Source organism: Eulemur rufifrons, chromosome 25 (genome assembly GCF_041146395.1).
Source record: "Eulemur rufifrons isolate Redbay chromosome 25, OSU_ERuf_1, whole genome shotgun sequence".
NCBI classification, from domain to species: domain Eukaryota; kingdom Metazoa; phylum Chordata; class Mammalia; order Primates; family Lemuridae; genus Eulemur; species Eulemur rufifrons.
Window position 1 is genome coordinate 16,893,522 of NC_091007.1, and position 209,193 is coordinate 17,102,714.

At 39.9% G+C, this 209,193-nt stretch overlaps 1 protein-coding gene and 3 pseudogenes across 7 annotated transcripts; 3 read left to right on the forward strand and 1 right to left on the reverse strand.

Annotated features, from left to right (window-relative positions):
* Window positions 1-200: 200 nt before the first annotated feature.
* ARHGAP21 (Rho GTPase activating protein 21) lies at window positions 201-125,815 on the reverse strand. Of its 7 annotated transcripts, XM_069458892.1 has the most exons (27): window positions 125,122-125,185; window positions 123,689-124,118; window positions 82,864-83,043; window positions 78,760-78,784; window positions 77,790-77,835; window positions 52,388-52,480; window positions 50,389-50,467; window positions 47,504-47,558; window positions 40,261-40,290; window positions 37,054-38,953; window positions 26,281-26,439; window positions 26,039-26,141; window positions 23,686-23,722; window positions 21,487-21,612; window positions 19,836-20,120; window positions 17,522-17,586; window positions 16,603-16,739; window positions 15,878-16,020; window positions 15,049-15,204; window positions 14,873-14,951; window positions 14,211-14,284; window positions 14,042-14,131; window positions 11,652-11,777; window positions 11,422-11,463; window positions 10,998-11,103; window positions 9,073-9,104; window positions 201-2,652 (listed from the first exon to the last, which is right to left on the reverse strand). In XM_069458892.1, the coding sequence occupies exons 6-27, from the start codon at window positions 52,452-52,454 to the stop codon at window positions 994-996; spliced, it is 5,550 nt and encodes a 1,849-aa protein (XP_069314993.1). In that variant the 5' UTR covers window positions 52,455-52,480; window positions 77,790-77,835; window positions 78,760-78,784; window positions 82,864-83,043; window positions 123,689-124,118; window positions 125,122-125,185; the 3' UTR covers window positions 201-993. The 7 variants fall into 7 exon arrangements, with proteins under 7 accessions (XP_069314993.1, XP_069314986.1, XP_069314987.1 ...); XM_069458885.1 differs by lacking the exons at window positions 77,790-77,835; window positions 125,122-125,185 and adding an exon at window positions 125,514-125,815; XM_069458886.1 differs by lacking the exon at window positions 77,790-77,835.
* Window positions 66,050-66,148, forward strand: LOC138375435 (U6 spliceosomal RNA; annotated as a pseudogene).
* On the forward strand, window positions 68,140-69,537 carry LOC138375248 (septin-7 pseudogene; annotated as a pseudogene).
* Window positions 90,099-90,157, forward strand: LOC138375439 (U6 spliceosomal RNA; annotated as a pseudogene).
* Window positions 125,816-209,193: the final 83,378 nt, after the last annotated feature.

A 209,193-nucleotide genomic window follows, 5' to 3' on the forward strand; every position in this document is an offset into this window, starting at 1 on the left:
GTAACATACATTACTTTAGCTAGAAAAGTATTGCCTGCATACAAGAGTGAGCTTAGACTAATGTAAACATTAGCAAGAACATGGAGAGATAAAATGTATAAATATAGTAGGTCATTTTTTTTTAAAACACAGGATTAATAAAATAGTTACAAACAGGTGACATCTAAAAATATATTAGAGTAAGTTTCAAGCCACACAAGTTCACCAAAACAATTTTTTTATTTCCAGTGTTTAATTGGGTATGCACACAGGCATGACACAGGTTTGGATTCATTAAGCCCTCATGCAGAATTATATTCTTCTCGATAAAGAAGCCAGTTCCATCCAGGATCCACTATCTACACACCTATGTTACAACATTTATATCAAATCTGGTATCTGAAGAAAAGATACACATTTAATATGTTCATTTAAGTTACGTATTTTACAGAAAGATTAAAAATTCAAGTCACACAAAACTCAAAAACTGTATTAAAAGTTTGAATATAAAACTCAGATCCACCTGGAATGACTAAAAGAATGGAAGGTTCTGTATCCACCTGTGTTAAAACTGGCATGTGTAATGAAATTTGTTACCAATAATATGCAATCATTTATTCAATGTAAGTTATCTAATTTTAACAATATGGCACCCTAAAAACCAAATGTATTTTTATGATGAGGCACTTTTGTTAGTGATGAAACCAAAAGAACAAATTGGCTGCACGCTAATGCCAGCGATTTTCTTCAGTAATTTGGGGTATATACTATGTAGTAAGTTGCAACAAATACCTTGCTCATTTGTATACAACTATCTGATATATCTTTAAATATACATATGTGTTCTTCTGGCTGTCGTGATGCACTGTAAAGCTATTCCACAGTGCAAAGTGATGAAACCAGCCCAAATGAAGGCTGCATAATAACAATTCTGGTACAAGAAAATATTTACAGAGTTCTTGGAACGTGTGGTAACAGTAGCTTTTGATTTGCTACAGTGGACATGCCCCCAGTTTAAAGACAGGGATGAAACTGTGCTTTGCTGCCCGGGGTTTCGGCCAGTTTATGAGGTTGGGCATTAACTGCAGAACTGGCGTTTCGGCTCGTGTTCTGGAAGCTTTCTCCATTTATTTGGTCAGACGACTGTGGCGCTGGAGAGAGAAGGGGCCTGTGGGTCGAAGCCAAGGTGCTGGAAGAACTGCCTGTGTCGGCCTGGAAAGACAAAGGTGTGTCGGTCGTGGGTGGTTCTGGAACTCGGGGATTCTCCGGCTGGGGGTCCCCGCTGTCCCCCCTCAGGTCGCACGCGCTGGTGCGGAGGCGCTCCCGGGCGAGCCAGTCCGCGATGGACAGGTCCTGGGCCGGGCATTTGGGTTTCAACCGATTCACCGCGGAAAGCTCGGGTTCTCTCTCCCCGCTCTGTTCGTGCACTTTCCAAAAATTCAGGACGCTGATCTCGGTGGCATCGCGGTGCCCTCCTAGCGTGTGTCTGCGTTTGATGTTTTTCCTTTTCCCCGTCTCGGCGCCGGCTTTCTGGCCTCCGACTGCAAACATGTCGTCGGCGGGCGCTCTGGGTCTCAGTTTCAACCGGTCGGCTATCTTCGTCTTCCAGGTGGGCTCCTGCCTGTCGGCGTCGCTCCGGGCCGGGGCCAGCAGGCTCCCGGTGGACTTGCCTTTCTTCATGACGTCGAACACCTTGGCGACCGACGGCGGCTCCCGCTCGGGCCTGGCGTCCCCCAGGCCGCCGTCCGACCGGAAGCGGGCGGACTTCCTGCGGGACAGTGTGTCGCACTCGATGAGCTTGTGCGAGCTGAAGGGCTGCCGGCGGCCGTCCAGGCTGGGCGTCAGGCTGCCCTCGGCGCCGCTCGCCTCGCTGCCGTCCGAGCTCCTGCGGCCCGGCCTGGGGGCGTCCTGCGCTCGGGCCCGCGCCGGCCCGTCCGGCGGCAGCGCGGCGGCGAACACGGGGAAGTCGCTCTCGCTGTCGCTCTCCGCCGGCCGCCCCTCGCTCACCAGCTCGCTCCGCTCGTCGTCCGCCTCCTCGCCCTTGCTCTCGGCCACCGAGCGCGCGTCGGGGCTCAGCCGGCTGCAGTCCGGGCCCGGCAGGCACGCGGGGTACTCGGAGGTGGCGGCGCCGGCCGCGAGCGCCCCGCGTTTCGTGTCCGGGCTGGTCGGCTTCCTCGCGGAGGCCCTGGCCGGGGAGGCCGCGCCCAGCAGCGGGCCCGGCTCGGGCCCCGTCTCGTCCGAGTGGGAGGGCTTCGGTGACAACAGCGATCTGGGGCTCTCCTTCAGGACGGCGAAGCGACTGCTGAGCGTGGGCGACTTGCTGTGTTTCGGGTTGTGCGGGGGCGAGGGCTCTGCGGGGGGCGCGCGCTCCTTCCGGACGGGGGTCCTGTCGTCTCTCGCGGCGCCGGGGTCTTTCCTGCCGCTGGTGTCTTTGGCGGCGACCATCCTCTGTTTTCTGCCCAGCGCCTCGCTTTCTTTCTTGGACTCTTCTTTAGCGTCGTTGTGACACTGCTCCACGTTTTCCTTCCTAAAGAAGACATTGTCCAATTCGTCTTCCGAGCTGCTAGGTTGGGCCTTTTCTTTGGGCTTTTTCCTCTTGCGACTGGTGGCTGCGAAGATGGAGGACACCAGCAGCTCCCTGCTGTACTGATCCTTCCCGGATCCCCACGACCCCTGCGAAGCGACAGAGAAACCAGACTTTGAACACACGGACGTCACTGATTTCATTTTCTGAAAAGCTTTTCCCCCAAATATTTCTTACTGAATTCTGTCTGTCTAAAACTCTGGGTGCACCAACAGAGAAATACTTAGCTTTTCTTACACGTCCTTTTAACTCGGACCAAAGATAAATTTTTACTTAAACGGTCCCATTTCTTGCCCGGTGGTATGTACTTGCGAAGTCACAGCTCCTACACACCTGCCTTCCAGGGAAATAATTTGTGCTTAGTGCCATTTATCTAGCCTGGTTCTTACTAATTTCCCCGAAACTCCTGACTTTCCCTGCTACCACAATGCTCCAGTGTTCTTCCATTTCCTTCATCTAGAACGAAGGCCCGTGAGTTAAATTATCTTTTGACATACTTGAAATACAATAATCTGACAGGTTATTAAAATTTCATGAATGACTTCAATTTTCTAATTACAGACAGCATATGATAATGTGTTAGATAAGCTCATTAAGGTAAGCGAACTCTGGTCTTCAAGGAGTTGCTTTAGGTAGATCAGGCTGGGAATGTCTTCATGCATCTCAAGGTAACAACAGAATTAGAAAATTCAAATACCATAAGAAAAATCAGAGGATCTTAAATCCTTACCATAGAAACACTGTTATTTGTAAAGTTGTTTGCTATGCATAATAGGTTCTTGATTATATCTATTAATTTGCTCATGATGTCTATATGCTAGGTAAACGGCAGGGGAGGAATGAGAAATACATGCTGATTTTACCACATCCTGTTTAAGATAGGCAGGAGGGAGGAGGTATGTTGAGTAATAGAAGCAGAATGTATACTTCTCTAGTGCCATAAAAATCCTAGACAAGCTAAAACTGCTATACTGAAGTCTTAAAAAATGAAGTAAAAACTTAGGCTGTTGTATTAAAAAGGATCCACCAAAATGAACACAACTTTGTTTTCTAAGTTATAAAGAATTTCATGATTATCTAGTACATTTCTTAGGCTTATGCATTTTCCCACATTTGCTAAAAACTTTAGGGGATGATGGTTATGTTTGGGCTCTGAATCAGGGCACCTGACATCCTTCCCAGAGCTCCCAGTGTATGACACTGAGCAAGTGAATTCACTTTGAAACATCTCAATTTTGTCATTTATATAAGTGAGAAGCAATTAATTATATTGCCTTTAAGATTTCTTTAAGGATCTCTTTAAAATTCTATGAATCTGAGTGCGATCATAGGTGTTGGGGCAAGTCACGCTACTTTTCTTATTTGTAATTTAATTTTCTAATTTTTTTAAACATTTAAGCATACTACAGGGGTACAAACGTTTAGGTTACATATACTGCCTTTGCCCCACCTTGAGGCCCCAGCGCTTCAAGCATGCCCATCCCCCAGACGGTGCTCCACACCTATTGGGTGCGTATATACCCATTCACTCCTCCCCCTTCCCCTCTGCCCGACACCCAATGAATGTTATTACTATATATGCATTTAAGTGTTGATCAGTTAATACCAATTTGATGGTGAGTACACGTGGTGCTTATTTTTCCATTCTTGTGATACTTCATTTAGTAGGATGGGCTCCAGCTCTATCCAGGATAATATAAGAGGGGCTAGATCACTGTTGGTTTTTGTGGCTGAATAGAACTCCACGGTGTACATATTACTGCATTTTATTAATCCACTCATGCATTGATGAGCACTTAGGTTGTTTCCACATCTTTGCAGTTGTAAATTGTGTGCTATAAACATTTGTGCAGATGTCTTTTTTTATAGACTGTCTTTTGTTCCTTTGGGTAGGGCTCAGTAATGGGATTACTGGATCAAATGGTAGTTCCATTTGTAGCTCTTTAAGGTATCTCCATGTTACTTTCCATAGAGGTTGTACTAGTTTGCAGTCCCACCAGCAGTGTATGAGCGTTCCTATCTCTCCACATCCACGCCAACATTTATTGTTTTGGGACTTTGTGATAAAGACCATTCTCACTGGGGATGAGTGATATCTCATTGTGGTTTTGATTTGCATTTCCCTGATGATTAGAGATGTTGAGCATTTTTTCATGTTTGTTGGCCACGAGTCTACTTCTGAAAAGTTTCTGTTCCTGTCCTTTGCCTACTTTTTAATAGGGTTGTTTGATTTTTTTTTTTCTTGCTGATTTTCCTGAGTTCTATATAGAGTCTAGTTTTCAGCACTTTATCAGATGTGTAACATGCAAGTATTTTCTCCCATTCTGTAGGTTGTCTGTTTGCTCTCGTGATAGTTTCCTTAGCTGTGCAGAAGCTTTTTAATTTGATCTGGTCCCATTTATTTATTTTTGCTGTTGCTGTGATTACCTTTGGGGTCTTCCTCATAAATTCTTTGCCTAGGCTGATGTCTATAAGAGGTTTTTCCAACATTTTCTTCTAGAATAGTTTCATGTCTTAGGTTTAAGTCTGTTATCCACCATGAGTTGATTTTTATAAGAGGTACCGGTCCTGTTTCAGTCTTCTACATGTGGCTATCCAATTTTCCCAGCACCATTTATTGAATAAGGATTCTTTGCCCCAGTGTATGTTTTTGTCTGCTTTGTCAAAGATTAGATGGCTATATGAGGATAGTTTTATATTTGGGTTCTCATTGGTCTGTATCTCTGTTCTTGTGCCAGTATCATGCTGTTTTAGTTACTATAGCCTTGTGATATAGCTTAAAGTCTGGTAAATTGATGCCTCCCAATTTGTTCTTTTTGCTTAAGATTGCTTTTGCTATATGGGGTCTTCTCTGGTTCCATATGAAGTGTAGAATTAGTTGTTCTAGATCTGTCAAAAATGATGTTGGTATTTTAATAGGGATTGCACTGAATCTGTAGATCACTTTGGGTAGTATAGACATTTTAACAATGTTGATTCTGCCAATCCACGAGCATGGTATGGTTTTCCACCTGTTTACATCCTCTGCTATTTCCTTCCTCAGTGTTTCATAGTTCTCCCTGTAGAGATCTTTTACCTCCTTTCTTAAATATATTCCTAAATATTTAATTTTCTTTGTTGCTATTGTGAAAGATACTGAGTCTTTGATTTGGTTCTGAGTTTGACTGTTGGAGTATAGGAATGGTACTGATTTCTGTACATTGATTATCAATCCCAGTAGTCTCATGGCAGAATCTTTGGGGTTGTCTAGATATATGATCATATCGTCAGCAAAGACAGATAGTTTGACCTCTTCTGCCCCCATTTGGATGCCTTTGATTTCCTTCTCTTGTCTGATTGCTCTGGCTAAGACTTCCAGCACTGAGTTGAGTAGAAGCAGTGATAAAGGGCAACTTGTCTGGTTCCAGTTCTAAGTGGGAATGCTTTCAGTTTTTCCCCATTCAGTATGATGTTGGCTGTAGGTTTGTCATATATGGTATCATTTTTGGGTTAAGTCCTGTCTATGCCTATTTCTTAAGTGTCCTTATAAAAGGGTGTTGAATTTTGTCAGATGCTTTTTCTGCATCCATTGAGAGGATCATGTGGTCTTTGTTTGCTTCTATTTATGTGGTGAATTGCATTTATAGATTTGTGTTTGTTGAACCATCCCTGCATCTCTGGGATGAAGCCCACTTGGTCCTGGTGGATTATTTTTTTGATAAGCACATGAATTCAGTTTGCTAGGATTTTGTTGAGAACTTTTGCGTCTATATTCATAGGAGATATTGGTCTGTAGTTTTTTTTGTTGTTGTTGCATCTTTTCCTGGCTTGGGTATAGGGGTGATGTTGGCTTCATAGAAGCATGTTGGGGAGGATGCCTTCCTTCTCAATGTTGTGGACTAATTTCTGCAGGATAGGCACCAGTTCTTCTTTGTAGGTCTGACAAAATTCGGGTGTGAAACCACCTATCTGGTCCAGGACTTTTCTTTTTAGGAAGGTTTCTTATTGCTGCTTCAATTTTGGTACTTTATATTGGTCTGTTCAGGAATTCTGTTTCTTCCTGATTGAGCCTAGGCAGACTCTGTGTTTCTAAGAATTTGTCAATTTCCTCCATATTTGCAAAGTTATGTGCATAGAGGTTCTTACAGTATTCATAGATATTTTGTATTTCTGTGGCATGAAGATGTAATTTCTCCTTTTTCATTCCTGATGGAGCTTATTAGAGTCCTTTCTTTGCTGCTTCTCATTAATCTAGCAAGAGGCTTGTCAATTTTATTTTTTCAACGAACCAACTTTTTGTTTTATTAATCTTCCATATAGCTTTTTTGTTGTTAATTTCATTTAGTTCTGCCCTGATCTTTGTTATTTCTTTTCTTCTGCTAGGTTTGGGGTCGGTTTGCTCATCCTTTTCCAGTTCTTTGAGATGATTCATTAGATTATTGATTTGTGATCTTTTTATCTTTTGGATGTAGGCATTTATGGATATACATTTTCTCTTAGGACTGCTTTAGCTGTGTCCCACAAATTTTGATAACTTATGTCTCCTTTATCGTATAGTTCAAAGAATCTTTTGGTTTCCATTTTGATTTCCTCCTTAACGCAATAATCGTTCAGCATAAGGTTAATTTCCATGACTTTGTGTAGAGATGAGAGTTTCTGCTGGAGTTGATTTCCAATTTTATTCCACTGTGGTTTGAGATGATGCATGGTATAATTTCTATTTTTTGAAAGTTTTTGAGACATGCTTTATGGCCTAGGATATGGTCCATCTTAGAGAACGTCCCATGAGCTGATGAGAAAAAAGTACATTCAATGGTTTTTGGGTAGAATGTTCTGTAAATGTCAGGTAGGCCCACTTGTTCTAGAGTTCTGTTTCAGTCCATTGTGTCCTTGTTAATTTTCTCTTTGGAGGATCTGTCCTGTCACAGGGGTGTTGAAGTCCCTGGCTATTAGGTTGGTGCTGTTCTATCATTTTGTTTAGATCAAGTAGGATTTGCTTTATGAGTCTGGGTGTACCTGAGTTAGGTGCCTAAATATATGTCATCTTGTTGAATTGTACCGTTCACTATTATATAGTGACCATCTTTCTCTTTCATTACTTTTGTTGATTTGAAGACTAAGTCATCTGAAATCAGAACCACCAGGCCAGCTTTTCTTTTGGCTTCTGTTTGCCTGAAATATTGTTTTTCATCCCTTCACCTTGAGTCTGAGTGCATCATTGTGGGTTGGATGTGTTTTCCGAAGACAGCAGATACTTGGCTTGTGTATATGTATCCATTCGGCCAGCCTATGTCTCCTTAGTGCACAGTTCAAGCCATTTCCATTTATTGAGAGAATTGATAAGTGGGGCAGATTTCTGTTCATCCTGTTGAGTTGAACTTTGTTTTCTCTCTTGAGCCATTGTGGTATCTGGCCTTGGCCCTTTAGCTTTTGGATGGTTTTACATGCTCAGTGTTATTGTGCTGATCCATGTGTAACACTGTTTTGAATACTTCCTGGAGGGCAGATCTTGATGAATTCCCTCAGTCTTTGCTTGTCTGAGAAGGTCTTCATTTCTCCTTCGTATTTACTTAGTTTTGCAGGGTACGGGATTCTAGGCTGGGCATTATTCTGTTTGAGAAGAGTGAGAACTTTTCTACAATTGAGAAACTGTCCTAAATAGTTATACCATCTGGATATCCATTATATTACAGGCATGGGACACCGCTGTAGTAATAGGTTAAGAGACATGCATCTAGTGTGAGGGAAGGTAGGGACTTCAAACAGGTCTATCTGAGTTAAAAATCTCATCTTCTGAGGCCCCGTGTGGTGGCTCATGCCTATAATTCTAGCACTTTGGGAGGCAGAGGTGGGAGGAATGCTCAGGAGTTTGAGACTAGCCTGGGCAACAGAGCAAGATGCTGCCATCTCTACAAAAAGTAGAAATATTAGTGGGGCATGGTGCCACGCACCTGTAGCCTCAGCTACTTCGGAGGCTGAGGTGGCAGGATCACTTGAGCCCAGGTTTTGAGGTTGCTGTGAGCTATGATTGTGCCACTGCACTCCAGTGTGGGTGACAGAGAGAGACTCTGTCTCTAAAAAAAAAATCTTCTGGCAAAAGAGGTTGGGAACCTGTTCTAGATTAAAGAAGTCTAAAGAGACTTGACAACTAAAGGCAAGGAATAACAAAAGTCTATAATACTTTTGAAATGTATCCCAACATGATATGATGTTTGGGATTGGCTTGAAGATAGGACGGGCCGTGTGCTGGTAACTGGTGAAGATGGAGAATGGGTGCAGGGAGGCTCGTTATACTGTATTCGCTCCACTTCTGTATGTGTTAGAAAATGCCCACAGTTAGTGTAATACACTAAACATTCCGATTCCCAATCCAGTATGCTACCGTATTCTATTTTAGGAATTTACTTTTCAATGTATTAGACTTTGTTGCTCTGGGTCATCAGACAGGAATGCATTGGTATATTAATCATAGCAATGAGCCCAAAACAATTCCCCCCTAAAATATTTCAAAATCATATGAAACAATTTACCTTAGACTTTGTTGAGTCACTAGTAGCTGAATCTGTAAGAAGTTAAATAAAACACGGTCAGTATCAGCCCATCTTTACTGCTCTCGACAAACAATGCAAAACTTATGGAAGAGACAGGCACAGAACAAAATGTGAAAGCAAAACTCAAAACAATAGAACACAGTGGATAGTCAGAGCTCACAAAGATGCAAGCTGCACCACAGAAAGCCACCGCCATGAAAGGATGCTGTGAATTGTAGGCAGAACCAGCTCAATGATAGGAATGGCAAAGGAGCCCTGTGCTAGACAGAAACAGAAATACTAGTGTTTGTTAAATTTGCTAAATAGTCAATCTAGCAGTAAAGAAGCTTGAAGACCTTTTAAGAATTTTCTTAGGTACCACATCCTGTATCTAAAACTGATACACAATGTAGAACTTTTAAGATCGTTGGCTGCCCTCGCTACAAATTGAGACACTCATACGGGCGTATTGATGTTGATTTTTGTCAGACTTAAATTTTATAAGCATATACTGTATGCATATGGATGCAAAAGAGGATAACCCTGCTTCCAGGTCACTTTGGTTGCATATTAAATAATGCTGATCTTTGTGCTTCAGACCCCAGTTGCAAAGCAGCGTGCGGTCAGGGGTCCTTTTGACTAGTTTGGTTAAATTGCTACCAGTTTTGTAATTCTCTATTAACAAATGCTATTATGGAAATGGAAAAATGGAGACCATAATTTTACTGTCTGGCAAAAACTCAGATTATACAATTATAAAGAGGGTAGGAAGGGGCTAGCATGATTCAGGATAATGTCAATTTTGAAATTTTATCTTGTAACTCCCGGGAAATTGATTTTCAGGATTAATGAGCTGAGCCCCATGCCACGCCCCTTTTAACACATGGCTAAATGCTTTATGACTTTAAGAACTGGTAGACCATACCATGCTATTTCTCCTCAGGGTCTGCTTCAGAAATAACAAGAAACAGCAGAAAAACTTTTAAGAAAGTAGTATTGATCTGTTTACAATAATCTTAAGAGAAACTCGACACCACAGATCAACTGTGTTTGCAGTTACAAGAATCGGGGGTTTCTGCAGACAAGGCAGCTACAGTGTGGACAACAATCCTCTTTCTTCCTACAGGTCCAGCTGTCCATCAGGGACATCACCGAATCCACTAGTGACATTACCGTGTGATAGATTCCTCCCACTTCGCCTGTTCAACATCAGTATAGATTTGCCTGTGTCAGTAAGTGCTGAAAACCCTTTAGAGGACTAAAACAAGAACTAGAGACAAAGGGAGAACATTGTGTCAAACAACATGCTAGATTAGTGCAACAGTTTGGAAGGAGCAAATTGTCATCAAAAGAGCCTGTCATGACTAATACTTAACCAAGCATAAGGGTGGCAATAGGAAACAGAAGAAAATAAATGTCAAATAGGTTGACTTTTGCTGTGACATCTATAGTGCTAAGGTAATACACTCTATTTATGAAAATGGTGCCCATTAGCAGTTCAACATATTTTAGAAGTTCGAGCTCAGGAATCAGGCTACTTAGACGCTCTAAGACCAGACTTTCTGCCCTCACAGCAACCACATATTCAGTAGCATGTATCTGTTTTACCTTGTGATGACTATTACATGGAAACTGTGAATTAAAAGAAAAGAACAAAACAGTGGTTTGCATGCTCATTTCCCTCATATTTCCATTCTGACAAACATTACAAGTCCATGCACTGCCAATGGCATTACAGTCACTGGAAGATAATTAAGATCAATCAGAAAAGGAAGATTAAGTTTTGTCTTAGTAGAAAGGGAAAAAAAAGAAAGAGGTAAAGGAAAAAAATCATAGTGAGTTGTTACTTATGATTGATTTTCTCTTTCAGGTTATAGGAATGTAGCTTTTAGCCTAGAGGTCAATACTGCCCAGGCAAGAGTTACCTGATACATCTCCAGGCGACACTCCTGTCCTTCCAATGTTGGTGAGTAAATGATCTATGTTTGGCACTGGCTGGGAGTCTACAGTGTTTTCTTCCTGCACTGTTGTCTATGGTTAATAAACAAAGATCTCTTCATCATCTCTTCAAAGATACTTTCTTTAAAATTCAAACAACACTTAGTAAAAGGCACATTACTGAATGGAGGACCTGCACTTTTTTTTTTCTTACATCGTTTACACATCATTAATCGCGAAAGCAGCACCACGCTTGTATTTTCATTAGATCAGAAACTGAGCTAGAGACCTGCTTCCAGGGTGCAAAGCGGACAATAGCATACAAAGCGGGAAGTTGACACTGTTGTAGCATCAGGATCTCGCGTCCCCAGTGAAAATAACCGAGTACAAATGCGGACGGACAATACTTACAAGAGGTTCTTCAGCACCTTCTTCTGTGAAAAACCAGTCATGCTAAAATTTGAAATAAAAAAGGTGAAAAGAGAAATTAAACAAGCTCCTAAATAATACCTATATCTTGGAGGACAGTATAGAAAAAAGGCAATTTTCATAGGGGGGAAAAAAATAACCAAATTCTGTCCTACCAAATTTTAGCTGCTCATGAAAATGAATTTCCTTGCAGCGATGAAGCCTGAACTTACATGCTGGATTAGGGTCTCTACGATCTTGTACTGGTCAGGCATGTGAGTGACCATGTGGGTCATGTTGTCTTCTGATGTCCGCACAAGTGTTGGACCAAACACTATTGCTAGATTTCTTGGTTCCATCTGAAAGAAAGGAAGGATGTTATTGGATTATATCAGGTCTTTTTCTTAAGGAAATTTGTGAAAGGCTCTTTTGATGAAAAAGAATCCAAAGGATGGTTGACTGATATGGGTAAAAAAATATGTTCTAATGAGGATTTTCATAAGCAAATATTGGCATTCGTGGTTTCCAAGAAGTCTTTGATTGGAAACAACTGATTTGGTTCAAAACTAGTATTATGAATGAGAACTGGATTAACTGATGAAAATTTTAAAATCAAAGGAAAAATTTTGCAAAAGAATAGGGAAACTCCTTTGAGAACTAAAAAATGGGGAAAAGTGCTAAAAGATACATAAAAGTTTCCAGGTTTGTCCCAGAAGTATATCAAGGCCGCTAATATATAAAAATCCAATGTCTGGAAAGACTCTCTCGGCCATTTTACTTCCATTAAGTCTCCTGTAGCTTAGCCTCACGACAATCTGAATGCCTCAATATTATGTACTTTTATTAGGTCACCAAATATATGACTCTTTTGTTTTCCTTTGTTATATCTTACCAAATCTGACACAGTATTTTGAATTTAGGATTTGATTACAATGGTACCAGGGGGTCACAAACGTCACCACATTTAGGCGAAAAAAAATACCATTAGACTATTTTGTGAGGCGCTTGCAGGCACACACACCTTTTGGGTGTGGTACAAAAATGGCAAACCCACAACTCGTCTCCCCTTCTGCTGTGCATACGATAGGTTAGCAGGCATAACACAGGCCTGAGTATGCTATGTTCAGGGCAGAGAAATGATGGTTGAAGGCAGGATTTTCCTAGAGAGTTGGCTTACTAGGAAGAAACTATGGGGGAAGGGTTTACTTAGATTTGCACACATGGCACATTTGTAGTCTCCCTCTAGAATGAATGTGTCGTTATCTTACTGGTTACAACTGTAATGGTGGCTCCAAAAACAAAAGTCTACAATCTCAAAGGCCTTGTTTTTAGACTATGAAGAAAACATGTATTAATATTTATATATACATACCCTGACATTTTTTTATCTGAGGATATAGTTTTAGCTGGTTCCTACATAAAGCTAAGAAAATAGTCTACAATTTACTTATTAATTACTTAAAACAAATTATTTCTTGAGAGATGCTCCACAAAATGTGGTCCAAAAAAGTCTAAGAAGTGAAATACCACAGCCCCTTCTTCAAGATTCAGTGTTAAATCAGTTAAAGATTAATCCAGTGCTTTCTAACCTAACTAGACCATCAAACACTAGTTTCCCAGTCACCACTACTAACATCCAGCAAAACCAACGAATGATGTTATATACTTCAGGAAGTATTGAAATAATTAGAAAATATTTTAGCTAGAATTTTCTTGAACTTTTTGGCTCTTACTATATGAATTTCTAGAAACAGTAAATTGACATAGGCTTTCATTTCCTTTCTCTTTTTAAAAAAAATCATCTGTAGCCCTATCGTTATTCAAGAAATTATAACATTGCTGTAATCTTCTCGATTTGCAGGTAATAGGGGTTGATACTATTCTCATAATCCAACCTTACTACAATTGTGGGCAACTGTCTTCCCGAACAGCCACTACCCAGGTCTAAATGAAGGCATTTCCCTTGCCCTGATGAGGAAAGGGAGGGTCAGCAGTGTGCCTGAGCGTGTGGGATTCTCTCGTATGTTCGTGTCCAGAAATGAAAATGCCTGTTTCAGTACTTCAAGAAGTGATGTCCCTGAGTTAGAAAATCAAGGTTTTGCAACCTCTAATGATGGAATCGATTAATCAACACTATAATGTATCAACCAAATAAAATGTGTGGACCTTGTGTGGATACTGACTTAAATAACTATTAAAGAAACCCATTTTTTAAAATCAAGAAAAAAATGAATGTGAACTGAGTATTAGACAATATTAAAGAATAACAAATTTTGCTGTGGTATAAAAGGGGAGGAAAAAACCCAAACCCCAAAAAAATGTCTTTTGCTGTATACCATTTGGTCCCTTCTGACAGTCGCATCATGTGCATGTTATCTATTCAAAATGCTGATTTACAGTTAAGTAAAATTTCTGATTTTCTTTTTTCTTGCTGGATAACTTTAAAAGAAAATATTTTTTAAAATGGTGACACCGGGTATTTTGGGATGTTTAGAAAGGCTTATTTTAGAGCTTTTGTTGAACCTTTTTGGGTCTGTTTGGCCTATTTGGCATGAGGCAATAAAGCACATCCTTCAAACTAAAGCCACTGAAAGTACATTTCTTCAATATGCACTTTACATACCTTATTTTTTTCTGAATTTTCTGCCACTGTCTTCAGATGCGCCGAAAGAAACTTAAGTGTTTCGTAATGATGTTCGGGCAAATCATGAATCTGAAACATATTATTTTCACAATGGATTTTAGATACTGAATGTTAGTTGTACCTCCAAAAATATAAAAGTAATACCTACTAGTCTTTTTAATGTTTTCAGACGATCTAGAGGATCTTCTTTACGATTGGCTTCAATAAAATCGGCATATTTATCTGACAACAAGAATGATAAAACAAATATTGCTTAGGTGAACTGTAATCTAGTTTTCTTTAAAAACCACAATGAGAACAATGTGGGGAAGATTCCCAAGTAGCCTTTGATAGGTGAATCTCTAAAATTTATATTTTAGATAAGGCTTGGCGTATCCTTAAAAACTATATCAACAAATAGAAGAAAATCGCTGAAATCTGAGTTCCTTGCAGGTACCCTCCCAAGTTTACACAGCCTGTCTATTCTTCCCCACTCCCTAACAATATCTAGGACAGTGTCTTAAATAGCATTCAAGTATTTGGCTTGACTGAAAAAACATTTGGTACATTTCTAGTAAATGTACCATATTGTGTCTGAAGACTTTTGTCTGGCAACAATAACGTATTTTCAACTTGACTACAGACATGGACGAACAGGATAATATATATGTCACTGACATATGTCACTAAACAACATGTGAGAAACTTAACAAAACCTCTTGTTTCCTTTGTCCAAAATATTTTTCCTGGTTCATTTTAACATTCTGTGGTTTTCCAACAGTTGTTACTTGAACCATTTCATCTGGTATCTTTCATGGACGTTAAACTCACCATTTGTGAAGAGAGGCTCAGGGAGTTTTCTGAAGAAGGATTTTAGTAAACTGCTTATCACATTCAAATCTCGCCATTTCTAGGTGTGCAAAATAGAAATACAATATTTTTGTAGTCAATACCACCAAAGGAAAAAAACCTGGATCAGTTATCCAAATAGAAATAAACACACTTACATCATCTTCTGTATCAATATCAGCCATTCCCTTGTTGAGTTCTTCTTGCATACTTGAGATGGCTGCATTATTTCCAGGAACTCTATAAATACCTGTATATTCAAGACCTCTTTCTTCAACTAATTTGCAACATATGTCAACTATTAATGGAATATACTGCAAAACAAGAAATAAACATTTTATGTAATCTAGCACAAATGTTTGTATTTAGTGAGCAGTTGTACGTCACAGCTAAAAGGCCTTCTGCATCCAAAAGGAAATACACAGTTGCTGTTATACAATATAGAGCAAAGTATATTGACACTGCAGAACTGAGAACAGACAAAACCAGTGAGAAGAGAATGAGTAGGCCAAGACAGAAACTAGAGCAAGTAAGGAGAATGTGGAAAACAGTGCAGTTGAATAAAGAGAAAGTCAAGAAAAGAGAAGGAGAGAGTAACGTCAATGAACTCATGATATGAATCCTAACGGGAGTGTTATAAACAAACACATATTTTTACATTTATTACACTTTCTTAATCAAGGCCTTGTTCTCATCCTTGTTTTAAGATGCTAAAACCAGAAACACATGATTTGAAAATGAACTCTTATCGACCATGTTAGATGTATTCCCAGTGGTTATATAACTATTCCATTTCATAGTCAATATATTAGGAAAAAAATTATTCAACATATGGGTCAGAAATACTTGGGAAAAATGAAGACCTGCTATGAAAAGGAAAATACTCAATAGTTGACAGTCTCTGATATCTGAAAAGCTGTATGCTCAGGTCCCATTATAATTATAACTGAATTAATGACTTCAGGAAATCTGGCTGGTGTCTCCTACCCGATTATTATGAGCTGGCGGGCAATCATCCAGTCGAACGCCAAATGTTCCTGTAGCAGTAGGCTTTTTTTCAAATGTCTTTCTCATAATACTTGGAATGCCTTTTCGCCATGTGCCTTTGTCTTTTGGGGGACTAGTATCATCTTTGGATTGTGATCCAAATCAAAATAACATAATAAAGGAAATGGAAACAACGTTTTAATCATGACTGTAAAAACACTTTATCCATGTTTACAAAGATCACAGTTCTAACATATAAATACATCCTATATTTATCAAAAATATTATATTCTCTTCCTAGTATGGCACTCCTTGTAACCTTCCATAGAATTTAATAGATAAATAGGTATCACTTCTACTCGTTCATCCTTTTGCAATGTATATTACCATTTTCTTTGAAACAGCAAGAAAATAAAATTAGCGTGTTATGTGAGATTCTAGCAAAGGGAAAAATCATCGTTTTATTTCAAAATGATAGCATCTGGATTCTCTGACTCATTCAAATTTGTAATGTCTCTTATGTAACTGCTGGATTTTCCTTCACTTTGTGATGAAAACTGGTGTCTTGGGCCTCACCTTAAAGGGAAAGGCCCAATCAGCTTGGACCGGGCTTACCTGTGAGCTAGCTGACACTGATGGTACAGAAAAACATGAAAGGAGCTTTAATATGCCAGTCTTGCATCATTTTATTTGTTAAATTTATCCAAGAGAGCGAACATCAGTACCTTTACTGAGAAGTTTCCTTTCTGACTCTTCCTTTGGAGAGTGTGGGCTTTGAGTCTTTGGCTCTGATTTAGCACCAAGCAATGTCTGCCTGATGCTGAGACTCTGGCGAGGTGTTTTTGGCAACTGTTCTGCTTTGCTGCTGAAAGAAATGAACATTTCTTTTTTTTTTTTTTTTTTTTTTTTTTTTTTTTTTTTTTTTGAGACAGAGTCTCACTCTGTTGCCCAGGCTAGAGTGAGTGCCGTGGCGTCAGCCTAGCTCACAGCAACCTCAAACTCCTGAGCTCAAGCGATCCTCCTGTCTCAGCCTCCTGAGTAGCTGGGACTACAGGCATGCGCCACCATGCCCGGCTAATTTTTTCTATATATATTTTTTAGCTGCCCATATAATTTCTTTCTATTTTTAGTAGAGATGGGGTCTCGCTCTTGCTCAGGCTGGTCTCGAACTCCTGAGCTCAAACGATCCGCCCACCTCGGCCTCCCAGAGTGCTAGGATTACAGGCGTGAGCCACCGCGCCCGGCCAGAAATGAACATTTCTTAACAATTACAGTCGCCCCCCCCCCCCCACCCCACCCCCTGTCCACAGTTTGCTTGCTGTGGTTTCAGTTACCTGCAGTCAACCAAGGTCCACAAATATTAAATGGAAAACTCCAGAAATAATTCCTAGGTTTGAAATTGTGTACTGTTCTAAGTAGCATGATGAAATCTGGTGCTGTCCCACTGAGGATGTGAACATCCCTTTGTCCAGTGTACCCACATTGTATACACTACCTGGCTGTTACTACTGTACAGGAAAAACACAGTAGATACAGGGTGCAGTATTATCCGCAGTTTCAGTCATCTACTGGGGGTCTTTGATAAGGGGGGAGACTGTACCTATTTTATGTCCAAATTAACTGTAGGCATGGTGGGATTCTCACCTCATCAGACTGTTATATTCTTTTATTCTTCGACTAATTAGATCCCTGTTAGTAACTCCAGTGTCCTACAGAATAAACAGAAGGTAAAATTAGAAAATCAATGCTAAATATAAATAACCCTACTTTTTTGAGGCTTTCCATTGTATTACTTTGCTTATTCAATGCAAACACTATCACTTGTTCTCAGCTGAGCTGTTTCAAAGCCTCTATTCAATAGCACCATGTGACAAACGTTCCAAGTGCCTCCCTCATTGCCAAGAGTTTGGTGTTTATTTTTTGTATTCATGCAATACCTAGAAGAGTACATGCAAGTAACAGTATTCTTATTTTTTGAACTCATCTGTCATTTTTTAATAAATGACTAGGAAGCAGAAAGCTAGTTTTTTCTCACTAATAGTAGAAAGAATGATCAGGATTTAAAAATAATACAATTGGATGAAAGATGGAAAAATACAGCTAGAATTTGCTAATGATTAATTTGTAGGAGCAGTGAAATGGAGGGTCAATTAGTATTGTAAGTAGAAGTTGGATTATCAGGGAAAAAAAGCTCAAAACTTGATTTTTTTAAACCTCTGTGGGTTAGCTTTTATATAATAAGCTATATGATAAACCCAGAGTTGACCATAAAATGATTGATGACTTTTTTGTTGTTGATTCCCATTATACATTGGCATGTGTCCTTGATTTTTTTTTAATTTGCTTCATCTTGAGATTATAATGTATGACAATACAATTTACAAAGAATATTAGCTTTGGAGTAAAATAATTTTGATTTTAAATGGACTCTTCCAATTTACCAGCTCAGAGATTATAGGATTAAGATCTAGAATAAGATTGCCTAGATTTAAATCCTAGTCCTGACATGTATAACTATATAACCTTGGGGAAATTACTTAACCTCTTGTTTCCTTGTCTGTAAAACAGTCATGGTAGTAACAGGACCCATTCATATGGCTGCTGAGATTAATGCATGTAAAATGTTTAAAATAGTGTCTGTCACATGATATATCTGTGGTGAATTATTTTCTCATCTATAAAACTAAAAAAACAAAATACCTGTGTCTGAAGATTAGAGGAGGATGAAGGCTCACATTAATAAGTGTTTGCTATCTAGCAGACACTATGCTACGTTCTTCAGAAGCATGATCTCACACCCAGCCCTGTGTGTCACAGAGGGAATCATCTGAAGGAGTTTTAACAATGACATTCTACTACCCTACGGAATGCCTAGAACATAGCAGGTGCTTATTAAACAAACTCCTTTCAACTATTATTTAAAGCTGAAATCTACATCTAAGTTCTTATTCTCTGTTTATTTTGCAAAAATTCAGGTCTGATGCTATCTTTATAGCTGGGGTTACAGAAGGAAGGTTGCATTGATAAGAATCTCATGTTAATTTTTAACCACAAAAGAGGCAGGGTACAAACTACCAGAGGGAAAAAAGCACAGGCATTTTCCCTAGGGTATAAATTTTCATAATCTTAATTGGATATAATGGAAATGACTAAACTAGAGAACATAATTTGCATAGGTTTACAGTTCATGTGGGTGTTCCTGCATACTGTGAGCAAAGAAAAAGAACTCTGTGCCCCTTTTTTGGTCACAGCAGTTATGAAAAGTGACTGTTACAAAGTGTAAAAAAACCTGTCAATGACAAGGTAAAAAAAGAAGGTATTCTTGAGCAAATGCCAGACTTAATCGGTGCTGAATTTGTTATGTATGGTTAAAAAAGTACCTTTACTACTGAAATTCCTACTGTAAAAATATCTTGATGGTCGGAGGACTCTCAAGTCCCTAAACATTGTTACTCATAAAATAAAAAAAAACAAGCTTATAACATGATTTTTCATAATGCAAGTTTTCTTAGAAAACAAGCACTGTATTATAATATGCTGTTTAATATGCTTGCCTGTATAATTCCATTAACAAAAACCCTAACACCAGTGTCACTCTGCATTTACACAATTAGTTGTATTGACGCAAATTTCTGCTGTAACGTATGCCCCACAGCAGTCCTGTTTTTGAGATAAGGAAACAGATTCAGAATCATGTGGTCACAGAGGGAATGACCAAGATTGGGAATCTAGGTCTCTTGTCTGTCTGTGGTTCACTGCTTCTGAGAAGGTACGTAAAACATACGAATGACCTATTTTTCTAGTTCAGTAATGGTGATTTTCCAATACATGAAAATAATACGAAATAGGTACACCTGACTTTTTCCTTGGATCAACTTTTTTTTTTTTTTTAAGTGAAAATAACATTTTTTGTAAAAAGGGTGTGTCAGATTCCACCCACATTCTTAAGAACACACACCTCTTCGTTGAGGTTGCTGCTCTCCTGGATGGTCTTGATCCACGCCAGCATATCGTCTCTGTCTTCGGCCTGGAACAGGCACTCACAGTCGGACGTGGTGAGTCGAAACACGTTTTTCCTCTTGGTCTCGCTGTAGGAGATGTCTATCAAGCAGGCATTAACACTGATGGGCTGCTCCTCCTCGGACGGCGTTGTCTGCTCTCTCTTATCTTTGTATAAGTAAAGTGAATGGCCCCGAAGTACAACATACATCTGTTTCCATGGCCGAATACTTCCACCAACGCGCTAGAAAACATGAAACAGTTCAAGAATATTCAACACGTGGCTAAATCTTTGTGGCAGGATAAACACATTAAGCAAAATCCTTATTACACCTATATGTACAGACCTAGTTAGCAGGTGTCCAATTTACCTCAACCCAGATTTGCGAGTTATAGCAAGGATAAAAACTGTGGAGCATAAACCAAGTCAGGCAATGCATCGTATCAAAATCAAGGGTGGTGTTAGTTGGGAAGATAAAATGAACAAAGTAATTCAAATAAAATAAGTGTAGCAAAATATATTTTAAAAATCCATCAGAAAAAATCTTTTGAGTGAAAGACAGACTTAAGACAAATCTTAGAGCATGCAAATGATAAACACTGCATAAAGAGTTCCCAAAACAATATGTATAAATAATGAATTCAGGCCGGGCGTGGTGGCTCACGCCTGTAATCCTAGCACTCTGGGAGGCCGAGGTGGGTGGATCGTTTGAGCTCAGGAGTTCGAGACCAGCCTGAGCAAGAGCGAGACCCCATCTCTACTAAAAATAGAAAGAAATTATATGGACAGCTAAATATATATATAGAAAAAATTAGCCGGGCATGGTGGTGCATGCCTGTAGTCCCAGCTACTTGGGAGGCTGAGACAGGAGGATCGCTTGAGCTCAGGAGTTTGAGGTTGCTGTGAGCTAGGCCGACGCCACGGCACTCACTCTAGCCTGGGCAACAGAGTGAGACTCTGTCTCAAAAAAAAAAAAAAAAATGAATTCAGTTAACAAAGCTGGCCAACTTTATATGGTTAAGCAACAATATCCACATCCAAGGGGAGGTTTCTTAAAAATGTTAAACTCTTATGGTGACATTAATATGTTCTTATAAACAAGCTGTCCAAATATTGTAAGAAATTTTTATGACAAAGTTTTTATTACATTAGAATTTACTTGATGCGTATATTGACACTATTATACTTATTTAAATTAAACATTTGTAAAATGAGACAAAAAATTATAAAGGCAATATAAAAGAACTGGGAAAGTTAAATAAAAAATTTAATATTATTAATATGGAGAATTGCCACTGGCAACCTCTGGCTAATAAACAAATAAGAAAAGCAGGATTCCCTCTTAAATATTTTGATTTATTTTTATACATTGCCAAAATATAAAATATTCTATATGTGGTTGATACATAGGATGAAAAGTACAAAATTAAAGCAATGATTAAAAATTTATAAATATCTTTTTCTACATAAAGAAAAAATTATTTTTTTAAAAAACTTTAATCTTTATTCTTTAACCTGGATATCCTGCCATTTTTTGTATACAGAATTTATGCTTTATTTGTCAGGGCCTGCATTTCTGATATTCACAGCGGCTTAGAAAACACATTACCTTGCCCTTATCGGTGACAAGTGGCCGGAAATGGAGCCACCCTTCCTTAGCAGCATCACTGAAAACCTCTGAGGAGGAATCTTTTCTGGATCCAGAGTCTTCTGAGGACTTCTGGCTGTCTGTGATCTACAGAGAAGGCCAAGAAAACAGTCAAATGTTAGCTCTTTCCCTTATAAATACTTGCACATTGAAATTGCTTTGCAGAAAAAGTCTTACTCAATGTTTCAAGTGAAGGACTATTTTTGAAAAAAATCCCAATTTTATCAATTACATTAGAAAAACTTCCAGTCTCATTAAAGAAAATGTGACTGGACTATCATCATTGCAAAGGAATTTTTAACCATTAAAAAACAATAGAAATAGTACGATTTTCCTACTCTCATGAGTTTGCATTTTAGTGGAGAAAGACAAATAATTTTTTAAAAAAGAAACAAGAAAATGATAAGTTGGTGACATACACCACATGGAAAATAAAAACAGCAAGATGCAAGAATAAGTGAGAAGCAACTATAAATTGGCAGTGTTGAGGCAAAGCCTGTCTGAAGAAATAACATTTAGTTAAAATCCAGAAGAAAACTTTAAAAAAGGAACAGTCATGAAAGGTCAAAGGGAACAGAAGTTCAGGAAGAAGGTACAGCTAATGACCATATAGTCATCATTATCATTTTAAATGTTCAATGTGAGAGAAATAGCTACTTTTAGATTCGTCAGGGTCTCTTAGGCCATGGTAGGAGTGTGAAAGGAGGCCGCTAATCGATGGATCAGGGGAGTGACATTATCTGATCGTGCAGTTCAAAGATTGCTCAGAGTGCTGCGTGGAGAGTGCATTCTAAAGGGACAAACATGAAAAGAAGTGTCGCAGAAGGAATCCAGATGAGGAATGATGGTGGCATAAATGAAGACAGGGTGCGTTTTGGAGGTAGAGGGGACTGGATTTCATACGGGGGAGAGTACAAAAGCAGCAGCCAGGCTCATTCCTAGATATTTGGCTCGAGCAAGTGGGTGAATGGAAGTGGACTTAGTGAGATGAGGAAAACTAAGGGACAAAGAGGTCTAGGACAATCAGGGTCTACTGGCCATGTAGACTTTGAATTGCTGATTAAGCATCCAAATGAAGGTGTCACGTAGGCAGGAGCTTGCATGAGCTGCAGTTCAGGAAATAGCACTCTAACAATTCCAACATTTTAGATACTAGGCAAATGCAGAAGAGACTGAGAAGCAGCCTTCGAGGTAGAAGAAAAAGCAGAAAAGAGTGGCAAAGCAGAAGCCAGTGGAAGAAAGCATTCAGGAAGGGAGTGGAAAATGTGTTGGATACTACTGCGAGGTCAAGCTTAAGTTACTATAACGACCAAAGTAACCATTAGTCCCAGAGCCTGGACGTCACTGGCAACCCCAGCCTGGGCAGTGCTGTTCTGATGTGTGGGCTGACACGAGACATACTTTCTCCAAGAGATTCTGCTGTGAAAAGTAGAAGAGAACACAGGAGTAGTGTTCTACACAGGGCTGTGATTCCAGGAAGGTTTCTGTTCTGCGTAGGAAACAGCAGAACATGCCTGTATATGATGGTGAACACAGCAGTGGGAAGACGGTGACTGCGCAGAAGAGAAAGGGCCTCTGAGACAGCCAGAGGTGACAGAATCCAAAGTGCAGGTGTTGGTTTCTAATAGGATAACATTCCAAGTAAAATAATATTTAAGATAAGAAAAAAGAAGGCAGACAGTGTGGGTATAAATGCAGAGGACGGATTATTTCTGGAGACGGTAAATAAAGAAACTCCTGCCTAACAGTTGTTATGTTTTCAATGATGTGAGCGGGCAGGGGAGAGGACAGAGGTGGCTGCAGGGGGACAGGGGAAGGCATGACATAATAATTCTGAGAATGGGAAAACACACACACAACAAAATATAGAAGGACTGCTGGGCAGTTAGATTTTTGGCCTTGAACCGATAAGGTGAGAAAAATTAGCACAATGAGGTAAAGTGTTACATACTTGATGAATATGTTTAGAAATGCGAAAACATTTTACACATAAAATTATTTTCCAAATGCACTTGAAACTTACAGAATAAAAGGTTATAATATTTAAATATTAAATGTCTAATGGATAAAAGATTACTTCATGATGCAAAGCTACAGTAAACTAAGATAAATAGAAACATTTATCATTTGCTTGATGTTTTTGAAATATTGAATACCAACCTTGATTCCTTTCAGGCTAGATACATGTTTAAAGGACCTGTTGGAAAAGAAGTATATAAATATTTTCCATAAGTACAAAAAATGCCTTAGAGATGCAAGAATAATTTGACTACTACAACTAACTTTTCAATAATAAGCTGACATTTCATCATCACCATGTCAAATGCCCACTGTTCAATGTAAGTGAGAAAAACAGCTAATTTTATAAATACTTACACTTTCGATTCAATGATTAAAAATTTTCTTAATTGATATGGTAAATTAAAATTGTTTTTGCTTGAACGGTGGGATTTTCTTATCCTTTTTTTTTAGATCAAAGAAAAAGCTACTCAGGCTGAACAGTGAGGTTTATTAGTTAGCCATAGTTGTAATGGCATATTAAGGATTTCCACAACAGTGCAGTCGACTCTGAAATGTGGCAGTTATTGATATCTTTTAAAGAGGATGAAGTAAAGGTGAAAATAGCTCGAGAATCCAACCCTGTATCATTAGAAAAGTTCCTGTTATCCTAGAACAGTGTGCCCTGGCCACACCTCATCCAAGCCTCTCACAGTAACTGGTCCACGGAAAATCAGTTTTATCAGAATATAAATAATAGTCAAATGGAACCCTCAGAGGATCTTATATAAAGATAACATAATAAAAAAGGCAAATTGTTCTTTGACAGAAGTATTACTGTCATAAAAGATGTCAATATGCCCCAAACCAATCTATAAATTAAACATGTCAATAAAAATATCCATAAGAATTTAAGAACTAGGAAATCTGATTTTAAGGTTCAAATAGTAAAATATACTATTATAATTTTTTATATACTAATATAAAAAATATAAAAAATAGCCAGAATTCAGAAAGAACAAAGTAATGATGGGTACTAGCCCTACCAGATAAGAACATTATAAAACCACTATAATTAATAGAATCTGGTATACAAGAATAGATAAATCAATTGAATAGAATAGAGCCCTAAAATAAAACTAGATACATATAATTTAGTATATAATAAAGATGACATATCAGTGGGAAAAGGATTCAATAGGTGTTTCTGGGACAACTGAGAGATACTAGACAATATAAAGTTGGCCTTTTATCTCACTAATTAGAATACATCAATTCCAGAGGAATCAAAGTTGTAATGCATAAAAAAAGAAAAAACATACAAATCTGAGAAAGAAACATGGAAGAATTTTGTTATAATTCTGGGGTAGAGACAGACTTTTTCAGTATGACTCAAAATCCAGAGGCCATAAAAATATTTCCCAAATTAGACCACAGAAAAAATTTCAAACATTTTTGGATGGTTAAAAAAATAAAACCAAATGAAAAATATTGAATCAGGAAAACACTTGCAACACTTATCATAGAGAAGTGCTAGTTTCCTTGATATAAAGAACATGTAGACGTCATTAAGAAAAATGAGGAGGAAATGAGCAAAACATATTTAAAAAAGTTCACAGAAAAAGGAATATAAAATATCTCTTAAACATATGTGAAATGATTTTCAATTGACAAACAAGTTTCAAATTAAAACTATAATATGATGCCATTAGATTTATAAAAAAATCAAAAAGTTAAATAATACACTGTGTTGGTGAGAATATCAGCATACTTTGTTGTATTGTTGGTGGGAATGTGATTTGGTATAATCTTTTAGAGAACAATTGACAATAGATGTTAAAATAAAAAATACACATATCCCTTGATGTAACAATGCTATTTTCAATTATATTCACTCACACATGTGCTAAATGAACAAATGTACAAATACAGTTAATGAAATATTGCTTCTGTTTGCAAAAGATTCGATCAATCTAAATGTCCATCAATAGGAAATAGACCATTGACTAAATTATGCTATGGTGCAGCTATTCAATGGAAAATTAAACAATCCTGAAAAAGAATGAGGCAGGAATATATACACTGAAGGATCTCCAAGATCAGTGTGTATACTGCCATTTGTTTATAAAAATAATTAGACTATTATACACAGATATATATATAAAATATGTATTACTATATGTGATTTTACACATAGACTAGCTCTAGAGTTATACAAAACATTAAATAGTTATGTATGAGTAGTACTAGATGGCTGGAGCTGTTAGGGTGGGTGTATTTAATATACATTTTTTGTATCATGTTTGTATATTACTTATTTTAAAAAAATTATTTGAAAAAATTCAACTGAATATGTTACCAAGTAACAACTTTGCTTTGTTTTTTAATTGCATTTCTAATGTCATAAAGTTAAAAAATACAAGCTATCTATCATTAAATTCAGTATTTATGTGTCAAAGTCATGCTGAACACTCACCCACATACAAATATTTAAAATAATACACCTGAGACTTACAATTTTGCATCTTCCCTGTAATCATCCAGACCCTCATCATATGATTTTGACCTTTCTGTCTTTGAGCTGGGCTGGGCATCCAAACTGGGGGGTCCAACAGATTCTGTAATTAAAATCCAACATTTAGACATTTACAAGTGGTTCCCAGATTCTTCTAATGGTGAAAAGATCAGTTTGTCATGCTATTCTAAGTGCAAAACTGACACGGAGGTATGGTTTGCACAACCACTCTTTCGCCGTACCATGATCATGGGAGAGTTGACGTCGAATTAAGGGAGCTGAAGTTGTGAGGCTGGGAGGAACTGTCGCTATGGAGGGGACCTGAGAGGTAGAGGCAGAGATAACAGCAGAAGCGGGGATATGTGCAATGTCATGATCGATGCTGGGGCTAGTCGGTTCATCTGTAAGAAAAAAGGAAAATGAACACTGGAATGTTAAATGACCCAATTATTATTATATTAATAATAGAACTCAAAGTCAATAATCATTATTAAAAGGATCAGATAAAGATTTTACACTTAACCACCAAAGCACCAATAAATGACATACTCAGTCTGCTAAAAATCTACTTACAGTTATTACTCCAGTAATTCCAAGTAATTCTGAGAATATGGTATAAAAAATTAAATGAGTAGCTTCTTCTACCAACCAATTACTACCTTCACGAACTGATAGTCAAGGTACCAAAGTTCATAGGCATTCAGAACCTAAATCTATCAAATCAGAGCAATAACCATACCACCCTAAGAGAACTACTTCTCAAATTTTAATTGTTACAGATTATCATTTCAGGAACCTAAGCAAGATGATTTGGCTGAGGCTTAGCTTACAAAGTACCAGTTCCTAAAATCTTACCTCCCCAATCATTCCCACATAAGTGCATCTTCAATTTTTGTAGAAAAACTACAAACGTCTAATCCACAGCTGCCAGAATAAGTTATACATTTCCAGGGCCATTTGTTCAAACTTCTTACTCTTGTAAAAACATCAGGGGTTTAAATTGTAATATTTGAGGCCAAGAGAAAGCAATTTAACAGAATGCAAGAACTATAATCCTTAAAATTAAATGCCCCATAATGAAACCTTGTAAAGACTATACTATAATGATAAAATGGTTTTGATTCCTTGATTTAAAAGGTCAAGCTATTTTAATTTTGACCAAATCCTGAGAATGTGGTATCATTTTAATGATCGGTATTTTAACCAAGAGGACTAACAATGTTACGAAGTATGACATTAAAAAACATTTCCATTTTATGGCTAAAATCAGTAAATTCTTTCATAAGCTTATTTCCCATTTTTACAATTTTTTTTAAAAGCAGCTCTTTATATTTTAGCCAAAGAGAACATTGAAATCATTTTTCTATGAACTACTTTTACTGAGTATATGACAGTTTACTATCATATATTCAGTAAGAATGCAATAATCATTTTCTAAAAGCCAAAAGATAACTGAGCTTTGTAAATTAATTCAATAGGATGAAAATTTAATTTTACTAAAACTTATAAGTATTTAAAACTGTCATTAGGTTTTAAATTACCACAAATTTAACAAAGTGTATTCAAATAATACATATGATAAAGTTGGTCTTACAGAGTCTGCTGAGCCACAATTCTGTTAGAGTCGTAAATACTGATATGAATGGGAAAATACTGTATTCTTTAGAATTACCTGGCTTATGCAGTATTCATAGTTTGAAAAGATTTTGGTAGCAAAACTATTCACTAGAATGGTTCAGAAAAGACCTATTGCACAAATCCATATAGAGAAAAGATATAAAAAGGTATTTTAAAAAATTGAGACGATGCTCCCGTAAGACATTTCTCAAAGCAGAGCACCCATCCTGCTGGGCATATGTGGTTGTCACATGTGGCAAAGAGTGTCTGCAAGATGCTATGGGATAAATCTTCCAGGAGAATGATTTTATGCCTTGCAAAGTAATTGCAAACATTTTTATAGCTATTTATTTAACATGGAGTAAAATTCAAATTGTGCATGGGTTAAACATTAAATAAAATTTCACAGGCAATTTTTTTGTGTTTCTGGATTTCCCAATTTCTTTTGACTTACTACATTTTGGAGAAAATTCTTGAAACATACTGGATTAAAATAATCTGTTTCAGATATGTTTGCAAAAATGGGTGGAAGGGTAGGTACCCACCTGTTCTAGAGAACAGGACTGCGTGGAAGAGGCAAAGGAGAGGGAATAGCATAGTCTTACCGATTTCGGTATCATTTGCATTCTTTATAAGAAATACATTTTACCAGTATGTTAAAGAGCGAAAAGGAAAAGCTAAAATAAACATACTTTTAAAATACACGCAATTACATTACCTCATCTTTATGGACTATACGAATCCAACTAATTCCCTCTGAAAATATAAAACTTTTTGTTTTAAAAATACTGTTTCTGTTGTGATGAATCCAACTGTTAAAAACCCAAATTTTCACATACATTTTAATTATTACCAATGTGTAGATTATGTAGAAACAAGGATAATTCAGGCTCATCCCATTTTCCAATGTAAGAAAATAGACATTATGTAGTTGTCCAAAGGGAAAACAAAAATGTTTCCTTCTCATACAGGGATGTATTCAAAACCACTGTGCTGTCACATCAATTAATCACTAAATTTTTAAACAATCAAACTTAAACATTCTTTCAGATGAAAATAACCGATCGTCCCTATCCCAGGCATTTAACATACTACGTTAAGACATTAATAATGCATGTAAAACACATACTTATGAGCTATCATTGACTTGCTATTATCAAGTGGCATAATCATTCATGCAAAACTGAATTACATAATCAGAGAACTGACTTAAGAGATGAGGCATTAATTTACTTTTTTCACAAAAAGCCCCATAGCTCTTTAGAATAAAGAGAAGGTGGAGGGCATGGAAGCTGTTACGTATCGAAATTCAATGTGACCACTGTTTCTTAACCTTAGTATCCACAGGATAAGTTTCAAAAACATAGGCCTTAATATCCAAAAATTTTGGTTGACTTTTGGAAAACAGTGTTTACCAGATAAATAACTAATTCCCAAAGATAATATACGCTCCATTATTCAATTTGGATTTTTTCCAAATGGAGAATATTCCAAGTCTTTGTTTATTACTGATTATTCATATCTGAATAGGAAACTTTTACTATGGTTATTATTATCAATTAATATTCTAGAAGAACATCTTAAAGACTTTGCAATCAAGAAAAATGTAGACATGTACAAAAATCAAGCAGGCATATTGTGAAACTATGCATAACTGTTAAAGAGTTATTTTTCAAACATCAATGCATGAAAAAAGGGAAGCCCTCATATATAAAGAGCTCTTATGAATTAAGAACCACTAAAATCACAACAAAAAGAGTAAAGCATGTGACAAGATAACTCATGGAAGCAATACAGAAGCCTAATAAAAATGTAAAAAAAAAAAAACAACTTGTGAAAACCTATTACTGAAATAACCAAATAAAAACAAGATGAAATAGTGATACATAACTGGTTTTCATCTCATAAACCGACAAATATTTTCACTGTATGATATTCTTATCCTATTTGTTCCTCTTCATGTTCCACAAGATAACTACAGAGAGTATTTCATTTATGCCTGTCTCTATCTCAGAGGCTCCATGGAAGTCACTGGAAGGTCTCGCCTTCCTGTTGATAGGAATGTGATCAAGGCCTGACCAATCACAGGGCCCTACCCCTCTCAGGCCACAGTGTCTGGCCACGGGGTCAGAACCGGACCCCTTGCAGTATCTCCAGGATCCAACACATGGACACAGAAAATTAAGGTCTCTCTCTTCCCTTCCTTGGGGAACAAGAATTATAAAGTTCAGCAAACTGCTGAGTTGCCAGTGGCCACCTTTTCTGCCATGTGGAGAAAAAGCATCTGAATGAAGAAAGCAAAACTGAGAAAAAGATTCACAATCTTGCGTACCAGGATCCAATCATGCATAGAACCAGGTCTACCCCAGAACTTAACTGTGAGCTAACCTGACTTCTTGGCATGAGCTAATTCAATATTATTTTCTATTATTGTCAACCAAGAGAATTATGATGAGTATAAACATGGAGGACAGTGTGTTTTGAGCTCCCCTGACAAACATGCATCTCTCCACATAATGCCCAACCTCCAGTGCTGCAGGTTAGGGCACCGAGCAAAAAAGGCTCCTTCTAAACCGAACCGAGTTATGAGGAATGTTTTCCACAGCTGACTTTACTCCAGAAATAAGCACATAATCAATGCAGTTTATATTTTATAACTGTAGTTGAAAATAATCTTATATAACTCAGTGAAATTATCAGAATTTTTGGTATGGACTGTGGCAGAATAATCAGTTCCTTGATATAATTTTGCTTTTTATTTCACCTCTGCTGGGAAGAGGTAATCCTACCTCCTCCCTGAAGTACAGCATAATACTTTAAAGTATATTAACACTATAATATTATTTCAATGACATAATAAACTATATATTGTAAGAGGAGGGGTAAATTTGTATAAGTTGGAAGAAATGGTGACTAACATAAAATTATATATGTAGTTCTAAAATAGCAACAGCATGTATATATCTTCTTTACTAAAGATATGGAAATTGAATAAACCATTTCTGTTCCAACTCCTACAAAAAGGGACATACCTCAAGCAAAATATGTACTTAAAATCTTGATTTTTCCTCATCTTCAGGGCAAATAAATACTGCAAATGAATTCGTCTTAAAAAGAAATTCAAATATGACAAATATTACTTTTAATTTGCCTTCTGAGATACACAGTCAATTTAAATCAAAGGAGGTGAACAGCTATGTAAAGTTAAATGATCTTTTTAATTATCAAGCATAAACTCTTTCTTTACAAGTAACAGCTTATTAATCTTTGGCAATGCCACTTTTTTATTTATTTTTTTTTTAACCAAAGCCCCATGAAATAAAGTCATCTTAAAACATTGAATTCCCTAGGCAAATTTTAGTTAGTCCCATTAACATCAATTACTGAACATCAGGTGAAAGGGCTGATAAAAATGGGATGCTCAAGAAACTCCATTTACATTAAATTAAAAAGGCATTTTAAAGAATGTTTTAAAAATGATACTAACATATTAACATGGGCTTCCAATCTCTGATCATCAAGTGGCCGACCTCTAAAGACTCACTGAACATTTTTCACTAATTATAGAGTTCTTAAAGAAGTAAGTCCTTTTTTCTTTTATATAAACTGGTAAGGGGTGCCGTTACCTTGTTCAAATATCCCCATTTTTTTTTTACAACAGTAATTAAACTCATCATAATTGGAATTCAGTTTTCTAATCCCAGAAATTTTCTAGTTTCTAATTCTAGGCCAAGCTTCTTTAATAGTTTCACAAACATGCATTTAAAGTAACATTTGGCTTTTTGAAAGTCATTTTGAGATTGGTTATTTCAGAAACCAAAAATTCAATGTTGTACTAGACACATGATTTTAAAAGGCTAGGAAGGAGGAAGAAATTTGAATAAACACCTTTGAAATACCTTATTCATACTCAACCATGAGCACATGGCAGTGGGTGCTGAATGAAAGACAGTAGAGTTGTAAAGAGGAACTTGCAAAGTAGGTATTTGAAAGGCAGACGACAAAATCAGAGCAGAAGCAGGGATATGTGCAATGTCATGGTCAATGCCAGGGCAGCCGGCTCATCTGCAGGGAAGCATGCACCACGCAGAGGCAGAGCAAGTGCTCTGACTCCAAAAACGGCAAGTGGGGGTATCGCTTCCAGATTTGCCAGTTACCGGGTTACAATTACTTTGCTGAATTTCTGCAGTCACATAGATCGGGCAAGTTTTAAGATTTGGGGGCTTGGGCACAGGGTGAGAGGGTGTATGCATATGTGAAGAGTATGAGTGTGTTCACGTGCCCACGCACGTGTATGAAAAATAACCCAGTTTGCCGGCTGACAAACGCTACGACAATTTCAAGAAATTCAACATTTACCTAAAACTTTAATAAAACATCAGGCCACCAGTTTCATCATTATCTGTTTAATTTATGTAAAAATATAATTTTAGATTTTAATAAACCAGGCGTTTGTTAGGGTGCTTTTTGAAATTTGGATCTATTAAAACCGACAGGTCTAAAAGTGTAGTTACTATTGGATCTTTTTTCAAAATCAAAGACACTAGCTGAAAAACCTAGAAAGCCTACTTTAGCAAAAACAATTCCATAGCTTTTTATAAGGGCTAAGTTTTAAAAATAAAAGGTTATTTCCTTAAATAAAGAAGCCTGGTAATCGGGCAAGGTATGTTACAGATAAATTTGAAGTATTTTAGGATAAATGCCAATGCTACCATCAAAAGATAAAGATAAAAGAACATCTAAAATTATTCACTGGGGAAGAGTTTTGTTAACAAACTTGGAACAAATACATGTATTTAGTGAAAAGATGCCAATCCACACTTGCGAAATCTGAGCTAGTAATGGCGAATATGAAACTTAGAATTATTTTTCAAGATTTAAAAGAGTAAAAACCCAAGATTTAAATCTTAGCACATTTGGGGCGCACTGTCCAAAGAACATGCGACTTGGAGCCAGCAGACAACCAGCTCTGTCGGTGATCTGCTGACAGACCTTAAGTAAACTACTTAACTTGCCTTGTCCACACAGTGGGTTGTTAATTCTGCCATAAACACCCCACTGGGTTATAAAGAGGGTTGGTACATTATAAAGTACCTGGTAGTTTCTAAAGTGCTACAGAAGCTTTTGTTATTATTTTTAAAATTACCTTCCATCTTAAACAGTAGAAGCAAAAATCTCTAACTAAGCTTAAGTGCCAGTGGGGTCACATTTTTGGGAAAAGCTGATATAGGAAAAAGATTGTAAGATGATAGGTTGGGTGATAGTTCTCTTTATAAATAGACTATTTGCTTTGCAGAAGGACTCAGTCTGTGTTAGTATGAGAGAGGGGTTGGGGTGCTTATTGCATCAGCCTGTGATATCACTGCTGGCACTGGGCCTAGAGCTGTGCCAGAAGCTGGGTATACGGTGACAGTCACCCCTGCCTTCTGGGCAAATTTCAGGGAGCTAAGTTCCCCTGTACAGACACTGTAACGTAGCTATCGCATACCAAATTTAACACTCCCAGGCTGCCTTAAAATGGCATAAGGCTGTGACAATAGACTTCAACTGACCCTAGGCTAACCCTAACTAAGCACACACACACTGGCCAATGCTGGATGTGTTAGAAATATGGCAAAAGCACAGGAAAAATGCATATGAGATGAAACCCTGGATGTAGGTAACACAGCCATAGTTTATTGTATTAATAGTTTTATGAGGTATAAGTTAAAGAAGTGTAGGAAGTTAGGACTTTAAAACACATTTTAATACCTGCTACTCACTGTCAAATTACTTACGAACAGTTAATCATTTTTGCATTTTGTATTTACTTATAAAAGAAGTTGAAACTTATTTCTAAGACTTACTGTGTAGCTTTATAAAGTGTATGGGGGTGGAGGGGGGGTAAACAAAATACTGCTAATGAGTAATATTCTGAATTTAAAAATATTTTTTTTCATTTTTATAAATCTCTGTGGCACAAGAGAAATATCAGATGTTAAATGTGTAATAAAATATAGGGAAAATTTTCTTTCTCTAAGACATTATTAGCTATATTTAATGGATAACTAAATAAATTGGCTCCATTCTCTGATATTTTTGGAATAAAACCAATTTTTTTTTTTGCATTGGTCTATGATGTTTTCAAATGACACAAATAATTATTAAAATCACAGAGTATAGCCTGTGTGTAATGGCACACGCCTGTAATCCCAGCTGCTCAGGAGGCTGAGGCAGAAGGACCACTTGAGCTCAGGAGTTCGAGGCTGCGGCAAGCTATGATCATACCACTGCACTCCAGCCTGGGTGACAGAGTAAGACTTGGTCTTAAAAAAAAAAAAAAAAAAAAAATCACAGAATATAAAATTCTCGGTGTGACAATGCAAAAACAAACTTCAATTTCTTTTTTTCTTTTAATTTATATGTTTCATAAATAGCATAGAGTATAGATCAACATTCCCCAAAGTGTGTTCTATGGTATACTAAACCCATAAAATACTCTAAATAAAAGGATTTATAGCCAAATATTTCTGAATAAATTGTATTTTAGGCTGCCTAATATATGGTAGTATATTAATGATTATGAGAAGTCCTATAGTAAAAACAAACTTGTCTATTTAAACCCCAGAATTTCTCAATTTATTTGATCACTGAACTTTTTCTTAGTAACACTTAAGATCTAATGGAATTAGTGTTCTTGGAAAACACTTTGGGAAACATTACAAATAGTCTATTTCAATGCTATTATCTCTCCTACTGTCTCTAAATACTAGGTTGGCAAGAGAAACACCCATGGGTCAGATAAAATTTTAAAGCCCAATAATAAAAGGATTTCAATATTAAAATTTTGGAACTTATACCCTAATGAAATGCAGAAATGTCTTTTATTGATCAGGTATTTATAGTACAACAACATAGTATTTAGAGCAAACTAATAAATGTTTTTTGGACCTTAAGGTTATTAGTAAAGGATTTTTAGTTAATCACAGAAAAAAACGGCCAATACATTAAGTAACAGAAAGTATACTTTTGATGTTATGCTCTAAAAATTAGATAAATACTAAAATCAAATTATTTTCAATGCCTTTAAACAGCATTCAAAATTTTATAAGAGCCATGAAAATGCCATAAAAACTTAGGAGGCACGGTGTCATTCTACCTTAGGGCTCAGAAACTTTTAAGATGCTTACATCCATGGACAATATTCAAATACAGAAATGCAGTGAAGTAAATTCTGTGTTAGTATCTCAGTTCTTTATTCCGCCAGTGCTGTGTAACTGATACCACAGTAATCGTATGCCATATGCTAAGGTTCTAGGAGGCATATGTGAAATAAATGGACTATAAGGACATTTTTATGCTGGGTAACCTTTAAAAAACAATGCTTCATCAAACAAAAGATAACTATTCACCAGGAACAAAAAAGGAGACTTTACTAAGTGCTCAAAGTCAAATAAGATCAGAGCTAATCAGTGAACAGTTTATACTTAGTGAATAGTTTATTTTCATCAATCTCTATGTATATAGAATTATAGAGATCTTTACATTTTAGCCACAGTCCTCTCTTCAGTAACATAATTGACTGTTTTATTCCTATACTTCATAGTAACCAGTTAGAAATATTAACAGATATAACCATTACTTTTTTTTACTACTCCAATGTAATCTGATTATATCATTCTTATTATGTAGGAAGAAAATATGATGTCACTATTCTGATATGATCTCACAGGCCTATGAGATACAGCCACAGGTTGTAGGACTTTCCATGTTTTAAAAAATCATAAAACATTTGTTAGTCCTCAGGTACTTTCTATCTAGATGATGTGTAAGATTCTACCTACAACAAGATTCTACTATTTTCTGAGCTTGGCCTTAAGGGTACAGATACGAATATTAGTACAGTTTAGGTTGAGATTCCCCACAATGTTTACAATTTTAATGTATCATATTTATAAAAAAAAAAAAAAGTGCAACTTTTTCTTTAAAAACTGATTCGGGTAATGTCACCTGACAGTCCAATAGCTCAACAGCTTAAAAAAAACTTCCTCTAGAAAAGAAAAACTGAACTATTACTCAAAGAGAAGCACGTTATATGTAAAATGATACATTTCTCATTTATAAAATGCAGATAATACTAAGGATGTACGTCATAATCCTGCTATGTCGTAGAGCTGCGTAGTAATTATGATGAGAACTTTTTTTGGTTTTGCTATATATTTGACCATCATCTCAAAATTACCATTCAGCCATTATTTCAACAAATACTTGTTGAGTGCCTTCTTCATGCCAGACAGTGTTCTAGGCATTAGGGACAGAGGAGGGAACCAAAGATTTAAAACCTTGGCTCTCATGTTGTTTGTTTTAGTTCTATAGAGAAACATGTAATAAAAGAATGCAAATTATGTCAAGTGGAAACAAGTGATATGAAGATAAAAAAGCTTACAGGAAAAAGAAAGTCAGCACCTGTGCCTTTGTGTTGGGTACCTATTTTAGATGGGTTATTGGAGAAAGGCTGCTTAGGTAATATTTGAACAGAGACCCAAGTGTAGGGAGGGCGAGTGCCTTGTGACCATCTCTGGAATGTGTTCTAGGGCTGGGAACCAGCAGTGCCGGGGCCCTGCCACACTTGGCATGGTCTGGAACAGTGAAGGGGCTGGCGTGGCTGCAGAGGGGATGGACGTGGAAGATGGTAACAGGAGATGGGGTCAGAGGTGGATGGTGCTGTGGGACAGGCCACGGAAGACCCTACAGGCCACGGTAGGATTTCGGCTTCTATTCTGGGTGAGATTCTGGTTCCTTACAGGGGGTTCTGATCAGAGGAGTGGCACGGTCTGATTGACATTTCTACAGCATCACACTGGCTGCTGCCTGGAGAACACAGGGAGGGTGCGAGGGAGCAGACAGAAGACTCGGAAAGCAGGGTAGGTGTTACAGACTGTGGCACACACTTGTCATTTAGGTAACTTTTCCAAATCTATTCCAGGATTTATTCTAAGACAAAGTAATTTAATAATGAAGAGGTCTTCTCTCTCAGCCCAAGTTAAATTTACAAAGAAATAAGCTTTACAAAGTAAAAGGCACTGTTTAAATGAAAGGTTGATAACTAAAGATCAAAACTATTCCACTTGGTTTTTGATCCACGTGAGTCAACAACTAGGCACAATTTGGTTTGCTGATTCCCTTGGCCACTGACAGTGCGAATTTGTTTTATCAAAATAAAAATAAAAAATGGGTAGTAGGTACATCAAGTTTTAACAAAAAAAGGCAAATGGATATTAGAAATAAGTTTAAGGAGGGCAAAAGCTTGCAGCTCTGGCTGAAGCACAGCTTATGAGATTCAGAATGGATGTTTTAAAACACAGTGTAAGATTTCTCAAAGATTCAACCTACTAGCCAGTGACTCTAAATGGGCTCACCTATGAAGGGGATGGACGCCAAGGAGTCGCCGGGCGGGCTGGCGCTGGAGGCCTTCCTCTCCTCCATTCGTTTGATGTGGACCTCCCGGCGGGCGTCGTTGGGCAGCCAGCAGGTGGTGTCTGAGCCAGTCTCCTGGTCATTGACTGCCAAGATGTAAGACTGATGCCGTAAAGGCTGCGGGGTCTGGCGACCGGATGGAGGTTTTTCTCTTAGGATGACAGTGTCTTTATTATCTAAAGGATCTGACTGCTGAATTTCAGCCTGTTGTAAATTTAAGTCTCGATTTGCTTGACTGACAGGTAATTCTAAGTCTGAAGTGCCAGAGTGGTCACTCATCTGCGGGGCAGGCTTAGCGGGGGCTCCAGAGAAAGGAGGGGACTTTCCAGCTTCCGCGTGCTGATCGGGGGCACTTTCAGTTCTCAGCCACGTCTGCTGACTCAGTAGACTGTTCTGATGTAAGTGATTGACTGGTCTTTGGTCTTTGATGCAAACAAACGAGTTCTGGCTGAACGATGGTTTTGTGACATGTGTGGAAGGCGCTTTCAGGGAGCTGCTTCGGACTTTCACAAGAGGTGACCTCTCTTGTGACATCCCCGGAGGCAGTGACATCCCACAAGGAGTCTGAAAATTTCTGTTGGATGGCAGTGTTTTTAGATCTGGTGGGATTTTTGTAAACTGTGACACGGATCCCACTCCTCTACCTGCCACCATCCGCCTGTTGTCGGAATTAACAACACTCGGGGCCACCGTAAAATTTGAACCTTGGAAAGATTTATGAACTTCTTGTTGCCTCGGTCTTTCATAAATGCCTCGTCTGTCATCCTGTTCGGTAAATCCACTCCACTTATACGTCTGTTTTCGCTCGCCATTGGAATCGGGTATTTGACTCTCAGAATTGACATTTTCTAAAGTTTCACCCTGTCCCTCGATATAATCCCACGAACGAGTTCTGTGATTACTAAAACTAACAGGGGGAGATGTCAGTGCTCCTTGAGAAGCGCTTCTTGGGCAGTATGTCATCAGCACGGGATCCTCCAGTCTTTCCTGGGACACGCTGCGCTGCCGGATCTGAACAGACTGGGGCACTCGTTCATGAGAGGTGCTTCGACGTCGTACCTGCAGAGTCGTGCGGTTGGGCACCACCTGGTTGTAATCTGTTGTGTTCTGAGATGCTGCTCTCAAACTATCTAGTCTTTCTTGAATTGTCCGACAACCTATGTGCGATCGTCTGTTATCGATATACTCTTTGTACGTTTTATAGTTTTTCCAGTCTATGTGCTGATGGGAATTGGGTGAGTAGTGATTAACAGAAACAGAAGAGGAATCCACAGCTTGAGACCTATTGCTTGAGATTCCTTCTGAACGTCCGCTGTGATTTCCAGATTTAAGTAAAATTCTGGAAGGTTCCAACGATCTGGAGCCTGTAGTCTGATGAATTAGATGGGCAGTGGGAATCGATGAAGGTGGTGACGTGGTTCTTGACACTGTTTTTAAAGAGGTCTGCTCATTCATGCCATACCTCACCTCTTCAGTTCTATGTGAAGGACCTGCATGGGTGTTTCTATTGGATAACAAATCTACAACCTTCTCAGAAGGCACAATGACAGTCCTCACACTTTCATTGCAAACACACACTGCTGTGTTTGATTTTGCAACATCTGTCGGTGATGGAGGCACTTGTATTTCCATTCTATAGGCCCTGCCAGGTTGCACCAGTACTGGTGTACTGGTTTGGTGTTTGTTCAATGATGAGTCTGGAGGAGAGATTTCAACTGGCTGTGCCGTGGCTGACGGGGCAGGTGGCAGCCAGGGATAGCAGATTGGTGGAGGTTCAGGTATGTTGCGGGCATTGCCGCTGTAGGCTTCGTTGCCTTTCAAGTAGGCATCTTGAGAATACGCCTGTATAGAAATGAGAGAAAAGTGTCACTTAAAATTCATGAAAAGAACAATAATTTCCATTTTTTCAGTTCACTGTTTTATTTTCCTATGCCCTACCTTGCTCCTGAATGCCATTCTCTACAGCATGCATGCAAACACAACAGGAAGGTATTCTACCCATCTAGAGAAAAGCTAGTCTCTCAGAAATCAAATAAATTGTACAATCTGCAGCAAATATAAATGACAATTGCCTATTTTCTCAAAAGTTGTGAAACACGTCAAATTTCCCCCCCACCCAGTTAGGCAAAGTCATGTTGCTTCTAAAATTCTCCCCATTCAAGCTTTCTGATTTTTCAGCAGTCGACAGGTTAAATGGCTGCCTAATAAATCTAAGCAAAAGATTCTTGTCTTTTGCCAGAGAGAAGGTGAAAATATTAACCAAACACATTTTTATTTGAAATACTGCTACTATCATAAGTTAAATATAATTGAAGTGTATTGTCAATGAACTATTACAAAGTCCTTAAAAATAATCCATTTTGATAAATTAAGCCCTTCAACAGCCATGCTAAGTATTTTAATATTTAAAATAAGAATATGCATGTTTAAGAAATTAAGCACATACCTTAAGGGCATAAAAGTATGGAGAAAGGTAATTTATCTTTCTGTATATAATTTATGTTTTTATTTTAAGCTAATGCAAAAGTACATTGTATAAATTTGGTCTCTTTTACTTATTATGAAGAGACATTTCTCTTACCAACAAACAAGCATGCAGCTCAAATTCTTTTTATCAACTATTTGTAAAATCATCTAGCAATATTTTTAAAAATAAGAATAACTGAAATTAACTACAGAGATGCTACAAAACAGAGCTCATCAATGCAACACAGGACTATGTTCAGCATCTAAGACAGTTAGGTGCAGTAACACATCCTGCCTTAATCAAAACAAGCTTAACTCAAGACTATCATATCCTGTCTTTGCATTTGACAGCTTGCAAAGCTCCAGTGCAGCCATGAACATAACATAACAGCAAAGTAATAGGGAAAGGGAAAGAGTGAGACACTTCAAAAAAAAAATACGGATGCACATACATATTATGCTTTAACATCAGTTATGCACAGGATACAAAAGAAAACCAAACATAAAAATAAAAAAGAAAGATGGAAAATCATATCATCACAAACACATTCTGCAAATTAGTACAATTAACACTATGAAGGGATTTCTCTAAGCAAATTTACAGTTTTAATAGACTGGCTTATTATACATCTCTATAAAACATGACTTAAAAAGCAAAGAAATGGCTACTGTGCATTTCTTACCAGTGCTGTGACATCCTTTGTAAATTGTAGCTAGCAGAAAATAGGAAAACATAGAAGCTGCTTACTGATATAAAGACAAAATCATGTTGTCATGTTGATGCTGGAAACAGCAAGCTAAAAATACATCTATACTGATTTCTCTGGAAGGTACCAAGAGAGGTAAAGGGCAGTGAAGCATAAAGAATAACTTCAGTATCCTTCTGAGCATCTTTTTCTCAGGCTTTTATCTGGTTCTGGTTTGATATGTCTACCATCCTCAGAAGCAAAATACAGCTGCTGGCATGCATTCCTAACAGACATTTTCTTCAGTATGAACTGCTGTCTGATAACGTGCTGCAAAGCTTCCCTTCCACAAGAGCAACGATGATGTCTCTCATTTCCCCTGAGCTTCCTCCAGCTCTGCTTCCAGATGACGAAACGAATGCTCTATTATGCATTTAAAATAGTACAACCTCCTCCTTCCCCGGTAAATCAGAGCATAACCACAAGCTGTCAGCTGACTGCAGCTGCCTTCATACTATGATTTGAGGGGGAAAAGACTATTTTATTAAATAGGTTTCACTCGAAAAATTAAGATCTTTCAACATTATACCTTTTATGCTATTTTATTAATTTGCAAAAATAACTAGTGAATAGACATGAAAAATACTTTCAGAGTAATTCCTGTTAACTCATAATGAATACTACAGAATATAGACTAGAATGTAGTGCGGAATTAAAGCTAAGTATATAAAAGAAAATGTATACACAATACTTTCATGGCATGAATACAGTTCAATTGAAACATGCACTTTGGCCATGTGCATTGATAAAACAAGCCTATCTTTTTCAAACTGATTTTATCCACACCAATACTTTTCTATGACAGGAAAACTATGTCTGGATGACAGAACGCTATACCGTCTGATACAGTATATTTCCCACAGCGTGCTTGTGTAATTTATTATGTGCTGCCTACAAGGAGGATAGGGGCATGTGCGTCCCTAGGTCAATGATGTAGGGAAAGGTGAGCCGGCAAACTTCCAGACTTCTCAAAACCCTGCTACATTAGTGTACATAGTGAAAATCAAAGAGAAAGTTCAAACTGACAAACCATGAAACCTATTTTTTCCCCAGAGGTTTTAACATAATTGGAATATCCCGTGGGAAATGCTCTTCTGGAGTATTTTAAAGATACTTCCTTTATTCAAATTTGGGGAAGAATATTATCTTTTAGTAATAGAAGTATATGACTGGAACTATTAAATACTTGAAAAATATTTCACATATTTCAGACGTCTCTAAGATTCCTAAAGAGCAATTCTAAATGCTAAATAGTCTATAGTCACAAGTCCCCACTTCTGCGTTATGGGCAAGGGGCTCTGAAACCCACACACATGCACGCACGGACAGTGGAATGACTAAATAGAGCGTCTCACGCATACAGTACCATTGTCTACTGCAGGCAGATATAGTTGAGATGATAAAATATGAGTTCACTCAAGAGCATTACTCAATTTCCTCAGATATTCCCTTAGATTGTGAACACTAAAAAACCTTGTTTATTTATCTATCTTCATTTCTATCTATTTACTTACTTATTACGTCCCAAATCAGTTTAGGGAAGTAAATGAGGAATAGGCACCATACATTTTAAGGAATCCTCTTCTCTCATGATGCCCTTGTAAATGTTCCCCTACAACAACCACTGCCTGCTAAAGAACACTTCAGACACCTTCTACGAGGAAAATACTCACAGGTACTTGGGCAACACTGCGATGTGTCATCTGGGATAGACCACAATGTGCAGCTCTTTGAAGTGAACAGCAAACCCAGTGATGGGGCTTTATAAAAAGTTCTGGGAACAGAATCGAAAACTCTATCGCTTGCTCACAGCTGTGACTGTGTCAGACTTTTCCTTCAGTGCTTGGTCACAAGATACCAACTTTCACTGAGGCATCATGGTCTGACATATCAATGTACCAACCACCCACTGGGGATCTTTGACTTGTCAGTGGGCACCAATGAAATGGTACAAAGTATCATCTAAACAAAGTAATTTATATTCTTATATGTTGACGTCAGAAAACACCCTGTATTACTAAGTTTGCCTGAAATGGTATAGCCTTGAAATTTTTGAAACCAATTACTCAGCTATGAGTAATTTTCAATTTCTGTTTTAAGCCCAAATGGATACTTTATAACATATGCAGGTGTTCTGATGGAATTAGACAACAATTAATTTTTTCCCACTTGAATAGCACTTGTGAATTTGACAGATTATGGCAAAACATTCTTAGACAATTTTTTTTATTTAGGCCTTTCATATACCATTCCACTTTCTTTCTTGAGCTTCCTTTACCCTTGTATATAAGTATGACATCTTATAATAGTTTAACAGCTTATATTTGAAAATGGAAGCCGTCCCTAATGAAAATAGAACAGCAGCAGCCCTATCATGCCTATTAGATCCAAAATGTCCCACAAAAAAGGTGGGGTTGGGAAGAAAATAAAGATAGATGACTCACAGAATTCATCCTTTGAAATCAGAACTGAAAGGGCATATTAAATAAAATTTAATATTATCAGTCTGCATCTTGACTATATATACAGTGCCTAATAGTAACTAAATAGCCCTAAAATAATCTTTCAGTTCAGTTTTTATAGAGTCACATCAAAATCACTATTATACCTATGATACTGTCCATTAAATGATAAAACCAAACAAAAAACAGCAAAAACAAAACAAAACAAAAAAGACCTGTAGAATAAATAAGATTAAAATTCCTGCCTTTCAGTTCATCTTTAACAAGTAACTTGCTAATTTAATGCTATTACCTCTGATATAAGCAAGAATAACTACACGTCTGTCGATGCAGTAAAATACACGCCAACCATGCCACCGTGGGGTGTGGGAGCAGGGGATGGTATGGATGGGGAAGGACTTCCATTTTTTTAATACCTTTCTACATTATTTGAAATTTTTCTAACAAGCATGTACTATTCTTAAAATTATTTAAAAAAATATTTTTTAAAAAGAACAAAGTAATTGCTGCTAACAACTTATAAAATATCAAGAACCTTCCAGAATTCCTACTCTGCTTCCTTTACTATAGGCAGGACCACTTTGGCCCACACTTGACAAATGTTATTTCTAAATAGAATACTATACTGATGACAGCACGTACAAAATAATTCTTTAAAAAAGTAATTCTAATAAACCTAAAGAAAATCATTTGTTAAATTACATTTTCCAATTTATATCATATATCCATGAGTGGCAACTAGAACACTGGACTCAGAACCCAAGGATCAAGTCAGAATAACAATTAGACATACCCACAAATGTCTCCAGAGTTATCAGAACTGATTAACTTAAAAATTAATTTTTGAGTTCCCTGAGTCAAGTGCTTAAAATATCTTGGGTGATATGCCCAGAATAATGCCCAGATCTAGTTCTCCTATTGCTACTTCACTCAAGGAAGTATTTTCTTTGGTCAGTGCTGTGGTCTCAATGTTTGCATGTCCCTCAAATTCATATGTTGAAGCCTAATCACCGATGTGACAGTGCCAGGCGATGGGGCCCTTGGGAGGTGATTAGGTCATGAAGGTGGAGCCCTTATATCCATGGACTTAGTGTTCTTGGAAAAGAGGCCCTTCCACCAAGTGAACACACCATGAGAAGGCACCATCTAAGAGGGAACAGGCCCTTCCCAGACATCTAATCTACTTGGGCCTTGACCTTGCACTTTCCAGCCCCTAGAATGTGGGAGATAAATTTCTGTTGTTTATTAGCCTTTCAGTCTAAGGCATTTTGTTATAGAAACCTGAATAGACTAAGACAGTCAACATCATTGTCTAGGTGACTTGATGGGTAGTGGCTATTTCATTTGTGCCCAGGTGACATCTGAGAGGCAAATAAAATCTTTTTGGTTTTTTCTGAAAGTGAAACAAGAAATGCTTTTTATTTTATAATAACACCTTAGACATATGAACCTAAGATATCACAGTCTAAGTTAGTATTATAAAATAGTGTCAACATGACTAAGATGAATGTAATACTATTCATATTGTTAATCTAGAAAATATGTGTTGGTTTAAAAAATAGGGCTGCCAAGCACAGAATGATTACTAGCACTGGTTTAAAAACATAATGAATTATTGTTCATTTTAATTTGTGCTTTTCAACATTATATCATTGTCATCATAAATTATAAAATCTATTATTATATACCTGTCCTTATTGAGTGAAGTTTTAAACCAAATTAAATTTTCTGGGCCTCCTCGCAAGGTGAACTGAGCACTTCTAAAACAATTTGGTCCAACAAATTTTTGGAGGAAACAAAAACTCCATGCACTACCCAATCTTACTGTTGCCCAGGCAAACACATACATGCGATAGGCTTTTCCATGGGTAAATTATTTTTACAGTGGCTGTAAAAATGTTCATGTTACTTGTTTCTTTTTTTTTTTTTTACAGTAACTATTCAACTTCATAGGGACAAATACATCTTTAAAAGCATATATTTTGAGTAACAGATTTAAGATCAGCGTAAGTACTTGTGAAGGCCCTTTATAGAACATTTTAGCTCTAGAACCTGTGTAAGAGACAGAATGATTTCTACAGGTTCTTAATTTTTTTTAATTTCATTTTTAATTTTTTTTAAATTTTTTATTTTTAATTATTATGGGTACATAATAGCTGTGTATCTTTACAGGGTCATGTGATGTCTTGATACAGGCATATAATGTGAATTAATCCAATCAGGGTGCTTGGGATACCCATCACCTCAAGCATTTGACATTTCTTTGTGTTAGGAACATTCCAATTCCACTCTTCTAGTTACTTTAAAGTATACCCTAACTTATTGATTGTTGATTATAGTCCCTTTGTTGTGCTATCAAATATTGTTCATTCTAACTATATCTATTTTTTTGCACCCTTTAACCATCCCCACTTTATTCCCCCTTCCCTGCTATCTTTCCCAGCCTCTGGTGATTTATCATTCTACTCTCTGTCTCCGTGAGATCAACTGTTTTAATATTTAGCTCCCACATATAAGTGAGAACATATGAGATTTGTCTTTCTGTGCTTGGCTTATTTCATTTAACATAATGCTATTCATGTTGTTGCAAATGGCAGGATTTCAATCTTTTTTTGTGGCTGTGTAATATCTACACATGGTTTTTAACACACTGACTACCACACTACAAAAAAAAAAAAAAAAAAACCCAACGTCACGGCGCTTTTTTCTTCCTCATTTGTTATTTATTATTGGTTTCTGTGCATGAGTTTTATGCAACACAATCCATGTTTTTAGAATTAAATTGTCAATATTAACTGTAACAGCAAGAACATCAACAAGTAAGATTTTCATGAACCAACCGCAGGGTTTTGCTTCACGCGGCCCCGGGCTTAAAACTAACCTGAGTTATATATAACTCACATGGCAGTCAATGTGTTAAAAATCCCATATTCTCTTTGTGTTTCATAAACTAGCTTTAAAAAAGGACACTTGTAGATATTCCAGCGAAAAACAAATTTATGCAGAAAAGTCCTATCCTAATGTCCTTTATAGGACAATGCATATTATATATTATTTATATATATTCCTTTGATTTTCTAATGAATTATAGTACATTCAAATGTGAATTAAAGCTAGGTTTAAAAGGATTTTCTTTTATCATGAAGAGCATGTGATTTTAACTTTCTTATGATTAAAATAAACATGTTTTAAAAATGAACTATGTGTTTGTTACAGTAGTCTCGAAGACCTGTATGTTCATATTATTTACTGAACTAATTTTTCCATGTCCTTAGGACACTTTGTATTTTACCTTTATGTTAGATTTCCTTATCTTCAATAAAATATAACAAGACAGACTAATTAACCTAATTTTCCATTGATCATATCATTAGAAAGTTATTCCTCCCATTGCATTAAGTGGTTTGCTGCCCTTCATCAACCACACAGCAGGCTAGGATGGCAATTCAGCTACTCTAGTGACTTCCCTGGCCATTAGTGTCAATGGTTATGTCTGCTACTCTATCACTATGCTCAATCATCCAGAGGAGAAACTCTACACCTACCTCTCTATCTATGTGCCTTGGAAAATGACTGTAGAGAGCTGCACCTTTCTTGGTGAACGTCCTCAACCCCAACAGAACTGTGTACTTTAAAAAGTGTAATCTGTCATCAGGAATAAGCCATTCCTACATCAAATCAACAGGCCTTGAAAAACTAGGTTGATCTCTATGGATTTCAGTCAATTATACTTTACATGTCAGTAAATAAGATGAATCATTAGGATCCACTTTAGTGACATTTTTATAAAAAAATGTTTACAGAAGATTATTTGGACCTTTGTTGAGCTAAGTTCAAACTAACACTTTACAAATGAAAAACATTACTATATCATTTCCATTGCCACCAAAGATTCCACATGCTTCCTGCTTTTCTTGAATCCAGCTTTACGTAATAAGGAAAAAAACCAACTATTCACCAAAAGGAATTAAAAAAAAATACTTCAGTGGCCAGTACCATTTCCTAGATCTGTTAGCTGTCAGTGTGTTACTTAAAGTTTTTCTCATTCTATTTTATTTTACCGAACTGAAAAGTGAACTGAAGAAAACAATTATTTTCTTGAATAAAATTTACATTTTTATCATCTTTTTACTTTCAGCAATACATAAGCTTAATAAAGGAGTTAGGTACTCCATTAATTTATTTCTTTCTTAAAATCAGAAAAATACTTTAGACTAAATGCTAAAGTTTTCAACTATATTGTTTCATTTCTTAGACCCTAATATATTTTCTCCTTAACTTGTAGACTCCATTTATTATGAACATTACTTCTAATGGGATGAACTGATACTGCTAATACATCTGCTTGGTTAGTTAATTTACAAATAGTGGTACTTACTGAAAAATTAGGAAATGGCTTTCATATAATTTCTGTCCTAATATTTAAAATAAAGAGTCTAATCTACTTGCACTTTTTTGAGTTTTGACTTTTAGTCAAAGGACTAGTTAGAATACAACACTAAAGCAAACTGTTCAGGAATCTCATTCTATTAATAAATTGACAATGGTCTGTTTTGTTTTTTGTAAAATTTAGAGAATTCTAGATTCTGATAAAGGAATCAGAAGGGTTTTTTTATATTCTAGAATCTTTTTTTTTATTCAGTCTACCTCTATCTCAAAAATATTTTATTAACATTCATGACTATAAAACAATTCATATTTGAATAAATAAAACTTACCACTTGGAGAATGTCTTCATCTTTTGGCATAACACTAAGTTCTAATGTTGTATCACTGAAATTGAATATACATATACACTATTTTAGGGGAGGTGCAAATATATTAGGAAAACTTAAAGGAAAAATATTTAACTCAGAAGTATTTTTTAAATTGCTTAAGAGTTTACTTTTGGCTTTCTTAAATCTTTACTTTTCAAAACCAAATCATCAGAATGAAAAGAAGTCACTTTTATATACATACATAAGTTGATTATGTACATAAGAGGGTACCCTACCATGTGTTTGTGCTATTCATTATCAGTCAAGTCTTCTTTATAACATGTTTCTAACTTAGAAATATAAAGTATGTTGCTTATACTAAATAGTCCTAGAACAAAACTCATAACAATATCAGTATACAATTATTTATTGTTTTATTCAAGACACAACACAAATTATAGATTTTTGTCACAAGTTCTGTTTATCAAGTTAGAAATTAATTAGCATAAAAACAACCAAAAACCCCTCAAATTTAACATTTTAATGTTAAACATCCTAATTTTGACATATCTCCTCTTGGCCTCAGAGGTGATGGAAATGAGTTCGCCATCACAACTACTGAAATAACTCACTTTTAAAAACTATATAGCATCCCAACTATTTGCCTTCTTCTCTCTGATTTAATTTTAGAGACTTTAAAGGAACAGCTCAAAATCTTATTTTATTTTGGTACTGTAAATTTTCTGTTAAAAATGATAGAGAAATTTCCCTGGGTTTTAAAACGTTCAAAGGGGTAAATGAAACTGCATCCTGTAATCTGGAATTACATTTACTTTTATTTTTAAGACGGATTCTCACTCTCACCTGGGCTAGAGTGCTGTGGCATCAGCCTAGCTCACAGCAACCTCAAACTCCCGGGCTCAAGCTATTCTCTTGCCTCAGCCTCCCAAGTAGCTGGGATTACAGGTGCATGACACCATGCCAGGCTAATTTTTCTATTTTTGGTGGAGACAGCATCTCACCCTTGCTTAGGTTGGTCCCAAACTCCTGAGCTCAAGTGATCCTCTGGCCTCAGCCTTCCAGAGTGCTAGGATTACAGGCGTCAGCCACCTTGCCCAGCCTGGAATTACATTTAGATGTGGCAAAGACAGTCCTACTATCTCCAACTGCTTTAACAGCTAATCTAACAACACCAGATAGATTTTTCCCACCAGTACAATCAAGAGATTAAGAAACATTCAAACAACAATCAAAAAAACCCAAAATAAGTTACCGGGGTCTCTTTTTGATAGATTTGAACCATTATTATTAGGTTCATAGATGCTTAGAGAATGGAAAACCAATGAGAACCACAGGTTCAAATAAATTTAACTAGTAAAATATGTAGGTACTTGTATTTCAATATTTAGAGTTGGTAGAAAATACATACTGATGTTTAGATAAATTCTTCTGCAAGGATACATTTTTACATTAATACACTGCAGAATCTCAATGGCTTTGTGCTGCATTATCCATTTGCTACCAACTGTAGACAAAAGGAACACAATTTTTTAAAAGAAAATAAGATTATGAAAAAAACAGTATTTCTCTAATTTTCAAATTGCTTTAATTGGTTGAAAAATTAAAACTGTCATTCCAAAACGTTATTATTCCGAAAGGTGAACTGTACCTGTAATAGAAGAATTAATGTGTATTTTGAGGCAAACAAAGATTAAGTTGTGGTTACTTGGAAAGATACTATCTTTAAAGAAGAGATATTAACAAATACACTAAAAATCCTTAAATTATCACCTGAAAAAACATATTGTTATATTGATGGTGATCTAAATTGTTTTGAGGAAAAGAAAATTTGGGTAGATATCCTGCGGCCCCTGGGAGACTTTAAATTCACCATCAACAGCAGAGGCAAGGTTTAAGAGTTGTTTTCTCTAATAATCTCATTAAATATTAAAACATTAAAGAGAATACTCTAAGATCAATTAATCATGATCATGTCATTTAATTGTAAAAAAAAAAAAAAAGGAAATGTATTAGGGCATTAGTGTAAATAATTTAGATTACTGCATGAACTGCTTTAGACATGGTTAGAGAAGAGCTTGATAAAAATCTTCAGAAAATAAAGAACTTCAACTGAATTATAGCCAGGTGAGTATGGCTAGCAGAAACAATTAAATAATCAAAAAGTTCCTGTGTTTGAATTAGGAAAGAACCTCTTACAATAATAAACTGGAAGTTGGACCCAGCTTCATGGCCTAGTCTTGACAGGAATTCAATATGGTAACATCTTTTGCTTCTGATTTCTTTATTTGTAATGAAAAAAATTTCTAGTTGTGTGGGTGAAAGAGAGTAAGATCAGTTATCTTTGAGGTCTCATAGTCACTCTATAAATCTGTATCTACCTTTAGAGCTCAAAATTCTATCCTTCTATAGAATGTAGGCAGATAATTGGCTTAAACAGACTTTCTTACTGTCTTGGTTAGAACAAATGAATGAATTTAGGCCAACATTATTCAATAAGATACTTAAAAGTAACAGACCTTGGTAAGAGGTTTTAAAATAATGTATACAATTTATTTATATATTTATTATACATTTATTGTTTCAAATAAAAGGGGGAAACAGTGTGCCTGTGTATTATTTCAAATAAAAGGGGGAAACTGTGTAAATCTAAACTGTGTGCCTCTCAGACTCTAAGGATTTTAATCACAAAGCTGATAAATCTAAGCCATCCTCGGGTAGCTGGTTCTTGGCAACCTGCATTTGCATTATCCACTGGAAGAGAAAGTTCCACATTTCCACGTCACCCCAAGTCCTTACAGGAATACAAGATTATATTAAATCTGGTTGCACTATTGATTTATAAAACCCATCTTTGGCCAAAAGCAATCAGGTTTCAAGAATCTTACCTGTTCTGAATTAAAGCAATTACTTGGGAATAGGTCTTGCCAATAACACTTTCTCCATTGACTTTTATAATTCGGTCACCTTCAAAAAGGAGTAAAAAAAAAAAACACATGAAGAAAGTCCTAAAGAAAGTCCCTTTTGAAATATTTCTTGAGTAATGCTCTTATTTTTAATATAGGATATATTAAATTTATTATAATAATATAGAATCCTAAATTAGTATAATTTATGATTGTTTATTATAAAATAATATTAGTATTCGCACTCATTCTTTAAAGTACCTTTTACAAAAGTCGATCTAAATATTAATATATCCAGCTTCTTATGAAATATAAACATGCTCTAAACAGGCGTTCTGGTCATTGATAAATCTAGAAATTTCAAAAGGCATACTTACCAGGTGACCACAGCTACACTATTTACACCCCATCAGTTGTTTCCTGAGTTGAAGAACTACTAGTAATTCCTGCACTTGCCTGGCCATTTCTGATAGAAAACGTTATTCAACAGGCTTAAAATATGGATTGTTTTTATTTTCTCCATGTCCTCTGACTTTATACAGCTGATTTTCTTGGAGTTTCCTCCTAATCTATTTGGCTTACCGGTTAGTCTGTACTGTAAACGTTAAATGTGGGGTGCACAGGCTTTTAATTTTATACATATTAACTTGTTTTTTCATTTTAATGGGGAAAAGGATATTGGATTATTCAAAAAAACTAAGAGGAGTAGAAAGGAAAAGACAGAGACAAAGGACAGAGGAAAAAGAGTAAATAGGGAAAGATGTACTTTTTCTGTGCTTATCGCAGCATCTCCATTTCAGCTTTCCAATCTTGTGAGGCTTAGACTATGACACACTCTACAAAAAGGAGTCCCATAAACACACTAACATACATATTATACATATTAGTGATATTGAAATTAGGCTTACTTTAAGTGTGATGGAAAAGATAATTAAAGTAGGTAATACATTAACAGTGCATCCTAATAAATCTTAGCAATGATACTCACTATTTATGATACTTGTAGCTGGAAATACATTTTATTGAAAAGGCAGTAAAAGTTTTTTTTGTTTTTTTTTTTACTAATTTTCATTTTAAATTGTTTAATGTTTAAAAACAAGAGAAAAGAGTATTTTAGACTGTGCACTAATATAAATGAAATCTCTACTTTGTTTTCATTAAAATCACAGATTGCAAAATATTTTAGAAAAAACAGCTACAAGATCCAGCCAGTGAGACCATGTCCCCTGATGGCTTCAGACTCAAGCCACTCTTTGTGTGACAAAATTAATTAATTCACCTCTGGCAGATCAGGTACTTTCAGAATTTGGTAATCCAAGATTATTTCAATTATGCCAGATAAATACCTTTATCATTTTGCTCTTTGTAATTCTTTGTCAAAATTCAATGTATGCAAAATGTGTTCCTTAAAAGAGCATCCAAGAGTCTATCTCTGTGGTAACTAAAAGTGCCCACAGTTTATCAATTTACATTGTTATTTCTGTTCAAACCCATCCATATGTGTATCAAAAAACATATAATTAGGTCTCAAAAATAGGAAAAATAGGCCAGAAGCAGTGGCTTACACCTGTAATCCCAGCACTTTGGGGGGCCAGGGTGGGAGGATCGCTTGAGACCAGGAGTTCGAGACCAGCCTGAGCAACACAGTGAGGCCCCATTTGTACAAAAAAAAAGGACAAAAAATTAGCTGGGCATGGTGGTGCACGCCTGTAGTGGCAACCACTCGAGAGGCTGAGGTGGGAGGAAAGCCTGAGCCCAGGAGGTCGAGGCTGCAGTGAGCTATGATTGCATCACTGCACTTTAACCTGGGCAACAGAACAAGACCCTGTCTTTAAAAAAAAAAAAAAAAAAGGAATGACAGATGTGAAGAAAAAGAAGCATACAGAGGATAGAAAAGGGAAAAACATGGAACATAAAGACGGAAGAAGAAATGCAGTGAAAAGGAAATGAAAAGGTATTGTTTAAAGAAGAATATCAGCACCTGTGCATAATCCAGCTTCAAAAGCAGGTCCCCCTTCTTTAACTTGTTTAACAAATATGGTATCCATTGGTTCCAAGCGGTTTCTTTGTTTTCCTGTGATGGAGAAAAAGCCCAAAGCACAATTTTACTTAATAATATTTTATTAAAACACCAAAATATAAAATGATATTTGAGACAATTAAGCAAAGATTTTTAATGACATGTTAAACACATACCCTGAATTTGGATACTAAGATCATAATGTAGGGGTTCTCATTAATTCAAACATTTATTTTGCTTCTTCTATAACATAACTATAACCACAACATTGTAATGGTTTCCGTTTACTGGGTACATTCTGTGTGCCAATTACTACACTAAATACACACATCTCAGAGTTCATTCCCATAGCAAGTAAGTATTACTACCACCATTCACAAAAGAGGAAACTGAGGCTAAGAGAGATTAAGTAAGTTTCCCCAGGTCACATAGCTGACAAGTGCGAAAGCTGATGACACAGACGGCACTCCTTCTACTGCTTTTTAACATTGTACTGTGCTAAGCATTAAGACATAACAATGAATAAGACACATTCCTCTCCTTTCGGGGACTCTGGCAAGAGAAAGACACACAAACAAATGACAGTGTATTATAAAAAACAGAGACAAATACAAAATACAGTTATGGCAATGAGGAGAGCATGATCAACTCTGTAGGTGAGAAATTTCACAGTCTGTTGTCCACGGATCATCTGCATGAACATCTAAGGTGCTTGCTAGAAATGGATGTTTTGGAGTCCCACCAGAAATCTGCTTTGTCACCAAGTTTCCCAGGTGATCCTAATACACTTTAAAATTTCAGAACTGAAAGTTACAGTAAAACAGAAGGACAGATTCCCAGACGAGAGCACATTTCAGCTAAGTGATAAATACCATGGTAAGTACTGTACAAAAAGGCAGACGGCAGTTCTCCAAGTGTGGGCCCCTGACCAGCGGCATCAGTATCACCTGGGCATGTGTGAGAAATACAAATTTGGGGACCTCGCCTTCGATCTCTGGCATCAGAAACTGAGGTGACTGTGATGTATACTCAAGTTTGAGAACCACTGAAGTAGAAGACACAGTCCTGACCCTTACAGAAGAATATAACTGAGAAAATAAGGCATATACATTTATGGAGTAATATAATAAAACTCATTAAATAGCAGTACTGAGCAGAAAATGATTCAGTGTCAAATACAAAGAATTCATAATTATTGCTGTATAAAACTGAATTATCATGCTTTATGCACAAAGGTGGCCCAAAAGAAGTTTCCTAATAAAGGAGTATCTATCAGTAGCTCCCGTTACAGACTTAGCTATTTATTCTGAAAGCAGCCCTCTAAAGCAATGAATGGATAACTGCTCAAGAAGCAATAGGGTATAGTGAGAATTGCTTGTTTTAGAAGCCACTAGACATGGGTTCAAATCCTTGCTTCGCCACTTGAAATTTTCTGCATGTGTCAGGCTTTATTTTTCTTCCTAGAACTTACCGCTCACTACCTAAAATTACATTTCATTTGCTTACAAGTTTGTTGTATGCCTCTTCCACTAAGATGAAGAGCAAGAATTTCGTAATGATCACTGACATCCACAGCACCTAGAACCATGCTTGGCACAGAGCAGGCACTGAATAAATAATTATTCAGTGAATTAAGACATTTATTACTTAGTTTAATTTGCGCAAACCTTCAAGATGGGCATTATGATCCTAACATTGTCATTGACTGAGGAAGAAACAGAGACTAAATAACTTGCAAAACGGCAGAGTAGGAATTTGAACCCAGGTCTGAAGTCAAATGTGGCATTCCATGCTGCTTCAAAAATAAATGAAAGTAATTCATTTCTCAAGCTTTACTGAATACAAATAGTCCATTTATAATTAATTTAAAAGGGAAAATAATTTCTTTTCAATTTTAGTCACTTAAAATGCAAACACTGAATTCTAATCAAGTTGGTGATCAGGTTAGGTCCCTCTGTGGCCAACCCAACAATTTACGACAGTTGGCATTAAAGGAAAACCATCTCTCTTCTTGGCTAGCAATCTGAAGGTTTAATAAGTTTGTTGCACCAAGTCATTGCTTTCATGAAAACATTTATGTAATAAAAGAGAAGAGACATTTTTCTTATTAATGTCTTCTAGTCCACTGTGTCTCAAAGGTGATTATATACTTATATTTAAAAATGCAAAATGTAAAATGACTACTAATGAATTCTACAAAATAATAAAAAGTTGGTTGGGTAGCAATGCAGTGACTTCTGAAAATTCTGATAGAAAATTTCACTTACACAGAATAGAGGTGGTCCAAAATAATTTGGTGTTAAACAAAGGAAATACTAATTTTGCAATGACTGCCGCTGTAAAGTCAGATACTTTGCCATTGACAAATCTTTCAATACACTATGCCTGAAAACATACGAAGATGGAACAGATTAAAATAGAGGCCAATCCTACAGCAAGTACTATTATATCTGCTGAGAGTTGTATCTATGATTCTTGCTCACTTTCCTTTCTGAGCTTTCTCCAAAATTCTGACTTGCTGCCAATATTATCCAATTCCTTCTACACAAGAGAAAAATTTCTCATAAGTATCCCTTAAATATAAGCAGATTTCCATAAAAAATATACTTCTCTTTAATTTTCATACTCCTTGACTCTATGTCTTGAGTTAAACACTTGGCTCATTAATTTTAAGAGTATCTTCTTTTTAATATATTGTAGTCTATAATTCTGCTAAAACTGGAAATCCAAAGTATCAAATTTAAAATATGTGTCATTTAATCTCTTGGGTCTTTAGTTTTTGTAAGTAAATGTCTAGATATGCAAAACTAAAAGACTGATCCCGAATTGTGACAATTCACCAGGAAAAATGACTCCTTTCTTCCCTGTGTGACTATTTAACAGAGCCAGATGGCTTCCCTGGCAATTCTTAGTAAAAGCTTCTTTCAATTCCATGTCTGTATTTTAAATTTCTCGAGTTTTTGAGAACACATGGGATGTGTTTCAAAGAATTGTTAAATACATTATTCAAGTGTCATTTCCTTGACCTTATCAAAAGGAAAATGTGTCATTTTAGAACATGCATGTAATTAAGTCTTTCTGCATATGCAGAAAAGAAAGTAAAAAGACAGTGATCCTTACATGGATGAGAAAAGGTCCCATTTTATGTTAGTTAATATATAATTAGTACAGACTTAAACAAGAAGACATAAAAAGCATATATAAACATACTTGAAGTTGAACATTACAGTTGAAATCAAGGAATGCACATGTGTTTACATTGTAGTAAATATGATCAAGTGGGGAAAAAATAACTTGAGTTTTAAAAAGTTAATTATACATACGTAGCGGCTGCCATCCAACTACTGAATGTCCAGGTGGATGTGATTTTTATTCTCTGTATATAGTATAAGTCAATAGTTAACACTTTGGGCCTTATAACTGTATCACATAGTTTAAAATCCCAGGTCTACCATTCATTTTCCAAGTGGGGTCCATCAGATTTTGCAATTCTTGATAATATTTAAACTAAAAATTATTAGTTGTCTATCTGAAATCCAAATTTAATTGGGCACTCTATATTTTATTTGGCAACCCTATCTTCAAGTGATTTTGGGCAAATTACTTATATGTGCTGTTTACTCAAAAATGAAGATGATGGTAATTATTCCTACCCGGCAAGGTTGCTGTGAGGATTAAAAGAGATAATCCATTAAAGCGCTTATATAATACCTAGCACACGCAGGTATTTAATGAATATTACTTGCTATTACGCTAGTCTACTTATAAACTTTCAGAAGGTTTATATACAGATCAGCAATGACCTAGGGTACACAGAGCTTGTCACACTGCAAGTGAGCAATAAATCCTGGCTGAAAGAGTACACATAAAACTCAACTGCCGTATTATGAGGAAGTCAAGGAATAATACAGGCCAAGGAAAAAAACATGCAAGAAAAGAAGGTAGAAAGGTAAGGGGGACAATTCCAAAAAAACCTTCCAGTAACTCTGACGCAAACTACACACCTGTCTTCAAAGAGACTGGTATCTAAAACCAAAGTGCCACATCTTTAGGCCTGTGGGCTTTGGCAGTCAACAAGGATGATTTAAATCTCTCTTCTTCTTTGGAGAATGCTAAAGCCAAAATCACTTGCAATGTTTAAACTATTTGAAAATTGAAGATATTAAATACACAAAGCAAACAGACTAAGCAAACAGATTACTTATAAGAAGCAGCGAAATTTGAACTATGCCAATTACAAAAAGGACTCTGCAATGAAGATCCGCAGAGAAAGAGATCATTATAGGTCAGGGAATCCTACAGTTCTGGGGACAAGAGAATATATTCCTTAACAGACTGAAAAAAATATATACTTTATACACAGAAAAGCCATCCCACATTTTAACCAAAAGTAAAGCAACAGAAAATAATGGCTATCACTAAGATTAGGCTTTTGTTTTGTTTCTTAGAATTCTCAAACATGGTTTGAAGAATTTCTGTAATCGAATCAAATCTTCTCTGCTTTTATGAGTTATTTCCCCTCAAAAAAGTATTCATTGATTTCTTCGTTGTTTAAAAAAAAAAAAAAACAAAAAAAACTCATCTCTACACAACGAAAAGCCATTGAAACGACACTTTACTTCAATATAAAAGTCAGATTAGACTTGGAAGAAGCTTACTCTCCACAAAGGTGGGAAACTAAAGTATATCACACAATTGAATACAAAAGCATCAGGCATCAATTATTTAAGGAAAGTCAATTAAATGGATTATTAAAATTAATATCTATTTTTCAGATAATCATTGAAACCCCAATGTGGATTGAAATATACATGAAAGTTAAGTCTGATGAAAAGGGGTATTTATTTCCCTTTGATGGAGAATGAATACATTGCCACAGGAAAAACAGCACGTAGACAAATTTACTGGGTGATGGTTGGGAATTGCAGGTCCATCAAGGCAAAAAACAAACATAAGGAGTAATAAATATCAAATTCAGGCTAGGGTTACCTGTGGGGGGGAAGAGAACAAGAAAGAAGTGGAATAAAAGGGCTTTAGCTATATTTGCAGTCATTTATGTCTTAGAGAAAGAGGGGGTAGGGGAGAGAAAAGTGGGTGGTTGGGGAAGATGCTGAAATGTTAAGATGACAAAGATGGATGGCAAGTATTTGGAAGTTACATTTGTTCCCCCTAAATCATTTGCCTGAATTATTTCATAACTATTATTTTTTTATTGTTGAAAACAGGACTCTAATTTTTATTTGGGGATTTGGTTTACTGATGACATACAAAATTATCTTAGGAGCCTAACAGGGACACATAGTCAACATTAAAAATCCATGTGTATCATAAGATAAACATATCCTATGTGACAGCTAAGCAGAATCCAATGTAAGAAGACTGGTATGGCAGATTATTAGTCTTTTTTTTTTTTTTTTGGTAAAGGTAGAAGCACTAAAGAAAGAAAAATGTATCAACTTATTAAATCTAAGTGTTCCCAAATTTCCCACTCAAGAGTCCCTCACTTTGAGTGGTAGCTAGCATTTTAAAATTATATCTCCCACGTCTCCAATCTGCAGATCCAACAATTAGCATGAGATCCCAACTCCAAATTCCAATAATCTCTAGATACTGTAAACAGACTGTCCAGTCTCAATCACATCATATCTATTATAAGCAAAAACATACTATCTCTACTCAACCTGATCTTTTAAGCAATAACAAATGGAACAAAACAAAATGATGTTATATAAAAAAGCAGACCATGTTCTACCTTAATCATGTTAAGCTTTCTTTCAACCCACACCCAACTAAATTTATTTAACATTTTATTGTGACAAAATGCCCAGCATATACAAAAGCAGGGATGACAATAGAATAAAGCCCCATGGACCCAGCTTAAATAATTATGAAAAGTCTGTCAATCTTGGTTCATTTATATCCACCCACTTTCTTTCTAAAACACTTAAAAACAAATCCCAGATATGTCAACTCATTCGTAAATACTTTCAATACTTCAGTATACATCACTAACAGATAAGAACTTCACTTTTTCTTAGAGGAAGGACAACAAAATCTTTTAACAGTTCCTCATAGTAGGTAGCATTCTGCACAATGTGGGTTTCTAATATTAGCTACCAACAGACCCAATCTTCTACTTGTATCTTCCTCAATATCTACTTACAAAAAGCAATATGTCATGACACAGAAATGACAGCCCCCCAAAGCTATGAAACAAATCTATAAAGTTTTCACAAGTAAAAATCACAATAGAAGCTACATTAAGTTTCTGAGCAAGTTACCCACTCCCAGTGCAACCGCTCTGCCTATCTATTCAAACTCAGCGAGCGCACACATGCAAGAGAACACACGCTACGCGAAAATCTCCAGCAGACAGAACGGTGTCTGGCATAGAATGGATGTTCAATAAATATTTGCTGACAGATTCAAATTAAGGCCCTGGAAAATGCCAACAGTAAAACTGCCCAAAACCAATTCAGAGACTTGTTTTCGGAACAAAGCTACTGTACCACAACCAATCTGAACTACTTCCCTATAATGGTGTAAGAAAAATGCTGCCTCTCAACAGTAGTTTAAGTACACCACCACTAGGTGTCAGCTGTGAATCAAAATTTTCTGGCAGTATAAAGTAGACAAGCAAGACTGTGGAAGGGTGTATTATTCATTCGACAAATACTATAACGTGCCAAGCACCGAGTATCCTACAGTGAACAACAGAGTCCTGGGATCTGCCTTCTAGAGTATTTGAAGTTTGTGCAGCATCACATTTGTCCCCTTAAGTTTCAGGATTTTCACAAACTACACAAGGGCTGTCCAGAAAGTATCCAGCCATGGATACAATGGATATTTTTTTTTTTTCTTGCCCATCCTCCCCTCCTTTATCCTGTTTCAAGTGAGGATTTAGTCACCTGTCTTCTCTAGGACCTCATTCCCATTATTCTCTTTTCTCTTATGTAAAACTTTGGTCAATCCCTGGGCTTCTCTCCAAACCTCACAGATATACAAAGGCTTCCCAAATTTAAAACAGCAACAAAAGTTCTCTCCACCCTTTCCCATAGCTAATGTCTCTACCCCTTCATTTTCACACTTCTTGCAAGTATAATCTATACATGCTTATCTTCATTGACCTCAAATGCAGAGTTTCTCAGATATTAACAAATATCTCCTGGGTGCAAAATCACCACCTACCTTACCCCTCAATCCCTCCTCGTTGAAGTTCACTGCTCTGATTTATGTTCCAACCCACAGATACTTGCTGTCCTCATCCCTTCTGTCCACTATATTGAAACTGTTCTCAGTAAACTTTATCAATTTGCCATTTGTCAGGCCTGGTCCAACAGTATCTTTCTGGTCCCCATCCTAACGAATTCTCCATGACAAATAAGTTTTCCACTTCCCCCTTGCAATTATCACCTCTTCATTAGCAAATCACCAATTCCTCCTGGTTATCCTTGTACCTTTCCACTACTTACTCTCAAATTTCCTTTCTGATTCTTCTTTCTCCGACCACCTCTTAGATTTTATCTTACCTAGGTTCCTATCTTTATGCTAAATGTCTCCCTGCTGTCTGTGCATGGATTCATTTATGCCTAGGATTTAATTATAACATATGCAATGATGACTTTCAAATCTATTTTTTTTTTTTTTTTGAGACACAGTCTCACTCTGTTGCCCGGGCTAGAGTGAGTGCCGTGGTGTCAGCCTAGCTCACAGCAACCTCAAACTCCTGGGCTCAAGCGATCCTCCTGCCTCAGCCTCCCGAGTAGCTGGGACTACAGGCATGAGCCACCATGCCCGGCTAATTTTTTCTATGTATATTTTTAGTTGGCCAGATAATTTCTTTCTATTTTTAGTAGAGACGGGGTCTCGCTCTTGCTCAGGCTGGTCTCAAACTCCTGAGCTCAAGCAATCCTCCTGCCTCGGCCTCCCAGAGTGCTAGGATTACAGGCGTGAGCCACTGCGCCCGGCCCAAATCTATTTTTAAACCCCTAACTGTCCCTATGAGCTCCAGACTCAAATTTTCAACTAGTTACTGAACATTTTACGGGCATCAGAAATGCAATTTAACCCAAACTCAATTCATTTCTGAGGGGTGAGGGAGATATGTTTCCCTTCCTGTATCCTTCAATCCTTCAGGTAACGGCACCTTCACCAACCCAGTCACTCAAGCCAGAAAAGCTAAGCACAGTCCTTCATAAGTCATCCTTAACCAGTGACATACAATCCATCCAAGTCCTTCTACCAAATCTGGGCAAATATAACTTCTATATATTTCTGAAATCTGTTCTGGAATGCTATTTTCCTTCCTCCTGATAAAATCCTATTCATCTGTCCACAGCCTACCTGATGGACATCCCACCTGAGAACCCTTCCCTGGTTGGCTAAATGATTCCTTGTTTGGTAATCCTGCAACTACTGTACGTGCCTTCATTTTTGCACTTATGCAATTATTTTACCTTTCATCCTCCACCAGACTAGGAGCTTCGTGAAGTCACAGCCCGTGTCCTATATATATATACATTTTTTTTTCATTAAACGTATACATGCCAGGAACTATTCTGCATTTTTTTTTTTTTTTTTTTTTTTTTTGCTCAACTAATGATGGACTCGGTTATGTCCTGGGTTTGAAGAAAAAAGGAATAAACAAAACCAAGTCTGCTCTACATTCCAACTGAGAGAAAAAAGTAATACGAGAGATGGTGATAAGTGCTACGGAGAGCAATTACCAGAAGGAGAAAGAGAGGGACAGTAAGAGGCAGGGCTGTTTTTATGAGATGATCAGGCAAGTCCTCTCTGACAGGTGACATTTGAGCAACTCTGAAGGAACGGAGCTTAAGAGACCGTATCACTTCCTTCCCAGCAATGAGTTTAGTGGCTCATGCAGTGACTCAACAGATGTTTGCTAAGTAATGAATAAACAAGAAATCTTTTTCTCAACTTATTCAGCATTTATATGTAAATATTTCTTCTGTTTTTATACCAAAGATGAAAAGTGATCTGTTACAAGTAGAGACTGTAACTATTACAATTAGCTTTTTACTAACCAGATTTGTGAATCGCATGCTTTCAATGTAGACTAGCTGGACAGCAGTCAGAAAGAAAATGGGACTATCCGGCTCGGTACATTTGTGATCAAGATGTTAAGTTACAGAGCAGCTAAAAAGATGGCTCAACTTCTATAAAGTCAGCTCTTTTAGATTACCTTGCTTTGACCATTACACAATGTGTACATGCATTGAAACATCAAATTGTATTCCATGAATATGTATAAGTATGATGTGTCAGTTATAAATTTTTAAAAAATAATTTTAAAAAGACAGCTCAAAATCACCACAGGGCTGCCTCTGGAACGTTCTACAGAGCAGTTATTTCCAGAGGTGAGAGTAATGTTCCAGAGAGCATTAATACTTTTATATCCGTATCTTGTTAGTTCTCTGAAATCCTAAATTTCATATTTCTTAAAGGTTTCAGAACCGTAAAGAGATTTTCTTAAATCGCATTTATTTTCTTAACTGCCAAATTATTAATAACTTCATGCAGTGTGTCTTTTTAAGTCTTAAAATCTCCTAAAATTAGCTTTCTCACAATGCCTGCTTTAATCCAATTTCATCCTCTTAATTTTAGATTACTGTAAATACGGTTTCCTGAGATTTTTAAAGTGAAGTTAAGAGATTTTTCTTGACCTCTCATCTAACTTGTCCACCTTGCTTTGCCAGTTAATTTTATAAAGAGGATGTCCAAATTCCTATGTATGCCCTGAATTACCATATTTTTTCTTATTATTGTTCTAGCTTGTGCACTCATCAGCTAAGTGAAATTTGATTTCTAAACCAAAAAAGTGCCACTGACACTTTGTGTTAGCAGAACTGATGCGAAAAATTGAAAGAGAAATAGGAAGGCAGTAAAGAAACTTGTTTTCTTCCTCAACAGCAGAGGTACAGATACTAACATGCTAAATTTTACAGCTTTGAAAACAGCCATTGTGGAAGAGTGCCAAGTCAAGATGGTGGTCATCAATGGAGAAGTCCCAGTGTACCTCCCTCTACTCACTACATCTGCTTTACAAACATTTGAGCTCCTACTGTATGTATCATGTACTTACTAGGCACTGAAGATTCAGCAATAAAAGACAATTACCATCCTTAACAATATTTGTTCTGAAAGTAATACATAAAAACATTCTTTTCAATAAACATCTTGATTAGTCTAAGTATGTAAGAAAATTCTACTTTGCATGTTCTAATATCCAATATTCGCCTCTTGTTTCTCTACTTTCCTTCATCAGATTTGTGCTGCTGCCACCACCTCCCCCTAAGACAGGGCATGTCAAGAGGCAGAAATTCTATACTTGTTTACTACGTAGCATGAACCATCACTCAGATGAATTTTCTCCAAAGTCTGAGTAGGGATTTTCTGGTAGAGAATTGGGGAAAGGGTCTGTCTACATCTTTTCCTAATTGTGAAACACCAAACAATCTACTCTAGCATGCACAAGACATCCTTCCAAACATTTGAGAACAGCTATCGCTTTCTCCCTAAGCATCTCTCTTTCAAGCAAAAGTTTCAAGTTCTTTCAATCTCTTTTAAAAATACATATAGTAGGCCAAAATTCACATATATTCTTCCCTTCTGTCCTTTATATCTGAGGCTCCCAAGTGTTTTGACCATGTCCTAGTTAGAAGATGACCCTGGAGCCCTCCTTTCCCATATTTTCCCACCTGTCAACTAAAAACGAATAAATAGTCTGAAGTTAACTTGTTATTAGCAACGTGTAGAATCACTTAGTATCTTGGTGTGTGCATATATGTGTGTGTGTGTGTGTGTGCATAAGTACATACACTTACACATTTTACATTAGGAAACATTGCCCATAATAGCAAACTACAAATAATTTGGTAATTTTATTACAACTACATTTGAATGAGACACACATATGGACAGCAAATCATCAAATGATGTATCAATGTACTAGCCAATTGGGCTGGTATAGAGGAATAGCTAATTTATATCTGATTCATAATGCATATACATTTAAAGCCTAGCTACTAGAAAATTATATCCCAAAATACTGTTGATACCAATGAAACAATACATGTCCAGGCCACTGAATGTGAGCTTCCATTTTAAGGCCTTTTCCACATGGCAGGCAGAAGAAAAAGCCCAAGTCCTGTACAGTTAAGAATCTATTAAGAGATGCTTCTCCACACTTAAGAGTAAGAGTAACTAGAAATAATGGGTCCACCAACCCAGAGGCTACCTTGGTGCTCTGCAAAGTAGGAAAAAATAAAAAGGAGGGGAAAAGAAATTTCTAGCAGGTGGCTATGGTCCAAACTGCACATGGATTTGTAGGCTAAAATCAGGTAACAGCCTCTCTCTGGACAAAAGCAAACACTAGTCTCCTTGGAAAAAAGATTTTTTCATCCTAGATCTCAAGGAATTCCCAGTAATAATTTTTGAAGGTCAATGAACACAAAATAGTCAAAAAATACATGGCAAAAACAATGGCACCATCACTCTGAGCTAAAACCACCAGACTAAACAAACAAGAGGAAAAGACCCACAAAGACACCTGGTAACAGACACAGATTATAATACAACTCCGCTTACCATGTTTGAAGAAATAAAAAAATAAATCTGAAAGTGGCAGAGACAAACTATAAAAAGTGATCAAGTGTATTTGGTGTAGAACCCTAAAGAACTTCTAATAATCAAAATTTAAAACTTAACTAAGAAGAAATTTGCTGGGCACACACTGAAAGACATTATGTAGAATGCAGACCAGAAAGACAAAAAGAAGAAGAAAAACAGAAAATAAAGAATTGAGTGGCCATGGGGGACGGAGTAAGAAATTCTAATACATGTATAATTGGGGCCTCAGAAGAGAAGAGAACAGTAGGAAACAGATAATACATGAAGAGACATGATGCTGACTGAAAATTTTCTAGAACTGATAAAAGATATCCATCCATAGATATGAGAATCTCAATGAATCCCAAACAAGAAAAATAAAAAGAAATCTTCACCTAGACTCATGAAATAGCTAAGCATTAGAGATACAGTAAAAATCATATAAGCAGGTATTTCTTAAAAGTTTACCCTCAAAGAAGGAATAAACCAAAATATGACTTCTTACTAGCAATAACAGAAGCCAAAAGAGTAGAATAATATCTTCATATTATTGAAGAGTTCTATACCTACCAAAAATAACTTTCAAAAATGAGGGCAAAACAGACATTTCAGAAAAACAAAACAAAACAGAAAACAAAACCTGAGAGAACTGCAACACAATATAAAAGTAACATGTAGGTAGTAGGGATATACTGGAGTTAACATGTTCTAAGTAAAGTCCTTATATTGTTTAATAAAGAATAAAGTTTTAATTACCATTAGACATTGAGTTTGCATATTATAATATCTAGAATATCCACTAAAAGAATACATATTATTTAACCTTAAGTAGAAAGTATAAAAGAGAAATGATTTTTTTAATCTCAAAAAGGAGAAAAATATAACAATGTCTGAACCAATGGAGATCTTAAAATAAAACTGAAGATTAAACAATAAACACATGGTTAATTACATCAAATTTGAACAGACAAAAATCTATAAATCTACCTATGGTGAACTAGCTGGTTACAGAATCAACTCTTGCACCCACGAACCACCACCAGAAAAGCTAGACAAAGTATAAACGACATTGTGTGAAGGCATCGGAAAGCTACCAAGGCAGAGATGGCTGAAAGAGACAAGATCCCAAACAGAAGGAAGTCCAGAGAGCTGAGCCCAGTGTTTGCATTGCTTTTTGCCTTAAGGCATCTGTTTGCAAAGTAAGGGTTGGGAGACTCAGCAGTGACACAGAGCTTCCATCCATCCCAAAAGGCTGGGGAACCAAGAATGGGAATTCAGGGCCAGCGGAGGAGGAGCGCTCTGGAAAACACCATATGCTTTCAGGTGGGGCCCCCAAATGAATACGACCTTTGAGCGGTGTGAAAAAGAAAGAATCCAACCGTGTCCAGCATGGAGATGTGCCACTCAGACTTCCTTCCAAAGAACCTGCTGCTGGGAACATAGTGACTGATGGCCCCAGCTGCGACCCTTTGGATCCACCACTATGTTCACACTGAGGCCACGTTTCCCCATTCCTGCCGAAAGCAGGACTCCTCTAACACAGTGTTTGCCTGAGGACCCCTCACTGGCCTAGCAGAGACCTTCTTAGATGTCTTCTGTAGTCCGAGGCCCTTCCTGCCAATCGCTTTCCTCCCTCTCTTCTGTCACAGGGGTCAGACCCGCATCACGGTCTGAAGTTTTCCCCTGTCCTGTCCTGCTCACACCTTCCTTGTCCTTCACAGGCATTTCCTCCAATAAATCTTCTGCCTGTCTCCTCCTGTCTTGCCATCTGCTTCTGTCTTGGTGTCTTCTACTCAGAAGACCCAAAAGGACAAAACAATTATAAAACGACTAAGGCCCACCTTTAGGGGAAGGCAATCCTTGAAGAGAGATGAAAAAATTCTAAAGAAAACAGAAAACCAAATCTGGTGATACATTAAAAAGCACCATACATTATGAATAAGCTGGGTTTAGTCCAGTAACGCACGGCTGGTTTAACACGTCCAAACTGAATCAGCTCACTTCAGCAGCACACATACTAAAATTGGAACAAGAAGATAAACATGGCCCCTGCACAAGGATGACATGTAAATTCCTGAAGCACTCCATATTTTTTAAAAAAAAAGAAAACTAAATCAATATAATTCACTATATCAAGAGATTAGGGAAGAAAAATCAAAGGATTATCCCAAAAGATACAGACCAATTTGACACTCATTCATGGGAGTGTTGAACTCATAAATTGGAAGACACACAGTATTTCAAATACTCAAATATTATAAACAATATAAAACTAATCGACATTCTAGCAGGATTTCTGTGTGGGTATAGAAACTGAAAACCCAGTTCTAAAATTTGTATGATGCTGCAAATGGACAGAAACAGTCAAGCCAATCTTGAAAAGCAAAAGTGCAAAACTTATTCTACCCAATAGCAACACATTATAAATCCACAGTAATTAAGATAGTGTTGTCTTGGTGTAAAGAAAGTGATCAGTGAAACAGAACAAAGGATGGCAAACTTTCTATAAAGAGCCAGACGGTAAATATTTTAGGCTTTGTGGGACACATACACTCTCTGTCGCATATTCTTCTTTTTTTTTTTTTAAATAGCTCTATAAAATATAGAACTATTCTTAGTTTGGAAACTGCACAAAGAGCCACAAGCCAACCCCTGGAAGAGAAGAAAGTCCAGAAAAAGACTGCACATGTACAGATACTTTATGATCAAGGTGGTATTATAGAGCCATAAAAAAAGGACAGATTTTTCAGTACATAAGTATGGGGCCAAATAAAAATATATATGAGCAAAAAATTAATCTTGACCTTATACCACATGCAAAAGTAATCAATTACAGGTGAACTGTAGGCTTAACTGTGAATAAAGCACCTTGAAGAACATAGAAGGATATCTTTATGACCAAGAAGTAGAAAAAAATTTCTTAAATAGGATTCATAAACTGTTAACTATAAAACAAAAGACTAAAAATTCAGATGACATTAAAATTATAATTTTGATAAAATTTCCTTATGAAAATTACTAACATGAAACTGAAAAGCAAGTCACGTACTGGGTATCTGCTATATGTGTATAACTGACAAAGTCCTCATTCAAAATATTTAAAGAACACCTACAAATTAATAATAAAAAAACTGCAAGTTACAATCCAAATAAAAGGTAATCAACCTCATTAGTCTTCAGAAAATCTAAATTAAAGCTACACTCCATACCACTGTATACCCACTAGAAAGCCTGAAATTTAAAAGACTGATAAATAGCAAGTGTTAGCAAAGGTAAGGAGCAACTGGAACTCTCCTACACCATTGGTGAGTACGTAACTTGGTACCATCACTTCAGAAAACCGTTCAGCAATATCTACTAAATGTGACTGTTTGCATATCCGTGACCCAGCAATGCCACTCCTAGATATACATGCCACTAGAATAAGTACGTGTGTGTACAAAAGTACATGTTCAAGAATGTTCATAGAGGTACTGTTTGAAATAGCTAAACTCTGGAAAAAAAATCAATGTCCATCAACAGTAGATGGAGAAAATTGTACATTTTCTTTTGTTGTAAATCAACTTTGACAAATGTGTACACCCATGTAACCATTACCACAATCAAGATACAGAATATTCCCATCATGCCAACAAGTTCCCTTGTGCCCCTTCCCCGTCAGCTCAGGCAACCACGGACACCTTTAGATTTGCTTTTCCTAGAATTTCAGATAAAAGGAATCAGACAGTATGTACTCTTTAGTGGGCTTAGCTTCTTTCACTCATCAAAATGTTTTTGATACCAAGAGCATGAGCAAAAACATAAAAAGTGAATAAACTGTATTTCATCAAAATTAAAAACCTTTGTGCATCAAAAAACACTATCGAGAAAATGAAAAAATAACCTACACAATGGAAGGAAATATATGCAAATCATACATCTGATAAGGGTCTAAAAACCAGAATATATAAAGAACTCTTACAACTCAACAACAAAAAGACAAACCACCCAGGTAAAAAATGGGCAATGTGAGAGCCATGCCAACAGCAGCGCCCTGGGAATCTAGAACACTGGAATGAGGGAAATGTGGTCTTCACAAAATAGCTCAACAGAAGAACTGTGGAGGCTATGTGGGATTTGCCAATCTCCCAAAGTACACAGATCAGTGAAGAAAGGGTTTGAATTCACACTATGGTAGTAGGGGAATCTGGACTGGGAAAGTTGACGCTCATCAACTCATTCTTCCTCATAGATGTGGATTCTCCAGAGGCCCCAGGCCCTTCCCATAGAATTAAAAAGACTGTACAGGTGGAACAATCCGCAGTTTTAATCAAGGACGGTGGTGTTCAGTTGCTGCTCACAATAGTTGATAGATAAGATACCCCAGGATTTGGAGATGCTGCAGATAACAGTAATTGCCGGCAGCCTGGCATCAACTACATAGGCGGTAAATTTGAGGACTGCCTAAACGCAGATCTCAAGTAAACAGACGTCAGATGCTTGATAACAGGGTGCAGTGTTGTTTAAACCTCATTGCTCCTTCCGGACATGGACTTAAACCACTGGATATTGAGTTTATGAAGTGTTTGCATGAAAAAGTGAAAAACATCCCACTGACTGCCAAAGCAGACATGCTCAAACCAGAGGAATGCTAACAGTTTAAAAACCAGATAATGGAAGAAATCCAAGAATATAAAAGTAAAATACAGGAATTTCCAGAAACAGATGAAGAAGAAGAAAATTCTCCTTTTAAAAAGAGGAAAGACTGTTTATCTCTTGCTGTGGTAGGCAATAATGCTAGCACTGAAGTTCATGGGGAAAGGGTCAGAGGAAGGCAGTTTCCCTGGGGTGTTGCCTAAGTTGAAAATGGTGAGCATTGTAGTTTTACAATTCTAAGTAATATGTCGATAAGAACAAACATGCAGGATTTAAAAGATGTTACCAATAATGTACATTTTGAGAACTACAGAAGCAGAAGACTAGCAGCTGCAATGTGTAAGGCAGTCGATCACAGCAAGACTAAAAGGCAGCTTACTAAGAGCCCTCTAGCTCGAATGGAAGAAGAAAGAAGGGAGCATGTAGCTAAGATGATGGAGATGGAGGTAGAGGTGGAGCAGGTGTTTGAGATGAAGGTCAAAGAAAAGGCTCTAAAACTGAAGGACTCTGAAGCTGAGCTCCAATGGCATCGTGAGCAAATGACAAAGAATTTGGAAGCACAGCACGAAGAATTGGATGGAAAACATTGTCAGTTTGAGGATGAGAAAGGAAACTGGGAAGCTCAACATATTTTAGAACAATAGACTGTTCAAGAATCTTGAAAAAGAACAAGAAGAAAGGGAAGGGTGTGGTGGCGCGTGCCTGTATTCCCAGCTATTGGGGAAGCTGAGGCAGCAGGATCACTTGAGCCCAGGAGTTCAAATCTACAGTGCGCTGTGATTGTGCCACTGCATGCCAGCCTGGGTGACAGAGTGAGACCTCATAATAAGACAGAACAAGAAGGATGAAAGAAGAAGGAAAAGAAAATAAAAAGGAAGAGGAAGAAAAGGAAGATCTTTTAAACTCTCCATTGACCACAACTTGTATATCAGTTGCCAGTACGCCAGCTTGGACATCAGTGTTTGTTGGATCCATTTGACTAATTACACCAGATTTATCCATAACGATGAATTTAACAGCATGACAAAATTGTCTGTTATTGTTCTTGATGGATGCCTTGAATTGTCTAGGGTGCTACGTACTTAGAAAGTAACAGCTCTAAATACCTTTCTTACATTTTCTTTTCCTTTTTTAATTAAACAGATATCTTCAATTTAACGCAAGAGAACATTTTACTGTTGTACAATCATGCTCTAGTGATTTGATTGTTTATAGGATATTCCAAATAAAAGGACTCTGGAAGGTTTTCATTGATGATAAATTCCCATATGATAGAAACTATGCTTCTCTATGATAATTATAATATAAAGGTTCCATTCAATGTGGCCTATACAACAACGTAATTTAGTTTAACACAGTTGACTCTATTTTGTGACACTTCCATTGTTCAAGAATACACATGGGAAAAAAAAACCTACATGCTTACAGTGAATGCAGGGAGTTTGGATACAGAGGTTTGGATACTTTAAATATATATTATTCTTATTTATTGCCCTCTTTAGCCAGAATCTCATTCCTGTTTCACTTTTGAAATAACAACTTAGATATTTTCCATATATTGGCCCTGCTAAAATAGAATATAGCACCCTTCATATGATAGGAACCAACACAGAAACTTTCCTTTAACTCTCTTTGCACTTCATGGTAAGCAGCGGGGTGGGTGGGGTGGGGAGGAGGGAAGCATTTCTAGCTCAGTTCTAGGCCAAACTGTGAAGCTAATGACCAACCTGCTTCTACCTATATTCAGTCTCTATTAGAAATGGGAATCATGGCCTCTTGAAGAGAAAAAAAAGTCACCATTCTGCATTTAGCTGTACTCATATATTGCATTTCTGTATTTTTTATTTGTATTATAAAAAATTCACATAATAAACAATGTTATGATGTAAAAAAAATAAAAAAGGGCAATGGACTTGAACAGACATTTCTCCAACGAAGGTATACAAATGGCCAAAAATCACATGAAAAGATGCTCAAAATCATTAGTCATTAAGGAAATGCAAATCAAAACCACAAAGAGATACTACTTCACACCCACTAGGTTGGCTAAGACACAAAAATGGAAAATAACACATGTTCGTAAGGAAGTGGAGAAATCAGGACCCTCACACACTGCTAATGAGGCTGCAGAGACGGTGCAGCTGCCGTGGAAAAGAGTTTGGCAGTTCCTCCAAGCATTAAACACAGAATTACCATACGACCCAGCACATCCACTCCTAAGTATACCCTCAAAGAATCAAAAGCAGGGACTCCAACAAATACTTGTACATGCATGTTCATAGCATTCACAATACCCAAAAGGGGAAACAGCCCAAATGCCCATCGATGGGTGAATGGATAAATAAGTTGTATCTATATACACAATGGAATATTATTCAGCCATTTAAAAAATGAAGTACTGATACATGCTATACACGGGTAAACTTCAAAAAGGTCACACTAAGTGAAAGAGCCATACAGAAAAGGTTATATATTGCGTGATTACATTTAAATGAAATATTTAGAATAGATAAGTCCATGGGGACAGAGACACATTGGTGGTTGCCAGCGACTGGGGGATGGGAAGAAGGGAAAGTGACTGTTTAATGGACATGGAGTTTCCTTTCAGGGTGATGAATATGTTTTAAAACTAGACAGAGGTGGGTAGATGTATAACATTTCATACGTGTTCTTTAATTCTGTACGAAATGCCACTGAATTGTTCACTTTAAAATGGTGAATTTTGTTATGTGAATTTCACCTTAATAAAAAATGTTTTTGAGATCCATCCATGTTGCTGTATGTATTCCACTGTATGGATATACCACAATTTATTCATATGCTGATGAATAATTTGAGTTGAATAAAGCAGTTGTGAACATTCCTATACAAATATTTTTGTGGACATGTTTCATTTATACTGAGTAAATACCTAGTAGTGCCCTTATTGTTTCATAAAAGTGAAAAACAATACCAAAAAAAGGTGCTATCAATCATAAGACTCATAGGTATCAAAAAATAACTAAATCAAAACCAGAAAGCAATTGCAGATATTAAAAGCAATAATGCTTTATCCATAAGCAAAGGCTCAACAGAATTAAGCCAGTAACACATGTTCAATTATGAAGATGGAGAAAATTAAAGGCCATCTATGAAATGCTAACATTATGTTAGTTAAAACTGCATCTTAAGGATGAACTAGGGATCTTTTAATATTGTTTACTTTTAAGGAAACAGAACTCTCTTTTTTCTACATTTTCAAGAATGAATTATGTGAGAGTAAAGAACTTTCTGAAGGGCCAGGGCATACATTTAGGAGGAAACTCTAGAACCAGACTGCTTGAGTTTCAGCCCAGCTAAAACTTACTTCCTACTTAAACACTGTGCCTCAGTTTCATTTAAAAAATGGAGATGATAATAATATCCTCCCCAGAAAGTTGGTGTGAGGATTAAATAAGTTAATTCATGCAGTCTTAGAACAGCACCTGGCACATTGTTAAATTAGCCACTGCCACCACTACCATCATCATTATTGTCACCATCTTCATCATCATCATTCTTCCTACTTCCTAAAATATCCTCAAGACTAAGACACCTATGGTTGTTCTACTGAACAACGTTAAAAGTTAATAAGAACATGCAACTAATTAGTATATTTACCTAACTGCTGGAGAAACTCAAATAGTTTAAATGGTCAATATAGTTAAAAATGGATCATAAGGGGTTCATTCAATTCGCCTTCTCAAAGACATCAGAAAAGAGATCCTTGGAGCTCAGTTAGTATTGCTACATTTTAAAAACAATATAAACATGCTTATACTATCTCACCCCCAAACCTCAGACCATAGGCCTTCCCATAATAAGATTTCTTCTTGCAGCAAATTTTCAGGTCCATATTTTAGTGTTATATTATTCTGAAGAAACAGGTATTCAACCTATTAATAGAAATCAGTAACATAAAATATACTCAATTTTCTCAGCTTTACAAAATTGTTCTCTGCATTAAACTGAAGAACATTTGATCTCTAAAACATGGTGCTGTCGAGCTGGCATTAGATGAACTGTGTCAATCAGATTTTTCTCTCAGGAATTTGGAAGTATTATGTTGAGAAAGAAAGGCAGAAAGATGATATAGTGAGGGGTGTGCCTCATACGGCGATCAGCTCATGAAAAAATTGCATATAATCAAACTTAACTGTGAACATCTTTCAAATCATCCGTAAAATATCAGAATTTGGGCTTTGGAAGCTCAAAATCCAAGATGATGTTGTTGTTGTTGTTGTTGTTGTTGTTGTCGTTACTCTTTGCATTTAGTAGCTATCCAGGTTCCAATTCTGGTATCTGTGGGACCCTGGGTATCCTCTAGCTCTGGTCTTTGAATGTAAAGACGCAGTTGTTTTCTTACAATCAACATATCTTTCCTGAGGTGACTCGGGGGAGTTTTTCTTGCCACTATTAGAACACTCTAGCATAGACCACAGAGCTGTTTAGTCAGAAACAACTGCAATCACAACACAAAGTTTTACTACTGAGAAAATTTATAGAATCCTCCTTACTTTTTTTCTACTATTAACATGCTTGAATATAAAGTGTAATGCCAAAAGTTATTTAACTACCTTAACAAAATGATACACCTATTTTAGAACAATGAAAATATCCCAACAACTAAACCAAGATAGAATTTTAACTCATGGAATAAGGAGGAGAAAAATTAACAGTAATTACTAACCCTCAATTATTCTTACTTTGATTATTTATGAATATTTTCTCCAAAGATATAAGGGACAATAGGATATTAATTATCCACAAGCAACTATTATCACCAAAAAATATTCTTCTACTTAAATGACCTTTTTCTTGCAAATATATTTGCATCATAGTACAGAAAACTAACCAGTAAGAAGAAGAAATAATTTTAAAAGCCTAAGAGAGTGCACACATAAAAGATGTAAGAAACAAAAGAATACAAAAGTTGGGTTAAGTAGAATAATCAGAAAATTAAGTGGCAAAAGAGATTTCACTAAATTGCCAAAAGGAAAGAACACCAAAACAAAATCCTTCAACTCTTTCACAGAATTTTGGCATTTTAATAGGATCTCTCAGGAGTCTGAGTAAAAACCTGGCAATTATTCTCTCTTGGCCAGGCACGGTGACTCACGCCTGTAATCCTAGCACTCTGGGAGGCCGAGGTGGGAAGATCCCTTGAGGCCAGGAGTTTGAGACCAGCCTGAGCAAGAATGAGACCCCATCTCTACTAAAAATAGAAAAAATTAACCAGGCATGGTGGCGAGTTCCTGTAGTCCCAGCTACTTGGGAGGCTGAGGCAGGAGGATCACTTGAGCCCAGGAGTTTGAGGTTGCTGGGAGCTAGGCTGAGGCCATGACACTCTAGTCTGGTAGAGAGAGTGAGACTCTGTCTCAAAAAAAAAAAAAAAAAAAAAACAACAAAAAACACTTCTTTTCTCTCCAGCGATTCTAGGCCTTGACTCTCATCATTACACTGAAGGCTGGGATTCTATTACATTAAAATAAAATTCTACAAAAAAAGGATTTCATAACCTCAGTATGTTTGAAAATAAGTTTTAAAAGGAAATGAGACTATAAAATAAAAATTATAATACTCTGTTGAATGAAAAAATAAATTATATAGTCTATCCATGAATAGGGCACATTCTAAAACTGATCTATAAATAATTGTTTAGAAGCCAGAAGAAATTTTTTTCACATAAAATATGGTCTAATGGTTCATCATTTTAGTTGAAATGATCGTGTGACTATTACACTTAAGCTACACAGGCCTTTGTGGAATAAACAGCCTGTGACCCCAGCTGTCAACTGGGATGACAAGAACAAGTCTCGACTTGGAAAGCAAAGGTGCAATCAAGGTAGGCAGAGCTCTAGTAATTCTTTGAATTCATTAAACCTCCAGGACCACTACTAGGCAGGTATTCAGAATTGAATAACAAGTGATTGCTCCCATAAGGTGTTCAGGGCCTCTAAATTTAGGGTCTCCCTAACCTTTATGTAAATTCTTTGTCCTTAGGTGTTCACAAATATGGAACAAGTTTCCTTGTTTTTAACTTTCTCGATGCAGGGTTCACAATTAATTTCTTAACGTACTGAATATACCCCATATTTATCTACTAATTCTTAACCCTACATAAACCAAACCATTTTTAAGACAATTATTTTTAAAACAAAATTAAAGAAATGAGGAAGAAGACTTAAAAAGACATCAACAGAAGATAGCAGAGTTAAAAGAAGATGGACTTAAAACTTAGACACAACTGATGTGGAAGTTGTGTTCTATCACTTACTAGCTGTGTGATCTTGGACAAGTTATTTTTACCTCTTTCTCAGCCTCAATTCTTTCATCTACAAAATGGGAATATTATCTCACACCTCACAGGGTTAGAGTGAGGATGAGATTGGATCATAACATACATTATGATTCCTGGTATAGATTAAGTCCTCAATCATGGGCTAATTTCTACCACTCTACCTCTCACCTCCCAAAAATCAAGCAGGCCTCCTTCCAAATATTATATACTGCAAGTATATTATAAAACACTTTCTTCAGGTACTCTCATACCTTCTCGTATTCTTCTTTTCTTAGGAAGAAAAAATACAGATCTTCTGGACTTTATAAATATCTTACACTTTGATGAACTTTGTTCAGAAGAGGTAAAGTACTTGAATTTCTATTTCTCTTATTTTAAAGCCTCAGTTTTGTGTTTTTTAAATTCCCATCTTTTCACTTACTGATTTAACTTTTTGTTAACCTAGTTTATAATTATTTTCTCTCTCAATCTAATAGACTTCTGATGTTAAAACTTTACTATATTTCAATTACAGTTGACCCTTGAACAAAACAGGTTTGAACTACTCAGATCCACTTACATGGGATTTTTTTTATCAACCTAACATAGGTGGAAAATACAGTATTCACAAGATGCAAAAACCATGTGTACAGAGGACCAACTTTTCATATATGCCGGTTCTGCAGGGCTGACTGCAGGACTTGAGTAGGCACAGATTTGAACATACGTGGGCAGTCCTGGAACCAATCTCCCAAGTATGCTGAGGGACAATGTATTTACATTGTCCTTATGTAAATACATAAGGACTTCTTATGGACTTCTTTCCTTTAGCCATTTTATCTTCTAGTTGCATTATATTGACTTTATATGTCTTATCTTTTTCTTACTTATCTTCCTTAATCAACATTATACAATGCCAGTAGAGCAATCAGATAATTTAACCTCAAACTATAGCAGTAACTCAATTCAGATCAAAAATTCAGTTGTACGGGATGATAATCACAAAAAAAAAAAAAAAATCACAGGATATGTAGTCTTAAATATCCGTTCTTCTAAATGCACTGATGTTGTCACTAGATCAAGCCAGACTCACAGGGACCTGTGTACTTAGACCACATTGTTTTGGCACCCATCACTTTAAACCAGGGTTTCTCAGCCTTGGTACTATTAACATTTGGGCCAGATAATCTTTCCTGTGGTGGGGGGCTGTCCTGTGCATGGAGTAGTGTTCAGCAGCATCTCTGGCCTCTGCCCACTAGAAGCCATAGCACCCTCCCAACGCGACAACCAGAAATGTGTACGAACATTACTGTGTACACCTGGGGAGCAGTAGTATCCCAGGTATATGGTAATGCTTTAACCTGAATGGGACCTTGGGGTGTTGAAGTGAGCTTACATTGAGGGATCACTTTTAAAAACAGCCACAGGAAGGAATGGTGTTAAAGATATTATCTACTGTATTACTCTGTCTTCCACCATGAGAGCCCATAAAAGAAGTTTGTCTCAGACCTCAGAGCAAACAGGATATTGTTTTCTTAGGGATAATGTATTATCCTTAACCAATCATATTCTCATCTTTTCTATGGCCACTGGAAAGCTCAAAAGCAAACTTAAGGCCCATCCTTGATAACAGTGAGTACCTAAAACATTAACTTATGTGTACTAACTCTCCCACATGTCGACTTAATTCATTTTTACCATAAACTTTTAACCTTATTTTTTATCTTACTATATTACATGTATTTCTGTGTGTGGACACAAACCCTTTTTTGAATGATATTAGGTATAAATTAATCAAGTAGGTAAATTGTAATCTTCCCCAGCAGATCACACCCCTTAGTCCTACTTTATGATTCCTCTGCAAATATCCATCTGCTGCAGATTCCTCCTCAGACATGTTCAAGTTTATTCTCTTCCTTACACATGTTCAAGTTTACTCTCCCCAGTCAAAGCACATAACTAAATCCATTCACTTCAGCGAGCTATGTCAGATACATAATGACCTGCATCAAGTTTTACGACTGTGCCCTTCTACATTTATTAAAAGTATTATTTCCCACATAATAGGCACACAATTCTAGATGTTGTGCGTCCAATAGGTTGCTCGGGCATCAGCACATCCGTCTGCAGGACGATGGGAGACTAGAGGACACACACCCTCTTTCCTCTTGCTGACGCTGGTTTTGTAAGTTTTTGCTTTTGCCACTAACGCTTATTTCTAACTCGTGCCAAGTAGCATTTGGAATTCATCCTGAATGCTGGTGCATGACAGATGGTGACGCAGGAGTGGCTCATCTGGCTCAAGTGACAACTATGAAGAGTCCTACCTGGCCCTGCTCCCTCAGATCACTTTTAATAGTGCTGAAAGAAACCATTTTTCTCTCACTTTAACCCTTAACATACATAACCTTTCTAAGACACCAAGTGGGTTTTACAAAGGTCCACCGCAGGTGAGTGGACAAACAATTTGTGGTACACTGATACAAAGGGACACTACTCAGCAAAAAAAGGGTGTTAGTGTATCAGTACTCACACACAGAATACAGTAAACCTCAAAAATATTATGACAGGCAAAAGACACAAAAGAACATATATTATTCCATTTATAAGAAATTCTAGAAGAGGCAAAACTCTTCTATAGTGACAGAAAGCAGATGAATGATGGTCTAGCATCAGCACAGTGCAAAGGGGCACAAGAAAACTTTATGGAATGAGAAAAGGTTATTTTTGATATCATATCTTGATCGGGATAGTTGTTTCACAGGTTATACATGTATCAAAACTCACCAACTGTACATCTACAATAGGTACAAATATGGTATTCTTGCTAAAAATGCATAACCTTGAACTGTTGATGAGAAAACATCAGACAAACCCAAACTGAAGGACATTCTACAACATAACTGCCCAGGACTTTTCAAAAACATCGAGGTCATAAAATACAAGAAAGACTGAGGAACTGTCACAGACTGGAGAAGACCAAGAGGACATGACAGGTGAATGAAACGTGGAACAGGAAAAGGACACTGGTTGGAAAAGCCTGTAGTTTACATAACAGTATCACACCAATGCTAATTTCTTAGTTTTGTAATTGCACCATGGAATTGTAACTTTTTAACACTAGGGGAAGTTGAATGAAGGATATATGAGAACTCTCTGTACTATTTTTGCAACTTTGTTGTCTAAAATTATGTTGAAATAAAAGTTTTTAATGTGTGCATTTTGTGTGCATATTGCAACTCAATGAAGTTGATTTAAAAATTAAAACAAAGATAAATCAGAATTAGTAAGAAATAACCCTCTCCCAGCCTGATTCTCTTTTTAAGCTCATTAATTAATGTTTAAATCAAGAATATGATTAACTGTAAGAAAACCCAAATCCTCTTCTTTCTAGTATATGGGTCAATAAGTGTAATAAAACACACAGCATTCCTTACACAAAAGAATTGCTAAATTTAGAAGGGTTACTAATTGGAATAAAAATTTCAGAATTACTTTCCTTGGGATCATAATGATATATTCCCCCACATAAATGCCAATATATAATTAACAATGAAATCATTACATGTTCAAATTACAGTAATGAGACAATGGAATTCATAAAACTTTGAAGTCTACAGGAAAAAATATTTAATTTCTATAACTCTCACACCTAAAAAACTGTTACATATTTGAACTCCAAAAACTACATCATCTCACTTAATATTACTTAAAGGACAGAAAGACATTGGTAGCAAATATCGAGAAACAAACTGAAATTCTTGTAGCATACCTCCTCTGTTTCCATTTTCTTCATCCTACAAATAAAAAAAAAATGTCCACATATAAATACATATTTATAAACTCTTGTTAAGTCACAGCAAGGCTCAATTTAATTCAAACTGACCTCCCCAAAATGTGCCAATTACAATCTCACTAACAGTGCCTTTTACCAGAAGGATGGAGTTTTTACAAAAAGACAGAAGAAGCCTGTGAGTGAAGCCAATTTGAGAGGACTTCCATAGTTCAGTTTTTGACATGTTGAGTGTGAGATGTCTAATAGAGATATCCAAGCGGAGTTGTCACATACACAGTGGGATAGATGAACCTGGAATTTGGGAGAGGGGGCTGGTCATAGCTTACTGTACTATACTTAAATGTGCCTGTGGGGGCTATTACAGGACTCAGAGCTGTCTATATAAATGGACTGGTTCCAACTGCTACATATTTAACAGCTTGTACTCAACTTTGAAGTTTTATCTATTTGGTCATCGCTATCGGGCTGTCCTGCTGCCATGCTATGTACCCCTAGCTGCAAAATGAGAATAGCAACCTTAAAAAACTAGCATAAAAATACATTTATTCAAACATTTGCTCAGCCTCTACCATATGGAAGCCACCATGTACAGCACAAGGAAAAACAAGCATTGGGTGAAGAGGTGATCATTTATTACATAATTTTTGACCTTTATTTTGGCTGCCCCAATGTTGTCTTCTTCTCCTAGTTATAAGCTCTGTTCTGAAACTAAGAACGTTGCCAGCTAAATGACATTTAATAAAGACATTGTTGTATTAATTGCACATTTTCTAAGAGCTATACAATATTAAAATTTTGTAATTCCTTTGAAGTGAACTGATAAAATTTCATGATTACAATGGATAAGATTCCAATATATGTTTTCTATGTAAAATTTATAAGACTGAGACCTATTTGCAAGAACATCTGTATTAAATATACTAACAGCTAAAATTTACTGAGCAATTGCCATATGTTAATTTCTATTTTACACATCTCACATGTACTGTATAATCATCACACAACCTGTGAGGAAGGCGCTATTATTGTCTGTTAGGTGACTTATCCAAGGTCACACAACTAACAAGACGCAGAAATGGGATTCAGACCCAGGCTTTGCTGACTCCAATGACTGTGTTGTTAACAATTATACAGCAGGTCCTCGAATAATATCATTTCACCCAACGTCGGTCCATTACAACGTTGATGAGGAAAAAAACCTGATTTCCAGGTAGGGCCACTGTCCATGTGGAGTTCACACATCACCCCCAGTCTGTGTGGGTTTTCTCTGGGTACTCCAGTTTCCTTCTAAATCCCAAGGCTGTAGATGTTTGGTTCGTAGGTGTGTCTACAGGGTCCCAGCGTGAGTGAGTGTGGGGGTGTGTGTGAATGCACCCTGCGAGGGAATGATGTCCTGTCCAGGCTTGGGTCCCGCCTTGTGCCCTGAACTGCCTGAGCTGCTGGGGTAGGCTCCAGCCACCCTCAACTCTGCACTTGTTTTTACTAATCTTTCTTAAATGAATGCACAGTTCACATTTATTTCAGTGTTTAATATTGGAAGCATTTTGGTCTTTATTTAGAAGTCTGGTGATGTTTTTGTGACCAGAAATATACTATAGCAACTTAACTCCTGTTTATATCAATTAGACTTGTGGTCCCCAACTTCCAGGCCACAGACTGGTACTGGTCCATGGCCTGTTAGGAACTAGGCCACACAGCAGGAGGTGAGCAGCAGAGAAAAGCTTCATCTGTATTTACAGCCGCTCCCCATCACTTCCATCACTACCTGAGCTCCGCCTCCTGTCAGATCAGCAGCAGCATTAGATTCTCATAGGAGCACAGCCCCTACAGTAAATCGTGCATGCTCTAGCATCTAGCTTCCATGCTCCTTATGAGAATCCAATGCCTGGGGTGGGGCTGAGGCGGTGATGCTAGTGCTGGGCAGCGGCTGCAAATACAGATTATCATTAGCAGAGAGGTTTGACTGCACAGAAACCATAATAAATCACTGTCTCCCATCACCCCCAGATGGGACTGTCTAGCTCAGGGCTCCCACTGATTCTGCATTATGGTGAGTTATATAATTATTTCATAACATATTACAATGTAATAATAATAGAAATAAAGTGCACAATAAATGTAATGTGCTTGAATCATCCCCAAACCATCATCTTCCATGAAACCAGTCCCTGGTGCCAAAAAGGTTGGGGACTGCTAAATTAGACAATGGGAAAATTGGTTTCATTACATCTCATTTTGGATAAAGTCACAGTTTCCAAGAACCCGTCAATGATGTTAAGTGAGGACTTACTATACTGTGCTACTAAAATTTCTAGAAATAATTTCCAATAATAATATTTTAACCTGTGTTTGATACAATTATCTTATAAAAATTGAACTACGTTCCCCATGACCTAAAGCTCGTATTCAAAACAAAAAGATAAAAAAAAAAAATCCAATCCTAATGTAATTATCAAGTGCTCTCATATGTGACCTAACACATAAGTAATACCATTTTAGATCTTTTAAGATCAAGTAGATTCTTAGGGAATCTAAGTCCGGCAGTTTTATAGACATTTCAGGAAACTCAAACTAGTAAATTTTAATTCCAAAAGTAGAAATTATGCATAATCCTTAAGCGCTATTCTGTACATTAAAAAGCTTACCCTATAAGAATGGAAAGATGTATTTAACAAAAATATAGTAAAAAGAGTATGGTCTCTAGTTACAAATACCAACACTACTTTTTTTTTTTTTTTTACTTCCTCCAACACTACTTTTTAAAAGACATCTTTGAGGCCGGGCATGGTAGCTCACACCTGTAATCCTAGCACTCTGGGAGGCGGAGGCGAGAGGATTGCTTGACCTCAGCAGTTCGAGACCAGCCTGAGCAACAGCGAGACCCTGTCTCTACTAAAAATAGAAAGAAATTAGTGAAACAACTAAAACTAGAAAAGAAATTAGCCGGGCATGGTGGCGCATGCCTGTAGTCCCAGCTACTCGGGAGGCTGAGGCAGGAGGATCACTTGAGCCCAGGAGTTTGAGGTTGCTGTGAGCTAGGCTGATGCCATGGCACTCTGGCCCAGGCAACAGAGTAAGACTCTGTCTCAAAAAAAAAAAAAAAAAAAGACATCTTTGGTTCACAGACACTTAGGAAAGATTTTCTAATCTTCTAGTTCAAGTCCCTCAAATTAAAATGGAAATCTAGAAGCCAAAAGAAGTTAAGTGGCCTGGTCGGGGTCTCACAACTCTTCTGAATATTGTCATTTCCATTACACTGTTGTGTAACGGTTAAGCAGCAGGCATTCATATCAGACAAGTTCAAATCCCAGGTCTACCACTTATCCATTAAATGACCCAAATCACCTCCCCATCTATTATAGGGGGTTCCCAATACCACCTGCTCCAGAGGATTCTGATGTGGATGAAATGAGAGAACACTCATGAAGAACAGTACAGGACACAGGGCAAGGGTCCAATGTGTCACCTGCAGTTACAGTTACTCCAAGCTGCCCCTTTCTCAGGCCATGTCACTACCCAGTGAAGCATATTAATGTCATTCACTCTGATGAGAAGCTGTATTTTAAATTCTGACTTGCCAGATTACATCTCTGAAAGTTAAGTATTGTCGTAATCCTACTGATTTTCTACAACTGTCGGAAATATTTTAATGAAGTACTTCCTCTGCATACTCTGCCCAGAAAACTGAGCACTTTTCTAGATAATAGAAAACTAGTTACATATTAGAAAAAGTAGAATGAAGTCTGGAATTAGAAGTCCTTGAAAAATAGATCTGGAGTTTAGAATCACTATAATCTTTCAGAGAAGACTAAAGATTTTTTCCTTAATATTTTAATTTTTTAATGCTTGTAGACACAGGCTGGTCTCAAACTCCTTCCACCTTGGGGATCACAGGCCTGAGCCAGCATGCCTGGCCAGATTAAAGTTTTTATTCTAGGAGAAGAAAAAGAATATAAAATGCAAATGTAACACAATTCTTTTAAGATAGAAAAAAGGCAGGAGGGAAGAGTGAGGGGAAGATGGGAAGAAGACAGGAATGGCCTTGTGTTATTTTCAAGTTACTTTAATTATTTCTCTTACCTTATATGAAAATTGAATTGCAGACTCTGGGGGATAAACAATAAAATGCCTTAATGTAAAACCAAAGCCTTGAGATGTTCTTTTCAACAGAACTGTTTTGGGACCTGGCCAGGCGAATGTTTCATCTTCGGACGGTGATACAGTTTCACTTTGTTCTTTTCCATCTTTATTTTTTGAGACCTAAAGTAAAAAGATATTTAGAAGTTAGCTACATAACACAACATGCTTTCTCACTCAGCAATAATTATATGTAAAAATGTAATACCTGAGTACAGGTATGAGCCATATTCTGGTGCATGAATTAAACGTATTCCAACAAATCATGTAACTGTCAAAAACTAAAATTTTTTTTCTGGCAAATGATGATGCTATAAAATAATCAATCAGAGGCAAGAAAGAACATTCAGAAAATAGAAATATAACTACTAAAATTAAAACACAATGAAAGGAATGAGAGATAACACCAAGGAAATTGTGTAGAGCACTAAGGGACTAAGAAACAGAAACTATGACAGAAAAGACAAAATCCTCGCTAAGGAAGGAGCCCAAACTTTATCAGATAGCCCAACAGCAACAAACAGCATTAGAAAATAACAGAAAAGGCCGTCAGCTTCTGTGCCCAAGTTCAGTATCCACAGACAGTCCTCCCAATGCCCTGGCCTTCCACTTCTTTGACCTCCTTCTCCTCCACTCTCAGCTTTTGCCTGGTCATGACTGAAATCCCTCTACAATCTCCAATCAGAGACCCCACTTACGACCACCACCTATTACTCTCTCAACTCACTCCTTTGCCCTCTCTCACTTCCTCAAAGTTGCCTGACAAAGCCTAACCCTGGATAAATCAACACTGCTACTCTGGGCCTGCACCTATGTAGGTGAACGTGGGCGGAGGAAAACAAAAACTAAGATAACTGTTTTCACTTGAAGTTCATGACCACTAACCTCAAGGGAGCCTTCAGTGTTGGCAGTCACTGACAATGCACTTCTCTCTGGTCCACTTGTCCCAGAGGACTATTTCACCCCTCCTCCCCCATCTTTACCTGCAGCAGATGACCCTGTTTTCTATTACACTGAGAAAACGGAAGCAATAAAATGAGAACTGAATCACCTGCCACATCTACCCACTGACCTGCAACCCACCTTCTCCGTCTTCCCTCCTATTCTGATGACTGAGCTGTCGGTTCTCCTAAGGCCCCAACCACTGGAGTGCCAGGTCTCACCCTCTCTCACTTCTCAAAGATACGGTTCCAGCAATTCTCCCCTCTCTTTCACATCATCTATTTTCCCTTTATTATTCCCATCAGCATACACACATTTTGTAATTTCTTTATTCTTAACAACAAAATCCTCTCTTGATCACATACTTCTCTCCAGCTACCACCTAATGTGTCTGCTTCTCTTTAGAGCAAAATGCCTTAAAAATTATCTATACTTTCTCCAATTCTTTTCTTCACGTTTTCTCTTGAATCCCCTTCAATCAGGCTTCTATGTTCATAATTCCCTGAAATTGCTCATCAAGGTCATCAATGGCTTCCACATTGTTAAAATGAACGGTCAGTTGTCAGTTCTCATCTCATATGTACCTTATTGGCACAGGGATCACTTCCTCCTTGAAAAATTTTCTCCGCTTGACTTCTCACACTGATTTTTCTCCCAACTCACAGGCTACTTTTTCTTAGGCTCTTTTGCTACTTCTTCATCTGCTAAATTTCTGAACTTGGAAGTACCCAGGGCCAAGTCCATGGACTTGTCCAGCTACACTCTGTCTCTTGGTGATTTCATTCAGTCTCATGCATTAAATAACATCTATGTGCAGATGCCTCCTAAATTTTTATTTCTAGTCCAGACATCTCCTCAATCTCCAAGTTCACCCCAGCATTTTTGAAATGTCACCTTTATCAAACGGCAAATACTTAAATATTATTGATTCTATTTTATCTTTTATTACCTTCCACCAGTGAGTCTATCCATTCCTCCACAACAATCTGCTTTCTAGGAAGGTGGGAAGATAGATAGTAACATTCTCAGCCAAACCTGCAATAGGGGTGGCTGCATGACTGAGATTCTAGTCAACAGAACATGGGTGGAAGTAATAGGCAATATACAAAAAAATCTACATATTAGCAACAAGCAATTAGAATTAATAACTTTTAAAAATACCATTTAAAATAGTAATTAAAAATATGAAATATTCAGGGATAACTCTAACCCCCCAAAATTTTCAAGATCTGTAAACTGAAACTCCAAAACACTGTTGAGAGATACTAAAGGATGTCTAAATAAATGGAGAGATATACCACATGAATGGTTAAGAAGACTCAGTATTGTTAATATTAACTTTCCCCAAATTGATCTATAGACTCAACCTACTATGTATTCAACACTGCTCCACACAGAGTAAATGCAAGGATGAATAAAATAAAAACTTTAAAATTTTAGTTAGCTCTTTAAATGAAGCTTCTCATTTTGACATATTAATAGATTCACAAGCAGCTGTAAGAAACAGTACAGAGGGATCCCATGTGATCTTTACGTACTTTCCCTCAACAGTAACATCCTGGAAAACTACAGTACAATACCACAACCTGGATATTGACATAGATACGACCCAATTATCCTATTCATCTCCAGTTTTACTTGTATGTGCACGTGTGGGGATGTGTGTGTGTGTGTGTGTGTGTTTGTGTGTGAGAGAGAGAGAGAGAGAGAGAGAGAAAGAGAGTTTAGTTCTATGCAGTTTTATCTCTCATGTAGGTTTGGATATCTACCACCAGTCAAACTATAAAACAGTCCTGGCCAGAAGCACTCCCGCCTATAATCCTAGCACTCTGGAAAGCCAAAGCAGGAGGACTGCTTGAGGTCAGGAGTTCAAGACCAGCCTGAGAAAGAGCAAGGCCCTGTCTCTACAAAAAAACAGAAACATTAGACCAGCGTGGTGTAACACACCTGTAGTCCCAGCTACTCAGGAGGCTGAGGCAGGAGGACCACCTGAGCCCAGGAGAATAAGGTTGCTGTGAGCTATGATGACACCATTGCACGCTAGCCTGGGCAACAGAGCAAGACTCTGTCTCAAAAAATAAATGAATGAATGAGTGAATGAATGAATGAATGAAAATAAAACAAAAAAGTTCCATCACCACAAAGATCTCTCCGATTGCCCTTTCGTAACTACACCCACTCTTTCCCTCTATTCCATGACCAGGCCCTATGCAACCATTAATTGTTCTATATTTCCATCATTTCGTCATTTCAACAATGTTACATAAACAGAATCATACAGTTAATAACCACTTGGGATTGGCTTTTTTCACTCAGAATAATTCTCTGGAGATTCATCCAGGTTGTTGCACCTATCAAGAGTCCGTCCCTTTTTACTGCTGATCAGTATTCCACGGTATGGATGTACCACAGTTTGTTTAACCAGTAACCTGTTAAAGGGTATCTAAGTTGTTTCCAGCATTTGGCTATTATGAACAAATGTGCTATTATCACTCATGTACAAGATTGGGTGTGAACACAGTTTCCATTTCTCTTGAATAAATGTCCAAGAATACAATTGCTGGGTCATATGTTGTTGTACATTCAGGCTGCTGTAACCAAAAAATGCAGACTAGGTGGCTTATAAAGGACTGACATTTATTTCTCACATTTCTAGAGGCTGAGAAGTCCAAGGTCAACGCACCGGCAAGATTCAGGCCTGGGGAGGGGCCAGTTCCTCATAGAGGGCACTTCTGTGCCATGTTCCCACATGGTGGTAGCAATCTGGGGCTTCTTTTATAATAGCACAAATTCATCAGGGTTCCAACCTTGTAACCTAATCGCCTCCCAAAGGCCTCACCTCCTAAAACCATCACTTTGGGGGTTAGGATTTCAACACATGAATTTTGGGAGGACATGAACATTCAGACCATAGCATATAATAACTCCATGTTTAATTTTATAAGAAGCTGGCAAACCATTTTCGGGAGTGGTGGTATGATTTTTACATGCCCACCAGCAATGTATAGGTGATCCAGTTTCTCCACATCCTTGACAACATTTGGTATGGCCACTATTTTTTATTTTAGCCATTATGATAGGTGTGTAGTGATATCTTATTGTATTTATACCCTATGGATAATGGGAAACACAAATTAATGGCTAATGGCAATGAACATCTTTCATGTGTTATTTGCCAACTCATTATATAATTTTAAAGCATAAGAAGATCTTTAACATTTAATCTAAAAAAGTGGACCCTCTCCTATTATACAGGAGGAAAACGAGTCCAGACTGCTAAATGATTTATCCAAGATTGTAGCTAGCTTGTATGAGGGTAAGAATTAAAATCATGGTTTTCTGAATCTGAGACTAGAATGTTTTCTCTATGTCACATTATTTTTCATCATCTCTTCTATTCTGTAATCCCCCAACTGTTCATTGATCTAATTTATTATCTAACATTTTAAAAGTTATACGTATATCAAATTTATTTCTGGTGTAATATTACGACTTGGCCTGACAGCTCCCAAGTATATTTAAGTTTTCTTTTTTTTTAAATCATACAGGTAACTCTCTTGGATCATGGTTTCATGCTTCAAGGTTCTGAATTGAACCTGCTTTGTCTTATTTTACTGAGCTCCTTACACAAACGGGGAATGAAGATGGGATGAAGAATAAGCAGTTTCTTTTTTGCTCTCTGCAAATGAATTAAGATTCTGAATATGACATAGCTCAGTTGCCTTAAGTATTCCACCTGCCCAGAACACCACATTGAAGCCCTGCTAGTTTCCTAAAAGGTTACATTTCTATGGGCCTTCAAAGAAAGAGATGATGAAAAGAAATATATATATGTACCTTCTTCCCTCCTCCTATTACCCACAGTGCCTTTGATCTGCTGGATTTTATAACGAGGGCAAATTGTAGGCACACGCAGTGAGGGACCAGCACTCACAGATTTCTGCACGTAAGAAGACCCCTAATACCTACCCCTCTAACACACATCTCATTCCTCACTGTTATACTGATTCACGTAACAACAGCATCAGAGTGCAAGAACCCAAGAAGTAACTGCAATAATAGCAGTTACATTCCTGTGGACTAAGAACTGTCATTTGATTCCCCTTAAAAGACTTCATAACAAGGTCATTTGATTGAATAACTCAAGGTTAAAAGAAACCAAAATAAAGGATAAAAACTAACTCCATAAAAATTAGATTTAACAACTAGACAAAGCAAACTAAAAGAGGGGTGAGAGAAAGTGTAAGGAGAAAACACCATGAAACAGTAAAGGTGATAAAAAAAAAATCTCACATAAGGGAATGCAAACTGGCATTCCAAACTGGAACAATGGACGTGTTCTTAAAGACTGGGAAGAAAGTTTCACAACTTTATAAATTTGCTACAAACCATTGACATGTATACTTACAATGAGTAAATTTTATAGTTGGTAAATTATACTTCAACAAAGATATTTTTTAAAAAAGTTCCATAGGTAAAAAGTACAAAGTCTAAATGTTCTCCAGAGGAGAAAAAGAGATAGGGGTTGTCACAAAAGCAAAATGCCAGAACATTATAAAGGAATGCCTATACAGACAATAAATATATAAGTCCCAAACTATCTTTTCTGATTATTAATACTTTAAGTAGAATGTGGTTAAGTTCCTAGTATATTCTAGGGATAATTTAAGATAAAACATAAGAAAGCATTTTATATTGTATTCCTCTGAGAAGAGTCCAATATTGAGCCCATTGTCTATCTAAGATTATCAGCCCTAACTCCTATGGACTCTCTGAAAGCATTTTGTAATTTTTTTTCAATCTTATCACCACTACTATTAGTAATACCAGTTGTTTAAGGTAAGATTTTATTCCTTATTCTAGGGCCAGACATTTTCATGGTGATGCAACACCATCTTAATGTCACTTGCTGAGAAAAAACAAGACAGGATTTGAATGGCTGCACCCATATGTTTTGTTTCTCCTTTTATTAATATATAGTTGAACTGTTGGACTATTATGGTTATGGCTGTCATCTGGCTTGTTTTTTTGTGTTTTTTTGTTTGTTTGGTTTTTTTTTTTTGTAACAGTGGGAGACGGCATTCCTGGGGAAAGAACACGGACTCTGGAGCCAGACTGCCTGGGTCTGGATCCTGATTTACCGGCTGTGTATCATGGGCAAGTTCCTTAACAAAGCTGTGCCTTGGTTCTCCATCTTTAATATGAGGATAATGACAGTACCTACTTCATATGCTTGTTATGAAGGTTAAATGAATTAAAGTTTGTAAGTTGATTAAAACAGTACCTTCCACACAATAAGCACTATTTAACTATTTGTTTTTGTTTTTTTTTTAAATCACAGGGTCCACTGACACAAAAACGCTTATTTCAAATATGTATTAGGATAGTACTTTTCAGATACTTGGGAAAAGGGTGTATAAAATATAGTTTTGTCTGAAGGATAAAACAAAATCCTAAATATCCATAAAACTTTTACTAAATGTTTGCATACGTCACCGGTCTGACGGAAAAATGGGTCCACAGTGACTGAGTAAACTGTAAAAAATATACGGCTATAGTAAGTGACAGAGCTAGCCCACTTTATTTTCAGATCCTAATGTTTCAAAGACAAGTTCTTAAATCCTCAATTTTATAACTTCACATTTGTAGAAGACAGATGTTTTAAAATCTGAAGTAAATGAAAAACTTAGAATGTTCCAGAAGTTCTAGAAATATTTTACAAATGGTTTCATTTGACTACTGTTACGACTGTGAAAGGTTATTTCCAATTTATTTATGACACATACAATATGGCAACAACATTTTCAATCTCACAAATGACAAGATGGTGAAATATCAGAATGTACTTGTCTTCATAACCAATGATTCATTCAGACTCATTTCCTGGCCACATTCTGAGTTATTTTATTAGCAGTGATGCTGGGTACAGATTATGCTTATCTAATTCTCTCCCTCAGTCCTCCTAGTGACTAACAAATGTCTCCACGATAATAGGGAAAAGTTTGAGCTAGTTTCCTAAAATAGAAAAATCTCATTCAAAATTATATCTGGAATGAGAATTCTCACTTGTCATCTGGCATTTATATGACTTTCCTTAAAATGTGAAAGAATTCTTCATTACACTGATACCAGAAGCAAGAATGCCTGAGGGTAACTAGCATAATTTCTGTATCATTTTTTCATCTTTAATAGCCTCTGACATTACTTTCTAATTCTGTTGTTAAAAATACTCACTAGTGCTCGCTTCGGCAGCACATATACTAAAATTGGAACGATACAGAGAAGATTAGCATGGGAAAAAAAAAAAAAATACTCACTAAAGTATGGGACACTGGGGGATGGGAGAAATAGCTGTCTGCCAGAAAAAGAGGAAAAAGGTTTGATGGACAGCTAGCCAGTATCCGTCTTGGTTCATTCATCTTCACTGGTGGGTACCATTCCACTGTGAATATACCACATCTTATTTATCCATTCTCCAATAAATGGATATAGGGTTTTTTCCCAGTTATTTTGCTATTACAATTTTAAAAGGTTGCTAAGATTGTAAAGATATAATTTCTTCAAGGGGTCTATATAGTATTCGCATGGTTTAAGGTATTTACATATGTTTACATAGTATTTATATGGTTTCGTGAAGGTATTTAGCTGGTATATGTCTTTATCTTATAATGCCAGAATATGGCTTCTTAATATAGAGAAAGGTTAAAATGTATAATTCAGAAACCTCATCTGGGCTATATCCATAAGCAGCCACTACTATAGTCTATACCAGTCACCCTCTTCACCTAGAGGGACACATGGTTAGGAAGTCACCTGCCCTTTGGACACACACACTCTTTGCTCAATATTTTACCCTCAAAGTTTCGCTCATACTTCCTTAGAACTATCCTCGAGGAAGTTAGAAATCACCTACTTCTCATTTTTAAAATGGTTTATGGCTTTAGTTTTAGAGATAAACAAATCACATGAAAAATAGTTTTATAAGGTATTTTGCAAATACTACACACATTGCAGGGTTGTTTCCTAAAGAACAGAAAGCCTAAATCCTACTTATATAGCATAACTATTTCCACTTGAAGATACAACACTATACTAAAAATTCTTCAAATATTAACCATAATTAAATATAAGAACAAATGATTCCAAAAATTCAATTAACAAATGCCACATTTAACTATTAATACAACTTTAAGAAGCATATACATTATTTACATTTTAAAAATGAGGCTCAGAGAAATTTATACTTCAAGCATTTTCTTTTTCAATGAAGCCTTAAATAACTTAAATCTTACAGAAACAAAAATTCCAAACTAAATGCTTGTCAAAAACAAAACTTCCCAGGAGTTTATTAGTTTGACTATTAAACATCTGAGCATACTAGGAATGGGTTTATAACAAATAATGACTGATGTATAGATTGCCAAATTATTTAAATCTGCTTTAGATAAACTTTACTTTCTTTGTAAAGGAGCACAGAAAAGAATGACTAAATCCAATACATTTTTAAAATGGGGGAAAAAAATCCACAAATGTAATTTTAGCCATTCATGTACTTCTTCCTCAACAAACCATGTAGCAATACTATATTAACAAGTATTAAAATTTGCTTAATTGCTTTTTCCTACGTTTTAATAAACATGCAACTTCCTAAAGTAGGAAGAGAGTCCAATCATGAAAAGAAATAATTTGTAAATGTATATTTAAAATGAGTATAGTGGTAGTCAATCACATACAGCATATACCCCAAACTACAAGAGAGCATCAGATCAATACAGATATTTGCAGTTTAATATAATTTATACTGGCATAAGCATTTTGCCCCTACTCTCAGAGCCTAAGTAGCTCTATCAAGCACTTATACTCAATCACCATTTAAGTATGTCTACCAAAATCAGAGATCATAGTTTTAGTGACATTTCTTATTTGCTGTTAACTTGCCAGAAAGTTATCTATTAATCACAGAGATGCAATCATAGAATTTAGTACAACAAACCTCTCTCTTTCCCAAATAGAATACTCTACTGATAAAACTGTTGTCCTAAATATGAAGTTAATTAGTTCCTAAAATCTAATTCTTTGAGATTTTCAAGCTATGAAGGAAAGGTATTAAATTTCCAAAATATTTTTCTGCTAAGGATTTCTGCAGAAATTACCTTAGTAATCTGAAGGTTAGTTAAGCCTCTCATTAACAATATTCTCTATATTCTCTGTAAGCAGAGGATACTGAAAACAAGATACTACACTAAAATTAATAAGCAAAAACATGGCCCCACAGTATTAAAGAAGATTAAATCAAATGGGAATTCGCCTATACTTCTACTGAAGCATAATCTTTCTGTAAACCTACTTGGCAATATCTGTTAAGAAACTTAAATTTTATATCTTTTAAACTAGTACATAATGAAATAAGAGATATGGGCAAAACTTCATTATTACAGGATATTCATTCCAAGGTATAATAAACTCAGATTGGAAACTATTTAAATGTCTAACAGCAACAAAAAGGAATGGTTAAGTAAATTATGTTTTAGCTACTGAAGTCATGATTGTGAAAATTTTTCAGTGGCATAGGAAAATGCCCAAATATGTTAAGGAAAAAAGTAAGCTGTAGAAACTCCACAATATAATCAAAATTATTTTAATCTCTCTCTCTCTCTCTCTCTCTCTTTGGAATTAGGAGCTGTTTTACTTTTTTGTTTTTTTTTAACATTTCATGAATTTCCTATAATGAGCACGCACGCAAGCAGTGGTCACTTTTCACATTAGGCTACCATGTTGGGTAGCATATCCCTGCTGATGAGTTGTATCTGTTTTTAAATTTTTTTAAATGTCTGTGTGCTAACTAAACTATTCCCTTCCCAGTGCCAAAGGGCCTTACAGCAGAACTTCCCAACCAGTGTACTCCAATGCTTAGAAGCAGTTTCCCAGGCCTATATTGTAGAGGATGCTTTCAGTGCAGGACTTAACAACCACAACATAATAACTTGTTTACATGTCTATCTTTTTAATCACAGAGCAGCTTCCTGACAAGGGGGTCCATATCTTATTCCAGAGCCCAATGTAAAATCTGACAGAAAGTAGGACCTCAAAAATGGATTATATTTATATGCATTAAATGAGTAAAGTTTACATAAAATAAAGATAATATATAGCAACAAGCTGAATGGGGAAAAAAAAAAAAGAAAGATAATAGAAAAGAAAATGATGATTTTAAAACTTTGTTGGGGAACTACTCCTATTTACTTACTTCCCCAGTTTTCTCATTTGAGACAGTAAATGCACATAGCACTATTTCACACCAAATAGACAAATGGGCATAAACTCAAATACAGATATGTCTGTTTTCTTGTAAAGAAATGTTATTACCAGATAATATAATGGAGATATTTTCAAAAGCCACTTATTTTATAACATGAATAAAATCTTGTTTATTCTCAATCAGAGAACGGATTGTATTTGTAAGTTAAAAACAATTCTCTCCCTACTCTTTGGGTTGACAGGAATCACCAAAATAAAAATCAAGCTTAAATTTCAGTTCTTCCTAACTACCAATTAAATAACGCAGACCCCTCCAAGCAGACATACACAATGCCAAGCATGTGTACGGGCTACGGAGACACAGGTACAGACGCATATGTGGTTTCACTATTTTGTCTGAAGCACTACGATTATCTAGAGTATCACAGAATCATCTTGTTAAATGTACATATAAATAAGTTTTCCAAAAATAAGTTTATTTGGGGTTATCAATGATACTATTAATATATCAGCAACCAATGTTAATAGTGGACTCAATTTCATTAGTAAGCACTTTACAGACTATAAAATTTCACAGAATTTTATAGCTAGAAGGAAACTTGGAAATAATAGAATTCAACCTGGTCAATTCATCATTTGATGAAACAGAACACTGAGACCCCAAGAGGTTAAGTAATTTGTCAAAAGTTACATAAATATTGGTGAACCAAACTATTTATTAGGATCCAAATCGAAATAGGGCAGACCGGTAAAACAGCATTACTCCAATGGGTCAAGACTAAATGGAAAAACAACTCATAAAATATGCTGAAATGGTTTGTTTATGGCAGCTCGGAAATGGTTTTTCACATGTGTAAAAGACATAGTCTCCACGTGTCAGCCAGGGTGAAGGTACCCTCATATCGGACAAGAATTACTCACTTACTCATTAGTTTTCAACCAATGTAGATTGTCATAGTCTGATATTCCCAGGTTAGCGAGGGCATCCTGATACATAAGGTAAGCTCTATCCTAAAAGAACCTGTGCCCCACGAGTAGGAAGAAAATTGGAAGCTTAAAGGGAGTAACATCAAATGTACCTAGAATTGTTCAATCTTCGAGATGAGGTTTTCTTTTCCTTTCCCTTCTCCCAACCCCAAATCTATAAAACCTTTTGCTGAAAGAGGGCTTAAAACAGAAACTCAATATACAAAATGTCAAATACTGTATAGTATACAGAGCTGCTCTGTTTGGGGAGAAAAAGCTGGGGAGTTTGTCCAGAAACCTACTCCATCCTGCTAATTCCTTAGAAACGCTAACAGTCTGTTAAGGACTTTAAAAATCACAGATCTAGTTCAACCAATTTATTTTACAAATACAGACACTGAGGCCCACAGAGACTTGCTGATGGTCTCATGGCTAATTAGTGACACAACTTGGACTAGAACCTAAGTTTCCAGTCTCCTGATCTTGGAACTCTTCCACCACACCACTAATAAATTGTTTCAGCAACCTGAGGATAATAGCTAACGTGTAACATACCATTCTTTTTTTCTTTTATAGTTTATATTTATGAGACACATAATATATGTTCACTAAAGACAAATGAGAAAATAAGTCTAAGCCAAAATAAAATAATTTAACTTATTTGCCATTCCTCATTTGCCATAAAAATTTTTTATGTTACTATTTTGAGATATATAGATGTATCTCCTCCCAGACTTTTTCCATATGTGAATATATACAAATATACACTTTAGAAAAATCCTCTTCTAACTTATTTATTTTTATTTAATAGTTTCAGTGTCTTCCCACGTCAATAATATATACCTAAAATCTTTTTTAAAGACTACATGGTATTTCATTACAAAACAAATCACATTTTATTTTACCCTTCTCTTTGTAATTAGGTATGTACACTGTTCATTACCTTATTCTGTTGTTGTTGTTACTAAAATAAGCTTTGGATTCATTAGTTTTATACTACTACTACTGTTATTACTACTGCAACCACCTTGTAGACCAGAATCTGTGAAAAACCATGAGAATTACACTAGGAAAAATTCCTACTGCTGGCGCAAATACTTTTTGTTTTTAGTTGTAGACACAAAATTTCAAAGTACCATCCATAAAAACCAGGGAACTAAATTACAAAACCAATAGCAGCATGTGAGACTGTTCTATCCATATTCCAGCAAACACTAGATGGCTATTTTTTAATCTCTGCAAATATGCTAAGATGAAAAATGGTTCTTTACGCTTTTTTTTTGTTTCATTCATTACTAGAGAAGCTAAACATCTTTGCATGTAACATCCTAAGAGTCCTATAATATAAATAACATAGAAAAGAATATACAGTATAGACAGTCTCCAGCTTCCTTAAGCCTAAATTACAAAACACGTGGTGTCCCTAGAGGTCAGAACACAGCTCCCGTACAAAATTATAAATGAGGGTTAACAGAAAAGTTATAAACATGGTAGTAGAAACCAAAGCAAAAATCCCAGGGAACTGGGATGGGAGTTTAAAAAATACACAGAACCCAGAGGTTGTCAGCTGGGGTGGCAGACCCCAGGCCTTGGAGAGGAGATAACAAGCCCCCCAAGGGAGCAAGATCAAACTGTCTTACACTTTGATCAGTCTCGGCGCTGGTACAGACCCTAACTTCGGGTGGAAACATCAGAGTGGATCTAGCTTTGAGATGCTCAGTTCTGCAAAGGCAAATGACACGAAGCTAAGCTAAAGGCATCCACAGTTTCCTGGGTGGCGACAGGGCTTAGAGAAGGCACAAGGCTGCCCCACCCAATCTCTAATGTGGGAATGAATGCACAGTTCACTTATGCTTTCAAATGACATCATGGTTTCTAGGTCAAATTCAATTGTGTCTTATTTATTTCAAAAACTCAGCTAAGTAAAAATATTCTGAATGTAGGAGCTATTTGTTCATTGAAAAGTTATGGTTAAATATCAAAAATTATTTTAGACAATTTTAGAGGTACCGGTGGGATTACTATTTAAAGGAACCCTGAGGTAAAGCCTTTTGGAAAGCAATAAATTATTTTAATCATTCCATAACTTATGTCCTATAAATTCAATTGCCTTTCAACATAAGGTATTTCTGTAAATTATATTAAAAAACAGATCATTAACAGAAAATATTTTTACATAGAAAAAATGATTTAGTTGGCTAAAACATAAAAATGACCCAACAATATCAGAGAAGCAAAGATTTACCAATCAGAAACCTCTAAAACCATTTACAAAGGCAAACTATGATGATTTTTAAATAAGCATAAACAAGCTACATATTATACAAAGAGGATCTTAAAAGTGCTATAAAGTGCATACAATACTCATAAAAATACAAATCCAATATACCATAAATTTTGCTAAAACTGATTAAGCCGGAAATAAGAAACATGAATCACTCAGATCAGCCTGAACAGCCAAAAGGGAATCACATGTTACAAGAAGGGCAGTAACCTGCTTTTCTGCTAGCAAAAAAGGGGGAGGAGGAGGGGGAGAGGGAGAGGGAGAGGGACAGGGAGAGGGAGAGGGAGAGGGAGAGGGAGAGGGAGAGGGAGAGGGAGGGGAAGGGGGGAAGGGGAGGAGGAGGGGGGAGGAGGGAGGAAGGGGGAGGGGGAGGGGGCAGTAACACTGCTTTGCTTTGGTAATAGTGCAGGTGTTCATGGCTGCATTCAACAGTACATGACATTTCTTTAAATACTAGCTGGCTAGATGGACCAAAATCAGCTGCTGGATCTCTGTTGATGACATTATTGTCATTGCTGAAGTTTGGTATATGGAGAGAAGTGGTGTTAGTAGGAAAGGACATAAGTTGAGTCTCTGATATAGGCTGAAGCACCTGTAAGGTCCTAGTGGAGAGACTCTGTAGTTATACAAATGAGTCTAAGCCTGGCAGAATGATCTGGAGATCTGAGAATCAGCCTATAGTCTGCTACGTACAGCCATGGAGTGGATAAAAACATCCACAGAAAGTGTATAGAGAACATGGAAAAACTGGGGATAATTCTTCTCATGAAATTAGGTAAATATTTAATTCAAATTTTGCTTAAATAATTATAATTTCCACAAGAAAAAACATTTCTATGAGTCCATCATCTTATAAACTAGTCTTATTTTTTGCAAATTGATTTTCCCATAGTCATTTTAACAATCCTAAAGTGGCAATTCCACTCACTCTATGGATTTTCTATCTTTAAAAATCTTTATATTCAAATAGATATTGGCAATGCAGAAAATATTTAATATTATTAAATATTTAATATTTTGTTCTTAGGAACTTTTAAAAGTTCTAAGATTTCTAAAAAATGAAGGCCTAGGATTGATGCTAATTTATTTTGTTTCCTCAAACAGAGGCTATTCAAAGAAACTAAAAACTAGATATTATTATTCCTGTTTTATGGATTTTTAACACTGCACTCAAAAAGGAATTAGGTAACTTGGTCCTAGTTCACATGGCTAGTGAGCGATGGGCAAAAAATCTGAACACTTTATAAAAAAGGAAATCCAGGCCAGGCGTGGTGGCTCACACCTGTAATCCTAGCACTCTGGGAGGCCGAGGCGGGAGGATCGCTCAAGCTCAGGAGTTCGAGACCAGCCTGAGCAAGAGCAAGACCTCGTCTCTACTAAAAATAGAAAGAAATTATCTTGACAACTAAAAATATAGAGAAAAAGTTAGCCGGACATGGTGGCGCATGCCTGTAGTCCCAGCTACCCGGGAGGCTAAGGCAGGAGGATTGCTTAAGCCCAGGAGTTTGAGGTTGCTGTGAGCTAGGCTGATGCCACCGGCACTCTAGCCCAGGTAACAGAGCGAGACTCTGTCTCAAAAAAAAAAAAAAAAAAAAAAGGAAATCCAAATGGCCAGTAAGTATAAGAAAAGATGCTCAATGTCATCAGTTATCAAGCAAATGCAAATTAAAACCACAATGAGCTACTACTACCACATATACCAAAATCACTAAAAAATTTTTCAGCTGGTAAGCAATTTTTGGCAAGGATGCAAAGTAACAAAAATTCTCAAATATTTAGATGAGTATAACCACTTTGAAAAACTGCTTGGCAATATCTATTAAAGTTTGGCCCTAAAATATGCACATCCCGTATCTCAATAACTCCACTCCTAGATAGATACTCAACACAAATACATACATAGGAAGCCATGTGCAAGAATGTTCACAGCAGCATTATTTGTAACAGCCAAAAGTTGGAAACAACCCAGATGGTCATCAAGAGTAGAATGGACAAACTGTGGAATATTCATACAATGAACTATCATAAATAAATTTGTAAAAATTTGACAGCTGATGCAACAATGTGGACGAATTTCAAAGACAATGCTGAGTGAAAAAAAGTCAAACACAAAAGGGTGCGTACACTGTAATAATATTCATACTAAAGTTCGAAACAGGCAGAACCAACATACGGTGATGGAAGTCGAGAGAGTGATTATCTTTGGAGGAGAAAACAGCAGAGACTTCGGAGGTGCTATTCATGTTCTGTATATCGAGCTGGACCTTGACGACAGTGTTCTCTTTGCAAAATTCACCAAGGTATGCATGCATGATTTATGCACTTAATGCACTGCTCTATTTCTATTTAAAACATATACAAAAACAAACATGAACCTGATTGTCACTACCACGCTAAGAACCCGACAACAGGCTTCCCATCACACTGGGAAGGACACCCAAAACCCTTCTCTTCCAGACCCCCACAACCTGGTCCTAAGACTGACTCTGACCTAAGGCCACACCGATCTCGGGCTGCCTCAGCTCAGGGCACCAAGCTCTGTGCACCTGAGGGGCTTTACCTTTCCAATCCCCTGGCCGTGGAATGCAGATATTTTTATGGCTTGCTTCCTCAATTTGTTCGGACTCTGCTTCCACCTCACCTCTTCAGAGAAGTGCGTGGGTTCCTGACCACTTTACCTAAAGTCACCTCCCCACCACTGCATCTGCTTTGCCTTTCCCCACGGCACTTACACAATCTGAAATCTCACATATTTATTTATTACCTGTTTTCATCGTCTGTGCTGCCTCGCCCAGTGCTGCAATTGAAATGGAAGGGCCACAAGAGCAGGGACTTTGTTTTGTTCAAGCCAGAACAGAAAGCAGCACCAAAGTGAGTATTTTAAAAATTGTACTGAATGAATAGAAAAATCAATGTTTTCTTTTCCTGTAAAGGAAATTCTATATTTGTAATTTTGTATTGATTTCTGTGTTCATTTGTTTAATATCTGTCTCCCCCACTAGAACTATACTCTTCAGAAAGGCAGCCATACATGCTCACCGTTTCAGGACCTATCACCCTAGCACAGTAGCCAGGCCAAAACCAGGTGCTGAATGAATAACTGTAGACACAAAAGATATACATCAATGTGCCACTGAAACTTTATTTTTTCTAAGCTCACTACACATATACATTGTAACACCCAAGATAGGATCTAAACGTTAGGATTACTGCCTGAATTAAGTTCCTTTGACCTCCAAGCCCTAGAAAGTACATTCTTGCCACCGCTACACTCTTATGCCTAGGTCCAGAATCATCAAATTTAACAAAATATGTTGGCTGATCACTATTATTTATGGTAAGCTTAACATCAATTCCCATTCCATCCTGTGCAGATGAAGTTAACACACTATGCCTACTGCTGTCCTTAGAAAGGCCTGCTCACAAGGTGGCCCTGGCTTGGCATTTACAGCTTGGATTTCAAGAGGGTTCCCATATTCCCTAACTGATAAAAAAGGCTCACTGTGCCTAAGCTGTTTGTGCAAACAATGTGGTTGATGCTGAAACCATCTTTCCTTCTGGGAGTCTAGAATGTTTGTATGTGCCAGGCAGAAGGCACCGATGTGACCAGCCCCCAATAAAAAGCTGGTCTCCCGTGCCCCAAGCCACATTTCACATGTATTTTAACAATGTGTTGCTAGAGGAATTAGGCACATCCTATGTGGCTCCACTGGGAAGACTCTTGGAAGCTTGTGGGTGGTTTCCTCTGAACTTTGTCTCATACACCTTTCTTCTTTGCTTTTGTGCCCTTTCACCGTAATAAATCTTAGCGGAGTTCGACTACATGTTGAATCCTGTAAGTCCTTCCAGGAAATAAGTGAACCAAGAGGTGGTTTGGGGGAACCCCAACACATCTCCCAATTTCAAAAGGGATTATAATCAATCACAACTGTAGAAAAACAAAAGAAGAAAACACTGATCTCCACCTTCTGGTGTTCGTGCCTGTATGAAAGCCCTTCCTCTTAAATGTGGCTGGACCTAGTGATTTGCTTCTACTGAATGGAACTTGGCAAAAGTGACAAGATGTAACTTCCAAGATTAGGTTACAAAAAAGACTGCGACCTGTGTCTTGCCAGCACTCTCTCCTGCCTCTTCTCCCTTGTTTCTTATGAAATAAGCTGCCCGCTGGAGAGGCCCACGTGGCAGGAGACTGAGGGCAGCCTCCCATCAATAGCCAGCTCAAGAACTGAGGTCCTCCACCAAACGGCACACGTGAGCACCCGAATCCTGCCAGCATCCTCTCAGTGAGCCTGGAAGCAAATCCTTCCCCAGGTGAGCCCTGAGATGACTGGGCTCTAGCTGACCCCTTGATACAGCCTTGAAAGAAAGATGCTCTGAGCCAGAGGACCCAGCTGAGCCACAACTGAGTTTCTGACCACACAGAAACTGAGATAATAAATGTCTTGGGGGTAATCTGCTACTCAGCAATAGATAACTGACACATTCTACCACCTAAAACAAAACATGTGGGCAATATATATGAAACAATGGTTTCCAAACACTGGACATCAGGCAACAAAGGACAGTGATCCCTAAAAAAAACGACATAAGCAAAGTGAGCCCCATGAATGCCCCGGCTCACTGCACAGAAAGTTTCAAGGCTGTGGCGTAGGGAGGGGGACTCAGAGTCCTAGAGAAGAAAGTGGCCCAGAGAGAGAGCGCTGGGAACTTGCAGGGTCCTCCCCACCCCAGTCTTCACCTAAACACTCATGAGCTTATACAAGAAAACTGCCCGAGGCAGGAAAGACCCTCTGAAAGGATCAGAGGGACAAATCCCTGAAACTCACACAGGGTCAGGAATAGAGCCTGTTCCCACCAGTGAGCAGGAAAAACTCACCACACACGAGGCCTCAGGTAAAGTACTCAGAAGGGTACTGTGCCTCAGTAATGTGAAAAAAATCAGTGCCAGATTAAAGCTGATCTGGTCCCATCTAATAAAGCTTAAAAGCAAGACCAAAAACAGAAAAAAAGGAAAGGGATTATACCCCAGAAGAGTTGTAGGACCTGGGAACATGGGAGAGTATGCCGGCCAAGTGGCCCTGAGGGGGTCAGACCGAGGGGGCCTAAGTTATAAAGCTGGATTAAGGTTGAGATGAGGCACTCTTATCCAACACAGGATTTCACACTGAGGCTCAAATACGCTACCCCGATGGCTTTAGAAAGTTTGGCAAAAATGATAGCCATGTTAAATGAAGTAGAGATACCAGAACTGCAGAAGATACTATAAATCTGGGCTTCTTATGGAGCAATGAGGATGTCAGGATTACAGAACAGCGAGGGCCAAATGGCAGCACTGAACATTCAGAGTCAAGGCACAATTCAGGAACGAGTATCAAAATCAGAATGGTGGTCAAGCGCAGTGGCTCATGCCTGTAATCCCAGAATTTTGGGAGGCTGAGGAAGAAGGATCGCTTGAGGCCAAGAGTTTTAGACCACCCTGGGCAATATAGCAAGACCCCACTTCTATAATACAAAAAAATTTTTTAAAAATAGTTGGCGTGATGGCATGTGACCTATAATCCCAGCTACTCAGAAGGCTGAGGCAGAAGAATTGCTTGAGCCCAAGAGTTCAAGGTTGCAGTGAGCTATAATCACAGGATTGCACTCCATCGTGGCAATAGAGCGAGACACTGTCTCTTTAAAAAAAAATCAGAATGGCATCAAGAGGCCTAGAATCTGTAGAGACCAGTAACAAAACATGTTGTTCCTAGGGGCAGCCAATCGTTGGCTCTCACCTGACCCTGGGAAAGGTGGAGCAATGTCCCAGGAGAGGCAAAGCTCATTAAGTCAAGGGAAACTGTCCAGAGGGGAGGGGCAGTTGGAGCTACTGGCTGCTAGCAGATGGGTGAGATGGCCTTGCAAAGGGGTCTGGATGAAGGAGTGAGGACCACATGGCAAGTACAGGGATGCTTTCTAGCAAGAGGAAAAAGGAAACGGGGCGGGCAGGGGGAGAGACACAGACAGACATACCCTACCTTCTGCTTTCTGTTTCCTTACCTTTCTGCCTAGCCTGGTCTCTCTCCCCCCGACTCTTATCCCTCTTGTCTTCTTATCACTCACTGTTCCTATTATTCCCTTTCAGTCCACATTTTCCCTGCTACTCCCAAACTGGCCATCCATTTGAAGTATGCTTTTTTAATACATATATTTGAACACAGTTTTATGGTTTCTATTTCAAAACCTGATGAGTTAAACACTATCTTCTTCAACTAAGAGTCAGAATCACATGAAAGCAATACATACTGTATTTAGGGGGGAATTCTAAGGCATTTTCTTGATAAAATTACTGAATTTTATAGCTCTACATTTGCTTATATATGACTACCCTTAAACAAAACTAAATGGAACCTACTGTATAGTTTGTATCAAATAAAAGATTTTCCCACTCATCCTCTAAAGTGAAAGTCACTACGAATGGTACCTTACATCAGCAACTTTCCCTGTCAATCATGAATTAACATGGTACAACACAGCAGTTAAAATTTCATTTCTCAAATATACAGTAGTATATAAAACATATCCTGCTTTTCTAAGCGTCATTTTTTGTTAGAACTAGAATTATAATAAGCAGCCCTGAAAATCAACTAATCAGTTTACAACATAAGAAAACTAAAACCCACAGAATTCCCAGACTTGCTCAGAATCACACAACCAAGCAGTGGCAAAACTACAGTGTGCAGTTGTCCCTCCTCTCAACTCAACTGTTTTCCCCAAAGCTGGGGAGGAGGTAACTTTCAAAAGTTAATATTTCAAAGTGCTTTTCTCCTTGCAATCAAGCCAAACTTACCACCAAGAAGCCAAGATAGATCATTCATCCACATACCGTTTAGACTGTTCCTTGGAAATCTGCCTTTTCTTTCAGAGATTTCCATTTTCTTTCTTTACCATTTCAACCTGATTTCACCCATCAACAGAGCTCCCAGGAAGAACACCTAGGCCAAACACCTACAAGGTCCTCTAAGTTACAGATCCAGGGGCAGGTGGCTTGCTATTAACCATCAACACAGAACTAGATATTAAAGCAAATTGCTTACAATTCAAATGTAACCACTTTTCAGCTAAAAGCAATTATATATATTGTTAAACGACATTACAGGTGCTACTTTTTGAAACTGTAACACTGAACTGTGCTCACCAGGATTCACTGTTTATAATGATACTGTTTAGATAACATGATTACCAACTCAATACATTTACACATATATAATAGAATATTAGCATTTCTAATATATAATGTGTAAATATACTGCAGGAACAGCACAGAGGAAGAGCCCCAACTCATCAACGTTACAAAAGGCATCAAAAACTCACAGCCACTGATAGTTATCGGGAAACCTAATTTGCCCTGTTTTTCTACGTTTCTTAGCCTGCTCTTCAACATTTTATAGTTCTTCAATACTGTGTATCTATCATCCTAGACATTCCCTCATCTTTTCCTCCTTTCCTGCTCTTATTATCCTTTTTCTGGGGTCTGCCTCCTGGGTGTGCATCCTGCTCTGCAGCCTCTTAGCTGTGCAGCCCTGGACAAGTGAGTCAACCCCTTGTTTCAGTAGTTTCTTCATCTGTAAAAACGGGAATGTGAAAATCAGATCATCTCCATAGGGTTGTTACAAGTTACAAGAATTAAAGGAGTTTAAATATGTAAAGTGACTCGTAGCAAGGACTCCCTAAATGGTACCTATTTTTAATTTCCTTGTGGCATTTTTCACCATTTTAGAGGCCGGTGTGATGGGGTTAATCATAGGGCATAGAAAGGTGGGGTCCTCCCCCCACCCTCTTCAGGCCAATAGTTCTGCTATCTAGAATTCTGAATCTTCAGGTCTCAAATACTACTGGTGAAACACAGAAGTGTTCTGGCTGGGTTTCTCTAACAATGATTAATAGGCCTCTGTCCTTTAATTCCCTTGCTCTCACCTGCAGACTCTACCTGTGGAAAATCAGCCATCTGTGTCTTTTGGCAACGTCAGTTGCACCCCTGCACGTGTAAGCGTTTGTGCTAATCCACGTTCTCCTTGCCCACCAGCAAGTTTCTCCCGTGCCACTTCCAGCTGATGTCTCCTACCCAGCTCCAGCATAAAGCATTGGTGTGGAATAACCAGTGAGCGAGAGGAGAGAGAAACACTAACAAAGCACACCCACCAAGCCACAGAGACGTCCTGGAGGTCAAGCCAAGAAAAAAGCCAATTTAAAGGATTATTCTTAGCAAGGCACAACCCTCAGACTCCTTAGCCTGAACTCCTAATTCTCTGATTGAAATAATAAGAATTAAAGACGGTTTAGGTTTTCCCCTTCTATGTTAATAACGAGATATAAAACATGAAAAATTGAGGTGTTTTTCTTTCTGATCAGGGATTCTGGATTAATTTGAGCTCCCATCCAGTGGTTGAAAACAGAGGAGGAACACTTAGTCATTTTGAATTTTTCTTCAAATAAAATTATTAAATAAGTGTCAACACCACTATACTTTGCATTCACCTTGAGGTTTAAAGGAAGATACAATGTAACATTTAAAGAAAAACAGTTACATTAAGTACCTCTGAAAAAGAAAACCCTTTAACTCTCTTTCATTGTTTAAGGCAGAGCTTTAACGTGCAGGACAATCACCTGAGGAGCTTGTTAAAATGCAAATTCAGGTTCCCTAAATCTAGGCTGGGAGCTGAGCTTCCAGGGACACAGGTACTGCTGGCCCGTGGACCACACTTAGAATAGCAAGAATTTAACGACACCAATTGGACATCAGACTGAGGTGGGGGGTGGGGGAGGGGATGGGGGTGTGCCTACACAATGAGTGCATTGCGCACCGTTTGGGGAGTGGTAACACTTGAAGGTGCTGACTCGGGAAAGGGGGGGTGGGGAAAAAAATATGAAACTGTTGTTTTTAACTTGCACTGTTCACTTAATAATTTATCATGAATATTTCCCATATTAAAAAAAAAGTTAAATAGAACGACTAGTAGCATAATACTAGTATGGTCATTATGAATAAATTAAATAAAATCTTTGACATATGTTCCCTTTAAAAAAAAAAAAGAATTTAAAGTAACTCAAGTGTCACAAGGCCTATTTCCAATTTCCTACCTTATCAACTTAAAGTCTCCTTTTGCCGGTGTTAGAAGCGGCTGCAATTTAACAGCTCTAAGGAACAAACTAAGCCCTAGGCTACCAACTGTTTCTTAACAAAGGAGGAGGAAGGGGAGGAGGGAGAGAAGAAGGCACTTCTAGGAGGAAGCAATAAAAAAAAAAAAAAAGAAAAAAAAAAAGGTTCTACGCAGCTTCTCTGCCTTCCATTTGGTTTCCCCAGGGAAGAGAGGAAGAGGCGTGCTCTGTCCTCAGTACGGCTATCCATCTCTTGGTAGTTTCCAGCTCAAAGCATCCACTCCAGGATTGCTCTGGCTCCTCCTTCCTGAAATGGACTTATACAAAATCATTAGTTCTGTCAAATAAAATTTCCAATCATTTTACACCTTCTTTCAATGAAAAAAGTGCACCTTCTTTAATGGTGGGGTTATTTCTCCCTTCGAAACATTTTACAACAAATCTGAACAGAACACTTCTCTGAGAAGGGGACATGTGAGTAAAAACCTAAAGAGAGTGAAGAAACAAGTGCAGAGATGTGAAATAAAGCATTTCAGGAAGAGGGAACAGCCAGTGCAAAGGCCCTGAGAATGAAACAGCAAGGAGGCTGGTTTGAAGAGAATGCATAGGAAAAAAGCAAGTGAAAACAAGGTAATGAGATAATGACAGAAGGGAAGTAATCTTGTAAGGCCCTTGGCTTTCATGCTAGGTGACACGGGCAGTCTTTGGGGAGGCTCTGAGTAGAATACCATATTCCGATGTTTACAAAAGGATCACACTGGCTGCTGAGCTGAACACAGACCGCAGGCTGTACACAAATATATACAAAGAATGATAATGCCAGATCTCCTACGAGGGATGTTCCCGGCATTCCTTTTGAGTTCTCTACATATGTAGCTATGCAGTAACAATTGCCATTGGATTTGAAGGAAAACCGAGAAATGGGATGATGGGATATGTCATATGTGTGAAATGCACTTCTTGTCTCTGGCTCCACTATTACCAAACATTCAGACCCTAATTCTGAACACCGGTTGGAACATTTCAAATTTATGACACACCAAGGTGAGGGAAAAAAAAAAAAGAAACACAGACAGGGCGCTCTCTTCCTAATGGTGGTAAGAGAATTGACAGTACTATAATCCATAAAATTTTTTAATTCACTCATTTCTCATAAAACCCAAGAACAATGTCCTCTCTAAGATTTTCTGAATTGATACAGAAATACATTTTTTAACTTAAAAATATTAATCACTCTGACCCAGTAATTTCAGTTCTGAAACTGTGAAAATAATCCTCAACAGGAAACGGTTAAAACCACAAAGATATTCATCATACTTTATTTATAACAGCAAAAAACTGGAAGCAATTTAAATATTCAAATGTTTTACATAGACATATTTATATATTCTTTCTAGCTAGAATACTATGCAGCCATTGCAAATGATGTCACAAAATGAAAAAAATGTACATAATAGGATTCCAACTTGTAAAACACACACACGTAACACTAGATGGACTGGGAAAAAACTGGCAGCACACATATCAAAATATTAATAGGAGTTGAATTTGAATGGTGATACTATGCAGATCAATTTTAAGTTATATTTTCCAAGTTTTATAAGGGACCGTGCATTTTATTTACAACTTTAAAAATTAAATTAATGGAACCCTTTACTACCATCTTTTTATTTGCAATGTAAATCTCATTGGTAACATCACCTAGAATGTTATACCAACCTAGCATACATGAATAATATTAAATAATTGTAAGCATGTATTAAGTACTCAATGTGCCGAGCTCTATGTCCAGTGCTGCACCCAGGTCATCTCATGTTAACCTTCGCAACAATCCCTGACGTGGTACTACCAGAGATGAGGAGGCAGCGGCAGGTAAGTGATGCTGCGGTCATATCGTTGCCGCAGAGCCAGGAACAGCTCCAAACCTTGATCCACACTTGGGCACTAAAATCTGCACTCAACTCCAACACTATACTGCCTTCTCGCAACAGCGTAGAAGGATTTAATAAAGAAAACAACCTTGATCAGAATTCTCAGGATGCCACCTGAGAAACGTGGTGGCTCCCTGCCACGTCCCATCACATCATTCCTGTTGTCTGTCTCCTTCTCCAGACAGCCTCTTTCTGTCACCCTGTCTTTTCATTGACTTTTCTTTCTCTCCCATGCTTCTTCCTGACCTATATGAAAACTTTCCAAAGGCATCCAGCAGCATCCTTGGGCACTGCTTAGCTTCAATGGTGAAACTCAAAGAAACCAGCTGCTGCCCTAAGTCTTTCCACAAATCAGAAGTTACACACTGGAAGTCTAGAGCCACATCTGGCCAGCACATGTACCTCACATAGATCCCATTATTTTGAAAAACTTGAATAAGTTATCGGCATTTAAAAATTAGGATAAATTCACATAAAAATCCAAATTTTTAGCTTCTCGTGAAAACTAAATGATCTAACAACAGTGGGTCCAACATGGCAACAATCTCCTAAAGCTGACTCTCCAGTTATCCACAGACTCCACCAGCCCCTATTGTCTAACACCTGACTCTCTTCAACTCTTTTCATGCGTCAATTGCTTGGCTCCAAAAGCACTGAGTTTGTGGCCTCCACCAAATACTTTAAGAGTGGCATAAAAGCCACAGGAGATTTTGTCACATGTCACTTTTACTTTATGCTAAGTTCTACAAACTCTATTTCTGAGAGACGCTAGCAACTAAGTGGGCTATTATCATGTCTAAACCACAGGATGGTAGCCACAATCACCCTGGCAAAACCCCAGGCCAAGGCACATCCAAAACCCCCTATCGCTGGCTTACTAGATCAACGCATCCCTGATCCTATCACAACTCAAATATTCCTTTGAGGTTAGCCAGAATGAAGAAGTCTTTAAAAAGTTCTCAGACCTCAAACACTTTTCTGATGAGGAGACCAATGAGTTTAGTAATAGCTGCAAACTAGTTACTAAGCACTAAAAATTTTTCACAACTTTCCGCTTTATTAGGCTGCTGATATTATGAATTTTACATGTTAACATCATCGCAGGATTTATTTTCTTATATTCTCTTAGTAGCCATTCAAGATCCATACTTTTACGGTAATGTAAATCCATTAAGGAGAGAACTAGAAAGTGCACTGAGAGATCAATCTTACACTGGAAGAAATATAGACTAAATGACCTTCTCCAGCTCTGATTTCTCTGCTACATTAGCCTACTGTGCCCAGCCTAAACTATAAAAATATGTCTTCACCATTCCAGTTTAAAGAAATAGCACATAAAGCAAAGTATTGGAGACCCCAAAGTCCCACGTGGAACTAATTGCATGTCTCATAAACTAAGAAGTTGACGTCACATCTACGGAAGAACTAAGAGATGGCAGGGAATGCAGCCAGGGTGGTCAGTACATTTCATTTATCGTTCATTGCTTTCAATATTTTAAATTCACTTTTTCTTCTAAATTTCAAACAATATTAAAAGGACTTATTTTTCATAGGAAGACAACCACAAGATGGTTAATAACCTACAAGGTTAATAATTCATAGTTTCTAAAGGTTCACTGATAACTAGAACAAAAGCTATCATCCTGGTCTCTTTCTCTTCTGTAAGAGAAGCTATTATACTGATATGTACAATATTATTTATGATTTACAAAAGCAGTCGGCACCTGATAATGACAATGTTGATCTATAGTTGAAGAGAGAAGTAAGAGTTTTTGCTTCTTAGGGAAGAATACTCAAAAGCAGATGATATACCTATCATAAAAAATATGCCCAGAAATTTTCTCTATTGCAAGATAACTATTTTTATTTCACTAAAAATGAAAACCTGGCTAAAAAGCAATTCATTCCAAAAATCTCGCCTACCTTCTTATAAACACAATATGAAATGCCTTCAAAACTATACATTTACCTTACGTTACGAACATATTGCTTTAATTTTTGCAAGTTTTAGTTTTGAAGTAATTCATTCTAACTTCCCCTCCCCCATCACTTAAAGCTCTACAAACAGTTCCATCTGTACTGCCTAAGAATTAACTGAATTATTTTAAAGTAACCAAAGAATTGAGATATGTCACATTAAACAAGTATTTCAACAAAAACTAAGTCTAAAAGATTAATTTTTTACCAATACAGGAAGACAGTGCTTTCATATCCAGCATTTTCACTATTTTTTTTTTTTGCTTTATACATTGTAGCAGTGTTTAATTAAAAAGCAAATATGTATATATTTATTAAACTAACCTGACCACTCCAGGCACAATACAGATTGCACAACAAACTCCAGTTGTGGTTGATCATGCAGTCTAAAAACCTGAACTGGGCCATGCCTGCCTAGAGCGCAGTCCGCGTCTCTTCTCTGACTCAGCTTTTGTCAGCACAGCACCGGGCTGCAAGAGCTCTGCAGTGATGTGATCCGCAAATAGGATCCTCCCCTCCCCTTTCCTGTCTAAGCGGCAAGAGCTAACTGGCAGAACTACATCACCTTCCCAAACACCAGTACCTGTAAATCATTAGATCATGAAGGAGAGACTTTTTCATACAAGTCTTATTCAGTATTTAATATTATCTAATTTTTTAAAAGATCATCGCTTTTTCCTTCTTTCTGCGTATCATAGGCTAGTATTTATTCATTCGAGGAAAATACAACTCAGGAAGGTGTTAGATAATAAATCAATCACGCTGGCTATGGTCCACAGTAAACTAATTCTAACACAAGGCTGTGGCATCATCAGTGACCGCTGCACTGACTCAATCCAAAGGGTACCAAAGGATACGTGGTCTTTACTTAACTACTCAGTAGCATCTTGCACTGCTAACAACTCTTTTCAGTACCTGGGTACCACGTTACTACTCTCTTTGTTCTCTCACTACTTCTCTATACCTTTTTTGCAAAAGGCAATATAGCAAAGTGAGCCTAGACCCTAGTAAGACAGCCTCCAGTTCCTCCACTGCTACCTACCAGATATAGGACCAGGAATTAACAGCTTAACCTTTGAGCTCCATATCATTCATTGGTAAAATGCGGATAGCAGCACCCAGCCTCATGGGGGTTTTAGTATAAAATAAATTAACATCTGCTTAAAAACAGTGTCTAAGCCTGTAGTCTCAGAGGCTGAAGTGGGAAGATCGTTGGAGCCCAGGATTTCGAGGCCAGCCTGGACAACATAGCAAGACCCTATCTTTAAAAAAATATGGTGTCTAACAGGCACTGAATAGATGATTATCAATATTCTTAAGATTGTCTCCCCTATCTAAATCAGAATTCTATCCTTGACCCTCCCCCCTCATTTCTTATGCTATCTCTAGATAATGTCATCTCAGACCCATGATTTTAAGTATGAATTATTTCTAAACCCCTCTTCAATGCCACCCTTTCTCCCAAGCTCTAAATTTGCATGACTAAACTTGTGCTAAGCACACACAACTAGATTCCTCATGCTATGTGTCCAAAGCTGAATTCACTACCTTCCCTCTCGACCTGCACCAGCTCCTTTGCTCCCTAATCTGCACAGTGGCAGCTCAACTCATGCCCCTGGTCACCCAAACGGAAACCAGAGTCACCCAACTCCTTCTTCCCTGCCCGTTATGTCCAGCTACCAAACCCTGTCGCTTCTCCTAAAATACGTATTAAATTATCCTTTTTCTATGCCACTGACACTGGCTAAATTCAGACCCCATCAACTTTCTCTTGGATTATCACAAGGGCATCCAGCTGGTCTCCCACACATCCTGTCTCGCTCCTCTCCGGAATCTTGTCTCTGCAGGACTAACAAAAGAATCCTTTAAACCAAAAGCTAATCATATGACTACCCTGCCTAAATCCCTTCTGTTGTGCCTTTTTGCCTCTATAAGTAGTGTTTCCCAAAGTACATTCACTGCTAGTTCTATAGGATGCAGAATATGAATTAAAGTGAAAAAAGTGTTCAATGGCAAAATAAGTTTGTGAAAAGCTGAGTTAAAAACAAAGTTGCAAGGTTGCTCAAAGTCTAAATATGAAGAGCAAATTCAAAGTCCTCAAAAGCTGCAAACTGAGGCTCCTGGAAAGCTTGTTTCTAACTAGTCCAACCTGAAATCTTCGGCTGGTTTGTCTGCCTCTGTCCCATAATTGGCGGTGCTCCCTAAGGTTCTGACTTTGACCCTCTTCTCTGTTCATCTCCCCCAGTGCACTCACCTCTTCCCAAAAGGATGATTCCCATAGATGCCGGCTTTCTCGATCTCTGACCGACTTGCCAGACAGACCAAAATTCTCGACTCCCTCTGCGTGAATCCTGACTGATCCCGTGGCCAGCCCAACTCCTGTATGGAGGAAGACACTCGAGCCACTCATTTCTGCTCCCACCAAGTGACACTCAAGCTTAACACAGGTCAGTTGTCTTTTTGCACAAACCTCTGTCAGTTCTATTTGTTCTATAATTATGTAAAGTAGATGATAAGGAAACTGATGAAATACGAGCAAAAATAAAAGTTGTTCTTTCTATGAAAACTAACTTGAGTACTTTGCAAAGACTCAATAAATGCTGTTTCTCATTTCTGTATTTTTCCCCTCCTTGATCTTGTACTTTTTTTGTCCAGTGAGATAGAAATTCTCCCCAGCTGTGGCTAACATCACCTGTAGCACGTTAAGAAACTAAGGCTGTTCCCTCTGCCAGAACATTCTTCTCTTCTTTTTCCCTAGCTCCTTCCTGACTTAGCTTAATCTTCCCAGGAGGATTTTCCCCGATCCATACACTAGGTGAGGCCCACTGTATGTTTCCATAGCTCCTTACCCTTCTCCTGAAATCGTATTCATCGTACTCTATCATAAGTACTTGTTCAATTGTTTGCACTTCCCATTACCCATGTATATCCATGAAGGCAGGAACCAGACTCTGTCTGTATTTTTATTACCACTGTATCCTAAGTGTTCAGCACTTTGAAGGTGCTCAATAAATATTTGTTGAATAAATTAATGAATGTGGAAGGACAATTCTAAATATACAGGAATCTCTGGTAATAGAAGTATCAAACCTGAATCATTAAGATAGAATAACCTGGCTGGGCGCGGTGGCTCACACCTGTAATCCTAGCTCTCTGGGAGGCCAAGGTGGGCGGATTGTTTGAGCTCAGGAGTTCGAGACCAGCCTGAGCAAGAGCGAGACCCCCGTCTCTACTAAAAATAGAAAGAAATTATATGGACAGCTAAAAATATATATAGAAAAAATTAGCCGGGCATGGTAGCGCATGCCTGTAGTCCCAGCTACTTGGGAGGCTGAGGCAGGAGGATTGCTTGAGTCCAAGAATTTGATGTTGCTGTGAGCTAGGATGATGCCACGGCACTCATTCTAGCCTGGGCAACAGAGTGAGATTCTGTCTCAAAAAAAAAAAAAAGGTGAGTGGAGACAAACCATTAACACCACCTGCAAGATCTGAACAGCATCAGCACCTGAAAAAAAAGAGGCAAAGGGAGGCAGTAGGGGATGACCAAACAAAAGAACTTCCAGTGTAGAGTTCTGAATAATAGCCCCCCAAAAGATATGTCCACCTGGAAGCTGTGAATGCGACTTTATTCGGGTAAAGGGTCTTTGCAGATATAATTAAAGGTCTTAAGATGGGATCATCCTGAATTCTCTAGATGGGCCCTGAATCCAATGGCACGTGACCTTCTGAGAGAAAGGCAGAGGGAGGTTGGGTACACCGTGAGGAAGGCCATGTGAAGACAGAGGCAGACTGGAGTTACGTTCCCACAAAATGGATATACAGCCGTTCCCCACCGTCCATGGGGGATTGGTCCCAAGACTGCCCAAAAATACCAAAATCTGAGGGTGCTCAATTCTCTGAGATACAGTGGAGTAATATTTTCACATGACCTACGCACATCTTCCTGTGTACTTTAAATCATCTCTCTACTGTATTATAATAGCTAACTCAATGTAAATACTATGTAGATAGTTGTTATGTTGTATTGTTTGGGGAATAAGGACAAGAATAAAAAGTCTGAACATGTCCAGTATGGATGCAATTGTTTTCCAAATATTTTCAATCCATGTTTGGTAGAATCCACAATGTGGAACCCCATGGATACAGAGAGCCAACGACATATACAACCTATGGACAGAGAAGGGTGCCTATTAGATGAAGGGTGTTGATAAACTGAAAAACAATTTCCTAAATGCAATATAATAAAGCATCTGATTGAAACCCGGTGCCCAGAGCCTTCCCTTCCCCTCACATCCACTAGCATATGTTTCCAGGAGCCAATATGCAGAACCCAGAGGAGAAAGTAGGTTTCACTGATCAGGCTTACACAAATTCATTTAAATATAAAATCTGTATTTATCAGGAAAATACTGGGTAGTAAGAACGTCTAAATACCATGAGGTTAAAAAAAAAAATAGTGCCTATTAATCCCCAAGATCATCCCAGCTAAGCCAGCAGTCCCCAACCCCTTGGCACCAGGGATCAGTCTCACGGAAGACAATTTTTCCACAGACCCAGGGAGGGGAGAATGGTTTCAAGATGAATCAAGTCAAGCGCATTACATTTATTGTGCACTTTGTTTCTATTATTATGACATTGTTGCTTGTCACTCACTGACAGAGTTTTGATAAGAGTCTGCAAGCAATTGACTTGTGGTCTCTGTGCAGTCAAACCTCTCTGCTAATGATAATCTGTGCTTGCAGCCGCTCCCCAGTGCTAGCATCACTGCCTCAGCTCCACCTCAGATCATCAGGCATTAGATTCTCATAAGGAGCATGAAACCTACATCCCTCGCATGCGAGGTTTATAGCAGGGTCCGTGCTCCTGTAAGAATCCAATGGCGCCACTGATCTGACAGGAGGCGGAGCTCAGGCAGTGATGCGAGCTATGGGGAGCTGCGGCTGTAAATACAGATGAAGCTTCACTGGCTCAACCCCTGCTCACCTCCCGCTGTGCAGCCCAGCTCCTAGCAGCCCACGGAAGAGTATGGGTCTGAGGCTCAGGGCCTGGGGACCACAGAACTAAGCCATATCCAAAAAAACATCTAAATGTAATCACAAACCCAGCTTTGTATCTACTGATATTTAAGGATATTCTCTACACTGTAAGAACATAAGTCCTCTCAATATATTAATGATTACTACAGTGAACAAAAAAATAGAAGTCAAGAGAATACGTCTTCATTAGATTATAAGAAGGACAAAGAAGCTGTAGGATTACAAACAGCACTGCATACATACATAGCACTACTCCTAACTATGCCAGATGTCTGTCCAGAACAGAGATAAGCAACAAGGAGGAAAGGCAGTAAGTAACCACTCCTGAATCCAAACACACCCAGTATCAAACAGAAGACTCAACAGCAGCTCGTCACCAGGGAAAAGTAAATACAGTCTTTAACTTGACATTCTTTTGATAATAATAAGCAGTTTGTCCTGGTCTAAATACTTTCCCCAAAACAGATGAATATTCACAAATATCAAATTTGAGTTCCAAATCTATTCTTTTATTCATAAATCTACACAGTGGAATTTCTTGCATATTAATAAATAGCTACAAGGAAAAGGATTTATAAAAAATTTCAATCACCTCAAGTTTCTTAAACCTATGATACAGTTATTCATCTGTCTTTCAGATTATTTTGGGAACACAAAACACCATCTTCCAAATTTTATTGTGAAATAAACTATTTGCACAATACTCAATTTTGTGAGAATGAGGCACTTAAACTACAAAACTGTTTTGGTGAAAGCAATCCAAAATTGAGCTTTTGTAATGAAGCTGTCTTTCTACTTCAAAACAGAGAATATATAGAAGGCTTGTAATATTTTAATACATTTAATTCTATATGGTCAATTAAAATTAGATAAATTCTAGGGCAATCTTTAAGCCTAATAACCTTTTATTTTAGTAATCTAATCACATCAACCAGAAAGAAAAACAAGTGCCTACCATATGGTCTTTCTGTAACAGAAAATAGCTGCATTCAATAACAGCATCTGTGCATCTTATCAACACTAGCATTGCCCATACTTAATCAGCATATTGTTAAATATAATAAGATGACAGGACCCTTCACAAAGCAAAGAACAAAAGAAACTGAATATTACTTACTTTTGTACTAGAGATTACTTGACCTAGCAGTAACTAAAGAAATGAAGAATATCAAGGCACAATGAACTTCACAAAGTGTCTCACTTGGAAGAAACGAATGCTAAGGAACACTAACAATTTCTGGAGACCTTTAATCATCATTTTGTTGATGGCTCTTGTCTAGCGATAGGTTCCACCGAATACACTCAAATCCCGACTTCTGCTGAAATGCCACTTAATGCTGCTGCCACTGCCACTATTCTCAGTTCCAATAGGCTTTACCTTTAACCCTAACTTGCAGCATAAAGGCTTTGACATGCCATGCTATTCTAACATTTACATTCAGGCACATGAAGGAATATACGTTTAAAATAAAATAATAGTGTTATATGATATTATACTATAACTAGCCTGGAATGAATCCTAGGCCTCCAATGAAGAAAACACATGCTTTTTAAAAAGTGTTTATTATTTCAGGCAGTGTAGGTTTGCTAGAAACCAGATTTTCACAAGACTGGTAACACATTACCTATTTTTTAAATCTGTAATGTCTTTGTATTATCACTTTGGAAATAAAAAATACAAAAATAACAATCCACTATTAACATTTTGTCACATTCAATGTCGTGATGTTTAGCTGGTTATGACGTGAAAAAATAAAAATATAATAAGGAATACTCATATATACTAACCATTCATTCTAAGAAATAAAACATTGTCAATACATATTACCTTTTTATAGTTCTCCTATCAACCAGTCTGATTACCCTTTCATTAGTCTGTTAATTATCATCTCACCTCTTAGAGCAAATTCTTTCATACATTTGTACTACACATTGTCTTGGTTACTGTTACTTGGTTACCAGCTCCCCAAAGGTAAAAAAGACACAAAGGAAAAAGGCACCAAAAATTTCAACAGCAGTTCTAATGGAAATGGATGAGGAAGAACATACACTTCATACTCCACATATTTTGTATAACTTAAAAGAAGTATTCACATATGACATGCCTGAATGCAAACTGAGTAACATCTCGGAATTTTTCTAAGTCTTCATTCATTCATTCAAAAAAATATTTGCTGGGGACCTATTATGTGCTAGGCACTCTTCTAGGCACAAGAAATACAATGTGAACAAAACAAACTCTGCACGCTTAACCCTTACTTACATTCTAGATACATTACCTGTCTCAAACTAGCAAAACCAAACGCTGAGCATGTGAAGGGGGGATTAAGTGATAGGGAGAGAAAGTGAGGGAGGAGGAGGGCAGGGCACATCACGGGAAGCAGGGGAGGGGTGCTCCATAAAGGGAGTGGCTGGCAGAGCTTCACTCAGAAGGTGACCTCTAAGCAAAGGCCCGAAGGAGACAAGGAAGTGAGCCTGGCAGAGACCTGGGGAACAGGGTTCCCTCAGGGGACTGCCATGCTTGGCGTGCATGCAAAAGAGCAAGAGTCCAGAGTGGCAAGGGCAGAGTGAGCAGGGGGACAGTAACAGCAGCTGAGACCAGGGAGGTGGGAGGGTAAATTGCACAGGGCTTTGCAGGTCAGCGGAAGAACTCTACCTTTAATCTTCAGGGAAATGAGAAGCCATTAGAGGAATCTGAGCAAAGGAGTGACATGATCCGATTGATTATAAACAGGCTGCCCTGACTACTACGTGGAGAACAAACTTGAGGCTGGCAAGGTCTGAAGCTGAGGAACCAGTCAACCAGATTTGCCTGTCACTGAGGGAGAAAGGGAGACATCAAAGATGCCTGGCCTGGAAGGGTGGGATTGGTATTGCTTCTGATGAGGAAGACTAGAAGGTGCAAACCTGAGAAGGAGGGCTGGGGGATGGATGCAGAAAATCAGGAATCAGGTTTTATTTATTTTTTTTTTTTTTTGTTTTATTTATTTTTTTTTTTTGAGACAGAGTCTCACTCTGTTGCCCGGGCTAGAGTGAGTGCCGTGGCGTCAGCCTAGCTCACAGCAACCTCAAACTCCTGGGCTCAAGCGATCCTCCTGTCTCAGCCTCCCGAGTAGCTGGGACTACAGGCATGCACCACCATGCCCGGCTAATTTTTTCTATATATATTTTTAGCTGTCCATATAATTCTTTCTATTTTTAGTAGAGATGGGTCTCGCTCTTGCTCAGGCTGGTCTCGAGCTCCTGAGCTCAAACGATCCGCCCACCTCGGCCTCCCAGAGAGCTAGGATTACAGGCGTGAGCCACCTCGCCCGGCCAGGAATCGGGTTTTAGATATGCCTATCTAATATACAAGTGGAGAGTCTGAGAAGTGAGGTCAGTTGAATGCAGGAATCTGAATTCAAGAGATAGAGGGGGCCAGGCTTGATGGCTCACGCCTGTAATCCCAGCACTCTGGGAGGCCAAGGCGGGCGGATCGTTTGAGCTCAGGAGTTCAAGACCAGCCTGAGCAAGAGCAAGACCCCCGTCTCTACTAAAAATAGAAAGAAACTAGCCGGACAATTAAAAATATATATAGAAAAAATTAGCCAGGCATGGTAGCGCATGCCTGTAGTCCCAGCTACTTGAGAGGCTGAGGCAGGAGGATTGCTTGAGCCCAGGAGTTTGAGGTTGCTCTGAGCTAGGCTGATGCCATGGCACTCTAGCCTGGGTAACAGAGTGAGACTCTGTCACAAAAAAAATTTCAAAAAAAGAGATAGAGGGATAGGTCGGTGCACATATACACACATAAAGAAACATATAACCTTATATGTTATGTATATTCATATATGTAAATTATCTGTATATACTTGATATATAAAACCATGACACAGTATTGAGAGGAGAAAAGAGAGTCAAACTGAGCCATGTTTTTTCAGCAAGAAAAAAACAACTCCCTTAAAAAGTGGGCAAATGACATGAACAGGCATTTTTCAAAAGAAGATAGACAAATGGCCAACAAACACATGCTCAACATCACTAATCATCACGGAAATGCAAAGTAAAACCACAATGAGATACCATCTTACTCCAATTAGAATGGCCATTAAAAAGTCAAAAAACAACAGATTTTGGCACAGATGTGGTGAAAAGGGAACACTTATACACTGTTGGTGGAAATGTAAATTAGTACAATCTCTATGGAGATCAGTATGGAGATATCTCAAAAAACTACAAGTAGATCTACTATTTGATCCTGCAATCCTACTACTGGGTATCTACACAGAGGAAAAGAAGTCACTGTAGCAAAAAGATACCTGTACTTCTATGTTTATCACAGCACAATTCACAACTGCAAAGATATGGAATCAACCTAAGTGCCCACTACTTTATGAGTAGATTAATAAAATGTAGCATATGCATACCATGGAGTACTACTCAGCCATGAAAAGAATAATGTCTTTTGCAGCAACTTGGATGGAGCTGGAGGCCACTATCCTAAATCAAGTAACCCAGGAATAGAAAAATAAATGCCGCATGTTCTCACGTATAAATGGGAGCTAAAGTACGGCTACACAAGGACACAGACAGTGGTATAAGGGACATTGGGGACTCACAAGGGGAAGGGTGGGACAGGTGATGGATGAAAATTTATGGGGTAGGATGCACGCTACAGGGATGATAGATAGGTGCACCAAAAGCCCAGACTCCACCATCATACAATATATACATGTGATAGAATTCAACTTGTACCCCTAAATCTATTAAAATAAAAAATAAAAAAATTAAGCCTTGAGGAGGTACGCGAAGGTTTAGCAGATGAGGAAGCTGAGGAAACTTCAAAGAGATGGAGAAGGTGGGACAATAATCAAGAGAATACGGTACACTGGAATCGAAGTGAACACTGAATAAAATTTAAAGCCTTTCTTGCTATTCATTTATTCATTCAACCAATATTTACCGAACACTCACTATGTGTCTGACATGCTCCCTGCTCTTACAGGGATTGCAATTCATGGGGGATACAGATAAATAAACGTGTGAGTGCTATTCCCAAGAAAGTACAGGGTGTTTTGAGTTGCTAGAGGCAACCACCAGAGTCTTGGAGGCTGAGGGAAGGTTTTCCTGAGGAAGTGATGTGGAAGAAAAGACCAGAATGATGAATAAAAATCAGCCATAGAGGGGAAGGAGGGGGAGGGGAGAGGGGAAGAAAGGGTGGGAGGAAACAGCACTGACAAGGACCTGAAGGTAAGAGATGTGGTGTCCCAGCAGACCTGAAGGGAGTTCAGCATTAAGTACAGAAAGAACGAACAGGTGAGGCAGGAGAAGGGCGGGCCAGATTATCTAAGGAGTTTGGACTTTATTTCAAAGGCAACTGAGAGGCCAGAAAATTGTGTCACGTAGGGGAATGTAATGATCAGCTTCCTCCGTCAAAAGGATCATTCTGATGACAGTAGGGGCAGAGCTCTGGAAGGGGACAAGGCTGGGGCGTGGGGACGCTCCTCAGGAAACCCATTTCTGTGGTTCATCAGCGAGACACAGCTGACCTGAACTCAGGTGGTGGCAGTGGGGACTTGGAATGGACAGAGGACTGTGGATATGAGGAACGGGGAGAGAGAAGTCAAGGGTGCTGACACAGTTTTTGACTCGGACAAGTAAGTAGATGGCAGCATTGCTCACCCAAAGGAGGAAAAAGGGAAGGCTGGTGGTAGAGGTGAAATTCATTGAGTTTGCAAAGCCTGTTGGGCTGTCCCCAAAACTGTTCAGCAAGTGGGCAATGGGCTACACAGGCCTGGAGGTAAACCACCAAACCTGAGATAGAGGTAAAGATTTGGAGTCACCTGCAAGTACAGGAGAGTGCAAAATAAACCCAGCAAGTGAGAGAACAGAAGAGTAGAGGAATGGAAAGGGCTTGGGGCTCTGGGTAAAAACAACATGAAAGGGGCAAGCAGAGGAAGAAGAACCCTATAAAACAGAAAGAAAGAGAGAGAGAGAGGGCCTGAGAAAGAACAAGGGAAGCTGGGATAAAAGCAAAGTGTATAGTATTCCAGAAAGAAGAGCCAAAGCATGGATCCATATAAATTCGCACACAGAAAAATGTTGTCTTATTGTTTACAGTATTCCAAAATCAACCAACAAATATATTTCATCAGTCATAATACATTTCAGTGTAGAATAATCTTAGCCTAGGTGAAGAAGCAAAATATAAAACTGAAATAAATTAATTGCAAGCAAATTTGTTTTAGTAACAGTTGAAGTGTTAAAAAGCCTATTGCTGAATAATCCTATGGACTACAGACAGAAAGTGAAATCCATGTTAGAAATGAAAAAAATCAGATAGTATAGAAAGCTCAGGGAAAGTTTTCACTTCCTTGGTTAAAAAAACAGCAAATTAATCTTTGAAGGATGAAACTATACGTATGATATGAAAGGGGGTGATAATATCACAGAGGATGCAAAGAAAGGGTCCGCAGCAAGTGATTTTGTGAGCAAAGTTACTCAGGGATTGGTGTCAGAATACTTCATAGACCAAACTATATACACACAGGCACACACACTCCAAAAAACACTTATGTGGTTCAGAATGAGTAAAACCAATTCTGAAAAATACATCTTTAGATGAATAATGTACATAAATTTGTGTGAATACAATCTGGGCCATCCTTACTGCATAAGGCCAAGACATATTCTACTGAATTATCACAATTCTTTATCTGAAGAGGGCTGGCTGTTTGCTATTTGTTTTGAGTCTCCCAATATATTCTTGAGGGGTGGGGGGGAGTGAGTGCCTAAATGTATTCATATATCAACACAATTAGATTGTAATAGTCAAGATGAAACCAATCTCTGATTGGTTTTCAACAAAGCAACAGACCTTATTCATGGCAGGTGGAGTTAGCTAATTAGATAAGACATGAAACAGAGACTCCTTTTAATTTACTACATTGATTTCTTCTGTCCTACAAAGTTAGGTTTTTTTGGCTGATTTAACAGCATTACTCTTAAGATATACGTGCTCATCTCTTGGTTAGTTAAAAATACAAATAAATTTATTAAACATTTAGGAACATTGATTTTTTTTTTAATTTTTAAAGAATGACAGTACTACTCTATAATGTAACACATCTAATAAAACTGAGGACAAAAATTAAGTGCAGTGTTCAAAGACCTAAATATCTACCAATCCAAAATATTCCCATGGCAATTCCCTTTCTATTACTAAAAAATATTCACAAGATTTAACGTGCACCACAAGCATCAGATAAAAATATGTCACAACTAAACAGAGGCAATAATTACACAAGATCTCCTCACTCCCCACCCTGAGGTTTTAAGATGTTTTCTGGCAACACAAAACCCCTTTATTTCCACTTCCACATAGAATCTAAGCAAAATATCTACCTATTTCTTTAAAAAGCCAAACAATATTGTAGTTTAATCCCAAACTCAAGTACTGCATATACATTTAAATGAGAAAAATATAGACAATATTGTATTTCCTTCATTCCCAAACTAGAAACAATATAGCCATGCCAGCAGTAAGGTCCAATTGAAAAGAAATTTCACAGCCGTTAGAAAATATATAACTGTCATTGTTAATAAAAGCCAAGTGTGCAACTAACTGGAAGCACTGCTTTCTAGCCAAGGACAAGATGTGTCTAAATTCTTGGTTTCAGGGCATCCCTTAAATGACAGGGGGAAAAAATTTTAAATAACATTAGTTCTTGCAAATATAATGCAAATAGCATGCTAATTAAAGTATTCACAAGACAATGACAAATAAGGCTTTAGGGCCACAATACATATTATTATGTAACTACAATACACATTAGGCAATCACCAGGTTGAAGGTAGGCCTTCCAAAAGGAGTTATTATGGTTTACCATGATCAGAGGATTGTGGTGTTATACTTAATCATGCTTTTACCTGCAAGCAGGTGTTTACAGATGTCAATAAGTAAAATCTTGATTCTAAATGTAAACCTACAGTTCTGCCTAATAAATTGTACAGCAATGGCATACTATTCCTCACTGCGTTTTCTGCATAAACTTTCTAATCCAACATGAAGTAAACAGCATGAAGCAAGTCTCTCTGCATGTTTTATGAACCAAAATTAAATTTCTGATTCATTTTCATTAAAATGCCAAAACTCACACACTTAGAACTAGGCACTGTTTCAAGGACTATGACTTATGAAGTGCAAAAGAAACAAACAGTGAAGGCTTATTTTGGTATGTACTGTTGTGTAAAATAATCTTCAACCTTTCAATAAAAAATAGGCATCTCAAAACTAAAGTTTAAAGGATAAGAATATTCAATCTGTTTAACAAGCAAGCAAATTACAGAAACCATCGATAGTAAACGCAGTATGTTCACTATGGAAGTAAACTCCAAATACTCCAATCTCCAAACAAAAGCAGGAAAAAAAAAAAAAAAGATACGAGAGGCAACAGGGTATGTAAGTGCCATAAGTCAACAGATTTTTTTATTATTTCTGTCCTGCCTGCTCAAAAATTTCGGGAAGCCTGGAGTAAAATCATTTGGGTCCTTGGAAAGACGCTAGTCTGACCAGCAATGCAAACCACCTGACACCCCAGAGCACTCAGAACTCCTGAGCAGAGAAGGGAAGGGCATAAACAGAAGAACAGTAAAGGCAGGAGATTTTTCAGGGAGTTGGAATTACACCACTGTAATTTTTGTTTGCCAAAGCTGTGCCTTAACTGTTCTTTTTCTACCCAAAGCAGAGATCTGTAGCAACAGCAGCCAGGACCTCCGTCGGTGTCAAAGAGAGACTTAGTTCTAGGTGCAAGGAGCGTACCAACTGCTCTCTCTCCATCCACCCGGGAGAGCAAACCCTGGAGACAGACACACACAACGCAGAAAATGCACAAAGCCACCTCCAATCAGCTCAACTCGAAAAACACTGGAGGAAAGGAACTGAAGGAAAACGGGTACTGAAGTGCCCTATTCTCAGGCTTGTAGTATTCACAGCAACGAGAGAATTCCGCGCTCTGAGAAGGGGTGACCAGGATGGGGACAGTCCTAAATCAGAGATTCTTGCAAAAGAATAAACTGGAGTCCCTGGAAACAAAAGTGGGCAAGGCTTCACCTCGCCACTGGTCAAGCTGGGGCGCTCCCACCAACCAGCTCGAAGCCTGGGAAGCCCCTGGTGAGGCCGGGTGGCAGCTGTCCCCCCACTCGCAGGACGCTCCATCTCAGGCCACCGCCCGGCTGACCGGGGGATGCCGCCCAGAGCTTACCTTGCAGGCCTTGAGCTTGTCACCATCTCCCTCCGGCAGACCAGTCCGACGCGTGGCCATCATTTCATTTCAAATTACAAAGAGGGGACAAATCCTGTGGAGTCCACATTGGGGGGGGGGGGATGCCACCACACCAAAAAGGGAAGAATTCCGCACCAGGCTCCGAGGAGGGGCAGGGCTGGAGAAAACAAAGTGCCAGGAAATGAAGGTTTTCAGGAAGCCCCTTCAAATGCCGTGAGTTTTTCGGACTTCAACGGACTTCGCCGTCTTCTTCCATTTCTGGAGATTTAAAAAACAAAGGCAACGGGTCGTCTTGGCAGGTGGTGTCCGCGCCAACTGCAGAAAGCGGTCCCCTTCCTCCCGGCGCCCCTCCCGAGTCCGGGAGGAATCCGAGCGGGTCGCGGAGGCTCGAGCGTGGCTCCCAGGGATCCTTCCTAGAAGGAGCAGAAGTTAAAGGACGTGAACTTTCTCCGGGCGCCCGTCACAGCCTTGCCCACATGCCTACGCCAAGTTCGCGTTTCCAACACTCGGAAGGATTATTCGGTCCGTGCCGATGAAACACACAAATGAAAGATGGAATAATCCTCCCGTGCAAAAAAAAATAATAATAAAAAAATAAATAAAACACGGAAAAGCCTATAAATCCGAGAAGGAAAAAGAATGAGAGACCTCAACACCGCCCGGTGGTTGCGTCAAACACGCCTAGCTGTTGTGCAGCCTGCAAGAAAAAACATTCCCCGTTCAAGTGCATTTCGGTGCCTGGATTTCCCAGGCAGAGCAGAGGGAGTGTGAACGCTCCTCTGCATCCCCAGACACGTCCACTAAGGGGAAATATTCTCCCCCACGGCGCTAAAATGGGATCAGACTTTTCCAAGCCCCCTCCTCGGTCTCCTTCATCCCCCCAAAAAGCAAACACAAAGCCACCCTCGGCCGGGGCCGGCGTGGGCTCCGCGGCGTCTCCAGGCGGGCTGCCCCGGCGGCCGGGTGACTCGGGGCGCCCGCGCCACGGCCCCTCCGCCCGGCCGGCGTCCCGGAGGAGGCGGCGGCTGTTTTCCTTGGCCCGCGGCGGGGCTGGGTGGGGACCGCCGGGCCGGGCGGGGAGGCGTGCGCGGCCGCTGGTGGGACGCGGGAGCCGCTCCCGCTCCGGGGCATTCTTCCCGGGCTACATAAATGAAGCCGCAGCTCCGGCAACTTTTATTTCGGGCTGCTCCCCCAACTACGACTCGGCGCTGTTGCCCTTTCCCTGTGGCCACCTAGGGGGAAAAAAAAAAAAAAAAACCGAAAAAGAAAACCACCACCCACCTACCACTATTTCCCCCGCCCCTTCCTGAGGCGGGTCGGGGACCTCGAGCTCCGGGGCAGAGCGGCCCAAATATGTCCTTCTAGAAAGGTGCGGGAGACCTTCCGGGGAGAGACAAAACCCGGGGGCTTACCCTTCCCGCGCGCTCGGGCCGAGCTGCCGGGCGCCGCCGCGAGCAGGAGCGGGGACGCGGGCCGGGCGCAGGGCCCGGCCGGGACGCGCTAGGCCGCAGGCTCGGTTAATATTCATGAGCGGCCCGAGGCGCCCCTCCTCCACGGCCGGCCGGACCCCGGCGCCCGCCGCCGGCCTTTGTGCCCTTCCCTCCTCCCGCCCGCCCTTCCTCGCTCCGCACACGCGGGCGCGGCCCCTCCGCGCCCGCCGTGGGCTCCCTCCGGCCCCGCGCCAGCGCCGCGCGGGGTGGCCTGAGGTGGCGGGAAGCAAGGGAGCCCGCCGCGAACCCAGCTCTCCGCGGCCCGCGAGCGCGGCGCCCGCCGGGCTAAGGCGGAAAGTAAAACAGACACGCACCGGAGGAAGCGGGGCGAGTGAATCCGCACGGGGCTGGCGGCTCCGGGACAGCGCACCCCGCCCGCCCGCGCCGGCCGGACCCAGCGGGAGGACGCTCCGGCGCTGCCCGCCGCCGCGCTCCGAGGCCGCTGCCCCCGGCCGGCCGCTCCCAGGCACCGCCGCGACCTGCCCCGGCCGGCCCCGGGCTCTCGGCCGCCACGGGAGGGCGTGGGGCGGGGCGGCGGCCGCCGGACTCTCCCCTCGCCTCGCCGGGCCGGGCCGGGGCCCCGCTCCGGCGCCCGCGATCGCCAAGTGACAGAAGCGCCTCGCTCCGCTGCCGCGCGGAGCTGTTTCCCGGGGGCGGATTTCTCGCTTCTTCCTCCCTGGATCCACCTCCTCCCACTCCACCTCCTTCCCCTCCCTCCCCAGGGGAGGCTCTGGGGCTGAATATTTTCTGTCTTGAATAATACGGTCCCGGGAACCGACGCTGGAGAAGGGGGATTAGCCGGGGGCGGGGTGGGGGTGCTCGCCAACCCCCTCCCAGTGCGTCTCGGGACCTCTAAGCCCTCGCCCCCGGCACCCCAAAACCGGGCACACCCCACCGAAGTGCCGCGCGGGAGCGGCCAGGAAGGGCTCTCCGGGGAGGAGACAGGGCGTTCGGCGTCAGGGCCCGAGAGGGGGCACGACCGTGTGCGAGATCTGCGGGATCGGGGGATCAAAGGTCCCAGACTGCGGGGGACATGGCTTGGTGAACTGTGCCCCCCACCTTTTTTTTTTTGTGTGTGGCGGGGAGGGAACGAAGCTGCGGCGAGACTTGGGACTTCCAGATAAGGGAGTGTCCTCTCACGCCCGACAGCAAAGTATCTTCCTGTGGCGGCAGCGGGGGAATTAGCGATGCGTTGTTCATTCAATCCTGTTCCCTTTTTTTAAATCTGCAGAGCAGCTGAGCGAACTCGGCGCGGCTAGCGGAGTTGAGGAGAGGCGGCTGCGCTTCTCCTCACGCTCCAGGTCACGGCGTCTCCGGGCCCGGAGCACGACCGCCGCCCCTCCCCACCCGGCTCCGGGGCCTTGTCACAGACCCCGGCGGCTCGCCCCGCCCCGCCCCGCCGTGCCTCACAACATCTCCCGCTGCAAATTGCCCAATCGGAAGACGCGACGGGAGGACGCGAGCCAATCAGGGGCTGCTGACTCAGGCTTCCCTCCACCCTTTGCCCCGCCCCCTGGAGGAAGGCCACCGCCCCCCGGCCGCCCCTTCCCACCCCGCCCCCGCTCCGGGGAGGTGGCTCCCCAGCTCCGAGCCCTGTGGGGCTGAAGGAGAGTGGAGCTCGCCGGCGGCGGCGGTGTTTGTCACCTTGTCACCCTCATCCTCATCCCCTCCCATGCACGCCCCTCCCCCCTTTCCCAGACCTCCTGCTGGTACTGTTGAGGGTCATTTTTATCCTCACTTCGGCGGGGAGCTGCCAGCTATTGTGTCTGATCAGCTGCCACCACCATCCTGAGGGAAAAAAAGAGGAACAAAACCAAGAAGCTGTGGGATCTGCCTACCTTTTCCTTCTTTCTTACCACACTACCCGTGAAGACTTAGAGACATCCCTCTCCTCCGCTTCCCGCCCACCGCCTAGGGTCCTGTTCCTTGATAAAGGGGGGAAGCAAAAAACACTCCCTGGGGCTTCAGTACCTGTCCCTTAGTTTTTAGATCTTCCTTAGGGTGGAAGGTGCCAATGGACAACTAAATCCTCAGCCTCAATTAGTGGAAAGACATTGACTAGATCATTTTTATGTGGCCATGACATTTGCATGTTCATGACAACCCCTGACCAAACTAGTCAGCCAATAACCAAGAAAAAGATAGAATAAAATGAACAAAATACAGGGAGGGCCTGGCAGTCAATTGGTAATTTACTGAATAGCCCACTGGGCGATAGCAGTATCCACTTCTGGATACTGTTGAGTAATTAACAAGAAGCGAACAGAAATGCAGAGTTCCAAGTAGCTTACTGCTAGTGATCTCATAGAATAGAGTACGTCCAGAAAAGAAAAACGATTTAAAGGACAAAGCAGCTCCTTACAAATGCAAATGTGCATGCCTGGCATAAACTGAGTACCTAACAACTGAGGACATTTGGGGTTAAATGTTTTGTACTAGAAATTTTCACAAACGTTAATTTTGAAAAAAAGTTTTCAGTTTGGTAAAGGAGAATAAAATATTGGCAGTGAAAGAAGACATGAATAGAAAGTAAAACATATTTTAGGAATTATGAGAAAATAACATAACCTAGAGAGGCACCATTTCTATAAAAGGTAATAAAATGTAAGGATCAAGATTACAATCAAGCTCCATTATTTACCCTGTAAATTGGGGCAAATTACTACTTATGTTTCTAAGTACTAGGGCTATCAAGCAACTGCCTTCTACTAAGTATTCCTCTAAGAGCTCTGCACACGACTTAATGAGATGGGTATGTGATGCAGCTGGGATTCAAGCCCAGGGGTCTGGCTCCAGAGTCCATTCCTCTATCCACACCATTATGCTGTTTCTAAGATGGGTTTTTAATAATAACAACAACATTAACAGTTAACACTTAACTTACTGTGTGCTAATTATTGTGGTCTGTGAATACCAATTTAATTCTACCTTTGGGCCAAGGATGATTAGGATATTCTAAAATTTGGGAATGTTTCTAAAAACCATTGTGATAAGTTACTGTCATAGATATCTGAAGTTTTTTAGGCTACCTGAATGGAGAAGCACAAAGAGCACGGAACTAAGGTTTGAAAAATCTGGGTCCTGATCCTCTACTGGGGCCTCTGAGTATGACAGCACCTTCCCTACTGTCTCGGGCTGTTGAGAGCATCACATGAGACAATAGATGTCAAGAAGGCTTAAAAATGTAAAAACATTATTTCGATTAAAATATTATCATAAAGCAGGAGTTTGTCCTATTTCCCCGACAGGAACCCTACTCTTTATAACATTTCATGGATACTGATTAGAAACATATTAACTAGGTTATTCTTTTCTGAAGCCATGAACAATAATATTTTAGGAGATGTGTGTGCTCTCCTTTCCATGCATTCTGAGTAGACCAAGGTGGGTGTGGCGCCCTCTAGGCACCTGGAAAGTGAAAGCCATTAGCCAGACATTCTCCAGTCCAAAGGCTAATGGTGTAATTGGGGAACACGCAAGCCATGGAGTTCTCTTTAGCTGCCCATGTTGAGCATTTCACTCATTAACACCTCCACCAGAGGGAGGGCAAGAGAAAGGAAAAGGACCCAAACTTAAATCATGTGGCTACATGTTAGCTCCAGTGAGAGATTTGGTGAAACAATAGGTTTTGGGATCATTGTAACTGAATGGAGATTGAAACTCACTGCAGGTTTCATGGTTGATATGATAGTTTTCTTTTTCCCAAATATCATGGATAAGCAAGAGCTAACAGTACTTCTAGCTTTGAAAGGCTGATATTTTCCTCCTTAGAGTACAGCTAATAAGTGTATGGATTTCCTATAATCTAACTTCTTAAGAGTATCCTTTGAAATAGCCTCAGAAGTTACCGTAGCTATATTAATAACAACTACAAGATTAGCTTGTACTCTAAGTCTCGCAATGTAGGCAAGACATTTTTAAAGATGGAAACTATATCTTCGAAAGATAAGTTTTGGCTTTGTTAATGGCATAATAAAACATTGTTTTACTGAACTATTTTTAAGGGAAAATGTCAAAGCCAGAAATAGAACCAAAGTATCCCCGCCTCTGGTGTAAGGTCATTCTGTAATAATCTATGAATGATTTCTACTCTGAATATAGAAGCTGGCAATTCTCATAGGCACAAGTGTTTGCCAGTGAAATTGCACAAGTGAAATTTGTAATTTGGGTTGAAGCATTTGCAAAACTATGTGTCTGAGGCAGTTAAGACCAATGACCCTCAGAGGTGTAAGTTGTTTTGTTTTTTTGGGGGGGGGAAGTTTAGGAAAATGCTATGGACTTTATTTCTTTTTTTTTTTTTTTTTTTTTTTTGAGACAGAGTCTCACTCTGTTGCCCAGGCTAGAGTGAGTGCCGTGGCGTCAGCCTAGCTCACAGCAACCTCAAACTCCTGAGCTCAAGCGATCCTCCTGTCTCAGCCTCCCGAGTAGCTGGGACTACAGGCATGCACCACCATGCCCGGCTAATTTTTTCTATATATATTTTTAGCTGTCCATATAATTTCTTTCTATTTTTAGTAGAGGTGGGGTCTCGCTCTTGCTCAGGCTGGTCTCGAACTCCTGAGCTCAAACGATCTGCCCACCTCGGCCTCCCAGAGTGCTAGGATTACAGGCGTGAGCCACCGCGCCCGGCCTGGACTTTATTTCTTATTCATAAAATACCAAAAAGACACATTGCCTACTAAAAATTCTTTGAAAAAAAAGACTTTCATGCTGAATTGAATGGCTACAGAAATCCCACCTCACTTGCAAGCTATTTAACTATTATAATCAAGAGAAGAGAATGAGTCTTCACAACAATTTCTAGGATTCTTCTTCACTCATTACCTCTTGTAAACAACTAATGTAAATGATTTACTAATTTAATGTTCTGCATTTGCTAAATATATAACTCCTTATTTCTGTCCCCATGATTACTATCTATCTTCAATTGTTAATTTCTGAACTGGAAGGTACTAACATTTCTTAATTTGTTAAATACCATGCCTACCTAGCAAAGTGCCGTACATAATAAATATTCTTGAACAATTTCTCTGCCTTCAGTTTATTATGATTATTTTCTCCTCTGGACTAGAATACTGGTGTTTATTTTTGGGTTTTTGTTTATTTTTTTGCCATTAGTCAGTTACTTGATCATAAACAATGTTATTATTTAACTGAAGAATATCTCCCTTTTTATATCTAGATTATAAACTTTAGGGTAGATTCCTGGGGCTTTTACTTCTTTTCAGATGCTCATAATAGCTACCACATCTTTTACACATAGAAATTACTACAAAACTATTCAAGAAATAAATGATGATTGTATCACGATTACTGATAAATATTTATACCTCAAGAAATTCCTGGCTGATCAGGTCACAAGAAGACACGTGTATGTGCCTATGTGAATATGCATAGAATGGAGAGAAGTATCTACAAAGAGAACACTTGGTGTGGAGCTCAGCTTCTAGAAATGCCACATTTTATCTCCATGGTTAACGTTACCCCTGGTGACTGGTCTATTCTTTGGCCATGATATCATCCTAAAAATTAATATCACTTACATTTTGGTAGCAATTACAAAATTTCAGCCCAGAGTTTATTCATAATCATGTATCAAACATTTTCTTTTGGATTCAGATTATTTTTCAGCAGCAGAATCTCCAAAATTAAAATTTAGTGGCATGGTAGTCATAGACATCAGCATCTTAAGAGTTTATTTCTAAATTTTAAGGAAAAATATGAAGAAAAAATCCATGCACAAGTTTTTATTTTATCCTAAGAATCGTGACTTTCATTTATAAGTATTCCAATTTTTCTTAAAAGTAGGAGACAGTTTTTTAAAATGTTTCCTCCCACCCAACTAAATATGAGCTAGAACATCCTGTGAAAATACTATGCAATCTGGAGAAACCCATATTACCAACTAGGGAAATGAATTGTGCTTTTATCATTTTGGAATAGAATTTCTAAATTCTGACCATTCTAAAGAAAACTGTGCTAGCTGTTGATTTTTAATATTAAAAACCTAATCCAGAGTGACCAAGCTTTTTAACCACAATAAATAAAAAGTCCTAGCTTTCCTTTTCATCTTCATTGGACAAAAGTGAGAAAGATACCTAAAGCCCTCTCTATTTCTGGGTTCAAGAAACTCTGGGCATTGTTTAATATTCCCTAGCATTGTAGATTCCATTCCTCTTTTCCTATAATTGCCTGCATTCCTTGCTAATCCAAAAGTCAACTAACCAAGGGTTCTTCCTTCAGATAGGAAAAGATTGCAGGGTAATATGTGGCAATTCACATCTGGGATAGATAGTAGGCTAGATGCAGGCTTACATAACTTTTCTCCTAAAAGATTTTTTCAATTATATTTTAATTTTTTAAACTTGCAACATAAAAGGAAAAAATAAACACTGAAACTAAGAAAGGGCCCAATCTCATACCACATTTTATGAATCCATTCTCATGCCTTCTTCCAGCTTCCTTCTGTGGCTTGTCATTGGTTGACTCCAACAAGAAGTCAGAGGCACTCAAAGATAATTCATCTGCCCTGTTTTATTTTAATATAAATAGAAAATTTAGATAGCAAATTTGATCAAAGATAAATGGAAAGGAAATAAAAAGACTGATGTAAGCCTTTTAAATTGTGGGGAGTGAAGAGACAAAATAAAGGAGCAGCCGGGTGTGGTGGCTCATGCCTGTAATCCTAGCACTTTGGGAGGCTGAGGCGAGAGGATTGCTTGAGGTCAGGAGTTTGAGACCAGCCTGAGCAAGAGTGAGACCCTATCTTTACCAAAATTAGAAAAAGAATTAGCTGGGTGTGGTGGCGCATGCTTGTAGTCCCAGCTACTCGAGAGGCTGAGGCAGGAGAATCACTCAAGCCCAAGAATTTGAGGTCGCAGTGAGCTGTGATGATGCCACTGCACTCTACCCAGGGCGATAGAGTGAGATTCTGTCTCAAAAACAAAGAAAGAAAGGAGGATATTATTCTAAATTATGTATTATGGAAGAAGACTAACACCAGTGAACGGAAGAAAAACAGAGACAAATGTTTCATACCCTGAAGAAAATAAAATATATCAAAAGTGAAATCACAAGGGAATGAATTAAATATCATGAAGTTAAAGAGCTAAGAGAAGATATTGAGCAGGAAAAATCATACTATTGCAGAAGTAGTGCATAATTAGAATTAGAAATAAGAAGGAATAAGAAATATCCAGCAGGACATAGTGAGATGTATGATGGTTTTTCAGACAGGAGATGGAAAATATAGAGGACAAATAACAGAAATTTGATTTAGAGAAATTGATGTCTCTTCCATTGTGTCCCTGAATATAAAAAAATGAGACAGAAAGAGAGAGAGAAATTGATGCCTCTGATAGAGTTTAGAACTAATGAAACTAAAAAAAATTTTTCGAAGATATAACGTAGAAGACTGCTAAATGTCTGCCAGGATCTGTTCTCTCCTTCTTCCATTATAATAGCATTTTAGCTGGGCACATTGTTAACAAGTTACTCTTTACTTCACAGCCTTCCTTCTGTCTAGGTGTGTCTAGGCGTGGCCATATGATTACATTCTAGGCTATGAATGTGGGCGGGGATGATCCCATGTCGCTTTGGAGGTCTTCCCTTAAGAGGATTACCCTCCCCCTCCTTCACAGGGGGCTGGAGATGGGGTTGCCAGGTTTAGCAAATAAAAACAAGAAGCACTCAGCTGAATTCGATTTCAGATAAGCAACAAATACATTTTTAGCATAAGTGTGTCTCAATTACTGCATGAGACACACACTAAAAAATTGTTGATTCTTGCCTTAGACATTTTTATACTAAAAAAATTGTCCTTTATCTGAAATTTAAATTGAGCTGGCTGTCATATTTTATCTGAGAACCCTACTAGAGATAGAACTGGGGCATCTGCCTTTGCCCCAGAGAGAGAAGCCACCTGAGGAAGAGCCAGTCTAGCAGCCTGAATTGCCCACTTTTAGATTGTCCCCTGAAAAACACATCACTTTCTTTGTAGTCACTTTTTTACATAAATACCGTTGTATTTTTAAGAACTTTTTGGTCCTAACTGATATGTGAAAACTTTCTTGCAATTCCAAGGATTAAAAGGACTTACTGTGTTTTAGGAATTATTGAAAGAGAATAATTATTTGGGGGAAGTTACTAAACTTTGGGTATAAGAAAAGGAATCTTACAAGCAAATCAAAGTAAATTAACTAAAGCAGGGGTTGGCAAAATATGACACACAGACCAAATCCAGTCTGCCCCGGGTTTTTATAAATAAAGTTTTATGGAAAGACAGTCACACTCATTCATTTATATGTTGTCTATTGCTGCTTTAGCACTATAACAGCAGAACTGTATAATAGCAACAGAGACTATGGCCTGCAAAACCTAAAATATTTTCTATCTCGTTCTTTACAAAAAAAAATTGCTGACCCCCAACTCAAAAGAAAAGCATTATTGACCTCAGAATTCTTCTCAGCATTAATTGATACGAAAAGAATTTTTAAGATAAAAAAAGAATATAACTTAAAGATCAAATCATGTAGTCGTTACACATTTAAAAACAGCTGAAAAGCAGCTTAGGCTGGGCATGGTGGCTCACACCTGTAATCCCAGCACTTTGGGAGCCTGAGGCAGGAGGATCGCTTGAGGCCAGCAGTTCAAGACCAGCCTGGGCAACAGAGTGAGACACACCCTGTCCCCACCCCTGTCTCTACAAAAAATTTAAAAAATTAGTCAGGCGTGGTGGCACGTACCTGTAGTCCCAGCTACTCAGGAGGCTGAGGCAAGAGGATCACTTGAGCCCAGGAGTTCAGGGCTGCAGTTGGCTATGATTTGTGCCACTGCACCCTAGCCTAGGTGACAGAGCAAGACCCTGTCTCTTAAAAAGAATGTTTTTTAAGCAGCTGAAAGATATTTTCAAATATGTGAAGAGTCAGGAAATATATCACCTTTCTGTAAAACAATGATGTGACAGTATAATCTAAGAGATGATTCAAACTATGAATAAATAATAGGACCAATAGTGAAACTGAAACAACTCTGATTGTTGTAACACAGACTGTAAATGTTATAAATCTTGAAAGAAAAGAACTACAGTGAAAAGTAATCATACTATAACTATTTTAATACTAGAATAAAAACTAGAATACAAATTGAGAGGTGGAAGGGGCAGGAGAAGTGGGAACAGTGTTGATTGCTCTAATTTTTTCATTAGCTCAAGGGGGTTATAGAAGTAAGATTATGTTGTTATTCAAGCTGCCTTAAATAATAGTTGAGTGACTAAATAATTAGAAACAAAGATACGCTGCAGACTGTCATAAGATATATGCAAACTGATACAACCCACCAAGGATTTATATCTAGGGTTTATAAAGAGCCCCTATAAACCGATAAGTAAAATAGAGAGGATAAATAGCAATTTATGGAAGAGAAAATACATGTTGCTACTACGCAGAATAAAAATGCTCAGTATCACTGGAATCAGGAGAGTGCAAATTAAAATGATAATGAGATCATTTCAAACCCATCAGATGGGCAAAAATCAGTCTCATAACATCAAGAGTTGAAGTGTTGACAAAAACAGAAGCTCTTACACACTCCAGGTAGGATATATAAATTCATTACACCAGTAAATGGCATTCCAAGTTGCTCAGGCCCCAAACCCTGGATTGTCTGCAAAATCTGAAATGTCTAGTAGCTCCACCTCGATATCCAATAGGGGTCTCAAATTTAAGATGACTTAATCTGCTCTTCCCACATTAAGTGGCGATTCTGTTCATCCTATTGCTGGAGACCAAAAACTTCAAGGCAGCCTTGATCCTGCTTTCTTTCACACCCCCATGCCCACATCAGTAAACTCTGTCACCTGCAAGATGACATTATAGCCAGAACCTGATCACCTCCACTGCTATCACCCCAGTCCAAGCCAAGTCGTCTATCATCTGGATTACGGTGACAACCTTTAGTCTTCCAGCTTCTTGTCTTTCCTAGAGTCTACTCTCAACACAGGAGCCAGGGTCACCCTTTTGGAACCTAAATCAGATTATGTCACTTCTTTGCTTAAAACACTCTACTGGCCTCCCATTTCACTCAGATAAGAAGCCAAAATCCTTACAGAGGTTTACATTGGCCCTATTTGATCCACGTCCAGGCTACACCAATCTGCTTGTTGTTCATCAAACACCCAGTTTGCCTGCAACACACCTGTGGCACACCTATGGCTCGCACCTGCCACTGCCCAGATTAGAATGTGCTTCTCCCCAGATATCTACTCAGGTCTCCTCCTCATTTCATTCAGGCCTTTGCTCAAATGTCACTGTATTAAACAGGTCTTACCTGACGACCCTACTTAAAATAGCTCTCTATCTACCTCTTACACATTTATTTTTCAAAGAACTTATGCCACCTGGTGTTTTATATTTTTATTTATTGCCTATCTTCTGACTACAATGCAAACCTCAGAAGAGCAGGAGACAGGTCTTTTTTATTTATTGCTGTATCCCAAGTGCCTGGAACAGATCCTGGCATAGGCCAGACACCCAATAAAATGTGTGTTGAAAAGTGAATGAATAATCACTTTGGAAAGCACATTTTTAAAGATAGTAGCTAGGAAAGTTGAGGATGCCCATATCCTTCTACAGAAAAATTCTACCCCTGGGTGCCAACCAAGAAAAATTGTCCCTTCTGTATACAAGCAGAGAAGTATAAAAATATCCCTTTCTAGAAAGTGTAAGTAAGCTGTTCTTCTGTAGGTGAGAGGGTAAAGCCAGTTTTATGTAGGCAATACAAGTCAGTAGAAAAGGCAGATGTATGGCTGAGAAAGGAGCTGTATTTTTAGCATATTTAGATAAGGAACCTCCTCATTCCCATATAAGATCAATACAGCATGCCCTTGGCATTCCCAAGAAATACCTACAAATAGCTTAACCAACTGCCAGATTCACAGATGTAACTGAAGGAACCGTATCCCCAAGCTGCTGAGAACTTTAGGGGCTCACTGCGAATGGAGATGAGAATGGGAGAATGAACGTTTCTACAATTCCTCCTCTGCCTCCAGAGACAATCAGAGGGGGACACGCCCTTGTATATGGTAAAGAAAAACTGTAATTTCAACATCTCAGCCAGTTTGTCCTAAAGGCGTTATGAGGGACCTCGTCTTCTACTTCCTCATTCTCTTGTCTTAATTGTGGGTAGGCCCAGAGTTGTCATGTAGAATGTGCTTTCTACCCTGAGCAGACGCAGCGGTGCAGATTTTGTTGCTTCTAAGAAACTGGTCTTTTCTCTTAATATGGATGCACACTGTTATCTGTCTCTGAGGATTGTCTGTCCTTGGGACAGGAATGTGAACGTGTGTGAGGGGACGTAAGTGGGTGAATCTGTGTAGTGGGTGTGTCTGAGCACGTTTCTCAAGAGTTACTCACGAGGATTCCTAGCCTCAGGGAAAATGAGGACTTTTACCTTACTTTGATAAGCAGATGCCAGAACCAGCCCTGAACAGTTCTGCCTGTCAAAGCTCACCGGGATGATTCCGCTGAGACCTTTAAGTGGCCTCTTATGTGAAGTATTGTGTAAACCTGGAATTGGCAAGGTAGGGCCAAATCTGGCCCACTGCTTGTTTTTATAAATAAAGTTTTATTGGAACACAGCCATGCCCATTTGTTTATGTGTAAACATAACTCCTTTTTTCTTTTTTTTTTTCCCTTTCTTTTTCTTTTACTTCTACTTTTGTCTGGTTTTGAATTTATACATAACTGCTTTTATGTCATGGCCGCTTTTATGCTACGGTGGCAGAGTTGAGTAATTGTGATGGAGACCCTATAAAGCATGAAACGTGAAATATTTATCATCTTGCTTTTTCCAGAAAAAGTTTGCTGACCTGTGGTCTAAAGTCAGCACTTTCAAAGAGAAAATTGCATATGATATCAACATTACTCTTGAAAATCCTTTAGGAAGTGAAGGTGGATACATTGTCACCCAATAAGCCCCTGGAGGATGTCATTGTTTTTTCCATTGAATGCTCAGTGAAGTGGCTGCACATGTCTAGGGACCATGTGGTATGAAAAATGCATCCATCTATCAAGAATAGCAGAATTATCCTTAGCCCAGAGAGACGAGAAGCTTGGGGAAATGCCACCAATGAAAGGCATGACTCATGTCTTCCATCTCATTTGCACTTTTGGTTGAAAGCTTTCGAAGAAGGTAGGCAGTGTCATCTGCACTACACAAACTGCCATTGCTCTCTATTTTTTAAAGGAGGGGTGTATAGCAGTTGAATTTGAGTGGTGAAGTGGATGCATGCTGCAACTCCATTTTGGGAAATGCACTAGGAGAGTTTGGGATGCCTGGATTGCCCTGGTTAGGGAGGAAGTTATCTCAGAGGGAGGGAAAGATTTTTCCAGTTGCATAAAGAATTGAAGAAGAAAGGTCTTTCTGTAGAAAGAAATAAGAAGTGGATCTCAGTAAATCTCATATACTCAGGTGAGGTATTACGAAGAACCAAAGAATGGGGCAATAAATGGAAGTTTGCCTTTCCCTGAACCACTTCTCCGCCCAGCATGGCAGGAAAATTTTGTATCAAGGAAGTACAAGGTTTTCTGCAGCAACCAGCTGCAAAATGAATAGAGGCTTGACACAAAAGCTAGCAGTTCCCTGGAAGGGAACAAGAGACACAGCTACATGGTTGCGTGATTTGGGAGCAAACATGAGATTAACTTGCGATTTCTTTTTGCCCACATTTACTATAGAAAGGTGACTGACTCTTGAAAGGCATGGAGAATGTGAGCTCTCCAGGAGAAGAGGGTAAATCCACGAGTTCCATAAACATGGAAACGCTTTACAATGGAATGTTTTTGAGGTCTAGCTTCATAAAACAAGGTAACAGCTCTTTTCATTTTCATCAACATTTCTCTCTCACTTGGAGGCCATTTTTAACCAGAAGATAAAGGTGGTACGCAACAGGGACACCCATGGCGGGTAGCTACGGCAACAGTGAATTGAAGTGTGGATGCTCCTGCTCCGCTAGAGCAGCACACCCCACGCGGATTTGTGCTTCTGCCCAGTGACAACTGGCTACACGTCAGAGACCTAGAATTTGTCCACGGGAGCCCAAATTGTAAAATCCAATTTACTACTTTAAAACTGGGCTGTCTTATCACTCAGGGGGGAACCTAGAACCTTGATGCAAAGTCTGATTTAGAAGTCCAATTATGTTTTTGAAAATGCAGATTCATCAGGCTAGGAATTGAGTTGACAAACAAGGCAGGTTAAGTAGCAGCTGACTTGTCAACCTGAGCTGCACATTCCAATCTTCTGGGAATTTAAAAAACTCCTGAGGCTCAGGCCACTGGGGGCACGGATCAGTTCAGGCTCCCTGGGGGCGAGACCCAGGCAGCAGGATGGTTTTAATGCCCTCAGGCGATCCCATTGTGCCACCAGGGCTGGGAACCACTCGCTGGAGGGGTTACGTAGTGGATAAGGGAATGGCGACATCACAGAAGCCATCAGAAACTTGACACTTCAAAAAGCGTGAAAGGTTTTGCATCTTGCTTTCTCTTATTCTAGAAGAGAAGGCCTTTAGAAGTTCTTACTTAGTCCAGAAATGTGAAGTGTTCTGTTTGGACTTCATTAAAGCACATGTGGGCGATGTCGCCATGAGATCACTTCAGCCATCTGGCCAGGCAACAGGAAGTTATTCCAGTTTTGTATAAAATGAAACAAGTGGGTTGAGGCTGCACTGAAAACTCACCCAAGTAGCTTGGATTTTCTGAGTGGTAATAGGAGGGAGTTCCTCTCTCCGAAGGGATTTGTTTCCTTCTCTCTTATTTCCATAGAAAATATTTCTAAGGCTAAGATTTAATTTGATTGGATTGTGACTTTTATATTAGGAAATAAACTAATATTCCAAAGGCTTTTCTTAATAAAAACATAAAGTTCAGCTTCTCATTCTCACGGAGAAGAATGTATAAATCCAATTAATGGGCACTTAAAGTGAATATTGAAGCACTATTAAAACAGAAACAAATTAATTCTCTTATTGGAATTTTCTTTGTAGCCTGCAATACAAACACTTGTGTTTGTACTTATAAAAGAAGTTCATGCATTTGAAGTGACTGTGGAATCCTTTGGAAACAAATTTTTGTATATTTGCTAAATTAAGCTCATTAGTTATTAGTTTTTCTACATTATTGCTTATTTTTAATCTGGTGGATATGTCAGGACTGAAAATGTATCTATCCCTTTTGCCTTAAGTATTGTCAATGGGCTTTGTTTTGTTCTGTATTTTGTGCTATAAAGTTTTATACTTATTTCTTAAACATGGATAGCTTTATTAATATAAAATAAATATCCCATGTAATTGTTTCCTTTACCCCAACTTGTATAACAATTATATTATTATTTCTGTTCTCTTTTTGTATTTGTTATTTTTTTCCATTCCCTTATTTTTGAATTTTTTGTCTTATTTTATTTTAGGAGTGTATTTTATTTTAGGAGTATCTGTTTTATGTAACATAAAGTTGGATTTGATTTTGTGTTCAGTCCAATTTGAGGGGGTCTCTCTTTTTATGTTCTAGAGACAAGATCTTGCTCTGTCACCCAGGCTGGAGTGCAGTGGTACAATCATAGCTCACTGTAACCTCAAACTCTTGGGGTCAAGTGATCCTCCTGCCTCAGCCTCCCCAGTAGCTGGGACTACAGGTGTGTGCCACTGCACCTGGCCTCTGTTTCTTAATTATATCTTATAATTATAAGCATCATATAGTTGGTAACCTTTTGGAATCTTTTCTTTTTTCACTCAGCATAATTCTCTGAGGATTCATCCAGGTGGTTGCGTGTATCAATTTTTTTTTTTTTTCCTTTTTATTGCTGAGTAATATTCCATGGCATGGATGTATCGAAGTTGGTTTAGCCTTCCACCCATTGAAGGTCAAGTGGGTTGCTTCCAGCTTTGGGCTATTACAAATAAAGCTGCTGTAAAACCGTGTGTACAAGTCTTTGTGTGAATACAAATTTTCGTTTCTCCGGGATAAATGCACAATGGTGCAAGTGCTGAGTCATACAATAGTTACATGTTTTTAAAGAAACTGCCAAAGTGTTTTCCAGAGTGATTGTACCATTTTACATTCCCAACAGCAATGTATGAGTGATGCAGTTTCTCTGCATCCTTGCCAGGATTTGGGGTTATCATTATTTTTTATCATAGCCATTCTGATAGGTTTGTAGTAATAGCTCATGGTGGTTTTAATTTGCATTTCCCTAGTGGCTATTGATGTATAACATCTTTCCACATGCTTTTATGTTGGTTTCATATATTATGTCCAAGGTTTTCAACTGTATTTAGAAGCAGCAGGAAGGAAAAGTACCACATTGTTTCTTCTGATGGGTCAAAATAGACCGGTCAAAATAGACCAGTGGTTAAGAGATCAGGTTCTGCTCTCACATGGCCAAGGTCCAAATGCTATTTACCTTAACGATGTCTGGCTTTGTAACTTTGGGCAAGCTCTCTTTCCTCACTTTCCAATTTGCAAAGTGGAGATAACACCTACCTTGTTTTGAGGATTTGATGAGCCAATCCATGCAAAGCACTTCAAATGACATGTGCAATTATTTTTGGTTATTATACAGACTCCATATGCATTTCACAAAACTGATAATATAGGTTTGCAATATTTTAAAATGTGCTTCACTTCATTCTGATACTTAATATTATGGAAAATAATTTTGATGCCAACTTATTTTTGCTTTTTTAAAGTAACCTTTTCTGGGTGTGTCAGTGTAGCTTGTGGGATTTTTGTTTTTCCTTGCAATTCCAAGCTGTCATCGGTCTATGTATGGGGGGAGTGTCTCTTCACGCTTGACCAAAACTTGATAAACTCTTTTCAGTCTCAAACCACAAGTGCTTCTGCAACTCACAGAATCATACATACATAGATCTGGTTCAGATTCCCTGGATTTCTAAGCATGCACAAGCCACATTTCTTTACCTAACATTAAGATCCTTTAATCTTTTCAGAAATTGGGAAGAGATGGCTATACAGAAAGGAAGTACATTTGGAACCTGATTATTCTAATTCAAAACCAAAGATATAAACAAGGTTGACTAGCATTGACTGTTCTTCTAAGGTTCATAGTAAAATAATATTTCAAGTATTTTAAAATTTATGTATCTTTAAAAGTATAATATATACCTTTAAACTTTTTTTTTTTTTTTTTTTTTGAGACAAAGTCTCACTCTGTCACCCAGGCTGGAGTGCAGTGGTGCAAACATAGCTCACTGTAACCTCAGACTCTTGGGGTCAAGCGATCCTCCTGCCTCAGCCTCCTGAGTAACTGAGACTACAGACACACACCACCATGCCCAGCTAATTTTTTCTATTTTTAGTAGAGACAGAGTCTCGCTCTTGCTCAGGCTGGTCTCAAACTCTTGACCTCAAGCAATGCTCCCATCTTGACCTCCCAGAGTGCTAGGATTACAGGAGTGAACCACCGTGCCCGGCCCTTACACCTTTAAACTTAAGGATGGAAAAACTTCTTTTGTGAAAGACAAGAAAGGGACAACCAAATCATTAATAACATAATAATCATCTCATAGCACTTCCCAATCAGTGTCCAATCCTTAAAAGATAGCTACGCATTATGTGAGAAGTATCTTCACACTTTTTCATATTTATTTTACAACAAATAGAACACAAAATTCTAAACTCAGTTTGATTAAATGCACAAAGCTATCTCCATGGGGAATGGACATTTGGCTCCATGGCTAAAACTATGGATTGGTAAATAAATTATGACACTTATCTAAAGTAAATATTATGTGGCTGTTAAAATGAATTCGATATATGTGCACCGATAGGCAAGGTGGGAGAAGATATAGAATTACCTTATATGAGGAAAGTAGATTATATATATGTGTAGATATTGAAAAACATTTGTGGAAAGGCATTTATTGGCAGGAAACTAGAAACAAACTGAACAGTGGGACAAAGTGCTAGGTGGGGGGTGGAGATTTATCTTATAACCTACATTATTTGAAAAATGTTAACATTGCACATTACAAAGACAATTAATTTTTTTAAAAGTCTTAACGCATCACCCAAAAAACACAGGCTGTTTTGGATGTTCATGGAGAACATTCACTATTCCTGTTAAACAAGGAGAAAACAGACATGGACGGCAGGATCTATATGAATATAACAATAAGCGATGATGCCCAATTTTGTATTTATTTAAGGTGCAATGTTTTCTTTGTGTCTCGTAACAACAAGCTGTTAGACCCAGTGTATAATAAGGAAAACAAAGAAAAATCCTGGCTGTAATTGCACTGAACCCATACTATCTTTAATATATTTACACAGCTATCTTGGAAGGACCTATTTGCTGCCTGATTTTAAAAGAATTATAGGCTTCTTTAATGAGAAAGAGGAGGAGCTTAAGACTAAATTAATGAAGGGGAAAGAGTGAAGCAACAGGAAAAAGGCAATGGGGAAGTCTTTAGTTTTATAACACTCCAGAGAGAAGACTCCTGCTTATTGCTCACAGACAGAAAGCCACCAGGGAAGCAGAGAAGGTATTTTTCTGAGGTTGCCAAGCATTTTCTGCTTATATTATCTTCGGGCTACCATGTCCTTGGGATTTTTTGAGTGCAGTGGTGTCATCATAGCTCACAGCAACCTCAAACTCCTGGGCTCAAGCAATCCTTCTGCCTCAGCCTCCCAAGTATTAATAGCTGGGACTAGAGGCGTGAGCCCCAACACTGGGCCAAGGTTTTTTGAATTTATATTCACAAGTGCTAGCATGTAGATATAATATATACATATGTTAATTTTCATTTAATATTTGACATCGAATGTCATGTAATATCACAGCTTTAGAGAACAACCACAATTACATATCAAATGAACTGAAAGCATACTCTGCTAAGTTATACTCATTTGGGAAGGAATTTATGTGATCTTAATTTTTGGCAAGTGCCCTTATGTTTGTTTTTGACTCTCAGATGGCATAGACCATAATCCTTCAGCCCTCTTTGATGTCCCTTTATCATAATAATTACTATGAAGCACAAACTAAAATATGAAATAAAAGTATAGCATTATTTTTATGTACATAAAAACTTTTTAAAGTTAAATTCATTAGGGCTGACATTTTGCAAATAATATGTAAAATAATATTTTAAAATAGATATACATTGATACAACTATCACTCTGTATCAAAATAAAGTAAAAGCAATGGCAGATTAATGGCAGCTGGTTCTAAGGAATAAAACCATTTGAGAATTGCTTCTCTGAAAGATAAACAATCATGTTTGAAGAAATGAACATTTAAAAAATTATAGTTCTTGGCCGGGTGTGCCTGTAATCCTAGCACTCTGGGAGGTCAAGAAGGGAGGATCGCTTGAGGTTAGGAGTTCAAGACCAGCCTGAGCAAGAGTGAGACCCCGTCTCTACTAAAAATAGAAATAAATTATATGGACAGCTAAAAACATATATATAGAAAAATTAGCCGGGCATGGTGGCGCAGGCCTGTAGTCCCAGCTACTCAGGAGGCTGAGGCAGTGGGATCGCTTAAGCCCAGGAGTTTGAGGTTGCTGTGAGCTAGGCTGATGCCACGGCACTCTACCCCAGGCAACATAGTGAGACTCTGTCTCAAAAAAAAAAAATGGTTCTTGATCTGTCTCAAAAAAAAAAAAAAAAAAAAAAATATATATATATATATATATGGCTCCTTAACTTCTATAAAAGGGATCAATAGAGTATCTTAAGAATAACTAGAGGGATATGTTCCGTAGAGGATGATTTACAGTATCTATAAGATCATACAGAAAAGGAAGAAACTTTGGTGCTTGAATAAACTAATTTTACAAAATTATGAAGTTACAGAATTGACATGACAGGAAATTGAGTTATTTCACAAAATGTGAAAGTTCGTATTGCATTCGAATCTCGGTTTGTCTTCTTAGAAGGTGAAGCCTCTGTAACAGCGCGCTCAATGTGACCCTTGAGGTCCACGGACACGGGAGATCCTCGCAGGTCACGGGACAGGAACAGCGAGAGCAGCTGACAAAGAAACTCACCGTGCTGCAGGTCCCAGCCCTGCCTTTCCTGCTGGGCATGATGTAGGGTGTGGACCAGTAACTACTGAGCATAAATGGTTCCAAGTCTCCACTCCTCCCTGTGTGTGTGTCCTTTGGCATGTGACTCTGCAGTTCTCACCATCAAGAAGTGGTGCTGGTTTCCTCATCTGTTGAAGCTGAACTGACCTTGTGGGTGGTTCTTGTTCTGCCAATGGAGTGCAGGTGAAGAGACAGCGTGCCAGTTCTGAGTTTAAGCCTCAGGAAGGCTTATGTGCTTCCACTGTCTTCCTGGGAACCCTGTCACCACCATATAGACAAGTCCAGGCTTGCCCGCTGTCAGATGAGAGACACCACAGAGCAGAGAATTGTCCCAGATGAAACCATCCCAGACGAGCCAATGTCCAGCCTGGCCAGCAGCTTTTGCTGATGCATGTGCTAGCCCAGCCAAGACCCACTAGCGTGGTTCAGATCAGCAAAACCACCCAGCAGTCCTGCAGGCTGTGAGCTAAATGCCCTTTGTATTAAGTCACTACATTTTGGGGTAGTTTGTCATACAGCAGTAGCCAACTGATACATAAAATAAATATCAAGTCTTCTATGTCAAAATGAAATAAGATTAACTATTAATATTTACACTAGAATAATCATCCCATTTTCCACCTTTGCTTCATGCCAAGTTTCTTAAAAGAATAGTCTACGTACGCCTCACCTTCTTTTCTTTTTATTCGTTCCTCTACAATTTCACTGAAACTGTTCTTGTTAAGGAGACCAAAGAGCTTTTCATTCCCAAGTCCAGTGAGCACTTTCCAATGTAAGTTTCTGTACCATTGGACACAGGAGATGACTCTTCTTTTCTTGAATCTGCTCCCTTCTGTTTTATGGCACTATTGTCTTCTGGTTTTCCTCCTACCCTTATGACTGTTGCTTTTAATCCTCTAACACAAGTACATCTTCCTCTGCTTCTCTCATGAATGTATCTGTCCCCCAGGGATCTGTCTGCAGCCTGTTTCTTTTCTCAGTACTTTAGATGGGTCACTTTGGTGATATTGTGGAGGATGCATTTTCTTAATCCTTGCATACTCAGGACAGTCACTATGTTATCTTTCTAAATGAAAAACAATTTCATTTCAACTCAGCTCTGTTTTTACTTTTTTAAAGTTCTTCTTATTTCCCCACCTTGCTTTTCAAATTATCCTTTGCTTTTTTAAATTCCATCCTGTGATTTTTATTTTTATTTATTTATTTTTTTGAGACAGAGTCTAATTGAGTCACCCTGGCTAGAGTGCAGTGGTATCAGCCTAGCTCATAGTAACCTCATACTCCTGGGCTCAAGGGACCCTCCTGCCTCAGCCTCCCAAGTAGTTAGGACTACAGGTGTGCGCCACCACACCTGGCTTGTATTTTCAATTTTTGGTAGAGATGAGGTCTTGCACTTGCTAGGGCTGGTCTTGAATTCCTGAGCTCAAGCGATCCTCCCGCCCCAGCCTCCCAGAGTGCTAGGATTACAGGCGTGAGCCACCGTGCCCGGCCCATCCTGTCATCTTTTTATCTTTTCCTTTCCTCTGTTGTTTTTCTGCTCCAATGCCTTGAGACAGCATCTTCCCACATTCTATTGAGGATGTTAAAGAGATTCCTACAATTCTTCAGAACTTTGTGAAGATTATTCTTTTCCCCTAGTTTTACGCTACATTTTTATAGACCATTACTTTTCTCCTGTTGCTCATTCCTGAATAAACGGAGATCTAGTGACATTTTTTTGTCAACAGATACAGTAGGCTGTCCTGGCCCAACTCTCTGCACACTTGCAGGGAGACTGAGTTCCCTTCTTGGATCTTCTGGTTGAGAGCAGGTTACAATGTTACTAGTCCAGTTGCCAGTTTTTAGGGTGTTTTCAGTTATTGTGGTTCTATTCATGACATATCTCACTCCTTGCACTTTGAAACTATGGAGTACTTGGAAAATTAATATCCTCACTAGACACTGTCAAGTGTGGAGATTAGATGTGAGGTTCATGTGTTTTTCCTGGTTCTTTAGCTCTATGCTTGGAAGAATCACAAGCCGGGCCAGGATGACGGAATAATAAACACAAAACAATTCACACACACATAACCTTTATTGCAAAGCAGAAAGTACATTGCAGAGAAGCAATGGGTCTATCTCCACTAGTAAAGACCTGATTTTAAAGACAGAGTATGGAAAGCATAGTACACTCTCAAAGTCAGTAGAGAACGGATTGCTCTAATAAGGAACAGTATCACCCCAGGGTTAGGGTCTGGTTTTTTATGCTAATCCCTAATAATATGTTAAGCTGGGGGTGGAATATTCATGAGTTTTCTGGGAAAGGGGTGGAAAGTTCCCAGTATGGCCAGTCCTCCCCATTTTTAACCTTGTAAGGCAATTTCCGGGGGTTGCCATGGCATTTATAAACTGTCAAGGTGTAGGTGGGTGTGACTTTTACTATGCTAATGAGGGTAGGTCACTTGAAGCCACTGTTACCTTGCTTCTATGCATCCTCCAAAGACCCCCTTTTGTAGCCTTGATTATATCTCCAATTTGGGGTTTCTCTACCTCTTTCTGGTTGGTCAGTCCTTGGAGACCCCCTATCATAGACCAAACATCTGTTTAATCCTTGGAAACCCCCTTGACAAGGCATCTGTTCCTTCTTGGAAGCCCCATCTCTGGTCAATTTGTTCCTCCTATTGCAGACAAAGCATCTCCTAGTGCCATCTGTTCCTCTCCTGTCCCTCCTCATCTCTACCTAACAGTACCTGTGATGGGTAATTTTTGGTGTCAAATTGACTGAGCCACGAGGTGCCCGGATATTTGGTCAGACATTATTCTGGGTGTGTCTGCAAGGGTGTTTCTAGATGAGATTAACATTTGAACGGGCTGGCGTGCAGTGGCATGGTCAAGCTCTCAGCAGCCCCTAATTCCTGGGCTCAAGCAATCCTCCCACCTCAGCCTCCTGAGTAGCTGGGATTACAGGTGTGAGCCACCGTGCCTGGCTCTGTATACATCTTATTGAATCTGTTTCCCTGGAGAACCCTGACTAATACACCACCCTACTGGGCTTCTTCCAGTCTTGACCCTCTGCCTTTGGAACACATGGAGTCTATACCTGCAAAATACTACGACCAGCTTTCCTGAGCCCCACTTTCTGCCCAGTCTCTGGGTTGTTACCTCTGAATTATAAAAATAAAAATGGTAATGAAAATGGCTAACATTAATGGGAATTTATTCTGACTCAAGGACTATGCTATGGATTTTATATCTACTATCCCATCTAGTGTAAAAATATAGAAAGATGTTGGGGGGGATGGGAGAGTAAGGTGAAGAACAAGAAGAAAGCATCAGTGCTCTGGCCCCCACAGAGGTCGGGATCGATGCACCCGTTACCATCTGCCGAATATTCCAATTGGTACCGATATAGACTCTGTCAATGTAGGAGCAACAGGGACGGTAGAAATCGCACTCCCATCTCCTTTCGAGGGATTGAGGTATACTCTGAAGCAATGTCTGGGCAATTTTCTCAGTCGAGTTAGACTGTAAGCTCTGTAAGGGCCAGCACTGTGATCATACTTGTTCACAGTGTGTTCCTACTACCTAGCACAGTGCCTGCCACAGAGTAAGTGCTCGACATTTCTCATTAACGTCTGTCAAATCTACTTTTCAGTTAGTAGAGATTCACCCCAGATTCTGATAAGTTGTATATGGTTTTTTTTTATAACTTTTTTTCCTGCCCGCCCCCCAGTTGTATATGTTTTAACTTTTCTTGTGATCATTTTTCTTCTTTTTTCTGTAGTTTCCTAGCTATTTTACTGGACAATTGGGAGAAACATCATGTATTTTTAAACCAGAAGTCACTTTAACGAGTTTTAGACAGTATTGTATCAAAGCTGAAGAATGCCTCTACTAAATGGCAATAATCCTACACATTTCATAAACTGCATTTGATAATTAATGCATAGGAGTCAGAAATATCAAAAAGGACTATGACTTTCTGACGCCGAGTAAATACCTGCATTGCACAAAGCCCATTTTCTTATCTGTACAATGAAGAAAATTACAGCTACCATCTAGGTTTGTTGTACGTATATACATCGAGGTGGGGGGACTAATATAGTGAATGCAAAATTGCTTTGCAAACTGTAAATCCTATATATATTTTAGATGTTTTGGTTGCTAAATTTATTATTGTTTTCTGCCTTGTGTGCTAATCTACGTGCAACATTTTTTGTGTCCAAGACTCTAACCACATATTTTATACTGTCATTCCCAAAAGCAACAGTACAGTATTATACTCAATTTCTCTACCAGATTCAAGGGCATGACCCCTTTGGCAGGGAGAGAGTTACTGTCAGGAAAATCTTGCTGTTGGATCCAGGACAAGCCATTAAATAGTTGCATAAGTCTTTGTCAGCTTGGAGTTGTTGTTCTGCAGGTGTTTTGCTCTGTTGACACAGCTCATGTGGGCCCTGTTTTATTTATTGCTCTTTCTTTTGGAGGAAATCAGAGCGAAAACAGGACTCATACCACAAATGGAAACAGTTTATCTATTTCGCTATTGAACTCCTCGGGAAAGAAGAAAGATATCAGTCAGAGATGCATGAATGAATAAAAAATATCCACCATCAAAACACACTAAAAAAAGTATAAAGGTGATCCGTTAGATGGATCCATCCACCCAGTGGATCCACTAGGTGATCCCTTAGGCTCTGCAAGAGACACACAGATAAATAAGGAAGACACAGTCCCTGCCTTCATGGAGCTTAGCTGCACAGAGCAACTCTTAACATACAACAACCATAACGAAGTGCTTATAGTTCTTCCCGCACCCCCATGTCAGCAGATCTCAATAATGATTGTTTTCACATATCTTATTTCTCAAAGTATATATTTTGTTGCAAACACATGTTAAAATCTTATTCTCAAATACAGCACTTGATGAGGCCAATGAACAAACTTTCAGAGAATAAGTAATAGACAGTTGTCTGGGAAGAAGTAAAGGTTCTGGAAAACATAAGCAGCTTCTGTCCAGCTGGCTGTTTCTGTGTCTTGTTGATCGCCACTGAAAAGGCTGAACATATAGGAAATGGTCTTCTTTCTAATGTGAAAGGCATATTTGTGTCCCATGGAATGAGAGGTATGCGTGGTATGAGAACAGGACCCAAGGTCACCGCAGGGCTCACAGTTGTAACACATATTTTGCGAGCTCCATGCCTCCACGGGATCCCTGCCTGTCGGGTATCACGTCCAGTGCTTCTGTGGATTAGTCCTCGGGTGTTTAATTTTTGTAATTTTCACTTGTTCTTCCCTTTCTTCATCGTCCTCTGTCTCTGTTGTTTTGGAATTTCATTTCAGTCTTGAAGTCCGTTTGATCTCATCCAAATGCTATTTTAGTAGCATTTGTTTTCTATTTTCTCAGAGTCTTGTAGACATGGCTCAGCAACTTTTATATTTCTTAAAACTTTTAACTCTTAGATGAAGACTTGGGATATATACAATTTTTATAAACACCTGCATTTTAAGTCTGAATAGATGACATGTGTTTAATGTTTTACAGAATGAAAATTTGAAGCTTACGTTTTAAAAATTAAATACTTATTTATAGTTTATTAAAAAGCCTTATAAACTGCCAATCGTCATCTATCACCTGACAAGGTTAATATTTATCTAACTTTTAAAGCAAGATTTATATAGAATAAAATATAGAAATTTAAAATGTATGTTGTGATAAATTTTGATAAATATATTCACCCAAGAAACCACCACCCCAAATCAAGACAAGCATACCATTTTTTTATATTGATCAATGTTATTGTATATATTAGTAGCTCTTTTATATTGCTGAGTAGTATTCTATTGTATGAATATACATGATTTGTTTATCTATTCAATTGTGGATGGATATTTGAATTGTTTCTAGTTTTTGGCTATTATAAATAAAGCCAGACACTGCTAGACACATTCTTATACAAATATTTTTATGAACATGTTTTATTTCTCTTGAGTAAATATTTAGGAGAAAAATTGCCAGATCATAGAATATGTCTATGTTTGGCTTTATTTAAAAACTTACATTTTTCCAAAGTGGTGTATCATTTTACACTTCTGAGAGTTCTAGTAGCTCTATACCTGCGCCAACATTTGATGTTATCAGTCTGTTTAACTTTAATCATTCTAATGGGTGTGAAATGGTATATCATTGTGGTTTTAATTTGTATTTTTTGATGACTAACAATGCTGAGCACTTTTGCATGTATTCATTTGCCATTCCTAGATCTCCTTTGTGAAGATTTTAGCCCATTTTAAAAAATGAATTGTTTCTCTTTAATATTAATTTGTAGTTGTTCTTTAAGTGTATTATTCTGAATACAGGTCATTTGTTTCATGTATATATTTGTTGTATATATAATATATACATGTGCATATATTTGTTACACATGCTATATATGTATTAATATATATGTTACTTATACAATAAATATATATTTATATTCATATATTTCTCCCAATCTGGGAGTTCTCTTTACATTTTCTAAATGCTATTTTTTATTAGAACCAAATGTCAGCTTTGAGATAAATGCTGTTTTTTGAAAAATGTAGTTTTTCATTTTTTGAAGTCCAATTATTCTCCTGTGTTTTCCTCTGTAAGATTTTAGTTCTAGTTCTATGGTTAGCTCAACAATTCAACTCTAATTTTTTGTGTGGGGCTTTCAGTAGCAAACTTTATTATTTTTTTTCCTATATGCTTATTCTGACATTCCTGAATCATTTGTTGAAAAGATTTTCTTTTTCCCTTTGTGAAAATTAATTTATTGTATATGTGCAGATCGACTTCCGGACTCTTTATTCTATTTTGTACATTTTGGATTCTTTATTCTATTTTGTTTATTTTTTTTTTTTTGAGACAGAGTCTCACTTTGTTGCCCAGGCTAGAGTGAGTGCCGTGGCGTCAGCCTAGCTCACAGCAACCTCAAACTCCTGAGCTCAAGGGATCCTCCTGTCTCAGCCTCCCGAGTAGTTGGGACTACAGGCATGCACCACCATGCCCGGCTAATTTTTTAGATATATATATTTTTAGCTGTCCATATGATTTCTTTCTATTTTTAGTAGAGATGGGGTCTCGCTCTTGCTCAGGCTAGTCTAGAACTCCTGAGCTCAAACGATCCGCCCACCTCGGCCTCCCAGAGTGCTAGGATTACAGGCGTGAGCCACCGCGCCCGGCCTATTCTATTTTGTATATAGGTTTTATCATGTCACCTGTGAATAAAGCCAGTTTTAATTGTTCCTTTCCAACCTGGCTGCCTCTTCTCCCCTCACACTGGTTATCAACTCCAGTACAATGTCGAGTGGAAGTTGTAAGAGCAGGTGTTCTTATCTTGTTCCTGATTTTATTTATTTATTTTGTTTTATTTTTGGAGACAGAGTCTCACTCTGTTGCCTGGGCTAGAGTGCAGTGACATCAGCCCAGCTCACAGCAACCTCAAACTTCTGGGCTTAAGCAATCCTCCTGCCTCAGCCTCCGGAGTACCTGGGACTACAGGCATGCGCCACCATGCCCGGCTAATTTTTTTCTGTATATATTTTTAGTTGTCCAGCTAATTTCTTTCTATTTTTAGTAGAGACAGGGGTCTCGCTCTTGTTCAGGCTGGTCTTGAACTCCTGACCTCAAGCGATTCTCCCGCCTCGGCCTCCCAGAGTGCTAGGATTACAGGCGTGAGCCACCGTGCCCAGCCTTTTTCCTGATTTCACAGAGAAAGCATCCTATGTTTCAACATTAAGTATGATGTTGGCTATAGAATTTTTGTTGAGAATTGTTACGAAGAACGGATTTCATATTTTGTCAAATGCTTTTTCTGTGCCTGTTGGAATGATCATGTAATTTTTCTTTTTTAGTTTGTCAATATGGTGAATTACATTGATTGAGTTTTAAATATTAAACCACTCTTACATTTCTGGAATAAACCTCACTTGGCCATGATGCACTTATGTTTGAATCCAGTTGATTTTGTCGAATTTAGTTTGATATTTTGTTTAGAAATGACGCTCAGAGGAATATTTCTCTGTAGTGTTCTTTGACTATCCCCGTGCAACCGTCTATTTCTCCCCGCAGATCCTTCGTTTTTATCCTCATGTAATTTAAAGCTCTGTACTTTGGTGCATAGACTTGTTCCTTGTGCTTGGGGTTTCACTGAGCTTGGTGGATCTGCGGGTTTATAATTTTTGTCATATGTGGAAAATTTGGGTTATCACTTCTTCAAATATTGTTCTACCTTTTCTGGTCTCCTTTGGTGATTCCAATTACACGTACATTAGGTCCCTGGAAGTTGTCCCACGGTTCACTGAAGCTCTTTTCATTTTTAAAAATTATTTTTTCTCTTCATCTTTCACTTTAAATAGTTTCTATTATTCTATCTTCAACTTTCTTCATCTTTATTTCTGCAATATCTAATCTACTGTTAACCCCAACGAGAGTTTTTTCCAACTCATACGTTGTACTTTTCATGCCTAGAAGTTCAATTTGGGTTTTTAAAAATATCTTCTATGTCTCCATGTAAATTTTGAACAAATAGAATACATTTGGTCAGTTTTAATAAGTTTTAAAGTCCTTGTCTGCTAATTCCAACACCTATGTCAGTGTTGAGTCCATTTCAACTCACGGCTATTTCCCCTCATTATGGTTCCTATTTTTCTGCTTATTTTATGCCTGGTAATTTTTGACTGGATGCCAGACACAGTAAATTTTATTTGTTAGGTGCTGGATATTTTATATTCCTATAAATTTTCTTAAGCTTTGTTCTGGGGTGCAGTGACTTGACTTGGAAACAGTTTGATTCATTGGGGTCTTGCTTGAAGTTTTGTTAGGCAGACGCAGCGCAACGCTCAGTCTGGGGCTAATTATTCCTTAATACTGAGGCAAGCGCCTTCTGTATACTCTACCCAATGCCTGGCGTGTTATGGTATTTTTCCAGTCTGTTGGGCGAGAACAGGCACTATTCCTGGCCCTGTGTGTGCAAAGCGTACTGTTTCTTTAATCCTTTTGAAGGGGTCTTTTCCCAGTACCAAGTAGCATCCTCACATATGGCCACTGATCAATACTCTGCCACATACTTAAGGGGGACCTTCTAGAGGTGTCCAGATTACTCTTTTCGGGAAATACCCTCCTCTCCATTACTGTGTCCTGAACACTCTAGCTCCCACAGTCTTTCTGGAATCTCAATTCCATGTCCTCAGTTCAAGGAGTTTATTTATTTTTTCCAGCTTTATTAAGGTGTACTTGACAAATAAAAATGATATATCTTTAAGGTGTACAATGTGATGATTTGACATATATTGGAATAGTTTAGACCGGAGGCAGGGTGAACTTGACCTATGGCAGTGACATAGACATTGTAAGGAAATGGATACAAAAGATTCTGTGGAGGGAAAACCAATAAAATATGGAAATCAGGGATGAGAAGAAATAGAGAAATCAATTGCGTACCTGACATTTTTGGAGTGGGGAATTAGGAGGAAAATGGTGCTATTCGTCAAAATAGGAATCTAATGGGAAGAGCTGCTTTGAAGAGTAACTGTCAATTTTGAGGATCAATTACCTGTGAGCTTCCTAGGTGACTCTATCGATCAGACGGTTCGTGTGGATCTCAGAACAGAGCTGTGGAGTGGAGACAGAGATGTGCTAATCATCATGCTTAGTCCTAGGGAACTGATGAGGTTGGTGAGAGAGAGAGAAATGTAGACAGAACATAGAAACCCAAAGAGATAATTTTGGGGGCATTGGCTTTAGGAGGTGGGAGGAAGTCAGCAAGGGATATGGATAAAGAAAGTTTCCTGAGTTTGAGAGCAGAACAAAGAGAGTGTTATGATATGAAAGGAAAAAGATCTGTGTGAATGAACTGAATCTGTGGAAAGGTTGACTGGCACAAAGACGGAGAAGACTACTGGATTTGATCGTTCAATAACTAACAAACTTCACAATAACTTGAGTCACTACGTTCGATTCTTAGAATAATCCATTTAGGCAAAAGAGAGGGGGCGTTATTAGTCACACTTTGTAGGTGAAAAAACTGAGACTGGGAGGGTTCAAGTGGCTTTCTAGGGGCCACACAGGGAGTCCACCTGCTCAAGGCTTCTTGGGTGTGGCTCCGGGCGGAAAATAAAAGGGCCACATAGATGTGAAATGTCAGAACTAGATCCCCCCCATGTCATCCCTGACAACGTCCCCTAACACCACGCTACATCCTATTCTTTCTAATGTTCTTCAGACAAGTGCATTTGCTCTCAGACCTATATTCTGGTTTTATTCATATTGTTATTGTCTATTTCCCTGGAAAATCTGTAAAAACACCTGTCTAGGATCCCGCCAGTATAAAGATTGATAATAGCAGCTCTCATCAATGACTTGGAAGGAGTAAAGGCTCAGAATCTTTGTTTACCGTCGTAGGGTGTTGCTTGTCGAAATAAATATTATTACAGGCTTTCTCTTTCTATCAGAGCAGCAGACACAACTAAGCAGTTCGTGAACTTTTCCTCACCAATTCTATAAGTAAATTAAACATGCTCTGTATTTCTTTAGTTTAAACTCGATTAAAGACTCATATATGGGCCAGGTGTGGTGACACACCTATAATGCCAGCACTTTGGGAGGCCGACGCAGGAGATTTGCTTGAGGCCAGGAGTTTGAGACCAGCCTGAGTAATATAGCAAGACACCATCTCTACAAAAAGTGGAAAACCTAGCCGAGCATGGTGGTGTGTGCATATAGTCCCAGCTACTCAGGAGGCTGAAGCAGGAGGATCACTTGAGCCTAGGAATTCGAGGTTGCAGTGAGCTATGATAGTGCCACTGCACTCTAGCCTGGGTGACAGAGTGAGACTCTGTCTCAAAAAAATAAATAAATAAATAAGGACTCAGATATGTATTCATTTACTTCATCTAGTCTATTTACTATTATTATCTGAAAGTCATACAAGAATATTTACAGATCAGTAATATGAGTATGTTATAGTACTATAGGGCCTCGAACAGCATGCCTATTGTCTCAAGTTTGTGAAATATTCATCCTGAAAGGCACAGGTGTGTGATGAAGGGTGTAGAGAATTCTGACTTGCTGATTTACATTTCTTTTACCTTAAGAAAAAAGACATTGGAGATAGTTAAGCTGATGAACTTGGTTGCTGCTTTAAATGAGGAACTAATAATGGGACAATCATATGTGCTACTGTCATCTTCAAACACTTCTAGAACTAATAACCAGACAAACAAACAAGGTTATAATTGTCCTACCTGTAGCATGTATTGTTGGGATCAGTGAGAATATTGACACTGATCGTTTCTATAACGGACATTTCTACATAGAAAGAACCAAGCCCATCGTAACTGAGGGTCATTAAAATGGTTTCTATTAGTCCAGAGGGGCCGGCTGATTTAGATTTAGTTCCAAGAAGAGTTGCAATTATTGTTCTGAAAGGCCTGGTGTTTAGACCTTGAAAAGAGGGTAGCTGAGGGTACCAGAGCTCTTTATAACGCAGTTAATAAAGGTGACCGCGTGGTCTAAAATGCATTCTTAGTTGTCTCACTACTGCCTCCAGCAGCATGTTAACACCACAGTTTTGGGTAGGTTGATCTTTGAGAGTCTCTGTTCTGTGGGTATGCTGACACCTTTCCCTGGGATGCTAATTTATTTTACAAATTGATACCGTTTTTCAGAAGAAAACAAGGACAGTTTTAAGAACCTTTCCATGGATATTCCCTTTTTCCTTGCCAAAAAGTAATGAGACAAGCCTACAGGCTCAGTTCCATTTTGGTCAAATTGCAAATATGTGACATTTTAGGAATCTTGGGCTGTTTTACTCTTCACACCCATTTAATCACAGTTTGGTGACTGGGGTTTGGTGGAATAAAGTAGTTCCGTGGATTCACTGCAGCTCTGTTTCTGGGATTTTTGTAGCAACTATGGTTTCCGAAGAGAATGGAAAAAATAAACACACTTAGCAACTCCGAGGCCAGCTGACTTAAAACTGGCTCGGACATTCTGGACTCATCACCGTGTCTTTTTCAATTATTTTTTCTTCTAAATTGTAAACAGACTAGTGTGGATTCTTCTTTTGTGTATTTATATTTGAGGAAGGACCCGGTTGGGCTATTCCTTTGGCTATACATTTTTCTAACCTTTAGAAACTTGTAATAAGACCCAAATTTCATCTATATTAAAAATGAGAGCAAACACTTGAAAGAAATTTGTTTGTTGACTATTTCCTGTCTGTTTAGGGGAAACTGGATAACAATATCCTTCACCCTAAGTAACATCCTCTAGTCTAGAGTGCCAAAGAGCTTTGGAAAACATTAATATAGACCCAGAGACCTCGAGTATGTTGGTGGTTATTGTATTGATTTGCAATTACATGTATCAGAGGATCAGAGGGAGAAATGTAGGGTAACAGCCTAACTAGTGGAGGTTAACTGAATCACCCAGGTTTATGCAGAGGCAGAGCTGGGAAATTACCCATTCACTGTGCCTCTCCTCCTTGGGTCTAGGCAAAGCTCTTGAAATCAAATTTCCATTACCATGATGCATCTAATCATTTTAAACCTCTTATGATACTCACCCAAAGATATATATTTTTAATATAGCCTACATTCAAAATATTTTATGGATTTTGGCCATGTTGAAACAGAATAGTTTGGACAGTCATCATGATTTAGTGGAATGTGTGCTGCCTGGGAATATAGAAATTTAATTCAGGTATGTTATTGTCTGAATTCTATGACATTCAGTATGGCATTTTAACATATCTCTAGACCTTGTTATGGAAAAACAGTAAAAATAAAGGGTATGGCAGATATTTTTAGGGTGCTCACCAAAATCTATCTTCTCTTCTACTTAAAGTGCTCCTAGTTTTTTGGGGAGGATCTCTTTGCTAACCCATTGTATAGCAGCCATGAAGTTATAATGTTATTACAGTGAGATTGGCCCAGGCATGGGCCTGATTGGCTTAAACCAATTGGATCATCCTGTCTCTCTGGCCATAAGAATTATTCAGAAATGGACATCGTCAAATTTGGGCCAATGAGACATAATGATATATATGGTACAGCTTCTGAGAAGAAAGTTCCTTCACTCTTCTAACTACCTTAAAAGAAAATTCTTCTTCCTCCAGATGAGTGGGAAGGCCTTGAACTTCTATAGCCATTGTTGCCATCATGAGTGACACTGGCTTTAAGGCAAGCCTGGGCAAAGCTAAGGCATTGAGGGAGCAGGGAAAAGAGAATTAGAATGTTGTCACTAGAGCCACACTGTCCAATAGAAACATCTGTGATGACGGAAATTTCCTATGTCTGTACTGTCCAATATGGTAGCCACTAGTCACACGTGGCTACTGAGCATTGAGCTGTGGCTAGTGACAGAGGAAGTAAGTTTTAAATTTAATTTAATGAATTAAAATTTAAATCTAAATAGCCACATATGGCTGGTGGCTACTGTATTGGACAGTGCATCACTATATGATTTTAAGATTCCTAATGGTTCTAATATTGCATAATTATATGAGTATATTTAGTGCAGGTAATACCTGTGTATGGATCCATTGGTTACCTAAATGAAATCTGTTGCCAACACACAGGAGACATTTGATTTCCAATAGGAATGGATATATTAATGTCTTCATTCAAAGCTGCTATGGCAGTTAATTTTTGAGCAAATGATGAAAAGATAGATATCCACTACTCTTTTCCACATTAGGCACGTTACAACTGGGAGGACTTTGACAAATCGCATAAAATCTCTGATGATACTTTGAGGATTAAGTGAGATAATGCACGTAGGGGACTCATCATAGGACCTTGCCCACAGTAAATTTTCAATGAATGCCAGTTCAGCTTGCAGCTACTACTGCTACCTAAGATCAACATAAATGACTGTCCACCTTTGAGAATCTGGAAATGCCTATATTGGACCAAGTAGACCAGTGATATATCATTGAGATGAGAACATATTAACACTGGAAGAGAGAGAACAAGTAATCCAATAAGATACAGTTGTACAGGGGCAAATTAAGTCTCAGTTGTCAAAATGACCAAGAAATTAATACAGTATAGGAGAGAAATTAGAACCAAGACCTCCTGGCTCAAAATTCAAAGTCCTACTTGCCTACAGTTCTCTTTATCTTGCTTCACCTTTTCCCAGATTTTTCAAACTGTCTGGCATTCTCCATTCAATTTAGTGAACAGGTTAATTCACATGAATTATATATAGGAAATTCCATTCATCTAGGTAGTTGTGCAATAATAAGATTGTCTTCTCAAGACCATTTAACCTCATAGTTGACTCTAGTTTCACTCTTGAAGAAGTGATGGGAATACTTCTGTCAGTGTTCTTGAATGTCTGAATGATAGCCGTTTTTAAAAGATTTCAGAAATTCAAACACTGCTTTGATCTAATTCTCTATTTCCTTTGAACAAAATTTCTTAGCAGGGGAAAACCCCTTTTTCTTGAATTTATAGTACTGTATCATAATGGTCTAAGACAGAATTGTCATAGTATATTAATTCCTCATTGGGTCACATTCCTCTTTACTTTTCTCTTTTATCCATGGGCCACCATTTTATAGCTTTCAAAATGGAGCAAACCACGTCTAAAAACAAAATGCATACCGATTTAATACATCTTTGGGTTAGAGTGGCAGGACACCAGCACACTTATAATTTATCACCAAATAAACAGATACCGTTCACTCTACATCTACAAATTTAGGAGGTTCAAAGTCATTCCAATCCTTCATGTGGCACTGTAGGGACAGACTGGCTGGAGTGTGGGTTTTGTAGCTCCATTATCTCATTAAATATTGTTAGACCTTATCCTATTCAAACTGTGATCATTAAGTTTACAACCGGAAAATCAGAATGAGAAGATGAGACCCTATTTGAGTTAATTTTGAATTATGTTGTTTCTACATGGATCTATTTTAAGTATCTTTTTAGCTACTCTATGAAATTGAGTTTGAAATTACAAATATGTGATTTGCAAAGAACTTTTTGTCTTATGATCCATCCTGAGCCATACCAGATGTTCCAAAAGACTCAATTCAACTATGTGAAGAGGTTCCTAAACTTCCACCCTCTTTTAACAAACACATACTGGCAGTCCATTGTTTGCATGGCTGTAAGAGAGAACAGAGTATGTTCCTAGGTCTGTCACACTTCTTCCCTTTTCATAAGATAGTTTAGGGGTATAAACATTTTCTCCAAATCAATGTGTACCTTTCTCTGATGCCAAAGGATTGGTTTTTCCCAACATTGTTATAAATGGTAATTAGACTTCTGAGATGACCCGCAAAAATAACTATTTTAAGGGTTAACTTGGCTTTGGGTGGCTAGGATGGGAACTAATGATGAATTTCAGAGTTAGTTCTGGGAAATGTCACCCACGCTCCAAAAGGCAGACTATAAATCTTTAGAACATAATCCATGTGGAGTTGGGGACATCCTATATTTCAATCAGATTTAAAGTCTGAATGGCATTTACGCAAACATTTTTTTAACAATATAATTTGATTTGTGGGCCCCATTGCAAAATAAAATAACAGATTCTAGAAATGTAATGATGAGTATGTTATATGATAAATTTCAAAATGTAAACCATTCATGCCTAGGAGAGACTACCAGACACATTCAAGAGGGTATTCTGATATCAGTAGCCAAAAACATGTCTTATTGGAGAAATAAATGTTGTGGTTGATACGTACGCAGAAAAGATGCAACAGGTCAATGTTAATCATATCATCCATTGTGCTTTTTCACTTTGAAAGCACTGAGAGATCCAGTAGTGAGTCATAATTGTTACTTCCAAACGAGATCAATTTTGAAGGAAACCTATTCCTGAGACTAGCTGATAAATGTCATTTGTAATGGGAAACATTTGCTTTCTGGCTAGTTTAGTGCATTTAGGTAGACAGTAATGAGTTTCAGCTGATGGGTGGAGATCCTCTAAAGAGAAGTATATTTTTTCTTTGCCAAATATAATGAAAAAAGTATGACTTCCAACTACTCCGCTATTGATAGTCATTCAAGAAGGATTCTTGCAATGTGACTCTTTCACAGAAAAAAAAAAAAAACACCACTGGAAAATCAGAAGAGAGGATTATTACAGCCCAATAAACAGTATGGAACCGTAAGAAGGAATAATCAAGATTTATCACTATAGAAACAAAGACACAAATTAAAACAAAGAACAAATAAGGCTTAAAGAATAGGAAAGTAAGTGTATGATAAACCACATATCAGGATGGACTAGTTTATGTTTCAGTTACAAATAAATCCCAAATCTCAGGTGCTTAAGGCAACAAAAGGTTTCTGTTTCACTATGACATGTGTCCAGCATGGGTCTGCCAGGAGGCTTTGCTCGTCCTTGTCACGGTATTGCCCTGCTCGACGTGGGGGGTGGGGCAGTGTGACAGCACCTAGCAGTGGCAATGACATGCCTTCCCTAAGACAGTCACACATCACTTCCGGTCTCACTTCCCTGGCCCAAGCAAATCGCATGGCCATGACCAACTTCAGCGGGCTGAAGTCCAGTTCCACCATTTGCCCGGAAGAAGGCAAATCAGAGTATCTGTGAACAGCTGCTTGACACATTTACAAAATAAAAACTAGTTACAGACCCCAGGGCCATGGCATGCAAATAGAGCCGACGGGAATTATTAGTAACAACAATTGAAAGGTATTTGTTGAGTGGGGAGGCTGAAGGAACGAAAACTTTCAAGTTTACTGCTAATCAGCATACTAACATTAGATTCTAGAAAATGTATTGCTTAAGTCGAACAGCAGGATACAAGCAGTCATGACAAATGGCCCTAACATACATTTCAGGCAAAACTTTACTGATCTGACAATGTATTTTCCGTATGCATGCTCAGCGGGTCAAAGACATTTTATAATCAGTTTTATTGGGAAGCATGGTCTTTGTTCACGGACTTCGGTCTCTTATTTTTTCAAGCCAGGGGAAACTCCTCCCCACATTGGGACCCCAAATAAAATCTTACATAGAACCAGAGCACATGAAAACAAGAGCTGCAACTACTTGAAGTGGGATTGGAGGCCTAGAGGCCCCACAGTGGTCCTGAGTCACTGGAATACCCTGGAATATTCTAAATGACAGTTTCAAAAAGCACTTCTCAATGGAAACAGAGTTGTCTAATCGTTGGACAATGGCAGTTTTAGTTTTTTAAAGTCAAGAATTAAAAGTGTAATAATGGTGGCTCACACCTGTAATACTAGCACTCTGGGTGGCCAAGGTAGGAGGACTGATTGAGCTCAGGAGTTTGAGACCAGCCCGAGCAAGAGCCAGGCCCTGTCTCTACTAAAAATAGAAAAACTAGCCAGGTGTGGTGGTACACACCTGGAGTCCCAGCTACTCGGGAGGCTGAGGCAGGAGGATCGCTTGATTCCAGGAGTTTGAGGTTGCTGTGAGCTATGATGATGCCACAGCACTCTAGCCTGGGTGACAGAGCAAGACTTTGTCTCAAAAAAAAAAAAAAAAAAGGGTAATAATGGGACACTTAGTTCATTGCTATGTTAATCTGTTTACTATGTTTTTAAGAACTAGTACAATATTTATTCTTCAATTTAATTGCGATTCATGTGACTATATTATTTTTATCTGTCTGTGATTGTGTTATAGAGACCCTAGTAATGTGTGTGTGTGTGTGTGTGACTGAAATAAAAGTTTCACAAAATAAAATGTGCCCTACTACATACAAAAAACTCTGATATACTCTATTCTATTCTATGCTGTTTATTCACATGGCTGATTTCAACTCACAACATTAAGGACTCACTGAAGGATCACCACCATAGTTTGAAACACACTGGCCTTGCTGGACGTCGTGGCTCATGCCTGTAATCCTAGCACTCTGGGAGGCCAAAGAGGGAGGATCACTTGAGGCCAGGAGTTCAAGACCAGCCTGAGCAAGAATGAGACTCTGTCTCTACTAAAAATAGAAAAATTAGCTGGGCACAATGGCACGCACCCGTAGTCCCAGCTACTTGGGAGGCTGAGGAAGGAGGATCGCTTGAGCCTAAGAGTTTGAGGTTGCTGTGAGCTATGATGACACCACTGCACTCAATCGGGAGTGACAGAGTAGGATCTGTCTCAAAAAAAAAAAAAGAAAAGAAAAGAAAAAAAGAAAAACACTGGCCTGAGGGAAGCTTCTAGTTGATATGCCACGGGGATCTAGCCATTTCTACCAGTGGTTTGAATTAGGACATTGATTGAACACTGATTGTGTCTGCAGAAGACATGAGGCTGGAAGATGTAGCTAATGTGACCTCATAGCTCACGACCACAGGCCCAAGACAACAAGCTGAGGTTCGAAAGAGCTGAACGTATCGCCCTACACTTGTGCCTACAAGAGGTAAACCACATATACCAAATAGCAGAAATACTTAAAAATTGATTTTATTTTTATGGAAGGAGATACGGTTTAAAAGTGGAACATATGGAAAATATTTTGGGATTTACTCTAGGCACGATGTGAGTCATCGGTGTTAAGTGTTTGGCAACATAACCAGGTAAAACCGAGCTGAAAAGCACTCAGAGTCCTGTGAGCTTCGTCTGCGGGCGGAGCTCACCTGGAGCTCGGCTAAGTTTAGTTCTTGGGGCCGCCTTTTAATGAGGGGGGAAGGGAGCAAATGAGAATAAGTTCAGTAAGGATGGGGGGAAGACTTACATCACACGAGGAATAGCTGAAGGATCTAAGGACACAGAGACTGAAAATGTAACACCAAAGGCGCGGCGGTTTTCAAGTGTGGGAGAGGCTAACAGGAAAACCCGAGAAAGAGCTGCACTGGTTTCCTCTTCTCCCCAAGGGCAGAACCATGCACCTGTTTGTTAATTCATTCAACAAACATCTGATGAGCACCTACCATGTACCTATGAAGCCAGGTTCTACAGGTACAGAGTTGAAAAGGAACTCTCCCCGCCCCTGAAACACGCAGCTTAGCAGGAACAAAGGCAACATGCAGTTTTCTGAAACTCGTGTTGGTGTCTTTTGGGGCAGCACCGCCTCCTCAGGCCCGCATGGCCCACCAGTGTGCTGCCTTCCAGGGAGGACTGTTTCATTGTCCTGCCTCAGGGTCCGGCTGCTGTATCCGATCACCTCACCATCCAGCGACAATCTTTCAAAAGCCCCCAGTTATCTTTAGGATAAAATCTAAAATCCAAATGGCTCCCAAGCCTTGTTTTCAAAATTTCTCTCTATTTCATCAATATCCCCTACGGCTTTTTCAATATACATACCCCACACTCCAACCATCCTGAGTTAATTTCAGCACTCTGAATGTGCCGAGCTTTTTTTTAGAGAGAGGGTCTTGCCTTGTCACCCAGACTGGAGTACAGTGGCACAATCATAGCTCACTGCAGCCTCAAACTCCTGGGCTCAAGCTATCCCCCTGCCTCAGCCTCCCCGAGTAGCTTGAACAACAGGTACAAGCCACCGTGCCTGCTAATTTTTATAAAATTTTAGAATCTCACTATGTTGCCCAGGCTGGTCTTGAACTCCTGGCCTCAAGCAATCCTCCTGCTTCAGCCTCCCAAAGTGCTGGGATTATGGGCATGAGCCACTGCACCCGGCCAAATGTCCCATGCTTTGTCATTACCTTCACAATCCTGCACGCCCTTCCTCATCGCCAGTCCCTGGCTGACTCCAGTTCCCTCCTCTGTTCACCAGGACAACTCAGTCACCACCCTCACCATGAGGCCCTCCATGACTCCCACTGGCCACATTACAGGAGCCCTTCCTGTGGGCTCTCAAGGCACACAGTGCCACCTGGTCACTTAACCCAGTGAACCGTCACTGCCTGATCACTTATCCTCAACAAATTCTTGCTCACTATGTCAATGAATGAACGATACAGAATCACTCTGGGAGTTCAGCTTGCACCAACCGACAGCTACTTATCTATAAAGATTAAGATGCTGTTGACTTTCGACTTTGAACAATGAATCTAAGTAAAGGAAATGTGTGAGAGAGTTTCTAAAACTTCACAGCTAAGCTCAAGACCACTGTTGGCTGCCGGGCAACAGGGGCTATAAATGAGTCCAGGAACAGGAAGTGCGCCCCTAAACTTGCATCTTGGAGGTGTAAGTGGAGGGGATGATGAAGCTTGACAGGCATCCTCTGCAGGTTATCTCTGACTGCTGCTCCCTAAGTCACCCTCACGTCGCGGGGGACACCAGCCATTCTCTCCTGCCCGAAGGCTGGCACCACACAGCCCGCGGGGCCGGGCAGGAAAGCCACTGGGCATGAAGGGCGGCACACTGTCGGGGGGCCGTGCCAGCCCAAGGAAACAGTGCTGCCTTTGAGAGACACAAAGAGCCACTGTCCTTGCCTCTTTTTTTCTTCTCCAAAAAACTGTTAGAGCGCAAAACTTGCCGTGGAGATAACAAAGGCTCCTCGAAGACGGAGCAGAGGGCCCCCGTCATTTCACCTGCAGGATTGCAGCCAAAACCAGCCCGCAGGACACAGCCCGCGGCCCACACGATTAGGGCAGTCGAGCCTCCTTTGCAAACCTTGCCTGTAATCCCAAAGAAAAATAAGCTCCGCCGGAAACAGAGCGTCCCTTTTCTCTCTGCATCTGTTTGTTCGGGATTGCGCTGTCCCCATCGGCAGAGCGATGATCGCTCGGTGTGCCAGGATCTCTTCCTGGCCATGTTTACCCCCCATGCTAGTGTTTTCCACGATGCTTCCATTACATCCACTTAATACAAGCGTGTTAGCAAATATTTCAGCAGGGACAGAGAGAGCGTCCGTCCACAAGGCGAGTTCTGTGACAAACAGGAGGCGGGACCGGCTGACCACCAAGACCCCGTCCCGGTCCTGTCATTAGGAGGCCGGGACAGGAAACACGGAGCCCTAAATGGCTCCGACGCGAATCGCGCTGCCGGGAATCCAAGCGCCGAGGGCGAGGGTGGCTGTCCGGAGAGAAGGCCAAGGGGTGGGACGGCCGGTGGGAAAACCGACTATTGGTAACAAACCTCAACTAGGCACTTGCTGCATGTCGGGCGGCAGCTGGGGACACAGAGCGGAAGCTCAGATCGCTCTCGCAGCAGCAGGGGACACAGACACGCACCCAGGCCCTTACGATCAATGGCACCGTTGTCACAGAGGAGGAGCTAACTCAGGGTCTGCAGGCTGCACAGAAGACCCGGTGACCGAGGTGGCAAGTTAGCTTATGCTGAAGAACGAGTGACAGGAGCACTGGGGCAGGGGGAGGGCACGGGTGATCTTCCGGGCGGCGGGGCCGCAAACGCAGCGCGGAAAGGGACGCGGGGTCACGGCAGATCCGGGAGCGGCGGGCGGTTTCCTGGCGCGGGTGCGGGAGGATACGCGTGAAAGGACGACAAGAGGTGGCTTGGAGGAGCAGGCGGCATTCAGACCGTGGGGAACTTTCCTGCCATGCGGAAGAAGGGCTGCCGCCTGGCAGTGGCCTGGGGGGCGGGGGCGGGGCAGGACTTCAGAGAGGGACAGAGACGGCAGGCACTGGACTTCCCAGCCTAACAGAAGATTCCCGTACCCCGGGCGTGGCAGGAGTGTGACCGGAGGCCCCCGTGGGCCAGGGCAATAGACATCCCAGAGATGGACTAGAGTCCGGGCGTGGTGGCTCACACCTATCATCTCAGCACTTTGGGAAACTGAGGCAGGGGAATCGCGTGAGGTTGGGAGATCAAGACCAGCCTGGGCAACATAGTGAGACCTCATCCCTACAAAATAAATAAATGAATAAATAAACTAGCTGTCCACTGTGGCATGTGCCTGTAGTCCCAGCTACTTGGGAGACTGAGGCAGGAGGATGGCTAGAGCCCAGGAGGAGTTCAAGGCTGCAGTGAACTTAATCGTGCCACTGCACTCTAGCCTGGGCCACAGAGCAAGACCCTGTCTCTAAAAACATTAAAAATAAAAAAGATGGGCTAGAATCCCCTACCCCCCACCCCCAACCACACCCTAATACCGTGTAAGGCCTTGGAACTATGTTCTGGGATGTGGGGCAGAAAACCCCAAGAAGCTCTGAAGTTAAACTTCCTAGCATACCAGAGGGTTAGGGCTCAGAGAATATGTGATTTTAAAAATTATGTGTATATATACATATATGTGTGTGTGTGTATGTGTGTATGTATGTGTGTGTATTTCTTTCTTTTGCACCAGAATTTGTGGGTTGAGATTTATACCTACTACACGTATTATTTCATTTAAGCCTTATAATAACTTTATATATCAGATATTATTATCTCCATTTTATAGTCATTAAAAATGGGGGCTACATGAAGAATGAGAAGATAAAAAAGAAACATTCTCTTTCAAACACCTCATTTGACAAATGCATCAATGGCAGTTTTGGAAAAACAAAATGGATCTGCAAGGTGCAAAGACCAAGCGTGGAGTTTTGAAAGGCTGAGAATATCAACTTTTTAAACTTTAACACTGTTGTGATTCCCTCCCCCTTTATAAGACAGGAACATTTGAAGGTAAATTTCCTGGAGATTTTCTACTTTTGAAATCTTAAATCTAGCCTAAAAACGATAGGAACATCTCGGGTACAAAGGGCACTGGGTCTCACAGGGTTAATCTCTTCCTGAAATGTCTCCAATCCTTATGTTTCCATAAGAGGGGCAGCAAATAAAAGGACAGAAGGAAACTTCTGGAAGGGCTGCTGCTGCTGGGGTAGGGAGAGAACCCAAAAGCAACTAGCCGAAGAACAATGCCAGCAACACCAGGCAGCTGTGAGAATAAACCAAGGTGGCCGGTGGTCCAGGGACCTCCTGGCCAGAGGCAGAAGTTCCAGCCCCGCTGTAACCTCCTCCTGGCTGGAGGAAGACGCTACTACAGTCGTGCCCTGCATACTAATGCTCTGGTCAACGATGGACTGAATACACACGACAGTCCCATAAACTTATAATGGAGCCAGGAAATTCCTATCCCTAGCGACATTGTCACCGTCATAATACTGTATCGCATTACTCAGGTGTTTGCACTGCCAGCCATAAGAATCTAACATACACAGTAATGTGCAGTACGTACTACTTGACAATGATAATAAATGGCTATGTTACTGGTTTATGTGTTTGCTATACTATAATTGTTATTCTTATTTTACAACGTATTCTTTCCAGTAATAAGAAAAAAGTTAACCATCAAACAGGCTCAGGCAGGTCCTGCAGGAGGCGTTCCAGAAGGCATTGTTATCACAGGAGATGACAGCTTCACATGTGTTATTGTCCTTGAAGATCTTCCAGTGGGACAAGATACGCAGGTGGAAAACAGTGATATTGATGATTCTGACCCTGTGTAGGCCTACGCTAATGTGTGTTTGTGTCTTAGCTTTTTTGTCGTTTTATTTTGTTTTGAGACAGAGTCTCTCGCTCTGTCACCCAGGCTAGCGTGCTGTGGCGTCAGCCTAGCTCACAGCAACCTCAAACTCCTGGGCTCAAGCGATCCTCCTGCCTCAGCCTCCCGAGTAGCTGAGGCGCACGCCACCATGCCCAGCTAGTTATTTTTTTCTATTTTTAGTTGCCTGGCTAATTTTTTTCTATTTTTAGTGGAGATGGGGTCTCGCTCTTACTCAGGCTGGTCTCGAACTCCTGACCTCAAGTGATCCTCCTGCCTCAGCCTCTGTGTCTTAGTTTTTAACAACACAGTTTAGAAAGCAAAACTAAGAAATTTTAAAAATAGAAAACAACTTACAGAATAAGGATATAAAGGAAGAAAATATTTTTGTACAGCTGAACCTGTTTGTGCTTTAAGCTAAGTGTTATGACAAGAGTCAAAAAGTTAAAAACAGGCCAGGCCCAGTGGCTCACGCCTCTAATCCTAGCACTCTGGGAGGCCGAGGTGGGAGGATCGCTCGAGGTCAGGAGTTCGAGACCAGCCTGAGCAAGAGCAAGACCCCGTCTCTACTAAAAATAGAAAGAAATGATCTGGACAGCTAAAAATATATATATAGGAAAAAATTAGCCAGACATGGTGGCGCATGCCTGTAGTCCCAGCTACTCGGGAGGCAGAGGCAGGAGGATTGCTTGAACCCAGGAGTTTGAGGTTGCTGTGAGCTAGGCTGACGCCGTGGCACTCTGGCCCGGGCAACAGAGTGAGACTCTGTCTCAAAAAAAAAAAAAAAAAAGTTAAAAACATAAAGTTTATAAAGTTAAAAAGTTACAGTAAGCTAAAGTTAATATTTTATTAAAGAAAAAAATGTTTACATAAATTTACTGCCGCCTAAGTGTGCAGTGTTATGAAGTCTACAGCAGCGTGCAGTAGCGTCCTAGGCCTTCACCTCACTCACTCGCTGACTCACCCAGAGCAACTTCCAGTCCTGCAAGCTCCATTCGTGGTAAGTCCCTATACAGGTGCACTATTTTTTATCTTTTATACCTGTTTTACTGTACCTTTTCTATGTTTATTTATTTATTTTTTTTTTGAGACAGAGTCTCACTCTGTTGCCCAGGCTAGAGTGAGTGCCGTGGCGTCAGCCTAGCTCACAGCAACCTCAAACTCCTGGGCTTAAGCGATCCTACTGTCTCAGCCTCCCGAGTAGCTGGGACTACAGGCATGCGCCACTATGCCCGGCTAATTTTTTCTATATAGATTTTTAGTTGTCCATATAATTTCTTTCTATTTTTAGTAGAGACGGGGTCTCACTCTTGCTCAGGCTGGTCTTGAACTCCTGACCTCGAGCGATCCGCCCGCCTCGGCCTCCCAGAGTGCTAGGATTACAGGCGTGAGCCACCGCGCCCGGCCCCTTTTCTATGTTTAGATACACAAATACTTACCATCGAGTTCCATCTGCCTGCAGTATTCAGTACCGTGACATGCTGTCAGGTTTATAGCCTGGGAGCAATAGGCCATGCCATACAGCCTAGGTGTGCAGTAGGTTATGCCATCTAGGATTGTGTAAGGACTCTATGATATTCACACAGTGATGACATCGCCTAGTGACGCATTGCTCAGAACATATCCCCATTGTTAAGCGACGTGAGACTGTATTTCTAAGAGCCTCCCATGAGCCAGGAACTCTCAACTCTGCTGTCTGATTTAATGGCAGCGAGAATACTGTGAGATAGGAATTATTTTCCCTTCACTGGAGAGGAAACTAAAGACCAAGGAGCTTCCCAAAGCGCTAGAAATTGGAAGGGCTGAGATTCAAAAGTGGCTCTTTCCTATCCCCAAACTCATTTGCTTGCTTTTTTTTTTTTTTTGAGACAGACTCTTGCTGTGTCTCCCGGGCTAGAGTGCCATAGCATCACTCAGCTCACAGCAACCTCCAACTCTTGGGCTCAAGTGATCCTCCTGCCTCAGCCTCTCAGCCTCCCGAGTAGCTGGGACTACAGGCATGCGCCACCACACCTGGCTAATTTTTTCTATTTTTAGTTGCCTGGCTAATTTTTCTACTTTTAGTAGAGATGGGGTGTCGCTCTTGTTCAGGCTGGTCTTGAACGCTTGACCTCAAGGGATCCTCACACCTCAGCCTCCCAGAGTGCTAAGATTACAGGCGTGAGCTACCGCGCCCAGCTCCCGTTTGCTTTTGTTCGGTTCCTCACTTCTCATTCATTTCTGTACCACCCTTCCTCGCTGTTTTGCCATTTGAAACAAGTGGCTAGAAAAGAGATAGTAAAACAATGTAATGAAGGCTTCCTAGCCTTCATTAAAATTGAGTGAACAAATAGGAAAATGCTTAAAAAAAAAGTGTAGAACAAATACAAAGGATTCTATGGTAAAAAAGAAACCTGGAATTGGGTGTTGCATCCCTACGAAGCATCAGCTCAAGCTGCCATAGTTTGTCGACACACAAAACCGTTCTGATTCCATGACTAGCACAGGAGGGGCGTGGAGGAGGGAAAACACACTGTACTTCCCAGAGACTGTTCTTTGGGGGGGAAGAAAATCCTTAGTGAGGTAATCTTGAACGTGAGGAACTGTTTCTTTGTTGTTCAGCTGCTGCCTTTGAATCCTGTGTTTGTGTTACCAACAATTGCCACGGAAGTGTTTAATTTCATTTATTTATTATTCATGCCCCTCCAGCTTCCAAAGATAAATGCAAGGCATGGAAGTGTAGCTTTTTAAACTTTTATACGCTAGACTCATATCCTAACTGCTAGGTTTCCCTGATTTTGCTGATGTGTCCATTGAAAAATCTCAGAGCTCATACAAACCACTGGCCGAGAGGGCTGGGCTACAGCAGTTTACTCTTAAAATTCAAATATTTGGATGGGACGCAGAGGTCTCAAGCCAAGGACACGCTGATCCGCGACCGAAGAGCTAAAACATGAAAGTCCCAGTCTCATTCTCTCCTGACTGTGTCGCAGAGGTGCTCTGTGGGCTTAATCTCTTTCATCTGCCTTGCTGCTTCCAAAGCCGCAATTATTTTGAAACTACACAAGGGCCTGGCAGCAGGGCAGAGGCGGCTCCCGAGAGCGGCTGGCGGCTGGACCAGATCCCCGTGGACTCTTTGTTCGGTCCGCAGAGATTCTCTCGGTGGCCAGCTGAAGGCCTTTCCTTTGTGTCGTGATTGACAGGCATGAATTAAATATCACCCCACTGGGCTCTCTGATTGGCAAACGATGACGTAGGACAAGAATGTCTTGGGAAAATGGCGTTTCATGATAGGGGGACAAGACCAGAAAGGCAGGGCTTTTTCAGCTAATCCTGAACTTGACAACAGCAGAGACCTTGATTCTGAGCTCTGTTTGCTTTTTTTTGGCCGGGTATGCCTTGTTCAAGGCCCTGAAAGGGACAATCTTGGAATGGCCCTAAGAGAAGAGAACAGGAGGAAGCTGATGGAAGTGAAAATTTGGGGGAGAGAAAATGATTGTTTTCTTTAAACAATTGATGTTTCGAGAGATGGGCTTTAAGGGTTCTGTTCTAAAATGGGCCTGGCATTGTCCTTGAGGCTTTTTTTTTTTTTTCCCCCTTCTCAATTTATCAGTGAGGCAATTAGTATCCCTTAGACAATAATACATGCTTCAGTCAGTGCTATTGTGGTGTACGTTGGGCTGGCATTGCCTTGGGCATGAACGGCTCTGCGCACACATGCTCTGGCTTTGAACGAGCAGAAACAGCATGATAGGAAAGTGCAGAGAGAAATGAGAGAGCAAAGAAAGGCATCCCAGAACTCTAGGTGATGCCGCATGCATGTGGCTAACTAGAGGAGGAGGAAGGAAATGCCAGGTGGAGAAACAAACTTGTCACCTAGTCTGAGAGCCTGTAAGGGGTTTGGGCAAGGGTTGATTTCAAAGTAAAGTGGCTGGGCTGGCTCAGTGGCTGGCCCCCCCAAAACAGAAAGGGGTGCTTGTAATGAGAGCACTCACGGTGTTTGGGAGCAGCATTATACATCTCAGTTTATACTTTGTGAATGATATTCTCTGATGCATCTAACATATATTTTAATGTAAAGATAGACTGGGTTCTTAGTCTGCCAGGCAGGCTTGCTACCAGTAACATCGATGGGCGAGAACATCAGGGAGGAATCTTGCGTTCAGCTTTCAATAAATATAGAAGCTATTTTGCCATTGAGTTGGGCACAAAAATTCTTTCTACAAGATGTGAAGATGGTTTAAATGTCGGCCAGACTTTGAGCAGTAGAAAAGTGCCCCATGCAAAGAGTTTGCTTCATCTCAAGACTTCTTCCTAAGTCTGGAAAGGAAGTGTCAGGATTAGGCCACAGAAACAGGGACAGGCTCAGGCACTCGGGCAGCAGGTGAGATGGGGATGATGCTGTAAGAACAGCTGAATCCACAAGCCAAGGAGATCAGCCCTGGGCTGACCACGAATGGAGGGGTGGTAAGAACGAGCTAAGAAGCACCCTGCACGCAGGGCTCAGGAAATCAGGAGAAAAGCTGGGAAAACAGTTCAAAATCCTGGCAAGAAATTTGGGCCACAGGTAGAGACCATTGCACCAGAAAGATGCTCAAGCCAAAGAGTTCTCTCAGCCTCCAAACTGTAAAGATCCCTGAAAAAGCAAAAGTGAATCTCGGTGGGCCAAGCCTGGGGAGTGGTGTGACCCATGGCTCCAGTGGGGTGTGTCGTGGGGACTGTGGGAGGAACAGCACAAAGCTAAGGAGCTGCCTACACGTACTCTCTGACCGCCTGGAATGGCATGCTTCTTTGGGGATTAAAGTTTGAGATCTGTCGTGTTCATGTGAATTACAATCTGGGTCCTTATTAAAAGACTGCACAACTTGGGTGTGCTGCTGGCAACGGCGGTAAATAGACGCTGAGTGCTGGGCATTAGTGCAGCCACGCCAGCTCCAGGGAGCCTGCCCACACGGGCAGGAAATGTGAGTAAGAACAAATATGCTTTTTAGCAGATGGACAGCTTGCTGAGCTGCGACAAGGTACATCCCCACCCCCTCCCCACCATGTTGGTTTTTTTTTTTTTTTCTTGTCTAAAGTACACTGTGTTGCTAAGAATATTTATTAGCTGTGTTTCTTCAGTTCCTGCATGAATCCAAACAGTTCAGTCCTGATGTCTTAGATATGATTTCTGTCTCAAAATGTCACTGAAGGATATGGGATTATTAAGTTGTAAGAGACGTGGGCTGAGCAATGATGGAGTGTGCTCCTTGGCTAGGGCCACCGTAACAAGTACCATATACTGGGGGGGCTTAAACGACAGAAATTTATTGTCTCACAATTCTGGAAGCTAGAAACCCAAGATCAATGTGTCAGCAGGGTTGGTCTCTTCTAATGCGTCTCTCCCTGGCTCGTCGATGGCTGTCTTCACGTGTGTGTGTGTGTGTGTGTGTGTGTGCGTGTTCTAATCTCCTCTTCTCATCAGGACACCAGTCACATTGCATCAGGGCCCACCCTCATGACCTCAGTTAACCTTAATGCTGTAGACTGAATGATTGTGCATCCCCAGAATTCATCCGCTGGAATCCCAACTCCCAATGGGAGGATACCAGGAGGCGGGGCCTTTAGGATGTGATGAGGTCAGGAGGGTGGAGCCTTCGTGATTAAGATTAGTGCCCTTAAAAAAGAGACTCCAGAGAGCTGTTTCCCCTTCCACCATGTGAGGACGCAGGGAGAAGATGGCCTTTGAGAACCAGGAAGCAGGTCCTCACCGGATACCAAATCTGCCTGCGCGTTGCCTTCCCAGCCTCCAGAACAGTAAGCAAGAATGTTCTGTTGCTTATAAGCTGCCCAGTGTATGGTAATTTGTGTAATAGTCCAAATGGACTCGGACACTTATTTGTTTAAAGACCCTATCACCAAATATACTCATATCCTGAAGTATTAGAGGTTAGTATTTTTTTATTATTTTTATTTTTTATTTATTTTTTATTTTTTGAGACAGAGTCTCACTCTGTTGCCCAGGCTAGAGTGAGTGCCGTGGCATCAGCCTAGCTCACAGCAACCTCAAACTCCTGAGCTCAAGGGATCCTCCTGTCTCAGCCTCCCGAGTAGCTGGGACTACAGGCATGCACCACCATGCCCGGCTAATTTTTTCTATATATATTTTTAGCTGTCCATATAATTTCTTTCTATTTTTAGTAGAGATGGGGTCTCGCTCTTGCTCAGGCTGGTCTCGAACTCCTGAGCTCAAACGATCCGCCCACCTCGGCCTCCCAAGTGCTAGGATTACAGGCGTGAGCCACCACGCCCAGCCTAGAGGTTAGTATTTAAACATAAGAATTTGGGGGCGGGAGTGGGGGACAAAATTCAGCCCATAACATGGAGTCGTGCCAGTAGTGGCCTCTGTAAATACTCACATATACAACTGCTTCGGGGTCTACAAGACTGTAGTGGAATAGTCTTCACATAAAAACAGAATACATACAGACCTATACCCAGTGAATTTTCATTTAATCAATCACAGACCCATTTATTATCACAACCCTATTATTATCACAGCCATATAACTGTCATATCAATATCAATAAATATTTATTGAATGAGTCACTCTTCTATCTTGAAAAGACTCTCCCTTCCTTGTAAGGACTTGGCAGTTGAGCGCAGGCCAAGGTCTCAGGTTACTCTGCCGAGTGCCTCCTATTGAACGGGTTGTGGGCAGTCTCTAGCGGACTATAAAGCACCATAAATAATTCAAATTAAACAACGCTTGTCAAAATCAATTAATAGAGTCTCTTTATGATGCAGCTCCTTCAGTCTGTTGGCGTGGTCACCAATCTGAAAACTCCAACGCTGGGTGCTGAGGCCGCCCACTCTGAGTGTGGGGTCCTCTCCCGGCAATGGAAGGAGAAATATTGGGGGAAGAGTCTCTTGCAAAGTGAGTTTCTGTGACAGTTGCCAGATTGGCAGGGATGGGATGGGGATGCCTCATTTCAGGCCCAGTCCAGACTCGAGCCAAACAAGCTTCCTGGTTAAGTAGTGAGCCTGTTCCACCCAGGTTTATGGGACGATGAGCCCCAAAGTGAAATGTGAGTGTCGCCTCAGAGGATTGTAGCATGAGTTTGTTGGCTGTGGCCCCTGAAGCCCAAGCCCCTGCTCTGGGAACACAGTTTCTCTTGGCTCATTTTTTATCACAGTCACAGCAGCCATGAGACAGTCACATGTGAGGAGTGTCTCCAAGTCAGCACAGGACTTAGAAGGTGAGTCAGAGCCAAGAAATTGAATTCTGTAATATCTAAAGGCCGTATTATAGTGAAATATACATAACATAAAATTTACCATTTAACCTTTTAAAGTGTACATTTCAGTGGCATTGAGTACATCCACATTGGTGTGTGGCTATCACCAACGTCCATCTCCAGAACTTTTTCATCTTCTCCAAGCTCTGTACCCATTAAACACTAACTCCCCACTGCCCTCTTCCCCCAGCTCCTGGCAACCACCATTTTACTTTCTGTCTCTATGAATCTGACTACTCTAGTTACCTCATAAAAGTGGAATCATACAGTATTTGTCTTTTTGTGATCGGTTTATTTTACTTAGCGTAATGTCTAGCGTAAGTTCATCCATGCTGTAGCTTGCGTCAGAATCTCCTTCCTTCTTAAAGCTAAATGATATCCTGCTGTATGTATATACCACATTGTGTTTATCTGGTCATTCATCAGTGGACACTGGGTTGCTTTCACCCTTTAGCGATTGTGAGTAATGCTGCTATGAACGTGAGTACACAAACATCCCTGCTTTCTATTTCTTTGGGGGCATATACCAAGAAGCGGAATTGCTAGATGAGCTGATTCTTAAAGCCAAGACTTTCAGCCCATCTTCAATCCCAGGAAGGAACACTGAGAACAAACAGAGATACACACTGAGCCCTGAACCTGAAGAGGAACCGGGAAGAGGAATCTGGGCAAACAGGGTCCACGTACAGGCAAGGGCAGTAGGAACTTTATCCCCAGCCTCCTGAGCTATTGTTTATCGGAAGCATTTCTGCTGAAGATTATGCATCTTCTTTGGGTGCCATAGCTCCATATCTGTGCTATTTTACCATCTGTATCACTTTCTACATTGGAGGTTATTTATACACATATCTTAAGTTTCCTACTAAACTGTAAACTTCCTCAGGGCAGCAACTAGGCTTCATTCATCTTGAAAGCCCCAGGAGCACCTAGTACAGTCTCTGGAGTATAGCTTGTGCTTCATAAGTATTTATTAAATAGATGAACCTAATACAAACAGTAGAGAAACAGACCTACTTACTCATTTCCTAGAGTTCTTCAAGGAAAGTACCACTACTCATGTCTGCTTCAATGTTATTAATAGTCGTTGAGTAACCAGAGGAAGTGATAATACCACTGTGGAAAAATTAGGCCACCTCTGAATACCATGGGCAATTCTAGGTCTGCCATGAGTGGTCTCTATCCTAGATATTGAGGATAATTTAGAAAGAGCTCAGGGGAAAGGTTAGCAGAAGAATAATGACTCTAGAAGCTGTCAGGTGAGAAAAACAGCTGGATGAATTGACTGTTTAGCTTGGAGACAAGAAGACTAAGGAGAGAGACATCATCAGTGTTTGCAAATATTTGAAAGGCTTTCTTATAGAAGAGGAAGCAAACTTAGTTTTGCGCTAGAGGTGGAGCCAGGACCACCTGTTTATTAAGAGTAAAGAGACAAGATTCAATAGAAGAGAGAACTGTTAAACTATAAATTTGAGCTTTCTTACAATGGAGTAGACTACTTGATAAGATAATGAATTCCCTGTCAACACAGAGACTTTCAGGAACGCAGTAGAAAGGGAAATACAAATTAGATCTGGTAGATTCTTGTTTTGACCATCCTAGTTTTAATTTCTAAGCCTCTAATAATTTCCTTTAAAAAAAAAATGTCCTGTTCAGTTTTAGGGATGCCATAGCCTCTCTCATCTCTCTGAGGATATTAACCCTGTGTCCTCAGAAAAAAAGAGCTTCTGCTTATTGAGTTTGGTATCACTCCTCAGGATATTAGTTTTTCTCAAATGATTGACCATTCTTAGCTCTGAGCTCACATTACAGCCGGAGTCTCCTTGGAAGCCTGTCTGGGAGTGTTTTCTCTGCTTCCTAGCATTCTCCAGCAGGGGTGGGACACACCTGCTGTCAAGTGGGATATGCCAGTAGAGACCTAGGATGCAGATTCCCATCATTTCCGAACGTTTCCAAGGCATTCTTCAAAGCTCACATTCATCGGTCCCTACCTGAGGGCAGACACCGCCACTTGGCAAGGAGGGGTCAGAGTTTGTCCCATCTGGCTGCTCCTAAACCACTTCGGAAACTAGTTAACCCCCAGGTTTGCCTCTGGGCTCTTCCCTTGCTCCGCATTAACTTCCACCTCCCAGCTTGGGGTTGGAGGCTTGGAACATTCCAGAATGACTTCTTCCTTCTACAAGAGCCTTTTGCTTTTTGAAAAACAGTTTCCTCCATTAACCCAATTCTGCCTGCCTTCTCTCTTCTCTCTCTTTCACTCCCTCTCTCTCTCTATCTCTGTCACCCAGACTGGAGTGCATAGCTCTCGTATCATAGCTCATTGTAACCTCAAATTCCTTGGCTCAAGCAATCAATCCGTCTGCCTCAGCCTTCTGAGTAGCTGGGATTACAGGCATGTGCCACAATGCCCAGCTAATTTTTAAATGTTTTTTTTGTAGAGATAGGGTCTCGCTACATTGCCCAGGCTGGTCTCAAACTCCTGGCCTCAAGTGATCCTCCTGCCTCAGCCTCCCAAAGTGCTGGGCTTACAGGCATGAGCCACCACATGTGGCTCTGCCTGCTTTCTCTTATTTAGGAATTCCTTCTTATTTCTGGTCCACCAAGAATAATTCTGTTTCTGTTCTTTAGTTATGTTATGGGTATATTACTTTAAACATGTAATCTCTTTTCTGTCAATTTTAGGCATCTGTGCTCAGTTAACCATTTTAATTCAATCTTCTGTCCCTTCCAATTCTAAATGTTATAATTTTATAAATGCAAAAGGAAAAGTAAACAAAAAAAAACATAGTCATTATAAAAGGAGCTCATTTTAAAGTTGTTTTTTCTAATTATAACAATAATAGCACAGGGATGAAATCCAAGATCATTCACAATACCAATATTGATCACGGTAATACTAATTGCTGCTAACATTTTGGAATATACATGAAATGTACATATATACGGTTGACTCTTGAACAACTTGAAGGTTAGGGGTACCAATCTCCCGCATAGTCAAAAAGCCTTGTATACCTTTTGACTCCCCCAAAACTTAACTACTAATAACCCACTGTTGCTGGGAAGCCTTATCGATAATATAAACCATTGATTAACACATAGTATGTATATGTATTCTATATTGCATTCTTACAACAAAGTAAGCTAGAGAAAAGAAAATGTTATTAAGAAAATTATAAGGAAGAGAAAATATTACTTACCATTCATTAACTGGAAGTGGATTCTCATGAAGGTCTTCATCCTCGGCATCTTCACGTTGAGTAGGCTAAGGAGGAGAAGGAGGAAGAGGAGGAGTTAGTCTTGCTGTCTCAGGGAGAGCAGAGGTGGAAGAAAATCCACATAGTAGTGGACCAGTACAGTTCAAACCCGTGTTTTTCAAGGGTCAATGGTACACATACACACGCACCTTACTGTAAATATAAATGCTTATATGCATAATATGCTACTTTAATATGCATAGATATATAGAATAAGAATAAACTCCAAATTACATTAGCTACCCCTTGAATTCCCTCTTGAATAGCTATGTGATTACTTTAGTAATCAAACCAAGTGTAAACTGCTGGTTATCTTTTCTCTTCTTTGAATTCCTTTTGATTTTTCTCATTTTCCTGTGTTTTATCTCGTAATTAAGTGTTACTCTCTTACTGGCTAACCACAAGAGACTTGTTTCTCAGACATACTCATTTCCTTCACTATGGGTGATGATCTCTACAAGACTCAGCAAACACGAAAACATGGTATCTGCCATCCTCGATACCTAGAATGGCATGTCCACACTGCCTCTTAAAGTGAATTAATTTTAACTTTTATCAAAGTAACTCATGAACATAGTTTTAGAAATCTAATAGTAATACCAAGATGCTTTTAACAAAAGCAGAAGACCCCTTTCCTGGCCTCCCCAGCCTGAGTCCTGCTCTGCAAGGACATCTGTTTCAACACTTTTTCCTATGGCATTTTCCTCCATAATCCTAAATCATGTGTTTATTGTGCCATTTTTGACTTAGTCAATTTTGAAATTTAATCATCTCCTATAGTACACGAGGGTTTGGCTTTCTTATACACTTCTCTCTGTACTTCTTATTCTTCCTAATTTATATCATAATTTTTGGGTAAATCAATATTTGGAATTTACATTATTATGACTATGCAAATTTAAAAAATTTTTTTGGCTGAGCTAAGTAGAATAGCATCCCTTAATCAAATTTTAAAAACATTCCCGGAGTTATTGACTCTTTAATTTTTTTTCTTAATTTGCACAATCATTAATTCTAAATATTCCAATAGCTCCGTAACGTGCCTCTTGATTCATTTTTTCTATATAAGTACATTCATATATATATATATATATATATATTTAAATCCAAGAGATCGTCTTTCGGGGGACTTCCTTCTATTCCCACCTCCACTGGTTGCTCCAAGCTTCTGTTACAACTGTCACCCTATGTTGGGTCCTTTGGTTTCTATAATTTGTTTTTTGTTTCTCTTATTTTTCCAAAGAACATCATTCAATCTTCTGAGAAAGCATGTATGAACGGTAAAACATCTGTGGACTTAAATATCTAAAAAGATCTTTTATTCTCTTTGCACTTGCTTAAAGATTTGGCTGGATATAGAAATCTAAGTCCGAAACATAAAGTTTCCCCAGATTTTTTGAAGATTAAAAAAATGATCCATTGATCTATAGCTTCTGCTATTGTTATGGAAAGATTCAATGCCATTGATCATTGATTTTTTTATGTGAACTCTTGTATATTGTTTTCCTCCCTAGAATAATTTTTAGGATCTCCTCTTTATTTATTTATTTATTTTTTGAGACAGAGTCTCACTCTGTTGCCCAGGCTAGAGTGCCATGGCATCAGCCTAGCTCACAGCAACCTCCAACTCCTGGGCTTAAGCAATCCTTCTGCCTCAGCCTCCCGAGTAGCTGGGACTACAGGCATGCGCCACCATGCCCAGCTAATTTTTTCTATATATATTTTTAGTTGGCCAGATAATTTATTTCTATTTTTAGTAGAGACGGGGTCTCGCTCTTGTTCAGGCTGGTCTCAAACTCCTGACCTTGAGCTATCCTCCACTCCTCGGCCTCCCAGAGTGCTAGGATTACAGGTGTGAGCCACCGCGCCCGGCTGTCTCCTCTTTATTTTCATGTTCTGAAATTTCCCAGTGATGCTTGTGGCTTGAGTCTTTTGTGGGAGGCTCTCAATATGCCCTTTTAAATCTAGAGCCTCAGACTGAAAATGATTTCTCGTTTCCTGTGTGTGGGGGTGGGGGTGGGAGGTTGGGTAGGTGTCCTGTCTGGCTCTGAGGAGGAAAGGAGAGAACCTATACCGTGAAGTCTTTTCACCCAATATCCACATTTCCAGTTCCACGCCTCACACAACCTTCCATACTACTTTGTGGTTCCAAACCCTGACTGTCCACTTTTCTGCGTCGTTTCCCCTTTGCAGGAATTTGGGTGATTGGGTCCTCTGTTCGCATAAGCTCTCATCCATCCATTTTTTTTTTCTTGTCTTCTAAAGAGATGTTGACATATTCAGTGAGTCTTTTCAACTTTTTACTTTTTTATTCCTGACATTTTGTTAGATTTGTCAGGCTTGTGTCAAACACACCATATTCAACCAAAAGTCTAAAGAGCTGTTAGAGTCTTTGAAGCCAAAAACGGTCACAGTTTGCTGTCCATGGAGTTATTGGGGGACAGGTTTCAGAACAGGACAAAGAACAGGGATGTATTCGTTTCTCTTTGCTTTAGTAAACTTAACTCCCTGCCACCTGACAGCAAGTGAAACAGACGACATCAATGGACTCTACCCTTTTCCGCTTGCCCAGAGTCCCATCTGTGGCTGACTTCACCGTCCCCTCCTGGGCTGCTCACAATTAAAGCATCTATTGTTTCATGTACCTGGACCGACATGTGCACACGGGGCTTGGAGTCATCCTGGGTGCTAGTCTGCAAATCTGAGTCATTCCTGATTCATTAGAGGAGACTTTGGGTTACTTTGTCTTTAGGGCACCAGACTTTGAATTCCATTTTGTGTGTGTGTGAGTGTGTGTGTGTGTGTAACTGCAGCAAAGACAAGAAGAAAGAAAGGGCTGATACCATGATGCCACTCCAAGCTGAGTTGTGTCCCAGAGGATGTATCAGATGTCCTTTCTGCAACGGATAGCCTTCTAATTTAGAGTAGTATCTCCCTCTGGAGTGGAGAGGAGCCCACGCTGGAGCCCACTGCCTAGATTTGAATCCTGGCTTCCCCCTTATTAGCCTTATGATCTTGGGCAAGATACTTAATCTCCTGTGCCTCAGTTTCCTCATCTGTGAAATGGGAATACAACAGTAACAGGCCCCTAGGGGAAATTGTGAAAATAAAATTAAAACGGTGCCTCGTACACTTTAAATGTCACACGAGTGTTTGCTATGACTATTGCTGTTGTTATCTCAAATGACAGGATGCTGGGAGTGTTACTTCGGTTTTCAAGAAACCCAATAGAGGAAAAACAAAACCGAATGGTCTGGAGTCACGGCTGGTGAACAAATACAAGATGTGGAGCTAATGCCTTAGCAACCAAGCCTCGAATGACATACGAGGGACTCCTCTCTGAGGATCCACCATATTCCTTTTCCATGTCAGCCGTCCGTATTTCCAAGGTGAAAGTTCAAGTTTGCTGAGTAAATCCCGGCGCTGCACTCCACACGTGCCAAGGGTGGGTCCGGGAGTCTCCTTGTGGGTCCACGTGACATCCTTAGACGTCCCCTTTCCTTCTCTTCAGGAAATCCCCTTTCTCGTCTGATTCATTTTCCATAAATAGCTGCAATAGGCTCGGAAGGGCATGGCTAGCTTTGCATTTGGATGGGAAGCTTTTATGAGAAGCGGGATACTCGGCTGGGGCTGACGTGGGACCTTGAACCCTTGCCCAAAGCCGAGAGGCTGGCAGGGGCAGGACCCACACAGGAGCTAGACCGCAGCAGGCGCCGGCACACACAGACATGCAGCCGCCCTACCCGTGACTTCTCTCTCAAAGGAGGACCTCTGGTGTGCCGGAACGACCCCAGAATCCAGAGTCTGTCGCATTTGGATCTAGTTTTATCCCTGATTCAATTTCTCACAGCTTCATGAGCTTTGCTTTTTCCTTTTCTAAAAAATTTTATTAAATTTGAGCAAGAAGAATTCTCAGAGAACAGGAACTTTGCTTTTTTCACCTGTAAGATGAATACTTCTCCGTGTCGTACTGTGGAGTGAATACGTGAGTTAGCAGATGCAAAAGTTGTTTGGCGTTTCCTAGAACTCCCTTGACCCCCTAAACTTTGCTCTTTTTCCCACTACACACGATCATCAGTCCGAACTATCTCTCAGCTCCCACTGTGAGACAGGATCTGGCCCAGGCAACACCAGAATGCACAGTGCCCTGCTATGATTATACTGTAGGACTGTGGTCCCCAACGCCCTAGCCGCAGACCATACCGGTGGTGACCCGTTAGGAACCGGTCCACACAGCAGGAGGCAAGTGGTGGGCGAGCCAGCGAAGCTTCATCTGTATTTACAGCCACTCCCCGTCACTCGCATCACCACCTGAGCTCCGCCTGCTGTCAGATCAGTAGAGGGATTAGATTCTCATGGAAGCGCCAACCCTACTATAAGATGCGCTTGCGAGGGATGTAGGTTGCGGCTCCTTATGAGACTCTAATGCCTGATGATCTGAGGTGGAGCTGAGGCAGTGCTGCTAGCACTGGGGAGCGGCTGCAAATACAGATTATCATTCGCAGAGAGGTTTGACTGCACAGAGATTGTAATAAGTCAATTGCTTGCAGACTGATATCAAAACCCTATCAGTGAGTAGCAAGTGACAATGTAACAATAATAATAGAAAAAAATGCACAATAAATGTAATGTGCTTGAATCAACCTGAAACCGTCCCCACCCCCACCCTCACCCCACTCCCAGTCCATGGAAAAACTGTCTTCGTGAAACTGGCCCCTTGTGCCAAAAATTTGGGGACTGCTGCTATAGGACAGTCACTCTTATTTTTTTTTTTTTTTTGAGACACAGTCTCGCTCTGTTGCCCGGGCTAGAGTGAGTGCCGTGGCATCAGCCTAGCTCACAGCAACCTCAAACTCCTGGGCTCAAGCAATCCTCCTGCCTCAGCCTCCTGAGTAGCTGGGACTACAGGCATGCGCCACCATGCCCGGCTAATTTTTTCTGTATATATGTTTTTAGCTCCATATAATTTCTTTCTATTTTTAGTAGAGACGGGGTCTCGCTCTTGCTCAGGCTGGTCTCAAACTCCTGAGCTCAAACGATCCGCATTCCTCAGCCTCCCAGAGAGCTAGGATTACAGGCGTGAGCCACCGCGCCTGGCCTAAACAATATTTATTAAGCCCTGTCCAGTGTCCTGGGCAGTACAGAGGACACCTGTGAATGAAGCCTAACGACTAGATAGGTAAGATAGACCTAAACTAAATAGCGGGCTAGGGAGGGAAGTCTGGAGACTTGCTCAAGTTCAGAGTCGGGGAGACGTGGCTTTCATGGTCTTATTTGTCCACCTGTGCAACAGAGCCTGATGCTAAGCAGAGACATCTTCCCCTCTTCCGGTGCTAACTGGGGTCTGGGGAACGACATGCCAGCGCGGGCTGGGGTCTGCAGATTCTGGGAGTGTGTGCACGTGCTCACTTGTCTTCAGGAGCCAAGATGCTTTCCCAGCTCAGCTGTTTCAGAATAGGACTGTTTTCTCATTTTCTTGGGAAGAAACCAAAGGGACAACGCGAGTGGATACAGCAAGTTCTTTCCAGAGCGTGTTCTGTGCCAAGCGCCGCTCTCTACCAATTTTTAATGTTTTGGTGATTTGCTAGAAGACCTCAATTTTTTTTTAGCATGAAGTCTTCTCTGGAGCACAGATTCTCTCTCTCTGCCTGCACCCCCTCCGTTTCGCTCAGAGAGGATGGAGCGATTTCTGCTTCAGGCATCAGTAACACGCTTGGCACATCTATATCACTTCTCATTCATAGATCATCAAAGCCTCTGAAAAGACAACTACATTCTGCTACTTAGTGCCCTTTAATTATAGTTATGGTTTTTGGAATTGGAGGTTAATTATCAGCAAATGCCTCTTTCCTATTTTTTTTTTTCCTCCTCTTGTATATGAATTGGAAGGTAGAACTTGCCAAGCTAACTTCGACTTTTCTTTGCTACCTCTACCCTTCATCCTGATTCGACTCACAGTAACACTATTTCCCCTTCATTTGACTGAGTCATCTCCCGTACTGGAAAATTCCCAGTTTACGTCTTGCAGGTAAGTGAAGGCAGACTCATGGAGAAAAGCAAGATTGTCTTGGTTCTAGCTTCCCTCTGCTGTTGCAGAACCCCCAGGACTCTTGGAAGTCCAGACCAGTCTTACTGAGAGGTGCCTCGTCGGTCTTTCAAACTTACTTGGGTTTGCAAATAAGTCTTTTGAATCTTGGCCATTTGCTTTCTCTCCCACTTTGGCTTCTGTAGGGGATGTCACCCCAGCAGCATCAGCAAAGCCCCCGAGAACTGAAACTTTGCTCTTGTTACCTGCTGGCGCTGCCAACAGCTGCCGAAGCCCCTGGCAACCACCGAAGGCATCGTTGCCGTAGGGATGCCGTGGCTGACGTTGGGGGAGCATGTTGACACCATGCTGAGATGGCCAGTGCCGTAAGATGGGCCTGCCCGTAGATATTGCCCCCGTGCTGGTTCTGGGGTGGGTCCTGCCACCCCTGTGGGGCAGCCACCACCAGAGCGGGTGCTGGCGTAGGGCTGCAAACGCTGATACTGCACGCTGCTCCCTGGGGCTACAGCCTCATGGTGTCCACGATGCCCTGTGCAGAGGTGACTTTACAGAAGCAGGGATCAACTTTTCTACTGCTTTCAGGGCACGCCCTCAGCTTCAGGGCCAAGCAGTGCTGCTTGGTTAAGGTTATGCTTATTGGAACTCCCAACGTCTCAGAGTTTTGCACAACATTTTCATTTTCACTTGCTTTCTTTGTTTTCCCTGTGAAGATTCTGATGCCTGGCCCAGCGAGATGGCTCACACCTGTAATCCCAGCACTCTGGGAAGCCGAGGTCGGAGGATCACTTGAGGTCAGGAGTTCGAGACCAGCCTGAGCAAGAGTGAGACTCTGTCTCTAAATGAAAAAAAAAAAATTATTAAAAAAAAAAAAAGATTCTGAGGCTTGTTCACTGGGGAGGAGCTGGTGGGAACATCTATGTCCCGGACACCAGGCAGTGTCCTGTCACACGGAACATGGTGCTGTCCATGCTGTTAAGTGCTTCTCCAGGGTTGCTGCAGTCCTTTGCGTCATAAATCTGCCACCAAGCCTCCTTCCGAATGCCAGCCATCAACACAATTTGTAAACCTATTTTGTTGCAGAGAAGTATGGCTGTAGGATTAATAAAGGCCTTCCAGGGTAAAAATAAATTTCATTACCATAAAATTATTCCTATATGGAGACGTGGAATGGATATAAGGAGAAAAAGAAAAGCTATATCATTTCCAAATATTAAACAATAGTTTTCACATATTTTTTTGTGGATGAAAATGAGAATTAAATTGCCCAGATACTTAGATTCCATCAGAGGCTTTTAAAAGCGACATGTGTTTTTAATTTAAAATATTATATTAACATGTACAGTCTACTAGAAATTACATCCTTGGCAACTATTTCAACTTATGTTGAAAATTTTTGATTTTTGGATGTTATCCTTAAAACGGGTGAGAAAGCGCATAGCTTTTCAAAATTCTTTTTTGGGGCGGGGGGCAGCTAGGAGGAGGGAAATGTTTGAGGACTTCCAATGTAGAGCGCTCTGTACATATGCTCTGAGCAACCGATTGATTTTCGTGAATTTGTTTTTTTTCTCATATCGGTTGTTCATATAAGTATTTTATAAGTTTGTTTAAATTTGATTTTCACTGGAAACCCTGAAAAATAATTATATTAGAGAGGTTCGTTAATTCAGCTCACCGTCCATGCCTTGATCTGCTGCTATCTAGACACGTGAAAGCAAGTGGATCTCAAGTTACAACGACTAGATCAAGGGGGAGATCCTGCAGGGAAGCCCCGTAACACTTCTATTTTCAACCCTGGTCTGTTCTCATTTCCTCCTGCCTCCTTCTCCTCCTGTTTTCTAATGTTCCAAAAAAAAAAAAAAAGTTGGCAAAACTCGAGATGACTTGGCAGGGAGGATGGGAGGGGAGGGAACATAATTAGCCTTCTATGTGAAGTTATTTTTATTGCCACTCCAAGCGTCAAATATCAGTCGGGAGGGGAGAGTTTGAGAATAAATCGGTACGTTGATTATCAAGAGAACCCTTTCCTGATGGGAGAAGGAATGACTGTCCCAGGAAAAGGGGCTCCCAGAAATGCTCTTTCTGCAGACATCATTGCACTCTCGTCCTTGCTGGTTCCAAGAGAAGCAGCAGTCAGGGACTGCAAATGGAGAAAAGACAGATTTTCTTCAGCAAAGGAATTGCAGGGAATTTGGGTCCTCAGGTCCAGGGGTCAAAGATAACATTCTTTGCTGTGTCTTTTGTTAGCATTAGCAGAAGACCAATTTATTCCAGCAGGAGAGAAGACTATCTACGTAAAGGCTTCTAATGCCAAAGCTGTTGCACAGAAGTTGGGCGTAAACCCCAGCAGGCTTTCAGACTCTGGAGAAAAAGTGGACAGCAAGTGTCAGTCTGTTCTGTCCTTCTCCCTGGTAATGAACAACCGGAGTCACACTGAACGGTGAAAACTGGAAATTTAACCAGTCAGGAACTTTTATATTTGTACTTAAGTCATGTTCTAAATTATATTTGCTCTAAAATTTATTGGCAAATGTTGATAAATTGTGTTTGTTAGAGAGTTATTCTGATTAGTATATACACACAGTTTTATATTTTACATGTACATGCAAATATAGATACACACATACATTTTTTTTTTTTTTTTTTTGAGACAGAGTCTCACTCTGTTGCCTAGGCTACAGTGCCGTGGTGTCAGCCTAGCTCACAGCAACCTCAAACTCCTGGGCTCAAGCAATCCTCCTGCCTCAGCCTCCCGAGTAGCTGGGACTACAAGCATGTGCCACCATGCCCGGCTAATTTTTATACATATATTTTTAGCTGTCCATATAATTTCTTTCTATTTTTAGTAGAGATGGGGTCTCGCTCTTGCTCAGGCTGGTCTCGAACTCCTGAGCTCCAACAGTCCTCCCGCCTTGGCCTCCCAGAGTGCTAGGATTACAGGCGTGAGCCACCGCGCCCGGCCAACACACACATACGTTTTATGGAGAATGTTTAAGTTATGGCTCCTCATGCAAGACGCTCGGTCGAGCATCGCTCCAGTCCTAGGAAGAGCCCAGATGGCTGGTCCACTGAACACTGCCAAGCCTTGAAACACCATCATTTACCAACCAAAGTTGTAGGCACCGCGCTTGAGAGGAAACGATCAATGTTTCTAGCACTGCTGTTGCCAACGCAAGCTCCAACTGTCGCACCTAAACGCAGTTGCCGAGCCCTGAAATCAGAGCTTGTCTGTGAACTCCCTGCCTTGGCCTCCCCTGCCTCCCATCTCCAGCATAGGAGCCAATATTCCACGTTCTGCTGAATTAAATGTGTGTCCTGGGGGTGGGGGCCAAACAAAACCTCAAAGGACCACACCGATTTCAGAGAGTCACACCCCAGATTAGTCTCACGGCTGTCCTGGTGTGAAGTGACCAGGTTGGACTGTCCCCTTGGCTCTGTTTACGGCAGGGACCCCCACTGGGCCCCAGAGGCCTGTGGCAGGGACAGGGCTGGGCAGTCATCAGCCTCAGTCGCCTTCGGGCAACATTCCCTGGTCTGGGTCTGAAAGTTGTGAATGGAGATTCCACGTAGAGATTGGCAATTGTTACCCAAAGAGCCCCACCTCTGAATAGCCCAGAGGTATGCACATCAAAGCAGGCCTCTGTGTGCCTGTTTTTCTTGGCCCAGCGAGAGAGGAATGTTGGAGAGTGCAGGACATTCCCAGAGAGGAGGCCCCGGTATGTTGTTCACAGTCCCTTTCTGAGCGGATTCCGCGGACAGTGAACTGGCCCGGGCACAACTGTTCACAGCTGCACGTAGGATGCCGCAGGGGACACAATGGCTGCTGTGTGTGCGGGAGGACAAACAGTCCCACACAGGCCTGCGCCTGAGGACCCGTGGGCCACAAACAGCCCTCAATACAATGCATTCATTTCCTGTCATAACAGCGGGCTAACGCGGCCCAGGAGGCCAGCTCCACCTGACCGAAGGACACGCCACCTGATGTCATCGTTTCAGACTGTTCACTGTTGATGAAGAATGAAAGACACACTCGAGGCCGGGTGCGGTGGCTCACACCTGGAATCCCAGCACTGTGGGAGACTGAGGTGGGAGGACCGCTTGAGGCCAGGGTTCGAGACCAGCCTCAGCAAGAGCGACTCAGTCTCTACCAAAAAAAAAAAAAAAAAAGAAAAGAAAGGAAAAAAAAAAGAAAGAAAAAAAAAAAGAAAGAAAAGAAAAACAAAGAAACAAAGAAAGAAAAGAAAAATTAGCTCAAAAGAACTAAAAACAGAAAAAATTAGCCAGGTATGGTGGCTCACACCTGTAGTCCCAGCTACTCAGGAGGCTGAGGCAGGAGGATCCTCTGAGCCCAGGAGTTTGAGGTTGCTGTGAGCTACGATGACGCCACCGCACTCTAGCTGGGGTGACAGAGTGAGACTGTCTCAAAAAAAAAAAAAAAAAAAATACACACACTAAAAAGAAGAGAGATGGCAAGCGGTTGTTTTTTTTTTTGCCCCGCAGAGCAAGATATAATTAAAACTATATATTTTTTTTTATGCCCAGATAAAACAGTGTGGTAAAAATACTGTCGAGGTGTTAGAAGCTATTTCAATTTTAAGTCTTTCTGACACTAACTTGCTCGTGATTCACCATCGCTGCTAAAAATACTGGCGTGAGGCACCCCGGGCTTCTCTGCTTCCCAGCACGCCAGCTGGCTCAAACGTGAGCCGCTGTCCTCACCTGGGTAAAAGTCCTGCTGGAAACGGGCTTCAGAGAGCCTCCCTGAGATTAGGGCAGATAAGGATGACAATGGCAATAGCCACTGAGCTCTAACAATGCGGCCGGCTTGCGGGGAATTGCTGGAATCCTCCACCACAGCCCTATAAGGTGGGCACCATTACTAGTCCCAGGTGAGGAACTGAGGCGTAAAGAGCCTAAGCCACTTGGCCACGCTCACAACTAATGAGCCTTTTCCAATATGCCCAGGGCCTCCCGCCAGCCGCTTTGCTGGGCAGCATTCCACCCGCGGGGCAGTCGCCTCCCTCCGTGGTGGCGATGACGTGGCACCCACGGCTCTCCCAGAAGACAGGCCCATCTGCAGGGACCACTGAGAGTCTTGGGGGGGCTACGACGGGAGAGGGGGAAAGAAGCCTCCGATGGCTGTTATAGGGGGTCTGGTGTTCTCTGGAGTGTTCTTTGGAGCAATAGAACTACTCACCTCCACCATGACAGTCAAAACATGCAGATACTTTCCAGGGATCCGCTCGGGAGAAGCCACGCCCTGGGCACCGGGGGTACTGCTGACTGGCCTGGCTGTCACTGAGGTCGTCGCTGGGGCCAGCTCCTCTCCTGAGCATCTAGTCTGGTTCAGGAATGTTCAGGATGTTGGGAGAGTCACAGAGGGGTCAAATAGTGGCAGGCAGGCTGGAAGAAACACCGCCAACGCAGGAAGGTACACACGCAGCTTTGGAACCGAAAGGGCTTTTCGAGATCATTCACCTCCTCATTTTATAACTGAGAGGCTGACGGGCAGGAGGGGAGGTGCCTCCGCTGATACCACTCAGCTGGTTCAAGATGGCACCAGGGTTAACACCTGTTGTCTGTTCTCTCCACCTGTGTCACAGAACAAACCCAGCTAGAACCATTTATCATGTATTTGCTGCAACCCGAATGCATTGATGTCTGCAGGAAGTACTGTCTTGGCAGGGATGTGGCAGGAAAGAGATAGAAGATGTGATTCCTACCGTCCCTAAGCTTGTGACCCCCGCGGGGACACACGCCATACATACATGCAAGCCCTGGTGGATGAATCTGGACACGTAGCTCGGGAATGCAGCGCATGTGTAAGAACGCAGGGAACAGGACTTCAGGCCTCATCCCTGCTGGGCGGTTAGAGATAAGAGGGGCGTGAGCTGGGGGAGAGAAAGTAAAAAGCATTTGTGACACAAAGTAGCAATCCTGAGAAGCCACGTCTGCGCCTTTCTGAAAGCCCCTGACTCTGTGACGACAGGCAGCTCGCTGGAGGGAGGCTTTGAAGACAAGACAGGACAGAGCACACGGCCACCCATGTCTCTGGCCTGAGTCACCATATTTCTTAAAGGATAAATGACCCCCGTCCTTGTCTTTTCCTGCATGTACGATAACGTCTGACGGGGCTGGTGACTATGCCTCTGTAATCTCCAATTCTTTAAAAGCTTGTGATTTTTTTCTCTAGTTGACACATTCCATGTGGCAATGCCATTTGTGCGGAAGGACATGGCAGCCATGAGCGAGAGCAAACAGGTCTGTCTGGCCGGCACAGAGACCTCTCAAAGAGCAAGCAACTGAGGCAGCCAGCTGCCTGACGTCTGAGACACTGAACAGTCTGCCCTGGTTTGATGGCTAAGGGACAAAACCAATTATAGGCAAAAAACAATGAAATTACCTGCATGGTTTCCCAGCAGCCCACATTAGCAACCATTAGCCATCGTAATGCTGTTCAGGGAGCGACATACATCAGTCAATGGTGATGGGACTTCTTGTTATTTTTAATTTCAAAATATTACGGGATTACAAGCATTGAGGTTACATATATTGCCTTTGCACCGTCCGAGTCATAGCTACAAATGTGCCCATCCCCAGACAGTGCGCACCGCACCCGTTAGGTGTGAATTTACCCATCCCCTCTTCCCCCTCCTCCTACAGCCTGGGAGAAAGAATTTGCACGCTACACAACCAATAAAGGGCTGATAGCTAGAATCTATACAGAACTCAGGAAAATCAGCAAAAAAAAAAAAACAAAAACAAAAAAAAACAAAAACAAAACCCATTAAAAAAGTGGGCAAAGGACACGAACAGAAATTTTTCAAAAGAAGATAGACTAATGGCCAAGAAACATATGAAAAAATGCTCAACATCTCTAATCATCAGGGAAATGCAAATCAAAACCACAATGAGCTATCACCTAACTCCAGTGAGAATGGCTTTTACCAAAAAGTCCCCAAACGGCAAATGTTGGCCTGGAGCTTCTTACTATATTCCAGGCTCGATGCTGGGCTCCGGGGATGTGATGAACAAGGTAGTCTCAGCCCCGCCCTGGGCGTGTGGTTTTTGCAGGTGCATTTTGTCCTAATGGCTCCAGCAGAAAACCAACATTCTTTATGACATTGAAAAATAAAAAAGGCTCAACCATTCCCAGGAGCAGTAAATAGTCAATGCACATTTCATGGATGTTTAAAGGAATGAAGTCACTGGGCTTATTCCACCCTGTCAGTGACTCGAGCAGAGAAACAGGCATGTTATTATTACTTTTCCTGCTCTGCTGGCCAGGAGCCCGTGTAGCATGGCGGCCGACTTCCTACGCCCTCACCCCGCTTCTAAGGGTGCTTTCTGCACGTAGAGACGCAAAGGCACTGTGTGATTATCCGAGTGTCCCTATTGTGGACGCTGCTGGTCTTACCGCTTGTAAGACCACCTCAGGGGGCGACCCTTGGCTGGGACACACCTGGAGCAGTCACAGCCCAGGGCTCCGGCAGCAGAGGGACTTCAGCACTCCTGCAAAGAAAGCCTGAGTTGTTCTTTTTTCGTTTGCACATTATCATTTTGATCAGTCAGGGACTCAGGGTTCTAAACCAGAACTGCCAGGAAGGATCTAAGGTAGCTGGAAAGGGCGGTGGGGTGGGGGGGGGTGGGGAGGTTTGAACAGAGAAAAGGTTTAAATTTTAATACGGAAGATATCTTGTCTTTGTTGAAAGACAGGCCTCCTGTGGAGAGGCGGCTGGTGGTTGGGGGACAGGGCGTGTCTAGATTAAAATAGGCCAGACTAGCAAATCAATTTATTTTTCAAATAAACTGATTCAGTTAAAGGAACATGTATGTGTCTGAACCATTTATAGTGTCTTTGGAATACTTTAATATTTCTTTTCCTAAAATGCATTTCTTACCATCAGACAACTGCAGTTTAGAAATCGACGTATTTAGAAACCGATGTAGGCTTTTAGTCCTTTTCTTCTTTGTTCTTGTCCCTTAGTTTTTCATTAACCCTGTTTTCTCCCAACGTCCATGGGAAGCCAAGGGGTGGCTTAGCTGGGGGAGGGGCGTGTGCTCTATGTCCCGCCGTGGTGCCAGCAGCTAGAATCCAGCCTTGGGGAGCATTCGGGCTACTGTCAGCTGGAGGGTGCTGCAGGTCGTTGGGCCACCAAGCCTTCCCATCTGCCTCTGTTCTCTCTGTTCAATCCCTGCGGCACTTTGCAGATTCAGTTTGCCGTTTGTGTCAATCTGGGAGCTCACAGTTCTGCAAACCATTGCTTTCTAGGACCTGCAGGAGGAATTCTTCACGGAAAGCTCTTGGTCCTAAAAGGATTATGACAAGAGTCAAGGAAGAAGCAAGAAAAGAGCTTCTTGGAGAAGTGGCTTCTCCTCCGAAGGAAGGAAGTGGTGTGATGGCAGCAGAATTAACCCCAGCCTAAGGGGACCTGACGACAGCAAGGGGGACTTAGGCCGCCCAGCCTGCAACATCCTGCCCCCAAGTTTCTGTACCAAGAACTGGTCACCTTGCGCATCCGTCTAGGAAAGATCGTCACTCCATTCCACAAGGTTTTCTGAACAGGCTTCAGGCTCGCATCAGAAAGCTCTGGCAGGGAGAGTCAGGAAAGTCGGTGCTAGTCAGCGGGGGATGAATCACTTTTGGCTTTGCCAAGTTATTTCTCTTTTTGGAGCCTCAGTTTACTCATCTGGAAAATGGGAAGAATACAGAGCAAGTTTGGGCAGCAGACAAGTTATAATTTTTTATAGCTTTCTAGCAGTTTGCCTTTGAGACATTGCTTTCATTCTCCCTGAGCCTCAGTTTCCTCTTGTGTAAAATCAGGAATGATTATTATCTATCTCAGAGAGTTATAAGAATTAAATACGACAACGCATGTTAAGTGTTTGAGACAGTGTCCAGCACATGGTGCTCCATAAATGTCAGCAACAGATACGATAGAATGGGTTTGAGGACCAGGGGAATGAACGCCCAGCCCTTGACATACTGCCTGATACACAGCAGGGGGCTAGAAAGCATCACGTCTCATGCTCCTTCAAGCAACCTGATAAATATTTGTTGGACAGATGCCCAAAGGAGGAAAGTGTCTCTTTATCTTTGACTCTCTGGCACCGAGGTGTATTAGTTTCCTGTTGCTGCTGTAACAAATGAGCACATATTTAGTGATTTAAAACAATACAGATTTATAGTTCTAGAAGTCAGAAATCCAAAATAACTTTCGTTAAGCTAAAATCAAGGTGTTAGCCGAGCTGCATTCCTTGTAGAGGGTGCAGGGGAGACTGTTTCCTTCCCTTTGCCAGTTTCTAGAGCCTTCTTGCATTTCTGGGCTCAAGTCTTTTCCCCTGTCTTCACAGCCAGTAGTGTAGCATCTTCAAATTCCTCTGTCTGCAACTCCGACCCCACTTCTGTCATCCCATCTCCTCTGAGCCCGACTCTCCTGTCTCCCTCTTAAAAGGACCCTGTGACTATATCGGCCCACCCAAATAACCCACGATGATCTTCCTATCTCAGGATCCTTAACTTCGTCACATCTGAAAAGGCCCTTCTGCCAGGTAAGGCAACAATATATTCACAGATTCTAAGGATTAGGGCGTGGACATGTTTGGGAACCATCATTTTATCAACCACAGAAGGAACTAACGAACAGTGTGTGCACACGAGCACTTCCTTCTAGAGCCTCTGTTCGCCACGTGGCTTAGCCCAGTTTGTCTGACGCTGAACAGCTCTGCCCTGGACCTTACGTAAATGCCAAGGACGTTTCACTTTGCAATGGGCCTTTCCGAACGCTGGCCGTCTCGCAGCCCTGCCTCAGAGAATGTTCGTGAACTTGGGACACTAAGCTAGCAGGCCATAGCGCCTCTTCGTGGGTTCCCTCCCTCGGCACGGAAATGATTTACCCATTCTGGCTTCTTGATTAAAAACTGGAACTTTTTTTTTTTAAAAAAAACTTTTGTTTGTGATCAGTTCAAAAAATGATTGCCAAAAGAATTTGTACTTAAAAAAAAAAAACAAAACCATCTGCTCAAATTAGAACAGCTCCACAACTATTTTAACCACAGTTTGGTTAAGGGTAACTTCAAAAACTAAGATTTTGTGCCCTCATAACATTATCAAGGGTCGGGCAAATTTATTACCCAGCCAGAGAGATAGATAGTGATTATTTAAAGTATGTTGTGAGGTGCAAGGATCGAGATGAAGATGAAGAGTATATACAGAGACGAATGACAGAAGAATATGTCAGCATTAACTGTTGACATATGACTATATGTCTGTATATTGTAGATGATTGTGTTGATTAATACTAAGTGGTAAGAACTTTGCATATATTATCTCATTTAATTCTCATAACAACATCATCAGGCATTATCTCTGTTCAACTGAAGTTTAGAGAGGTTAAGCCACTTGTCCGTGGTTGAAAGTTAGTAAATTGGAAACCTGGACTCAAATAGGTCTTCGAATCTCCCAAGCCTGTGCCTTTAACCTCCTGCCTCCTATTCCAGCGTTATACTATGAAAGGTGGAAGACATGGGTTCGTTCTGCTCTTTCACTTGGAGTATGAGCTGCAGAGAGGTCAAATGATGTGTTGCTAACACAGACAGTGAGAAGTCTAGATGAAACCGCCCAATGATTTCTAGTAAATTTGCTTGCATTTGTTTCTGAGGAACGTGAAGGAAACTTGTTTTCTCTGTTAGCTTTCGTGCTTTTGGAAGTAAACGTACAGTGAGAGCTGCTCCGAGGTTGCTGGGGCTGGGAAGAAAATGCCTTTGTTTGAGAAAGACAGGCTAGAGGGAGGTGGGTGGATGTCCCCTTGGAGCTGAAAGGGTGACCTGCCCCCATCAGTCACGACTGTCAAGCTTGGACCTGGGCAGCCGCGGCTCATGGAGACAGGCACGAAGCCAGGAGCAGGCTGGGCATGCCAGGAGCCCGTGGCTGGGTAAGCCCAGGTCCAGAAGTCAGGTGAGCAGACAGGAGTGTCCATGGGCCAAGGACGAGTGGACAGAAACCAACTCACCAGTCAAGACCGCCCTGGGCCCCTGGGGCCTTGTGTGCTGCTCCTGCCCTGACCGTAGCCTGCCCTGGGGCCTGTGCGTGGGAGCCCGGGGCCACCGCTGGGTCACAGGGGTGAGTGTGCAAGGCCAGGTAGATTCCCTGCGAGCAGACTCACACCAACGCCTCCATATGTACTTTGGGAAATATCATACTTGCAAGATCGCTGGCTTATTCCATAAAGGAGGCAAGAATCTGTGTACTTTTAAAAAAAACATGCCTCGTTATATATCTAGTATTGAGTTGGTGGTCAAGAGCATTGTTTAATTTAAATATAGGGAGTCAGGCTTGAGTTATTTCACGGATTTTTAAAGGGCCAAGAGCTAGGATATTAAAGGGCCACACCCGACAGACATGTATTGTAAAGGGCCACTTCCTAGTTTATGTTACATAATAGGTATTTGTCAGATGAATGAATGAAACTGAGTTGACGCAAAGAGAAGGTCTACACAGTGATCCCCCTTATCTGCAGGGGTGTGTTCCAAGACGCCCAGTGGATGCCTGGAACCACAGACAGTACTGAACCCTTTCTGTGCTATGATTTTTCCTATAGACACACACCTATGATAAAGTTTAATTTATAAATTAGGCACATAAGACATGAACAATAGCAACCAATAATAAAATAGAACAGTTATAACAATACACCAGCATCACTGCTCTTGTGCTTTGAGGTCATTGTTAGGTAAAATAAGAGTGACTTGAACATGAGTCTCGTGGCGTCAGCCTAGCTCACAGCAACCTCCAGCTCCTGGGCTCAAGCGATCCTCCTGCCTCAGCCTCCCGAGTAGCTGGGACTACAGGCATGCGCCACCGTGCCCGGCTAATTTTTTCTATTTTTGGTAGAGACGGTGGTCTCACTCTTGCTCAGGCTGGTCTCGAACTTCTCGAACTCCCGACCTCAAGGCATCGTCCTCCCTTGGCCTGCCAGGGTGCTGGGATTACAGGCGTGAGCCATCTCGCCCGACCTTGGAGTGCCGTTCTTTCTGGAACTATTAGGAGGCCTACATAAACCCGAAGAAATGAGGAGCTAACAGATCGGGAAACACTCAGCATATTTGGGAAGTGGAGAAACCATCCCCTTCTGCACCAAAATGAAACTTAGGAAAGAGATCCCGGGAGGGTGGCAAGTGGGCTGAGGGCAGAAAATGTCTGGTGCGGACCACTTTTAGCCTTCCTGCCTCTTCTCTTCTCAGACTCTGGTCCAGAAGGGGATTTGTTCAGCTGTCCAAAGTCTGCGTGTAGCACCAGCAGGTTAGGAAATGAGTTAGATGCCAGATTCTCAAATGTTGCACGTGGGAGCATCTGCAACAGTGACTTCAGTCACTTTGCCTCTGCCTCACACACCCACGCGACAGAAACGGACCACGGCATTGACTGAGCAAGAGAGGAGAGCAGAGAAGTGCGGGAACTCGAAGATACTAATCCTTCGTTATCTGTACCACGGACCCATCTCCTTCTTTCCAAGCCTGGTTTTCCTTATCTAAAGATGAATCTCCCATCCCATTGGTTGAGAATTAACACAGCTCTAGGTGAGTGCGGGTATCAGTTAATTGCAATTTTCTTTTTTAAAGAAATTTTTTTTTAATTTTATTTTATGATGGCATTGTTAAACTGAAGATGCAATTTTCAACACCTTTTAAAGAAACATAGTGCTTACTTCCTTTCAAATTTCAATTTAAAAATTCCTCCTGGCCGGGTGCGGTGGCTCACGCCTGTAATCCTAGCACTCTGGGAGGCCGAGGTGGGCGGATCGTTTGAGCTCAGGAGTTCGAGACCAGCCTGAGCAAGAGCGAGACCCCATCTCTACTAAAAATAGAAAGAAATTATATGGACAGCTAAAAATATATATAGAAAAAATTAGCCGGGCATGGTGGCGCATGCCTGTAGTCCCAGCTACTCGGGAGGCTGAGACAGGAGGATCCCTTGAGCCCAGGAGTTTGAGGTTGCTGTGAGCTAGGCTGACGCCACGGCACTCACTCTAGCCTGGGCAACAGAGTGAGACTCTGTCTCAAAAAAAAAAAAAAAAAAAAAAAATTCCTCCTGCCTGAAATCTGGGAACTTGTAAAACCCAATCAGGTTTTGACAGAGGAAATCATTTAACATCCCTGAAGCTTAGTAAAAAAGTAATAAACGCTTGTGTTAGTTTTAGACACTCTGAGACAAGAGGTTCCTATTTCTCTCTCACCACAATGGGAAATTGTAAAGCAAAATAAACTTGGGAATTAAAACCTTTCTGAGCAAATAGTATTATAATTTCTTATTTATTTACTTGTAATTATTGTGGTAAAAAACCCCACAGAATATAAAATGTATACTCTTTGCCATTTAAAAACCTTTCTGAGCAAATAGTAATTTCTTAATTATTTACTTATAATTATTGTGGTAAAAAAAAAAACCCACAGAACGTGAAATGTATCATCTTATCCATTTTTAAGGAACAGTTAGTTCAGTAGTGTTAAGTATTTCACACTGTTGCGTGACAGATGTCTAGAACTTTCTCATCTTGCAAAACTGAAACTATACCCGTTGAACAATTCCCCATTTCCCCCTCCCCTCAGCCCCTGGCAACTACCATTTCTATTGTCTGTTTCTATGAGTTATCCACTTTAGACACCTGATATAAGTGGAATCATACAGTATTTGTCTTTTTGTGACTGGCTTATGTCACTTAGCATAATGTCTTCAAGGTTCATCCATGTTGTAGCATATGATAGATTTCCTTCCTTTTTAAGGCTGAATAATATTCCATTGTACGTACATACCATGTTTGCTTATCTATTCATCCATCATGGACGACTGGGTTGCTTCCACCTCTTGGCTATTGTGAATAGTGTTGCCATAAACATAGATGTGTAAGGTCACAGTAATTTCTTAAATTGGGGTATTACTGTGTTGCCCAGAGAACAATGAGTGTATTTTAGGTCCCAGTGAAGGGTGAAAATGAGGAAGGGGAAATACTGGTGACCCTTTGAAAAACTGCCAACTTGCAAAACTGTATTTTGAGACCTCAAGGAATTTTGCTGGAAACATCTCAAGTGTATATAGGTTCTCTTCAAAAGCAATTATTTATTTTACTTATATATATTTTTGAGACAGAGTCTTGCTTTGTTGCCCGGGCTAGAGTGAGTGCCGTGGTGTCAGCCTAGTTCACAGCAACCTCAAACTCCTGGACTCAAGCAATTCTTCTGCCTCAGCCTCTCGAGTAGCTGGGACTACAGGCGCCAGCCACCACACCCAGCTAATTTTTTGTTTTTGTTTTTAGTTGACTGGCTAATTTTTTTTTTTTTTTTTCTATTTTTAGTAGAGACGGGGTCTTGCTCTTGCTCAGGCTGGTCTTGAACTCCTGACCTCAAGCAATCCTCCTGCCTCGGCCTCCCAGAGTGCTAGGATTGCAGGCATGAGCCACCACACCTGGCCCCAAAAGAAATTATTTTAAATCAAACTGTTTTCTTCTTGGGCTTGATGACACAATTTAGTCTTTAATTAAATATTCTGGAATAAAGATAGAAAGAGGAAGTATTAATAGAAATATTACATTTATAGGCCGGGCGTGGTGGCTCACGCCTGTAATCCTAGCACTCTGGGAGGCCGAGGCGGGCGGATCGTTTGAGCTCAGGAGTTCGAGACCAGCCTGAGCAAGAGCGAGACCCCATCTCTACTAAAAATAGAAAGAAATTATATGGACAGCTAAAAATATATATAGAAAAAATTAGCCGGGCATGGTGGTGCATGCCTGTAGTCCCAGCTACTCAGGAGGCTGAGACAGGAGGATCGCTTGAGCTCAGGAGTTTGAGGTTGCTGTGAGCTAGGCTGACGCCACGGCACTCACTCTAGCCTGGGCAACAGAGTGAGACTCTGTCTCAAAAAAAAAAAAAAAAAGAAATATTACATTTATTAAAGCCTTCCAGACTACCAAACATTCAAGTTAACCATCCATTTATTAGGAAACTAGATTAGCTTCATGCAAAAATAAGTATAAAATACCTCTTGTTGAATACCTTACTTAAAATCATTAATTGATTAATTAATTGGTAATCATCCTATATTGGATGTCAACATCTTTTTTCTAAAATTCATTTTGTTGGTTTTAAATATCTAGAACCATTTATTATCTCGTTGTCAGCCAGCTGGATTACAGTGCATTTTTTTAACTCCTGGAGTCTTTTTTCCCAGCAAAATGGAAATGCAAATGCATAGAGAATAAGTAGCTTGAGCTAACATTATTCTTTTTCTGCCTGAAGAAACAACAGTAGAAATTTTTAAAAGGATTTCTAAGTGTATGTAATTCCTTTGCAGACAACAGGCCTATTTTCCCCACTCTCATTTCAAAGATTAATGAAAGGCTAGAGTAAAGCAAGAACATTAAAAAAATTCAGGAACATATTTCAAGAACCTTTAGTAGTGTGAGTATTATGCATAGTTTTTCTCTGTCTCAAGAACTGTGAGTCAGAAAGGATGTGAAAAACATCTGGGTTGACAAAAGCGTTTCTAGAGATACGTTTTGCAACATCTGATCGCTATCTTCTTTTTTAATGGTTATCAAAAGACCACGGGGATTTCATAACATAAAATCCCCTAAAAAAAATACCATCCTGAGTGTGAAATGCATAAGACCCACATTTGGTTTCTTCTAATTCGTTCACAACTATATCTAGTTGTCTTTTTTTCAAGATTGGACCAACTCAGAACAAATTGATAGAAGACATTTAGGAATTAATCATCATTAAAGTTGATGGTGCAATATTAGATCAAATTCCTGCACATGTTTATCTCTACGAAAAAGATAAAGATGCCAGTGTTAGACTACATGAAGCGAACAACGACGCAGAGAAAAATGGAAGCCTGCCAATTGCAGAAACATGTTGTCCAGAAAAATCACTGATTGTAAAGTACATCCTCTCTCCTTATATAAGCTACCAGATGTTGTTGAATTGGATTTTAAAAAGGAAAAGAGAAAAAGTTGATGAGTCATAGGGTGCAGCCGTAGTTGAGCAAAGTTTAGCAACTCTTTTAATTGAAGCACGTTGTGGTGTGTGCCATAAACAATTTTACAAAATGAGAAAATGTAGATTCTGCACCAAACAGAATGTAACAATTCAAGATACTATGTAAGCTGTAAATCTGAACGATATTGAAAATAGATGACATTTAAGTGAACAGTGGTTCCATATATAATGTGTGATTAAAAAAAACAAAACTACATCAGGACCAATAAATCTAAAATTGTCTTGGGAGACATTTAGTTTTGATAATCCTGAGATTAGCTTTGTTTTTCAAGTGTGTGTGGACATGGAGAAGTTCATCAGCACGTGTTTTAAATACCAGAGAAAAATGCTTTTGACCCTTGACCATCTAGAAAATCTTTTTTTTTTTTTTTTTTTTTTTTTTTTTTTTGAGACAGAGTCTCACTCTGTTGCCCAGGCTAGAGTGAGTGCCATGGCGTCAGCCTAGCTCACAGCAACCTCAAACTCCTGAGCTCAAGCGATCCTCCTGTCTCAGCCTCCCGAGTAGCTGGGACTACAGGCATGCACCACCATGCCCGGCTAATTTTTTCTATATATATTTTTAGCTGTCCATATAATTTCTTTCTATTTTTAGTAGAGATGGGGTCTCGCTCTTGCTCAGGCTGGTCTCGAACTCCTGAGCTCAAACGATCCGCCCACCTCGGCCTCCCAGAGTGCTAGGATTACAGGCGTGAGCCACCGCGCCCGGCCTCTAGAAAATCTTAATAGCTTAATACATATAAAAGGACTTTGGGATGTCTAGATGTTCCCCCCACCTCCCCTCTGCCACTTAAGCCATATTTCAGAGAAATCTGTCTTTTTTTTTTTTGTTTTTTGAGACAGAGTCTTGCTCTGTTGCCTGGGCTAGAGTGCCGTGGTATCAGCCTAGCTCACAGCAACCTCAAACTCCTGGGCTCAAGCGATCCTCCTGCCTCAGCCTCCCGAGTAGCTGGGACTACAGGCATGCGCCACCATGCCCGGCTAATTTTTTCTACATATATTTTTAGTTGTCCAGATAATTTCTTTCTATTTTTTTTAGTAGAGACGGGGTCTCGCTCTTGCTCAGGCTGGTCTCAAACTCCTGACCTTGAGCGATCCACCCGCCTCGGCCTTCCAGAGTGCTAGGATTACAGGCGTGAGCCACCACGCCCGTCCTATCTTACTTTTAAAATGTTGAATTTAGAATTATAGTATCTGACCAGACAGAGAATTGAGAAAAATATTCTCCTTATATCAGAATAAATCCAGGTCACAGTGTCTTTTTCTCTCCAGTGGACATCTGGGAACTTTGGACTTGATTCTCCAGAGTACGGGTTCAGCCCTCCTCCTCCAGGCATCAGAATTAAACTCTAACACCCCAGGCCTAGACTTCTCTCTAAGTTCCTTTATTCTTTCTTTAGAGATAACTTCACTTTCTTCTTTGCAATTTTCTTTCTCCTTATCCTCCACGTTGCTTTTTAAAATTTGTTATTCCCAGAACTAGTACCGGTGCTCTAGAAAGTCAAATTAGTTCTTAGGTCAACAGGACAAAATAGCTTTGTTAGCCTCACTTCATTCAATCAACAAACATTTATCAAATGCCCGTCGCTAGGCGCTGGGGACAAAGAATGAAACAACACAGTTCCTGCTCTTTCTGTCACCTACGGAGGATTTCCTGGGCTTCCCTAATGGATAGTTTGATATCATTCATCAGTTCTGAATATTTACAATTATTATCGTTTCAAATAAAGCCTCTGCCCATTTTCTCTGTCACTTCTGAAATTTTTGATTAAATGGAGATTGGATCTTTTGTTTCTATTCTCTTGTGTGTTAAACTTGGTTTCGTATTTTTCATCTACTTGTCTCTCTGTTGTATTCAGGATAATTTACTCAGATTTATCATCCAATTCTCTAACTCTCTTCTGCTCTGTATGTAAATTAGGCCTGCAGAATTAAGTAAGGTTTACTAGTTGGTCTGAATTTTCAGGGAGATATTTCTCATCTTTGCTTCACACCAGATGTTGAGGAAGGTGGGTTTTCCTGATTGGGGAGTTTAAAATGATCATGTCAGTTAATTCTAACATCCATCCATCAGTTCTGGGTCCATTTTTAGTGACTGATTTATCTCACTTTTTGCCATTGATGTTGCTATCAGACTCCCACCTTGCATGGATCCTGGCTTTCTCCCCCATTCCTTGCACCTCACGAGGCAATGCAAATAAAATTTCAGGTTTGGGTCCTCTGGAATGCAATGCTGGATGCAGGACTATGAACAAATAATGTGTGTTAACTTATTGAAGGGAAGAACTTGGAACCTAGAATTTTATATCCAGTCAATTTTTCATACAAATATGAGAACACAACAAAAAAATATTCTCAGGTCTGGAAAACCTTAGAAGATTCATGGTAGAAAGATCAAATTGAAAATGTGCTCATGGCTGGGTGCAGTGGCTCACGCCTGTAATCCTAGCACTCTGGGAGGCCGAGGCGGGAGGACTGCTTGAGCTCAGGAGTTCGAGACCAGCCTGAGCAAGAGCGAGACCCCGTCTCTACTAAAAATAGAAAGAAATTAGCCAAACAACTAAAAATAGAAAAAATTAGCCAGGCATGGTGGCGCATGCCTGTAGTCCCAGCTACTCGGGAGGCTGAGGCAGGAGGATCACTTGAGCCCAGTAGTTTGAGGTTGCTGTGAGCTAGGTTGATGCCACAGCACTCTAGCTGGGGCAACAGAGTGAGACTCTGTCTTAAAAAAAAAAAAAAAAAAAGAAAGAAAATATGCTTGAAAAAGTATTCATGGCCGGGCGCAGTGGCTCACACCTGTAATCCTAGCACTCTGGGAGGCCGAGGCGGGAGGATCGCTCAAGGTCAGGAGTTTGAGACCAGCCTGAGCAAGAGCGAGATCCCGTCTCTACTAAAAATAGAAAGAAATTATCTGGCCAACTAAAATATATATAGAAAAAATTAGCCAGGCATGGTGGCGCATGCCTGTAGTCCCAGCTACCCAGGAGGCTGAGGCAGTAGGATCGCTTAAGCCCAGGAGTTTGAGGTTGCTGTGAGCTAGGCTGACGCCACGGCACTCACTCTAGCCTGGGCAACAAAGCGAGACTCTGTCTCAAAAAAAAAAAAAAGTATTCATATATGTAGTCACGTGCCGCATAATGATGTTTCAGACATCAATGTGCATCATACATACAATGGTGGTCCCATAAGATTATAACATCATCTTTTTATTGTACCTTTTCTTAGATATGTTTAGATACACAAATACTTGTGCATTTGTTACAATTGCTTACAGTATTCAGTACAGTAACATGCTGTACAGGTTTGTAGCCTGGGAGAAACAGGCTGTACCATATAGCCGAGGTGTACAGTGGGCTACACCACCTAGATTTGTTTCTAGGCTGTGATGTGCAATGATAAAATTGCCTAATGATGCATTTTTCAAAACATATCCCCATCTTGAAGCGATGTATGACTATATATGAATAATTACAGTTTTTATTTCTACGTGATCAGAAAAGTTGGGAGATCGCCACTTTAATGATTTCTAATATTTATCCCCATTTTGTCTGATTCACCGTTCAGTTATGGCTTTCTGGTATTTTTCTTCTATATTAATGTAATACCAGTCTTTCTCTATCATATTGTTCTCTTAATAGCATATGATTGTACATTTGTCCTTAATCAACTTCATCCCCTTTTTTCTTCCTGATTCTACTTTTTTTTTTTTTTCGAGACAGAGTGTTGCTCTGGTGCCCACCAGCCTAGAGTGTAGTGGTGTCATGATAGCTCACTGCAACCTCCAACTCCTGGGCTCAAACAATCCTCCAGCCTCCTGAGTAGCTGGGATTACAGGCACACGGCAGCACACCTGGCTAGCTTCTATTTTTTGTAGAAACAGGGTCTTGCTATGTTGCTCAGGCTGGTCTCAAACTCCTGGCCTCCAGCAATCCTACCACCTTGACCTCCCAAAGTGCTGAGATTACAGGCATGAGCCATCACTCTTACAAGGGTCATTGAGAATTTGGATTCTGTTCCCTTAGATTGCTGAATGGCTGGAGTATTATCTGCATCAAAGTCCTTTGGAGATGAAGGTCGAAGGATTGTTAATAATAACATAGATTTTCACTGAGGCCTACTGAATCAACACCTCTAGGGGCAGGTCCCAGGAATTTATATTTATATGTCTCCCAGGTCACTGGTGAACATTCAAAGTTTGAGAATTCCGTTCTAAGCGCAATCATGCCGGGGTGTTTTCCCTCCCCATCAATTAATTCCCCAATTCTCTGGATACCAACTGAGTGTCCAACAATTTAATTCAACTCTGAAACTAACTGCCTGGAGTTAGCATCAGAGTCCACAGGTTCAAGGGCTCAGTTCCCTGAGGCTGCCCTCACTCCAGAGCCCAGTCGCAGGTATTGGGTGTCCAGGTTACCTACGTTTATGGCCAACTTGGCTACAAATGTGAGGGTTCCCACCTGCCCCAAGTTCCCATAATTTGCTAGAATAGCTCACAGAACTCAGGAAAACACTTTACTTACGTTCACTGGTTGATTATAAAATATAAAATGAAGGCACTCCACCTCCCAGCACCACACTGTGTTCACCAACCCGGAAGCTCTCTGAATGTCATTGTCCAAGAGTTTTTATGAAGCTCCATCCCCAGCTCTCCCACCCTCTCCTTGGAGCTCAATGGGTGGGGCTGAAAGTTCCAATCCTCTAATCTCTTAGCCTTCCTGGTGACCGGCCCCATCCTAAATCCCACCCTAAGTCACCTTATTAGCATGAACTCATAAGGAACTCCTCACGAGTAATAGAAGACACTCCTATCATTCAAGACATTCCAAGAGTTTTAGGACCTCTGTGCCCGGAACTGGGGAAAAAGTCCAAAAGATATTTCTCATCATACCATACCATTTTTTCTTATGCCCATCAGAATGTCACCTATAAATCTGTCTAAACACAAGTGAGTGCTCACTCCACTGCCAATAGCAAATTGGTTCAATGTCTGGCTTAGAACGAAGCTGTGTGACCCTGAGTAAGTGATTCAGTCTCTCTGATGCTCATTTCCTTATCTCTAAAATGGAGATGCCAATTCCTACCTCCAAGTTTTGTGCTAAGTATTAAGAGTTACCGTCACGTTTTTGTACCGTGCGGGATCCACAGTAGTTGCAGCCAAATCATGAAATGTCAACAAGCTTGAGGGTCTGGGCTTGAATCTGTCACCATATGCTTTGCTAAGCTCGTGTCATCTCTTCTGAATACAACTGTAAGGATTTGTGAGGTCACCCAGGAGTTATGTTCTGCAAGTCATTTTCTCAGGCTACTGAAGAATGTTCTTCATATGGAAGAACCAAAAGCCTTGTTCAAATAAAGACAAGACAGATGACATCTATTTCTTTTTTCAGTCAACCAACTCCTCTGTCACTGTTTTAGATTAGCTATCATCAGATAGAGCAATTTTCATTATAAAACCATGTTGGTTAGTACTTCATAATCTGTTGTTTTAAAAATCTTTATTGATTTGGTGATTACTGTTTCCAGGTGTAAGACTTCATCTATCTATCTATCTATCTAGGGTCCAGTTCACCTAGTTAGTTACAGTTATTGTGTTTTAAGGAGTTCCCAACCTGGGTTAGTTTCTTGGCCAAATTATTATGCAATTTCTTTATATAAAAATAGAACCCCTTCTAAAATTTCACTGTGAATTCACACTTATAGAACGCTTGGCAAGCAAAAACTATTTTACTATATTTTTTATATTGCAAATTTAAGCAACTTAGATATAAAACTGCTCTTTCAAAGTCTTCACGATCTACTGCAAACACTATCAGTAGGCAGATATGCAGGTGTGCACACTGTCTGGTATTCCTTTATCATCTCGCATTTTCCCATGTAGTCGGGTAGTATACGGAAATTCTTAAAAACCTATGCAAGCAGGTGTGTTTTCGTAATCATGCATAATGGCCACTGAATAACCAAGTCCTTCAGTAATCTTATTAATAGAAAATGTGCAGGGCACATAACTTTTCTGGGGCAGATTGCATTTTCTGAAGATGGCCACGGCAATATACATCCCATCACACTTGATCTTCTTACCTTATGATGGTGTTGTTCTTCCATCAAGTGGTGGCTGTCAACGTTCCCTCCCCTTGAACCCAGGCAAATCTTTGTATCTGCCTTGACTAGCAGAATGTGGTGGAAGTGAGCCCGCCATGGGACAGGCAATATGGCTTCTACTTCCTTCTCTTTTTCTCTCTCCCTCCACTCACCTTTGGAACCCAGCCACCATGTTGTGAGGAAGCCCTGACCACATGGAAAGGCCACATGCAAGGGTTCTAAATGACAGCCTCAGCTAAGGTTCCAACTGACAGCCAACATCAACCACTAGACAAGTGATTAAACACGTTTTCAGATTGGAGCTATCCATAGAATGTTCTATGACAATGGAAATGTTCTGTGTCTGCACTGTCTGGTATGGTAATTTACTACCACATGAGGCTATTGAGCAATTATAACGTATCTAGGATGAATGAGGAAGTGAATTTAAAATTTTGACTTTAGTTAATTTAAATCTGAATAACCACATGTGGCTGAGGGCTGCTACCCCGTGCAGTTTAGCTTCACGTGGTTGCAGCTGTCAGCTTTGGAGTCTTCCCGCAAAAGCACCAGACACCACAGAGCAGAAGCAACCCCCCAACTCCGTGTGCCTTGTCTGTATTCCTACTCCCCTAAGCCAGGAGAGATAATAACAATCGTGGTTGGTTTAAGCTACTCAGTTTTGGAATGATTTGTTACAAAGCAATCAATATAACTAATGCACTCTTCCTCTCTGGTCTTTGTTGTTGTTCTCTAAGCAATAAAAACATGTAAGTCTCTCTCATCTTTCTTTCTTTTTTTTTTTTTTTTTGAGACAAAGTCTCACTCTGTCACCCAGGCTGGAGTACAATGGTACAATCATTGCTCACTGCAGCCTCGAACTCCTGGGCTCAAGCGATCCTCCTGCCTCAGCCTCCCGAGTAGCTGAGACTACAGGTGATGTCATGGCCGCACCACCCCAGGCGGTGGCTGTGTTTCTGGGGTGCTCCGAGCTTTCTCGAACCTGTCCATCAGCTTTCCTCTCATGCTCTCATGCAGGCTCTGGTCTCCTTGCAGATGTCTGTGGCCCAGGAAGCCTCTGCAGGGTGGCATTTTGTGACGCGCCCTGGAGTGGAGACCCTTTCCAGCCTAGAGTGCTCGAAACCACACAGTTCTCGGTTCCCAGCTTCGAGCTGCTTTCCTGCTTCTTCCGGCACCAAAGCTCTCCATCTACGCCCTCTTCCTGGCTCCTCACACCTCCCCGCACCAGCCCACAAATGCTCCTTTGGGGACCCCCTTCTTACCTTCTGATGCTGGCCTGTCCACCAGCCCCGAAGTGTCACCTTGGGATCCAAAGAAACGTCACGATTGCAGAGTGACTCCCAAAAGCTAAGTCTGCCCAAATTAGCCAGACAACTGGGTGGAGAGCGTGGTTTGAGGGTTTCAATTTCCTAGAACGGATTACCTCTCTTACAAAAGGGAGGCCATATTTCCACGATCCCAGGTCTCCAGGTGTGGGCTAGGCTGCTGTTTCTCGCCATTGGAAGGCACAAGCTGATCCCACAGGTGGGTGAGCAAACTGCCTGGCTGTGCTCTGAAAGGCTGTCGCACAGTCTGAGAAGTGTGAAACACGGCAAACCGTCTTCACATGCAAAAATGAAACAAGGTACATTGGGATTTCACTATTTGCAGGTTGCGTTTGGGGGTATGTGCTTCAACGATTGGTACATTCCAGTTCACGTAAGAGGGGGCCAATTGATTTTTTAAAAATTTTATTTATTTCACTAGATTTAGGGGGTACAAATGTTTTTTTGTTACATGGATGAATCAAACAGTGGTAAAGTCTGGGCTTTTAGCATGCCCATCAGCTGAACAGTGTGCATTGTACCCAACAGGCAATCTTTCATCCCTCGACTCCCTCCCATCCTCCCCCTTCTGAGGCTCCAATGTCCTCATGTCCCTCTGTGTGACCAGGTGTACCCATTGCTTACCTCCCACTGTAAGTGAGAACATGTGGTGTTTGGTTTTCCATACCTGAGATATTATTTCACTTAGGATAATGGCCTCCAGTTTCATCCAAGTTGCTGCAAAATATATTATTTCATTCTTTTTTATGGCTGAGTATTACTCCATGGTGTGCGTGTGGTCTGTATACGCATATACCACATTTTCTTTATCCACTCATTGTTGATGGGCACTTAGGTTGATTCCATATCTTTGTGATTGCGAATTGTGCTGCAATAAACATTTGAGTGCAGATGTCTTCTTGATATGATTTCTTTTTCCTTTGAGCAGATACCCAGTAGTGGGATTGCTGGACAGAATGATAGGTCAACTTTCAGTTCTTTGAGGAATTTCCATACTGTTTTCCACAGAGGTTGTACTAATTTGCATTCCCAACAGAAATGTATAAGCATTCCCAACAGCAATGTATAAGCATTCCCTTTTAACCGCATCCGTGCCAACATCTATTGTTTTTTGACTTTTTAATAATGGCCCTTCTGACAGGGGTAAGGTGGTATCTCATTGGGGTTTTAATTTGCATTTTGAAAGAGCCAATTTATAATAAGGGGTTCTAATTTGTTTGAAAAATCACAAAATATTACTAGTTTCGTTGATTATAATTGAATCCAAATTTCCCAATGAAACACACACACATACACACACACACACACACACACACATGCTTTTACCCCCTCTGCTAATCAGCTTTGGAACACTAAATTAATAATGGATTTGTTGTTAATCAGGTAATAAGCTTTTACAGTTTTGGTTTAGAGTGAATAAACTCAGTGATATTAAATAGACTAGATTTTTGCAAGAGAAAAGGAAATATAATTTTTCCCGGGATGATTTTCTTGGATATCACTGTCAAAATATTGTCTGGTAGGA

What these genes read in the sequence shown, in the direction of transcription:
- ARHGAP21 (XM_069458885.1), bottom strand. Translation starts at nt 123,751, where the DNA reads ATGATGGCCACGCGTCGGACTGGTCTGCCGGAGGGAGATGGTGACAAG. An exon ending in AAAATTCAGAAAAAAATAAG is followed by an intron (nt 11,778 to 14,041) that starts GTATGTAAAGTG and finishes CCTTTCTTTCAG; the next exon opens with ATGGAACCAAGAAATCTAGC. An exon ending in GTGACTCAACAAAGTCTAAG is followed by an intron (nt 2,653 to 9,072) that starts GTAAATTGTTTC and finishes GTCGCTTCGCAG; the next exon opens with GGGTCGTGGGGATCCGGGAA.